Consider the following 288,358-nt stretch of genomic DNA (forward strand, 5'->3'; position numbering starts at 1 on the left):
TGAATAGCACTGCCGCATGTCGAGATGTGGTTAGATTACATACACACACCAAAAAAAGTTTCCCATCACTTCAGTTCCCAGAACACCTGAAGATAGACATTGACTGTGGATATTGTTTCACAGACACAGTCCCTTTGACTGCTCAGAAATGTCACTAAACCTGCTCAAAGATTTAAACAACCATGCATGAGCAGCGCCTATTAGACAGAGGGAGTCCGACAGCCGATCAGTTCGTCATTCCACCAGGAAAGAGGTATACGGCTCATGTTGTCTGTAGTTCAACCATGCCTAGACGGCCAATACCGCAGCTCGATCGTGCCCGCATTGTTACTTTGAGCCAGGAAGGACTCTCTGCAAGGGAAGTGTCCATACATCTCGGAGTGAACCAAAGCAATGTTGTTCGGACATTTACGATATACAGAGAGACAGGAACTGTCGATAACATGCCTCGCTCAGGCCGCCCAAAGGTTACTACTGCAGTGGATGGCCACTACCTACGGATTATGGCTGGAGGAACCCTGACAGCAACACTACCATGTTGAATAATACTTTTCGTGTAGCCACAGAATGTCGTGTTACGACTCAAACTGTGCACAATAGTCCGCCTGATGCGCAACTTCACACCCGACATCCATGGGGAGGTCCATCTTTGCAACCACAACATCTCTCCCCACAGTCAATGTCACTGCTAAGTAGCATGCAGGAAATCTACGACAAGCCTTTGCCAGCTGTCACTTGTTGCAGTCAGGGAACTGAGTGTGACCATTATGTATATCATTAATCCATTTGACTGGCAGCCTTACAAGCTAAAATGCTGGTTTATTTATGAAGTGAAGTAGTGGCTAATGTTTATTCAGCACAATATAAGGAATGCAGCTTTGCTCTGACACTTGGAAAATTTTATCTGTTTGCTGCCTTATAGAAGGTTGGCATGCAGCATTATATATCAGCTATTCTGAAATTACTGTATTTCATTCTATATGGACGTAACAGGTAACCTACTGTGTACACAAGTGAATGGGCACTGTGAAACTGTGACAACCAAAAATTTCCCATCCAGCTGAACATGCCGCTCACCACAACACAAATGACTAACAGCTGCTTCATTATGTCTGCCATTTGCATGTTCCCTTACAGGACTAGTTTCTCTGAACTACACAAGTGGGAATTGTCTCTCTAGATACCCTACATTCTCACAATCCCCTTGGCCTACACTTTCACTAACCTGTTTCCCACTGTCTCATCACACCTTTTCTCTTCTCTATTCTTTCATTCTCCACACCATTCCTTCCCTGTCCAGGTTGTGTACTGTCTTCTCCCACCATTCCTCCTCTTCTACCCTCCCCACCACGCAAGCAGTCTCTCTCTCTCTCTCTCTCTCTCTCTCTCTCTCTCTCTCTCTCTACTCCCCCCCCCCTTTTCCAAACCACAGTCTCCTCCTTCACCTCTCTCTCTCTCCCTCCCCTTTCTCTCTCTCTTAGATGCTCTACCCCCCTCAGAACTCTTTTTCTCTAGCTGTGCAGTGTCACAGTCATCTGTCTTTCCCACACCGTCCTGCTAACTCCTCCTTACCTTATGCGTCCCTCCTTCTTCGCCACGTCTTTCGGTCTGGGCAATTCTCTCCAGTAATTGGTGCACATGGTTGCATTTCCTGTACTTTAGGTGTACATTAACATAAAGCTGATTAGTACTACTTACATGAGGCCCTAACTACAGAAAGTAACAACAAGCAACTTTTTAAAACTGATTCACTCCATATCTTGTGACATACTCCCATGGATCAAACACACAAACGAAGTAAAGAAATTGGCTCCACATTTAAATTAAAAGGCTGACACAGCTGCTGCTTCTATCTTCAAAGCTTCCTTTGACTTTCGACTTCATCTCTGAATATTATTAATTCATCTTTCTCTCCCCCCCCCCCCCCCCCCCCCCCCACTTTCAATTAGTCTTTGACTAGTACTGACTTAGAAAGTCTCAACAACCTCTGGTTATTTACCACCTATAGATGAACTTGTCTTATTAACATTCTACTCTTTGCCAATTTCCATTTTCAGAATTATTACATTGCGACATTATATACAAATTTTTTACATTTTATAACTCTTCATAAGTAATAAACTGCCATTTCAGACTCAATGAAAATATTGATTATTATACATTATAGAAATTTCGTGTGTTGTACTATGAGACAGATTATGCTGAATATGACTTATTTGAATTATAAGAACTATGAAACAGTTTTCTCTTTCCATTCTTACAGGAGCATAAGAGGTTTTAAAGCTTTTGAGTCCATAATTAAATTTGTGGGAAAAATTCTTTTCGCTTTTTATCAGTTGTAATAATAAAACAAATCCCTGACATTTCCAAGCGGCTAAAACTTAGCTGTTTTCATCATATTAACAAGTGACCTATGATATGTCTTCAAGTCCATTACTCATTGAGTCCTGAACAATATGTGCAACAATCTTATAACTGGGAGAATGCATACTTTTATTTTCAATAAGTACTACATCTGCAGAAAAGACTTCCAGCTGGCATAGGCTGTGAAACAGCCGCAGAAGTCAAACATGTTGTGCTCAGCAGTTGTTCCCCTACTGAGTGGTCAACTCTACTCTTGATCGCTGTTTGGTGGTGACTGTTCATTCAGATGGGCAGCTGGTTGGTGGTTAAGCTCAAATAAAAGGCTGAACAGCAGTTCTAGAATATGAGATTGCTTTCACATGTGGCCCTGCCTCTAAAGGGTACGATACACCTGTAACAGGACTGGAATATGATGTGCTAAGTGGGTGCATGGAACAGGTCTTGTATCAGATTAGGTTTGTTAATGATATCTTCATGACTGACTAGTAGCCAAGACACTAACTTCATAATTTACAGCACCTACACCTTCTTTCTCACTGATTTAACTGGTTCTTCCTGGATGCTTCATTTCTCTTATGGTTCCATAAAAATCTCTGTGCATAGTAGGACCACTAACCATCAACTGTACCTACATTTTGATCGTTGCTATCATGCCTAAGAAGTCTCTCCTGTACAGTCTAAGCGCACACATGGACCAGGTATCTGCAAGTGAAAAGCTATCCATCGCCTTGCTAGAGCCTTCACATAGAGGCAATACACCCCAAACTTAGATCACAAAGTGATTCCATGTGCCTGATTCTCTGACCACTCCTTTGAATACACCAAAAAGTACAACACTCCATTACTAAGAATTGCCACACACTAGAACCACTTAATAATATCATTCACCATTACTTGAACTACTTAGTCACGCCAGGAAACAAAAGAGGGCATCATACTCACAATCCTTTTTAAAGTACAAAAAGTGTGTTCTCCCACCCACACAATTTATGAAATACCCGAATCCTTTCTTAAACAAAACCCATTTCCTTTTGGTACATAATTCACACCGCTCTGGAAGACCCAAGAGAAAGCCAGATAGGGTCACAAGGGAAAGCAGTCATATTTTCGCAACCTTATTGTGGGCATGACCACCAACCACCTATTCACTTAAATGAATGTCAAGCTGTGGCTGAGAGCAGAGTCCCCCCCCCCCCCCCCCCCCCTAATACCACCATTTCTGAATTATGTAGGTGGGAACTGTCCTTACAACACATCCTTTGATCCTGCAGTGTTTCTGGCTGCAATACCTGCTAATCTCTGTCCTGCACCAATCTCCACCTCTGTCAAAATGTCGTTCACTTCACTCATTCTACACTCTAAACTTCCTCTCTGGGGTCTCCCTCTTCCCCTGTTTTTTTTTCCCATCAGTCCATATCTCCATGTCCTCCTGAGCTACAAAGAATTCCCTGCCTGCACCAGACTGAGTTCACCGGTGCCAAATTTCTATCCTGTGAGCTTGCTCGCTCCCTCCCCACCCCCAGCTGTCTGCTACCTTAAACTATTACTTTCTCCTCTCACCCACTCAAACTGCAGAGCTGGTAGCTGACAAGGATCATGTGTAACCATGCTGGTATATGTGTGTGTTTGTATTTGTGTGTTGTGTTTTCTTTAGCTCTGGAGGAGGACTCAACCAAATGCTTACCAACATTTTTGATCTTGTTTATGTGAGTATTGTCCATTCCACGTCTTTGATTAGTGTTTCGAGTACACCAGCATTCATATTCTGACTAGACAAAGACATGATTTCCTCTAGTATCTTAATCTTTTCAAAAATTACAAATTCATAAGGACAAAAGAAAGAGGAGCAAGTTAAGACAACTCTCATGAGTGTTATAAGCAAGTTCTAAGATGAGTTACACGTGTCCTTGGATAACAACGAAAAAAAGTTTTCTGGTTTTAAGCCATCATGTATTCAATACTCTTAATTTGTTCTGTTTACTATGGACTGAACCTCAAAAAAACTTTTAAAAAAAGTTTGTCAGTATTTTGCAGAAAGGACATGACCTTCACAGCAACGGGCTGAATATTCACATTTAACGGACCTTTGAACATATTTTGCAATATGCAAAGGTGCAATGCCTTAGTTACAGCACTCTTATTATTCAATCAAATAAACAAACATTGAATTACTGCTGTTTGAATATCATCCAAGTGTGATTTAAAAGTATTACAGTTATATGGAACAAAATTCTGATTTTTAAAATTTCAAATAACCATCAAGAGTTCTTGACCCAACAGGTAACCGTCTGCGAGGGGTGTTAGCAACTTCTATAACATTTTAATCCAACTTGACTCCAGCATGGTAGCTGCTGCAAATAAACTGATATTGAAATTAACCAATATATCTTTGAAGTATATTCTCAGAGCTCGTAAGACCATCTGTAAATTGCCCACAAGGTACATTTTCATACAATCCCGCATTTTTAACATTTCATACTAAGGGAAAACATAACATGATCAACAAACAGTAAGTGGACCATTGCCAGTGAACAGAACACTTAGCAGGCTAACTATTTTACATAGACAATTGCAAAAATATATGTCACTATGTCACTGACCATTATGCATACACCTCTGCAAACAAACAAACAAACAAACACACACACACACACACACACACACACACACACACACACAAAACCTTACATACATATTGCACAAGCCAATGTATGGTGCACAGTGGAGTGAACCTTGTGCTACTAGGGTCATTTCCTTATTTGTTCCACTAACAAACAGAGCGAAGGAAAATAGACTGTCTATATGCCTCTGTACGAGCCCTAATTTCTCTTACCTTACCTTCTTGGTCCTTACAAGAAATGTGTGTGGGCAAAAGTAGAATCTTTATGCAGTCAGCTTCAAATGCTGGTTCTCTAAATTTTCTCAATAATGTTTTGCAGAAAGAACATTGTCCTCCATCCAGGGATGCCCACTTGAGTTATTGAAGCATTCTGTAATATTTGTGTGTCGATCGAACCTACTGGTAGCCAGTCTAGCAGCTCATCTCTGAATTATTTCGATGCCCTCCTTTAATCCAACTTCTAAGGGGGGAGGGGGTGTTTATAACAAACACTCTAGCGGTACTCAGGAATAGGTTGCACACTGCACTAGTGTTCAATACACAGTCTCCTTTACAGATGAGCTACTCTTTCCAAAAATTCCCTCAATAAACTGAAGTCTACCATTTGCTTTCCCTACTACAGCCTTTACATGCTCATTCCACTTCAAATCACTTTGCAATATTATGTATAGACATTTAATCAATGTAACTGCAACAAGCAGCTTACTACCAATGCCGAATTCTAACATTACATGATACGAAACTTCCTGGCAGATTAAAACTGTGTGCCAGACCGAGACTTGAACTCGGGACCTTTGCCTTTCATGGGCAAGTGCTCTAACAACTGAGCTACCCAAGCACGGCTCACGCCCCGTTCTCACAGCTTTACTTCTGCCAATAGCTCATCTCCTACCTTCCAAAGTTTACAGAAGCTCTCCTGCTAAACTTGAAGAACTAGTACTCCTGAACGAAAGGATATTGCGGAGACATGGCTTAGCCACAACTTGGGGGATGTTTCCAGAATGAGATTTTCACTCTGCAGTGGATTGTGTGCGGATATGAAACATCCTGGCAGATTAAAACTGTGTGCCGGACCGAGACTCGAACTTGGGACCTTTGCCTTTCGTAGGAATATCTGCCTGTTGCCCATCATCTGTGGTCCACAGTATATCACATGAAAAAAGAGCAAGCTGAGTTTTGCACAAACAATGCTTTATAAATCCGTGCTCATTTGTTGACAGAAGCTTTTCTGTCTCAAGGAAATTTATTACATTCAAACTCTGAATATGTTCAAGAATTCTGCAGAAAACTAATGTTGACGTTGGTCTTTAATTTTTCAGGCCTTTCCTTCTATCTTGTATACAGGGGTCACTTGCATTTTTGTCCAGTTGCCTGGGACTTTGAGCTGGATGATAAATGTGAGCTTAGTAAGGACAAATGTCATAGATCTGGTGACATTTGTTTTCAACTCTTTCAGTAGCCCCCCTCCCATCCCAAGTCCCTGCCACACTCACTCACTCAGAGGAGTTGAAAGTTGAACACCAGATTTTCCACTTATGAGTTCCCATGTAATAAAAAATGCAAATGCCACATTTCAATGTCACAAACACCATATGAGGGAGATAACACTCTGCCATGCCCGATCTTCGAAAGCTTTCTCAACTTCATCACCTCATCTCTCACAACAGCCATGTGGGAGCACACACAGAACTACTTATCAAGATACATCAAAAACATGTTTATAGTATGAGAAAGCAGCCAACAGCAAGGGGGTAGAGAGAAACAATAGTCTGTCAATTTCCAGCTGCTTAAGAGATTATTTTACTACATAAACCTTTCACAAGAAATAAGTGTAATCCATAGAATCCAGTTCCTGTTTGGTAATGAGCTTCAATTGGACATATTTATAAAGGTGTTCATCACAATTAAAAAGTAATACACACATTTTTACAGAAAGAGTTCTTGTAGAGAGTGAGAGTTGGGTGAATCTTCTTTAGAGCCATCACAAGAAAATAAATATTTTGTACTCAAATTTATTTTCGATTTTATTTTGTCGTCTGTACAAGGAACTCTTGTTAAATCTGAAATATCCTGAGTCAATAAAGCAACTCAATGACAGAGGCAATAGTCATACTTGTAGACCTGTACAACTTTGTTTCAGTGTAATCTCCAAATGTTAATTAAGCACTAGCAGCAGAATTATTTCACTATTAAAACAAATCACACAAAATCAATAAGTTTGGTCAAAACAAAATTGGAGTGAAGTGTGGCACATCATAAATTTAACTGGCAAAATAAAGAGCAGTAAATGCTCCAAGAATAGTGAGATGATGCCTGTAAGAGAAGAAAAGGAAAGCTGGTAACATATATAAATATTTCTGCATTTTTCTTGTTTAATTTCAATATAAGTACCTCTTGCATTCCATAGATTGACTTTTTTTTTTTTTTAAAGTGGGTCTATTCCCCTTAAATACAATAGAATAAAATTCTGAAAAGAAGATGCTGGTGTTCCACACATAAAGATATGGAACTGTAAGACTTTTCAACATACCACAGTGATGTTACTGCCACATACTTCTAACCACAGGCTCTGTTTGGCCTGCTGTGACTAGCAAATCTGTAGTGTGTTTAAGTACACATTCCACAGTCTCCCAGTTTAATGTAGTGAAAGTCTATTCACACACACACACACACACACACACACACACACACACACACACACACACACACACACACACACACAGAGAGAGAGAGAGAGAGAGAGAGAGAGAGAGAGAGAGAGAGAGAGAGAGAGAGAGAGTGTTTCTCTTACTCTATTACAGTGCTCTACCTCTCATCTAACTTTTTCTTCTTCTTCCTTTTCATTTACCTGATTTTGAAAACAGCAATAGAAGTATAGTATTTTCGAGTTTTAATCATGCTCATGTACAAATAATGGTTTATCCTACACCTAAGTACAATGGGTAGAATTATCAAGTGTAAATGTCTTTGTTTCCTAGTGTGCCTCGAGATAACTTTAGTTGCAAGTCTTTCATAAACTATATGTAACACTGCACTTTTGACATTACTGCCAAGATAATTCTTACAATATGCTACATGGAACATATCCTTTGTAGCATAAACAATGTTAAAGAATAAAATATCACGACTTGCATATGCAGTTACAAACAAAGCTGTCAGCTATTATTAATTAGAATGAAGTATTAAAAACATTCTACAAAATCTAAAAATCTAACTTAGCTGTCAAAACAATAGTCCTGTTATTTTAATGAAATGTTTTGTGTATTACTTATTAATTCTGTAATTAAGAAAATCTGCTTCTGCAATTTATTTAACAAAAAATCCGTAATGATAAAATGAGTATTATCATAGAAACACCATTTATTTACTTTTACTCACTTTTGCTTTTGAATGTCGTCGTATTAACACTGTTTAACCAGTAATGTCCTTAGGTGATAAAACAAATACTTTGTACTAACCATAAGAAATTATAACTTCAAATAAAACCACCATATTTCATATTTGCAAGTAATTTTGTTAAGTATGCTTTCTATCAAGGACTAATGAAAGCAATATTTCGGTGACATACTATGCATTCTGATGTTTTATGAGACATTTAAGGCACTGTAGTCTGATACTTGTGTGTGTGTGTGTGTGTGTGTGTGTGTGTGTGTGTGTGTGTGTCGTGGGTAAATTCTTAATGGCAAAATATTGAGTGAACAGTAGTGATGATTAAAGCTCATCTCATACAAAATGATGATGACCACTTCATGAAATTCAATTATTAGACTTTTAATGTTCTGAAGAACAGATGCCTTAGGAACACTCAGCTTCAAATCAAATTCTCCATTCCTAGCTATTGAACACCTGTCAAATTATGTTATTTCATGCTCATTAATACTAATGTGGTACAAATATTGTCATAAATATTACAACTCTGTATACAGAAAATGGATTTATAAATATTTCTTCCCAAGGTAGAAATCACAGGACATCATCATATACAGAACTGAAGATCACATCAACAACTGTACAGAGCACACCCAACGGTATACTTAATTTATAGGTAAACAGACAACCTATCATAGATTCAAGCTTTTTTACTAACATATGATAATTCACAAAATGACAAGTTTTAACAATATACATTTATGAATAAATACAGATGAATTTTTATACATCGTGATTTAACAATGATGAGCAATAAAGCAATATAATCATGTTGCGATATCCTCATTGACTACAGGATATCCAAACTGGACTCTGATTTGTAAGACATGGTTATTGCACTTTACTCAAACTGTGCATTCAGTTTACACTACACGTAATCTATGACTCTTTCCAGAATCTGCTACGAGCAGACTAACAATTATAACAGGACCATCATGTGCAGTGAAACAGCAATGACATTATGTTTTTTTAACAGAAGTCACCACCAAGCACTGCACAGCTTACAACTTGAAACATATCACAATGGTATGTGTTAAGTCCCAAGCCACTTACTGCTTGAGTACTATTAACTGTTAATTGCCGGTGATTAGTAGTGAGTGTTTCATGCTGTTGACTGCACATTTATACAAGTGCCTAAGTAATAATAAGCTATTAATTATCACACTGCAGGTAAGTCTCTTCAAACATAGCTAGCTCCTGTGCAAGGTAGTTTGCTTTATTACGCAAACTCTTAGCAGATGCAGCTGCCTCCTCCAAAGTCCTGAGCTCTTTCTCAAGTGACTTTATGGCCTCATCCATGTCAGTTGATGCCTCATCCACTAGGTGACAAAGACGAGCAAATGTGCTTGAAAGCTCCCTAGAAGAAATTAAGATACCTGTCCAGTGAAATTACAAAATACTACTGATATATTAAAAGATACAGTTAATTATGCCAGAGAGACTGAATGACAATGTAGAAGAAATTTAAAAAAAAGGAATTACAATCTGGTAACTAAAAATAATCTTTACTGAATTCAAGATGTCCATAACAAGATATCCTTTAAGAACTGTCAGGTCAAAGTGAGTCAAATACCAGTGACACCAAAAAATTATGCTTTTCTCACAAACACGTGGACAAAATGAAGGGAGTATGCGATGAACCTTATTTACTTGAATGTAAGATGAGATTTTTTCCAATACAGATATCAGCAATTTTATGTTTATATAGGGGTTGGCTCACTTTTACAGATGGGGCTTGGGCTACTGAGGTCATGTGCAAATTTATTTTGAAGAACTCTTACGGATAGGTAGGGCAAATTATACTTATGCTGAAACACGTTTGAGATTTTGTAACATACCGAAGCACTTTATAGTGTTTCAACCTAGCTCAAACACTCACACTTTTGATTTGTACAGTGCTAGAGCAAGTTATATGCAAGAAACTATGAACTAGCCAACACAACATTCCACTGCTCTGCTTAAAATTTGACAGTTTTGTGAAACAGAGGAGAGCATAGCATTAAATTCTATTATCTTACAAACTCCTGTTGAATTTGAGCAGGTTTGCAATGATAGTTCTCAAACATGTGGATACCGTATACAAACATTTTTAGAGATTTTTAAGTAAAGGTAACACTGAAAGGTGAAAATGTTGCCCTTCAGAAAACATTATTTGATTCTAAACATAAGTCAATATTTTATTTGGTTATGAGATACTGTAATGATTTACCAAGTGGATTGCAAATGAGAAATTCAGTCACTGTTCACGTATCAGAATACTGGGTAAAAATTCTACTATCTTTTAATCAGCTTTAGAACAAGACGGTGAGGTTCAGGTGAGACAAGAAAGAAAATTAATTCAGAATTAAATGACTGTAAAACAAACTAAATCATATTACACTGATGGTAATTGTTATCATGAGAATAATTTACACTGGCAAGGTCCAATGTGGAGATAGTACCAACGGACACCACTAGATCATGGGACGAGCGAAAGTTTGAGAATTTTATTCAATCCTGAGCACCATCTTTTATGTATGTATTAGTTGGTGGTGTTAATATGACCTTCACCCTAGAAGATATGCTTCACAGATGCTCAAGCTCAGCACTATGGAATGGTTGGAGGGGGAACAGTAACACCAGCTTGGCTTAGAACTAGGATGAGTGAGGGGAAAGGAGTGGTTAGCGGCAACAAATTTCATCATCCTGTCAACCAAGGGAACCTATAAACTGTACTTTGGCTTTTTATGAAAGTCTACCACATTTAATCTGCAATGTGCCTGAATCCATTTTAACTGACTAAAACTGGACAAATACACAATAATGATATACATTTTTGCACGAGATGGTAAAAGTCTAAATAGAGGGGTAGGTGTACTTACATGTTTCCTGCAGCAATTGTAATGACATTCACTGGGAGGTATGACAGGAACAAAAGGGGGTGTGTCAGCTGTTGGTTCTATGCATCCAATGAGAGAGCAGCGAGCTGATGATGTGTTTGGAAGCAAGAGAAATTTAAACAGTATCATGTCAGTATAGAAGCGAAATCTGATATGCGTTTCACTAAAAACTGCTGCATCCACAGGTTCCACTACAACCTCAGAAATCACAATGTGATCAGAAGAAACAGCAAAATATTTGTGGCAATGAAGGTGTAAATCTTCAACTGTCCTATCAGTAAGATGGTGATAAATAGAAATACACACACCACAGAATACAGGCTTAGTAAGAAAGAAAGATAATGAAGATAAAAATTAATGCAAACAACTTTTCTTTTAGTTTATTTACGATTACCCTGACAGCACATTAATGGGAAACTTGACAACCTGTGATTTCTAGTTATGGAGTATAATGAAAGAGCTTGTGTACAGGAGGGACATTAATCAAAATATGGATCCTGGATTCATATGTCTCAAAAATCTAGGCATTTGGTTTTGAATGTTGTTACCACTAAGCAGTTCTGACATGTTAATCATAAGGTGAACAGGTGAAAACCATTCAATGAATGGTGGAAAACTGTGTACCATTTAATTATTAGCACAATTCAGAGCCACACTGCATGGCAAATTACAGTACGTAGATGAAACGCCATCTTGGATTCATAGTGATAATACACACACCTGTTACAGTCTGCTGACTTTTTACCATCCAAATGAATAACCTACTCTAAAACTTATTATAATATTGTTTTCCATCTTATTTCAAACAGTTAAATTAGATTCTCAAACAGTGAAATTAGATTCACAAACAGTAAAATTAGATTCACAAACAGTAAAATTAGATTCTCAAACAGTGAAATTAGATTACATGACACTGTTCTTGCCAAATCTCCTACATTCAAAGACAAAACAAACAATGCACCACTAAGGAATTATCCAAATGAGATGGAAATTGGTGGGTGTGTTGTACATGTACAAACAAACAAAAGATTACAATTTCAGAAAATGGGATAATTTGTTCAAGAGAAAGAACTTCATAAACTGAGCAACAACATATTAATCCATCTCTGGCCCTTTGACAAGCAGTTGTTTGACTTGGTATTGATTGACAAAGTAGTTGTATATTGTCCTAAGGGGATATCATGACAAATTCTGTTCACTTGGAACATTAGATCGTCAAAATCCTAAGATGGTTGGGGAGCCTTGCCATAGTCCTCCAACATTTTCATCTGGGGAGAGATCCAGGGAATCTGCTGGACAAGCATGGTTTGGCAAACACGAAGAAAAGCAGCAGAAACTCTCGCAGTGTACGGGCTGGCACTATATTGCTGAAATGTAAGCCCACGATGGTTTCCCATGATGGGTAATGAAATGGGGAGTACAATATTGTTGACGGAGCACTGTGCTCTAAGAGTGCCATGGATGACAACTAAAGAGGTCCTCCTGTGAATGAAATGGTAACCCAGACCATCATTTCTAGTTGTCAGGCCATAAGAGGGCAATGTCAGGCTGGTATTCCGCCACTGATGAAAGCACCTCCAGACACGTCTTCGCTGGCCATTGGGGCTCAATTCAAAGTGGGCCTCATCACTGAAAACATTTGTAACCCAGTCAATGAGATTCCAGGTCAAAGACATGTCTGGATACACTGTGGAACACAGTGGGATGCAAACCTGACTGTCACCTGCCATATGGCCTTACTACCAGGTGTGACTACTGGAGTGCTATTTTATTTCATAGTGGGACACCTTTGCTTGTCATCTGTGAAACCCTTACAACACAGTAGTACGTCAACGACATTCTACACTCGGTTCTGTTGCCTTTCATGGCAAGCCATCCTGGGCTACATTTCGGCAGGATAATGCCCGCCCACAAACAGTGAGAGTTTCTACAGCTTGTCTTCATGCCTGACTGATCTTAACTTGGCCAGCAAGGTCGCTGTATCTCTCCCCAATTGATAACGTTTGGAGCATTACAGAATGGGTCCGCTGACCAGATCATTCTTTTCGTGATATTACTGTGCCAGTTAGACTGATTTTGGTTTGATATCCATGAGGACAACAGATAACTCTATCAATCAATCCCATGCTGAATAAGTGCTCGCATATGGGCCAAAGGTGGGCCAACAAGTTATTGGCTTTCTGAATTTGTGAAGCTATTTCTCTTGGATAAATCATCCATTTCTTTTCTGAAACTGGGATCATTTGTTCAATTGTAAGTGTGCATTACATCCATAGATTCCCATCCCATTCAGATAATTCCTTCATGGTGCATCACTGTTTGGTCTTATAGTATATGTACCATAATATTGTCATTATTGATGCCTTGTGTAAAGAATGTTACCACTGTTGTAACTACTAATATGTAGATTTTAGTCCATGACAATGTTGTGTATAAAATTATAATTTTTTTCCTTGTTTTCTGAGGCTCCACTTTAGACTGAGTCAATATGCCTTTCCAGATTTGCTCCCGATTTACTATATTTTCATAGCGCAAAGGTATTCATTCAATTAAGTATTATGTGAGAGACTGTGCACCAATAGCCCCATCCAATGTGATGATCTGGTAAGGGGATGAATACTTAACATGGATAGCAGGACGCAATTACAACTGTATTCTAGTTCTCTGCTGTTCTCCATGGTCTTCCAGAGGCATGTTTATTTTGTACTCTCTGCCCCCTCCCCACCCTTCTTCCTCTACCAATTCCAGTCTCATAGTATCTGCCTTCCTTTTAATATGTCCTTGTCTCCCATTAATGACACCATCCTCTGGTTTCCTATCATATTTGATTTGTTTAAATTACTTTTTATTTCCATTTATAAAAAGGTATTGCTTTCAAGTTTAACTCTCTCATCCTTTTATCAAGTTATTATAATTATTAATATTGTAATTATAATAATTACCAAATTATCTCAATAATTGGAAGACATAAAACGCAAATAATTCAACCAACTTTTCTTTAAGTTCCTCTTGTTGTTCCAATAGGCTTTCATTCTTTCCAAGAAGGCTTGCTTACATTCTTTCAACCACTTCAGTCTGTACTGTTTTTGTTTTGGTCGCTCTGATGTTGCTTCCCATTTGTCTACTTTGTGCCTGAAAGTGTTTCATTCTAAAATTCTGATTTGCCTTATGTTTGCATTTTTGAGGTCCTTTCAAATTTTGTTCAGCCAAGGTGTTAATTTCTTACGTGAGAGTACATAGTCAGCCTCACGATTTCTGTCTTTGAACATATGAATTCAGTTTTCTCAATTGAGATTTGCAATCCTCCTTTTTCTAAACAGACTTCAAGTATCTCAAGCTGTTTAACAATGGTCTCTTCATCATCTGTAAATACTGCCAAGTTGTCTGCTAACATGAAGTCTGGTATGTAGAGGTTGTTTTTGGGAAAGGCCTGTAAGACTGGCTTCCAAAATCCGAGTTATTTCTCCCGTTATTCCATAACCTCGTCTAGCATGACGCTGAACAGAGCTGGAGAGAGTCCATCTCCTTGTCTTACGCCTCTTTGAGGTTTCTAAGACTTCCTCCATAAATGTTACTTTTGATATCATGCCAGTTAAGTGTGTGTTTTACGAGTTCTCATGCTTTTGGATCTAGTGTCCTCTCTTCTAAAGTTTGGAATAGTGAGTGCCAGTCTCCTGTGTCGAGCACCTTTTTGAAATTACAATTTTGCATACTAAAGGTTTTTCACCGACGGCTCGAATAGTATGTTTTTGAGGTTAAAAGCTGGTTCTGGGTGTGACCTGTTCGGTCTGAATCCTCCTTGATATTCTGCTAATTTGGGATCTAATTGCTTTTGTGCTCTATTCAAGACACAAGATTACAGGATTTTTTAAGTGGCTGATAAGGGGGAGATCCCTCTATAGTTGTTTACATTTGATTTGTTACCTTTTTTATGTATTGGATGGATTAGAGCAATCTTCCAGTTATATGGGATATTTTCAATTTCTAAAATGTCTCCGATTATTCTTGTAACATCTTTGACTGAGTTTGGGCCTTAACTTTTCAAGGGTTCACCTACAGTTCCATTCTGCATTGATGCTTTGTTGTTTTCAAGTTTCTTGATATGTAAATCAGCTACTACTTTTGGTGGTCCTGAGAACTTCCTGTTGTGACTTCTGGATGTATTTTTGGGAATTTCTCTTTGGGTTCCCAGTAAATTAAAAGATGTGAAAAATACAAGGCTAGTTCTTGGGAATTTTCTTGGGCTGATTTACCAACTCGTTTTCAAAAGCAGAGGTTCTGTGGTGAGTACCATCTGATTTGTTTCGCAAAGGTCTTACAGAAATCATGTGTGTTGCGATTTTTGAATTTGTCTTTGGCTGACTCCAGTTGATCAGTGACATATTTTGTCTTAAAATCTTGGATGTTCATTTGCAAACTTCAAGGAATTTCTTCCGTGTTCCTTCTGACATGTTGCAATAGTAATTTTAAAATACCTTTTTTCATGCTTCTAATGCCTACCTACATGCCTTATTTCACCTTGAGTATTTTTTTTTTAAAAAAAAGAGAGGTCAGTTTTTTCCTGTTTTGATGATTTTGGGTTGAAATTTCTCACAGTCTTCTGCAAGTTGTTGCTCCCATTTTTCATTTTTTTCAGGGTCTCTGATTTTGTGTAAATCAATTTTTTGAATTGTAGTTGTTTTCCTGTTGAATTCTCTTTCAGCTTTGAATTTAATTTTGACTCTGGTTAAATATTGATTCAAATTTATGTTTGCACCTCTGTATACTTGCACATCACAAATTTCTTTTTGGTAAGCATATGATATCATCATATGATCAATCTGAAATTCTCCTAAATGATGGATGGGTGACTGTCTGTCCCCCACCCCTGAAGTGAGGTTGACATAATTTTTAGGCTGTTGTATCCACACAACTCAATGAATCATGTACCATTCTTATTGGTTGGTGAACTTTTGAGCAGGATATTCTCTCGCCATCCTCTCGTTTATGCGTTTCCCGTCAATTTTGGCATCAAAAATTAGCAATTAGAATTCTCACATCATCTTTTGGAATTTTAGTCACCTCTGTTCCAAGTTCTTCCCAGAATCTTTCTGCTTTTTGGGATATTTTTATTGTCATCAGTTGCTGGTGCAATTATGTTGTTGTTGTCTTCAGTCCTGAGACTGGTTTGATGCAGCTCTCCATGCTACCCTATCCTGTGGAAGCTGCTTCATCTCCCAGTACTTACTACAACCCACATCCTTCTGAATCTGCTTGGTGTATTCATCTCTTGGTCTCCCTCTACGATTTTTACCCTTCACGCTGCCCTCCAATGCTAAATTTGTGATCCCTTGATGCCTCAGAACATGTCCTACTAACCGGTCCTTTCTTTTTGTCAAGTTGTGCCACATACTCCTCTTCTTCGCAATTCTATTCAATACTTCATCATTAATTATGTGATCTACCCGTCTAATCTTCAGCATTCTTCTGTAGCACCACATTTCGAAAGCTTCTATTCTCTTCTTGTCCAAACTAGTTATCGTCTATGTTTCACTTCCATACATGGCTACACTCCAAACAAATACTTTCATAAACGACTTCCTCACACTTAAATCTATACCCGATGTTAACAAATTTCTCTTCTTCAGAAATGCTTTCCTTGCCATTGCCAGTCTACATTTTATATCCTCTCTACTTCGACCATCATCAGTTTCTTTTACGTCCTAAATACCAAAACTCCTTTACTACTTTTAAGTGTCTCATTTCCTAATCTAAGATCCTCAGCATCAACCGATTTAATTTGACTACATTCCATTATCCTCGTGTTGCTTTTGTTGATGTTCATCTTATATCCTCCTTTCAAGACACTGTCCATTCTGTTCAACAACTCTTCCAAGTCCTTTGCTGTCTCTGACAGAATTACAATGTCATCGGCGAACCTCAAAGTTTTTATTTCTTCTCCCTGGATTTTAATACCTACTACGAACTTTTCTTTTGTTTCCTTTACTGCTTGCTCAATATACAGATTGAAAACATCGGGGAGAGGCTACAACCCTGTCTCACTCCCTTCCCAACCACTGCTTCCCTTTCATGCCCCTCGACACTTATAACTGCCATCTGGTTTCTGTACAAATTGTAAATAGCCTTTCGCTCCCTGTATTTTACCCCTGCCACCTTCACAATTTGAAAGAGAGTATTCCAGTCAACATTGTCAAAAGCTTTCTCTAAGTCTACAAATGCTAGAAACATAGGTTTGCCTTTCCTTAATCTTTCTTATAAGATAAGTTGTAAGGTTGCCTCACGTGTTCCAATATTTCTACGGAATCCAAACTGATCTTCCCCGAGGTCGGCAATTATGTTAATAAAAGTGTAATTTTTTTTTGTGTGTTGATTCTTAAGGTCATAATTCTGTTGTTGAGTTTCAGATTTGCCAATTTTGTTGTTTGTTCTGCTTTTCAAGATTTTATAATTATTGTAGTCTACTGTTTCTGAATCTGTCAAGCGTGTTTCTTGCAGGGCGAGAATTTGGATTTTCTGTTACGCGAGTTCTGTTGAGAGACTGTAGTTTTTCTGCTTGATTGATGTCTGAATACTGAAAGTGTCAATGTAAGTGTGCACATTTCACAGAAGTTTAGCAGAGCACTCCAACTTGCTCTCTCACATAAATTGAAGCTCCTCAGTATCTGAGTTCCTGGTTGCCACCTTGCAGTGGGTGGATCATCCACCTGAGGTAATTCTACCTTTTCTTGTACAAGTCAGGTTTGCTTATCATCAATCTCGTAGCTTTTGCTAGTGGTGTAGAACCAGGGATCGTGAGCTCCTGGAGCATGTTTACAGCTGCACCTCCTGGTGAACAGACGCTGACCTAACTCCTGCTTGTTCTGGGTCAGATGCAGCGTGGATTTTGGGTGTCATTTTGATCTGTGGGTGGTATTTTATTTCCCACCTAGCCCACATATCTGCTGAGCATTCCTCTATCTGAAACCTGGAGATGCACCAGTTGTGGTTTGACAATCTCCATAAATTTATTATTATTTCTTTCCTTTCTCAGACGTTATGTCTGGTTAAAAATGGAAAGTGAAACAGACCTTGATCAAGTGTGACTTCCTTTTGACTGTACGATATGTGTTACATTGCATTTAGGAACTTTCGGGTAACTGAAAATGTATCAATAATTACAGATTTCTATAGTTGTATATATACGTTTGGATGTAGCTGTATTGCGTTGATGTACCGGTGGATATTGTGTGGTATGACTCCTGTAGTTGATAGTATAATTGGTGTAATGTCAACTTTATCCTGATGCCACATGTCCTTGACTTCCTCAGCTAGTTGGATGCATTTTTCAATTTTTCCTCCTGTTTTCTTCCGTATATTTGTGGTATTGGGTATGGATATTTCGATTAGTTGTGTTAATTTCTTCTTTTCATTGGTGGTATGTCAGGTTTGTTATGTGGTGTTGTTTTATCTGTTATAATGGTTCTGTTCCAGTATAATTTGTATTCATCATTCTACAGTACATTTTGTGGTGCATACTTGTATGTGGGAACTTGTTGTTTATGTTGTATGACAAGTTGTTGATGTATTATTTTTGCTACATTGTCATGTCTTCTGGTGTGTTCTGTATTTGCTAGTACTGTACATCCACTTGTGATGTGATCTACTGTCTCTATTTGTTGTTTGCAAAGTCTGCACTTATCTGTTGTGGTATTGGGATCTTTAATAATATGCTTTCTGTAATATCTGGTGTTTATTGTTTGATCCTGTATTGCAAATCATGAATCCTTCTGTCTCACTGTATATATTGCCTTTTCTTAGCCATGTGTTGGATGCATATTGATCGATGTGTGGCTGTGTTAGATGATACGGGTGCTTGCCATGTAGTATTTTCTTTTTCCAATTTACTCTCTTTGTATCTGTTGATGTTATGTGATCTAAAGGGTTGTAGAAGTGGTTATGAAATTGCAATGGTGTAGCCGATGTATTTGTATGAGTGATTGCTTTGTGTTTTTGCTAGTTTCTGCTCGTTCTACAAAGAATTTTCTTAAATTGTCTACCTGTCCATAATGTAGGTTTTTTATGTCGACAAATCCCCTTCCTCCTTCCTTTCTGCTTAATATGAATCTTTCTGTTGCTGAATGTATGTGATGTATTCTATATTTGTGGCATTGTGATCGTGTAAGTGTATTGAGTGCTTCTAGTTCTGTGTTACTCCATTTCATTACTCCAAATGAACAGGTCAATATTGGTATAGCATAATTATTTATAGCTTTTGTCTTGTTTCTTGCTGTCAATTCTGTTTTCAGTATTTTTATTAGCCTATGTCTATATTTTTCTTTTAATTCTTCTTTAATATTTGTATTATCTATTCCTATTTTTTGCCTGTATCCTAGATATTTATAGGCATCTGTTTTTTCCATCGCTTCTATGCAGTCGTCGTGGTTATCCAATAAGTAATTTTCTTGTTTAGTGTGTTTTCCCTTGACTATGCTATTTTTCTTACATCTGTCTGTTCCGCAAGCCATGTTTATATCATTGCTGAATACTTCTATTATCTTTAGTAATGGGGTAAGTTGTTGATTTGTTGCTGCCAGTAGTTTTAGATCATCCATGTATAGCAAATGTGTGATTTTGTGTTGGTATGTTCCAGTAATATTATATCCATAATTTGTATTATTTAGCATGTTGGATAGTGGGTTCAGAGCAAGGCAGAACCAGAAAGGACTTAATGAGTCTCCTTGGTATGTTCCACGCTTGATCTGTGTGGCTGTGACGTGATATTATTTGAATTTGTTTGGATATTAAGAGTGGTTTTCCAATTTTTTATTACTATGTTTAGAAACTGTATCAATTTAGGATCTACTTTGTATATTTCCAATATCTGTAATAACCATGAGTGGCGTACAATATCAAAAGCTTTTTGGTAATCAATGTATGCGTAGTGTAGCGATCTTTGTTTAGCTTTAGCTTGATATGTCACCTCTGTATCTATTATCAGTTGCTCTTTACATCCTCGTGCCCCTTTGCAGCAGCCTCTTTGTTCTTCATTTATAAGTTTGATCTGTGTTGTATGTGCCATTAATTTCTGTGTAATGACTGAAGTTAATATTTTGTATATTGTTGGTAGACATGTTATGGGGTGATATTTTGCTGGGTTTGCTGTGTCTGCTTGATCTTTAGGTTTCAGGTAAGTTATTCCTTTTGTAAGTGTATCAGGGACTGTGAACGGGTCTGCAATGTAACTGTTAAAAAATTTAATTGCATGTGAATGTGTTGAGGTGAACTTCTTTAGCCAGAAATTTGCTATCTTATCTTTTCCAGGGGCTTTCCAACTGTGCGTGGAATTAATTGCTCGGGTGACTTCATGTTGCAAAATTATCACTTCAGGCATCTGTGGTATCATCTTGTATGCGTCTGTTTCTGCTTGTCTCCACCGTGCATGCCTGTTATGTTGTACCGGGTTTGACCACATGTTGCTCCAGAAGTGTTCCATGTCTGTTATGTTTGGTGGATTGTCTATTTTAATGTGTGTGTTATCTATTGTCTGATAAAATTTCTTTTGGTTTGAGTTGAATGTTTGGTTTTGTTTCCTTCTATTTTCACTTTTTTTGTATCTTCTAAGTCATTTGGCCAATGCTTGTAATTTCTGCTTCTTTTCATCTAATTGCTTTATCGCTTCTTGTTGTGAAATTTTACCTAACCTTTTTCATTTTTTGTCTGATATTTCATTTCTTATACATTGTGTTGTCTGTCCGATGTCTTTCCTCAATTTTTCTATTCTGATCTGTAGCCTGTGTTGCCATGCTGGTTTTGTGGGTTTCTTCTGAGAGTTGGTTGGTTCTGATCTCTGCCTAGCGTGTATACCTAGTGTAGTGAGTGCACCTATATAAACCAGTAGTTGTAACTCTTCCTTAGTTGTATTTTCATTTATTTTGTTGTGTATGATTGTGTTGATAGTTGTTATTGTTGTTTCGACTTGTGGGTTATTTGGGGGGGTCTATGCAAGAATGGTCTAACATCTGTATTTGTGTCTTTGTATTCTATATATGTCAGCTGAAATTTTTCTTCTATATCTAGCATGTGTGTCACTTTGTGTTCTATTTGTGCTTGTTCTGGTGGTTGTCTTAAAATTTAGTTTTCCTCTGATTGTTTAATTGATGCGTGTTGTTTTTTGTTTGTTTGTTCTGGGATGTTTGAGTCCATTACTATATTTTCTTCTTCTTCTGATTGCACATTATTTTGTTCCAGTATTTGTTGTACTTGTTGTTTGATGTTTTCTAATTCTGACTGGGGTATCCTGCAATTTTTGATTATTACACGGATCTGATCAGCTAGTCATCGTCCTGTTAAAAATTTTATTTCTGGGTATCTGGTAATAAATGTTGTGTATATTTCTGATCTGTATCCAGTGGTGTTGGTTCCAAAGTTTGTTGCTTGGTAATAACGGAACATGAAGTGTCGGTTAACTTCATCTGACCATCTCATCCTCTGTCTTTGTTTTCCTTCTAGAGTGGTTGCAGGAAGCATATCCTGCAAAAACCTTTATTTGGATTTAAATCATTTTGCCATGTGGCTAGAAGTGTCGTTACCATTGTGGGCGGGCATAGGGTTCAAGGGTCGTCCCCGAGCATGACAGTGCTTGTTCGAGGCTTCATTAGTTCTGTCCTGAACCAACTAATCACACTAAAAGGGGGGTTAGTCCTATTAGTGGTTTGTTCTTTTTGTCACTTTTACGACTGGCAGAACATACCGGAGGCTTATTCTTTTCCCGAGCCTCCATGGGGTTTATTATTATTATTATTATTATAAAAGTTTTGAAATAGTTTAAAAATTGCTAACAGATGGCACTGTGCACTGTTAAGCTTTCACAGTATCAGCATGTGTAATTAAAGTCATCCTCTGAAAGCAGTTTTTGACATCACATTACCATCTTTTCTGTATGTCCACCAATGACATTAGCAGGTGGTGCAAACAAACACTGAAATTTACTATCACATCATGTAGAGTCTAATTGCAAATGGATTTAGATACCATACGGATCACGGATTCAAGGACATCCTGCATGGTGGGATGGTTCCAATAGACAGTGTCTTCTAATGTGCCCCAAATAAGGCGTCAGAAGGAGTTAGAGTGGGCCAATATGGAGTTCAGTCCATTCCTGCGTCAGTAAATTTAGAACAGTCTTACTCAGTGCCCCTATTCCCAAAGTAATCATCAAGAAAGTGAAACACCTGTTCAGTGTGATGTAGTCTGGCCCCATCTTTCCTGTGTGAACCACTCAGTGCCTGGTCAATCCTCCAACACTAACTGTGTGGTAATAATTGGCAACAATGTAACATTCAGTAGTTGTAGTTTATCACACGATAAAAGTACCAATAGTGCCTCTGCTGCATACTGCATCAAAAACAGTAACTTTGGGAGAATTCAGTGGTCTCACTTTATACAAAAGGGGATTTTCTATCCCCCAAAATGGTCAGTTTTATTTATTCATGACTCCATTCTGGAGGGAGTGTACTTTATCTGTGAACTACATGCAGCCAACGCCAAGTCCTTCATCATCTATAATTCTGAGAACCTGTTTCACAAAGTCAGCCCTCAGTCGCACAGCTCATACCGGTATGGCCTGGTGACCCTGGATTTTGAATGGAAACGTTTAGGCTAGTTTCAGTATTCCGTGCATGCTGGATCGCTCCAAACCAGTCTCAGCTCCAATTCTTCAGATGGATTATCTTGGGTTTAGCTGAAAAATTTCAGAAACTGTGGCGACATTTTCGATAGTATGTACAGTTTGCTTGGGCTAACACTCCCCACTAGATCATCAGCCATGCTGTCTGTGCATTGAAATTTGGTGAAGAGCTTGTGAATGGTCTTCACATCAGGTTCTTTTGGAACATTAAATTGTGTCTGAAAAGTGCACATTGTTGCCATAGAATAGTGTTCTAACCTGTGATTTTAAAGTACCAGAAAAACATGTGACACAAGGCAATACACAATCTCAGTACACCAACTTCCTTTCATGTATCAACGGGAGAACTGATCACTCTGAGCTGCTGCGCACTATTTACAGGCACTACATATTGTGACTAAAGCTCCATCTGTTAGAAGGTTTTCAAACTATTTTGAAACTTCTGTATAAATTTCTTACAGCTTTGTTGCATTCATCTATCAATCTTAGTTTTAAAGATATTTAATTTTGAAATAAGGGACTCCTTTGCTGGATACCCTGTACTACTACTACTACTACTACTACTACTACTATTCCACTCAAGATTCATTTCCCATATTTTATCTTCCTTTATCCAGAGCTCTGAGTGATCTTTCTTTCTTCCAGAACTTTTGTGAATTACTTTATTTTCTTGTCCTCTTTCTTTAACTTCTCACAAAAGAACTTTAAAGCATTCAAAAAAATTTGTCTGTTTCAGGAGACGATGACTTACTGTTTCTCATTTGGACAACAATATATCTTATGGAGAAATATCAAAGACAATTTTGACAAATTTACATGTAAATTTCAGGGGATCACTGCCATCAGTTGCAGCAGGACACTACATGGAATCAGTGACAATGAACAAAAATCTTTACCAGACTGGGATTCTAGCCCGGGATCTGCGTACTAGGCAAGTGTGTTAACAACTGCGTTTCCGTGATGCAGCATTATTGCAACTGCATGGAGTACCCTGGCACGCCTCACAGACAATCCACATTCCCACCAAGTGCTACCTATTGCAATCCCTGTCCATTTTCCCCAATGTTTGCTACTTTCAGATTCCCAAAGGAGGTAGGATGTATTTGTGCATTCACATTGAAGAAAGTGGATTCATTTCCTAGCTAGGCATATCAGTTATACATGAATGTGTGGTGTCTGTTCTTTCAGACAGGTCCAGAAGAACAGACACAATGCAGAATCATCTGATGTCTAGTAAGCAAGAGATCCAGGGTTTGAATCCCAGACTGGTACACATTTTTGATCATCGCCACTGATTCTGTATAATGTCCCACTGGAGCTGACAGCAGTGATCCCCTTCAATTTGCATTTAATGTTTCACAGACGCTGCATGGTGTCTGTTCTTCCAGACACGTCTAATCTAAGACTGAAGCACTTTTCATACATTCTTTAAGTTTAGCCACTTTATATCCACTAAAGTAATGTGATAGACCTGTTGTTCCCACCAATGCCAGCTTATGCTGGTATCTAAAGCTACTGACTCAAAGTGTTTACACTAACAGTACATGCAGTTTATGTATGTACTTTAATTTCACTTTCACCACAATTAATCTTATGTGATGTCAAAATGCCTTTCCCTATGAACATGGTGGTGAAAAGAGCATAATTTGATAAGAACAATATAGCTGAACTTCAAGTATGCAATTTACTATTGCAATGTTTCTACCATTTCTTACTGAGGAAATCAAAAAAATATTCCAGAGAGAAAATGTGTAACTATCACAGAATGCTACACAGAAGAACAACATAGTCTCTATCGCAAATAAATGTGCAAATAAAAGACCAGTGGTGACAGTTGGGTTGGGTGGGGAAGAAAATGAAAATGATGCTGGCTTTGTTGTGGTTAAATGTTAGCTCTTCCAACCCACATTTTCACCTATGGAATTATTCTGTCAAAGGTTATTGGTGAACTGCTCTATATATTTTATAAACACCTCTGACACAAATACCTCAATACATTATACAACAGAAGTACATCTACTCATTTTCCTATATTTTTAAACTAATCTTTAGAAATAATTAAAAAGGGAGCCAAATCGTTTTTGCTTCTCAAACGTGACAGTCGTGCAAACTACCACAAAAAGAAAACTTTTTAAAAATGTAGTTGTTTTATTTAGGAGTACTGCATTTATACTCACTGTTGTACTTGGTGACTGCAGTTGGCAGAAGTCAAATCAACAATTAGCCGGAGTTTCTTTGTAGCATGTGCAACATACTGCCTTTTGAACGCACGCTCTTTTGCTTTGTTGGTCCATGTCAATCTTTCGTATAAGTACAGGCAACCATACACTGCTCCCGTCACCAGTATAAGTCGCCAGCCTACAGTCTTCAGTAACTGCACAGACACCAAAAGTATGAGCGACATGAAAAAGGAACAATAAAAAATTAAAACTGCCATTTTTACATTCTCTGTTATTCCTTATTTGCTTCTGTATGTTATGCCTGATGGGAGTTGGTGGTGATGATAAAATGAAATATCTTTCAAGGTATTAAAATCTGAGTAAATGTCACACACAGGATATAATGTGGAAACAGTAATGATATACTGACAACATAGTAAGCTTCTTTGCCACAGTTTAACTCATGACTTTTTCAGCAGTTTTACAAAAATGTAAACTATTGAAAACTGGTTATTAATAAGATGAAATAAAATGTTTGACACTAAAAAAATGACATTTGTTGACATTCATACCAAGGTACTGAAACTGGACCCATCATAATTTACATTCTGGAGACATTCTACACCCTAATTCTGTCCAGCTACAATGCAATTATCTCCACTCACATTTATCCCTCTCAGATTATGTTGATCTTGCAAACAGTTAGTCTCTTTAAAAGCTTTGATCATTTTGTCTATTTTTAACATTCATTAAGGTTACAGTAGTACATTCAGTTTTCCTTAACTGCTTCAGACAAACTCCACTCCTTTCACTCACATCACTGAAGTGAATTTCATGCAGCTCCACGTTTTTTTCAACTTATATACCAACCTTTCTTGTACATCCCTTTTCTTATACAGTATCAAAAATGTATTTTTCTTAGTTCAGTTAATTCTTCACCTGTTAATAGCTGACTTTTGGCTAGACTAATCCTAGAATCAAATATTCACTCTGCAGCAGCGTTAGTGCCAATATGGAACTTCCTCACAGATTAAAACTATGTGCCATACCACGATTTGAATTTGGGACCTTTGCCTTTCATTGGCAAGTTCAAGGATCGCAGAAGAGTTGTGGAGTTTGGAAGATAGGAGACTAGGTACTGGCAGAACTGAAGCTGTGAGTCATGCTTGGGTGGCTCAGGCGGTAGAGCACTTGCCCGCAAAAGGTAAAGGTCTCGAGTTTGAGTCTCGGTCCGGCACACAGTTTTAACTTGCCAGGAAGTTACACTAATTCTGTTTGACAAAATGAACCAAATATTTGCTAGAAAGCCACAAAAGCAATAGAAAACAAATGAATACAGTAGTACATCTTATAAGATAGTAATACGTAATATCATCAAATGTGCAAATATTTTTATATTTGCATTTATTTTATACTTATTATATTGTATTATTAAATATATTACATTTTTTTATATTTATTATGTTGTAAATATATTATATTTATTATATTTATTTTATATTTTTCCACTGATATATAATTATGCAAGTGTGTGAAAACATTCAATGCACACGTTAAATTCTGTTACCTAGATTATAAAAATACAATAATTATTTGTGTATTACTTACAAACCCAGCAACCAGAAGCCCACCCATTGTGCCTTGTGAACCAATGGATGCCATCAGTAACCTAGATGGTATAGACCAATCATCGCTTGGTTGGTTAGTAGGAAATTTTATCTGTGCAACATCCAAGGTCTCTGACGGAGAAAGAATGTCACGCGGTACCTGAAAGAATAATAATAATAATAATAATAATAATAATAATAAAAGGACCATAAGGTAAATTAGTATTCATACTGAGATATATGAAGGACATGGCATTCTTACCAAAAACATGAAGTACAGAACAGGAAACAATGAAAGAAAGAAAACCACTGATACTTGAATTTCCAGCTTATCATGTACAAAATATTTCAAGGCTCCACCACTGTTTTTTTTCAACCGCAAGGATTAACTGGCAGAAGGACTCTGCCAGCTGTCACATACTTCCACTTACAAAGCTTGCCACGGTGACCCCATTCCAGAAATACAGTAGGATCTTCAGTTGCTACTAAAATCCTTAGGCCCACCCCACAACCTCTCCCCGGAGTCCACCTCTCTACTCACCCCTACCACTCCCTGCACTTATATCTTCTACACGCTTCCTGAAGTCCATAAATCAAGCCATCCACGATGCACTATTGTGGCCGGTTACTGTGTCCCCAAGAGAGAATCTCTGCTCAACACCTTCAACCTATTACCTGGAACCTACCCTGCTATATAAAAGATACCAACCACTTCCTCCACATTTCCTGTCCGTTTACCATACAGTGCCCTGTTCGTCATTACTGATGCCACCTCCCTTTACACTAACATTCCTAATGTCCATGGCCTTACCACTATTGAACACTACCTTTCCCAATGCCCGACGGATTCCAAACTAACAATCTCCTACCTAGACACCATCACCAACTATATCCTCACCCACATTTACTTCTCCTCTGAAGGCATTACCTACCAACAAATCCGAGATACAGCCATGGGCACTCGCATGGCACCATCGTACGCCAACTCATTCATGGGCCAACTAGAGGAATCTTTCCTAAAAACCTAAGAATCCTAAACCCCTTGCCCAGTTCAGATTCATTGATGACATCTATGTGATCTGGATCGATGGTGAGGACACGCTATCCACATTCATCCAGAACCTCAACAACTTCTCCCCCATTTGCTTCACCTGGTCCTACTAAACTCAACAAGCCACCTTCCAAGTTGTTGACCTCCACCTCAAAGAAGGTTACATCCTGTACCTCCGTTCATATCAAACCTACTAACCACCACCAATACCTCCACTTTGACAGCTGCCGGACATTCCATACCAAGAACTCCCGTGGTCATCTCATCTGCAGTGACGGGTGGTCCCTCTCGAAATATACCAAACGTCTCACTGAAGCCTTCACAGACCGTAATTATCCTCCCAACCTTCTACAAAAACAAATTTCACGTACCTTATCTTTCTAGTCTCGCAACACCTCCCAAAGTCTGGCCACAGAGGAGCATTCCCCTCGTAGCTCAGCATCACCCACGACTGGAGCAACTGAGTTACATTCTCCGCCATGGTTTCAACTACCTCTCGTCATACCCTGAAATGAGAAATGTCCTGCTCACTACCCTTTCCACCCCTCCCACAGAGGTATTCCGCCGTCCACTGAACCTACACAAATCCTCGTCCATCTCTACACAACCCCCACTCCCAACCCCTTACTTCATGGCTCGTACTCCTGTAACAGACCTAGATGCAAAACCTGTCCCATACATTCTCCCACCACCACCCACTCCAGTCTGATCACATCAAAGGCAGGGCTACCTGTGAAACCAGTCATGTGATAAGCTGAAAAGACTGATCTGCAGTCTATGTGGGCATAACAATGAACAAGCTGTCAGTCCACATGATTGGCCTTCGACAAACTGTTGCTGAACATGCTGCAAAACATGACATCCTTCGTTTCAATGACTGCTTCATAGCCTGTGCCATATAGATCCTTCCCACCAACACCAGTTTTCCTGTACTGCGCAGGAGGGAACTTTCCCTGCAATACATCCTACGTACCCATAACGCTCCTGGCCTAAACCTTTGTTAGTCATTGTCCTCATCCATCCAGCCCCTTCCCTGTTCCCATTCCAGCACTACACAGCCGTCATTCCACCATCATACCCAGTCTTTTTACTTTCCTTTCCCCCCCCCCCCCCCCCAACCTTGCCCCTGCCCTCTGTCTAACCTGCATACTTCAATGTCCACCACCCCCACCATACTATCCCTCCCCCTCCCCACCTCACATCATGCACTGGCACTGCTGCTCGCAGTGTGGTTTCAGTTGCTTGAGGCTGTGTGTGTGTGTGTGTGTGTGTGTGTGTGTGTGTGTGTGTGTGTCTGTGTTCCCCCGTTTGGTGTTTTTCTTTTTTTTTTTTTTAAGTGGCCGAAAGCTGTATTTGTGACTCCGCCTGGGGTCAGATGCCTAGCAACAGCCAGATAAACGAGAAGGGTTGGGCATTGGGATAACAGCCCAATCCTGTAAAAAAAACTCTTTGGTGCCAAATACAAACTTGCCTCAGGTGTGAACGGATACAATAGAATACAAAAAAAGCAAAGGACAAATTTAGAAATTTTAATTTTGGATCCTGGAATGTTCAGAGCCTGTATAGACCAGGAACCATCCAGACTATGGTCTCAGAAATTAACCGATATAAACTGGACCTGGTGGCGGTACAAGTGACAAGATGGTTAGGAGAAGGAACTCACAAAGAGGATGGATACATATTATTCTACAGCAAATGTGTAGATAAACACGAATTCGGCACTGGTTTTGTAATACACAACAAAGCAGCAAATTCGGTGAAGGAATTCAAAGCTATTCACAAAAGAATATCCTTCACAGTACTTTGAAACCAAGTGTCTGACATCACATTCATCAATGTTCGTGCCCCAACTGAGGATAAAACAGATGAGGAAAAGGAAGTTTTATGACCAACAAGAACAAACAATTGAGAGCACACCAGCTAGAAACATCAGGATAGTGTTGGGAGATTTTAATGGAAAAGCAAGAAAAGAAGAATTCTACATACCAACCATAGGAAGGCACAGTTTGCATGATGAGACAAATGAGAATGGTCAGAGGATGATCAACTTAGCTATCTCAAAGAACGTGAGAGTAAGTTCGACTTACTTCGAACACAAGAGGATACATAAGGGAACATGGTGTTCACCAGATGGAAAAACTGCCAACCAGATAGATCACATCTTGGTGGACCAGTGCTATAGCCATAGGGTCATGGATGTCAGGTCGTATAGAGGAGCTGATTGTTAATCAGACCATTTCCTCATTGTGTGCAGGCTTAAACTCATGTTCACCTACATGCATAAGAAGAAGGGGACACTTTAACCTGCTTTGACTGTTGAGAAACTGCCAATAAAGAACAATATGCTATAGAAATCAAATAGCATTTCGAGGTCCTAGAGACCCTGGAACCAAGAGAGAACGTGGAGGAAAGATGGAAAGAAATAAAGTGCATGGCACTAAGTGTAGTGAAGGATGTATTGGGACGAAAGAAGGTAATGAAGAAGAGGAAATGGTTCAACAAGGCATGCCAGAAGGCTACAGAAAAGTGAAGGAAGACGAGGGAGAAGTGGCTAGCTAACAGGGAGGATGAGCAGAAAAGGGAACATTTTATCAACATCAGAAGGGAGACAAATTGAATCCTACGAGCAGAGAAGAGAATATATCTAACCAGAACAAGTTGAGGCAGAGTGCCAAAACAAGAACTCAAGGAAATTCTTCCAATACATAAAAAAATCGGAACTGCGGATTTCAGAGCCCAACTTTTTTCATTTGAGATAAGAATGGCAACTTGATAAATGACAAGGAAAGAACTGTAGAAAGATGAAAAGAATACTTCTCAGAACTGCTGAATCGCCTAGACCCAGATGAGATATTACCTGTAAACACTATAGAGGAAAGGAAAGAAGAAGAAGAAGAAGAAGAAGAAGAAGAAGAATGGGAAGTTAGTGAAGAAGACGAGAAGATCGCAATCAAAGGACTCAGAAACAACAAAGCCGCAGGGGATGACAGAACAACATCCTTATTAATCAATGAGGGAGGTGAGAACTTACACTTAGAGATATATAAACTGATCAAGTTGATATGGGAGAAGGAGACACTGCCAAAAGAATGGAAATTGGCTATAATATGCCCAATATACAAGAAGGGAAGCAAAATGGAATGTGGTAACTACAGAGGAATCAGCATGTTGAATGTAACATACAAGATGTTGGCCATCATCATCCTCTGAAAATTGCAACCATTCACAGAGAAGAACATACAGGAGTACCAAGCTGGCTTTCAACCAAACCGACCCAACAATAGATCACATTTTCACACTAAGACATTGTTTGAAAAACACTGGGAATACGATAAAGATATCTACAGCCTGTTTGTCTATTGTCATGCATATGACAGCATCCACAGGAATAGCCTGTCCAATGCAATGTGTGACTTCAGAATCCCTGAGAAGCTAGTGAGAATAGTGCAAGCTTGTATGGAAGGGTCAAAGGCAGCAGTATATTTCCGAGAAGCCACATCAGAAACATTCGAGATCGAGACAGGCCTCAGACAACAGGATGCTTTCTCAACTGTTCTGTTCAATGTCATATTAGAGAAAGTAACAAAGGAGTGTAGGCAATAGGAGTGGGCTGGAGCACAAATGGATGGTAACTTCAATTGTCTTGCATATGCAGATGACATAGTACTACTAAGTGAATCAAAGCACGAGTTGAAAGAAATGTACCAGACAGGTATTGAATGGCAGCATGATGCAACTGCCAGGTGTAACTTAGGAAGTTGGGGGGGCCAGAAAAAAATTGAGAGCAGAGAAGGGGAGGAGCAACCACCAACAGTACATGCAATTCAAAAGACGGCATCCATTCCACACAAAAATACGCTCCCACACAACCTGGCCACCTGGGGACAGTGTATTTGTAGTGGCAAGAACACTCTTACTCACTACGCTGAAGGTCTCACCAGGGCCTTCATGGACAGGCGCTATCCTCAGGACCTAGTCTGCAAACAAGTTCCTCACACACCCCCAGGAACCAGCTACATAGGAGTGCCCCCTTCATCTGATTGAGAATTTTTCAAATTCTGATGTGTACGTAGTTTCTTGCACCAATTATAGACTAATAAAAAATATCACAATATATAAAGACAACAAAATCACAAATTTAAGAACTTTAACATGTATAAAATAGTTGTAAAAACTTAATAAGGAGTTTTGACATCAGGGGTAAAGATCTCATACAAAGGACAGAGGACTAGCTCAGTCTAATTTTGGTGTACACTTCAAAACCTTTAGTTACTCTTTATGACTGCCTTTGAGTACATTCTGAATATTCTTCACTTGTTTGAAAAAGATAAATTTAATGAATTTGTTAGTAGAAATATGCACTGCAAAAAAGTAAGTTCCATTCTTAATAAACAATATGAATTTCGATTTATTTTAATAATGTTGCTTTCTGGAAATTTGCTCTATTATCTATGTATCTAATAGTTACATGCCCTACTGTTACTTGTAGTATTACATTACATATATGTAATTTTCTCGTGTATTTTGGGCTATACACATCATTAAGAACCAGGTACCTGGAAACAGAAGGTAAGCTATTGCTGTGATGGTGTTCCTGGTAGCAAGCCATCACACGAGGCAATATACTGTTATGTAGAAAGAATTTATATTCTGTCCATTCTCATTTTTAATATTATATCTGTAGAAGTTTGTTTTTTATCTTACTTTGTGGGGCCTTTACAGCCTTCCTTTCTGTTGTGGGTTTCAGTCTACCATTTGACCTTGTCTATCTTTAAGTTACTTTGCCCTTGTGTTTAATTTAAATGTTTGAATTTTTTGTGCTTTAGTTGGTATTTCCTGTAGAGCCCACAAATGATACCGAGTGTCTTTTGTCTAGGTATGTAACTCTTTTGTGCTGGTCATGATTAATTATGTAAGGTACAACCATCTTAAAAAGTGTAACTGCTAGTTTTACTAACCTTCAGATGTATTTTAATTATCAGAATTGTGGTTTTTTATCCAAGCAAAAAGTTAACTAACAAACATTATTCAACACTAACTCACAAAATGAATATAGCAGTAGTGAACAAAATGTACACCTTGCTTGAATGTGAGACACTATACTGAGTTCACCAATCTTCACATAATCAGACCAAAACTAGCAGCATTTCGGCTGCTCATGTGCTTAACATATGAAACTACATTTTTTTGACTTCTCGTAGAACAGTTGTGGTGGAGTAAGGTAACAGAGTTCTTGCAGCACTACCAATGTTTTCCAGTTTTATATCTGAAAAGTTATTTGTATTATTTCAATTATTGTGATCCCATGGTTCATGATATGGGTTCCTGTAGTCATGTCCTAGTTCATGAACCATGGGCAACATATGAGTGGCCAAGTAAGTGGTCCCGACAGTCGGGATACCAGTTACTTTGGAATAACGCAGGGCATCTCGGACATATTCTGAGTCGTGGTCACCTTTGTGCTCAGACGGCAAAGACTACCAAATCCACTGGTTAGTCCCTCAACCGTTAGGGGTAATACCCAATGGGACACGGGGCAAGTAAGGCTAGCAACCTGCTTCCCTGGTACTTTAAATATGATGCTGGCAACAATCAGAGCAAAATGCCTCAGACCTTTGGAGGTGACGGAGTCCCACCTCTAACTGACAAACCAGGGACTCCTAAGATACGACTTGGCAAACAAATGGTAATGAGATGGGGAGCTATTAATATCAATGGGGGCTACTCTGGGAAGAAGGAAGAGCTGACAGAGGCTGCAAGTAAGACGGGGCTGGACGTTTTAGCTGTTAGTGACATTCGGGTAAGGGGTGAGACAGAAGAGGAAGTGGGAGAATACAAGGTCTACCAGTCAGGAGTCAAAGCAGGAATATCACAATGGGGTGTAGGGCTTTACATCAGGAAAGAAATGGAACCCAGCGTAGTTGCAATAAGGTATGTAAACGAACGACTGATGTGGATAGATTTGACAGTGTCTAGCAAGAAGATTAGGATTGTGTCAGTATATTATCATTGTGAAGGCACAGATCAAGATAAGATGGATAGTTTTTATGAGGCACTCAGTGATGTAGTTGTTAGAGTAAAGGACAAGGAGAGTGTTCTGCTCATGGAGGATTTTAACGCCAGGATTGGAAATCGAACCGATAGGTATGAAAAGGTTATGGGTAAATTTGGAGAGGATATGGAGGCCAACAGGAACGGGAAACAACTCTTTGATTTCTGTGCCAGTATGGGGTTAGTAATCACAAACTCCTTTTTTAAACATAAGAACATTCACCGGTATATTTGGGAAGGCAGGGGAACCAGATCTGTCATTGACTATATAATAACAGATCAGGAATTCAGGAAGACTGTGAGGGACACACGTGTAATCAGGGGATTCTTTGATGACACTGATCATTATTTAATCTGCAGTGAAACTGGGATTGTGAGGCCGAAAGTGCAGGTGGTCAGGTCCATATGTAGGAGGATAAGAGTGGATAAACTTCAGGATAAGGAAATCAGGCACAAGTACATAACAACGATTTCAGGAAGGTACCAGTTAGTTGAATGTAGCCAATTACAGTCATTGGAAAATGAATGGACAAGGTACAGGGATACAGTACTAGAAGTGGCTAAAGAATGTCTTGGAACAGTAGTGTGTAAAAGTAGGATGAAGCAAACAGCTTGGTGGAATGACAGTCAAGGCAGCCTGTAAAACGAAAAAGGGAAAAAGAAGGCCTGGGAGTCGGGACAGGTTCCATCAGACTGGACAAAAGCAGTAATCACATCTATCTTTAAACATGGAAACAGAAAAGATTGTAATAACTACAGAGATATCTCTTTAATCAGCATTGTGGGTAAAATCTTCTCAGGTATTGTTGAAAGGAAAGTGCGAGTATTAGTTGAGGACCAATTGGATGAAAATCCGTGTGGGTTTAGGCCTCTTAGAGGTTGGCAGGACCAGATCTTTAGCTTATGGCAAATAATGGAGAAGTATTATGAGTGGAACAGGGAATTGTATCTATGCTTTATAGATCTAGAAAAGAAATATGACCAGGTCCCTAGGAGAAAGTTATTGTCTGTTCTACGAGATTATGGAATAGAAGGCAAACTTTTGCTAGCAATTAAAGGTCTTTACATGGATAGTCAGGCAGCAGTTAGAGTTGACGGTAAATTGAGTTCATGGTTCAGAGTAGTTTCAGGGGTAAGACAAGGCTGTAACCTGTCGCCACTGTTGTTCATATTATTTATGGATCATATGTTGAAAACAATAGACTGGCTGGGTGAGATTAAGCTATGTGAACACAAAATAAGCAGTCTTGCATATGCGGATGACTTAGTTGTGATGGCAGATTCGATTGAAAGTTTGCAAAGTAATATTTCAGAGCTAGATCAGAAATGTAAGGACTATGGTATGAAGATTAGCATCTCCAAAACGAAAGTAATGAAAGTAATGTCAGTGGAAAAGAGATATAAACGGACTAAGTGCCAAATAGGAGGAACAAAGTTAGAACAGGTGGACAGTTTCAAGTACTTAGGATGCATATTCTCACAGGAAGGCAACATAGTGAAAGAACTGGAAGCAAGGTGTAGCAAAGCTAATGCAGTGAGCGCTCAGCTTCGATCTACTCTCTTCTGCAAGAAGGAAGTCAGTACCAAGACTAAGTTATCTGTGCACCGTTCAATCTTTCGACCAACTTTGTTGTATGGGAGAGAAAGCTGGGTGGATTCAGGTTACCTTATCAACAAGGTTGAGGTTACGGATATGAAAGTAGCTAGGATGATTGCAGGTACTAGTACACGGGAACAATGGCAGGAGGGTGTCCACAATGAGGAAATCAAAGAAAAACTGGGAGTGAACTCTATAGATGTAGCAGTCAGGGCGAACAGGCTTAGATGGTGGGGTAATGTTACACGCATGGGAGAAGCAAGGTTACCCAAGAGACTCATGGGTTCAGCAGTAGAGGATAGGAGGAGTCGGGGCAGACCAAGGAGAAGGTACCTGGATTCGGTTAAGAATGATTTTGAAGTAACAGGTTTAGCATCAGAAGAGGCACCAATGTTAGCACTGAATAGGGGATTGTGGAGGAATTTTATAAGGGGGTTATGCTCCAGACTGAACACTGAAAGGCATATTCAGTCTTAAATGATGATGATGATGATGCCACTAAAGTGACAATGTTATTATTATTATTATTATTATTATTATTATTATTATTATTATTATTAATATTACTGTAGTCAATCTGATCATGCCTAAACTATTGAAACAGATACTGCCAGCGTTAAGAACATATGACTCGGACTGATTAATAAAAATGAATATATATTGCATCAACAGCCACCAAAGCTCTAACCTTTCAATGGTAAACAAAAGTATTTACATAATGTATGCAGAGGAAGACAATTATGCAATACTGGAATATTGGTAAAACTGTATTATTTTGCAAGACAGGGGACAATCAAGACAAAAAACTATACACTTCTCAGTATTGTACAAGATATTCACTAAAATTATTGACAATCACAAGAACAACGGGTTTTAATAAAGTGAAAAAACGGGCTGGCTTTAAATATGGATAAAGCACAACGGAACTCTAGTAACTTGTTAACAAAAGTACGGAATGGAGAAATTACATTGTTCAGGAGTAAATGATTTTGAGAAAGTTTCTGAATATTTTTCAATAAAATCTGCATAAATTGCCTATCAGTAATGGTGTACTGATTCAGCCAATCTTATTATACAAAAGAATGAACATGTCAGTGCTACAGGTTGCATTAAGACTTTAACAAGATACCGAGAAGTTCAAATCTGGAAGATGGACCTAGCAAGTAGATTCCATATCATAAAAACTGTGCTCAGTCATCCTAAAGGAAGTTATTGTGTCCTTAATGTGGGAAATTGGTGAAGTAATAGATATTAATCAAACATATCTCAAGCACCTTTGATTTGTGGATGATATTGTATGAGGCACATCCTTCAAGTAAGTTTCCCACTTGTCCTAGAGACAGCAAAGCATATGTTACAAAAAGTGACTGTGTGTATGTGACAGATTAATGGCATGGCATGGCGCATGCACTAACAAAACTTCCCATGGTCTCACAGCAGCGGCTGAAAATGGAGGCTCTTTTTCTACTTCTCACTGTGAATGAAGCGCAGTCAGTTTTCGAATGCAAAGAATATGGCACCACTTGAAATTCTTCATTAACTGAGCCACGTCTATGGGCCTAATGTCATAAGCAAGCAGATGCTAGATTGCTGGTGCAGAGACTTTGCAGCAGGCTGCCAAAATGTTCATCATGAGGAGTATAGTGGGAGGCCATCCATTGCTACAGTCGAGCTTGTCTGCCAACACTCAGTTCCCACAGATGTGCCACTCCTTGTCACACAAAATTGCCATGCAGCACCTGTTATTCCAGAAACTGTGAGCCAGGTGGGTGTCGAAGAAACTGACTCCAGAACACAAAGCAAAGCGCATGGGAGCAGTTTCGACTCTTCTGCCATGGTAAAATGATGATGGTGGGTAAAATGACAATGGTGACAACATTCTTGGCCATATCATCAATTGACAAGACATGGATTGCATACAATAATTCAGAATCCAGACAGCGTTAATGCATTACGGCCACTGTGGCTCTACCTGCAAGACAAAATACAAGCAGACTATGATGCTGTGGGAGCTGCTTTTTGACAGACGGGGAGTTTTCCTCATTAAATTCCTGACCAGGGGTGAACAGTGAATTCTGAGTATTATTGTGAAACGGTGTGGCACTTAGAACAAGCCATTCAGAACAAGTTGTGCAGGATACTTAGTGTTGGTATTGTCGTGTTAAATGACAATGCTTGGCCACACAGTGCTTGATGAACAACAATGCTCCTACTAATTTTTGGCTGGGAGTTGTTTGATCATCCACTCTACAGACTGGACCTCACTCCAAATGATTTCCATTTGGTCTGGAGCCTCAAGAAATTCTCGTCTAATCAGAGTCAGTATTTTCAAGCTCACCGGGAAGCAGAAATGGTTGTCGCAAAATGGTTCCAATCCCAGGTGGCACACTCCTATGACACCAGGATATAAAAGTTGGACCCACAGTACGACAAATTTCTGAATTCAAGTGGTAAATATCTTGAATAACAGTTCAACACTTCCTGCAAATAGCAGTTCACAGCCCCAGGGAAACTTACTTTATTGATGCCGTTGTACCTTCAACAATGACTGGAAGAACTTGATATAGTATGTTTGATAGTCATCTGAACATCAATTACAAAAAAGACTCTAGTTGTGTGTGATCTGTTTTCAAATCAGCTGAAGACAATAAATGGATGAACAACAAAAGAATGCAGTTTTCAAAACAAATTATACATTGCAGGATGATCTGAAAATTTACTATGAACGTGTATTACCACTATTTACTTATGGTAGTAAGACATAATCTCTCAATGTAAAATCATTCGAAAACTGATTGTTGCACAGTGAGCAATGGAGAGATGCATTATCAGAATCACTTTAGAGACACAGGGAAACAAATAAGTGGGTCAAAATATGAACTAGATGGAAGATGTAGCTATTACGGTAATGCACTTAAACAGAGTTGGGCAGGATATACAGTCAGCTGATTGGATGGCATGTGGACTGAAGAGATAAGGAAAGGAATGAGATGATGATTTAATGGAGGGTGGGTACATGACAGCAGAAAACATGCAGAACCAGCTTACATGCATATAGCAAAAGAGCATTATATTGGAAAAGTTAGCAATTGATGATTGTGATTGTCACTGCATATACAGGGATTACACAGAATTTTTAGCCCTTGGTTTGCAGCGCTCTCAAATTAACTGGCTGTCCAGCAACTGCATAGAAATTATTTCCAAAATCTGTTTTATAGTAGACAAACATGCAAAACAAATCACAACATTGCCAACACAATGAGTATTTTTAAAAAAACCTCAAGAGCACAGCAAACATACTGTTTTACTATCAGCAAGTGAGCACATGATCTCAATACTTGAGATGCACTCTGCACTTCTACCACACATAGCTTGTGATATTTTCATAGTTCAGGTACTGCTTAAGTTATGAACACAAAACAACATGTCACTGAACAAGTGCAAATATGTTTCATCCATGTATTTTAGGCAGAATAACATACCATGTGAGCATAATTGTGTAATGCAATTCGATGTCCTTGTTTGCCAGTGAATCTATTTATCAATGCTGTAATGCCCCATGAAAACCGAAATTCCAGATCTTCATGAAAATCTGCACACAGGTTATCACAATTGAGCCGATACAGTATCTCAAAAGGTTCCCTACGGGGTAGGACACTTAATGATACTTGTTTTTTCTCTGGAGGTAGGAGTGATGACATTCTTTCTGTTAAAACAAGAAAAAGCAATTTACAATCTGTAACACATTATTTAATAACAGATTTTGAACATCTAACTACAGGAGCTATTGGCTTCATGAAAATGCAATGAATAATACTACGTAACATTGTACAACGCAATATCAGAATTCTTAGCAACCAATTTTTATTCCAATTCCACAAGAAAGGATACACCAAGATAAGAAATAAGGTAGGAATCAGCAAATCACACTTAACCATAGAATACATTAAAGCACAGTCTATCAGCTAAGCATACAATAGTTACATAAACATTAATATGGTTAAGGGACTGGTGCACCATCTTGTATAAGGCAGTTTTGCACACGGCACAGCACTTGCTGTGCCATCTGTGCCTATGCAAGGCTATTTCTTTAGGCCGTCAATGGAGGCGCGTGCTGCTTGATTATGTGCGCTCACTATCGGGTTACAACACTCCTTTTCCTTGGGGAAAAGTTTTCACTCTGGAGATGTCCATGTCTTCATCAGAAGATTCTGTCACAAGAGAATACAGTCTGAAATGCCAGAGGGTGTGGACGGGCTTGGCACCCACTCTCCCAAGAGACCATAAGGGAGCACTTGTGATGGAGGCACAGCATCTATGTCCATATCCAGGCAGGCACACAGTGATGGAGGCAACAGAGAAGACAGCGACGGTGGCAACAGGGGCTGTGGAGATGGAGGTAGCACGGCACTGACTACTACACCCGGTGGTGGCAACACCCAGAATGAACACAACACAGGAGATGGAGGGGGTATGTATCACGCTGCCGGGGTCCAGTGCAGATGGTGGAGGCGGCTGCAGGGCCAGGTCTCTGCAGTGCATGTTTACTCAAGCATGGGGGGAGGTGGTCATAGTGTTGTTACATGAAGTCATCACAGTGGCAGCCTCAACAATGATGGATGACCACTGGTATCCACTTAAAGAGTGCTGGCCAAACCTTCTGGCAGGTGGCGGCTGGTCATCGAGTATTGGCCAGAGCAGATGGAGCAGTGTAGAGGGCCAGCAGCCGTGAAGACACTCCACCAGACTCTGGTTGCCAACTAGAGTTAAACTATACAAACTCCAGAACCTATCAAGGGCTTTCTTGGGAGAAGACTGAGTGATCTATTTTTTCACCTGAGTTTTAGATGTATGGACCAGTCATTCTGCCTCACCATTGGAATGGGGATGAAAGGTAGGAGCCATAATATGCTGATTGCCATTCTTTGTACAAAAATGTTCAAAATCTCAACACGAAAACAGTGGAGTGTGGTCCATCACAAGCATATACGGCAACCCTTCAAAAGAAAAAATCTTTGAGAGGGACGTGACCATGGCAGCCATGGATGTGGGTGGACAATGAACCAGATAAGAAATTTTTGAGAAAGCATCATATACTTGAAGCCAAAAGGAGTTAAAATAACAGACCTCCGAAATCATGGTGAATATGTTCAGAGGTCAAGGGGAAAGAGAGGCCCATGGTGCCACCTAACGGGTGGCATGCTGTGGGCAGGCTGTCACAACTTGCATGATCTCATTATCACCTGGCCAAAACACATGGCAGCAGGGCCAGCAATTCTGTAAGAGAAACACCCCACAAGTCCAGCTGGAGAAGGTGCACGATGTCCCAACGCAATGCGGATAGAATCACAACCCTGGGTGCTGACTCTTCAGCAGCCAACCGTAGCACACCATCAAGAACAGACAGGAGGCATGGAAGAGCATAATAATTACGCAAAGGATCTGACGCTCAGCCCAGTGGTTTATACAGCTGGCTGTGGTGGACAAATTGAACAACCTGACATAAGACAGGATCAGCCATGACAGCCACTAAAATCCAAGAACTGGTAATGGGACAATCATCTGCAGTTTTTTTTACTTTGACGTCTAAATGGAAACACAACGGTTCAGCCTGATCAAATGCTGGACCAGGGTTGATTGGCATTCGTGACAGAGCATCCGCAGCAGTGTTTTGCTGTGGGTCAGAAATGAATCTCGTAGTTATAGCGTGACAAAAACAGAGCCCAGCGTTGCAGGCAATAAGCCATTCTGTCTGGCAAAGATGCTGAAGGACTGAAAAGAGGTTAATCATCAGTAATCAAATGAAACTAACAACCATACAGGAAAACATAAAACTTTTTGAGGGCATACACAATAGAAAGAGATTCTTCTTCTATCTGTGAATAGCACTGTTGTGTCCGAGTCACAGTTTTGGAAGCATACACAATAGGGCATTTGGAACAATCTGTATATTTGTGCACAAGAACAGCCTCAAACCCATACTGGGTAGCGTCACTGGCCTAAACAAGATGTTGGCCTGCTTGGAAGGTAACCAAGCAAAGTGCAGAGTGTAATTTTGACCTTACAGGATAAAAGCCACTCGCAGGTGGTACGAACATCTTCATGTAAGAGAATATGAAGTGACTGGGTCAATGTGACTGCACCAATGAGAACTTTATGGTAGTAGAAAACCTTTCAGAGAAAGACTTGCAACTCTTTGATAGTGGTAGGATGTGCAAAGCTCTAATGGCATTGACATGCTGACATAAAGGCTTGACTGTGATAGCCGACAAATGATTGGAAAAATAATTTGTCCAAATTACATTTCAAACTGACAGTAGCGCCATGAACAAGGTATGAAGTGTTCATGTGTTGAGGAACATGAGACCACAATATCAGACACGTACTTAAAGCACCCAACTTTAAAATCAAGACAGAACCAAATGCTGCCGTTGCATATTTTGACAATTACCAATGCAGAACACATTCACTAGAGAAGACAGGCATGATAATACATAAGATCCAATTTGACTTGCTTCCTAAAGTTACCAGGACTGGGTAGGACATGAAAAGAAATGGGGCACGCCGTCAGCTTCATTGTTGTGTGAGCCTTTAACTTAATTGCACACCCTAGAGCTTCCGAAAACAGGGAGGAATGTTCTGAGTGCATCCAGTTGTTGGTGCAGAATTTGACCCGATACCAGATGCATTTCATCTGAAATAGAAAATCCAAAAGGCTGGTGCAGAATTTGATCCCATACCAGAAAATCCAAAAGGTACCTAACCCAAATAAGTAATCAGTGTTGGCATCATCCACTACTAGAAAAGTCAAAGGCTGAACAACTGCTTTATACAGCACAGAAGCAGATAAGTGTCCCAAAAAGAGTATTTGCTGTTTATTGTAACTCACCAGATGTTGAGGTACAAGGAAGACACGCAAGAGCGAGCGACACAGGTTTTGTGCCCGGGTCCACTTGCATTTTTAACATCACACATACTTCACATTGTAAAGCACATTCATGAACTTCTCAATGAGAGGCCTGGGATATTATAGCATCACCAACCATCAAATAGCATCCCAGTTCTGGTGGGCCTCAGTAACAAACTGGCAATATCAGCTAAGCCCAGGAAGTTCTGCTGTCCATGCTCTGTACAACTTTTGCAGCCACTTTTGATAATGCTAAAACTCAATGCAAGCAGTGGGAACTAGCTGACACAAAAGGAGAGGAGAAATCTATGACAAGAGCCTTACAAAAATTGGGGTCAGCGACTCCAGAAGCTTTAAAATGTTGCCGGACGCATTTTTCATACGCTTCCCAATTTTCCACAGAGTCATCATACAGAAGAAACGATGGGATTGCATCAAACCTGGTGTGCCAAATTGTTTACTCCCCAGGAGAGAGTCTCTCTTGGTCGGTGAGAGCTTGCTGTTCACCAAAGCCTGTTGTTGGTCAGTGAGAGATCACTGTTGGTCAACAAGAGATTAACAACTCCTTCTACTGGCATGTGGGCTGTATGTTGAACAAAAGAAAAACACACAACAGAATACTGCACTCATTGTGAAGTATGTTGTAATGTTGTTCACATACAATATCAGAAATCACCAACCAAGTTTTATTCTGCGTCTATATGAAGAGATCCACAATAACACTATATGAATACAGAACAGTACAATGTCTCATAACTACAGAACACATCAGTAGGTGAGTATACAATAAGCAAATAAGTGTAAGTGGGGCCTAGGACCTGGTGCGCTGGGCTTATACTGGGCTGCTGTGCACAAAGCAACGTGCTTGCTGCAACATCAGCCCAAATTGTGAGGCAAACATCTCTGGCCTGGCCTTGCAGACACTTTTATCGCATCCTGGTTGATTACACACCCTCATGCTGTACGGTTACAACATGGTCTGTGCATTAACTTGACTAGATGAGACAACTATACATGTATTTCCTTCGACACACACTAAAAGATTAAAAAAAAAAAGTTCTAAATTTATTCCATCTAAAGGTTTCTGTAAGCAGTGTGACATGACAAATGCATGACATGCTGTAGCTTTGTACTAATTTTTATCGGTATTTCAACAAACTGTATTGGTGAACTTTCCATCCAGACTAGAAGCAAGCAGAGACTTTTCCCCCCTCTCTTTCAATTAGGGCATACCAACCTCTGCCTAAGACGTAAGAATGAGGAATCTTAACATATGCTATGCACAATAGATGTTTTCTTTTTTAAATAACATTACACAATCTCAGAAATATTTGCTTGTTTAAATATGGGTTCCAAGGTTTCTCTCATGTCTATTTTGGTCTGTTGTTACTTCTTTTTATTAACAGTCTCCCCTCTCCCTTCGAAGTCTATATATTGTCATCCAACTTGTCCAGCTAATTAAAAAAGTACATAAGAAAAATCATTCAAGATGCACACCTTACACTACAAATATTAGTTATTACACAACTGTAATTGTCTGTGATAATGTGTATCTAAGCCAAATAGTATGGCCCAAGCTTTCAGACAATACTTTCTTAACAAAAGCTACATTACTGTCACAGCTTTTAACAAAACAAAGCAATAAGAATATAAGAGACAAACCTGTCATTTCTCGTTGACTGTTCTCAATGTTCATGGCCAATGCTGTAGAAAGCCGTGCACGAAGATTGCTACCCAGTCCATTTTCCACATGAGCATGCAGTTCTTTCTTGTACACATTGAGAACCAATTGTTCTGGATGAAATGGTAAGTTGAACTCATCCACAAGGACAGACAAACGGCGAATTTCCTCACTGAGAGCTTTGGAGACCTATCAAAATGACCAAAATTGTGTGAATGGCTGTATTAGTAAAGGAAAAATAAATTTAACAGTCATTCCACACAATGTGGATCTGTGGTCTCCACTCAACTACCTCCAATCTCAGAGAAATTTTGCACAGATATTCCATGTAGAGTAAAATTAAATTTGAGCACAAGATACAAATACAGCATGCTCCCAATTACCTAGGATTATACAGATCAAGCCTGTAGGGATAGCAGAAAACACAAATTCCAAAATACACTTGTTTTTAACAGAAACTGCAATTTACTATGTTAACAAAACATGCTACACATCAAATTTGAAAGCCCACTGTGTCACTTACATATTGTGTCTGAAACAACACTGTACTGAGAATTACTGACCTTCAACTCATAGGGAAAGGACAAGGCAAACATACTGACTGGAAATTGACCATGGATATGTTACAAGAGTATAGTCTCCATGTTTAACTGAAATAAAATGGGGAAAAATTGGAAACATATTTCATAGATATCTGATGGTGGGATTTGGTCTTACATCGTCTTCCAGTGTTAAGCACGAGTCAAGTGCTTAATACCATATTCTAAACAAAAATATTTGTCCCCATTACAACAGAATACATTACATTTCAGTTTTTAAGATTGCTAAACTAGGAATCAATAATTCACAAACTGTACTATCAGCACCCATATAATAGGGAGATTCCTGTAATTCGTGCTTTTAGTAGATTTCCAGTAGAGTGCTGCAATATGTATTGTGAGTTTAGGCCACATTCAAGCCAGCTCTAAATTAAAAATTGTAGTAATGTAGGTGATTAGACACAAACATTTTTGTGCTCACTGCAGTGACAAAATTTCAAAGCTGAATTGTTAATCATTTTCATGCTACGCAAAGTGAAAGCTGTGAAAAAATCAGTTACAACAATTTTTTGAACATTTTGTGACTGCAATAATTTTTGTACGTGCAAGGTATTTTGTACGGCCTTCAGTTGTTCTGCACATAAGTTACCCTTGTTATCAATTCTACTAAACTCCAGCAGTTATTTGTGAGTATTCTAGAAATTGTTACTATGTAAACATGCCATCAATTTTTAATAAAATCTGTGCATTAATATCATGCTGCAAAATATTATCACAGAATGATATGGTAGAGACTTTGCCCAAAAAAGGCAAAAGTCCTGGTTCGAGTTCTGGTAGAGTAAACAATTTTAATCTGCCAGTTAGTTTCAAATAATATGCATCACACTTCTTAATTTTTATTTCATTAGAAAGTGCCAATATTTTTTACCAGAAAAGTTATGTTTGTTTTGGAGAGTTTGAAAATGCAACTGCTAAAAGATTTGCAAACCTCACTTTAACATGTGTGTGTTATGTTTAAAAAGAATTATTGTAGTTAATCCTCTAAGAAAGCTAAAACCCTGCCTTTTATGCTACCAAGAACTTTTGCCTTCTTCTCACCATTCACTGCTAACATAATCAACTACTGTTTAAACTTTCCAGCATTCTAGTTGAAACTGTGAATTCGGTAAACTCTCTTAGTATCAATCAACTCTTTGGGACAAGTGCTAATGTTTGCAAACCTTAATATTTAATGACACGCACATTTTTTGCTCTAATCATTCAAGAGATTATCATAATCAACATAGTATTGGCATTAGAAATGATTGGTATTTTGCTGTATGGTCATTCCATCTCAAGTGATCATGAGCTTCCCACTCCTTGTGCTTCAAATTTTCCTGAAATTTGTTTTGCATGTAGACCTGACCTACAAATGAATCTGCGCAAAATTTTAAATTATGAGATTAAGTATATGAGAAACAGTGGCCTTCTATTTGGTTGGCTTTTCAGCAAATATGCATGAAAAAAACAAACAAAACCCAATGTTTGAAGTTCTTTCATAACAAGACAAAAGAAAGGAGGAAACTGTTACTTTCAGGTCTTGGATAACTTTTGTCTGTGAATCAGAAAAATAAGAGCGTGGCAGCATGTAAAGCATTTTGTGAGCCATCATAATACATTAAAGTGGCTCAAAAAACCTGCAGAGAAAATTGTACAGATTTTTTTACCATCTTTGGGATCAGATATCTACAGAAGAAAAAATGCAAAGGAACAACAACTTTGTACAATTCTTAATGGTACCTAGGACATGACTCTATTAGCGTATCTTTCTGCTTAGTCAATTATGTCTGATTATACCCAATTACAAATATGGTGTCGAATTTAAAACCAATACCAACGAGCAAGTGCTGATGCAAATATTGCAAAAAGGTCATTTCAGAAATTATTCCTTCTAGTACCACTGGAAAGAGAACAACTTTCTGTGTTAGCAAAATCCTGTTGCATCTTACAAGTCACTTTACCAAAGGAGTCAATTATGGAATTGAACTTCAACAAAAGTCATGTATAATATGTTATGATCGCACGCAACATGGTATAGGTTGCTGAACCCATTAGTTCAAGACAAGCAAGAATGACAACTAGTAGATCAATGGTGGTGTTCCAAATAGCCATGATAATCATGGGAATCTGATGGCTCAAGCAGTTAAAAACCATTAGCTGAGTCAGTTTCTGTCCCTATTCTGGTAGTGACCATGTATGGCTACAAAGACAAGATAGGCATGATGATGATATCAAACATTGCAGCAATATTCATGATGGTGTGCTGTTCAGGAATCCAATATTTATCTCCTCTTTCAGGCCAATAGATTGAGTGAGCTGGACCAAAACGATACATGAATCTGACTAAGACACCGTGTTCTTCAGCAACAACTTCAGACATGTTACCAATTCACCATTGATTGTTGTAGATGCAAGAAATGTATTGGCCAGGAATAAGACTTAAAACTGGCACTAAAACCACACTGGTGTCAGTTGACTGATAAATGAAACTAGTTGTGTTACTTGAAACCCAGCTACTTGAGTGTGGTTGAAAACCACTGGCAAAAACTGGTGATTTTGGCAGGTTCCAGCTAAAGTACAGCCATTCGCAAAACATTCTTCTTGTAGCTTTCTTTCGTCTTCTATGTCTTGGCATCAGTTTGCGAATCACCACTGTTGCTTGACCTGGCAGTGTGCATTGAGCAAGATGTACCACCTTGCAATGGTAGCATACTGGCAACAATTTTTCTTTTTTTTAAGTTCAACCTTACTTTTCACCCATTTGCTGAAACAACTTTTAGATACAACAAGACATTTTTAGTGGAGAAAAGTGTGCTCTTTCCAGTGGTGCTGAAAAGAAGAACTTCTGAAGTGATCCTTTTGTAATATTTTCACCTGAAATTGGCTTACTTTCTGCAGTTTTATATTTCACAGCCATATTTGTGACTGAGTATGATCAGAGTGTATACACGGACAAGGAAAAAAATTCCCAGATTTTTCCTGGTTAAAAATACAGTTTCTCCCGGGTGAAAACAAATTTGTCGATATTAAATGACATTAGATTTTTCGGCGGAATTGTAAAAGTTATCAATCCCTTGAATGGTTATGTTTTCACACACAGGCATAGAATTTCCCGGCACTTTAGAAAATGAAACTCAGGGAAAGAAAAATGTTTTGGAAAGATCTTGGATGGGCAGCAACATGTATGCTGCATATTTTTGTATTACGAAAGTATAAATTTGAATTCCACCAAACACCACATGTTACTTTGTGAACCACTGAAATCGAGATTGCGATGCGCTTTTGTAAGCCAGTCATAGTTCATGTCATGTGATCTCGCCAGCCGATGACAGTGGATATTTAGACCATAGGGCATGTGATGTACTTAGCCAATAGCGACATCACTGTTAACTAGTGCGAATACACAAACTGGAAAAGTTAATGTTTTACATTAATATATGTAGTGTTGCTTCTAAAAAAGCAAAGCTTTCACATACTGCAAGAGAAACTGAGCCTTCATATATAATGTTGATCTTTTTGCATGTGTTACACTTTAGGATATATAACACATACGTGCCAGCAAAATTTTTAGTCGAGTTCAGTGACTTTTCCTCAAAGTTTTCCACAAATAAATTAGTTACCAGAGAGGAGAGAGGGCTTCCTGTAGCACTACATCAATTTGCTCATAACAACGACATATATGTCTGATCATCTGAGCTCGAAATTCCTCTAAATGGCTCGTCACCAAAGAATTGATTTAAAATTAGAGGTAAACGCTCTGTGATTTAAGAAATTCATTGTGCATTCTCACACCTAGTCTAACTTCCGTGAAAGGAAATTTACTTTCAAAGTAACTCTTTTCAAACCACCATCTGCAATATTTTCCTGCAACATGTTACAAACAGGTTTGTTTCAGTAGTTGCCAGAGAGCGCCAGATAACAGGCACCACGCTTGTGCAGCTACAATGATACAGGTCCAGATTCCCAATGAAGTAGGCCTTAACCTGATATTAAGCTTTTCAGCGTGGTTGTCAGGATGTAAATTTTCTTGGAGTACGAGTACTGTACTGCCTCATGTTTTGGTTCTTTATTATGGTATAATGCCATACATGCTAGAAGATGAAAACGTGCACTTGAAATGAAGAGAGCAGTTGAAACTAGCCAACAGTGTGGAATTAAACACTTCTTTGTTTCAAATACATTGACTGCCTCAATGGGAAAGATTAATAAAAGCCAAATTTCATTAGTAAACAGACAAAAATAACTTCATTATTCTGCAAGGCGATTAATGTTCCGACTGTTGAAAAGGTGAAATAAAATAAAATCTGGAAACTAATAATGTATCTTTGCCTTCCGTAATTATGTGAATGTATTTTAATTCACTTGACAGCTCCCAGCCACAGAAATCCGTTTTGTTTTCATTTGATGACAGAACAGTAAATGAAGAAGAAACAGCAAAATCACATAAATGTAAACACGGGTCACGTGGAGATTACACACTTCTCCACTATAATTCAGACTGCTCTCCACATCAGCTCCGGATCTACGATATTTCTGCTCCTTGGCAATACTAGATAGTGCACCCTCCACCCCACCCTGCCCTGCCCTTCTCCACCAAGAGTTCGAGATAGGATGCCAAAAATTTTAAAAAATCGAATTTTAAAAAATATGTTCATTTTGTAGTGCACATCTTTTTGAAGAGTCTGATATATAAAACACATGTGCTCGAGGAAATGTAGGGCATGTTATTTGGTCTAAAGTGTGCCAAAGTGCAGTGCCACGCCTCTTCACACGGCATTCTTCTATCGTATGTCACTGTATTTCGCTCTTTGGAATTGAAAAACGTATATTTTGTAATGTATGCCATCAAACTACATTCAGGACAGTGGGAATTAAAATGTCCTGTGGTGCCTCTCTGGCTCCCAGTCTGCCAGTTTTACATTCTGCACCTCTTAAAAAACCTTGCAATTAATACGTGATGGGATCATTTGTAATCGGGAGAACAAGAGCTCAGAAAAAAATGCGCTCTTTATTGACTATTATGCAATAACTTTCTCTTTTGCTTGACATAGGATACATAAAACCAGTAAAGACAAGAGACAAGCAAGACAGTACACTTTTCTTCAATCCTTGGCTCCTAGCATTTTTTCTCTCTAATCTTGCTACGGCTTTACATGGCGTGCTTTCCTTTCTGAGAAAGGATGTATTACCTCAACAAAATTCACCAAACATTTAGCTACATGAAAAATTGAAATGTCGTTGTCTAATACTGCAAAAGCTGTTAATACAAATAGTACCGAAGACTGGTGTGGTTTCTCGATCTGATTACATCTATTTTGTCACTGTCTGCAAAATAAAACAAAATAGGCCTTTCTAATATTGCAGCAATTGTAACACACACTAACAACAATTGGTCATTTTTATAACACGACAGAATATAATCCACAGAGTACCAATATCGAATGCCTATTAGGCCAACTACAAGCAAAAAGCTGTATGATAGTTTCACATTTCATTCATACACTCCAGTTTCTCAAGCATGAGATCGAAACGTAGTAGCACCAAAATTTTATATAAATTTGGAATTGTCATATTCTTCTATAATTTGTGTGATGTGCCTGTACTACTTCTTCCTCATTCTAACAAACAATCTTGTCATCAGTAATTCCTGAACTATTCCTACCAATGGCAAAACTTATTCGTCAGTTAACTTCACTAACCCTGCCAGAATCACCGGTTTAGTTATAGCACGATTATTCTCCTGTTAGGCGTTTTTACATGTTCATACAACACGTCTTCTGCGCTACTTCCAGAATAGAACTTAAGTGGTGCAACTGGAGACTGTGCAACTGGCCCTTACTAGTGTAGATTTGATTATCTTGGATGCGCCGAGGAGATAATAAGTAACCTTTCTTACCTGTTATTCGTATTAGTTATTTCCACTCTGGTAGTCTGAATAAATGGATTTCGCTAGTAATTATAACAACACTGGTCATTCGCAAACCCAATCAACCACATAATCGGACAGCAATTGGCATTCACCCATTTGGCTATACTCCGCTCAGCTCTTGTAGCCCCGTACCATTTTGCCTGCAGGAAAGTTTATTTCTAGATACGATGAGGATTCCCCTCATGGACATCACATACATTATGCACGCATTCAAAAATCAACTTATGATTCATTCAGAAATCAGCTTAGAATGTGGTCAAAAACCAACAGGGATGAGTTTCCGAATCATACGAGTAATCTATAGGCCAATGTGCATTGGATGCTAGGCGCTTTGTGAAACTAGGTTTTTTTGCTCAAGAATATGAATAATTGCCCCCTCCACCCACCCGATTTGGGCCTAATGCACATGTGTGAATCTGACACGTTGGGGGCGCGAGTAAAATTTTTCCCAGCTGTATGTGTCTGCTTGCTGCGACTGCTTACACAGCCAACCACCAAATTTCTGTAGCCAGAAGCGGGAGAAGGTACTACTTATCAGCAACTCAAATGCACATGCGCATGAGCTCACTCGTTACTGCTGAAACGAATCTAAATGCAAACAGTTGTGATGTCATGCCCATTGGACACAATTTGTTGTTATGAAGCATTGCATAGTCTCCTCAAAGTGTTTGACACATTTTGCTGCTGGCAGACACTTGTATGAGCACTGTGTTTTGTTGTCGTGTAAGGTGCATTTCCTTCGCAATTTAAGTTTTATTTTCGTTTTTCTCCTCTAGTTCATGTTTTACTGTTGCATTATTATTCTGCAGTAGCGGGATACAGTAATATCTTTTGTTAAGTATCAGTTCTTACCAGTCAAAATTACAAAAAATTAACTGAAAACAAACAATGAAAAATTCCCGGATTTTAACCGGTTTTCTCCCAGATGAAATACTTTCCAACTTTTTCCCAGATCTCCCGTTAGTCCCAGGTCGTATACACCCTGATTATCCACAGTATGTGCTTAGGAAGAAAGATACACTGACAGAGTTCTGCCCCAAGTACAGTTAATATATGTGCCAAGTTGTAGTTTTTTTGAGTTTTGCGTCTTTTTTTGGTAGTAAACTTCAGGAGATATCTGACTCCAAAGAAGGCCAGAACATTTGAACGTTTCTCTCTGCACTTTTTTGGGGATATTTTGATCCATTACACTGGCTCACAAAGTGTTTTAGGCACTGCCAAACAGTGTTTTTCCTTATTCAAGGCCAGAAGTTGTATAGAATGTGAAAACAAGAGGTTCCTGGTTGCTGTTCCCTACTTTGTGGGCCGACTTACACTGAGGTTACAAAGTCATGGGATACCTCATAATATTGTGCCTGACACAGCTCAGCACTCGACATGACACGGACACAACACATTACCGGAAGTCACCTGCAGAAATACTGAGTTATGCTGCCTCTATAGCTGTCCACAAGTGAAAGTGTTGCTGGTGCAGGATTTTGTGCACAAACTGACCTCTTGATTGTGTCCCAAAAATGTTTGACAGGATTCACATCGGGCAATCTGGGTGGCCAAATCATTTGCTTGAGCTGTCCAGAATGTTCTTCAAATCAATCGCAAACAACTGTGGCCCCGTGACATGTTTGGTAACATGAAGTCCACGAGTGGCTGCAAATAGTCTTCCAGTAGCCGAACATAACCATTTCCAGTCAATGATCGGTTCAGTCGGGCCAGATCCAGTGCATTCCATGTAAACACGACCCACACCATTTTGGATTCATCACCAACTTGTACAGTGTCTTGTTGACAATTTGGGTGCATGGCTTCGAGGGATCTGCGCCACACTTTAAACCCACCATCAGCACTTAACAACTGACTCAACTGATCAGGTCATAGTTTCCCAGTCATCTAGGATCCATACGATAGGTCATATGCCCAGAAGAAGCGTTACAAGCAATGTCATGCTGTTAGTGAAGACATTCGCATACATCATCTGTTGACATAGCCCATTAACACCAAATTTCATTGCACTGACCTAACGGAGATGTTCATCACAAGACCCACACTGACTTCTGTGGTTATTTCATGCAGTGTTGCTTGTCTGTTAGCACTAATAAGCCTACCCAAACACGTTGCTCTCAGTCCTTAAGTGAAGGCAGTCGCCCATTGTGTTGTCCTTGGTATGATGTAAGGACTGAAATTTGGTATTCTCGGCACACTCCTGACACTTCGGATCTCAGAATATTGAGTTCCCCAATGATTTCCGAAATGGAATGTCCCAAGCATCTAGCTCGGCCTACCATTCTGCATTAAATGTCTGTTAATTCTTCTTGTGCGGCCATAATCACATCAAACATCTTTACACATGAATCATCTGAGTCCAAATGGCAGCTCTGCCAATGCACTGCTGTTTTATACCCTGTGTACATGATACTACCACCATCTGTTTATGTGCATATCACTACCCCACAACATTCAACACCTCAGGGTACTTTTGCTCTATCAGGGAAAGTAACCTCGTTCTAATGACGTAATTTGGTTTTGCTTAAAGCAACAATTTCGCAAAAACTCAAACTGAGTCAGAAGCAAGGCTTCATTATAGAATTAGATCACTGAATTTGTTTCAATATCAAAACATGAGTGTTGTTTCAGCAGTCTATGTTGATCAAGTTGAAATTTGTACAATATATATATAATGATGATGTAAATAAAACAGAAAGAAACTTCCACATGGGAAAAATATATTAAAAACAAAGATTCCAAGACTTACCAAGCGGGAAAGCGCCGGCAGACAGGCACATGAACAAAACACACAAACACACACACAGAATTACGAGCTTTCGCAACTGGCAGTTGCTTCGTCAGGAAAGAGGGAAGGAGAGGGAAAAATGAAAGGATGTGGGTTTTAAGGGAGAGGGTAAGGAGTCATTCCAATCCCGGGAGCGGAAAGACTTCCCTTAGGGGAAAAAAAAGGACAGGTGTACACTCGCACACACACACATATATCCGCACATGGGAAAGCGCCGGCAGACAGGCACAATGAATAAAACACACACACACACACACACACACACACACACACAGAATTTCTAGCTTTCGCAACCGACGGTTGCTTCTTCAGGAAAGAGGGGGTTTTAAGGGAGAGGGTAAGGAGTCATTCCAATCCCGGGAGCGGAAAGACTTACCTTAGGGGGAAAAAGGATAGGTATATACACGTGCGCGCGCACACGCGCATGCGCACATGCACGCGCACACACATCCATCCATACATACACAGACACAAGCAGACATATTTAAAGGCAGAGAGTAAGGGCAGAGATGTAAGTCGAGGCGGAACTGTGGAGGCAAAGATGTTGTTGAAAGACAGGTGAGGTATGAGTGGCAGAAACTTGAAATTAGCGGAGATTGAGGCCTTGTGGATAACGAGAACAGAGGATTGGTGCACGGCCAGCACATCTTGGCACAGTGTTACACCGTCCGAGTTATATGGATACTTCCCACCAACACCAACCTATCCGAACTCCGGAGATCGGAACTCGCCCTTCAGTATATCCTCTCTTCTCGATATCCGCCAAGCCTCAACCTCCGCTAATTTCAAGTTGCCACCGCTCATATCTCACCTGTCTTTCAACAACTTCTTTGCCTCTGTACTTCCACCTCGACTGACATCTCTGCCCTTACTCTTTGCCTTTAAATATGTCTGCTTGTGTCTGTGTATGTGCGGATGGATGTGTGTGTGTGTGTGTGTGTGTGTGTGTGTGTGTGTGTGTGTGCGTGCGTGCGTGCGTGCGCGCGCGCGCGCGCGCGCGCGCGCGCGCGTGTACACCGGTCCTTTTTTTTTTTTTTTCACCTATCTTTCTTCTAAGATAAGTCGTAAGGTCAGTATTGCCTCACGTGTTCCAACATGTCTACGGAATCCAAACTGATCCTCCCGAGGTCCGCATCTATCAGTTTTTCCATTAGTCTGTAAAGAATTCGCGTTAGTATTTTGCAGCTGTGACTTATTAAACTGATAGTTCGGTAATTTTCACATCTGTCAGCACCTGCTTTCTTTGGGATTGGAATTATTATATTCTTTTTGAAGTCTGAGGGAATTTCACCTGTCTCATACATCTTGCTCACCAGCTGGTAGAGATTTGTCATGACTGGCTCTCCCAAGGCCGTCAGTAGTTCTAATGGAATGTTGTCTACTCCGGGGGCCTTGTTTCGACTCGGGTCTTTCAGTGCTCTGTCAAACTCTTCACGCAGTATCTTACCTCCCATTTCATCTTCATCTACATCCTCTTCCATTTCCATAATATTGTCCTCAAGTACATCGTCCTTGTGTAAACCTTCTATATACTCCTTCCACCTTTCTGCCTTCCCTTCTTTGCTTAGAACTGGGTTGCCATCTTGAGCATAGGAAGACAATTTCTTGTATGTCTCCGTATGCTGAAATTAATTGCATCTCATATTTTTGGTCCCTACTGGAGCAATAAATACAGGGATGCTATATACTTTTAGATTATTTACTTAATACCATTTCTTGAAACTATGTAATCACGCTCGGTGTCCATCTTCAAGTGTCTGTCAGATCACGTTTTTCACCATCTCAGTAAGGCTGCCCCAAAGGTCAAAATAATCTGTTAATATTCATGCTAGCCCTGTATGTATGCATTCAATATCCCTTCTTAACCCTATTTGGAGCAGGTCCCATACACTTGAGGAATATTCTAGGATGTGCTGCACAAGTATTTTGTAAGCAGTCATCTTCAAACACACTTCAGTTTCCCATTATCCAAAAAACGAACTGAAGTCTGCCACCTGCTTTACCTTGGACTCAGCCTATGATCGTTCGATTTCATTTCCCTACAAGTTGTTATGTCCAGTTTATGAGTTAACTAATGAATACCTAAAAGGCAACAATAATTTAGAGCAACAACCCTCTTGAATCTATTATGTGTTTTATGGTTGGATAAAGATTGCCCAAATACAAGTTTTATGCTTGGATGAAGATTGTCCAAATGTATGTTTTACGCTTGGATGAAGATTGTCCAAATGTATGTTTTACGCTTGGATGAAGAGTGCTCGAATATACAGGGTTATTCTAAATGATGAACCTATTTTCAAAACTTTGCAATTATCCAAGTACAAATCCAAAATGAACAAGCTTTATACTAAAGAATAGAGGAAGTTCAAAGTTTTTTTCATAATGTTTGGTATCAATTTAATATTTTGTAATTAATCCATCAGACATCATTCTCTGACACACACTGTTAATCTGTGCTTTTTCCTTTGCACACACTCGCAGTCTGTTTAAATTGCTTAAAGCAATGGTGTATGCTTTTACGAGTTGATGGTTGAATGTCGAATTTGGTACGAAATGCCCGCTACACTACAAACTCACTTTTTGTAAACTTAAGAACACTGAAAACCTTGTACTCCACAGTCACCACCTCACTCCCAAATGACAGTGAAACGAAATGTTGGCCCCACTGCCATGCGGACTCTACCGACTGTTTCTGAAACCATCACCGCCTGCCCGCCAAAAACTTTGGACTTCCTCTTTTCTTTGGTATGAAGCTTGTTAATTTTGGATTTGTACTTTAATAATTTTTGAAAGTGGGTCCATCATTTAAAGCAACCATGTACTTTCATCATGATACACTGCTCTAACAAAGGTATGAATTTTTTCAAAGATAATGCTGTAGCCCTTTTGATACTCAGTTGCTGGCTGATTATGTGAAATGATACCAGCCCAAAAATTGCGCCCACCATGCAGAAAAAGATTTTTTCCACAAAGAGAATTCACAGATGTCAATTCCATAACTATGAGATGAAGCTGATGACACTAACATTTCTGAAAACCGGAATGCAAGCTGTCGATTACTGAAATATCAGTACTGAAGAGAGAGAGAAAAGAAAGGATATGCAAAGTAAAAGGTACATCAGGTGGAAGGTGTAATTATTCAGATAGTTTTAACAGTTTGTGGACTTGATCTTAGGAAATTCAACCAACCTAGTGCAAGCAATGTCTTCTATGTTTCGATTAAAACAAGATGATCAACGAAATGACAAAATAGTTAACACTTCAAACAGTCAGAAAAATTCTGATTTTCAACACAACACCCTAGAACTGGTCCCTAGAAAACACCGCAGAAGAACTGTATGTTTCAGAAAGAGTGACTAAAACAGCATGGAAGTTGAAGATGGAAAAAAGACTATCAACAGATTCAAAGAAGATTCCAGAACACACAAGGCAAAATATTTTGTAATTTTATTGAGGACTGCAAATTTAATCTAATTTGCCCATGCAAAAGAGTTTGTGTTTCCATTCAAGTAGATGGAGAAAATGTTCAGAAGCAAAAGTACTTGCTAAATGAAGTTATCACTTGGCAAAGTAGTCAGTACTTTGGAATCAAAAGACTGTATACTTCATAACTGAAGAAAGTCTAGGAACACAGGTAAAAAACTATTAACGATGAAAATGACAATAAATCGTAAGATGCGATGAAACTTGAAAATATTGATGCTGAAGATATAATTAAATTCAAGCGATGGATTCAAACTATCTGGTATGCACTCGAAGCAGTGAAAAAATTAATTGAAGACCCACTAATAAAATTTTTGGCTTTTTGTAACAATCAGGACACTGCTAAGCAGCATCAAAGTAGGAATTTGCAATTGACGAAGATCTCAGACTGCATTAGATAGTTATACTGACGATACTGAAGGATTAGAAAGTATCAGCTACTGCATAATTATAATCAGTGATTGACTATATGATAGAGCTGCAGAGCATATCTTTGGTTGAATACTAAACCAAGTGCACCTTCCCAGAAATTACACAGATTCACTATCTTAGTGATGGTTTTGTGGTGCAACAGAAAAATATTAAGAAGTTTCTATATCTTTTCCACCACCAAAGGGTACCCAGGCATTGTGATTAACAATAGCAGTCACCAAGGATGAATTACAGGATTCAAATCATTTTTTAAATTATTTTTTATAACACAAGAGGACTTTTGCAGCTCAACAAATGACATCAAAATGAAAGTAAGCATTTCTGAAGTAGCTTTTAATGCAATATTTTCACAACTGTTAAAGATTACAAAACTGGAGGAAAATGTAGTGAACTTGAGACACCCAACTTAGTGAATACATTTGTAGGAAAGTTCATTACGTCAATTTTCTGACAGGAAGACAGCCAAAGATCTGACAAATGAACAGGTTACCATGCTTTTGCTTTTTTTTTTTTTACTACCTATTCCTTGTTAAAATAGGGGATAAATTTGCCACAATAAAGATTGCATATGCTATGTGGCCTGTACAAAATGTTGGGCCAGCATAAAAATTGAAGAATCTTCTCTGTCAGATCAGAAAGAATGGCTTGAAAACTTCAGGGTTTCTTCCCTATACATTTCAAACTCTGAAGAATGTGGCTCTTCTGAAAACGGCACTAAAACATTAAGTCACATACAGTGCTGAAACTTGGCAGAAGTTAATGCACTTCCTTTTTGTACAAAATTTCATAAAGAATGTAAAAAGGTAAGTGAAATATATGAAAAGAATAGTTGCTAAACACCATATAGCAGATAGGCTGAGTCGCAGATAGGCACAACAAAAAGACTGTCCAAAAGCAAGTTTTCGGCAAACGAGGCCTTCATTGGAGATAGAAAAAAAACACACACACACACACACACACACACACACACACACACACACACACACACAGACACACACAAAATTGTTGTCCCTGGCTGCAGAGGTCACAGTAGCCAGACACTGTGGTTGTGTGGGTGTGTGTGTGTGTGTGTGTGTGTGTGTGTGTGTGTGTGTGTGTGTGTATGTGTGTGTGTGTGTGTGTGTGTGTGTGTCTCCAATGAAGGCCTTGCTGGCCCAAAGTCCACTTTCTGACAGTCTTTTTTTGTGCCTCTGTGCAACTCAGCTTCTCCGCTATATGGTGAGTAGCAACTATTCTTTTCATAATATTGTTACATTCCATCCTGGATTTTCCATTGTTGAAAACATAAGTACAGTTAGACTTTTAACTTCCTGCCAACAATGAGGTCACTGGAGTAGGAGCACAAACACAGACTGGGAAGGAAACTGGTTGTGCCCTTTCAATGGAACCACCCCAGCATTTTCTTTAAGCAATTTATGGAAATCGTGGAAATCCTAAATTTGGATGGCCAGGTGGCGATTTTACCTTCATCTTCCTCAATATGAATCCATTTACCTCCTCAACATGAACCCATTGTCGTACCACTGCACCTCCTCACTGTCTATCAAAACTGAAGATGATCGAATTGGGAACTGCTCCCATGCTGGCGACAACGTTGGCAAGGAGCTCTCAAGGATCTGCAATCTATTCCTCTAGCTATCTACCCATGCAGTTGACAAATGCTGGATGGTTATTGGTGCATGTTGACATATACATTATGTGTCTCCAATGCATCCCACACATGTCCAGTGATATTTAAGTCAGAGAAATGGGTTGCCCAGTCCATTCATCAAATATCTTCTCATTCCAAGAGCTGCTCAATCTGCGCTGTTAGATGAGGTCATGCCTTATTACCCATAAAAATCAAGTCGGAGCCAGACGTGTGTGACTAAAAAAAAAAATCACAAGTTGATGAAGTACAGTGTCACAATGAAGTTGACCGGTGGGTGAACCATGTTCAATGATTTGGAGGTCAGTAGGCCCATTCAACATTACGTCACTCCACAACATAATACTTACAAAAATCATGTTTGACAATGTTCCCGGGTGCATTACATGTTTCCACCTCTTGTGATATAATGTGGTGAGGTGTAAGGTTGCATGGGGGTACTGATGTCCAAATCTTTGAACATGGCACCCTCACAGAGTCAATGTTACTGTTACACTGTACTCCTTCCACATGTGCGTCTTTTCAGTGGTGCATTCGGCCCTCATTTCACTTTTATGGATGACAGTGCACGACAACATCAAACAGCACAGGTGGAGCAGCTCTTGGAAAGAGAGGATATTTGGAAAATAGTCTGGCCTGTTTGTTCCCATATGTGGTGGGTAGACGTGTTGCAGCATGTCCACAAGCACCAACAACCATCCAGCAATTGTTAAATGCAATGGTGGAGGAATGGAACACCATACCACAAGAGCACTAATCTTGGAATCAGCATGGAAACACATTGCAGAGCATACACTGCCATCCATGGCAATCACACATCCTGTTAAGAACCTTTTCCACCTTTTTTAATGTCCAGGGGACCAGCACAAATCAACATGTCTTCAGTGTAATTATTGTGTCTTTGAATAAAATAAAATTTTTGTTCATTTGTTGGTGTATTTCTTTCTTTTTCTTCCAGTACTATGCTGTAGAAGTTTTTTCTATACATGATCCGAGTTTCATCAAGCTCTGGTACTTGGTAGTGACACATTATGTGAAAATTACTTCCCTCTTCAAGTTTGCAGTTTGTGTGTGTGTGTGTGTGTGTGTGTCGGGGAATGCTCAAATTCTGCACAGGTTAATTTTCCTCTATAGGGAACATACATGCAAAACTTCATTCAACTTTCAGATGGTCATGTGGGGCAACTTCTAAAACCATTCACCACACATGGAATGCCCATAATTTAATAATTTAAACATCATGTCATTTACACTTGTAGAAATGGACAAAGCATTACTTACAAGATGTTTACTAGCAAGTATTCAACTATGAAGGGAAGTAGAAATCAGATCAAACAACAGAAATATATTGTGAAGTTCTTTGGAGGAGGCTTACAAAGATAGTAATAATGATATTAAAAGTTATTACTGCAGCTAGACTACATTTTATGTTTAATTGTCATTATGCTCCTAAAGTGGAAGCAGTTGAGAAATTATATTTTACGATTTATCACGTAAGAAATAAATTTGTTCACATGACGAAAGGACTTAATTTGCTTTGTAAAATCACAAACACGTAATTAACGTGGTACGAATGACAACAATCTGTATGATAAGTCACCATAGGCCTTTAAAAATCAGGCTCAGCTACTTTAACATCACTTATAACTTGAAAGAAAAGCTGTCTAATCATTAGTTCTTGAAGGTTACAAAAATGCGAGAAGTGAAAGCTGTCCTAAAATCGACACCATCGTTATAATGAACCACTTACCCTTTGCTCTACATCTTCAACCATCTGGTGTATTTTTTCCTTCATTTCCTGAGTAATCATTCGCAGCTGCTGTTCCGTGTAGTTAAGCCTGTCGTAAAGTTCCTTTTTTGCCAGAGCTTTTTCAGATTTCAACTGCTCAGCCCGCTCATAGACACCATCCATTACTGTGTGTATCTCTGAAGCAATAAGCTTTCCTCTTTGGGAGTGCTGTGCAAATTTTGTTTTCACTGCACTTTTAGAAATGCATTCTTCAAACTTTCGTTCAAAATCCTGAAATTCAAAGTATCGCGTAGGAAATCCTTCTGCCAGAGCACCAGCTGCCAAAAGACACAAAATTAACAAACTGTACTTTGTGCAGACAAATTTCATATATTTCTTTCTAAGTCTTGAAGTGTTATTAATAACTTATATTACTAAAACAGTTAATCTGTGTGTTGAAATTATATTACAAACCATGAGCAGGTTGTCCCTTCTGTTCCATCACCCTTGCTTGTAAGACCTCTTTAGCGGACACAAAAAATATCCTCTCATTAGCTTCCTTCTGGGAACAAACTTTCAGCTCTCTCACAAGAAAATCAACTGTTCGTTCCATATGTTGTCCTCTTACCTACATTATTAATAAGAACAAAAGTTAAGAATCAAGAAGATACATATAGCACAAATAAGAAATTCAAAATATGAGCATGAAACTTGCTACCTTATACAAAATCAGTAGATATAATGTGCACAGTATAATGAACTGCTAGAGGAAAACAAACAGTTATCATTTTAAGTCATTGGTGACAGGAATACATATGGATTATTAACACTGTTTACACAAAGGTAATGAGTTTGTGTGTGTGTGTGTGTGTGTGTGTGTGTGTGTGTGTGTGTGTGTGTGTGTTAGAGAGAGAGAGAGAGAGAGAGAGAGAGAGAGAGAGAGAGAGAGAGAGAGAGAGAGAGTGGGGGGGGGGGGGCTGATTTTCTTACTCTAACAAAGAGATAAATAGGACATTACATTCTAAAAGGTGTGGAGCTTGTAATGAAAAAGAAGAAAGTAAAGGGAGAGTTTTCCTTCAATTTTTAAAAACTGTCATCGATTGCATCAGCAGGGTACTCAGAAAACGTGGTATTGATACAGTGTTAAAAGCAACTAGAAATGTGCGTGAATATTTGAACCCTGCAAAAGTCCTACACCCACTGCTTGCCAATTCTGCCCCACAACAAATTCCACAGCATACACAACTTTGCGATCTTACACAGCAGTCTTCATGATGGACCAACCATTGCATGACTACATATCAACAGGTGGGCTCCCTGAACTTGTCTGAATCTGTAATAATTATCTGAATCATTACTGCCTCTGATGATGTCCCCAGCACTGGAAGATGAAACATTGGGCAGGGAATTGTGCCTTGGACCATGGCCTAATACTTTTTATATAAATATCAGCAATGTCAATTCTACTGTCAATGCTTTAATTTGCTAGCAAATACGATATACCTTTATAAGCTATTCAGAGATAGTTCAAGGTAAACTGGTGTGTAATTTGTAATAGTAATTAGTTCCCTTTTGAAATAGACAACTGGATAAAATTTAAGATTAATTCTTTAATTTCACAAGGGAACAACACAAAAATTAAAATAGGAAGTAACCTAGCAACATTGATTATACAATTTTTAGGAAAAAAACTAACTATCTAGTTACTTGTAACAGGTTGTGCATTTTCAACTTCTCGCGGCATAATGAATAGTCCATTAAGCTTCATACATGCAGCTGTGCAAACAAAATTTCTTCCACTGACATTTCGATCACATATAATCCAGTCATCCTCAGAGTGAGTTGCAAGACTGACAACAAAGTGCCAAGTGCGGCCTTATATGGTACACCGTGGTGGTAGTGCGCATGCAAATCACAGACGCTGGTCAGCAGCAAAAAAGAGATGCTTACACATGTGCCGTCTGTGGCGAAGGCATACAAACATTAAATTCACATATCGAAGTACGTTTGGCGGCGGTGACACATCTACATCTACATTTATACTCCGCAAGCCACCCAACGGTGTGTGGTGGAGGGCACTTTATGTGCCACTGTCATTACCTCCCTTTTCTGTTCCAGTCGCGTATAGTACGCGGGAAGAATGACTGCCGGAAAGCCTCCGTGTGCTCTTGAATCTCTCTAATTTTACATTTGTGATCTCCTCGGGAGATATAAGTAGGGGGAAAGCAATATATTCGATACCTCATCCAGAAACGCGCCCTCTCGAAACCTGGCGAAAAAGCTACACCGCGATGCAGAGCGCCTCTCTTGCAGAGTCTGCCACTTGAGTTTGCTAAACATCTCCGTAACGCTATCATGGTTACCAAATAACCCTGTGATGAAATGCGCCGCTCTTCTTTGGATCTTCTCTATCTCCTCCGTCAACCCGACCTGGTACGGATCCCACACTGATGAGCATATACTCAAGTATAGGGCGAACAAGTGTTTTGTAAGTCACCTCCTTTGTTGATGGACTACATTTTCTAAGGACTCTCCCAATGAATCTCAACCTGGTACCCGCCTTACCAACAATTAATTTTATATGATCATTCCACTTCAAATCGTTCTGCATGCATACTCCCAGATATTTTACAGAAGTAACTGCTACCAGTGTTTGTTCCGCTATCATTTAATCATACAATAAAGGATCCTTCTTTCTATGTATTCGCAATACATTACATTTGTCTATGTTAAGGGTCAGTTGCCACTCTCTGCACCAAGTGCCTATCTGCTGCAGATCTTCCTAATTTCGCTCCAATTTTCTAATGCTGCAATTTCTCTGTGTACTACAGCATAATCCGCAAAAAGCCACATGGAACTTCCGACACTATCTACTGGGTCATTTATATATATTGTGAAAAGCAATGGTCCCATAATACTCCCCTGTGGCACGCCAGAGGTTACTTTACCATCTGTAGAAGTATCTCCATTGATAACAATATGCTGTGTTGTGTTTACTAAAAACTCCTCAATCCAGCCACACAGCTGGTCTGATATTCAGTAGGTGCTTACTTTGTTTATCAGGCGACAGTGAGGAACTGTATCGAACGCCTTCCGGAAATCAAGGAAAATAGCATCTACCTGGGAGCCTGTATCTAATATTTTCTGGGTCTCATGAGCAAATAAAGCAAGTTGGGTCTCACACGATCGCTGTTTCCGGAATCCATGTTGATTCCTACAGAGTAGATTCTGGGTTTCCAAAAACGACATGATACTCTAGCAAAAAACATGTTCTAAAATTCTACAACAGATCGAAGTCAGAGATATAGGTCTATAGTTTTGCGCTTCGACTCGATGACCCTTCTTGAAGACTGGGAGTACCTGTGCTCTTTTTCCAATCATTTGGAACCTTCCGTTCCTCTAGAGACTCGCGGTACACGGCGGTTGGAAGGGGGACAAGTTCGTTCACGTACTCTGTGTAGAAACGAATTGGTATTACTAAAAAACTCTTCAATCCAGCCACAGAGCTGGTCTGCCAACTTCTCTGCAGTTCAATTACCCCAAGAGCCAGATTCGATGCTTTGTCTAAATTAAAACCATTCTCTCTATTTATTAAATTATTAGCTAATCTAATCTCTTTAGCTTGCCTGAAAGCCTAATTCCAAAAGGAAGAGGTGGGCGTTAATATCTTCACATCACTATAGTTCATGGAATGCCCTGTAACAATACAATAATACAATATTTGGCCACAGCTGACTTGTCTGGCTGTGATACACATGAGTATCTTTGATGTTCCACACATGTCTCATGAACGGTGCATGTCATTTGACCTACATATGACTTTTCACAATTTCCGCAAGGAATCTGATACACATCCACATTATGAAGCAATAAATCCTTTACAGAGCCGAGTAAAGCTGCAATCTTCGCGGGACACTGTAAGATCACCTTAACACAGTGTTTCTTGAGAATACAGCCTAGCTTCAAGGAAAGGGCATCCACATAGGGCAAAAATGCACTTGATCTGAAGAAATTACAATCTTCTTCCCCAGCACGTATCTGCATCCTAGGTTTTACACTAAATTCTCTACAAATTTGTTGCGGAGAAAATCCATTCGCTTTCAAAATGCTCTTGGATTGTGTGAGCTCTTTTTGCAAATAATCTTTATCGAATATGCAGTTTACCCTATGCACTAAGGTCTTAAGGACAGCTATGGTCTTTGAACGGTGATGGCAGCTACTGGCTTGTAGATATGGATTTGTATTTGTTGGTTTATGATATATGACATGTCTTAATGTGCCATATACTTTATGGCGAACGACAACATCCAAAAAGGGAAGGCAACCGTCTTTCTATTTCCATAGTAAATTTGATGGTAGCATGAGTAGAATTCTAATGCTCAAGAAATTGATTTAATTCATCCAGCCCATGTGAGCATACTACAAAAGTGTCATCCATGTGCCTCCAGAAGACCACTGATTTAAAACCTGCCAAGTCCAGTGCCTTGTGCTCTAAGTCTTCCACGAATAAATTAGCTACCAGAGAGGAGAGGGGGCTTCCCATAGCAACTCCATCAATCTGCTCATAAAATTGACCATTAAACTGAAAATAAGATGACAAAAGCACATATTCAAATAAGGCCGTGATGCTCTTATCAAAATGTTAGCCAATGAGAGAAAAAGAGCCTGGTATATCATGATACCACATCAAAACTAACAAGCATCTCCATAGTATTTATCCTGGCATTGCTAAGTCTCTGAATAAAATACATAGAATAATGAATGAAGTGACTAATGGTTTTAATAAGGAAGCTAAATATTTGGCAGAAAAATACGTTGGTGAACCAATAGTGCTCATTATAGGCCGCATAGACAAATCCTCTATATGTTCATCCTTATCCATCTTGTGAACTTTAGGAAGCCCATAAAATCTCGGTGATACTGCAACTCGCACTTTTAAACTCCTTATGCCTTTATTTGATAGAGATGAGGCGTCCAGCAAAGCAGCAGTCCTTGTTGTCCTCTTCTTAGTAGGATCTCTATTAATCTTCTGGTATGCACCAGAACTAAGCAGACCACACTTTTCCTTGTAGACTTCCTGAGGCAAAAGAACGGTAGCATTACCTATATCAGCAAGCACGCAGGACAACTATGTCAGTATCCTCACGCAGCTTTCGTATCGCAAATCTCCCTTCCTTGAAAACATTACTTCTTTGTGGACAATGTTTTGCAATTGCTTGGCAGCTTTCATGTCTGATTTCTTCTACTGAATCCTCTGATAGTGAAGAGACAGCTTCTTCAACGGCACTGATCAAAGCTGATATTGGCATAGTCTTTGGAGTAGGGGCAAAATTTAGCCATTAACTTAAGACAGTTAAGACAACCAGCATCTGTGACCTGCATGTGCAGCACCACCGTGGTGGAACATATAAGGCCGTGCTTGGCACCTTGTCGTCAGTCTTGTGACTCATCCTGAGGATGGCCGGACGATATGCCACACAAATATCAGTGGAAGAAATTTTATTTGCGCTGCTGTATGCCTGAAATTTTATGGATTACAACAGGTTATTTGAACAGATATGGCAGACAATGAATAGGCAAACAGCAGAAACAAGTGGCTACAACAGCTTGAGAATGTGCTAAAAGAATGGAAGAATAGATTAACGATTTCAGCAAAGCATAATAATTGGGGAATTACAAAAGGAAAAATATTTTAAAAATGTGGAGACGAAGTGGGAGTTTGAATAATACAATTAAGAAATGGAAGTTAAAATTAACTTTAGGATGGGAGTTACTGAATTTTTAATACACAGTTTGAAAATGAGCTGTGCCAATGAGTTTGCCGATGCTCTGTTATTAGCAGTAAAGAGTGTCTTTTAGATCTTCCACATGTATGTGAGAACAAAAAGGTTGGATTACAGCAAACGATTAACTTTAAGACAGTGGAATACTGGGTTGTAATGCTGATAACTGCTAAATCTAAGTATGTAAGTTGTAAAATTTTCTATGACAACAAACAAGAAAGAACTATATCATGAAGAAGCAGTTCAATTTTACACAATGGAAGTTGTACAATTAAATAGTATCAAATGAATAGAGGAAACAACATTCAGCAGTAGTGGAGGTGGTAACAGCTTTTGCAATGACATAATCAATGTTTCTGGGACTATAAGGAAGTTCAAAAGAGAATTATTAATATTTAGTGTAGTTGACACAAGAGAGATTGCAGAAAACAGAGAAAATGGAATACAGAAGGATGGGGGATTTTATAAAAAAAAGGAGAGGAAAATCAAAGAACCTAATAAATGTAATAGTAACTTGAAAAAGAAGATATGTCAATGTTGATGCAAAAGGAAAGAAATGGATTTTTCAGGTGGCAATAATTAAAGTAAAGGGCACAGAAATATGAAGAGCATATCTCAGTGTAAAGAGTAAACAAAAAACAGTGACTTCACTTTGTTACTAAGCTCATTTTGTGGAAAGCTTAGGTCGTATCCACACCAGATGCGCCATGCAAAACTGCATGATAAAGAAAAGTGCAGACCAGGCTAGAATTACGCAGAGCTTTCTATGTGTGCAGCGATATTCCAGTATGCACACATGAAGGAACCACTTCCTTTGATGTACCAACACTGTGTGGAACTTTTTCACTGTTGCACAGAGCAACACAGTTTGCCGTCCACATCGATGCACAACACTGTGCCAAACTTTTCCCTTGGATGGTATGACATAATTCACTTTTTAGTATAAACTGACAAGGCTGTGGAGATATCTACATTACTTTGTGACTGACAGATTGCAATGTCAGTGTGCTGTGTTGCCAGTGTGGACACAGCCACACTTCACAAAGCGCTGCATGGACCCATGAAGCGGGCAACACGCTCACGAAAAGAACTACAATTGGGTGGCAGCTGCTCCTAGCACTCAACACGCTGCAATGTCAATCACAAAGTAATTATAATCATAGCACAGTACCATGACAGTTACAGGGTAAGTAAGAGTGTATGATGTACAACAAAATTTCTGTGGATATATTTTACAAAATTTAGCATAGTATTTGGACAAGGGCAGTAGTCATGATATCTGACTAGAATCAAATTATGTTCGTGGCACATGAAACAGGGAAAAAAGGAAATAAAAAATCTTAGTTTTCAAGCTGTTATTCAGTGGCGGCTCGTGGGCAAACGTTCTGGATGTTCACAAATTTTTAGATTCAGATAAATATGATGGTGTGAAATTAATAGCATCTCCTGTATGAAAGTTGTGCTTATCAACATGTTTACAAAACTACAGCCACTGCCAATAATAATAATAATAATAATAATAATAATAATAATAATAATAATATGCGCAACGTGCCAGAAAATATTGTTTTTGGGTAATTCTGTACATAAAGAAGTACAGTTTAGGGCAAGAACAAAATAACATGTAAGCTTTCGTTACCCTATGTTTCGCATTTTTGTGTAATTGGGAGTCCATGCTTTTTTTATTTTTTCGGACGAACGTACAAGATCTCTAACACACGTATTACATTAAGAAATTAACTTGCGGACTAAATATCAGACATTATTAGGTTGCACCCACAACAACAACTTAGGCTTATTATACACTTCTTTGTTTGTTTCTAGTCCCATTTAATTGATTTTGTCACTTTCTCAGTCGATGGATCTGTTCTGGGATGTCTTAACTCCTTTGTGCCTAGCTTTCCCTGGTAACTTTCTTTTCTGTTAGCATGTAAAACAGATTCAACAGAGTTCATGTTGACACTTCACACAAAAGTAAATTCCAGTGCAGTTAACAACCAACTCTAAACACAAACTGCTATTTGTAGAAATGATTAAGTTTATGTAGTTCTATCTACCAACATGATCTCTTGCCTACAACAGAAATGACGCACTGAGAACCATAAGGGCCAAAAGCACACCGTCATCAATCCCACATTTAACAGAATATCAAAGAAACCATTGAGACAGCTGTTTGTGAATGTTCATATATACACTGTGGGTCTACAACACTGATAAACCTGACTCACCATAAGCTCAACAGATATGAGAAGCATGAGTAAATGCTACAGCAATCAATGATGACGTACTTTATGTTTCTCAATGCCTCAAATGGATTACAGTATGATAAATTCATAAACTTAATATATTATATATCATTCATAATTATCATCCATAGTCCCATATGTATTAATGTCCAATCTAACTTTACTATGTAGTGAGTGAAATGGTATATCTGAGGAGTGAGCTACCATCTAGCAGGATTTATGTAAAGCAAAAGGGGATAAAAATCTGCTGCAACGTGCTGCAGATACAAATCCATATGTATCTGGCCAGCAAGGCAGTTACGTCAGGGCAGGTGTGCATGCACAAAAGCTCCTTAAAATGTGCACAACTGAAGGTGTGCTCGCAAACCCTGATGCCAAGTTTCATGGAGTGTAGAGGAGAACCAACATAGCATTGCGTGGTAGATTTAGTGCTGTGTATTCCAGATCACTACCTTGACATTATGTTTAACAACATTCAAAGAAAAATAGCCAATAACTTCAAAAAGTATCAAAAGTTAGGGTGTTCATGTGTTCTTATACAACCAGCTGCCACTGCTGTTACTTTACATGATATCCTCGAGCTTTTGACAGTTGTTTCCATCATGATCATCATCAGAAATAAAACTACTGTCCGCCAGAATTGACACGGTGATCTCTTTATACAGGCAAAGCAACAATGTATGGAACATTACGGATGGAGTGCTAAAATGAGGCATGTGTGAAAAGGTGTTGGTGACATGTTTTAACTGCTAGTGGCACCTCCCTGCAAGTGGCTGGAAGCCGTCTTTATTCAAAATGTTGCAGCTTGAAATGACTTACTTCTACAAGTAACGTTCCTAATAAATAACTGATAGCGCTCTCACTTTTTCACTTTTACAGTGTACTTAAGATATCTCAAACACAAATCCTACGGTTACTAACTTGACTTACAACTTCCTTTAGTCTTACAACTATTCCAGCAATCAAGTAATTTAATCATTTCAGATAATGTACACAGCATACATAATATACTACAGTATCTCCTATGCATATTAGTATCACATGCAGCGCACGACATGCAAATTATTGTTTATGGTAACCAAAGCATTAATTTTAAATTTTGGCAGTTTTAATTGCAAATAATCTAAAAGGTGCTACACACAAAATTCTTACATTTTAATTATAGTTTTTTGCTTTTTCAACAGTTTTTACCGAAAGTTCAATTGTAGTGTTGATATAAGTATTAATGAAGAAAGTTCGTCTGAAGCTGATAACGACATGCAAAGGTTTCTTTTTGTGAAAAAATTATGTCAATGACATGGTATCATAACCAGTTTTGACCTTGCACTAAGTCCTCACTGCAGAATATATTTGAAAATAAAGAAATGAGAGAAATAGTTAACTACTAAGAAACTGTATTACAAAATGAAATTAACTCCTGCACACACTTGAATATGTAATATACTAATTTGCCGAAGTACAACTGACCAAAGTACAACTGAACAGACCCAGAGAGGTAATCACAATGTAATCATATCAGCACCCTGATTGTTTGAATGGAAGTCTACAACTGACTACATAGTAATATTAAAACAGGTAACCTTTAAATATCGGGGGGAATCACATTTATGATGAATCCTGCGATATACACTTTTCAAGGTGAAAACTTGTAAAATATTTATGTAACTATTGGTGTAGGTAAGCTATATGAACACTAAAAGTTGGTAAATGACAAGTGCCTACAGAAGTATTCTGCAAGTGGCAAACTGGTCACCTGTGACCCGTCGTTGAAAGTATACAGTAACCAGCCAGTATGAAAAAATGTTAAAGAAGTTACTATTAGCCTTTTTTTGTTGGGGTTCCTTGGTCTGTTACTCACTTACCCACAATGGGTATTTAGTATGCACCTGCGAACACCAGTGATCAGTTTTCCACTCGGACACATGTGTGGCAGGTGGTATTTCATCAGTTCTAGTTCTTGGTTATACAAGCAGTGATTTAACTTTTTTAGTTTTTCTTACTTTGAGAAGGATGTAGCTCACAGTTAATTTTATAGTGTGAATATCTTCTTATATCTGAAATTAAAAACTACCCACCAGGTTAGCCGAGGGTACTAGTGCGCTGCTTCCTGGACTCAGGTAGGTGCGCCGGCCCCGGATTGAATCCGCCCGGTGGATTAACGAGGACCAGCGTGCCAGCTAGCCTGGATGTGGTTTTTAGGCTGTTTTCCACATCTCACTAGGTGAATACTGTGCTGGTTCCCATGTCCCACTTCAGTCACAAAGCTCGCAGACATTTGCAAAAAATGTTCGCACTATTTCATGTCTTACATTACACGCAGACAGCTGAGGTACACTAATTCTACATCAACATCTACATCCACACTCCGCGAGCCACCTGACGGTGTGTGGCGGAGGGTACCTTGAGTATCTCTATCGATTCTCCCTTCTATTCCAGTCTCGTATTGTTCGTAGGAAGAAAGATTGATGGTATCCCTTTGTGTGGGCTCTAATGTCTCTGATTTTATCCTCATGGTCTCTTCATGAGACATATATAGGGGGGAGCAATATACTGCTTGACTACCCGGTGAAGGTATGTTCTCAAAACTTCATCAAAAGCCCGTACCGAGCTATGGAACATCTCTCTTGCAGAGTCTTCCACTGGAGTTTATCTATCATCTCCATAATGCTTTCGCGATTACTAAATTATCCTGTAATGAAGCGCGCTGCTCTCCATTGGATCTTCTCTATAAACCCTATCTGGTACGAATCCCACACTGGTGAGCAGTACTCGAGCAGTGGGCGAACAAGTGTATTGTAACCTACTTCCTTTGTTTTCGGACGGCATTGCCTTAGGATTCTTCCAATGAATCTCAGTCTGGCATCTGCTTTACCGACGATTATTTTTATGTAGTCATTCAATTTTAAATCACTCCTAATGCCTATTCCCAGATAATTTATGGAATTAGCTGCTTCCAGTTGCTGACCTGCTATAAAGTAGCTAAATGATAAAGGATCCTTCTTCCTATGTATTTGCAGCACATTACACTTGTCTACATTGAAATTCAATTGCCATTCTCTGCACCATGCATCAATTCGTTATAGATCCTCATGCATTTCAGGACAATTTTCTATTGTTACAACCTCTCGATATACTACAGAATCATCCGCAAAAAGCCTCAGTGACTTCCGATATTATCTACAAGGTCATTTATGTATATTGTGAATAGCAATGGTCCTACGACACTCCCTTGCAACCCACCTGAAATCACTCTTACTTCGGAAGATTTCTCTCCACTGAGAATGACATGCTGCGTTCTGTCATCTAGGAACTCTATAATCCAATCACACAATTTGTCTGATAGTCCCTATGCTCTTACATTTTTCATGAAACGACTGTGGGGAACATGTCAAAAAACACAGCATCTACCTGGGACCCCGTGTCTATGGCCCATTGAGTCTTGTGGATGAATAGCGGGAGCTGGGTTTCACACAATTGTCTTTTTCGAAACCCATGCTGATTCCCACAGAGTAGATTTCTAGTCTCCAGAGAAGTCATTATAGTTTAACATAATATTTGTTCCAAAATTCTACAACTGATTGACATTAGAGATATAGATCTATAGTCCCGCACATCTGTTTTCCACCGCTGGAAGAAAGGGGGGAGGGGGGGGGGGGGGGGAATTCCCTTGTGTACTCTGTGTAAAATTGAGCTGGTATCCCATTAGGTACAGTGGCCTTTCCCCTTTCTAACAATTTTAAATGTTATTCTATCCCTCTGTAAATCTATTTTGATATCTACCATTTTGTCATCTGTGCGACAAATTAGAGAACGAACTACAGTGCAGTCTTCCTTTGTAAAACAACTTTGGAAAGAAAACATTTAGTATTTCGGCCTTTAGTCTGTCATCCTCTGTTTCAGTACCATTTTAGTCACAGACTGTCTGGTCATTTTGTTTTGATCCACCTACCACTTTGACATAAGACCAAAATTTCTTAGGATATTCTGCCAAGTCAGTACATAGAACTTTACTTTCAAATTATTGAATGCCTCCGCATAGCCCTCCTCACACTACATTTCGTTTCATGTAATTTTTGTTTGTCTGCAAGGCTTCGGCTCTGTTTATCTTTGCTGTGAAGTTCCCTTTGCTTCCGTAGCAGTTTTCTAACTCAGTTGTTGTACCACGGTGGCTCTTTTCCATCTCTTACGATCTTGCTTGGCACATACTCATCTACTGCATATTGTATGATGGTTTTGAACTTTGTCCAATGATCCTCAACACTATCTGCACTCGAGATAAAACTTTTGCGTTGAGCATTCAAGTGCTCTGAAATCTGCTTTTTGTCACTTTTGCTAAACAGAAAAATCTTCCTACTTTTTTTAATATTTCTATTTACAGCTGAAATCATCGATGCAGTAACTGCTTTATGATCACACAGTGGGTACAGGGTGGCGACAGGAAGGGCATCCAGCCACCCTTTGACACTGACAACGCTAAATTCATAGTAATGAAACTGACCCCATGTTGAAGTGGGGAAACAAGCCATAAGGAAATAAAGAAGAAGAAGAAGAAGAAGAAGAAGAAGAAGAAGAAGAAGATGATGATGATGATCTGAAAATAAAAACTGAAAACTTTCTTCTATTGAGCATGTAACTTTCAGTTTTAACGATTAGAGTGCTGATATATACATTGCAAGGGCCTCTCCTGGACTCGCAGTTGTACTTCGATGAGTTACTACATAACATAGCCAAGTGTATGTTATCATGTATAGAAGTTAGTTTGATTTAGCAGTTTCTTTATGCAAATAATCTCATAATTACTCTCTTAGAAGCTAAAACCAGTTGTGATACCATTTATTTCACCCGAGGCTTAAAAAATGCAACTAAAGAATATTGCCAATTGCCATGAACTGTGCTGCATGCAATGTTGGAGTAGTAGTCAGTACCACTGGCCGGCATGTGCAGATCACCAATCCAAATGTAGTCACCAGCAAATATTTGTTATTTTGTACTTATAGCAATAATGGAAATTCCTGCACAGAATAATATGTCAAAGAAGGGAAAGGCAATCACCTATACCAGACTGATATGTGTTGCATACACACACATAGCAGAAAACAGTGTTCTGTAGCTTTTGAACTCTGGCTATTTTCTAGTAGAAAGTACACACATTCATACACACAAATCCAAATACACACTAATGCGGCCATGCAATTTTTCCTCTCTAGTCTCTTTACACTTTCATGAGTTATATCGGAGCCCACAGTAATGTCTTGGGTGTCAGTGTGTTAGTTGCATTTATGTGCACTTTTTACTAGAAAAAGAGCCAAAGCTCAGATAATAGTGAATACTGTTCTCCTACTACATGTGTGTGTCTCACACTAGTCTGCAATTTTTGAGTAAAGGAAACAATTTACTGGTGTGACAGGACAGAGGAAGAGGAAACCTTGGGTAGAAGGTGTGGGGACACTGAGTTAGTGAAGATTGAGGCCAGGAGGGTTACAGGAGCAAAGGATGTGTTGCACGGATAACCCATTATCTACATGTTCAGAGAAGCTAGTACTGGAGGGAAGGAGTGATACGGCTCAGATTGTGAAGAACTCATTTAACTCAAGCTTGTTTTGCTCAGCTGCATGTTGTGCCACTGGATGGTAAATTTTGTTCTTGGCAACAAATTGGCAGTGGTCATTCATTCTGGTTGACAGCTGGTTGGTTGTCACAACAACATAAAAAGCTGTGTGATGACTGCAGTAAAAGTTGGTAGATGAAATCACTGCTTTCACAGGTGGCCCAGCCTCTGATGAGACAGGACGAGTCTGTGATAGAACTGGAGTAGAAAGCGCTCAGTAGGTGGATTAGGCAGGACTTGCACCTGCATCTTCCACAGTGATATGACCTCTGTGGCAAGTGGCTGAGAGGTTGGTGGAATACCACTTTAGCGAGGGTGGGAGGGTTCTTAGTTCTTAGTTATGATGTTCCTTGTGTCCAGGTATGATGACAGATAATCACAGCCCTGCTGAAGAACATGGTTCAGTTGTTCCAGTCCATGATTGGGTGCTAGATGGCCAGGAGGGGGGGGGGGCATTCCTTTGTATCTGATTCTACTCCCCATTTGAAGAGAAAATCTATAAACAAATTCGCGGCACAGCCGTGGGTAGCTGCATGGCACACTCTTACGCCAACTTTCTTTTGGGGGTTCATTTAATAATGGTATCTTCATAATCTTAACTCAGGGCCAAGGCACCTTATCCTCATTCCTCCAAAACCTTAAAAATCTTCTCTCCCATCTGATTCATCTTCGCTCCTCAACCAAACATGTACCTGCACTTCAACAGTGTTGCGCCTTCCTCATCAAAAAACGCACTGTCATACACCCTAACCTTCCAGGGACAGTGTACCTGCAGTGGTGAGAATTCCTTTGCCACATATGCTGAAGGTCCTACAAGGGCCTTCACAGGCAGCCCCCTCCCCCAAAGACTTAGTCCTGTGCTATATCTTCACATACTGCTATCCTCCCACACTACCCCGAGAACTAGCTATTAAGGAATGCCCCCTTTATCACCCAATATCACACTCATCTGGAATAAATGAACCATATCATTCACCAAAGCTTTGATTATCTATCATCACACCCAGAAATGAGACACCGTACTCAAGATACTTCCCATCTTTCCTACAATGGTTTTCTGTTATGCACCCAATCTTCACTGCATTCTAGTCCACCCCTATGCCACTATCACTCCCAACTCTTTGCACCACAGTGTTGATATTCTTGTGGAAGACTAAGGTGCTACATCTACTCCAGTTATATCAATAGCCTATCCTATCCCATCGGAGACAGGGCCATATGTCAGAGCAGCCATGTCATCTACCAAGTCTGCTGCAAGCACTCTACAGCTTTCTATGTTGGTATGACAACCTACACATAATCAGGTCAAGAAACTACACCAATCTTGGTTACTATTTGTATTAACAACTTTTTCAGTATTAGACAATGATATTTCAATTTAACAGCTGTCCACAAGAATGACTGGTCACGGCCAAACTAAAGCCAAGAACAAAGTTTATCACCCAAAGGTGATGCTCGATTTCAATGGCTACTTTACAAGTGGTGCCATCTGAATCCTTCCCTCCACCATCAGATTTTTTGAATTGTGCAGATGGGAGTTACCCTTTCAACATCTTTTGCCCCCAAAACCCTCCTCAGTGGTTCCGATACCCATGTACCACATGCCTAGCCCTTACACTTGCCACCTGTCCCTCCTGCATTCCTAGCCAAAAATCTGTTGTTTTCCTCCCAGCTGCTAGCTACCCACCCTCAACTCATCTTACTGCCCCCCCCCCCCCCCCAAATCCACACCATCCAATATAGCACCTTTTCCGCCTGCTGAAATGCAGCCCTGCCACTGTGTGTCCAGCCAGGACTTGTGTTTGTCCTCTAGATCAATGAAGGATTTATTATCAAAGCTAGCAATTTTTATTTATTTATTTATTATTTTTATTTGTGTGCCTATCGATAACTCAACACTTCTGCTATTCTGCAAGTGTTCTCATTTATGCCTATATTATTTACATTCTGCCAGAACTCTTCTTAGTATATTCACATTAGTCTGCCGCAGGCAAGTGCTTGCCTTTTCTTTATTTTACATATCATTCAGTATTTATCATATATGTTCTCTAATTTCTTATGTTGGCATATTCTGGAAATTTGATGTCTGTATAAACAGCACCACACTCCATCCAGGCGACAATTTTGTTTTGTTTGAATGCTGGTGTCTTTAGTAAACTTGCTTTCAGTGCTAAACATTGTACAACACCGACAACCCTGCATTCAGATTTGGATTTAATCATGGTTATGATGTAGAAATATTGAGATGGTTTATGTAAATCAACAAAGTTACTGCAGACAGACTCTTAACTTCTTTGAAGTTGTGATGCATCTCTCAGAGTTCTATGTGTCAATTTGGTGCACAGAATCCACAAGAACAACTCCCTCAATAGCCCAAAAGGCAAAAAATCACCATTTATGTAAGGAACACAGTCTGTTTCTTCCTTTTCATGAAACACTTACTTTTTGCCCTTGTAGTGCTAAGGTAGAACATTTGCTCATTTCTTCAGTAGTTACCGGCTCACTCTAAATTCTAGGTATCCATCATACAAAACTAAAATACTTCAGACTTTTATTAACCAACCTCACACATAACACAGACTATATAATTCATCCACTATCACCTGGCATTTGTTAGAAATGATATCACAAAGATGCTAGACACTACTATGAGTATCTGAATTCTGCAGGTTGCTGCTACAGCTTGCATTGACAAGGTACAATTTTTCATATCCTGTCTCTTTACACCTTACTATTCATCATTGCAAAATAATTGCATCAATTGTTGGCTACTCGTAAATGTGAACAAGTCAAACTGTGTGGAGCAAGTAACCATAACACCTTCTGCAGTGATGATTCCCAACAGGGCAGATTAAAAACAAACAAATCTCAATGTCAACTATTTTCAATATACTATTTGAATGTCATGTGCATATGGTAAAAGCAGCTCAGCATCAAAGCCTATATGAAACAGTTTAGGAAAAATACCACATTCCAACACTATATTTAGTTTCATTATTTCAAGACACTGCTCTTAAGATAAACAACAATGCTCTCTTCACTGCCAGAAACAAAACTGGAGGAAATTTTTCAGAATGTCCAACAAGCCACAATAGCACTTTAAGACATGAAATACCAAGTCAGCATAAATCAACCACCATTGTGCAATTAAATCTATAGAAAGATACATGCACTGTGTAAAAATACCTGCTGATTTTCTTACCTCACTCTGTTCATTGCGCTGCATTTAGTGAAGAGACATGATTAAAATCTCTCAAATAATGATGATAAATTATCATACTTAACAAATTCAGTGATGTATTTCACATAACTGTAAGATAGATATCCTTTCTAAATAAGAATCTATTACCTGATCCAAAAATTCAGGTTCTGAAGCCGAGGCATCCCATCGATTGTTCAAAATAAAAATATTTGGCTTAGAGAGTCGAGTTGAGACTTTGTGGAAGAAGTTTTTCTCCTGTAAAGAAACACAGAACCAAATTAAATTCAGTATCTCTAGATTTTACATCAGAGAACACTGTTGAATAACGTCACCTCCAAAGTGACACCACGTAAAAGTTTAACGTACTAAAGATATAATACTTAGGAAGGAACGGAGAAGACATGAAGAGGCATATGGGATCAAAGTAGCTTGAGCTAGGAAGAGAGAGCCTTATTTAAAGGATAGGACTAACACTAATAAAGACTTTAAGAAGTACTGCAAGCAGTATTGCAGAATTCTTCACTAGGTCATTAAGGAGGTAAAAGAAACTGCATACTAACCATAAAAATTAAAAATTCAAAGAACAAGGTTATGACAACCTGGAGCATTATTAGGCATGAAACAAATTAACTAGGTATGGCAAATAAAAAAAAAAAAATACTCTGTGATAACGTAGCAGCAAGAAAGACACTAGAACATTCAAGCATCAGCCACAAGTCTCCATGAATTCTCCCCAACAGTATGAGCAAAAAAGGAGGGGGCAAAAAATGGTCCATCAAAGGAAGAGCCATTAGATGTACTGAAGGAGACCGGTCCATGGATACCAGGGGAAACTTTGAAAAAACTGTCAGTTTTCTACTCTGCATAACCCAAAGAGTAAGATTTGTAAGCCTATATAATGCTCACTATCTTTTAAGACAACTTTTGGGAGCATTTATAAGTATGAGCAACAGCTTTAGCTCTCAGACTTTTTTTTTTAATTTTACTTTTTTGTTGCAACTGAAATAAAACATGCTAATTATTTATGTACATCATAGGTACACATTACTCAAAATACAAACAGAGTAGAAGGTTTATTTTTTCCTGTAAGTTCTTTGCACTATTATGTTTAAAGCAGACTATTGAAAGGATATTGCTGTCATAAATCATGGTACAAAAAAACATTAAGCATGATTATCAAAAATTTTTGAAATGAATTCAGCGTTTTTCTTAAAAAAACCATTTTATTTTCAAAGTTAAGTCACAAGAGTAGTCTACTCTTTAGTTAAGCATGTTTTAAGACAGTATACAAAATTTCAGCTCTCTATCTTTAATAGTTTTTATCCGAAGTGCACCAGAACAAGAAATAATTTAAATTTCAGGAAATTCGAGTTAAAGTTAAAACTTGCTTTTCTATTAAACTTGCATTGCACTAATGCATCCCAGGTCCATATTCATCTTTTTTCCTGTGTTGTTCATCCTCCCTTCTCTTTTTCACACTACTACTTCTTATTCTTGCTTCTTCAGTAGCTTCAACACTCCTTTGGTCAACAGCTATTAGAGCTCTATGCATATTTAGTCCACCAGGCATTCCCACCAGTTCCATGACATTAAGCCTTGACACTGCATTGTCACTGAAACATAGATCAGCATCTAGCACACCTACTTTCAAAGTATTTAGTCCTACTAGAACAGTTTTTGCTATCCGTTTCCATATACAACTGTTGAAACTTCCATTTGGAATTTGAGTCCTCCTAGTAAACATTTCTCTAATAATCTTGTGTCACTAAGATCCTTATACACAGGTTTTATAACTTCCATTACAGCAAATGGCAAAGAATGTTTATGGTTGTAGGTCACACTGTGAGTAATAGCCTTCTGGTAACATCATCATAAATCACTGCCAGGTGGAGAATTTATGAAAGAAGGTATTCCATACAACCTTTTTCTTTCCCTCAAGGTCATTTTTATTTTGTCTTATGGCTTGTCCATAATAATAATAAAACCTGTCTATTTCTTCATCTGTAAGCCAACCACGTTCACCATTGCACTTACCATCAGCTAATTTCTTTCCCTTCGAATTCCTCTTCAAGTTCCTCAATCTTGTAACTAACTTTTTCTGGACGTGTCCAACACATTCCATTTTTTTCAATTTTTGTGTCAGCATAAGATCTCGATTCACAAACTTTTTAGTATTCAGTCTCCATTTCTTATGTAAGATGTATACAGCATACCATATTTCTCCACTGACCTATAAAATGTCTTCACAACACCTTCATATTCCACTGTAACCACTAAAACTAATCAGACAATTATGATTTTCAGTTCCGCTAGTACAGCCCAGATAGTACATGGTAATAGATTCCACATCATTGACTTTACAATTGTCCAAAGAGATAGCCGTCACTACACCATTTAGGGAACTATGTGGGGATGCATCCAGGGCTGCAGACATACATGTATTACTGTCATTCATGTTTAAATTTTTCTGAACAGCATTTTCCTTACTATCATTTGCTACTTCTTCTAAAATTTGAAGAATAAAATTATTGTACCTCTCAACCCTTGTGGGGCGTGGTAAGTCCATAAGAGCACAGAAAATTTGAGCATTTCTGTACCCTTTCCTATACACCTCATAGCACAAGAAAGTTTAATATTTGTGTTATACACTCTGTTAAGTTACACCATAAGAATAACAACATTAGCATAAATCACAAACATTACAAACAATTCTTAATTTCGATGCACAACTTCTAGCAAATATCTCCTCAACTACCTTCACACCACTATTACCACATTATTTGCACTACAAAGCTTTCTTTATCAGTTCAGACAGAGCAGAGAGTTCAGCAATAACACAACCGGAATCAATAGTTGGTATTTCTACATTATCAGCATTAATACTGTCAAGCCCATTGTCCAAATATTTCAGATTTAGCTTCGAAGCACTTGGAATAGTTGACGATGATTCAAGTGTTGTATCACATTGTATTTCAGTATCGGAAGAGTTAATCCATTTGATGAACTGATTTCCATAAAATTTAAGTTGTTTGGTGTTAAAATTTTTAATTCTCCCCATTGCTTTCAAGTGGAATAAGGAACTCGCGCACACAATATGAAACTAACACACACAATTACTTGGCTTCATGCCAAAACAGAAAACAATGAATAAACTCTAACAAAACATAAGCAACTGTAAAGCTTTCGCAGGTCAGCCAACTTTAGAGACCAGAAAGTCATAAAAATGAAACAAATGAGACTAAAACTTTATTTTCAACAGAGCTGACTGTGTGCCATGGGGGTCGTGGTGCGTGCACCTACTTTCAAATTCCTCTAATTCTTGTACTTTCTGTGGTCCATTTTCCTGGAAGTAAACTTTTTCTCATTCAGAAAACTACAGACTTTTTTAAGACAAAAATTTAAAACCTCGATTTTTTGACAGTTATTCATGTACAAGTCCCCTTAAGCAGGCTTTGTAAATTTCACCACTAGACATTTCCTTGAGATATCAAAAAAAAAATCATTGGGTCATTATAAAGCAGTAATTCTTCCAGCTTTTATGATATTTCATCCAAGTACAAAAATCTTCTGCTTCACTTTACTTTTGTAATGAGTCAATGAGTGAAGGTACTTTTCGTGAAAAGAATGGAGTAGGCAGCAGTAAAATCCTTTACAAAAGTGGAGATATGGAAGTGATTTCTGATTATTGACTCATCTCTCTATCCTTACTGTCCTATCAAAAAATGTTGAGACAATAGCTTATAAAAGAATACCGAATCACCTTTCTCAGAGTAATCTTTTAACAGCTGCTCATTTGGTCTTATAAAGATTTCTCAACTCAGAAAACAATGTATGACTTCATGAACTAAGTTCTACTAGAACTGAAGAAGAAAATTATGCTGTTGACATGTGTCATCTTGCATAGAAACGTCTTTGACTGTGGAGATCATAAAATTCTACAGGGGATTAAAATAGTATGGTGTAAAAGGTGAGCTCATGCAAGGATCGAGTTCTACATCAACAACGAAAAACTACAGGTCACATTAGCAAAAAATGTGTCAGGAATAATACCAAATTCAAAGTGAGGGAACACCAAATAATCGTCTTGCTCCGGTTTGTTATCTACAAAACAATTTACCTCAGACATTACATGAATCTTCAAATATTGTAATGTTTGCTGATGCAAGTTTACTAGAAAGAGCCCAAACACTTTTACACAAACAAAGGCAAGGAGAATAAAGGAAGGAGATTGGAAATTGCTCACGTTTAACAGCTTAACTCTTAGTTTCATAAATTTCATGCAATTCCCAACAAATAATAATGACTTTCAAAGCAGAGATCAATATGCATAAATTGGATGAGGCTCCATGTGTGAAGTTCCTAGACATCCGGATAGATAAAAACTACCGTGTGGCACAATCTTCTGGGGCAATGCCACTAACTGGAAAAAGGTATATACAAAAACACTATAAAAACATGCAATAATAATATTGTGTGAAGGTTAATAAGCAAAAATCCTGCAGAAATCTCTGCAAAGACCTACAAATTCCCACATTTGCGCACCATATATCACTCACTAACTAACAAAAACCGTCCTTAACAACAAGAGAGAATTCTCAAAGTAAAAATAATTGTCAGGTAGGCTATTCATTCTCTATCTAGGGTTCAGACTGAAGTTTCACACACATGCAAAAGTCTACAATAGGTTGCTGGTAGACATCAGGCAAGAGCCTGATATTCAGGTGTTCCATGTCAACAGAAGACACGAAGACATATCTCACAGGGTCAGCAGTTTTAGAGTCATCAGTGTATAAACGATGCAATCCAGAAACTCCTGTAAAAGTGCTCAGAACATACAACGGAATCCCAATGGAGCGATGGAGGCTTTAGGTCCCCAGAAAAGATCCATCTGAATCTGTTGCCAAGGAATTGATCAAAGTAGGTGGCTGGATGAGTAGTGGGAAAGAGGACAAGGAGTGGTGATGGAAGTCATGAAGGAGAGAAAAGGTGGAGCCCAACCAGTAAACCCACCAGAGGGCAGGCAGGCAACAGCCCAACACTGCAAAATGAATAGAATAGGAAGGGTGAACAGGGGAAGAGTGGATAGTGATGGCACAGGAAGCCAGCAGCTAAGACTGTCAAATCGAAAGGTGAGAAATCTCAGCATCAACCAGAAGAAAATTGACAGGGCTAGTGTGAAAGGCACTGGTGGCTGAACAGATACCACAATACCGAGCCGGGTCCAAGAGAAGCAACATGGAAGAGGCAGCTGATCCATAAACTTGACAGCCATAGGCCAGATAGGATAGAATCAATGCCCAATAAAGGCAGAGAACTATTGCTCATGAAGAGATGTGAGCAAGGAAGTGAAGGGCACAGAGTTTACAAAAACAGCCAACTTCCAGATGACTGACAGTAAGCTTGTTGTCAAAAATAAGACCCAAGAAATGGAACTGGGGGACCGTGGTCAAGCATTGAGCATTCAGGTAGAGCTCCGGATCAGGATTGGCTGTGGTACGATGAAAGAAACGCACCATCCTCGACTTACGGGGAGAGAACTGAAAACCGTGCATTACTGTGCACGTGAAAGCCCATGGTTGGCACCCTGGAGCTATTGTTCTGCAGAGGCCACCAAGCTGGAGCTCGCCCAAATACAGACATCTTCAACATACATAGCAGAGTTGACCAATGCTTCAGTGAAGGATGCAAGTTCATTAATGGCTATTAGAAAAAGGAGGACACTTAATACTGAGCCATGTTGAACACCATTCTCTTGAGTCTGTGGAGAGCTGAGAACAGTGCCAACCAGGACCCTGAATGACTGGTGGGACAGAAACTGGCAAATAACAAATGGGAGGAGTCTCCGAAGACACCCACTCATGGAGCATAAGGAGAATGTGATGGCGCAAAGCTGTGTTGTAGGCCTTATGATGATCAAAGAAAACTGCGACAAGCTGAGAAAAGACCTGCTGAACTGCAGTTTCCAATCAAAGCAGATGACTGATAAGAGACCATCCCTCCTGAAAGCTCCACTGGTAAGAAAATAAAAGGTCCTGAGATGCAAGGAACCACAACAGTCTCTTCATTGAGAGGAGAACACCTGTAAGAGGTATCGATGTTGTGGAGAACTGACATGTTGAAGCAATTGGTTATGGATGGAATCAAGGCCAGGAGCTGAATCATGGAAATAAGTGAGTGCACCCAGAAGACCCTCCCATTTAGGAAAAGGTTATACCACCTGATAAAGGGTAAAACATAAGCGGAAACTTCAGCCCTCTGTTTCCGAAGGCAGCTGGATAGAGGTCGTCATCAATGCCGTCACAAGATGGCTCATGAGGTGTTCCGTGAGAATTGATGGATCTGCACAAAGGCGACCTGGAAAGGCAATGCTTGCAATTGATGACTGCCGCTGACAACCTTGGAGGGGACAGAGTTAGTCCACATCCATGATGAAGGGCCAGAGGAGACAATCATACACAGCAAACATGTGTTGGAAACAGTTTAAGTAATAGGCTTTGGTGTGAACAAGTTTAAAGGTGATAAGGCCAGCACAGGATGGTGCCACTTAAGATGGTGCCGCTTAATATGCTGAAAGGCACGCCGACAATCACAGACAGCAGTGGTAACAGCCATGTTCCATCACAGAACTGGCTGACAGCGAATGGGGTCCCCATCATGTGGGAAACAGAAATGCCGGCTGCACAGATTATCTTATCAGACAGATCACGGAAGACTTCATCAATGCAACCTACCAAAGAAGATGGAAACTTGACTTGGGAGTTACATAGAGACCAATCGGCACAATGGAAAGCCCAGCGGGGTAACCTGGTCATTGGGAAGTGGGAAGGGAATGAGAGAATCAACAGCAAGTGTTCACTATAACACAGGTCATCATGTGGTAGCCAGGGCAAAGAAGGAAGAAAGGGAGGGGAAGAGAACGAAAGATCAATGGTGGAGCAAGTGCCACAAGCGGTACTAAAATGAGTAGGGGAACCACCATCAACAAGAAATTTGTCAATGAGGAATGCCCAACTAGTTGAAGAAGCACTGCTCCACAAAGGGTGATGGGCATTAAAATCCCTGAGGAGCAGAAAGGAAGGGGGAGTTGCTGAAGGATGGCAGTTAGGGCACACGGCCAGTCAGCAGGGAGACAGAGATTGCAAACAGTTATGGCTGAGTACAAGTGGACCCAAATGGCAACTGTTTTCAATGTTGTGCAAAGTGGGATCCATGTACCAACAATATCCATATGGACCAATGTGCTGACACCGCCAGAAGCCCTCAAAGGGTCAACCAGGTTCCGATCAAAAGCATGAAGAGATAGTTAGTGAGCATAAGTAAAATGAGACTCCTGAAGTACGACACAAACTAACGGGTGAAAGGCAATATGAGATTGCAACTCTGGGAGGTGACGGTAGTAGCAATTACAGTTTCACTGAATGTTCATGGAGCCGGAATCTAAAAAGGCAGTAAACGAGTTGGACCCAATCACACCCACAGGTCGCTGTCTGTCACTAATGAAAATGAGGTGACATCCATAAATAAGATGACACACTCAGGTTGTGAGGGGGAGATGGCAGCTCTGAGGGCACCAAAGGGGGAAGGGGCTGGGGCTTGTCCTTGGACTTACATTTCTTCTTCTTCTTCTTCTTCTTTTTCAATGATTGAGGAGGGCAGGGCACAGAGGGAGAGCAGGCATCTGCAAGATCTGGAACTGAAAGAGAGCAGGTGACCTTGTGGCGTACAGACTGTGCATCCCGTGGCCGAATTGTGGTAGCAGTCCTCTGGCCTGGTAGATGCTGGGGGAAAAGGTCCTGGGAGGGAGCCCCTTCACCAGCAGGTGCCGAAAATGGGGGCACTACTTCAGCTGGGGAGGGGAAGTGACATCAGATCGGAGGACATGGGAACCACAAGGGAGGGGGAGAGGAGATGGATATGGGATTGAGATAAGGAAGATGTAGGAGGAGGAAAGGATGTGACAGAGGCAAAAGTGGAAGACATCAACACTAGGTGAAGTTGGTCGTATTTTTGACGAGCCTAAGTATAAGACAGATGATACAGGGACTTATACTCTTGTATCTTCTTTTCTTTCTTGTAAGCTGTGAAATCTAATGAGTGTGGAGAGTGGCAGTCATGACAATTTACACAAACAGGTGGCAGAACACAGGGGTTTCTCTCATGGTGTGGGTTCCTCAGTCATCAAACAGGGGTTCACCACACAGCGGGAAGACATACGCCCAAAATGCAAGCACCAAAACCACCTCATGTGTGGTGGGACGTACAGATTTACATCATGTTAGTAACACTTAACTCTGAGCACCTCTGTGAGAGTATCTCCCTTGAAAGCCAGAATAAAGGTGCCAGTATCGGTGAGGTTGTCTATATGACCCTTCTGCACAAGTCAAACAAAATTAACACCACATTGCTCCAGATTAGCCTGGAGTTCCTCATCAGTTTGAAGGATGAGGTCCCTATGAAAAATCACTCCCTGGACCATACTGAGAGTGTGATGAGGGGTAATACCAAAAAACACAATGGCTTTGTGGCGGTGAATGTGTCCCCATTTGTCCTAGTACAGACTAGGTAGTGGGGACAGTTTTTGTCCCTAGACAGAGAGCTTGGTCCTCCTCCCAGGTTGTAACCAGGGAAGGGAAGATCATACGAAACAGCATTCAATAATCAATTACTACTCAAAGAAAAGGTCATTTGCGAAGGGCCAGATTTATAGAGCTCGATACGCTTCATGCACGTGATACCACTCACTCCAATCAGGGGTTCTCCCCATGGGCGCCACCCAGCCACAGCAAGGGCCATCTAGCATGGTGGGCATTGCTGAAGGTGCCAACACTTCAGTATGACAAGCAACCATTTCTCGGCACACATGTGCAGGCAACAGCCCAGGTACCAACTGTGTGATCACTGTGTTGTCAGGGGCCTCAGTCAGATGGGTACATAAGAGCCTCACCACGTGGACTGGCTACACGTGCTGGTGACCTAGCGGAGCGTAGGAGGAAAGGAAGGGGGCACAGGAGGAGCGAGGATGGTGAGTGAGGGGAATGGTGAAGGAAATGCAGCCTAGAAAGGAATAATGGGCCGCAATAGCTCGGGGCCCCTCGTGTACCACCACACACACACACACACACACACACACACACACACACACACACACACCACAAGAAAGAACCGTGAGCCCGGGGGGGGGGGGGGGGGGAAGGGGGGGGGGGCTAAAACAAGGAATGTGACTTCTAAGGCCCTTTTAAGATCTTACCAGGCATCGCATGTGACTTTTAAATGCAAGAAACCATGGATGATTGCAGAAATTTTGGTTTTGCCAGCAGCAATTGATAAAGTATTAACAACGTTTGGTGACTCATTAGCATAACAGTTGAAAAGTATTCCTCTCTCTAATGAGATAGTGCTTAGAAGAATTTTAGGCACTTCTGACAATTTACTCAAGAAGTTAATCGATAAATTATGTAACAACTATTTTGCACTTAAAGTGAACAAAGTGACTAATATTCATATTCACAAAAATGCTCATTTGACTGCTTATGTGTGTTTCATTGACGAGTTTCAAATCACAGGGGAATTGCTTTTCTGTTAGCAGATAGTGGAGACAGCTACAATCCAAAGTCTTTCTAAAATGATGACTATTATTTTTAATCAAAATGAGGTATCAGTGAATAAGTGCATTGGATTATGCATGGTTTATTCCAAACAAAAGTTAAAGCTGTAGCTCCTGATGCAGTTTGGACTCACTGCATGATACAGCAGGAAGCTCTGGCCACTAAAGATCTTAGACCACCCCTTCATGAAGTGCTGCAAATGGTTACACAATCAATCAATGCTATTAAGGAAATATCTATAAATTCAAGGAGATTTAAAGTGTTATATTGGGAGACAGGTGCTGAACATGCTCAACTGTTCTATTTTGACAATGCTCGGCGGTTTTCATGGCGTAAAGTAATAAAAAGAATGTTTGAACTGAGGAATGACAAAATCTGTTTCTTAAAGTAGAAAAGTCACTATGACAGACTATTTCAGCAACAGAGATTTTCTATTGAAAATGGTTTACCTCACTAACATTTGTGAGAAACTAAATATTTTTAACACTTCACTTCAATGTAATTCAGCAACTGTATTATCTTTGAACAAAAAATGAAGGTGTTCATAACAAAATTAGAGCTGTGGCAAAACCAAATGGAAAGTGGTATGCCAGATATATTCCCTACTCTACTGTCACTGTTAGACGAAACAGATGACTTATTGATCTTTCTTTGATACATCACTGAAGAATGAATTTAATGAAGTGTCTTTGTTGGAGATTTAGCTAGGAATTCCCAATGCTGAGCCAAAATACAATGAAGAACATAATCCCTTTTGCAGCAATACATCTGTGAGAGACTGGATTTTCAGTTTTGGCAGCTATGAAGTCGAACTATCATTTCAATCTAAAAGTAAAGAACTTTGAGTGGCTGTTTCTGCTCTTACACAACATCTTTAGCATCCTCCTCCACAAAAGGGCTGGCACTCCCAAAGCTATCAGTAGTTGTAACGGAACGTTGTCTACTCCCGGAGACTTGTTTCAACTTAGATCTTTCAGTACTCTGTCAACTCTTCACACAGTATCATATCTTCCATTTCATCTTCCTCTACATACTCTTCCATTTCCATAATATTTTCCTCAAGAACATCGCCCCTGTATAGACCCTCTATATACTCCTTCCACCTTTCTGCTTTCCCTTCTTTGCTTAGAATTGGGTTTCCATCTGAGCTCTTGATAGTCATGCAAGTGGTTCTCTTTCCTCCAAAGCTCTCTTTAATTTTCCTGTAGGCAGTATCTATCTTACCCCTAGTGATATATGCCTCTATATCCTTACATTTGTCCCCAAGCCATCCCTGCTTAGCCATTTTGCACTTCCTGTCAATCTCATTTTTGAGACGTTTGTATTCCTTTTTGCCTGCTTCATTTGCTGCATTTTTATATTCTCTCCTTTCATCAATTAAATTCAATATTTCTTCTGTTACCCAAGGATTTCTACTAGCCCTCATCTTTTTACCTACTTGATCCTCTGCTGCCTTCACTATTTCATCTCTCAAAGCTACCCATTCTTCTTCTACTGTATTTCTTTCCCCCATTCTTTTCAACTATTTCCTTATGCTCTCCCTGAAACTCTCTACAACCTCTGGTTTAGTCAGTTTATCCAGGTCCCATCTTCTTAAATTCCCACCTTTTTGCAGTTCCTTTCATTTTAATATACAGTTCATAACCAACAGATTGTGGTCAGAGTCCACATTTGCCCCTGCTGCCTTACCATTATATAATCTATCTGATACCTTCCAGTATCTCCAAGCTTCTTCCATGTATACAACCTTCTTTCATGATTCTTGAACCAAGTGTTAGCTATGATTAAGTTATGCTCTGTGCCAAATTCTACCAGGCAGCTTCCTCTTTCATTCCTTACCCCCATTCCATATTCACCTACTACGTTTCCTTCTCTTCCTTTTTCTATTATCGAATTCCAGTCACCCATGACTTAAATTTTCATCTCCCTTCACTATATGAATAATTTCTTTTATTTCATCATACATTTCTTCAATTTCATCATCATCATCATCATCATCATCATCATCATCTGCAGAGCTAGTCGGCATATAAACTTGTATTACTGTGGTAGGCGTGGGCTTCATATCTATCTTCGCCACAGTAATGCGTTCACTATGCTGCTTGTAGTAGCTTACTTGTATTCCTATTTTTTTATTCATTATTAAACCTACTCCTGCATTACCACTATTTTGTAAAAGGTAAGTGCAGAAAAAATTTGTTTACAAAGTTCTGAAATTTTCTGAACAGACCTTGCATTAGAATTAATAACATCCAGGAAATGTTGGGGTTCATTTTCTCTGCGTGGTCATATAACGAAAGTGTCACAACACACCAAAACAAATTGGATTTTGTTCTTGGCCATCGAAAGGACTGCTCCTTCAGTTTTTTTTCCGAATGGAAATTTACTGAAACTGTACTGAGTGAGTTCCCCATAACCACACCACCAGTTTGCACATAGCATATGTTGTCCCATTAAAAGTAAGTTAATGTGAGTTGGTACTTAAAGAGATTTGCAAAATCATTTGCATAAATACATTCCAACTGTGGCATCATCTCACACAGAGAAGCTATTATAAATAGTGATACAATATCAAGACCAGCCATAGTACGTCTTGGACTCAACCTGAGGGATTTTAATTTTTCAAGTGAGGACGATCTTTAATATGAGAGTGTGCTTTTCTACAAACGGCTATAGGATAGTGACTGAATGTTTGGCATTCTCATAGGTCAAGAAATCTGTAGCACTAACCTAAGTCTTAACAGGATGCCTCATCTGTCAGTTTTTGTTTAACAGCAGTCTTGATGGCAGGACTTCTGCTTTTATAACATATTTATCATCAGTGGGAGAAATCATCAGGGGCTGAATATTAACAGTTTGTGTACTGATGAACCATGGGAGGGGAGGGGAGGGCAGGGGAAGGGGTGGGAGGAGAGGGCAGGAGAAGGGGTTGGAGGGGATGGCCAGGGGAGGGGAGGGGGAGGGGAGGGGAGGGCAGTGGGAGGGGTGGGAGGGGAGGGCAAGGGGAGGGGTGGGAGGGGAGGTCCAGGGGAGGGGTGGGAGGGGAGGGCCAGGGGAGGGGTGGGAGGGGAGGGCCAGGGGAGGGGTGGGAGGGGAGGGCCAGGGGAGGGGTGGGAGGGGAGGGCCAGGGGAGGGCCAGGGGAGGGGTGGGAGGGGAGGGCCAGGGGAGGGGTGGGAGGGAAGGGGAGGGGAGGGAGGAGGAAAGAGCTTAGGACCTGAATTCAGATCTCTGTCCTTTGCTGGCAATGTTCTTCCAGTTCAGCTAACTATGCATAACTGACAAAATGAAAAAAATCATACCTGTCGCTACACCTTTACAAACATATATAGGGACTTTTCTTAAATGCATGATCAGCAACTAATATAAAAAAAGAAAATACAGAGTATTTCCCAGAACAAAATATTGTTATTCAGTAAACAGGTTTCCTTTAGCTTATAATTATTCCTTTCTAGTTAAAAGTCTCTCTCAATAAAGGCCAAAATATTTATTTTTCACATAATATACCCTTAGACCTGTTATTAAAAGAATACAATGTATTTGAAAGAAATGATTACATATATATCAGTACTTAATTCATAAAGTACCATAAAAAGGGGAATACCAGTAACATAATACTCAAACAGATGAGCTAAGAGAGAGAAATCCACTTCAACCTACATTAGCAAAGATGAAATCACAATACCAAGTCCATACAAATCGTTTTTAATTGGCCACTGTCAATGTGAATGCAATCCTTTGGAGTAGTTGGTCTCAGCATTTTATAACACTAAGAAGTAATGTAATACCAATGTTTCAACAGTCTTTTCATTGGTCCTTTACAGTTTCAGTTCTCTCAGTTTCATAATAATATGGCCAAATATACATACAGATATTACTCAGTTTCATGCATAGTAACATTTATTGTATCAACAATAATAAAGGGCCAAAAATGGAACAAAGTTAGATGGTATAGCTGAGCAGACAACCTTTTTATAGCCCATTCCTATACATACTTATGTTATTGGAAGAAATATATCGGCATACTTACCGTAACCATAAGAGTAGATTCTGCGTTGGCAACAAGAACAAAGACATCTGCATCAAGGCAGTGACGGTCAATCCACTCATCAAGATTTGGTGACACATCAATACCTGGTGAGTCCACAAATACTACATCATCTCTCAGCAGAAGGCATTTATCTTTTGGCCAGAATATTCTGACAAGTGTACTTTCACCCAAACGTTCTTTGCAGAGAGCATGTGCCAACTGTCCAACAGACTGAAAACAAAATCAGGAGAATAAATTCTGCAATAAGCAATAGGACTTAGGCTACAGAGCCTATGCTGACAGCTACTCCATTTCATTTCCATTTCTAAACAGAATGCTATGTCAATATCCTTACTCTCCTACTGCAAAGACTCAATGCAATGTACTTTTTCTACTTTTTTCTTTTCTCTCCATCTTCCTCTCTCTCTCTCTCTCTCTCTCTCTCTCTCTCTCTCTCTCTCTCTCTCTCTCTTTTTTGCTATCAATAATCCTTGCTACATTTATGAGAACTGTGCTCTAGAAGGAAAGAAAAAAAACAACTATCATCTTGGTTAAGGGTGTGCTTTTGGGCATTCAGCTAAGTTGATGATTCCTATTTCCTGCACAATATCTCAACAACAGACCCAGTCATTTGTCTTCTTCAGGAGCTGTGAACTGTGCTGTGCACACCCAATGCCTAGTTGGAATCCAGGCAGAGTATACACATTACAACACAAATCTCAGCACCTGAAAATGATGACTTGGTCAGCAATCAAAATATTATGGTCAAAAACTTGGAAGGAAACTTGAAAGCACACCATTAATGAATTGAACCAAAATATCTGAGAGATAACTAGCCTACTGCTTACAGACTACCTGTTCCATTACCAAAAAATACACATATTACATTACTTTTTGGATGGTTGTGAACTATTTATATTTATTTTATTTTTAGCTATATGTTTGCAATCTGAATTCCTTACTGTTTTCTCACAGGCCTTCACAAAATCGAGGCTATTTTCTCTGATTTGAACTGTTCCATGGTGGTAGTGTTGTAATTTGACATTAAATAGAAAGTTATTTTTCAAATCATAAATAAATAATTTTATTTACGAAGATGATGATGTTACTTTATATATATATATATGTGTGTGTGTGTGTGTGTGTGTGTGTGTGTGTGTGTGTGTGTGTGTGTGAAGTTCGATCTGTGTAAGTCCATTTTCAATCATTCCAGCAAATAAATTAATATTAAAAAGTAGCAAGTATTCACGACATTTCTGAGGATTTCATTCAGATTAATTATTCACTTCAATCTACACATCATTTGGTTGTCCAAAAACAGTTTTACTCAATATTAATTCCTGAATACCTGTAATGGGTGTGCACCGCACTCTCCCATCATTACTGGATTCTGAGCCAATCAACACCAACTACCTATCACTGTAGATGAATAAGGACATAACTCTTTGACAACACCTCCCACACTACCACCATGTTTAGCCTCTATCAATATTTTTAAGTCCTTTTTACAATTAACAACAAAATTCCTAAACTGAAAGATTTCAAATGAACAATTGTGTTTCTCAAGAACAACCCATCGTGAACTGCATTCCTCTAAGTGTTACAAATGTTCATACCTTTACATTCTGCTTCTCTTTTGAGTCTTCAGTCACAAGGTACGCTTCTCCATTTTCTGATCCTTCAACTTGTAGAAAACAGTTGGTTGTATGACCAATGCCACTAGGTAGGATCTTGTCTCTTAACATGGCATTTATCACCGTGCTCTTCCCATTACTTGTCCTGAAAGACTTCATCATTAGCATGTTCTTATAAAATAGGAAGAAAAGGATTATGCAATCCTTGTTCAAAGCGTGCACAAACAGTATTACAGTGGTAACAGCACACATACTTGACTACAGTTTTAGTGTCAGCATTCAGTGTCGCAAATTGCATTTTTTTTTTTTTTTAATGATTTAATGAGACAATATATCTGCCTTTGAAAGTATAGATTTTCCAAACAGATCTGCTGAAGAAAAGCTTATCAGGAATCCTGTAACAGTGCCTTGCTCAAAGCACCTGGCCATATCCAAAATGTCAGAAGGTTGTGCCATTTAAATACTTATCAATTGAAATACCCATAAATTGTGTATTCATATTTCTGATGATAAAGAAAACTTTGAAATATGATGAGATTTATTACTTGCCAGTTCCCATTATAATTCTATTTGATTTTTATATATAGATGGCAAATATGAAAACAAAACTTGATCAACTAATATCATTATCATGGGAAATAAAAAGTATTCACTCGGAAAATAATAAAATTAATTATAATATCTCTATCACCACCAACCTTCCAAAAAAGGCCACTTTCATGTGATCCCTTGTGAGGACATCTCTAATGCCTTTAACTTTTTGAATGTAACTTTCCACCTGCACCCTTTCTTCTGGCTGGATAATATTTTGTTCTTTTTCCAGACCTGCAACATAACGAAGGAATTGCAATTCTCTACTTCATCTGTTTGCCATGGAACATTTGTGTGTGTGTGTGTGTGTGTGTGTGTGTGTGTGTGTGTGTGTCAAAGAGAGAGAGAGAGAGAGAGAGAGAGAGAGAGAGAGAGAGAGAGAGAACTAATAGCTGGTGCATGAAATAACTGAACAGTGTATCAGCTTGCAACCCATTGTAAAGGGGTAGCTTCTTTGACAGGTAATCAAAATGTACTGGTACCGGGTTCAAACCTCGTCACTGTGTAAATTCTGAATAAAAATCATCAGCATTGGTGGCCAAAGACTTCTGGAATAAAAAGTCACCCTTGTTCTGCCAACAGCCTTGTCAGAGGGCAGAGGAGAGGACAGATGTTCAGGGCGTTCTCTTGCCCTTGGGGCAGGAATCTGCAATGATTAACAGCATGAGGATGCAGAAGACAATGGAAACCACTACACTACAGATACATATTGTGTATCCACAGGGTACATTGACTGTAACTGAAATAGTGTCATGACGACCTACCCACTGGCAAAGATTCCAGACTACTCTCCAACTGTATCCACAGGAAAGAACTGCCAAGGGGGAGATGACCATGAGAAAAAGATAACGTTCTACGAGTCAGGGTGTGGAATGTCAAAAGTTTGAATTGGTAGGAAATCCAGAAAATCTGAAAAAGGAAATGCTAAGGCTCGCTCTAGATGTAATGAGGGTCAGTGAAGCGAAATGGAAAGAAGACAAGGATCTCTGGTCAGGCGAGTGTAGGGAAATACCAAAACAAGCAGAAAAAGGTATTAACAGGAGTAGGATTCATTGCTGAAGAGGGCAGTAAAGCAGAGAATGAGTTATTGCGAACAGTTCAGTGAAAGGGTTGTTGTTATCGGAATTGACAGCAAACCAGCACTGACGACTATTGTTCAGATTTACATGCCAATGTCACAAGCAGAAGACGAAGAGCTGGGAAAAGTATATTAGAATATTGAATGGATAATTCAGTCTGTAAAGGGATATGAAAATTTATAGTCGTGGAGGATTCAAATACCACTGTAGGGGAGGGAGTAGAAGAAAAATCCATGGGAAAATATGGGCTTGATAGTAGAAACAAGAGAGAAGAAATACTAATCAAGTTCTGCAATAAATATCAGTTAGTAACAGCAAATATTCTGTTCAAGAAACACACGATAACAAGACATTTGGAAAAGGCCTGGAGATACGGGAAGATTTCAGTTAAATTATATCGTAGTCAGGCAGAGATTCCGAATTCAGATTGTAAGACATAGCCAGGAGCTGTTATAGACTCAGATCACAATGTAGTAGTGACGAAGATTAAGCTGAAGTTTAAGAGACCAGCCAAGAAGAATCAAAGTGCAAAGAAGTTGGACACACCAATACTAAAGAAAGAATAAATACACTTTAAGTTCTCTGAGGCTGTAGATACTGCAATAATGAACAGCTCAGTCAGCAGTTCAGTTGAAGACGAATTGACATCTCTAAAACATACAATCAAAAGAAGTTGGGAAAAAAAGAAAGAAACATAGGTACAAGGGAGGTAACTATGAAGAAAATATGGATGACAGAAGAAATACTCTCACTGATCGATGATAGAAGGAAGCAAAAAAATGTTCAGGGAAACAGGAATATAGAAATACAAGTAATTTAGAAACAAAATAAAGAGGAAGTGCAGGGAGCTAAGGCGAAATGGCTGCATTAAAAATGTGAAGAAATAGAAAAAGAAATGATTGTCAGAGGTAGTAATTCAGCATGCAGAAAAGGCAAAACAACATTTGGTGAAACTAAAAGCAACGGTGGTAACACTAAGAGTGCAACGAGAATTCCACTGTTAAGGCAGAGAAGAGAGCAGAAAGGCGGAAAAGTCATAATAGCAGAAAAAACAAGACTCAATGGGGAAGAGAGAGGGGATCCAGTATTCAAATAGAATTTAAAAGAGCTTTGGAAAAATTAACTCAAATAAGGCAGATGGGATAGGTAACATTCCATTGGAATCTCTAAAATCATTGGGAAAAGTTGCAGTGAAACAATGATTCACATTGGTGTGTAGAATGTATGAGACTGGCGATATACCATCAGATTTTCAGACAAACATCATCCACAAAATTCCAAAGATTGCAAAGGCCAACAAGTGTGAGAATTATTGCACAATCATTTTAACAGTTCATGCAACCAAGTTGCTGACAAGAATAATATACAGAAGAATGGCAAAGAAAATTGAGGATCTGTTAGATGACAATCAGTTTGGCTTTAGGAATGGTAAAACCACCAGTCAGTCAGTTCTGAGACTGTGGTTGATAATGGTAGCAAGACTGGAAAAAGCATTAGATAATGTACTATGGTGCACAATGTTCAAAATTTTGAAAAAAGTAATGGTAAGCTATATGAAAAGATGGGTTATAAACAATATGTTCAAGAACAAATCGAGAACAATACGAGTGGGAGATTAAAAATGAAGAGCTTGGATTAAATAGGGTGTAAAGCAAGGGTGCAGTGTTTTGTTCCTATTGTTCAGTCTATACATCGAAGAAGCAATGACGGAAATAAAAGAGAGGTTGAAGAGTGGGATTAAAATTCAAGGAGAAAGGATACCAATGATACGATTCGCTGATGACATTGCTATCCTCAGTGAAAGTAAAGTACAATTACATGATGCACTGAATGGAATCAACAGTCTAATGAGTACAGACTATGGATTAAGAGTAGACCAAAGAAAGACGAAAGTAATGAGAAGAAGCAGAAATGACAAAAGCCATCAGTACTCGGGGTCAAGGAGCAGACAAAGTTAAATAATTCTGTTACCTAGGCAACAAAATAACCTACGACAAGACAGAGCAAGGAGGACATAAAAAGCAGGCTAACACTGGCAAAAAGGGCATTCCTGGCTAAGAGAAATCTACTAGTATCAAACATAGGCCTTGATTTGAGGAAGAAATTTCACAGAATGTATGTTTGGAGCACAGCATTGTACACAAGTGAAACACAGACTAAGATAAAACCAGAACAGAAGAGAATCTAAGTGCCTGAGACATGGCAAGACAGACAAATATTGAAAATTAGGTGGACTGATAAGGTAAGGTATGAGGAGGTTCTCCACAGAATTTGCAAGGAAAGGGATACATGGGAAACACTGAAAAGAAAATGAGACAAAATGATACGACACCTGTTAAAACATCCAAGAATAAATTCCAAACTGACGAGGAAGACAAATATTGGAATACACCCAGTAAATAATTGAGGACATAGGTTGAAACTGGAGAGGAATTCACAGCAGGCCACACAAAACATGTCAGATGACCGATGAACTAAAAAACACCATCCTAACCAATTTTAAAATATAAAATGAAGCTATTTACAAGTTACATATGTGTTACTTGTTTGTGTGTACAACTACATGCTGGTCATTTACATCACTGGATTCTTCAGTAAACACTTCCGGGCTAAATTGCCGTGGTCGATCTGTAGAACTTCTTCTCCCTGACGTTTCGTTTTCAACTACGGAGAAAATCTTCCGAGGTGAGTCGACGACTGGCTACAAGGTCTACAGGAAAGGTACACATACTGATCGCTACCTCCATAAGAACTCAAACCACCACCCTAGGCAAAAGAGGGAGATCATAAAGACACTAGTGGATAGGGCCAATAATATTTGTGAACCAGGCTACTTACAAGAAGAATTAAATCATTTACGAATGGCTTTTGTGAAAAATGGTTATATGAAAAACGAGATTAACCGAGCACTTCACCCAAGTAGAAAAATGCCTAAAAATAGGAGACAGCAAAAACCATCAGCTGGAAAAGTATTTCTGCCCTTTATCCATAACATCACTGATCGCATTGGAAAAGCACTAGCCAAGTTTCAGGTGGAGACTAGTTTCAGACCTACTAAGAAAATTAGTGAGTGCCTAAGATCAACAAAAGATGCTCATCACCCCCTAGCCACCCCAGGGGTATATAAAATTCCGTGTAGTTGTGGCAGGGTTTACATAGGAACTACAAAAAGAAGCATCAATACACGTTTGACGGAGCACAAAAGAAACTGTCACTTGGGACATATCGACAAATCGGCAGTAGTGGAACATGTTTTTAAGGATGGAGACCACGAAATAAAATTCGGTGAGACAAGAGTGCTAGCGAGGACGTCGCATTATTATACACGTATGTATAGAGAGGCAATTGAAATCCACAAACATCAATACAATTTTAATCGTAAAGAAGAAGGATTAAAATTGGACAAAATATGGTAGTCGACGTTGCATCAATCACGTGACAATCGATTGCCTGCAATCGAGAGAACAGATGATAGCCAGAGATAGCTACATATCGACGCCACATGACGTGCGGTGGCGCCCTCTACGATCTCCATATAAGCGGCGACCTCAGCTCCTAGCAGCCAGTCGTCGACTCACCTCGGAAGATGTTCTCCGTAGTTGAGAATGAAACATCAGGGAGAAGAAGTTCTACAGATCGACCACAGCAATTTAGTCCGGATGTGTTTACTGATGAAGACGCCAGCCGTGAAAGCCTACATGAGATGATCACTGGATTCTTTTTTTCTTTTAGCTATAACCAGAATTTGACATTTCTGTTCAGAAATTCTTCTAAAGAGAAGGAAGAAGCAGATGTACAGGAGAGAAAAATTTCAGTCTGTTTATAAGTCTTTAATTGTGCAACAGTACCTTTTAATTCACATAGAAGATGGTCAAATATGTTCATGAATACACATACTGTGCTTGTTTCTGTGCAAGGTAAGGCAAAGTTGTGGATAATGGGGGCTATTTTTGCTCAGTTATATTTATGAATTTTGCTATTATTTTTGAATTATGCCAGATTCTTTTCAAATAACTTCATAAGAGAGTAGATGTATTATGAAGCTGCTGTCAGAAAGCCCAATCTTTTAAACATAACAACGAAAATTATAAATTTTTGACAATATAATGTAATTGTATATATAAAGAAATCTACTCACTAAGATGTGGCAGGAGAAAACATACACATAAAAAATGGTTTCACTTATGCAAGCTTTCAGAGCCAGTGGCTCCTTCTTCCAGCAGAAGGGTTGAAGGGCACGGAAAGGGGGTGAAGGAAAAGGACTGCAGAGGTGAAGGAAAAGGGGTAGAGTTGTGAAAAGTCACCCACGACTCCGGGTTAGGGGAGACTTACTGGACAAGACAGGAAGAAGAGACTGATTGTTGGGGGCTGCAATGAATGAGATTTGAAAACCTGAGAGCTTAAAGATAGAAGACAGGATAATATGGAATAAGGAGATTACCGTTAAAACATTGTGCATGAGTTAATAAGAGTAAAAAGCTAAGTGTACTGTATGTAACAGAGGTGGGAGGAGAGCAGCGAAAAATAGACAGGTCAGAAAATGAAAGATGCAGAAAACTAAAATGGAGTATAGAAAGGACTAGTTACTGTGAAGAAATAGTGTGACAGAAGAAATTAACGTAAATTAAGGTCAGGTGGATGGCAAGAACCAAGGACATGTTGTAGCACTAGTTCCCACCTGCGAAGGTCTTAGGAACTGTGTCTGGGGGGAAGAATCCAGATGGCGCGTGTGGTGAAACAGGCACCATAGTCATGACTGTCATGTTGTAGAGCATGCTCTGCAACGGGATATTGTATGTTGCCAGATACACTCTCTGCCTATACCGTTTGTCCTAAATGATAACTTGGTGGTAGTATAGCAGACGTAAAAGGCCAAACAGTGTTTATATAACAGCTGGTATACACTACGTGTCGTGTCACAGGTGGCTCTGCCTTTGATAATGTATGTTTTGCTAGTTGCAGGGCTGGTATAGGTGGTGGTAGGAGGGTGCATAGGGTAAGTCTTGCAGTGGGGATGTTCACAGGGGAAGGAGCAATAAGGTAGGGAGATGGGTGCAAAAAGAGCATAGGGTCTGACAAGAATATTGCAGAGATTGGGAGGGCAACGTAAAGGTATTCAAGATGTGGTGGGCATTATTCTTATCAGAATGGATCTCATTCCAGGACACGATTTTAGGGAGTCATGGCCTTGTCGAATCAGCTCATTGATACATTCAAGATCAGCTTAATACCAAGTGACAAGTGGTGTACTCAGACGTTGTTTTTGGAGGGTTCAGCAGCACCAGGATTGGATGTGAGGGCCTGGGAACCCTGCTTTTGAACTAGGCTGATGAGGTAATTATGTCCAGTGATGGCTAAGGTGGGAATGGTGGTGTAGTGCTATAAAGAGTTTGCATCCGAACAAATATATTTGCCTTGAATTCCAAGGCTGTATGAGAGGGAACATTTAACATGGAAAGGATGGCAACCATCAAAATGTGATTAGCGTTGTTTGTTACTAGGTTTAATGTGGACAAAAGTGTGTAGTTGGTCTCTGGTGAGGATGAGATCACTGTCAAGCAAAATGGTATAGAATTCAGAATAGGGCCATGTGAAATTTAATTGGGAGACGGTATTTAGAGCTTCTACAAATTTTAACAAGTCAGTCTCACTGTGAGTCCATATGGCAAAGATGACATCAGCGTATCTAAACCAGGTCTGAAGGATTATGAATCCAAAGAAAGCCACGTCCTACCCTGGCCCATGAAAAGGTATGCATGAAAAGAAGCCATTCTGATTCCCATGGCTGTCCCCTGATCAGTTTGTACATCAATTGTCAAAAATTCATTATTTTAGTTGTTATATTAGCCCATGTGGCTATTGTTCCTTCTTATGTAACCCTCTTGTCAGCCTTTGTCATCGTCTGTCTTGTTCAGTCATCTGTTTTGTATCTTATGTACTACCCCGTTCATTTATTTATCTGAACTCTCCAGATTTATCAACACTTTGCCCCTACATCTTTTCTAATACTGTTTCCATGCACATAAATGGGTCTATTGTTACTTATGAATTTGCATGTAACAACTCCATTGGTATTTGCGAATTTGCCTGCAACATTTTGTTTACAGTTCACTACACTCCAAGGCATTCTCCCGATTGTCTTTCGCTGATTTATTTGTAAATTTTACAGCTATTTTCTTTCCCACGCTCCCCTTATCTTGTTAAGATTTAATTGTGCCATGTTTTGGTGTACTTGTTTTTCGCCAATCTGCTCTGATTTACTTTTACTGTTGTGTCCTATATTATTTGCCAAGCAAAGTAGTTTATATTTTCTCCTATTTGCACAGTTTTTAAAATTTTGTCTCTTTTTCACCACTTTCCCTATCGATTTTTTTTTCTTTTCTAACCTTTTTTGCGTACCATATAGACTACTTTTCTGGCAAGAAATTCTCACTCACTCATTACCTCTTCTTAACTATTGTCTGTTGTCATAATTCTTGTACAAACTTTTTCCTTGTTTTTCTTCTGTTTTTCTATCTTTTTTCGCCCTCTTCTTCTCTTTTTTGCCACTCCCACCATTTCTAGCATTCCAAATTGTCCTCTCTCGCCATGATGAATCCCATCACATATTACATCCATCCTTTTCGAAAATGTGCCTTTGCACTATCAAAACTAAGGTCCAACATTTTGTTTCTTGAAACAGTCTGTCCCTGTTTCTTGATGTAATCCCACTCTACATGAGGATCTTTCAGTTTCAAATGAGCAAATCTGTTGCACTTACCCGAATAATCTGTGATCTTTATGCCTCATTTGGCAATTTCCACTCCACCAGACTTCCATCTTCCTACAGAGCCCTACAGTTGCCTGCCCCTCAAGTTTCCTTGGATGGTATTACCCACCAAGCCAACTTCAAACTGCAGCAACATGCCACACTTCACGTTAAAAAAGCTATCCCACCTTCTCTAAACTGCCTCAACAGTGGTGTTTCCCTTCCTGTCCCTCTGCAGCTCCCTAAAAGCAACAAACTCTTGTCTAAAGCACTCTCCCTCCCTAAATTATCTATATTATCCACGGGTTTCACTTTCAGCCCTAAACCTGTATTTAATCATGTTGCTTTGGTGAACAGTCTACTTTTCTTCACACACAATATCAACTGGAAATATCACTTTGCAACCTTATCAACAGCAAACCTGACATCAAACCCTGCCTTGAAGTTCCGAGCATGGTCCCAACTTGATCCACCACCATTACCTGAAAATTATCCCTTATAAGCCTTACAAGAATTCCTGACATCCAACATTGCTTCACAACCCTTCCTCAGGTCTCTACAACATGACCCTAACCTGTCCTCTGCAGAACTCCAGGTTTTGCATTTCCTAAAAGCTGAAAAGTCCATCATTATCTGCCAGCAGACGAAACATCTGCCACTATGGTACTTGACCGAGACCGACAGGAATATGTTAGTGAAGGTCTATGCCAACTTTTGGCATCTGCCATCAGGACCTCATCCCTGTGACTCATACAGACCTGCAGTGCCTCCTTAATACCTCAAACCCCTCACAAGAACTAACCCCTCAATCCATGGAACTACTTACCCCCCCCCCCCCCCCCCCAACCTTTAACCTGCTTCCTATGATCCACAAACCCAATCATTCCAGCCATCCTATAGCTGCTGGCTTCAGTGAAAGAATATCTGCCTTAACTGATCAAAACCTACAACCCACAGTACAAAGATTTCCCTCCTGTACTAAAGATACCAACCATTTCCTAGATTGTCTGATATCCGACACTGTCCCTCTCAGACCACACCCCTTGCTTGTCACCACTGATACCATCTCCCTCTATACCAACACCCCCAACATACATTGTCTGCCTGCTGCTGTACATTTCCTCAGTGAACACCCACCCAATTCTAAACATGACTTCTTTCTTGCTCACCTTAATCAACTTCATAGACACCAACAATTACTTCACCTTTGGCGGGCACCCACACACGCGCGCGCGCACATGCATGCAAGGCTAATGTATTTGTTCGGATGCAAACTCTTTATAGCACTACACCACCATACCCACTGCAGCCATCACTGGACATAATTATCCCATCAGCCTAGTTCAAAAGCAGATTTCCCAGGTCAATCCTGGTGTTACTGATCCCTCCAAAAAACAACTTTGGAGCACGTCGCTTGTCACTTAGTATTAATCAGCTAATTCAACAAGGCCACGACTCCCTAAAATCATGCCTTGGAATGAGATCCATTCCGTCTGAGACTTTGCCCACCACACTTAGAATACCTTTCGTCACTCTCCCAATCTCTACAATATCCTTGTCAGACCATATGCTTTTTTTTTGCACTCATCTCCTTATGAACATCCCCACTGCATGACTTACCCTTAAAAAAAAAGGACACTGAGGTCACACACACCCAAGTCAAAACTATAGAATGCAAACACAGAGATGAAGGGAAAAGACTATATGTCAGTCCCAATGGAAAGAATAGGAGACATCTAAACAAGGCAAGTGAGAAAAGGGCTAAAAAACACCATACAAAAATGGAGATCCAAAACCAAAAATTACATGGCCTTCACCATATTGCTTCGGCGGATAAAAAGTAAAACGCGGGTGACAGATGCGTCATTTGCTAAAACAGCTGATAAATCAGATGGTAAACCCAAGATGGAACATAAATTAGTAAAAAGAGGACATTCCAGCAGGTTGTGGCGGACAGTTAAAATTTGGGCGCAATGCATACAAAGTGGTGGGGCAGCACCACTGAGCAAATGACCATGGCTAAAATGGCAGTGTCCAATACACAGCAGAGTTTAAAAAATCTCCTCCCAGTGGGGGAGGGGGGGGGGCGAGAATAGGTCATACAAGGCACCGGGAGAGGCTTAAGAAGCCAAAGCTTATTCCCGTGAAGGGAGGACCATTGGTGATGCCAAAGGGACACCATCGCCTGACAGCAACACAGAGATCATCGGAGGGAAAAAAGGTACTCATGGACTGAGGTAAGAGGACTGCAGCCTTGGCAGCAATGTCAGCAGCCTCGTCTACTGGCAGACTGACATAACCTGGGACCCACAGAAACATGACATTGGCTCCACCAACAGTGAGCAAATTACAGTTTTCCTGGACCCACTGTACTAAGGGATCGGCAGTGTACAGCACATAGAGACTATGGAGGGCGCCGAGTGAGTCTGTGCAGAGGACACAATTGGGAAGGTTGTGTCGCCAGATGTACTCCACGGCCTGATACAAGGCAAAAAGCTTGGTTGTAAATACTGAGGCGTGGGCCAGAAGCCAATGTCGAAAGACAAGGGTGCCAATGACGAATGCACACCTGACCCCATGGTCAGTGAGAGAGCCATAAGTTTATACGAAGGTACTATCGCTAATTTCCATGTGAAGGTCGTGAAACTGGAGGTGATAGACCAAGGCTGGAGTAGTGTCCTTAGGAAGCGAATGAAGGCCAAGGTTAACATGGGCTGCTTCATGAAGCCAAAGTGGTGAAGGATTCACACCCCTGGAGAAAGTTGCAGGTAGCGTGAAGTTAAGCCGCCATAGCAAGTGGCGAAAGCGGACGCCAGGAGGTAACAGGGAAGAGGGACGAGCCCCATACTGGCGATCTAAGGAATCATCAGAGGAGGAGCATAGGAAGGGTGGCCATGCACGGCATGCATACCTGCTGAGGGGAAAGTCACGGCAGTAGGACAGTGGAAGTTCAGCAGCTTCAGCATACAGACTCTCAAACGGGCTAGTGTAAAAGGCATCTATGGCCAAACGGATGCTATGATGCTGGATAGTGTTGAGACAGTGTACAAGGAATGGGTGTGCATATGCATAAACAAAGTCGAGTTTCAAACAGACAAGGGCCCGGTACAAATGGAGGAGGATGGTTCGATCGGCACCCAAAGAAGTACCATTGAGGACACGGAGGACATTGAGGGACTATGTACAGGGGCTACCAGGTAAGAGACATGGGAGGACCAAGAGTGTTTCCTATCGGGCATGAGACTCAGGAATTTCGTAGTGTCAACGAACAGAAGGGCAACAGGCCCAAGATGTAGAGATAGTGGGAGAAATCATTTGCGCCGCCAGAAATTCAGATGGTTTTGTTATTGGAAAAGCGAAAGCCATTGGCGGTGCTCCAGGAGTGAAGATGGTCAAGACAGTGCTGAAGACGCTGCTCAGTGAGACAGGTCTGTGGAGAACTGCAACAGATGGCAAAATCATTAACATAAAGGGAGCTGGAGACGCTCGGTGAGGGACAGGCCATGATAGGGTTAATGGCAATAGCAAAGAGGATAATGCTCAGGATGGAACCCTGAGACACCTTTTCCTGAATAAAGGTGTCCAACAAGGCAGAACCCACACGCACTTTGAAAACTCGATCTTGTGAAAATGCCCAAAGAAAACAGGGTAGGTGCCCACAGAAGGCCCACGTGTAAAGAGTACAGAGGATACCAGTTCTCCAGTAGGTGTCGTACACCTTCTCCAAATCGAAAAACAACACTGCCACAGTCTGGGATTTCTGCAGAAAACCATTTGTGACATGGGTGGACAAAGCAACGAGATGGTCAACTGCAAAACGCCACACTCTAAATCCACACTGTGCATTCGTGAATAAATGGCGAGACTCGAGCCACCACACCAGCCGAGCAAGAATCATACGTTCCATAACCTTGCAAACGCAGCTGGTAAGAGAGATGAGGGGGTAGCTGGAAGGAAGGTCTTTGTCCTTACTGGCCTTAGGTATGGGTATGACTGTGGCTTCACACCAGCATCCAGGAAATGTGCCCTCAACCCAGATGTGGTTGTATGTGTTAAGCAGCAAGTGCTTGCCCACAAAAGAGGTGCTGCAACATCTGAATGTGGATAGCATCTGGCCCTGGGGCGCAAGACCGAGATGAACTGACAGCATGCTCTAGCAACCTCTTAGTGAAGGCAGCATTGTAGCATTAACGATTCGGAGAAGAGAAGGGTATTGCCCAAGCCTCCTCCACTCGTTTCCTATGGATAAAGGCAGGGTGATAGTGGGAAGAGCTCGAAACTTCCGCAAAATGGCAACCCAAGGTTTTGGAGATAGCAACAGGATCCACAATGGCATCAGCACTTAGTGTCAGGCCGGAAATGGGGGAATGGATCTTGGTTCCAGAGAGCCGTTGAAGGTTGGCCCACACAACAGAGGAAAGTGTGTAACTGGTAAAAGAACTAGTGAACGGACTCTAACTAGCTCTTTTGCTATCCCGAAGAGCTCGATGACACTTTGCATGCATCTGTTTATTATGAATGCAGTTTTCCAGGATAGGGTGGCGGTTAAAAACGTAGCGAGCACGTCTCCGTGTGCGAACTGCGTTGTGGCATGCCTCAGTCCACCAAGGGACTGGGACACAATGTGGTAGAGAGGAAGTGCGAGGAATGGAACGTCCTGCAGCAGTGAGGATAATGTTTGTGAGATAGTCCACCTGGTCATCACAACTGAGGAAATCTTGTTCTGTGAAGGTCGACAGGGAGGAGTAACACTGCCAGTCAGCCTTAGTAAGCATTTGGACATGCATGTGGATGGGGTAGGAGTCAGCAGACAGAGAGCACACGGGAACTGGTTGCTCGAGTAGGGGTCAGGAAGAATGGACCACTCAAGACGATGGGCAAGCTGGGCAGTGCACAAGAGTAGGTCCAAACGCCAGAATAGGTGTGCGAGGAGTCAGAAAATAAAGTGAGTGCACCAGTGATAAGGCAGAGGAGGTTGAGTTGGTTAAGATTGTCGGCCAAGAGGGCACCTCTCTGGCAGGCCTTGGGAGAAACCCAAAGGGGATGATGCACATTAAAGTCACCGAGTAGCAAAAACGGTGGAGGTAGCTGCCCAATAAGCTGAAAGAAGTCAGCCCTGGTGACATCGAAGGAAGGAGGTACATAAATGGTACAGATGGAGAAAGTCAGGCAGGGAAGGAAGAGGTGAATGGCAACAGCTTGAAGATGGGTAGTCAGAGAGATGGGTTGACTATGTAGATCATCCCGTATAAGCAGCACGACAACCTCATGAGATGGGGTGCCGACCACAGGAGGAAGGTCAAAATGAATAGGTAAGTAGGGTGGAAGCTCAAAGCTGTCTTGAGGATGCAATTTCGTTTTCTGAAGGCAAAGTACAAGGGGATTATGCGATGCTAGAAGCAGCCATAAATCCTCTTTGTGGGACCGAAGGCCGCGAATGTTCCATTGGAGGGCAGTCATGAGGAAGAAGAGATGTAGGGGTGTCAACTCAGTGTCTGCCGAGGTACAGCCAGTGGAGAGTCGCAACTACAGGGCACAGAAGCAGGAGGATCCTGGTCCACAGAGTCCACACAAGCATCAGCGAAAAACTGTCGGTGGTGCGCACTGGCGAGACCGAGGCCGGCTGGGCTAAGCGACCACAAGGCGACACCGTCAAGTAGGATCTTCAAGCTGGTCAAGGGGAAGACCGTTTGTCTTTAGCAGACTTCTTCGAGCCCTTCTGTTTAGCATGCTTAGAGGAAGACTTGGATGTCGATTGGCTGGAGGGACGGAGGAAGTCTTCCCGGAAGCACTCCTTCTGGCCTTTCCTGCCTGCCGGTTGTGTAGTGGGTAGCTCCCTTGTGGGGCAAAAATTTGACAGTTTGTTGCATACAGGAAGGGGGGACAGTGATGCTACCTTGACACTGGGTGACTTCACATCCTCAGAGCCAAATTTGAGGTTGCATGTCTGTGTAGCCATGTCCTTCATGGAGTGAGAGGTAACAAGAACTGAACTGTAAGTGCCAGACAGGAGAACACAGGGTTTGCACTTAGCCAGTAGCTTTCGAGCTACTGGGTAAGGCACTTTTTCCTTTACCCAAATCTCTTGAACAGCCCGCTTGTCGAGATACACGAGCCAATCCCAGGAGAAGGAGGTGGACATTCGCCCTCGTGTGCATCTCTGCCACAGGTTACGCATTTGGCTGGGTGTCAACAAGATGTTCTAGTGTGATTGAACTGATGACACAGGTAACAGCACATCAGATTCACAATGTATGGGCAGACTGTGATGATTTCGTAGCCTGCTTTAATCTTGGATGGCAGCACCAATCTATCAAAGGTGAGGAAAAGAGTGCGGGTGGGCACTAAGGAAGAATCAACCTTTTTCATGACACGGTGAATGGCAATGACACCCTGACCGGAGAGGTAACATTGTATTTCAGCCTCGGTCAGACTGTCAAGCAGCCCGGTGTGAACTACACCACGGGAAGAATTCAATGTTCTATGTGCCTCGACACGAGCAGGGTAGCCATGGAGAAGCAAGGCAGCAAGAAGTTGTTGTGCTTGAGTATCAGAACCCGCCAAAGAGTGGCGAGCCCCCTAAGGGGAAACCCCATGCACCCTCCTACCACCACCTGTACCACCCTGAAACTGGCAAAACATACACCATCAAAGGGAGAGCCACCTGTGAAACAACACATGGTGTATACCATCTGTTGTAATGGTGGCCGGAACAGTCGTGGGGTTGAAGTGACGGAAACACGGCGGGACCCGCGGAGCGGCCCACGAACAACAACACAACGGGAGAGGACGGACACGACTAACAAAGGACTTTACGACAACAACAACAAGAACGGAACAACAAAGTCAAGAAAACCGAACAAGACAACCATGTCCAATCGTAAAGAAACCACGAAAGTAAATACGCTGTCTAATGCGAGACGATATGTCCTGAGATGTATGCAAGGTTAGACTGGCAGGCTGAGCGACAGGCAGGTGCTTAAGTACTCTGTCGGAGATGCTGCTATTGGCTGCTGCAACCACGTCTTCCACTGTGGCGCCCTCACTCTAAATTTGGGCCAGGAGGCGCACGCCACGACAGCTTACGGCGCGATGGTGCAGAGACCTCTATGGGTCTTCGACGTCCATGACTTCTGGCGGAAATCCAAATTTCGCGGCACACGGTACCAGACCATCTGTTATGTAAACTATATTTGGCCTTTTACATCTGCAAGACTACCTACAAGTTATCAGTTAGGTGAAATGGGAATAAGCAGAGAGTGTATCTGGGAACATACAATATCCTGTTGCACAGCATGCTCTACCACACGTGCCATCTGGCAGATGGGAACAAATGCTACGACATGTACTTGGTTCTCGCCATCCACCTAGCCTTGCTTTATGTTAATTTCTTCTGTCTCACCATTTCTTCACAGTAACTACTCCTTTCTTCACTCCATTTTAGTTTTCTGCATTTTTCATTTTCTGACCTGTCTATTTTTTGCTGTCCCCCTCCCACCTTTGTACCATACAATGCACTTAGCTTTTCATTCTCATTAACTAGAGCATGCTGTTTTAACAGCACTCTGCATCTTGCATATTATCCTGTCTTCCACCTTTAAACTCTCAGGTTTTCCAATCTTGTCTGGTGTAGTCCCCCAACAATCACTCTTTTCTTTTAATAGTCTCCTCCAACCCGGGGTTCTGTGTGACTTTTCCAAACTCTATGCCTCTTCATAAACCTCTCCTGTCATTTTCCATCACCCCACTTCCTTCCCCTTCAATCCTTCTGGGAGAGCAACCCCCCCCCCCCCCCACACACACACACACACACACACACACACGGAGGACGACTTGAACCTCCGGCAGGACAGCCCTCGCGCTATGAGTGACATGGTGTTTGAAACCGCATGGCCATTCCACGCAACAGAAGGAGCAGCCACTGGTCCTGAAAGCTTGCATAAGTGGACCATTTTTTTTACATGTGTGTTTTCTCCTACCACATCTTGGTGAGCAGACTTTATCTATCCAATTACATTAATTTTTTAAACAGTCATCTCCATGAAGTTCAAGGAAAGACACCAGATATTTCCTTACATCATATTTCTATGCACTGAATACTTTGGGTTGATGTGTGCAGTTGTCTCAGAAAATTATTCCACATGACATCAATGAATGGAAGCATGCAAGTAATCTAATTTTCTACAATATTTATCACCAAGATCAGCAACTTGACTGAGCAAATGCAAGCAATTGAGAATCCTGCTGCGAACTGTGTTGCATGCTGGACAAAGCAGTGAGTAGTGTCACTGGCTTGTGTGCTGTTGGTTGCCAGTTCAAACTACAACTTTAGAAAAAAATGTGTGATTCAGTATTTATAATTTCTGGAATGTTCTCAAAATTTTGTTATGCTTGTAATGTTTGCATATTCTGGAATATTCCATGTATAAACAACAGCAATCTCCATCTAGGTGGCAGTTCTGTTCTTTCTGTATGTTGGTGTCTAAATTTGGGAAAGGTTGAACTTCACTACAACCCTGCTTTTAGATTTAGACTTGATTATAGTTACAATGTGACATTCAGGAGACCGATGGATTCCAAAACAGCAGTTAGCCAACTGCATGTCAGATATCTATCAGTGTTTCCTATTACTTAGATGGCACAGTCCAGCAGTGGTTCAAGAATAATGAAGAGAAGCCCAATAGCTGCAACAAATTCCAGGCCATGTTGAAGGAAACATTCAGTGAAGATCAGCAGCAAGGCAGAAGAACTGAAGAACAGGGCCCAACACCAAGGGAAAATGACAAGTCTTATGTACAGAATGTACTGACCCTAAGCCACGCTGTGAATCACAAAATGACAAAAACTGACAAAATCTAACATTCGATGAAATGAGTTGCACAAGAGATGTACCAACCTCTTCTGATAATGGATGTCACAACAGAAGAATTCATCAAGTGGTGCCAGCTTATCAACGAAGAAGAAGAGAGAAGTGCCAGATAAAAGAAGCATGACTGACTCCCAAATGTGCTCCCTGTGGCACCTGAGGATGATGAAAACTTTGCGTCTCTCATATTTCATGCAGTAAAATAAGAGATATAGTAGTTTATGGCAGTCAGAAATGTCAAACCAATTACGAAACAGACAGAGACAGGAATGTTGACCCCCATTAGTCAGTTTATGAACCAATGTTGATTAAGAGGCATATCAATTTTTAGCACCAATCTCTGCTGCCAGTCGTATGTGCCATGAAGAATGGGCTCAGCCAACTCAGATTTATGTAGTATAAAACATTCTCTGACTTCTTTCAGCATCAATTCTGGATAAAACCTTGAGCTTTTGACAATTTCCACCATCATCTACATCAGGAGCAACTGACTGTCAAAACTGTTACTGTGGTGGCTTTATATAGCCCAAAGATGGTGTCTGGTTGGTTGATAGTTACATCATGCTGTCACAGACTGTGTCAACGTCTGTGCTGGTGGCACCATCGCTCCCACCATAGTGTAAATATTGTGACGAATACCCCAGGCTCTTTTCTGCATTGAGAGCTTGCTTCCATGCAACACATTATTTCTACAGCCTCCTTAATTATAGGGCCTCGGAATGTAGAAGCCTGGGAGAAAACTTTAGTTTCCTCAAACAGTCTGTTATATTCATTTGGGAGGCTGAGATCAGAAACTGCAGATTTCTCCAGTTCTTGATTTTTAATATGCCATTGATGTTCCGCACAGCTGTCAGAAACGGTGTGGATGGACTGACCAATGTAATTGCTTCCGCACTCACATGGTATGTTGTAAATAGTGAGGCTGAGACTGTCCTTAACAGGGTGCAATATCTGCTTTATGTTCTTAGGAGGTCAGAAAATATGTCTGATACCTCGACTTCCCAGCACTATCCCTATTTTGCTGGATGTAGCACCACAACAGGGAAGGCATGCAGTCAGTGGCTCATCACTTGAATGTTCAACATTTTCACGTTTTGTTTTCCTGGACAACACGAATTGATATCATGTGACCCATAGCCATTCTTTCAGAAGACATACTTCACACAATTAATTTCAGAATGGAAGCAGAAAAACAGTGGAGCTCCTGGAGAATTATGGTCTACCAGAGTATGTCATCAAAAATCTTAGCCCACATGCTCCTAGACCTCCCACACTGTTCGGAATACCTCAAGTCCACAAGGAAGGTATTCCATTCAAGCCACTGTTAGCACCATTGGTTCTCATACCTACAGGCTCAAATGATATTTTAGTCAGCCTGGATGTTGTCTTACTATTTACAAAGGATCGTGTGGAGGACATACTAAAACTGTTGGCAGAGCATTTTCATCCTGAAATGATGAAGGTGTTCCGACATGTTATGAAGACCACCTGCATTTCGTACAGCGGTAAATTTTATGAAACGACGGACAGAATCGCTATAGGTTCTCCATTGTCTCAGCAATGGTCAACTTTTTTTATGGAACATTTTGACAATCGTGCATTAAATTCAGCTCCCCTTCATCCATATTTAGTTTACTGTTATGTTGATGAAAGGTTTATGGTCTGGCCACACGGGGTAGAAGCTCTTTATCACTTCCAGGAACATATGAACAGCATGCACCCAAACATTCAATTCACTGTCGAAACAGAGAAAGAGGGAAGGCTGCTGTTTTTAGATGTTCTGGTACAAAAGAAGTCTGGTGGATGCCTTGTGCACTCAGTGTACCACAAGCCAACACACATTGGTCTGGCACTCACAGTTTTCACCATCCAGTCTAGAAGAGAGCAGCTTTAAACATACTGACACACAGAGCATAAAATCTTTGTGATGAGGACCACACCCATTCTGAAATTAATCATCTGAAATGTCTGACCCAAAAGAATGGCTCTGGGTCAAATGATATCAAGTCAGCGTTATCAAAGAAAAGGAAACATGAAAATGCTGAACATTCATGTAATGAGTTGCCGACTACATTTCTTCCCTTTTGTGGCACTAAATCCAGCAAAATAAGGACAGTCCTGGGAAGACAAGGTATCAGATAGTTTTTCAAACCTCCTAAGAAGGTAAAGCAGATACTACGCTCTGTTAAGGGCAGCCTCGGCCTCAGAATCCCTGGGCTTTACAGCATTCCACCTGAGTGCGGAAGCAGTCATATCGATCAGTCCATCCGCACCATTTCCGACTGCTGTGCACAACATCAACAGTATATTTTAAAAATTCAAGAACTGGAGAAATCTGCAGTTGCTTAGCACACAGCCTCATGAACTAACATAATATACTGTTTGAAAAAAAATGAAAGTTTTACCCCAGACTTCCACATACTGGGACTCTATAATTAAGGGGGCTGTAGAAACAACAGTGTGTGAGAAAACCTTCAATTGTGACAGTGGATATAACCTTAACAGTGCATGGAAGCGAGCTCTCGATGCAGAGAAGAGTCAGAAATAGTCCTTTCTATGTTTACGCTATGGAGGGAGTGGTGGGGCCCCAGCGCAGATGCTGGCACTCTCTGCGACTAGTCAGAAGCTGTCTTTGGCCTATACAAGGTCACAACAGCAGTGACTTTGACAATCAGTTGCTCCAGTGGAAATCATCGAAAGATCAAGGTTTAACCCTGAACTGACGCAGCAAGAAGTCTGAGGATGTTTCGTACAACAGCGCTGTCATGAAAGACTTCGTTCTCATAACTCAGACTTAAGCTGCAGTCATCAAATGACAACCCAGACCAATTCAAGTACAATCAACCCTTTCACCAGGTTTAATGTACTGCGAAAGAAGAGACATTTTGGGGGACAGAAGATAACATATTGGTATGTTTCCACTGTGGACCCTGCACATTTCATGCTACTGCAGAGAAAGAAGACAAGGGTTCAATGACCATTGCGCCACATGAAGTCAACCATCACAACAATGCAATTCACATTAGTCAACTGGGAACCATTATAGCTGACCTGATGGACAAAGTCTGTCACCATATGCTGGATGGGTTTCTTCCCCAACACATCATCATAGGCATTCCCTGTTATTGTACAAAGGTATCAAGTCACTCACCTAGCCACCTAAATCAGGAAAATTACCTACTGAAGTGATGCCACCACAGATGAAACTCCTCCATGGACAGCTGTTTACTAAGGTATTTGGAAATCTCATTGGTGTTATCAATGTTGGCCAAAGAGTGTGGACATTAGTCGACTCAGTGCCGCCTCCTCCTGTTATGTTGGATGCTTATTGTCACTAGCTAAAGAAGATTATGTTATGTCACAAAATTGTTGGAAGATCACAAATGGGAAATATAAGTACATCCAGTCAATAAGAACATGTGTTGCAAGAATAACTATTAATGGCAGGACACAACCCTTTCAATTTGTTTTTTAACAGAATGTAAGTCATCATGTAATCCCCAGATGGGGCATCTTGCAGGCATCGCAAGCATTCACAGACTGAAGGATCAGAGCTCCAGGGTGGTGAAGCTATTCCAAAAAGTACATATAACAGAGACTGCTCTGGGCTATTGTCTGCTGTCAAAAGTGACGTTATCCTGCTACCATTAACGAGTCAAGTTCTATTCAATCTAGATGCTCAGTTAAACTGCAAAGCTTTTTGAAAAAAGCTGCTTAGTATCAAAAAAGAAATCTATATACCAGCAATGATCATAAGCACTGCGGGTGGTCATGGAGAACACTAGATGACTCGTCACGAGCAGCCATGACTCGTCCCTAATGGTATGTGCAAAGGAACAGCTAAACCAGTGTAGGATATGCAGCTCAGTGCCATTGACAAAGAACCATGTTCCACAACTGCTACAAACAATGCAGTGGAGATAGCTACTATTTAACTGCCAATGTGATCTGACATGACAGAGGAGCAATACTGGTGAGAGTTAGTTGTTCTGTGCCTATTTTCAGATGCTTTCAAATCCAAAATGGAAAAAAGATAGACCAAACAGCTATTGGTACCATGCTGGGGATCATCCACCAATTAGGCAATTCTAGTATAGGCTGTTGTTGGCTGAATGATGCATAATCTGGTAAGATGCTGCAAGATGACATCACTGAACCTTCAGAATATCCTTGGCCCTCCTCCTGTCGTCCTTGAGAAGATTGAACAAAATCACGAAAGAAGATGTCGAACCATTTATTCTTGTTGATGACACCCTCGAGTGCTTTAAAGAGCAAAGCATTTCCCAACTATGGGCACGCAGACAGGCTATTGGCAAATCGAAAATGACAAGGCTGACCAGGAAAAAAGACTGCTTTCATAATACTTGAAGGCCTCTATGAGTTCAAAGCAATGCCATTTTGAACTATGTAACACTCCAGCCATCTAGGAACATATGATAGACTACCCGATTCGAGACCTTAAATGGATAATGTGTCTTTGCTATCCACTTAATTGTGTTCAGACTACAGGCCTTCACCCAAAACGGGACAACTGCCTTTTCGTTGCCCAAGAAATAAAAATCTTGGGGCACCTATTTTAAAGAATATGGAGTTCATACCACCCCTAAGAAAATAAGAGCAGTCACGAATATTCTGACTTCTTGTGATCCGAGAAGTTCTCTCTGAATACATTCATAAAGGACTTCTGTACTAAGGGACATCCACTGCAAGAGCTACTGTAAGGAGAGACAAAATTTGAATGAGATGTAAGAAAGATCTTTCCTTGCCCTTTAGGAGACACTATCATCATTTATGGTACTAGCATTGTACAATAACCACCCCGAGACAGAAATTCACAATGATACTAGTAGTTATTTGATAGGTGCAATTCCAGCAAAAATTCAGGAAGATGTTGAAAAGGTGACGACAGCTTACGCTTCCAGAGTACTCACCACATCCAAGATGAACTACTCTAAAATTGCGAAAGAGTGCCTTGCTGTTTATTAGGACTATCAACAAGTTCCAGTCATAGTTACTTGCCAATCCATTCACAGTTGTGATGGGTTACCATTCTCTTTGCTGACTGGCTAAACTGAAGGATCCACAGGATGGCGCGAGGCTTCACGAGTACAAAGTCACACTAGTACATAAAAACAGAAGCTAATACTAAGATGCCAACTGCATTTCAGGGAATCTTCTGGCAGAACAGAGCCGCACATATGAAATCTCATCACTGCTGCATTAAATGACATTGCTGCTCAACAAAAGGAAGATCCAGTATTGCCGAAAACCATGGAGGACTTGAAAGAGAATGAACTGACCACAGGTGGTTTTCAATTAATGAACAAAATGCTTTACAAGCAGAAAGGCAGAAATGGCTGATCTTCAGCACAGCTCATCCATAGTAAGCTATCCTAAAGTAGTTCCACAACATTCCAATATCTAGTCAATTTGGTCACCTAGGATTCGAAAAGACTACAAACAAAATCAGACACAGATATCATCAGCCACATCTCTGCCAATCCATTAGACACTACCTGAGCAGATTTAAGGAATGCCAGCAATGGAGGCAGGTGCCACAGTTACCTAAGGGTAACTGATGTGTCAATTCGACCTGCAGTGCCCTTCCACTGGACTGGAATCTACTTCTTGGGGAGGTTCCCAAAGTTGACAAATGGGAATCAATGGATATTAGTTTGCACTGATTATCTCACACAAAATGCTATCACCAAAGTTGTGCTCAAGCTCCAGAAATTGCAAGGTTCCTTGAAGACACCTGAAGCATCACAACCAGTGTGATGATCTCTGACCACTGAAAAGTTTTCATTTGAATGACATCTGCCTACCGCCAACAGACAAATGGTCCCTCCGATTGCTTTAATATGGCATTTGCACATATGCTATCAATGTACGCTGATATTGAGCAGAGACATTGGGGGATAATTCTCGCCATAGCAAAATTGTAATATAACACAGTGAAGGTAGATGTTACGGGCTTTACACAGTTCTTTCTGCTCCATGGTCACAATGGTTAAATGACAATGGATACAAAGTTCCCATTTGAACCCAACGATAGTTAATACGACTACCTGAAACACTGCATCACCAAGGCCAGGGAAGGAAGACAGCTGGTTCACACATAGATGCCCAAGAGGGGAACCATGAGCATTGTAACGCCAATCGCTGGCGATTACTCCTACTTTCAGCCATATCTTATTCTTCATCACTTGAAGGATGTCACACATGACGTCATGGATTATGACTATCAAGAAGACAAAAATGCAGACACATTGTCCATCCTCTGTATGAAGCAATACTGCAGACCTGAGGCGAACACTGACAATGTGAGTGTCCTGTTCAAAGAAACTGAAGGCCCACTCAATGACGGTGAAACTTCGGCAGAAGAGACTACATCTGATGCTCATCACAGTGCAGAAGACGTCACAATATGACCCAAACGTGCATACACTCCAGCACTACCATACAGAGAGGACAACTGACAAGACCTACATCCACGATGCTGAAACAGTGGGCCACTGTTTTTATGAGGCAAGAGAGCAATGTACATCATTCAATGAGCTACGTTTTTCCTTAAGTTAAACAATGGGCGATTTACCAAGAAACAATCAATAACACTTTGTAATACTTTACTTACTGCTCCTTCTGTTGTTGCAACTTTGTTAGGCTTGATTATAATGCTTGCGCGATCAATAAAGGTACAGCAGAAATTGTTTTCTACTGTACCAGTGCAGGATGGAAGGTCATTTATATGCAGGAGTGGTCGCAGGATTGAACTCTGTACAACACCACTCAGAAGAAGATTCAAGATTCATCACAAGAGCTGCATGAGCTGTCCAATATGATCCTTAATTCCTGTTTGTTAAATACGAAGAGAATTACTTATGGTACCTCAAGAGCCATAAGATTTAAGTTTCTCCAAGATAATTTTGCGATTTTCACAGTCAAATGCCTCAGGAAGGTAAAAAGTGCTGGGAGTTGAAATTTTGTTATTCGGGTATTTTAGTATACAGCGAGCTAAATGAGAAATGACATGTTCAGAATTTTATACTTGCAAATATGCATGACTATTCCTAAATACCTCACCATTTTGCAAAAACTTTCAAGGAGGAAGTTAATAGTGAAAAACGTTAATACTTATTAATATCTATCCTACTACCATTCTTGGAAGGGGGTATAACAATGGCATATTTACATATATATGAAAAGGCACCTTGTCAAGTGATGCATAAAATATTTTGCAGAGTACATAAGCTATATCAAATAAACATGATTTGAATATGTTGCCTGAAATCTTATCAACTGCATGGGAAATTTCGCTTGCGTCGACTGAATGCTTATGGCACTGACTGTCATATTCAGGGTGATTCACGAAGATATGCAAATATTTTAATATGTTATTCCAGAAGTGAAACTAAATAATAAAGTTCATATAAAAATAGGTCTACAAATGTTTGGTTACGGAGTTGTGGCTAATAAAAGATTTTGCCTGAAATTTAGCAACATCGCTAATATGAAGCCATCACAAAATTGTACAAGTTTAATGTAAAGCACGATTTCCATTTATTTTGTTGTTATTGATCTGATAAATCTAACAAAAGATGTCCAAGACGGGTATCTGCAGTAGTTTCCCAGAACATCCAGAGAAGCAAAGAAGTAATTTCATAAATTTTTTAATACATTAACTACTTGGCCTTTTTTTTTTTTTTTTTTTTTAAAATCCAGACAATGGCACAAAGTTATCAACGGAAGTTTTAGAGAATTTAATTTTGGAAAAATGGTGGTAGTAATGTTACCAGAAACTATATGAATGTGTCAGATAATCTGCTTTTATTAATACCATAACACAGATGATTTCATGTTAAACCAGAAACAAACAAAGCTCAATGTTAAGGAAGTTGTACAATGTACATACAATTTCACGACACACTCACAATAAATGTTCAAAAATGTCTTCACCGAGTTCAATGCATTTAGCTGCACATGAATGAACAGATTTTGTTGCTCGTTTCAATTTCTCAGGCTTGTTCTTAATTTCGTCTATTGCATTCATAATGTGAGCAAGTAATGCCTCACGTGTATTGACGTTGTCCTCATGAATCCATGTCCATACACAACAATTCATTTGTGTTAAATCAGGTGATCCGGATGGCCACAGGCATGTGGCATCATGACCAATCCATTTCTGCAGAAAATGTTCATTTAAATGTATAGTAATGGCGTTGGTGAAATTTGGAGGTATGCCATTATGTTGAAAATACATTTCCCATCATGTAGCAAGTGGAACATCTTTGAGAAAGTAGGGCATTTCTTCTTGAAGGAATTTTAAGTACGCCTCCCCAGTTAGAAGTCCTGGGAAAATGAATGGTCCAATAAAGTGTGTGTTGATTATACCACACCACACATTTATGCTAAATCGCTGCTGAAAATTGTGTTGCACTGTTACATGTGGGTTTTCTTCAGACCACATGTGCTCTTTATGTAAATCTTTTATACCATCTCAAGTAAACTGTGCCTCATCATTAAATAAAATGTATTTGTGTTACTGCCGATTAGTATTTAACCACTTGTACAACTCCAAGCAAAGGGCAGGATCTCCAGGATGTAAATGATGCACTTTTACCTTATGGTAAGGATACATATTATTGTACTTCAGCGTACGTCATACCTTAGATTGTGAAATCTCTAATCGTTGAGAGATATGTTGTGTACATACCCGGACTATGTTTAACAGCACCCATAATTTCCTGATCTTGAGGTATCAAGTGCTCGTACTGATTATGAATGATTTTAATTCCCTTAGTTGTATACAGCTTCCATGTTTTTAATGGATCTGTTAAATGATTTTCTAGGAAAATAACTTTTAAATATTGACACAAATTTACTATGGAATAAACTGAATTTGAGATTAGCATCTCTTTCTACATATACCTCATCCCATACCACCCCTTTTAGCTTATTCTGAAAACATTGTACCCTGTTCTCATTAATAAGCCTCACTGCTTTGTGTGGGCCTGCCTCCAATTGTAAGATGCCATCTGTTTATTTTCATAAATTTTACATCATGATCAGATAATGCATTAGCAACTGGGTATACATTAATTGTTTCAACATGATCACTGGATATAAAAATGTTATCAATCAGTGTCCCACTATTTCACTGCAAACTTGTTGGAAAACTAACCACTGAAATTAGACTGAAACACCCAAATAATAATTTTAGTACATATTTCCTGTCTACATCTTTTACGTAATCTGCACTGAAATCTCAAAAAACTACATAACTGCTTGTCTGACTGGTAGATCAATAATGCATCTACACTATGTGATCAGAAGTATCCAGAAACCCCAATAACATTCTGGAGCCACGTACTGCCAGGTACTCCATATCAGCAACCGCAGTAGTCATTAGATGTTGTCAGAGAGCAGAATGGGGTGCTCCACAGATCTCACAGACTTTGAACGTGGTCAGATGATTGCGTGCCATTTGTGTCTTACACCTGTATGTGAGATTTCCACACTCCTAAAGACAAAAGACACATATAATGGAGAATTTGGTCATCAATAATGAATTTTCCTTCACTATTTACAACGGTCTGCCAACACTGTGTTAACTTTTTGATTCCTTGACTGTAGAAGTCATGTAGTTTTGAGGCAAAGTACTCACTGATCCAGGTTCGAACCACATTTTCATCCAGAAAAGATGTTCCTCGCAGATTGTTAAACAGAGTGGAAGAGGTGAAAATTTGATGGCACAAGACCAGGTGAATAAGGTGGGTGCAGAATGACTTCCCAACCCAACACGTGTGTGGAGTTTTTTGTCATTCTAGCTTAATGTGGGTGAGTGTTATATGGAGTAGCATAACTTCACACTTCTTGATCACTGTTCTTGAATTCCATCTGCAAGACGTCTCAGCTGTTGACAATAAACGTTGTAGTACACCACTGCTGTTCCACTAGAGGCGTACGATTGTCTTTCATGGATGTGCACAGGTTTTTGTATGGGGAGTTGCTGTTTGTTTGGATTCAACCATTCCTTTCTTTTCCTTATGGTAGCATCCGGATGACATTTCTCATCACCAATAATGATACAGTATAGATTAGTCTGTGTTGTTGACGAGCCAACTGATAAGGAGCAATCAGATATGCACTTATGGCAACCCACTGATTTTTGTAATTTTGGCTCAGAGCATCAAGTACACATACATCCAATTTACGAACCTTCCCATTGCATGTGAATGTCGCACAGTGGTGGAATGATCACAGTTCATCAAATCTGACAGTTCTTGAGTACAATGACATGGATCACTGTGGACTAAAGCATTTAAATGATCTTCTTCAAACCCTGAAGGTCATCCTGAACATGGAGAGTCACTAATGTTAAAACGCGCGCGCGCGCCCGCCCGCCCGCGCGCACGCACACACACACACACACACACACACACACACACACACACACAAGCCCTATCCTGACAATGTTAAATTTAGTGACTCGGCTTCCCTGTATTTCAGGAACCAGTGTAGCCATTGGCATGAAACTTTTACAGGACATTAAACTGTATGTTCTGAGTCTACTGAACAATAATAATAGCATTTCAGCCATTGCTTTTGGAAAGACATTTGTTTAATTACACGGTTAAAATTTACATTATCTAAATAATTTTAATTATAAGTAACATTATGTTGTTCTTTTAGTTCAGTGGACTCAAGATATGTATGTTATTACTCCCTGAAAATTTGAATACTCTAGTTGAACTGGTTTCCGAGATTCAGGGGAAAATTCAACAGAATACGTAAATTTTCAGGAACAGCTTCTAAAGTTTCAGAAGACTGTAACTCACTTAATATATGCTTCATTTTTTATCTTTAGTCACTCAGAAGTACCTTGCACCATACTGAAATCATCATGATGATCTTTTTCCAAGTTTTTCTTCTTTTCTGTTCTCTGGACTCCACAGTGGCCAACTGTGCTGCATACTCTGTTTTATCAATGTGAATCTTGTCCATCCATTCACGTTCTCTGATGCAATTTGCTCCAGAATTAATTCCCATATGCTGTAACACTTTCACCCTACCAATGTTGCCTTCATTAAAAGCAATAACAGCATCACTGACCCCCCCCCCCCCCCCCCACACACACACACACACACACACACACACACTTTAGTGTCTTCATTCCAACAAAAACATTTTTTGGAAGTGAGTCCTATTGAATGATTCATTGGGATTTTGAGTCCGACCATGCAGACACTTCTTCAGTAATTCAGGACTTGTCAGGTCACTGTAAATAAGTTTTATGATATCCATGACTGCTGCTGGGATGGAACGTTTATGGCTGTATGAACTGTTTGCAGTAATTGCACCATGAATCAGGTCCCGGACGGCAAAGGTGGTGGTCTGGTTTTTCATCAGTTGACAGTCTGTGGAAGAAGGTAGCCCATACTGCCTGCTTCATTTTCAACAAATTCTCAGTATTATTTCTAATGGACATCCCATAATACTGCTGTAGTTCATCAATCATTTTGTCTGTCAGCCTGCCTCTTATGGTTTTACCACCAGAAAGTTTCTTGTCTCTCAAAATTTGTTTCAACTTCCTCAACCTGGTGCCCACCCTCTTCTGGACATGACTAACACATTCCAGTTTTGTGCTAATCTTCTCACCCTAAGGCTGAGCAGCTACTACACTGTTATATGTTTTTGAGTCTCCATCACGTAAGAACTTAGTGTAACACATTCCCCTTTTGCTAACAGATCAACTAAAAATGTCAATAGCTGCTCTCCATACCACCACTTGTTCCTTCATAATTTCTGTCACAGATAGGCCCTTCTTCATTCCCTGATTTACACTTATAACAATGTTTGGTTAAAATCTGGAAATCTATTACCTTTCCAGTATCCACACTGGTCACCGTATCAACAGAATTCTTAGAACTGTAGCTGCACTTCTGCCAAGTGACATCAAAAGCTATTGGTATGTCACTCAAACAACCACTTATTTCAACAGCTTTGTTTGCAGCACCCTTCACTGACTCGCATGCAACAGATTCCACAGCAGCTCCAATAAATCCTGCATACCTGTTGATTTTACAGTGTGGGTGTGGCATATTCATCACATTATAATATTCTTTTAGTTCAGTATACTCAGGATATGTATGTTATTACTCCCTGAAAATTTGAATACTCTACACAAAGTGGTTTCTGAGATTTAGGGAAAATGCAACAGAAAATGTAAATTTTGCCAATAGCTCTCAATCCATAAACCACCTAACTCTTACTTCAAAATAATTATCTTTACACATATCAGAATTCCAAAATGAGTTAGTATATTCACAACTAGTACAATTAATGATAAGTTTCTAGGGTAGTCCATTTGATATCTCACTGTCTTCACGTAAACTAACTGGCCCTCCACATATTTTACAACACACACATTCACCTAACACTCTTGTTAGGATGTGTAAATCTATCAGAATATAGCCTAACCTACCATTTACATCACTTTCGTTTTGAGGAAACTGTGTATCACAGCGTTTTATTTTAATCTTCGAAGTACTAACGGGTGTTTTTCTAGATACTGACAAGTTCGCCTGTATTTCATTGTGTAATTTTACACACGCCGCATGTTGAACACAGTGTTTCCCTTTATTTAAAAATCTATAACAATGAAACCCATGTTTCTTAAAAACACTTCATTTTGGCATCATACTTTACTTTTTGAGAGATTTACCAATTTATTCATCACTTTTCCTTGGAAAAACATTAGCACTTCGACATACAATGCTTGTTAATACTATGAAATATGATACTGTTTTTGGCAGTGCTACCAATACAAACATGTAATTTAACCTTTATAACACATCAATCCACAGCCTTCAATATAAAAAATTACCTATTTTATTAGATCTTTAAGTAATACACATAAAAATTTTAATGTTTTCAACTGGTGTAGATTATATTTAAAAAATTAAATACTTCCCATGTGAGTTTGTAAGTGATATATCACTTTATTTGAAAATTTGTAAATTTTTTAATGAGATAAAAATCCAAAAAAATTTTTTAAAAACTTATTATATCTCCTCTTAATAAAAGGGATCTGCTTGTCATTAAAACACTAATGTATAATCAACATTTCTCACTGAAGCATTCCAGTTCAATTTTTGAAAAATTTTCCCTCTTCACATGTGGTTCTCCTGAACTTCCACGCTCTTAACTCCTACAAAGTCAAACATATACTGATGATTTAAACCAAGAATGGTGGAAATCATTGTATTATCAATTGAGGTATTTAATATTCTGCACCTGGTAACAGTGAAAAATTTGGATACATGTTAATGAAATGTCATTCATTTTGCGAGGTACACAAAAGAAAGGAACTCTCATGCAGAGTGATTTTTGGTGTGTACAAAAACATCACCAACAGAAAGTATTGATAAATGACAGACAAAAATTCCTCTTCCTCTTTTTGCTTGGACAATGGTTTAGTCAATAATTACTGTGAAAGCTTCTTGTTTATAGGACCAAACAGCTGTTATAGGACAAGCAGATGCAAAAGTATGTCAGCACAAGCAGCCATGTGGGAGACTTCAGTCTGTGTTGATGACAATATGCGGTGGTAACATAAAAAGAAATTTATGCCACATTTGTACAACATAAACTGTTACGTAGTTCGGCCACCAAAAATTGAAGTAAATGAATGCCTTGTTTCCAAAGTTAGGATTCTTCATTTAAATAAAACAGCTCCACACAATATTTGTGTAATTTTATCTATGACTTACTCAATTTTCCTTTCTTAAAACTTATCATCTGTGACCTACAGAAATGTAATGACAGCTCAGCAAATTTGGTTGGCATGAAAAATCTTACATAAATATTTGGTTGCTTTCAGCATTGCCTGTATCATTTGATCAAAACATGCATTTTAAACAGCCACTATCATCCAAAAAGAGAGACTCTGAGACCATGAAGATACACAAAGAGCTGTGTCTTCAGCACAGCTATGTGATTGTGAAACATGGGCAACGGGGTAAGACAGAAATGAAGCAATTACATGCCTTTAAAATGTTGTGTGACAGCAGATTGCTGAAGATCAGATGGTTTACAGAAGTAAGGAATGAAGAGGTCCGGCAAGGAATCAAATAGAAAAAAACGACGAGGATATAAAGTAACAAAACTAGGACACAGAATAGTTGGGCAAATATTATGACACAAGTTGTTGCTGAAAGCAAATGCTGAAGGGATGGTAGAGAGAATAGGAACAGAGACAGCAGACTGTCAATATGTGACGCAGTACTTACACTTAAATGAAGAGGATAGCTGGCAATGACAGGCGTGAAGGGTTGCATCGAAACAACCTTAGGTTTCACGACAAAAAACAATAACAGATAAATATTTAAATACAATAAACGTTAAGATATTTGGTTTGGTGTTTAAGTGGGTGACTGTTAACACTGCAAATACTAAGATCTGAGGTCAACCATCAGTTGGGCATGAGTAAGACGCCTGCTACCAACATATTGCGTTGTCGACAAATCATGAGTGCGCGACAAATGGGACTCTAAGTAGTGGTGTAGGTGATGGGCTTTTCACCAGTGACTCTCTCAAATTAAACTGCGAATACATAGGAAGAAAGATCCTTTATCATTTAGCTACTTTATAGCAGGTCAGCAACTGGAAGCAGTTAATTCCATAAATTATATGAGAGTACGCATTAGGAGTGATTTAAAACGGAATGACTACATAAAATTAATCATCAGTAAAGCAGATGCCAGACAGATTCATTGGAAGAATCCCAAGGAAATGCAGTCCGAAAACAAAGGAAGTAGGTTACAGTACACTTGCACGCCCACTGCTTGAATACTGCTCACCGGTGTGGGATCCGTACCAGATATGGTTGATAGAAGAGATAGAGAAGATCCAAAGGAGAGCAGCGCGCTTCGTTACAGGATCATTTAGTAATCGTGAATGCATTACGGAGATAGATAAACTCCAGTGGAAGACTCTGCAAGAGACGCTCAGTAGCTTGAAACGGGCTTTTGTTGAAGTTTCGAGAACATACCTTCACCGAGGAGTCAAGCAGTATATTGCTCACTCCTACGTGTATCTCGCGAAGAGACCATGACGATAAAATCAGAGAGATTAGAGCCCACACACAGGCATACTGACAATCTTTCTTTCCATGAAAATGCAAGACTGGAATAGAAGGGAGAATCGATAGAGGTACTCAAAGTACCCTCCGCCACACACCGTCAGGTGGCTTGGGGAGTATGTACGTAGATGTAGATGTAGATGCTGTGACATCAAATTTCTGGCAAGAGTCTTTGAGGTGTGTAGATGTAGATAACAGGTGGCTGAATGTGTATGATCTGTTGTTGAAAAACATTTCTATAGTTTATTTCTTTGCATGTGTGTTCTTAACCTGTAAAAACTCAACTTCAGATATGTATATATCTTGATGCTCAGACTCAAAAGTAGGTACTAAAGCTTAGGATCATCACATTACATGTACTAACTTCCATACAACACAAAAGGAAGCGAAGTTCAACTTTCCATTGTTCAACTGGAGTCCTGTTCTGAATTGGAGCTTTGCCTCGCAGCTGATCAGCTAATCTTCCCACATTTTATACCTTCTGTGTATACATTACCCAACTGTACTGATGCATGGAGCATCTACCACATGTACTTCTTGCAAACTGTGTTCGTTTGGAGTGACTATTAACATGAATTCATTAGCATATATTTTGCAACAATACCAATCAGTAATTAAATATTCAGAATCATCACATTCATTATGTATTCCTAACAAAACACCCATGAAGCAATTACCTGTGATTACAATATCCATGAACATTAAGAGTTACACAATTTTCCATGCTGATATATATCATTGTAGCCCAACTCCTGACAAACTCAAATTTCCGTCTAATTATGGCCGCCATCTTCTTGTAAATATGAGATCTAAGATGTGTATCAGTACCTAAGTTCAAGAAGCATGGGCTGTACTCTAGACAAGGGACAGAAACCCAAATCTTTGAAAGAAAATTTCTCATGCCACTGCTGCTTTGAATCCTCCACACAAAGAATAACAAAACAGTTCAGACAAGTGCAGCCTGGTGGCTCAACGGTAAAGTACCAGCTCTCGGGTTGATCTGTGGTCAGGATTTTTATCTGTCACTTATCACTTATTTCACTCCTGTTAATTTTAGTTAATGTAAAAAAAAATGTGTCACACTGCAGTTCGGTATCCATATTAAATAGGTGGTCCCCCTGTACCTGACTGCATAAATCATTTCACATTTTGGAGGAAGGCAACAGCATACCATCTCCAACAGGACCATGCCTAGTGAAACACTGTGTTGTTCAAACCAAACATTGGTTTGATAACAGCTTGGCTTACTACACTCCTGGAAATGGAAAAAAGAACACATTAACACCGGTGTGTCACACCCACCATACTTGCTCCGGACACTGCGAGAGGGCTGTACAAGCAATGATCACACGCACGGCACAGCGGACACACCAGGAACCGCGGTGTTGGTCGTCGAATGGCGCTAGCTGCGCAGCATTTGTGCACCGCCGCCGTTAGTGTCAGCCAGTTTGCCGTGGCATAAGGAGCTCCATCGCAGTCTTTAACACTGGTAGCATGCCGCAACAGCGCGGACGTGAACCGTATGTGCAGTTGACGGACTTTGAGCGAGGGCGTATAGTGGGCATGCGGGAGGCCGCGTGGACGTACCGCCGAATTGCTCAACACGTGGGGCGTGAGGTCTCCACAGTACATCAATGTTGTCGCCAGTGGTCGGCGGAAGGTGCACGTGCCCGTCGACCTTGGACCGGACCGCAGCGACGCTCGGATGCACGCCAAGACCGTAGGATCCTACACAGTGCCGTAGGGGACCGCACCGCCACTTCCCAGCAAATTAGGGACACTGTTGCTCCAGGGGTATCGGCGAGGACCATTCGCAACCGTCTCCATGAAGCTGGGCTACGGTCCCGCACACCGTTAGGCCGTCTTCCGCTCACGCCCCAACATCGTGCAGCCCGCCTCCAGTGGTGTCGCGACAGGCGTGAAAGGAGGGACGAATGCAGACGTGTCGTCTTCAGCGATGAGAGTCGCTTCTTCCTTGGTGCCAATGACGGTCGTATGCGTGTTTGGCGCCGTGCAGGTGAGCGCCACAATCAGGACTGCATACGACCGAGGCACACAGGGCCAACACCCGGCATCATGGTGTGGGGAGCGATCTCCTACACTGGCCGTACACCTCTGGTGATCGTCGAGGGACACTGAATAGTGCACGGTACATCCAAACCGTCATCGAACCCATCGTTCTACCATTCCTAGACCGGCAAGGGAACTTGCTGTTCCAACAGGACAATGCACGTCCGCATGTATCCCGTGCCACCCAACGTGCTCTAGAAGGTGTAAGTCAACTACCCTGGCCAGCAAGATCTCCGGATCTGTCCCCCATTGAGCATGTTTGGGACTGGATGAAGCGTCGTCTCACGCGGTCTGCACGTCCAGCACGAACGCTGGTCCAACTGAGGCTCCAGGTGGAAATGGCATGGCAAGCCGTTCCACAGGACTACTCCAGCATCTCTATGATCGTCTCCATTGGAGAATAGCAGCCTGCATTGCTGCGAAAGGTGGGTATACACTGTACTAGTGCCGACATTGTGCATGATCTGTTGCCTGTGTCTATGTGCCTGTGGTTCTGTCAGTGTGATCATGTGATGTATCTGGCCCCAGGAATGTGTCAATAAAGTTTCCCCTTCCTGGGACAATGAATTCACGGTGTTCTTATTTCAATTTCCAGGAGTGTATTTCACATGGCTAGGAGAGTGAGTTGCTGTTATTCACAAAGAGAGTAAATTAACATTTTTACTTCAGATGAACGTCAAAGAAAATTCTGAGAAGGTTACTGGTACATGTGACAAAAACTTCTGCAGACTACCAAAAATATCTGCAAGTAAGGCAAATAAATGGCTTTGCAATTTGATGAAGAACCTTCATAACAATTTGATAACAAAAACATCTTTTTGTATGCTGTTGAGGCAAAATAATATGACTGTGATGATATTCCAGTATGTTCCTAAGTTTTGCTTTTGTACTGAACCTTAAATATTCTGCCCTAAACAGATACTTAATAACAAAATTAATCAGACATGTACATTTCAAAGATCTAGTTTAATGTTTAAGCTATGAATCCCACAGGCACACCTAGGTGAAAGACATGTTTAAGTCTTTCCTTAATTAAACTAGTTTCATTAATTTCCTAAATACATAGGTTCATGTTTGACAAGGGCTGTCTCCAGTGTTTCACAGGAACTAATACCCTGCAGGCAGACTCCAATCACTGATCACTGTCCAGCCCTTAGCTTAGCCAGAATAGTATATGGCAGTGTATTGATTTAAAAAGAGGAAGGAGGGAGGCTTTGAAAGGAGAGTGAGATAATTGTTGTACCATTCAGCACTTCACACTTTTGTGTCAGCAGCATCTGCTCTCAAAAGGCTGTAAACAAAACCAAACTGAAATCTTACAAAGTAATGGTAGTGTACAGCCTGACCAATTCAGATAGCTGAAATGTATTCACAGTTGTAAATATGGACAACCATCAGCTGTATAATGGAATGACAACAATAAAAATTTGTTGCCAGACCAAGACTCGAACCCAGATTTACCGCTTATTGCTACCTGAGCCTGCTTCATGGTGACTGTTGTCACTCCATTATACAGATGACGGTTGTCCATGTTTGCAACTGGGAATACATTTTATTTATTTCACAATGGCTGGTAGTTGTTGCAGAGCCTGTTCCTTCGGACATGCATGCAATATCATATCGAATTCAGAAACTGTCAGGTTCAACATTAGTACTGCAACTGGCCACTGCAATCTGTGCCTCATGGAGAGGTTGAGCTGAAATGTTCCTTCTTTCTAATGAAGCATAGCTGCAATTATCCAGGTATGTACATGGACCCACATAACAATAGACAATGGAGTTCTGAATATAATTTTCAGTTACTTCAAAAGCCTCTGCATTATGTTAAAATAAGAGTGTCCCATACAATTAGTTCAAAATGAATTATTTGACCAGCCCTATTCAACGAAACTACAACTTTGGATAAATAAGTAAACAATATACCACAACCTCATTTTTTTCCAAGGAAATAACAGTTAATGAATAATCCTACTGTTATTTTGTGCAGGACAATGCACAGCACACACGGCCAATACATCAGTGTCAGTGTGTGTTTTTGAAGGTAGTATAGTTGACTGGCCTCGTCTATTCCCAGAGTTAAATCGGTGAGATTTTACTCCCTTGAGCATATTAAAAGATATGGTGCACACAAACAACCCTCATACACTTGTCGAGATGGAAAACAGTACATTGATCAGGTAGAACATTAAAACCACCTATCTAATAGCAGGTATGTCCACCTTTGCCACAGATAACGGCAGTGAAGTGTCGTTGCGTGGGAGCAATGAGGCCTTGGTACATCTCAGAAGGGAGTTGGCACAATGTCTGCATACACAAGTCACGTAATTCCCGTAAATTCCAGAGAGGGGGTGATAAGCTCTCATGTCACATTCAGTCACATCCCATACGTGTTAAATCACGTTCAGATCTGACAAGTTAGAGAGCCAGCACATCAATTGGCACTCGCCGCTGTGTTCCTCAAACCACTCCATCACATTTCAACCTTGTAACATGGCACAGTATCTTGCTGAAAAATGCCACTGTTATCAGGAACCATGATCATAGTGAAGGGATGTACGTGGTCTACAACCAGTGAACTATACTCCTTGACCACCATGGTGCCTTGCACGAGCTCCACTGGACCCATGGATGCCCATTTGAATGTTCCCCAGAGCATGAAGGAGCCACCTCCAGCTTGTCTCTGTCCCCTGGTACACATGTCAAGGAGCTGTTCCCCTGGAAAATGATGAATTAGTGGCCTCCCATTGGCATGATGATGAAAGTATCGGGATTCCTCAGACCATCCAACACACTGCCACTACACCAGTCCACTGCCAACAGTCAGGTGCACATTTCAGTCGTAGTTACTGATGTCACGGTGTTAACATTGGCACATGCATGTATCGTCAGGATTGTTTGGTGTACGGTGTGCTTACACACACACACACACACACACACACACGCACACACACACACACACACACACACACACACACACACACACTTGTTTTCTGCCCAGAATTAAAGTCTGCGTCGCACATTTCAGTCGTAGTTACTGATGTCACGGTGTTAACATTGGCACATGCATGTATCGTCAGGATTGTTTGGTGTACGGTGTGCTTACACACACACACACACACACACACACTTGTTTTCTGCCCAGAATTAAAGTCTGCGTCCACCACAGAATGCCACCTGTCCTGTTTTACCAGTCTACCCAGCCTACGATGTCTGACGTCCGTAACGATGGGTGGCCGCCCTACTCTGTGACATCTGGACATGGTTTCATCTTGGTCCGCCACGTGTTGAAGACACTCACCACAGCCGTCCTGGAACACCCAACAGGTCGTCCAGTTTCGAAATGCTCATGCCGAGTCTCCAGGCCGTTAAAATCTGCCCTCGGACACACTTGGATAGATTGTGCGTCTTCCCATTCTACATACGGACAGCAAGCTCACTAATACTATTTACATCATGCATGTGTGTGACTAGGAGTCATTCCCTGCTAGGGGACACTAGGGCATGAGTGTATCTATAGTAGATCAATGGTCAGAATGTTCATAACTGATCAGTGTATTCAACTTGTGAATTCAAGGATGAAATCTGAAGAATGTGTGAATGTGTTCACTGAAGGTATCAAGACTGCTTTGGTCCCGAGAAATGCCATTTTGAACACTTGCTTTAATTAAAGGAAAGCTTAATTTAATCACATAGGATCTTAGCTCGCGTTAAACATGGGGAAGATGATACGAGCTTTCATTCAACAGCTGTACGGGGAACTAACCGGTACACATCTCGTGCAAACTATGAGCCTGCACTTGCGTCACACATAAAGCACCATACATATGGAAATTCTTATATTTTAATTGCGTGTGGCAACCATCCCACTGCCTTTCACGTGAGCAGAAACCTGTCACATAACTAACAAGACTACTGTGATTTGTTATGATATTTATGTCACTAACTACATATGAAACAGCTTATTTATTCAAAGATGTTAAGGACACCACACACACTAGACAAAAGACACCACAAAACCACCATCACCATAAATACAATCTGCACTGTGAATTAAATTCAACAAATATGCTGATAACATGCAAATGATAACATATCACATGTGATAGCAATGATTTATGTCACCTTTTTTAGAAGTATCTCTTTATCTTTCTTTACCAAATTATCTTCAGATAAATTTTATTTACACCAAATAATTCAGAAAAGGTATTTTCTTTCTCTCAGATAATGGTTACCACCTTCGTGCCACGTGATTACATTTGTGTGTGTGTGTGTGTGTGTGTGTGTGTGTGTGTGTGTGTGTGTGGAGCATGCTAAAAATAACACCAAGACACAATAAAGCACATTACAAAGTCTGTATGTGCAATAAAATACCAGAGAGTACTGAAAACCATTTATTGCACAGAAACAACAGAATAGTAACCAGCATATAAATACCATCAGTACACTGGAACCATACTTACTTTGCATATATGAAGCTGTATTCCTGACATAGTCTTCAATTTCCACAAATATTCCATTGATCTTCTTTTTGGCTTTGACGAATATCTGTAGTGGAGAAGTTGAGTCATGTAAGTTTCTTGTATCACCACCAGGCCCTCCAACCAAAGATGACCCCCTTATTGAAGGGCCATCTCCAGCCATTTGAGACAATGAGCGATTTATATAGGCAGCCATTAAATCACTACTAGGTGCTCATGCAGGTTTGCAAACTGAAAACAAAGAAAGAAAAAGAACTCCACTAAACTCACAACAGATGTTGAAAAATCTGTCACTGTCAAATAGGTGCAGCTGTGTATGCATGCAGGATATCAAGTTGCACTGTACATTATACACAAATAGCAAAGCATATTTCTGAAACACTTAACATACTTTCACAACCTATGTCTCAGAACATATAAGTGAAATGCCCATTAAAAGCTGATTTCCTTTTTTTACGCACATTCTGACTTATTTACCTAAGGCTTGATCAGTAAGAAATGAGCAACTCTTACTCATTTCCATCACAAATTTTGCTGCTTCTTTACACATATACTACAACTGAGCCATCATCACATATTATTATATGCTTTTATTATTTTTCATACATTGTAAATACAAATACTGATGTTTTACCTTTGTCAGGTAATTTTCTGTTGCTTATTTCCATTTCAGTTCATGTCTTTGTCTCTGATAATTTCTACTGATAAAGTAACAGTCAAAAACTTAAGAATTGTGCTCTAAAAACATTTCAGTTCATGTCTTTGTCTCTGATAATTTCTACTGATAAAGTAACAGTCAAAAACTTAAGAATTGTGCTCTAAAAACAGTTACTCTTGGTAAAATAACTGGTAGAATTTAAGTATGGTAACCTAAGAAGAGGAGGGATATGTTGTTCTAATCAGTTTTTATAAGAAAAAGTAAGGAAGAAGAAAATTGGTGCAAGCGTGAAATACAATTGATCTGTATGGATGTAAACACAGAAGCAATAATTTGGCCCTCGGTGAATAGAAAATTAGAAAGATGCTAGCTACATAAAACCTCAAAACAATTTCTTCTGAAATGGTAACAAGAGTGAGCACATAAAGAGATACATCTACAGAGCATAGAAACTGCTATAGCTTTCCCTATTTAACACAAAAAATTGAATTTTACTGAATAATTCTCAATGCAAATTTGACGAGAATTGAGACAGAGATAGAGAGAGTTGTGGCAGAAGAGACTGAGAAGTAGAGACTGAATAAAAGGGAAAAACTTAAGGTGTGACAAACTGAGTAAAGGGAGGGAGAGGACGGCAGAGGGGGAGAAACAAGGCATAGAAGTACACAAATAAAAAAGACATCTAAAAATTAAAGATCCAGTAAAGACTTATCGAGGAATTGTGGAGGGTAGGCTAACTCAGGTTTAATCCAAAAGGGTGGCAGAGTGAGAGGATATGTCAGAGACCAAGTTCTCTTGTATGGAGTTCAGGAAAGTGATGCTGGTTGTGAGTATCCAAATGGCCTATGTGGTGCAGCATACAGACAGGTCTCTGGAGTACGCTGCAGTGCATGCTCAGTAACTGGGTAATGGATGTGTACAGTTGTTTTACATTCTGCCATTTTGATGGTGGTGCATGAAGGGACCTTAAGAGGGTCAACTGAAAAGTAGTGTTTCCACCTTCGTAACTCTTCAACAGTTGGCAGCATTGGTATGCAGCAGGTACTGGCTTGTTCCACAGCCTCTTCTCTCCAGCCCCAGTTGGTGGGAAGCCTTAGCAGTGAACGGTTGCGTTGTTACAGTGTTAAGTATGGAACCCTGTGCAGACAGTCAGCCAATGCAATTTAAGCAATGTGCAGTCATTGAATTCTTGACAGCAGAAGGTGCACCCGAAATGAAATTCATCAGAGAATGAAAGCAGTTTATGGTGATCGTGTTGATGTGAGTACTGTGTGTCACTGGATGAGTGAATTTAAAGATGTTGAGGTGGGAACATCTGACCTGCGCGACAAACAAAGAGTTGGACGTCCCGTGACAGCAACCACCAAGTTTCACAAGCAAAATGTTGACATATTGTTTCAGGATGATTGTCTGTCACTCAGAGAGAAATTGCAAGCACAATCAGCATTTCATAAGAATGTGTGGGTCAAATTATTGCTTATTATTGCTTCACTTGGCTATCTGAAGATATGTGCATGCTGAGTACCCCAGATGCTGACTACTGAAATGAAAGCACACGGATTTGAAATTTGCCAGGAACTCCTCTCACATTATGAGAATGAAGGTGATGCCTTTTTCCATTCAACTGTGGCAGGAGACGAAATGTGGGTACACCATTAAGACTCGGAGACAAAACGTCAGTCTATGGAATATCGACACAAGGACTCACCCCAGAAAAGAAATTCAAGATGAAGCCCTCAGCTGGAAAAATCATGGTCACAGTGTTCTGAGACACAGATGTTGTTATCCATGTCGATTTTCTTGATTGTGGAACAGCAATAAATTCAGAGCGTTACATCACAATGCTGCGAACTCTGACACAACAGCAAACAATGGTCCAAAAGGGAAAGGGAAATGTTTTTCTGGAGCATGACAATGCCAAACCACACACTGCATGTGCCAGCACAGCAGAGCTTCAGACACTGAATCTCACCACAGTACAGCATCCTCCATACAGAACAGATTTAGCACCATCTGACTTCCATCTGTTCCTGATAATGAAAGACGAGCTGTAGAGACACTATTATGCTTCTGATGAAGACATTGAGAGAACTGTGAGACTGTGGTTGCGGAAACAGTGTGTCGACTTCTTCCATGACTGTTTCAGAAAACTTATTCATCGTTGGTAGAAATGTATCCAACTTCTTGGTGATTATGTGGAAAAGTGAATATTGGTAATTAAAGATCACATTCTAAGGATTATTTCTGCATTTGATTTATTAAAAAATTCCCATCCAAACCCAATTAATGAAGGTAAAGGCATTACTTTTCATTCAACCCTCTTAGTTTAGCAGTATGCATTGGGTGTAATCAGTCTCTGAACAACATGCTTCCCAGATGTTTTTCAAATGAATGCCAAAACACAGTGGATCCAATAAAAAAATTTTAAAAAAACTGTATGAAACATGTTAATAACAGCCCATTCTCTTCTAATTTTCCATCTATGCATGTTGCAATGAAGTGAGAGGGGCAATGAACAGAGGCCTGCAGAAGTAAAGAACTTAGCTTTAACAGGTGTAAGACAAAAGTCAATGTATGTGTGAGAGAATAAATTTTGTTAAGGGTTCTTTGTGAGGATACTACCCTGACTGCAGCACATTCAAACTTGGTTTTACTAAAAGTACTTGTGAATTAATAACAAATTTATCACATATTACTAGTCCTATAATGAGTATATTCAGTGAATATTAAGGTTTTAATACTCTGTTAAGTGAAAATCCAATTGCCATGCCTGAAGGAGAGAAATGATGGCATCATCAGAGTAATATGAAATGCATCATGCTTTGACTGCTGAAAACAGCTGGCTGGCCAAAAAGAGGTTTCTTTCAAGACAATCCACAAAATATCTGCATGGGGAAAAAAAATGTTGCATGGTCTTATTGATGGTGGTATGCTGATGCCTTCCTCCAACCACTGAAATGATTTATATAGCTGTGATAAGGGGACTTACGGCTCAATAGGGGCTCCAATCATGGTGCAACTTGGCACTTTTTATATTTTCAATCATTGCTAGAGGTGAACAAAGTGACCCGTAAGACATAAAAACCCTAGACATGGGTGGGGCACAAACCACAGAACTTATAATCTGTAGTCCAGTACTTTACCACTTAGTTAAAAAAAGAAATCAAAGTAAAAAGTGGTCTACTGTATTCATCAGTGATTACTAGTCTGACAACCAAACTGTGGGACTGATAACCATGCAGTTTGGTCCCTTTAATCTACAAACCTACAAACAAACAAGTTTTTAACATTATTCATAGTTTTGTGCACTCCAATAAATGTTTTCTAATGTATATTTATACACAAAACACTATACTTGGCTGGACAGTGAGTTATGTTTTTATATTACAAATTCAAATGCTGAATCCAAGGCAAAGAGTTTGGGAAACACTTCTCCTCCACCCCCCCCCCCCCCAAATAGAAACAGAATGTAACATGAAGCAAACTTCAGTGCAACCAATCTGTACTTTCTAATACCACAACTGATGCTAATTATACATGGTAAAGTTCACAATTAAGTCCCCTGCAAAATGAGAACTGAGTGGGATCATTCACTTTCTTGCTACAGAACATACTACATCTGAGAATGAGTGTGATGTAAAAGTTCACAAGTGACAAATTGGTTGTAGCAATGAAGGATCTTGTCAGCATAATGTGCAGATATTTGTGATGCAGATCACCAGCAAAAGAAGTCTGTGGTATCTACTGATCTTATGGAACAAGTGGATCACAAAACTTGTTAATGATGACAGGCCACAATTTTCAAGCTAACTAGCAACACTCCCATCAGTTTTACACATGCCCGCATGAGAAATTTGGGTTTAAGACGTATATTATGTGTGGCCATCATATGTACTTACTAGCACAAGCTTAGCATTCCTCCAGCACCATTTCAGGGAAGGTAGGGAAATGGGGATGGGGGGAGGAAGGGGTAGAGAAAGTGAGAAAATGATGGCTCTTTTCTAAGAGTGACTGAGGCAACTGTTAAGTAGTATTGCTGTTTATAATGTGGAACCTGGGACAAAAGTCACCATAGTCTTATTCTGCAAAAATCTTTAACATCTATGAAAATTAATCCAGAATAATTGCACAGAAATATCATCAACTTTGCACCCCTCCATGACAGAGCTTGCTTTTGCATTGCAGTAGTGACAAGGAACTCCCCCTTAAGAGTTTCAGATGGAAGGCCATTCATTAGCTGCCTTACACTCCACATTTCCACATGGACTTCCTTCTGTTTTGTAAAAAAAGGAAAAAGAATTTGAAGTGCAACTTATCAACACAAATGAGGAGTTACAGGCCACAATCAGTAACTAATTAAATAGTTAGTCTCTTGTATATTACAATTAATTGAATTCTATGGCACATCAACCCTTACAGAGAGGAAAGGTATAAAAGAAAGCTAGCATCTCATACCACACTTCGTCTGAAGACTGCACTTTTAATAAATTACATGTATACAAAAGGGAAATTTTGTTTTAAGAATTTTGCTCAAGGGCTGTTTGCTTCAAGACTACAAACAAAGCACCTTTCTCCAAAAGTTATCAAACAACAATATAAACTATGTTAGACTGCTACTCACCACATAAAGGAGGTATCGAGTAGTGGACAAGCACATATAAAAGTACATTAAGCCATTAGACAAACTTCTCCATTAGACATTAGATTTGGAAAGCACATACATATTTAAACACACACACACACACACACACACACACACACACACACACACACACACACACACACACACACACACACACAGAGAGAGAGAGAGAGAGAGAGAGAGAGAGAGAGAGAGAGAGAGAGACAGTAATCTCCAGCACTGGGCCACAAATGCGCAAAACAGCGATCTTGGCTAGGGTGAGAAGCAGGGGTACAGAAGAGGCAGGGGATGAGGAGGATGTATAGCAGGTTAGGGGTGGAAGGAGATGCTGTAGTGCTGCCTGTGGGACTTGGAAAGGATGCAGTGGGACAGGATGGTGTGCTTCTAGGCTCCATGTCAGGAGGCTAAGCTGTGGGGGAGGGGAAGGGAAGAGAGGAGAACAGAGATAAGAATGGACTACACAACTGTGTTGGGGGCAGATGGGAGGTGGAGCCAGAAATGTGTGTGTGTGTGTGTGTGTGTGTGTGTGTGTGTGTGTGTGTGTGTGTGTGTGTGTGGAGTGAGATCAATCAGGCAGAGGACAGGAGGACAGAGACTAGCAAAGAGCAAGGTGATGGTGGTGGTTAGTGTTTAACGTCCCATCGACAACGAGGTCATTAGAGACGGAGCGGAAGCTCGGGTTAGGGAAGGATTGGGAAGGAAATCGGCCGTGCCCTTTCAAAGGAACCATCCCGGCATTTGCCTGAAATGATTTAGGGAAATCACGGAAAACCTAAATCAGGATGGCTGGAGAGGGGATTGAACCTTCATCCTCCCGAATGCGAGTCCAGTGTGCTAACCACTGCGCCACCTCGCTTGGTAAAGAGCAAGGGTTGAGACTGGGAGAGTTAACAAGAATGAAGTAGATGTTGCACAAAGAAATCTCCCTGTACAATTCAGAAAAGAAGGTCTTGGTGGCAAGAATCTAGACAGTGGAAACTGTGGAGCATTCACTGAAGCGAAGTACAATGTCCTGTGTGGCATACTCAGCAACCAGACAAGCCAGCTGCCTCTTAGCCACAGTGTGGCTGTGGCCATTCATGCAGATGGCCATCTTGTTAGCAGTAGTGTGCACACAGAATGCTGCACAGTGGATTTAGCGAAGTTGGTAGATCACATTCACATGGGTGCTCTCACAGATAGCCCTGCTTTTTAAGGGATTGGAGATGCCTGTAACAACAGGTAATATTTGGAGGATGTATGGGATGCCTTGCACCTAGGTCTTTCACAGTGACATGAAACTTTACTCTCATCATCTTTTCACAAGATATATGTAGGAGGTAGCAATATATCGATTGACTTGTAGAAATGTATGGGCTATGAATTTCTACAGTAAACCACACGGTCTCTTTTCTGGTGTCTGACAATCAAGTTAGATGATAACTTCTATGACACATTTTCAGTTATTAAAAGTCTTGGTGTCTCAGAGGTACAGTTACAGAATAAAAATCCAAGGGTCACAGGTTCAGTCAGTCCTAAAATTTTTTCTGTCACTTACCACTTCTTTAACCTCTGGTGCCATTTGTTAATGTGAGAAATGCTAAGCTGCTCTATCATTCTGATTCACAATAAACTGTAGGTCCCAACTAAGCTGGCTGGGTATGTAAGTTCACAGGTGGGAGGATGGCGACAGAATACCACCACCAGCACGACCGTGCATGGTACAGCTTTACCTTTTTTTCCTTTCTTCAAAGGGAGCTGTGACAAAATGCAGAGTTCTTCTTTGGATCTTTTCTATTTCCTCTATCTCGTGGTATTTGGTGTAGGTCCCAGATAGCCAAGTACCAGCTGAAAAAGAGTTTTCTAAGCTACATCCTTTGTGAATGAACAACTTTCTGAGAATTCTTCCAATTAATCTATCTGGCATCTACCTTTCATGCATGCAGTTTTATGTGGTCACTCCACTTTATTGTTCTGCACACAAATCCCAGTAGGTTTAATGGGTGTTAAATGCTTCCAGTGATTGATTGGCAAATTTGTCATCGAACAAAATGGAACTTATTGTCGACATACATAATAATGTTAATTTGTTTATGTTCAGTGTCAACTGCTGTTTGCTGAACCCTAAAGTGTCAATCATCCAAAGGTCTTCTTGCATTTTGTTACAATTTTTTAGCACTGTGACTTTGTATTATACTAAAGCATCACCCAAAAACAGCTTGATGAAGCTTCTGGTATACTCCACGAGATTCTTTGTATACAATGTGAACAGTAATAGTTTATAACACTCAACTGCAGCATGTACTAAGTTACTTTCATGTCTGAAGATTTCCCTGTTTCTGTTCTATTTGAAATTTTCCACTGAGTCTCTCATATATTCTGATAATCATACATCTGTTTTTTGTCAGTTTGCATGAACTGAGTTATGCAAATTAGAGGAAACCTTATTCTTAATGGTTAGATGGCAATTTGAATTCTGTTCTTGCGTAATTATAAACCAGTGCCTTAACCATTGCATAACCTAGTCCAATAACACCAATAGACATATAGGGCGAGTAGCGGGTTGAGGTAGAGAGCCCTTCACTGGGACTACCAGTCTGCCCATTCTCATTCACCCAGGGTGGTCAAGTGGCCACTACCCAGTAGGTTCTGACTAGGCACACATGAGAAGGGCTTTGCTAGTTATTTTGAGCTCCTATGTTAGGTGCACCACAACGGAGGAGTATCTGTTGAGAGGCCAGACAAACATGTGGTTCCTGAAGAGGGGGAGAAGCCTTTTCAGTAGTTGCAGGGGCAACAGTCTGGATGATTGACTGATCTGGCCTTGTAACACTAACCAAAACGGCCTCGCTGCGCTGGTACTGCGAACAGCTGAAAACAAGGGGAAACTACAGCCGTAATTTTTGCTGAGGGCATGAAGCTTTACTGTATAGTTAAATGATGATGGCGTCCTCTTGGATAAAATATTCCAGGGTAAAATAGTCCCCCATTCGGATCTCCGGGTGGGGAATACTCAAGATGACATCGTTATCAGGAGAAAGAAAACTGGCGTTCTATGGATCGGAGCGTGGAATGTCAGATCCCTTAATCGGGCAGGTAGGTTAGAAAATTTAAAAAGGGAAATGGATAGGTTAAAGTTAGATACAGTGAGAATTAGTGAAGTTCGCTGGCAGGAGGAACAAGACTTTTGGTCAGGCGAATACAGGGTTATAAATACAAAATCAAATAGGAGTAATGCAGGAGTCAGTTTAATAATGAATAAAAAAAAAAAAAAAAAAAAAAAAAAAAAAAAAAAAAAAAACAGGAGTGGGTAAGCTACTACAAACAGCATAGTGAACGCATTATTGTGGCCAAGATAGATACGAAGCCCATGCCTACTAAAGTAGTACAGGTTTATATGCCAACTAGCTCTGCAGATGATGAAGAAATTGAAGAAATATATGATGAGATAAAATAAATTATTCAGGTAGTGAAGGGAGACGAAAATTTAATAGTCATGGGTGACTGGAATTCGACAGTAGGAAAAGGGAGAGAAGGAAACATAGTAGATGAATATGGATTGGGGCTAAGAAATGGAAGAGGAAGCCGCCTGATAGAATTTTGCACAGAGCATAACTTAATCATAGCTAACACTTGGTTCAAGAATCATAAAAGAAGGTTGTATACATGGAAGAACCCTGGAGATACTGACAGGTTTCAGATAGATTATATAATGGTAAAAGAGATTTAGGAACAAGATTTTAAATTGTAAGACATTTCCAGGGGCAAATGTGGACTCTGACCACAATCTATTGGTTATAAACTATAGATTACAACTGAAGAAACTACAAAAAGGTGGGAATTTAAGGAGATGGGACCTGGATAAACTGACTAAACCAGAGGTTGTCCAGAGTTTCAGGGAGAGCATAAGGTAACAATTGACAGGAATGGGGGAAAGAAATACAGTAGAAGAAGAATGGGTAGCTTTGAGGGATGAAGTAGTGAAGGCAGCAGAGGATCAAGTAGGTAAAAAGACGAGGGCTAGTAGAAATCCTTGGGTAACAGAAGAAATATTGAATTTAATTGATGAAAGGAGAGAATATAACAATGCAGTAAATGAAGCTGGCAAAAAGGAATACAAACGTCTCAAAAATGAGATCGACACAAAGTGCAAAATGGCTAAGCAGGGATAGCTAGAGGACATATGTAAGGATGTAGAGGCTTATCTCATTATGGGTAAGATAATACAGCCTACAGGAATATTAAAGAGACCTTTGGAGAAAAGAGAACCACTTGTATGAATATAAAGAGCTCAGATGGAAACAGTTCTAAGCAAAGAAGGGAAGGCAGAAAGGTGGAAGGAGTATACAGAGGGTCTATACAAGGGCAATGTACTTCAGGACAATATTATGGAAATGGAAGAGGATGAATATGAATATGAAATGGGAGATACGATACCGCGTGAAGAGTTTGACAGAGCACTGAACGACCCGATTCGAAACAAGGCCCCGGGAGTAGACAACATTCCATTAGAACTACTGACGGCCTTGGGAGAGCCAGTCCTGACAAAACTCTATCATCTGGTGAGAAAGATGTATGCGACAGGCGAAATTCCCTCAGACTTCAAGAAGAATATAATAATTCCAATCCCAAAGAAAGCAGGTGCTGACAGGTGTGAAAATTACCAAATAATCAGTTTAATAAGTCACAGCTGCAAAATAGTAACGCGAATTATTTACAGACGAATGGAAAAACTGGTAGAAGCCGACCTCGGGGAAGATCAGTTTGGAGTCCGTAGAAATATAGGAACACGTGAGGCAATACTGACCCTACGATTTATCTTAGAAGCTAGATTAAGGAAAGGCAAACCTACATTTCTAGCATTTGTAGACTTAGAGTATTCCAGCCAACATTGTCAAAAGCTTTCTCTCTTTCAAATTCTAAAGATAGCAAGGGTAAAATACAGGAAGCGAAGGGCTATTTACAATTTGTACAGAAACCAGATGGCAGTTTTAAGAGTCAAAGGGCATGAAAGGGGAGCAGTGGTTGTGAAGGGAGTGAGACAAGGTAGTAGCGTATCCCCGATGTTATTCAATCTGTGTATTGAGCAAGCAGTGAAGGAAACAAAAGACAAATTCAGAGTAGGTATTAAAATCCATGAAGAAGAAATAAAAACTTTGAGGTTCGCCGATGACATTGTAATTCTGTCAGAGACAGCGAAGGACTTGGAAGAGCAGTTGAATGGAATGGACAGTGTCTTGAAAGGAGGATATAAGATGAACATCAACAAAAGCAAAACGAGGATAATGGAATGTAGTCGAATGAAGTCTCGTGATGCTGAGGGAATTGGATTAGGAAATGACACACTTAAATTAGTAAAGGAGTTTTGCTATTTGGGGAGCAAAATAACTGATGATAGTCGAAGTAGAGGGGATATCAGATGTAGACTGGCAATGGTAAGGAAAGAGTTTCTCAAGAAGAGAAATTTGTTAACATTGAGTATAGATTTAAATGTCAGGAAGTCATTTCTGAAAGTAGATCTATGGAGGGTAGCCATGTATGGAGGTGAAACATGGTCAATAAATAGTTTGGACAAGAAGAGAATAGAAGCTTTCGAAATGTTGTGCTACTGAAGAATGCTGAAGATTATATGGGTAGAGCATATAACTAATGAGGAGGTATAGAATAGGATTGGGTAGAAGAGAAGTTTGTGGCACAACTTGACCAGAAGAAGGGATCGGTTGGTAGGATATGTTCTGTGGCATCAAGGGATCACCAATTTAGTATTGGAGGGCAGCATGGAGGGTAAAAATCGTAGAGGGAGACCAAGAGATGAATACACTAAACAGATTCAGAAGGATGTAGGTTGTAGTAGGTACTGGGAGATGAAGAAGCTTGCACATGATAGAGTAGCATGGAGAGCTGCATCAAACCACTCTCAGGACTGAAGACTACAACAACAACAACAACATGTTAGGTGCATTATGGAGCTCTATAGAGAAACTGCATCCATGGCGGGAGTCCAACATGCACTCTATTTGTCTGCCAGGGGGCCTCATCCAAAGTGTGTAGACAGCAATGCTTATGGCTATCGAGGGTGTAGGGTGCAATTAGCATCTAGTTGTGGTTCATGTCGGCACCAGTGAGGCCTGTTGCTCTATTTCTCAAACCATCCTCAGTTCATAAAGACAGCTGGCCTCACTCCAAGGATGCAAGCAGTGCTGACAATTTGCAGTATCCTTCCCAGAAATGGTAGGGGTCTGTTGGTCTGGAGTCTAGCTGATCCAAGTGAACTCAAGTTAATTATCTGATTTTTTTTTATGAGCCACCCCATTCCACTGTGACAGTTTTAGAATCATTCAAGGAAAGACTTTGTTCAGTAGCATGGGAATACCCACATCATGCGTTATCAGCTCGAGGCAACTTTAACCTACCAAGTACAGACTGGGATGTCTGTGGATTCATTGCAAGTGGTACGTACAGGCAGTCTTGTTAAGTATGTTACAACACATTTACCAAAAACTGTCTTGAGAGGTAGTTCGAGAGCCCACATGCAGTGGAAACATTTTAGCTACAAACAGGTCTGATCTCACTGTCGATGTCAGTATTGATGACAGGGATTAGTTATGTCACACAGCAACACTGGTTTCTAAAGTTCATAAAGCCCTCACGAAGGTTAGGAGAATATTTTTGTTAGAAAGGGCACATATGCAGTTGTTAGCATCCCACACAGACAATGCATGGACATCATTTAGTTCCAGTATAATGGACGAAGAGTAATTATTTGCCAAGTTTGAATGGATTGTAAATCAAAAGTTGGTTGAAATTCATGAGTCTGTACAAAGATTGATGCATGAAGCATACAACAATTAGCACTGGTATACCTTAGCAAAAGATCTTGCTGCCAACCCGAGAGAATTCTGATTCTGTAAGATCGCTAAGTGGATTGAAGGCTTCTATCCAGTCACTTGTTGAACAGTCTGATGCAGCATTAGAAGCCAGCAAAAGCAAAGCTGAACTTTCTAATTTCGCATTTAACAAATCATTCACACAAAAGGATCGTAAAAACATACTGTCATCTGATCATCACACTAACTACAATATGGAGGACATAGTAATAGACATCCCTTGCTTAGAGAAACAACTGAAAGAGATGAAAACAAACAAGTTGCTAGGTTTGGGTGTAATCACAATTTTGTTTTACTGATAGTATTTTACGCATTGGCCCCTTACTTGGCTTGCATTTATTGCTTATCTGTTGCCTAGCACAGAGTCCAACTGATTGAAAAAAAGTGTAGGTGACTCCTGTATATTAGAAAGGCATAAGAATGAATCTGCAAAATTACACACCAATATTTTTAACTTCGGTTTTTTGCTAAATTCTTGAACATATTCTCAGTCCAATGGTAAAGCTTCTGTCGACCAATCAGCAAGCTGAACCTCAGCCTGCCCTTTTTTCATGAAATACTGCAACACATGGATGCAGGGCATCTGGCAGTTTCCATATTCCTCAATTTCTGGAAAGCATTTGACATGGTGCCCCACTGTAGACTGTTAAAGGTAAGAGCATTCGTAATAGATTCCAATATATGCAAGTGGCTCAAAGACCTCTTAAGTCAATAGAACCTAGTGTGTTACCTTCATGGAAAGTGTTCATCAGAAACAAGGGTATCAACAAGAGGCCCACATGAAAGGACTATAAGATTCACTCTTATTCTTCATATACATGAATGTTCTGATGTACAGTAACAGCAGTCATCTGCAGATGTTTCTTGATTATGATATAGTGTACAAGAAAGTGCCATTAATGAGTGACTGTAGGAGTATACAAGATTACTTACACAAAATTTATAATTTACTCTAAATGTAAGGAGTGTTCAAGAGTGGAATAGCAACTTAATTGTGAAGTGCTCAGTAGCCATATACATGCATATGTAGTTGTAAAAAACACCTAAGTTCATATAGAGGAATAGGAAAAACAAACCAATAATGTTTGGATAGAGCATTGGTAGTGAGCTGCTCAACACAGTCACATCAAATATCTAGGCATAATGCTGCAAAGTGACACTAAATGGAACGATCACGCAAGGATGTAGTAATGAAGATAGATGGTCAAATTTGGTTTTTACTATTAGAATTTTTGGAAAATGTGGTTTATCTGTAATGGACTTTCATGTATAGAACATGATCCACGAATGATGGTGGCTCATGCATGTGGAGGCATGGACAGGGATGGCATTGTTGGCAATTCCAAGTGACAGTTTGGTACGCGCATCATGTGTTTTCCAGTTAAAAGTGTGTATTGTGCAAATTATTTCTCTCCCTTACGTATGCGGTATTTATTACTTATCACCACCAACAGTGATGAAAACTCACAACAAATGAAAAAAATTACTAAACAATTCACTACAATTACATTTAATGCTCATATTAGCTATGGCATTTAGAGCAGAGTGCTCAGAGCACTACTAAACACTCATTGGCTGTCAAAGAATGCATGATGTAGGTGTGCAGAACAAGTCTAAACTCAACTGTCATTGTTCGTGACTCCAACTACAGTGCGAGCCATTTTTGAGTACTGCTACAGCGTTTGTGATCCCCACCAGGTCAGATTGAAGCAAGACACTGAGAGACCGGCATTTGAAACTGACTGCAGAATGACTCTACTGCCACTAACGTATATTTTGTGCATGGGCCATGAAGTTACGAGAAATTAAGGACAGTAAGGAGGCATGTAAACAGTCACATTTTTCTCACTGTACTTGTGAGTGTAACACGAAAGAAAATGAATAGTAGTGGTACTGGGTACAACTGGCCATACACCATATAGCTGCTTACAGAGCATGTCTGTAAGTGTAGATGTGGATGTGAATAGGAGCGGGAGTACTCGTTGGCATCGACAAAAATATTGTGTCTATTGAGGTTGAAACCAAGTCGGAATGCGAAGTTTTCTGGACGTGAGTAACCAGCCTAAGTGAACTCAAGCTGATCACCGGACGCGTTTATCGGCTCCCCAATTCTGCCATAACAGAATCACTCGAAGAAAGTTTCCATTCAGTAACACAGATGTAGCCCATTCATACAATCTTAAATGAAGGTGAGTATAGACTGGGACATCCATGGATTCACTGCAGGCGGCACAGAAACACAGACTTGTGAAGTAGCTCTGAACACATTTTCCACAAACTATCTTGAGCAGTTAGCTCAACAACGTATATGCAATAGTAATATTTTAGACTTTGTAGCTACAAACAGGAGGCTGATTTACTGACAGAATCAAAGTAGACAGCAACTGGTGACCACGATGTCACCACGGCGACCGTGGTTGTTAAGTTAAAAAAAATCCACCAAGAAGGCTAGCAGTGTTTTTATTATTCAGCAATGGGCCTTTATTCCTGCACACAATCCCAAGCGGCTACACAAAACTAAGTGACTCCCTTATATAAGAAGTGTAAAAGAACAGACCCATAAAATTACATGTCAATATCCATAACATCAATTTGCTGAAGAATTCTTGAGATGTTCTAAACTCAAATATAATAAATTTTCTTGAGATAGAAAAACTTCTCTCCACATCATCATGGATTTGGAAAGCGTCACTTTTGCAAAACTCTGCTTGCCCTTTTCTTGCACTATATCCTGTGAACCATGGTTGATGGGCATCAGGCAGATTCCTTAGTCCTTAATTTCCAGAAAGTGTTTGACACTGTGGCCATTGTAGACTGATAAAGGAGGTCAGAGTATGCAAAATAGTTTCTCAGATTCACAAGTGACTCTCAAGTCTTTGTACGTTGTCCTGGACGGCGTGTGATTACCAGAGGCAATGGTATCTTCAGGAATTCCTCAGGAAAGTGTAATAGAATCACTCTTTTTCTCTACACACATAAATGACAAAATTTCTACTTGGTGTAATGAATGGCAGCTTGCTCTAAATGTAGAAAATTTTAATTTAGTGCAGATGAGTAAGGAAAAACAATTTGTAATGTTCTAATGCAGTTTAAGTGGTGTACTGCTTGACATAGTAACATAAATTAAATATCCAAGCATAATGTTGCAAATCAATATGAAATGGAATGAACGCATAAGGTTAGTAGCAATAACAGTAGTAGTATTAGTACTAATAGGGAAGGTGAATTGTAAACTTCGGTTTTTCGGGAGAGTTCTAGGAAAGCCTAATTTGTCTATAAAGGGAGCCTCATACAAAACCCTAGTGCAACATATTCTTGAGTACTGCTTGAGTATTTGGGATCCTCACCAGGTCAGATTGAAGGAAGATGTCAAATCAATTCAGAGGAGTACTGCTCGATTTGTTTCCAGTAGTTTTGATCAATATGAGAGTTTTACAGAGATACTTCCAGAACTCAAATGGGAATCCCTGGATGCAAGACAATGTTCTTTTCAAGAAATACTATTGAGAAAAATTAGAGAACCAACACTTGCTGCTGATTGCAGTGCGATTCTACTGATGCCAATGTACATTTTATGTATGAACTGTGAAGATAAGATAACAGAAATTAGCAATATACACCGCCTTTTTCCCTCGCTCCATTTACTAGTGGGACAGGAAATGGAGTGACTAGTAGTGGCACAGGGCATCCTATAGCGGCTTGCAGAGTAGTTGCAGATGAAGCAGACATGTGAGAGACAAACAAACTGGCAGGATAATTATTACAGGAAAGCAGCAACTGAATAATGAAGTTTGTGAGGCCATGACGTAGGGTAACAGTGTTAAATACCAATACACCCTTATGGATAACACAGATGCCTTTTCTTGTAAGAGTGTGTTAGCAGAACTGTTCTAGTCCTGAACTTTCTGACCAATTAATGACATTTTTACTTTTCAGTCCAATCTTTCTAACTACTCCTACTTTTATTTTTCTCACACAATTCACTGACATTTTTTAATGTGAGTTATTGACTTTCACCCAGTAAGTAATAGATCCTGAAAAATTAGTAGACTTCAAGGTGTTAACACTACTTCCATCATCATATCCAATTAAACCTCTCACATTACTTTCTACATTCTTCAAAATTAATAGGTTCTTTAGAGCATAATCTGCTTCATGTTATCTTTATTTAATTCTATTTGTATGCATTTTAATGAAAAAATGTGTTGAGGAGGGGTGGATAATAAAGTATATTTACTCTGAAGGATTGACATTATGTTGTTCATTTTTACATCTACACCGTAGACTCTGTGAAACACGGTGAAGTGCATTGCACAGGGTACATCCCACTCTACAAGTTATTATGGTTTCTTCCCATTCCATTCACTATGGAGCATGGTTGAAATGACTAAATGCATCTACTACGCATGCTGTAGGTAGTCTGATCACTTGACCAATATTATAAGATGGCTCCCATGAGTGATTTGTAAGTAATCTTCTTTGTAGACTGGTTACATTTCCCTAGTATTATATCAATCAATATCAATAAGCCAAAGTCTGTTACCTGCTTTATCCATGACTGGGCCTATGTGATCATCCATTTCATGTTCTTAGTAGGCATTGTACGCAGATATCTGTATGAGTTTACAGAGTCTAACTGTGACTCAAAGGACACTTTTTTTGTGAAGTGCACAATTTTATGTTTTTGAAAATTTAAATCGTGCTAATTTAAATCAAGCTGCCAATAATTGCACCACTTTGAAATCTTATCAAGATCTGCCTGACTGTATTTGCAGCTTCATTCTAATGGTATTTTGTTGCAGATAACTGCATAATCTACAAAATGTCTGAGGTTATTATTAATATTGTCTACAAAATCATTAATACGATATACAACATGAACAGCAAGAGTCCCAAAACGTTTCCCTGGGGTACTCTCGAATTTACTTCTACATCTGACAATGACTTCCAGCCAAGATAATATGCAACATCTGCCCTACCAAGAAATCCTCAATCCAGTCACATATTTTGTCTGATACCCAATTTGAACACAATTTTGATAAAATTAAAAAGCACAGATGTGGTACTGAGACAAATTCTTTTCAGAAATCAAGAAATACTCCATCTACCCGACTTCCTTGATCCATAACTTTCAGGATGTCATGTGAGAAAAGTGCGAGTTGGGTTTGTGGGACAAAAAACAACAAACGGGTTGTGACCTGCATTTCGTGTATAATCTCTGTGCAACAGACAATGTAAATAACCTGATGATTACTGCTCCACTTGGATTACAAAGAACAAATTAACAGAACAACAGACTAATGTGTTCACAGGGTAGTTGCTGACTGTAATGAATTCTGTTCTTTGTGTAAATACAGGCCATGAGTAATGGTAATTTACTCATATGTATTGGCATACTGACGTAATTTAAATAATACGATTCATGTTCTTACTTCTGCAGCACAGACAGTTGAAAATGGACACAAAGTATGAACCATTTACTATCAACGTACAAAATATAAAGTTGTAGCTAAAGTGCAAGTATGGTCTTATTTAAACCTATTAAAATTAAGCCAATACACTCCCCACTAACTTTTATGCATATTCAAGTGAAAAGAAATGTTACGTGAGCCATCTTTCAGCTCAGTGTTTACAACAGGACATGAAAAGGGCAGTACTGAAATTCACACAACTGACTCAATACTGTGGTGGGCTAGAACAGAGAGGAAATGTTCCCACAAATAAAACATGAAACAACATGGTTCATATTTTACCACACTATGATGTTGCCAAACACTCTGAGGACTGTCATCAGCATTTCAAACAAGTTAAGCCAACTGCTATACTTCAATAAATTGAATTTCAATTGTTGGTCAATTACACTATCTGTCTAGTAACTTTCCACTGTGTCTTCATCAATCAATTACATTCATTCTCACTGCAGCACAGTCTGTAATTGAATCATTGCACTCAAAGCAGTAAGAAATAGGAAAAGCTAAACAGATTATGTACCTCTCCTTCCACATTTTTACTGGATGGGACTTGTAGAGTAGGTATGATCATGAGGTGTCTCATAATTACACCACAAAATAAGAAAAAAATATATATTCAACGTACATTTGGTACCCAGACATTACATGTTGTAGCTGCTGTCCTGTGCAGTCACAGATGTGAAACTGTTAATAGAAGTCACCAAAAATACGAAAATAAATAGCATAAATAAACAAAAGTGTAAGCAATAAAACGTGGCGGCATTCAAAGTGAACTGACCAGCAACAATCTGTAACACCTCACTGTACTGCAAACACCTTCAAGCATAAATATCACATAACAATGCTCATGCAGTGCTTAAAGTTACTTTATAAGTGTTCTGTGAACAACCATTTGAAGTATCCAGATTTTTTAAACTTTTATCATCACTTTTTTTTCCCAACCTCAACACCAAGGCATTCCAACAAACAGAAACTTTATCGTACCATTGTTATAAAAATTGCTGGTGGTAATCATTTTTCTACATTCACTATAGTCCATTACATTTGTCTTTGAATTCACTTAATATTTTTGTATCAAGTGTCAATGTCTTTTTACATGGTTGGATACATTTTATTCATCATATCATTTTCTGTACACTACCAGTAATGTTTTCGTAGACAATGGTTTCAAAACCAATCTAATCTAGTCTACCACCACTTATTTTTCCCAGCAGTCACTTTAACAAAAGGGTTGAGGATTTTTTTCTGATTAATTTTGATATACTGCTGCAATTTCATGAGACTTGTTCCCTTATTTTTTAATTTATTCTTTCTACATGCTAATATATTCAAATAATAATACTTATTACACTTCTTTGTCAGAAATAATTTCTGAACTTCATACTCAATACACAATTTGTTCTTTCTTTTACTGCTGTCTCTTAAGTGTTTCTCCTCTCATACTCAGTGTCTCCAAGTACACAAAATACAATTTTTTGTAATGAAAGAACTGATCATTGAAAGACCTGTTTTACTTCCCTCACTTCTTCATAAAGAAAAATTAAATAAAATGCTACAAAATTACAGTTACAGCTTTCCTAACCTCTAAAACTTCACATGTTACCAGAAAAACTGGTTTTGTTTAACACACAGGTCTACCATAATTATTAGCAAACAATTATAACTACTTTTCACTCCTGTTTCGAACACTGCCACCCATACATACGATTTTCTTTGTAGCTGTCTTTTGCCTACAATGGATATCTACTCTTAATCTTCACGTACACATTGAAACAACATTTGTACATCCTTTACCGACTTCTCAACACTCGTTTTCATTCTTGTGTTGTTAGCATCCCTTCTCTTTAAAACTATCTTACTTTTTATTAGTGCTCAATAACATAATCCCAAACTCAATTTTAGACATGCAGATTATTATTACATTAATTTCAGTTTTTTGACATGCCACTGGGTACAAGAGATAATAGGGGCAGTTTTGTGTCATTAAATAACAATTAAATAATAATAATAAAATGATGTAAAAGCATAAGTGCTGTTAAGCAAATGTGTCACAATCATGTAAGCCACTATTGCTGAATGAGTACTAAAGGAAAAGGGAAGATGCGCAGGCTACAAGTTTTAGTTGAAAGTATCAAAACCACAACAGGACGCACACTTGCTGGTAAAGAATCAAGCTTATCACTTGGATACAAAATTCATACTGCATGCATGCTCTCTTAAATCAGTGACAATTTGTTCCCAGGCACAGCTACTATGTTGCAAAAAAAAAAAAAAAAAAAAAAAAAAAAAAAAAAAAAAAAAAAAAAAAAAATGGTGAGTGCTAAGAACCTGACATTCCTAACTAATAACCAAAAAAAACACATAAGAACGTAAGCCAAAGTCATTGTAATGATTCAGAACCTGCTCATTTCGTGGCATCTTCACAACACATATGCATGAAGTGCTCTGAAAGATAAAAATTAAAAGCTTTTTTTAAAATGTCTCAGTAGTGTTAGTATTGTTTTGCAGAGACATTTGTCTCCTTAAAATATTAAAATTTTCCCGGATAAAAATAATAGGTTGAAATGTTACCTGTACTGAAGATATCAATTACACATACAATCTGACAACTCATAGCATTTGCAAGCACAGAATGATTTATGAATGAAGATCTTATCCATTTTTTTTTTTTCCAAATCTAGTTTAATGTTTTATGAGTTTATGACTACCTATAGCAGTTTGCTAAACAGATAGGTTTATAATTCCAAGATCATGTTGTATTTTCTGTATGCAAGGAATAACACAGGGTAATTACAACACTGAGATTTTTGATCCAGTGTTTCAATTCTTGAACTACAACAAAAGAGCCTGTTTTCCTTTTTATTTTTAATTTTTACTCTCCCTTAAAATACACCCCCCCCCCCCCCACCCAACTCAGTTTTTCTAGTTGCCCAGTTTCTGTGCAAAATAGCATAAGCATCAAAAGTTCCACATTTAGAAAGTTAGATAACAGTTTTGAACAGTGCTACAGTTTTAATAGTCAATACACGGACCTCTAGGGCAGACTGCCCCAGGAACATGACACAAAGAGCAGTTACCTATGTGCAGGACTGTCCAATTACACAAGCATATCTTACTGTACATAATCTGCACTCAGTCTAGTTGAGTCTCATGGTTATACATCTTGCACTTTTATGTGGAAAGAGAAGAACGGGTAAGTTCCAAAGGAAGTCTACTTTTGTTCTCAGATTTCGAGAAGGGTATTTTGTGTTCTTGTCCCAATAAACGACCCTGCCACAGTAGGCAGCTTGCACGCATCAACACCACCATTTCCTGCAACCACCTCTGGGAGTGTCAGTGAAATACCTGCCAAACTAATAGCTGTCAACATGGCCTTGCTACACTGGTACGGAGGCATGGCTGAAAGCAATGGGAAATTACACCAAAGTGCCAAGGAAACTGGTATAGGCATGCATATTCAAATACAGAGATATGTAAACAGGCAGAATATGGCACTGCAGTTGGCAATGCCTATATAAGACAAGTGTCTCACACAGTTGTTAGATCGGTTACTGCTGCTACAATGACAGGTTATCAAGATTTAAGTGAGTTTGAACGTGGTGTTATAGTTGCACACGAGCGATGGGACACAGCATCTCCGAGGTAGCGATGAAGGGGGTATTTTCCCGTACAACCATTTCACGAGTGCACCGTGAATATCAGGAATCCGAAAAAACATCAAATCTCCGACATCGCCGCGACCGGAAAAATATCCAGCAAGAACGGGAACAGTGACAACTGAAGAGAACCGTTCAACTCAACAGAAGTGCAACCCTTCCGCAAATTGCTGTAGATTTCAGTGCTGAGCCATCAACAAGTGTCAGTGTGCAAACCATTCAACAAAACATCATCAATATGGGCTTTTGGAGCTGAAGGCCCATTCGTGTTCCTTTGATGACTGCATGACACAAAGCTTTACGCCTCGCCTAGGCCTGTAAACACTGACATTGGACTGTTGCTGACTGGAAACAAGCTGCCCGATTGGACGAGTCTCATTTCAAATTGTATTGAGCAGATGGACATGTATGGGTATGGAGACAATCTCATGAATCCATGAACCCTACACATCAACAGGGGATTGTTCAAGCTGGTAGAGGCTCTGAAATGATGTGGGGTGTGTCAGCTGGAGTGATATGGGACCCCTGACACGTCTAGATATGACTAACAGGCGACACATATGTAGACACACTGTCTGGTCACCTGCATCGCTTCGTGTCAGTTGTGCATTCTGACAGACTTAGGTAATTCCAGCAGCACTATGCGACACCTCACACATCCAGAATTGCTACAGAGTGGCTCCAGGAACACTCTTCTGAGTTTAAACACTTCCATTGGCCACCAAACTCTCCAGACATGACATTTCTGAACCTATCTGGGACACCTTGCAAAGTGCTGTTCAGAAGAGATCTCTACCCCCTCATACTCTTACGGATTTACGGACAGCCCTGCAGGATTCATGGTGTCAATTCCCTCCAGCACTACTACAGACATTGGTCATATCCATGCCATGTCGTGTTGTGGCACTTCTGCGTGCTCGCGGGGGCACTGCATGATATTAGGCGGGAGTACCAGTTTCTTTGGTTCTTCAGTGTAGATTATGACGATGACAATGCAGACGACGATGCTGGTGGTGGTGGTGGTGGTGGTGGTGGTGGTGGCGGCGGCGCACTCAGAAGAATTGTCATAAATACCCTTGAAAAATACCAGCAAGCCATTCTCGTGGTGGTGGTGCGAGAAAGGGGGGGGGGGGGGGGGTTGGGAGGAGGGCGGAAGACGCCACATCCAGTGGCAGAGTTGCTTAAAACACGTTAAAGTCCACGTATCAATGATAAAAAACTGCTGAAATGATACACTAAGCTACGACGGTGAAAATCGTGTATAAAAAGGCTTAACTTCTTGGGCTACCCATTCAGAGCACACTAATCTCATGTCCCTGGCACTTTAGAGATGAGACCTAACGGTTCACAAAATTTCAAAACTCACATTACACTGTTGTCGGCATCAGCGAGGGTGGTGAGCAGATCTCCAGCCAAACTCAGGGTTTCCCTTATGTCAGTTTATAAACACACATAGCCAAAACACGCCGAACCGGACACGTTACCCACCACAAACTTCAAAGGCTGGTGGAGCCTCCCACAGAGGAAGGAACCATGTGTTAATGGGCAGTGTCACATGTGCAACATGGTGAGCTGCCCTTCTAACCATCGGCTTGATTGACATGAAGTCCACCATGCCTGCACAGTTGATTTGAGCTGCTTTCCGACACAATTCTTCAGTCGGACAATGAGATAGTGACATGCAAGGGGATGGCACTTCCAACATACAACAGCATCCCTACAAGCTTCTTTGTTTGTTTTGTCAGATGTGTCATTTCCCTGTATTCCAACCTGTCCAGGTGCCCAGCAAAACACCATCTCTTTACCCCAGAGTTGCATCTGTTGCAAGCTGTCATGGATGATCTGAATCAACTGGTCTACGGGATAGAGTTGATGGTCTGCTTGTAGTCCATTGGGCAAGTCAGGATGGACAAGAACCCTTTTACTGTAAAGCTGCTGAATCTACTTGAGTGCCACCTTAATATCATGTAATTCTGCATCATAATCTGCAAGTTGTTCTGAAAGGTGTAGCCTACTTGGAAAGCTTTATCAGAGGAAACAGCTGAACAAGCAAGTGCATTCGCTTGCTGGGATCCATCCATGTACAGATGAAACTGTGGTACATACTTGAAGTTGGTGGGCTCCTGTCCATAAAACCAAATCCGATTGAAACAAGAAAGGAGATTGCCTTTGGGTCCATGGCACAGATGACAGACCATAGCATAATGAATCTGATCTCGCCATGGAGAAGGGTCTCTGGCTATGTCCAGATTTGTTTATAATTCCTAAATGGAGAATTGATGATTGTAGATCTCCTTATCACATAATAAGAAGTAGAGCCTTCTCATCTCCAGAGTTATATGGTATACCTGGAATTCAGAAGTTTGTCCAGATGACAAAGAAATGGTAAAAAAGTGTTCAGCTTAAACCTGAGCCACATCTCTGTGTGTGTCTACAAAGCTCCCATTTCTCATGAAAAGGCCCTTGCCTAAAATCATTCTTACTGATTCCCAAAATTGTGTGGTGAAGGTGGACCAATTAACGAAGTCTCTAATAAGTTCCAGGAGTTCCTTTACCATTCTTTTATTATTTGCCTTGCTTGTGTCCTTGCTCTCCTGAATGTGTGAAGATTTCTTGCAGCTGGATGCTATTTGAATTTCCACAAAGCTGTGTGCCTGGGTCTATTTGTTGAGTGATATTTTTCTTTCCACTCAAGAACAGGCTGATGTCTGAGATGGTTGCTCGCCTGGGGAATGGAATTGGAGGCAGCTCAATGGATTACACTGGTGATATAATTCAGCATTTCCTGGGCACAATTCTGTTGTTTGAAGATGGCCTGCTAACTGTATCGCAACCACTTTGTCCTTTGGAGCATCCATCTTCATCGTCTCCTGTCAATTACCATCCTAGTCACCAGGTGGATCCACACCGGAAAGTGGTAACTGGAATGCAAATTTGGCCATTTCCCACTGAACAGAGTCTGCAAGAATTGGAGAGCAAAAACCTTTAGAATCGCAAAAGACAATCCTGCAGATGTAGAAAAGAGTGTCATCTGATCAGAATCCAAAAGGCAGATACTCTCTGAATGTATGATACGCTCAATGATTCGACCCCTGGGGCATGTGGTAACTTGGCCCCACATTAGAACCAAATTCCCCCCTGGGAAATAATGGGCAAGGGAGTGCCAGGAAAAGCGCTTTCAGTAACTCTGCACCCAGTGAATTGTGGGGTTGAAGCTATTAAGCACGCAAGGCATGAGAATGTCCATTGCAAATGGGGAACTATAGTAATTGTATTTCCGAATGACCTGCAACTATACCACATGGTAAGATGGTGGTGTCATCTGCATCTATAAAATATTTTAAAGGTGAACTACTTCAACATTTAGATCTCACAGTAGAGAGGGGGGGGGGGGGGGGCGGCGCAGGGAGGTTACTCAGCAGGATAACATTCTATGGACTGGAGCAAGAAATGATAATTTAATTGTCACGATGAGACAGAAATGCAGTAGTAGCAAAAAGCAGTGAAGGAAAAATTGTAAAATAGGACACGGCAGAGGAAAGGAATGTGGCCTGGTAGAATTTTGTACTAAGCACCATTTAATCACTGAAAGAGACCTGTAGGCACTTAAAAGGTTTTTGATAGGTTATGTAATGGTGTAAATTCTGACCATGATTTATAAAAGTATGAAATGCAGAATAATGCTGAAGAAATTACAAAAAGGAAGGAAATTAAGGAGATGGGACCCGACCAGAGATCACTAGATGGTTTAAAGAGAGCATTAGGCAATGCCCAACAGAAATACGTGAAAGAACTACAAATAGAAGATAAATGGGTAGCTCTGAAGGATGATGTAGTGAAGGCAGCATGGGGATGATTAAACAAAAAGACAACCACAGAAGAAATATTTGGATAACACAAAAGATACGAAATTCCATTGATGAAAGAATAAATTATAAAAATTGAGTAAATGAGTAAGGCAAAAGATTACTGAGACCTCTAAGAAGTGAAGAATGGAAAAAAAACTAATATCTAGAAAACAAATACAAATCTTTCGAAGCATGCATAACTGTGTACAAGACAGACCTCACATGAAGGAAAATTCACGAAACCTTTGAGAACAGAGAAACAGCTGTATAGAAATCAAAATTGTACAGGGTGTACATAAAGTCCGGAAACACTTTCAATTATTTATTGCACAAGAACCGAAAATTGTACAGATATCATACATAGCCCCTTTGTCATTTTGAAGAGAAACCCTGAAAGTTCCCCCCTCTCCCCCCACCGCTCTATGTATACCGCCACAGCGTAGTTTCATAATTTACTGTAGCAGAGTTCTGGGAGAGAACACAGGAAGCGACTGCCACAGTCGATGATGCCATAATGGAATGGGTACGGCAAGAATTTGATTACCATATTGACGTCTGCCGCATCACTCCTGGTTCACATATCAAATGTTTGTAAAAAAAAAAAACTTTCAGAGTTTCTCTTCAAAATTCAATGACATCTGTACAATGTTTTGTTCTTGTGCAATAAATAATTGAAAGTGTTCCCAGACTTTATGTACACCATGTATATTCAAACTGAAAACATTTATGTCCTTTTGTAAGAGCACTGAACCGACCCTGGATTGTACCGATGTACACCCATAGCACGGGTGTACACTAAAGAGGGTACAAAAACTGATTGAGGGTGGGAAGAAAGAAGATGATAAAAGAAAGAAAGAACATTAAAGAATTGACTACAACAGGTGTTCTTATCATCTTCCATCTACACGAAGAACCGTTTCCCTCAACCCACAACAGTAAATGCACACTGCTGTCACAGGGTCATTTTGTTGAAGTAAAAACATAAAGACAACTACTACTGACCAGACATTTATCGTTAACATAGTTTATATGTTAACAGTACACTTGGTTCAGCTGCCACCTACATAGCACAATCATGTTCAATGATGAAGTATTTGCTGCTACTTTGCTTTGGTAATGTGATGTCTCTAATGTCAGCAAGTGCATTCCGACGCAAATATGCATTCGTTTCTGCCAACTGAGGGCTGGAGCATGAAGTGGCAGTGGAGGAAGCAACCAAAAAAAGGTGGAAGGGTTATGTAATTTACTTGCCAATCCAGCCATTCTTTAGCTGCTACTAAGTTTCATTCGTGCTGTATAAATTAAACTCAAGAATAAGCCTCCTGCAGCATTAACATAATGTGGGAGTTGTTGACCACCATGTCTATAGATAGCTTTACTCTGTTCATCTAAGTTAAATCCTCATGCAAAAAAAAGTGTGCTCTACCATTTGGTTGCACTGCACAAGCATGTCGTGCTAGATCACTGAAGTAGGCCATATTTATGTATTAGGTATTTTGTTCTCATTCTACTGCAAATAAAACTATGACACATTGTACAACATTGAAAGTCTTAATTTCCTTTCCTTATTACAGTGCTAACCTTTAAACCCATGTACGAGTAGTTCTTGCACGAAATCTCAATGGATAGTCCGTTCCCTGTGCCTGCTGGTTGTACCTATAAGGACCAATGTATATTAGCTGCCATAAACAATAAGATTTTCTTTGTTCCACTTTCAAATTTTTTAGGAAGTTTATGCAATTTAGAATTTATTTACTAAAATGATATGTTTAATTTGCTGTGTGCAAAATTTTTCATTAGTATATGGTAGTTAATACAAGTAATATTTTTCAATAATTTCTCTTTCTCACTAACCTATTTACAAAATTACTAATCATTGTAGAAAAAATTGCAGAAAGGTAATTTTGCAGGGAGACATGGGTGTGTGTGATCTTCCTTACTTCTAGATCACCTCAGTAAGGGTCTGAACCCATCAACCTCCAAGCACATTACTGAGTTAAGGATATACAGGGTGAGGTAGCTAAGTCGTAACACCCTTTGTATCTCCCAAACAGTAATAGATATGAAGATGCCGTTTGGACAGTGAATTGGAGGGGCAGGGGTTACTTGAATACATCACATTTCATGTTTGTGTTATTTTTTATTAGAGAGATATGAGGCCATCTTGGTTTTTTAAATGGAACCCTATGTTTTAGCGTAACATGATGGGCTTAAAAACATCACTTCAAATACGTGTATATCAATAGGCGAATAGTTTGAGACACAGATATGTTCCCATATCATATTCGTTCTTCGAAGCGGCATAGTCCAATGCGACCATTATTGTTGATCACTAAGTAACTTAACAGGGAAGGCGTTTTTTTCCTGCTTTCGATAACACCACAAGGTGACGCACGAGGTAGCTGGAGAGAAGAGTATAAATGTGCTGCTAGGGTAATGAGACATCGCATTTCCATCACAGTTTCTTGAAGCAGATATGTACACCAAGGAAGAAAAGTTAGATGTACTTCTAGAGTATGGTGAAAGCAGAAGAAAGGCTGTTAGAGCAATAAAGTGATATGGAGAGCTGCATCCTGATCGTGAGCATCCTATGCACCAGCTTCTTGCTCGTATTTGCAAGAAACTACTTTAATTGGGATCATGGAACGCCATACAGAGGACAAGGCAGAAAACTGAAGCTGGCGAGGTATGTGAAGAGGGCGTTCTAGCGTTGGCGCATAACAACCCTACTGTTTTGTCGCGACATATCACCTAAGAATGAGGTATAAGTCAGATAAGTGTTCTAAGCATTTTGCACAGGCATAGATTTCACTCGTTTCACCTCTCATTACATAAAGCACTCACCGCTGTGGATTTCTAACCGCGTCAGGAATTTTGCCAAACCAGCCTGCAGCGCCTACAAAATGATCCAACATTTTTTTCAACAGCCGTTTTTTACTGATGAAGCGTCCACCAACCACAGTAATGTAAATTTGCGTAATATGCATTACTGGTCAGTACAGAACCCTCATTGACTTCGACAGGTACCTCTTGATTTTTTTTTCCATGGGGAGCAATCAAACATAAAGTGTATGCTCAAATACCAACTACGCCAGATGATATGAAGCAACGTATCATTGAAGCATGGGCTGATATCTCACATGACACCCTCGGAACCGTTCAAAAATCATTCGAACGGTGACTACAAATGTGCACTGCAGCACAGGGGAAGCATTTTGAGCACATGCGTCAGTAAAGTTTTGTATCATGTACAGTATGTATCTTGCATCTTTGGGTGTGTTTGCTTCGTATAGTGATCAATAGTAAATATTTTCAAATAAAAACAAATAAGTACGAAATAATTGTGATCATTAAGGGCGTCCTCATTTACATTTGTATTTCTGTTACTTAAAATGTATTAACATTTTGTAATAGTTTTAATACTGTATGTTTTCTATTATTTTGGTATCACAGTTGTCAAATAACTGAATAATATTGGTGCGACATCATCAGTTAATTTTTGCACAAAATATCGCAGTATGTATTACTATTGTTGGGTAAATGGGCGTGATTGTGTAAGGACGGACTTACAAAGTTTACCATGTACTCTACACAACAGGAAGGGTCACATTGGACAACGCTGCTTCGATGGACAAACATGATACGAGAACATATCTGTGTTTCAAAAACTATTCACCTAAACATTATGATTACACATATTTGAAATGGTCTTTTTAAGCCCATCATGTTATGCTATAATTTAACATAAGGTTCCATTTAAAAAACCAAAGATGGCCTCATATCTCTGTAACAAAAAATAACACAAACATGAAATGTGGTGTATTCAAGTAGCCCCTGTCTCTGCAATTCACAGTCCAAACGGCATCTTTGTATCTATTACGGATGGGGAGATACAAGGGGTGTTATGACTTAACACCCTGTATATGAAGCCAGTATGGAATTAAGAAGTGCCAAGAACAGATCACCACTAATTTTAAAAAGGCTCTACAATAACTGTGGATGAACACAATTGTAAGAACAAACAACTGAAATTCTCTGGAAGAGGCATGTTGCTGGCTAACTGCTACATAAAAACAAATGGGCCGGTCACTCTTACCACACGTTTAAATTTCCTTCCAAAATATTTTTTTTAGAAACCTGCCACATTTACCTCCTTTTCACATGAGAGATGGCTAGTTTTCATTCAGATTTAGAGTTACCATTTTACAAAACCAAATGCAATCTGTAAAAGTTTACTAACATAAGAACCAAACCACATAGCAGAGATGCTGACTCGCTCATAAACAAAACAAGAAGACTGTCACAAAATAAGCTTTTGGCCAACAAGGCCTTTGTCAAAAGTAGAAGATAGATGCAATCATCCAAACGCAACACACACACGACTGCAGTCTCTGGCAGCTGAAGCCACTATTGTTACATTCCATCCTGGATTTTCCGTTGTTTGAAAGTGTACAATAACGTACACCAGAAGTAGCATAAACTTGAGTGTTTCCTCTGTGGGGTAAAAGTCCAAGCACCAGAGGTGTATATCACACAAGGAAACAGGTGATAACAACTTTATCCAAAGTGACCCAACGAAATCACACTACACAAGGGTTGCTGGTCTTGCTGACCTCAATTCTCTAGCACTGTCAACCTCTCTTCAAATTCTGCTGCCTGAGAAGGAAGTTCTGAAAGTTCTTCCTGACATGTAAGCTGCCGGGGGTATTTTTTAAATTGCCTGGATTATGGTGAGGAAACCACAAGGAACAAAGCAATCCTGAAACTTGGAAGACTTGAACTTTGTGCTGGACTGGGATTTTACAACAGAACATTGCCTTTTGTTGGCTGCTCTTACCAGCTGAGTTATCCAGGCATGAAACATAACACAACCTTACAGCTTCAATTCCACTGGTACGAGTACCTCTCTCCTACTATCAAAATTTCAAAGACATTCTCCTGCACACCTTGCTTGACCAGAACTCTTGGAAGAGAGGATATTGCAGAGAAATGACTAAGTCACAGCCTAGGGGTTGTTTCCACTCCGTTGAAGCAGTGAGCGAGGGTAACAAGTCATGCCTTAATAGCTCACAATTAAAAGTACTGCCTAAAGAAAAGCAATCTGCTCAGACTTTTAATCTAACAAAGTTTCAAACCAGCACACACTCCAATGCAGAGTGAAAAATTAATTCAAGAAATAAGTCACCCAGTCATATCTTCAGCACATTCCAGATCTTACAAACCTCTCTGCTACACACAATCAATTCAAATAGGACATAAATTTTGTAGACTCATGCAAGCTAAACGAGAAGTCTAGGAAGATCATTTGGCTAGCCCCATCAGTACACACAATATTAACATAATCACTTTTTTCTGAAATGTATAAAGTAACACAGGGTGCCTCAGGAGGAATGATCAATATTCACGGATTTGACAACAACGATCTTTCAAAACAAATATGTCTAATAAACATGGGCTCTAAAATGTATTTCTTGGAAGCTATGAGCACTTGCTCAGTACAAGAGGTGCATTTCACAATACCATGGCAAAGGTGAACAAATGCTTACAGCTCATTAAGATACACTTTTTAGAGCCAATGTTAACTAGACTTTTCTGCTTGAAATGATCAATCCCATCATACCCCTCAATACTGATTATTCCTCCTGGGACACCCTGCATAAAGAGTAGATTTGGGGTGCATTGCTTTATCATTTCTAGTAATTGGTCCAATTTTAAAAACATTATGGGCATGTTAAGAAACTAAGGTGATGATGTAATCCCCTTGTCACCAAACAGCATCATCCACTTCACTTCAACACAGTTCCTTGTGCAATTCCCAAAGAATTTCAAAATCGAGAAACAAGCATAACAAAAATCAGTATTTGGAAGAGGTAAATGGTATGGTATGCAGGAGTCTGAGGAATGTCACAAATATAATATGCTTATTGCCTCATGAAGATTTTCCACCGGCTAAGTCATGGCATAGCATCCCCATATTGGTCAGATGAGAATAGCACAGAACATGAGGGTATTTTCATGAAAAGGGAAACCAAAATACAATATCCTTTCTTTCAGGAGTACTAGTTCTGCAAGGTTCGCAGGAGAGCTTCTGTAAAGTATAGAAGGTAGGAGACGAGGTACTGGCAGAAGTAAAGCTGTGAGGACAGGGCGTGGGTCGTGCTTGGGTAGCTCAGTTGGTAGAGCAATTGCCCGTGAAAGGCAAAGGTCCCAAGTTCGAATCTCGGTCCAGCACACAGGTTTAATCTGCCAGGAAGTTTCAAGACATCTGATCTTTGTCCAGAACTGGGAAGGGACGTACAGCACCCAATGGTCGACACATACCTCTCCCAACACTCCTGTTTCTGATGTTTTATAAGCTGGCGTACACAGGCACAGAGCCACTTAAAGGCTATCAGATGCTCTAGAGAAGGGTGTCACTTATATCGCTGTAGAGCTCGCCGACCCTCTGTAATTGCCTCAGCGACTTCCGGCAACCACCAAGGGACTATCACAAGGGCACACTAAAGAGTGAGGGATCACATTTTTTGCTGCAGATATGATTGTGGTAGACACCTGCTCAACCACATAGGGGAGAGTCAACTGTGATATCAGAGGTGAAAATTTCCAAGTCCACCTTGTTTAAAGCCCATCTGGTCAGATGTCTGTGGGCCTGATGCCGGGGCAGTGATAGGAAAATGGGGAAGTGGTCACTACCACACAGATTATCATGGGTTCTCCAGTGGATAGATGGGAGAAGTCCTGGGCTGGAAATTGATAAATCAATGGCCGAGTAACGACCTCAAGCCACACCGAAATGTATGGCAGCCCCAGTATTTCAGAAGCACAGGCCGAACTGAGACAGTAAAGTTTCGACATCTTTGCCTCAGCCAGTAGGCATAGTGTCATCGCACAAGGAGTTTATGGCCGTTAAAAATCTCCCGAAAGCAGGAAAGGTTTAGGGAATTGATCAATCAGTGCAGCTAATACATTCAGGGGTACTGCACTGTCTGTAGGAAGGTATACATTGTGGACAGTTATTTCCTGTGCCGGCCGTATTCTCACAGTCACAGCTTCAAGAGGGGTTTGAAGGGGTACCGTTTCACTACAGACAGAGTTGAGGACATAAACGCAAACTTCCCCTTACACTCCATTATAGTCACTACAGGTCCTGTAATATCCCTTATAGCCGCAGAGGGCAGGGGTCCGCATTGCCGCGAACCAGGTTTCCTGGAAGACAATGCAGAAAGCAGGTGTAATGCTTAACAGTTGCCTTAGCTCAGCCAGGTGGTAGAAAAAACCGTCACAATTCCACTGGAGGGTGACATCATCATGAGACTGTGAAGGCATGGAACATTCAATGAGGCAGTTTACGCCTCAGGGTCACCTGCTGCCACTGACTTTTTGCCTGAGAAGTCTATATCCATTGTATCTGAGGGTCTGGAGAGATCCAGATCCTCAGTGCACACCAGAATCTCCACCCCACCCTCAGACACAGAGCTTGTAGGTAGCGGTGGTGTGGGTGCCACCACATGCTGCTTGTTCTTAGGGGCCTTCTATTTTGATTTCTCGCACTATGCCTTGGGTTTCCCTGGCTGGGAGGACTTCATTGAATTAAAGTCTCCGGGACTGAGGATGGGTGCGAAGCCCTAAGACCAGCTGCTCTTCAGTCACTGGTGGGTGTCATCTTTTCCACTAGCAGAAACCTGAGAAGGGAGTGACCCAAGGGACCCCATTCATAGTGAGAGGCGCCAAAGAAGGCTTACGCTTCTCTTTCTCTGGTTTAGAAGTGGGGACTGAAATCCCTGATGGTTTGGGAGGGGAGAGGAGGGAGAGGGGGGTTGCTCCCAAAGTAGTGGGTGGTGAGGGAGCAACAAGGAGGGAAGTGCCCCCCACCAAAATAGGGGCAGGTGTAGTCTCCCCGTTCTGAGAGGCAACATGAATTTGAGGAACCGATTGGGCGACAACTGTTCTCATAGCAGCAGTGTATGAGTATGTCATAGCCACAGGATGTAGGTTTTCAAATTTCCTCTTAGCCTCAGTGTAGGACAGTCAGTCCAGGGTCTTATATTCCATCATTTTCCTCTCTTTCTGCAAAATACTGCAGTCTGGTGAGCAAGATGAATGATGATCTCTGCAGTTGACACAGATGGTAGATGGGGCACATGGACTATTGGGATGCAATGGACATCCACAAACTTGAGGTGTGGGCCTAGAAGTACAGCAGGAAGACATATGGCCAAACTTCTAGCACTTAAAGCATCGCATCGGGGGAGAGACATATGGCTTGACACCACAGCAGTAGACCATAAACTTGACCTTCTCGGGCAATGTGTCACCCTCAAGGGTAAGATGAAGGCACCGGCGGCAGCCTGGTTACCCCTCGGAACCCGATGGACGCACCGCACCAAATGAACACCTCACCGCTCTAAATTGGCACGCAGCTCATCGTAAGACTGCAAAAGAATGTCCCTATGGAATATAATACCCTGGACCATATTTAAGCTCTTATGAGGCGTGATGGTAACAGAAACATCCCTCAACTTGCCACAAGTGTGTAATGCCCGTGACTGGGCAGAGGATGCTGTTTTTATCAAAACTGACCCAGAGCGCATTTTGGACAAGCCCTCCACCTCCCCAAACTTGTCCTCCAAATGCTCCACAAAAAACTGAGGCTTCATGGACATGAAAGATTCCCCATCAAATCTCGTACATACAAGGTACGGGGGCAAATAAGCTTCACTGCTATCCTTAGTCTGGTGTTCCTCCCATGGTGTGGTCAGGGAGGGGAACGACTTGGGGTCATATTTCTCAGCATTTAAGTTAGACTTTTCCCACTTAGAGACTGCCGGCGGCGGACCACCAGCAAGACATGACATACTACGCTTCATGGCTTGTCATCCACCCTCATGCCACCTACTCCAACCAAAGGCGCTCCCCACGTGCGCCACCAAGGCGCAGCAAAGACCACCTGGCAGGATGGCCATTCCTGGGAGTCCCAATTCCCCAGGGTGATGGGCATCTACTATTTGGCATATGTGAGAAGTTCACGGCACAGGCATCAGCAGAGCGATCCCTATGTTGTCAAGTGGCTACAACCAACAGGGTACATGGTGGCCCCACCACGACGGACTGGCTACCACGCTGGATATGACATGCAAAGAAGTCCATGGTCATTGTTGGCACAGAAAGTGACACTGCATAGTGCATAGTGGAAAATGCTCCCAGGAAGGTGCTCTTGTCCAAGAGATGGAGAATGGGTGGGACTGCAATGTGACGACAAGAAAGTGGGCTAAAGATGACAATGCACAATGGACACACTGCACCACATGAGGCGCCTGTCCCCAATTGGCTCGCTCTTTGGAAAAATTTTGAGGAATGGAAATGAAACCCTAGAGAGGACCATCACAAAGCCCGAAACATGTGAGACTCCTTTTGGTCGCCTCTTACGAAAGGCAGGAATACCATGGACCTATTCTAACCGACCCTCCCACACCCCACATCCCATGTGTGTTTATGTGGTAAATGAAGAAAGTAAATTGGTAATGTTGAACCACTGCTTTTTAGATGATGATATGGAACATGATGTAGGATTTGTAAAGGTTGTCCAGAAAGAAATGGTTAAGTGGCTGGCAGAGCATTACCAACAAGTGAAGAATGCGCATTTTTTCACTGATGAATGTGCTGCACAATATAAGAATAAGAAAAGCTTTAAAAACTTGTGTCAGCACAAAAATGATTTCTCTACTGATGTGAGCATTCCTTTTTTGCTACTAGCCACAGTAAATCTGTGTGCTGTTGTTTCGGAGGAACTAAAAAACATATAGTGAGAAGAGCTAGTCTTCAACTAGCGGATGACACTGGACTCACATTTGGGAGGACGACGGTTCAATCCCGCGTCCGGGCATCCTGATCTAGGTTTTCCGTGATTTCCCTAGATCACTCCAGGCAAATGCCGGGATGGTTCCTCTCAAAGGGCACGGCCGACTTCCTTCCCCAACCTTCTCTAATCCGATGAGACCGATGACCTCGCTGTCTGGTCTCCTTCCCCAAACAACCCAACCCAACCCAACTAGTAGATGATGCACAAATAACAATTGCATCTGGTGTTTATGATTTCTGCGGAGCTATATTGACAAATGTTTTTTTCACTTCCTAGAGAAAGTCAATGTGGATTTCCTATGCAAGAACCTCGAGAAGAAATTTTTGACAGCTGCACAATACCTGGTACAAGGAATTTCCACCATTACTAACCAATTTCTTGTGATTCTTTAGAGATTAGAAAAGTAAATTCTTCCGAAAAGCCTTTCTTTATTTTTTTCATTCAATGAAAATCCCTCACAATGGAGATGCACACATCCCCAGCAAAATACTTTTGCTGGAGCTCTATATGATGAACACTGGTCCTTTGCCTTCATCAGAAATATATGTGGTGAAGGAGACAAACAACTTTTTCTCAACATACCTGGACCTGCAGTGTCATTCTTTTTGGCCTCAGAAGGAAGACTCTTGTCTTTTGCCTTTCCAAAACATTTTATGTGCTGTTGGCGTATCAAAATCTACATCTTTAGGCAGAATGTATTACTTTAATGAAAAAGATGTGAAGTTAACAGAATATAATTTGTCACAGTGAATTAAAAACAGAGACACTCTTAAGAAGTTTCATTGATAATTTCAGGGATCTTCACTGTTGAACATGTATATTTTAAATTAACATTGGTGTAGCTAGAATAATTGTTATTTAAAGATGCTGACTTGACACCCTAAAAAAAGTTACCAGTGTAATGAAAATGTTTCAATTAAATTTATAACTTTTGGCTCTGTACTTTCATGAGGCACCCGTACTACAGGTTGTTAGCTTACATTTTCTGATTTGAATGAACTTCTGATCAACGATGTGACATGGTAAATGAATATCCAATATCTATCAAGACTCAGGGTGCTGCAGCTTTTTTCATTTTTAAAAATAATAGTGTTTTGATAAAAATAAATCTTGTATGAGCTGTCAAAGTGTTTTACATATTTAAAAATCACTGTTTGGACCACAAAAGCTTAAGTTGATTTTCTATATTCCCGTAAATCAAGTACAGTTATTAATTTTTTTCCAATAAACATACATCCCTTCTGTGACATTTGAGTAAATATGGCAGTGATGTGTTGAAAATAAGGTTCTTTCTGTTATTATTGCCTGAAGTAATGCAATCCATACGACCAACTACAATTTGGCATTATTTGAAAAAATTTCCACTTTTTCCCCTTCAAACTACATGAAGTATGTGAAGAAATTTTGCACTGATTAGTGCCATGCAGAAAGTAACAAGTACAAAAAGTTTTGTGAAAATCTGAAGCTGTGGATGTCGGGTATGGAAGATCTTACTTAGAATTTTTTTCCCCCACCACAACAAATTCTTTTTATTTTTTCCATCACAACACAAAGTATTGTGTAGTTGTTGTTGTGGTCTACAGTCCTGAGACTGGTTCGATGCAGCTCTCCTTGCTAATCCATCCTGTGCAAGCTCTCATCTCCCAGTACCTACTACAACCTACATCCTTCTGAATCTGCTTAGTGTATTCATCTCTTGGTCTCCCTCTACGATTTTTACCCTCCACGCTGCCCTCCAATGCTAAATTTGTGATCCATTGATGCCTCATAGCATGTCCTACCAACAGATCCCTTCTTCTAATCAAGTTGTGCCACAAACTTCTCTTCTCCCCAATCCTATTCAATACCTCCTCATTAGTTATATGCTCTACCCATCTAATCTTCAGCATTCTTCAGTAGCACAACATTTCGAAAGCTTCTATTCTCTTCTTGTCCAAGCTATTTATCGTTCATGTTTCACTTCCATACATGGCTACCCTCCATAGAAATACTTTCAGAAATGACTTCCTGACACTTAAATCTATACTTGATGTTCACAAATTTCTATTATACAGAAACGCTTTCCTTGCCATTGTCAGTCTACATTTTATAACCTCTATACTTCGATCATCATCAGTTATTTTGCTCCCCAAATAGCAAACCTCCTTTACTACTTTGAGTGTCTCATTTCCTAATCTAATTCCTTCAGCATCACCCGACTTAATTCGACTACATTCCATTATCCTCGTGTTGCTTTTGTTGATGTTCATCTTATATCCTCCTTTCAAACTGTCCATTCCGTTCAACAACTCTTCCAAGTCCTTTGCTGTCTTTGACAGAATTACAATGTCATCGACGAACCTCAAAGTTTTTATTTCTCCCCCCTCGATTTTAACACCTACTCCGAACTTTTCTTTTGTTTACTTCACTGCTTGCTCAATACACAGATTGAATAACATCAGGGAGAGGATACAACCCTGTCTCGCTCCCTTCCCAACCACTGCTTCCCTTTCATGCCCCTCGACACTTATAACTGCCATCTGGTTTCTGTACAAATTGTAAATAGCCTTTCGCTCTCTGTATTTTACCCCTGCCACCTTCACAATTTGAAAGAGAGTATTCCAGTCAACATTATCAAAAGCTTTCTCTAAGTCTACAAATGCTAGAAATGTAGGTTTGCCTTTCCTTAATCTTTCTTCTAAGATAAGTCATAAGGTCAGTATTGCCTCACATGTTCCAACATTTCTACGGAATCCAAACTGATCTTCCCCGAGGTTGGCTTCTACCAGTTTTTCCATTCGTCTGTAAATTATTCGCGTTAGTATTTTGCAGCTGTGACTTATTAAACTGATTATTTGGTAATTTTCACACCTGTCAGCACCTGCTTTCTTTGGGATTGGAATTATTATATTCTTCTTGAAGTCTGAGGGAATTTCGCCTGTCGCATACATCTTTCTCACCAGATGGTAGAGTTTTGTCAGGACTGGATCTCCCAAGGCCGTCAGTAGTTCCAATGGAATGTTGTCTACTCCAGGGGCCTTGTTTTGACTCGGGTCATTCAGTGCTCTGTCAAACTCTTCACACAGTATCGTATCTCCCATTTCATTTTCATCTACGTCCTCTTCCATTTCCATAATATTGTCCTCAAGTACATTTCCCTTGTATAGACCCTCTATATACTCCTTCCACCTTTCTGCTTTCCCTTCTTTGCTTAGAACTGTGTTTCCATCTGAGCTCTTTATATTCATACAAGTGGTTCTCTTTTCTCCAAAGGTCTCTTTAATATTCCTGTAGGCAGTAACTATCTTACCCATAATGAGATAAGCCTCTACATCCATACATCTGTCCTCTAGCTATCCCTGCTTAGCCATTTTGCACTTCCTGTCGATCTCATTTTTGAGACGTTTGTATTCCTTTTTGCCAGCTTCATTTACTGCATTTTTATATTTTCTACCTTCATCAATTAAATTCAATATTTCTTCTGTTACCCAAGGATTTCTACTAGCCCTCATCTTTTTACCTACGTGATCCTCTGCTGCCTTCACTACTTCATCCCTCAGAGCTACCCATTCATCTTCTACTGTATTTCTTTCCTCCATTCCTGTCAATTCTTACTTTATGCTCTCCCTGAAACTCTCTACAACCTCTGGTTCAGTCAGTTTATCCAGGTCCCATCTCCTTAAATTCCCACCTTTTTGCAATTTCTTCAGTTTTTATCTACAGTTCATAACCAACAGATTGTGGTCAGAGTCCACATCTGCCCCTGGAAATGTCCTACAAATTAAAACCTGGTTCCTATATCTCTGTCTTACCATTATATAATCTATCTGATACCTTTTAGTATCTCCAGGATTCTTCCATGTATGCAACCTTCTTTTATGATTCTTGAACCAAGTGTTAGCTATGATTAAGTTATGCTCTGTACAAAATTCTATCAGGCGGCTTCCTCTTCCATTTCTTAGCCCCAATCCATATTCGCCTACAATGTTTCCTTCTCTCCTTTTTCCTACTGTCGAATTCCAGTCACCCATTACTATTAAACTTTCGTCTCCCTTCACTACCTGAATGATTTCTTTTATCTCATCATACATTTCTTCAATTTCTATGTCATCTGCAGAGCTAGTTGGCATATAAACCTGTACTATTGTAGTAGGCACGGGCTTCGTGTCTATCTTGGCCACTATAATACATACACTATGCTCTTTGTAGTAGCTTACCCGCACTCCTATTTTTTTTATTCATTATTAAATCTACTTCTTCATTACCCCTATTTGATTTTGTATTTATAACTCTGTATTCACCTGACCAAAAGTCTTGTTCCTGCTGCCACCGAACTTCAATAATTCTCATTATATCTAACTTTAACCCATCCATTTCCCTTTTTAAATTTTCTGTGATGAACGGACACACAAATAAATCTGAAGAAAGTATTTTGATTTCAGATTTGTTTGTCCATTCATAGAATACCCAATAATAATTTTATTTTATTACAAATTGTACAAGCTCTGGAATTATTTAAGACCAATTATAAGTTCCCACCATGTTGGAGAAACGTGATATAAGCATTTTTCAATGTATGTGTACTTTTCCGGAAATTGAAAGTGACACACATTAAATTTTTTGTACTGTTCTTTGTTCCTTTAATTACTGCTTAAATAACTACATGCCTGTTACATACCTGCTTTTCTTAACTTATGAAAAAAAATCTGGCTGAAAAGCTTCATAACACCTATGGGCGTTTATGGAGGTATTGCCATTTTGCACTAACATTCTTGCTGAGCACAGTTACCAGTATAAAAAAAGCTTTAGTCAGAGAGCAAAAAGACTTTGCCAAGTTCTTATGTTCTAAGAATCAGCAAATATGCAAAGTTTCATGAAAATCTGAGATGATGGGTGACATGACCTATGGGATTTGATGTGGAATGATGCCGGACAAAAAAGAGTACAAGTATTACATTTTGCTGAAACTAAGCTTGTCAAAGCATTCAGTCACATTTCATCATATGGACGTACATCACAAACATCATCAACACTTATTACTAACAACAACAAACAGAAAATGGCATTATAAATTGTCCGGCAAGTCCTTACCAGTAAGTGATGTGCCCACTAGTCTCTTAGATATGGAACAGGGGAACTGTCAATGGAGTGTAGTCTGCAGACACCATCTTGTTTAAAAAATTGTTGATATTGCCCCACATTATCTGCATAAATACCACTACTTGTAAGTAACTAGCTGCAATGTATTACTTACAAACAAGTCTTAATTGCACACTACACACAATTTATGGTGTTGCACAAAGATACCTGCAGTATGTATATACACTCCTGGAAATGGAAAAAAGAACACATTGACACCGGTGTGTCAGACCCACCATACTTGCTCCGGACACTGCGAGAGGGCTGTACAAGCAATGAACACGAACGGCACAGCGGACACACCAGGAACCACGGTGTTGGCCGTCGAATGGCGCTAGCTGCGCAGCATTTGTGCACCGCCGCCGTCAGTGTCAGCCAGTTTGCCGTGGCATACGGAGCTCCATCGCAGTCTTTAACACTGGTAGCATGCCGCGACAGCGTGGACGTGAACCGTATGTGCAGTTGACGGACTTTGAGCGAGGGCATATAGTGGGCATGCGGGAGGCCGGGTGGACGTACCGCCGAATTGCTCAACACGTGGGGCGTGAGGTCTCCACAGTACATCGATGTTGTCGCCAGTGGTCGGCGGAAGGTGCACGTGCCCGTTGACCTGGGACCGGACCGCAGCAACGCACGCCAAGACCGTAGGATACTACGCAGTGCCGTAGGGGACAGCACCGCCACTTCCCAGCAAATTAGGGACACTGTTGCTCCAGGGGTATCGGCGAGGACCATTCGCAACAGTCTCCATGAAGCTGGGCTACGGTCCCGCACACCATTAGGCCGTCTTCCGCTCACACCCCAACATCGTGCAGCCTGCCTCCAGTGGTGTTGCGACAGGCGTGAATGGAGGGACGAATGGAGACGTGTCGTCTTCAGCAATGAGAGTCGCTTCTGCCTTGGTGCCAATGATGGTCGTATGCATGTTTGGCGCCGTGCAGGTGAGCGCCACAATCAGGACTGCATACGACCGAGGCACACAGGGCCAACACCCGGCATCATGGTGTGGGGAGCGATCTCCTACGCTGGCCGTACACCTCTGGTGATCGTCGAGGGGACACTGAATAGTGCACGGTACATCCAAACCGTCATCAAACCCATCGTTCTACCATTCCTAGACCGGCAAGGGAACTTGCTGTTCCAACAGGACAATGCACGTCCGCATGTATCCCGTGCCACCCAACGTGCTCTACAAGGTGTAAGTCAACTACCCTGGCCAGCAAGATCTCCGGATCTGTCCCCCATTGAGCATGTTTGGGACTGGATGAAGCGTCGTCTCACGCGGTCTGCACGTCCAGCACGAACACTGGTCCAACTGAGGCGCCAGGTGGAAATGGCATGGCAAGCCGTTCGACAGGACTTACATCCAGCATCTCTACGATCGTCTCCATGGGAGAATAGCAGCCTGCATTGCTGCGAAAGGTGGATATACACTGTACTAGTGCCGACATTGTGCATGCTCTGTTGCCTGTGTCTATGTGCCTGTGGTTCTGTCAGTGTGATCATGTGATGTATCTGACCCCAGGAATGTGTCAATGAAGTTTCCCCTTCCTGGGACAATGAATTCACGGTGTTCTTATTTCAATTTCCAGGAGTGTAGCTCACAATACATGACCACCCTGACCCCTTTCTTGACCTTTACAACTCAAATTTGTAGTTCTTATAGGGGGTACAAACTATGGTGCTGTCTGCCATTCTCCTCCGACACCTGATTCTGACCTGAGGACATACAGCTAGTGTCTCTACTTTCCCTTCTTTCAGCTCATTTATCATATTTGTGCACGCAAATCCCATCCTAGGTGGTATCGCTCCACCAAAATTGTGAAAGGAATTACTATATAAGAGACAGACATTGGTCCTGACAAGCAAGTAGCTCCCCATGATTAATATGGTTAAGATCTTCAGAAACTTTAGTTTTTGCTTCAACATTGAGCAGCTTGAATATCAAGAAAATTTTATAGACAGATACTACAGCCAAAATGTGTTGTGTTTATGTGAGTTATACACATTCCAAATTCTATTACACAGCCATATGTTAAACTGACTCAATTTCAGAAAATACTGGAAATGTTTATTACTGGGCATATTTTTAATTTCAGCAGTCATAGCAGTTCCTTCAGTTCATAGTGCTTTAGGGTAGGCCTACAAGGCAACTTTTGATCCATCGTTTCGTAAGAAAGTCTTACAATAATAATTCCTTTAGCTGTGGTATCAAAAGATATGCCAGCGTAGAACCTAGTTCACAGTTTTCACCACAGAAACTACTTTCTTTTGCCATTCTGTATAATTGGCAACATATATCACAAGAATACAACATTGTCAGTTTATCTGGCAGTGCAGACTGATTACATTAGCCTACATATTTTGCTTGCTCTTGGTATGAACCAATTTTGCCAAATCATATGAAAAGACTACAAACCTAAAAGCACAACATAACAAATGCATGGTGTACTTTTGGTACACAACATAACTGGTCAGGGTTTCAACTATCAGATATTAAATAACTGCAGCACCAATATACCTGATGTTGCCACAGAGGCACATACAACATGCCCTGGTAGAGATATAGAACACAACACCACAGTTTTCAAAAGCAAGATGAATGGTTTTCCATCATCACTTCTGAAAACAATTATTAGATAATGGGAAAAATCAAAGCATCTGTCACAATAATGGCAAGTTTGATACCACACGCACAGATAGCTATAGGCTACTGTAACTTCACTGATTTACAAACCCCCACAAAAATGTCCATTTCAAGAGTTGTTCTACACCACACTACCTCACTAAATTCACAATAAGCTCATTTGACTGAATATTATCATTCATCTCTACTGGTGTGGGTCAATTCAATTGATTCTTGTGCTTTTCATCACCATACATATATCACACTACTATCAGCATCGTCTGATTTCTTTGTTTATTTGTCAACGGATTAACCTGATAATGCTATAAATTTTTTTGTCATAACACAATGAAAACAAACAATTAAAAAAAATTGGGTGTGGTCACAGGTCAAAAGCTGTAGTAACTTCAGAGGAGGAGCAAATTAAACTCCTTCACGCTACTATGAAGTATTTTGAATTTAATTTATCTAGCCTATGTTAATTATTACGGAAATCTGATATCTTCGATGACAAACTCGCAGTGATTGAACTGCCAGCAACATTTAATTGCATTACTTTTTGTTCGAAGATTTTTTCTATCAACTTAAACAAATCTTGTCTGTACATATTGTATAACTGTTATCAGGGCTCTTTTTAATTCCATCATTATTATGTGTATGACTTTGCTCCATCTCGGAGGATTTGTGAGGACAGTTATTTACTTCCCTCTGCGAAAATTTACAGTAACACACCGCAGTAAATTTTCACATCAAATGCACGGGTATCTAAGAATAGCACACTGCAATGCAGCTTCTACATAAAGTAGTGGCTTTCTTAAGTTCCCAATTTTTCTGACATCCTCCGCAATTCACTTGGGGTAATTTGTCATTCGCCTACATTTCATTACATTTTCAAAACAAGGGGCTTGTTATTTTGAAACTTCACTACTACAAACCAGAGTTAAAAACACGGGCAATTTCTTCAGAGGACGCACTCCAGTCTGTGCGGCTCACGGCTTGAAGCCTTCTACACTATTAAATATTCATAAACGATTGAACAATTATGTCACAGTTTTAAATTTTTGTATCCTTATTTTTTTCGGAGGACGAAACTTCGATATGAGACTGCGCACAACAGCTGATCACAATCATGTTCCGGTCTCTCCCGTAAGACGAAACACGTATCACAAATTTGTTCATGTAAATCACTCAGAGCTACTAGATAACAATATCAATTAGTTATTACTGATTACGAACCTTTAATTACTATTTATTGCCATACTACGCACATACTACCACACTACCTCACCACACATTTTGCAAAAGACTATCGCAACAAACATTGATGCCACTATACTAAACAAAGCTATGACGCAAATCTCTGCGTACCAACTGTTGCTGCAAAAGTTTGGCTTCGAATGTACGAGAAACGAAAATGAGCGTGCTTATTTTAATACCAGGTTTGTGATTTAAAATTCTGCCATAGTTATTTTAAACAGTTAGCAGAACTAAAACTGGAGCAATACATCGCCAATTTTAGTTGCTTGAAAGTAAGGAATAGGACTAATGAAGTACGTTTTAGTCCTCTATGGTTCTAGTTTTGGCGTGACATTTTTCATTGTCTTTTCATCTCTGCACGCTGCACATCTACTATCATTAGACTGTGGGTATACTAGCACTACCCGAAAACCGGTTCAGGTGCTTGAAATATTACCCTTTCGCTACTTCTTTCATTTTCCGAACATCAGTGGCTGGATGCCGGATCGCGTGTCCCACAAATCATACCCTCCTTCTGATTAGGTTTTCTGAAAAGGCTGTTCTAGTATTAAACTGACAAATCCTGTATCATTTGTAAAAATTATTCATGGATGAATTAATTACATGTTGTGCTACTGCTAACTCATTTCGTTCCCTCTGTGTCAACATAATGTTTGGCATAGCTAAGCCCTCTTTACATCGAGGTGACGACAAACGATTACAGATGAATGCGCACTCGTGTGAACAATGCTCTAGGACTCGCAAGCACTTTGTACCCGCGAATAGGCATTTACACTGGACCTAACAGAACAGAATGCGCGATAACCGAGCAACTGACATGTTGATTTCTCTATTTGCGATGTTAATATGCCATATTTGGTGGTTATTTATCCCTTGATTGAAGCAGTCCGTATCAAGAGGACCTGAAGCTCAGATTGTAAATCATAGACACCGGATGTGTCATAGTTGATCATTAAGATCAGTACTTGTTCACTGTTGAAGGCTGCAGTTTTCGCGAAGGTCCGACTAATCCAATTAAGCAAGTTTTCTGTTTTCAGATTTTTAATGAGTACAGATTGGTAATAACATAATTATCTATTATTATGACTTATTTAAGATTATTTATTTTTAAATAACATAATAGTATATTCTAACCAAATTATTTTCTGTTTCAATGGACAGATTAGAGACAGCTGAGAAAATGTCTGTAAATGGTCCTTGTTTCCCTGATTTTTAGCAAACACTTTAAAGGAATTACATATGATATTAATTATTGTGAAAGTTAATTCACAACTGAAATGAACACAAGTCAGACAGTGACCAGGATGTAGACAATGGTAATGTATCAACACCATCCAGGTGAGGTGTGGGTAAGGAACAGAATGAGTTGAATTAGACAAGTCAGACAGGTAATAAAATAGTGAGAAATGTTACTATAGCCAAAATGGAATAATATGGTCAGTGAGAGAAACATAAGAAAAGCTTTAGTATATGTGACATCTATTTTAAATTCTTTTTAAATCTATGATTTTTCTCTTTAACAATTTATACCTGTTCTCATAAAATTTAACAAACTTTTAGATAAAATACTTTCAATATATTCCATGAAGCTGGCCTAAGGAAAAAAAGGGAAAAGTCAGCTCGCAGGCTACCATCTGCTCCAGTTATGTATGAGCTTTTGATGATTCCTGTTAAGGTTAAACTTGTGTATTACGAAAATGTCACAGCCAGCACTCTCAAGGTTTATTGGGAACAAAGTTTTGACAGCTAATGCAACCATCTCTTTTTGATCACATGACACCCCCCCCCCCCCCCCAAAGCCTATTTGACATTTCTTGCTGATACATGGCCATGCTCTCATCCTCTATACTTCTTTTCTTCATGGGTTCATTACGCAGAGGTTGATATCAGTTTTTATTCTTTTTATTCTATGTATTTGCTATTCATTCTTTGTTATTTTTGTTTATTTTCTACAGATTGGTCTTTGTTATTTTGGTTATTTGTTACAGATTGAAAACAGTGGAGGGTAGCCATGCAAGTTGAGATCACATAAGTTTTATTTTTTGACGTGACATGATGTGACAGACAATATGAATGCACCCTGCTTAATGGTGCCGTGACATGACAGGCTAACAGCCAGTATGAATTGGCCTTTAAAGATGCGTAATTTTTATTATGACTTAGAACTAGTAAAATAGTAGTAGTAATAGTTTTATTCATCCATATACTTTTTTTCAACAATACTGGACATGTCACAGAATTATAATTTGAATCAACTAAAGTAAGGTAAAGACAAATTCAGATTGACTGTCACATCATGTCACATCAAGTCGATTCAAGTCACACAGTCTCAACTTACACAACTGTCCCCAACTATTTTGATCTATAACAAATAACAAAGACATAGAATAAATTTTTCTCTCGGCCAAGAGCTAATGAAAGCATGAAGAAATAAAGTGTAGAGGATGAGAGCAAGGCTGTGTATCAAGAGGAAATGAGCTTGGGGGTCATATGATCGATTATGGTGGTGATGTCAGTGGTTAAAATTTTGATCCCGAGAAACCTTGATGGCGTCATCATATGATGTGATGACCAATGGGAGTGCTGCGATATGAAAGGCAGTGTGGAATGTTTTGACACTTATTGACATGGCATTCCTGCTAGTGAGTGTTCTAACTAGGAATGCAAGGAAACACATGGTCATAAAACAGTTATAGTTTATTAGCTAATGGAGTGACAACAAGAATACACTTGGTGTAGTTACGAGCAAAAAAATTCATTTAACAACTGAGAAATTGGAAGCCTGTTTATTTTCTTATAAAGCTGCTTTCCTGTCTGCCATCATTGGAATATTGCTTTACATACATGGCACAACAGGTGACTACAGTCAGTGAGTGGGTTGCCTCTGGCAGCCACTTTGGATAGCTGTGGGTACACCGTTTGAATGTCAGTGCATACTATGGTTGCTGCAGTGGCCTGATTTAAATCTGCTATGGTTACTGTGAGGTTACTGCACTCCACTTCATTGTGGAGGGAAGGAGCAGGTGTCACTGTCCACAATACTGTATCTGCAGAGACATCCATAGCAGCTTTGGCAGCAACTGGCAAGTGGCACGAGAAGTTCTTGATTTACTCGGACTGGCGCTTATGGACAAAAGTAATTGGGACAGGGGCACCCCTTTTGCATGCAGATCCTGGGACAACTGGAGCAAAAACAGTGACAGGAGGGCAGGCACCATCTGGACATTGGAGCCCATGATGAGAGGCATGAGTACAGGTAATGATGACAGCCATGCAAGAGCTTGGCAGGACTCATGGTCCCAATTGATGTCATACTCCACAAGCTTAAAAAAAACTGATGGAATCTACTCTGCTGGGAAATGTTCTATGTAATTGTGCATCTGTGTCTTAAACATTCGAACAAAGTGTTTCACCATGCCATTCGACTGTGGTCAGATGGGAGGTGCTGTGACAGGGTGAAAGCCATTGTGTGTACATAACTCCTTGAAAGATTGCACCATGAACTGAGGATCATTGTTCAAAATCATGGTGCAAGACAAGCCTCCTACATAGAATATCTTTGACAGTGCCTTGACACTTGCATCTGCTGTCACAGAAGGACAAAAAACAACATAAAGGAAAGGAGAAAAAGCATTAGTGGCCAATAACCAAAAAATGTCTAAAAAGGACCAGTGGAATCAATATAAATGCTTTCCAAGTTTGGGTAGGTGCTGCTCATGGTGAAATAATAATGCATGCCACCACCTGCTGAGCCCAAACACATGCAGGAGGCTACAGAAAGTGATCCACTTCCCAATCTATGCCTGGCCAAAACACGTGGTGGCACACCAACAGTTTTGTGCCATAGATTCCTGCAACAGAGCTGCTGTAACCACAATGCAGAGAGTAACGTTTTCCATTGACAGGAGAACTACGCCATCTAATAGGGAGAGGCATGATAGTGTAGCACATAAAAGTCTGAAGCGAGCCTGAAGCCTAGCCCAGCGGATTGTTAGGTCACACTGGAGTATCAGATTCACAGCCACAGCAGAAGCAGTATGAGAACTGGTGATGGGGAAGTCGTCCATTGTGTGCCCCTCCTCCACATCCAGTTGAAAACAAGGAAGTTCCACCTGGTCAAACGAGGGGTCATGGCCCATGGAAAGCTTGGACAGAGCATCCACACATGTTACGAAAACGAATATTGTAATTGTACCAGGATAAGAGCAGAGCCTATGGCACTGACGATGATTAGTGGTTTTGTCTGGTAAGAACGCTGTTGTGTTGGAGAGGAAAACCAAGGGTTTTGGTCGATAATTAAATGAATCTTTCTACCATACAAGAACATACGAAATATTTTTAAGGCATAAACAACAGCAAGAGCTTCTTTTTTCCACATGAGAATAATGTTGCTGAAATGAGTTGAGAGTTTACAATGCAAAGGCAGTAGGTTGTTCACAGCCATATGAATGGCGGTGAGTGAGGTTTGCTCCTTCTATAACTCAAACATATCCATGGCCAGAACCAGATTCTTACCAGATCGAAAGACTGTAAGACACAGGATGGAGCAAGACAATCCCAAAGCTGCACAAAATCACTCCCATAAGCAGCAGACCAAACAAAAGGAACATGTTTCTGCAGCAACAGGTGCAAGAGGTGGGCGATAATTGCCACCATGGGAATGAACTTGTGATAGTATTCTAGTATATTAGATCAATTGGGACAAAGTCCTGATGAGAGTGACATGTTATTCCAAGGGATGTATGCCCTGCTGAGAAATTTCGTGACATAAACAACAGAAGACGGGAAGAAATGAGACTTGGTGACATTACACATGAGGCACGTGGTCTGTAGAATGGTAAACAAAGAACAGAGGTTTACAGACATGATCCTTCGTGGTAGCACCTGTCACAACGATATCATCAAGATAATTAATCCACTGAGAGACAACAGATGTAACCTGTTCTAAAATATGTTGAAAGATGGTAGGTGTACAAGCAACCACCAACACTTGCAGTTGATGCTGATAGACTGAAAAGTATATTAATCATGTGCAACTGTTTTGGTGCCTTAGTCAATGTAATCTGAAGGTAGTCCGATTTTCGAAAAGGAGTACCCCCAACCGACTTTGTAAGTAGCTATTCCAGGTGAGATATGGGGTATATGTCTATGACTGCCTGTGTATTAATAGTGACCTTGAAGTCGTTGCAGGGCCGAAGTTGACCAGTAGCTTCTTTATAATAACCAAGTGCATAGGCCATTCACCAGAGGAAATCAATCTAATCACTCTCAGTGATTTTAAGTGATCCAGCTCCATCTTAACATTGTCACATAAAGCTATTGGCACCAGCCATGCCCAGAAAACCAGGATGGGCAGAGGGTTTGAGGGTGGTGCCTGCTGTGAAACTGTTTGCACAACCTAATTCTGGGGCAAACAGATTCGAAAACTCAGAACACAAGGAAACCATTTCATGATAAAGCACTTGGTCTGACATCGGATGCACTGAATCTGCAATAGAAAAACCAATGTTAGCAAAGGCACCTAATCCAAACAAATTTTCATTACCCACATCATTACCCACTGAGTACGTAATGGAACAGACAACTAACTTGTAAAATGTGTCAGCCATGAATTGGCCGAGAATAGGACTCTGCTGTTCGTTATAGTTCACCAAGTGATGCTCAATGTGTGCCAACAGTGGGGACTGAATCCTGTTGTGTGTCTGGGAGTTGAGTAGAAACAGCGTAGCTCCTGTGTCGACTTTTAGCTGTAATGGCCGATCCCTCGCCCACACTTCAAGTTTGTTCTGGTCTGTAAATAACGACGAGTCCAACACAAAACGGTATGAATATCGACGTCCTGTGATTTCTGCAATGACTCTTAAGGAAGCAGAGATTGAATACCACCGTGATGTGAACCTTTTTCCTAAATCTGTGGTAAAAGGCACACTTGGGGCAAGTTGTCCACTCATGCAACACAAACCAAGAGGGACATGATGGAATGGCTTTAACTGTCCCTGCTACCAGTGATGTGTTTGTCAGGGTTGGGTGGGGTGGCCTCTTTGTACTGTGGCTACTTAATCTTCCTCCAGCACACCAGGCTCTGGGTTCTGGGTCTACTGGCTGTGAACAATGGCGACATCATTCCAGTCCTCCATGTGTCAGCCTGCAGCACAGGATACATTGAACGGCTGTGCAGTATTCAAAACCGCTTCTAACATATGGTTCCCGAGCTGAAGGGCACATTGATGTACCTCATATTGACATCGAAGAAATGAGTGGTCCACAGACCACGATGTCTGCGTGAGACTCTTAAGACTTAGCTGTCACCAACCAAAATTTACGACTGAGGCTATGAAATTTGGCAGCCCAAGCTTGATATGATTGCTGCAGCTGTGTGTTACATAGGTATGGTTCAACATGCACATTGATTAGGTGTGGTCTCTTATGATGATAAGAGGATATCAAACAATGCTTATCACCAAAAAGGAAGGGGTTCTGTCTCTTGCAGTGGAGCTAAGTGGCACAGTAAGTGATTCTTATGAGGGGGTACCCACAATGAGAAATGAGCTTCATAGGCCAATTTGTCATCTAGCCAGAACACCACAAAATGTTGGCAAAGCCACTTTTCATAAGCATACCAGTCTTCAGCAGGTTCATCATAGGGGCAGAATGGTGGCAGGTGAACAATCAGTGGCAGAGCGTGGGTGATTGAACTAACAACCATTCCTACACAGCTGCATTCACCTGCTGTTGTTGCTGGAGTGACGAGTAGAACCTTTATGGAAGAATTGACTGGCAGAAAAATCACAGGTCCCAAAACACACGAAAATTCTACCCTCACTCGTCACCACATGTGTTATAACCAGGAATGCTAGGAAACACATGGTCATGAAACCATTATTGTCTATTAGGTCATTGAGTGACAACAAGAAGAATACACTGCGTGTAATGACAACTAATGAATACATTTGACACCAGAGTGCCCAGAGTGTGGGGCGGCGTGTTGTTGATAATAGTAATAAGAAGCAATAATATAATCTCAGTCACAAATGATAGGAGGTTGGAAATATTTGAATATTGTTCGCCGTCTTTTTCGAGAGCCTGGAAACTATTTCTGTAGTCAACCAGAAATCGATGATGACATGTTGATCATAGTTCTCGGTCTGCAAATCCACATTCTTGTCCAGCCCACTGAAAGGAATGTTGATATTGTCTGTATGCTCACTGGGATTAGGACTACGATTATAAAAGAAAATTTTGAATTCTAACTGATAGATATATTTGGCAAAGTTTCACATGCACAACATTGTAATATTTATTATGTTAATACTGATAATAAATCTCTGTATCCTAAACAGCTCTATGACCAGTTCAGAGACGACCTCTATGGTAAGTTCCTACTGAATCGTCCTTCGCCCTGGCTACTGATAATCAAAATAAATGCTCGCCACGAATGTGGAAAATTATTGTCACCATTTGTCACACATTTTATTAACATGACAGGCAGCACGCTAACAGTTACTTTTGCGAAATCTAAGCGATCCAGGACGGTGTATAGTCCTTGCGAGTACACTTCCTATTATTACTGAAAATAAGCGTTTTTTAGCAGTCTATCTCTGATTTCATCGGAGGCAGCGCGCACTCTGGCGTTTGACTGACGAGGATCGTACAGTAGCTGGGTGTGAAGTGAAGCCTAGTCTTGCCTCTTGGGCTTATTTATACATGTGGCGCAACGGATAGCCAAGGGAACACCTGCTGTCATCCGTCCTATGCCCATGGTAGTGGCCTCTAAATGGCCTCTTTCTCAGACCTATAATATCTTATAACACGGTTGTGTATTAATTTTGAATTTTCGTAATTTTTGTATGCCTGTAAGTAAGCTGGTTAAAATCACAGAAAAATATTTAGCTGGCCTGCATTTAAACGTTACGGACTAGAATTTTCAGAATGGAACTGACAGTTAGAACCTGACCTCTGGACTACGACTTTGAGAGACGTTGTACTTATTATTATTTATGTCCACGCCTTGAAACTCGTTATAACTCTATTATTTAATAGGTCTCAGCACATGCTTTAACCAAAACTTTCTAGCATTAATTAACATATACTTAATCTACTACAAATAAGGTTGTTTTAATTCCAAATTTCGTTTACTGCAAAATTATTCGAAAACTATTAGAGGTAGGTCAGTGGGATTACATAACTAATGCTGAAGCTTCAAACAAATTTTCATATTTCAAAGTCTAATATTTAGCACCTTCAATTTTTCTTAAAACTGTGGATTCTGACCAAAATATTTGTTAAATCACATTGAGATTTGTACCAGTTAATTTTGCCATACATCTGCACATTATGACCAGTTTTTGAGTTTCTAGCTTTATTGTTAAGCGCCACTTATTTTTTTTCTTAAAAAGATGTATTTAGGGAGAATATTGACCTGATAATACAGAGGTTTGACTGTTTACCAATTAAAATACTAAAGCATTTACTAACAAAGTTAGGAAAAACAACTTTAACTTTTAATTCCATTCTTAAATTATGGTGCAATACTTGTGTGCTACACACAAATGAGTTGTGGTGATGTGGCGCTACTATCTGTGAACTGGGGTAATCCCAGCACACTCGCTCCAATGATTCAACGCAGGAGATTGATGTATGGCCTTATGAAGACACTGTCTGATTCTGGTGTCACTTGTGTCATGTTGCACATGCATGGCAGCAGAAACGACAGTGGTCAATGATTGGGCTGCCCCTGGTAGTGGCCTTGGGTAGCTATTGGCTTGCTGTTTGAATGTTGACATGCACTACACTTGTCATTATGGCCCGACTCACGTCCTCTGTAGGTAGTAGGTGTAGTAACTACTGGTAACTAGAATGTGAATCTGCCTTGATTCACATATGCTGGTGAGCCAAAACATTACGACCGCCTGCTTAATAGCTTGTTTGTCCGATTTTGGAAAGAAATACATCACTGATTGTGCGTATCAGGAATCCGACTGTTTGTTAGTAGGTTTGTGGGGGTATTTGGTATTAGATCTCTACACATAGGTCATGTAACTTGCGTAAATAATGGTCCACTGACCAGTGAACGAAGTGATGCTACCTAATAGTGACCCAGATGGGTTTCATAGGATTTGCATCAGGCAAATTTGGTCGCTGAGACATAAACGTGAGATCGCTATAATGCTCCTTAAACCACTGTAGCACGGTCCTGGCCCTGAGACACAAGACAATTATCTGCTGAGAGGTGACATTGCTGTCAGGTAAGACGTCAAGCATGAAGGTTTGCAGGTGGTTCATAGCTGTCAGCGTGTCTTTGATTACTACCACAGGTCCAGTGCAAGTACAGGAGAATGCCCCCTTTGGCATAATACTGCTACCATCAGCCTGTGTCCATAGTGCACTAAACGTTTCTAGCTGCCGTTCACATCGATGATGGCATTTGTGGAGACGCAAATCGACCTAGTGCAGCAAAATGTGACTCACCTGAAGTTCCAACATGTTTTCATTAATCGACTGTCGAATCTCGACAGTCATGTGCCCACTGCAGTCATAATTGACGGTGTAGTTGGGTTAACATGTGGACAGGTAGTGGTGGACTGCTGCAGAGCTCGATGTTCAACAATGAATGATGCACAGTGTGCTCCAAACACTTGTTCGTGCATCAGCACTTTCCTCTTTTGACAGAGATGCTACAGATCACCATCTATCCCACTTTATAGAGCAGACAAACCTCCGAACCCCACGTTTTGTGAAGAGTTGTGGATGTCTTACCATTAAGTGCGTATTGGTAGTTTCACTGTTCCTCTACATCTTTCTGTAGATGCTCACTACAGTTGCAAATGAACACTCGATCAGCTTCGCATTTTCGATGTACTTGTTCATGGGCACTACGAAATAATAATTTGCCCTTTGTCAAAGTCACTTATCTCAATGTATTTCTCCATTTGCAACACATATCTTCGCTAGGGTGATACCCCATCCATGTCTGCTATGCTGACATACTTTTATTACGACACCATGTACCCTCAACACCACCAAGTGGCACTTACCATCACAGTGGTCAATAGTCACAGTGTTTTGGCTGATCAGTGTATACAGACATTAACATACTAGTATGTCAAGGATGGCCAGGCAGTCGGCCATAGCGGTATTGTAGGAATCACCCCAGTATTTGCCTGAATTAATTTAAGGGGAACCACAGAAAACGTAAATCAGGATCACAGGAAAGACTGGAGCCTACATCCTCCCAAATACAAGGTTATTCTGTTTATAACAATAATTGGTTGATTACTAATGAACAATACCGGTTTACAAATAAGTTATTTAATAATGTAAAATGCTATTTGTACACAGTCCACTCGTTTTTCACTTCCAGTGACTGTGCACACTACACATTCAATACACATATTGTTTCATAACATTATACATGCTGTCAGCTGCTTTCAGAATCATTTTGTATGGCTACTGAAACTTCCCATTTCCTAGCCTATAAATTTCTATTCCATGTTATCTAAACAATCCTTCAATGCAGCAAATGTATTGCTTACCATATACTTTTAAACTGCCTTTTTAAATAATTGTGTTTTGGCAACTTCTTGAAATTACTTTGGCAATTTATTTTACGTTTTATTCTTCGATAGAAAATCCTGTTTTTTGTTTTATATTTATTCTGTCCTGATAAATGTTAGTTCAGTCTAAATGTTTTCCATGGTCATGCACAGACCTGTTTGTGTACCAGTTATAAATGTAATTTATGATGTGTACAGCTGATTGGTAAATGTACTAATATAGTGCAACTAAAACAACAGTATTTTGAATAGGTCTTTGCAATGAGCTTGACTACTGTTTTTAGTTGTTACCCCCAAGCCCTTTTCTGTGGTTTAAAAGTTGTGTTCATATCTTGTTCAATTGTTTCCCAGAAAAGAATACCATAGCTAAGAACTGAATTTATATATGAATAATATATAATTAATAGACACATAGATGATGAATATAATGCTTTCCTTAACACATTTCTCATGCTCTTTGAGAGTTGCTTTCCATTAGAACATTCTACTAGCAGTAAAAGGCAGCCTGGGTGGCTGACTAGTGGGATAAGGATATCATGCAAAACAAAGTTTGAGTTATATCAAAATGTTAGAAGCAGTCACAATCAAACTACAGTATCCCATTACCAACATTGCTGTAAGGTGCTTAAAATGTTATTAGTAAGGCAAAGAGTATGTGGTACACAAATAGAATAGATAGTTGACAGGATAAAATTAATACCATATGATCAGTTATGAAGTAAGTGTCTGGTCAGCAGCACACGGTCGACAATATAAAGTCAGTTCATAATCAAAATATTTCTGTTACTGATAAATGAGATAAATGTACAGTATTTAACAATCATTTTCTGAGCATTGCTGATGAATTAAATCAAAATTTAATTTCTACAGGGAATCATATAGCTCTCTTGGCAAATGCCTTTCCAAGACTGAAATACTCATCTGTGATATAGACAAGGGGGAGATTGAGGCAATAATTAAATCACTGAAGATAAAGGACTCTCATGGATATGATGTAGTGCCTAGCAGAGTATTAAAGTACTGTGTTGCACATGTAAGCCCTATATTTAGCCATATCTGTAATTTTTCCATCTGGAATGTTCAGTTTCCTGAACGATTAAAGTACTCAATAGTAAATCCGATTTATAGAAGGGGATAAAGGGAAAATGTAGACAATTTTCGACCTATTTCTATGCCATCACTCTTTGCTAAAGTTATTGAAAAGGCTGTGTATGTAAGGACAACTGATCATTTTATATCACACAACTTGCTATCAGCTGTACGGTTTGGCTTTAGAAGTTGTTTAACAACTGCAAATGCTGTATTCTCTTTTCTCTGTGTGGTACTGAATGGTTTAAACAAAGGGTTTGAACGCTAGGCGTATTTTTTGATTTAACTAAGGCATTTGGTTGTGCTGATCAGAAAATATTGCACCAGAAGTTGGACCGTTATGGAATACGGGGAGTAGCTCACAATTGGTTCACCTCTTGCTTTAGCAACAGACAGAAAAAGGTCATTATTCACAGAGGTGGGAATGGCTGTGATGTGGGGTCTGAATGGGGTACAGTCAAATGGGAGATGCCCCAGGGATCAGTGTTGGAGCCACTCCTGTTCATAATTTATATAAATGATATGCCCTACAGTGTTTATGGGTAACTCTAAAATATTTCTGTTTGCTGATGACACTAGCTGGGCAGTAAAGGATGTTGTGTGCAACATTGGCTTGGTTTCAAATAGTACAATTCATGACATAAGTTTATGGCTTGTAGAAAAAAACTGACACTAAAGCACTCTAAGACTCAATTTTTACAGTTTCTAACACACAATTCAACAAAATCTGACGTTTTAATTTCACAGAATAGGCATATGATTAGTGACACTGAACAGTTCAAATTTCTATGTGTTCAGATAGATAGTAAACAGTGATGGAAAACACACATTCAGGATCTTGTTCAAAGATTTAATGCTGCCATTTTTAATGTTCGAACAGTATCTGAAGTGAGTGATCGTTTGACATGAAAGTAAGTCTATGTTGCTTACTTTCATTCGTTTGTGTCGTATGGTATTGTATTTTTGGGTAACTCTTCCCATTCTAACAGGATATTTTTGGCACAGAAATGGGTGGTTAGGGTAATAAGTGGTGTAAGTTCACAAACTTCTAGCTGACGCCTGTTCGTGAGTCTGGGTGTTTTGACATTGGCCTCTCAATATGTACACACACGTCAAAAACTCCCCCCCCCCCCCTTTCTGGCATGTTCAGAGATTTCACTAAACCCGCCCAAAGATGTAAACAACCATGCATTAGCAGCGCATATTAGACGCAGGTGGTCCGACAGCCGCTCATTTCCAGTCATTCCACCAGGAAGGAGGTACACAGCTCGTGTTGTCTGCAGTTCAACGATGCCCATATGGTCAATACCTCAGTTCGATCGCGTCCGAGTTGTTACTTTGTGCCACGAACGGCTCTTAAAAAGGGAAGTGCCCAGGCGTCTCGGAGTGAACCAAGATTTACAGATACAGAGAGACAGGAACTGTCGATCACATGCCTCGCTCAGGCCGCCCACGGGCTACTGCTGCAGTGGGTGACCGCTACCTACGGATTATGGCTCGGAGGAATCCTGACAGCAACGCCGCCATGTTGAACAATGCTTTTAGCGCAGCTACAGGACGTAGTATTACGACTCAAACTGTGCACAGTAGGCTGCATGATGAGAAACTTCACTCCCGATGTCCATGGTGAGGTCCATACAATAGTTGGAGACGTGTTGGGAGACAATCTGGTCTGGCTGAACGGCTTAGACACACTGTCCAGCGAGTACAGTAAGGTGGAAGTTCCTTGCTATTTAGGGGTGGCATTAAGTGTGGCTGATGTACGCCACTGGTGGTCATGGAAGGTGCCGTAACAGCTTACGATACATGAATGTTATCCTCCGACCGATAGTGCAACCATATCGGCAGCATATGGGTGAAGCATTCGTCTTCATGGATGACAATTCGCGCTCTGATCGTGCACATCTTGTCAGTGACTTCCTTCAGGATAAAGAAATTCGATCGACTAGAGTGACCAGCATGTTCTCCAGAAATGAACCCTATCGAACATGTATGGGATAGAGTGAAAAGGGCTGTTTATGAACGACGTGACCCACCAACCACTCTGTGGGATTTATGCTGAATCGCCGTTGAGGAGTGGGACAATCTGGACCAACAGTGCTTTGATGGACTTGTGGACAGTATGTGACGACGAAAACAGGCATGCATCAATGCAAGGATACGTGCTATTGGGTATTAGATGTACTGGTGTGTACATCAGTCTGGACTACCACCTCTGAAGGATTCGCCGTATGGTGGTGCAACATGCGAAGTGGGTCTTTCACTTGTAATAAAAAGGGCGGAAATGACGTTTATGTTGATCTCTACTCCAATTTTGTGGGCAGCTTCCGGAACTCTCGGAACCAACGTGATGCAAACCTTTTTTTGGCGTGTGTATATTCCTTACTGTCATTTCTTGTTAACAACATTAGCTTATTCCCATGTATAAGCAGCTTTCACTCAGTTAATACTTGGCAGAAATCAAACCTGCATTTGGATCAGACTTCCTCAATTCTTGTGCAGAAAGGTATGCAGTATACTGCTGCATCCATTTTCAATAAGCTACCACAAGAATTCAAAAATCTTAGCAGGAATCCACGCGCTTTCAAATCAAAGCTGAAGTATTTCCTCATGGCTCATTCCTGCTATTCTGTTGGGGATTTCCTTGAAAAATTAAGCTGATTGTTGTAGTATTGTTGACTGCGTTTACTTTAACTTATGGCTTGACTTTTTTGGGTTCTTAAACATTTTATTTTTATCTGTTATTATTTTTATGTTGTAATTTCATGTAGTGACACGTTCTATGAACTTGGAGATTTACTCCTGAATTTTGGTCCTAGAGAACTTGATGTGTAAATAAATAAATAAAAATACAAGTGATGACAGGATTCTAAAGGCATAGCTTGCTGATAACATCCTCTTTGCAATTATCTATGTCTGTTCATGCTACTTCCAGTTAAAATCAATATTCATTTCTAGAAACTCCAGATTTGTTACACATTATATAGCGATGCCATCTACCTTTAATTCATTAGTGTTGTTTCCCCTGTTGAAACCGAAATTTATGGCACTTGTTTGCATTATGTTCAATGGCACTTTGTTGCTTATTGATCAACTGTAAGTTTCCCTGAGGGTTTCATTTGCTGTCTCTGCAAGGAGTTATCTTCTTTCATCAATGGTTATAACTTGCAATCGTCAGGAAAGAGAATTTTTTACCCATGACCAACAAACTCATATGTCAGTGTAATGTGCAACCATGATGAACTCGTATATTAAGGTATTGTGATTCTGGTATTTGTTTTACTAAACGTTTAAACTTATTTGAGGTATGTGTTATCTCTATTCTTTGTACCCTATCTGCTAGGTACAGTCTGACCTAGCCATTCTCTTTTTCTTACTGATTCTAGTTTATGTAGTAGAATATTATGGTCAATATTGTCAAATGCCTTAGACAGATCGAAAAATATGGCTTTGACCCACTCATCTCTGTCAAGAGCATGTAGTACCACTTTTATTAATTCTACTATGGCTGAGTTCATAATTTTGCCACTTCAAAAACCAAACTGCAATTAACTTAAAGGCTTTAATGTATTCAAGTAGTTCATTACTCTGTCTTTCATAACTGATTCTGATATTTCTGAGAGTGTAGACAACAGGTAAATGGACTACTAATTTTCTGCATCTTCTTCATTACCTTTCTTTAGCAGATGCACAGCTCGTGCCTGTTTCAAATACTCTGGAAATTTTCCAGATTTGTATTCTTTGTTATGTTAGTTAAGGGAGCTGGTATACTCTCAGTGGATAGTTTTAGTATGTATGTTGATACTTCATCCAAGCCAAATAACTTTTTATTTTTTTTACGTTTCTATACAGTATTACTGGCTTCATGCTCTGTGGTTGGTAGTAAAATCATTGTATGCTCTGTGGTTGATAGTAAAATCATTGTATGTAGTGCGTAATTATTTATAGTTATTTTTTTCGTTTTTGGGAATATTTGTTTTAACTTCACTGCAATACTTGAAAAATACTCATTCACATACTTTTTCATGTGATGTAGATCATTTATTACTTCATCTGGTTCCCTTCTCAGAATGTCATTAAGCCTTTCTTTGTCTCTCCCTGTTTCCTTTTTTATGACATCCCTGACTGCTTGGTTATTATTCTGTCATTAAGTTATATTTTTGAGGCAGCCAGCATCTTCCTATAAATCTATTGCTAAAATTTAAGAACTCTGTTTCATTATGAACCTTTTTCATGTAGCTGACATACTTAAGGATTTAGGAGGACTTCTTAAAACCTGCTGTTATCTATTTATTTTTGTGAGACATTGATAGTGAAGTTGGCAGTTTTGGAAATGACTTTTCAAAGGTCAATCTAAATAATATTGAGAATTTACAGAATGCCACACTTACATTGGTTTTTCTGTACTTCACCCCAGCTTTGGACTACTATTTCTTTTGAAAAATTTTGTACTTTGGTTTCTGACAAATGTCATTTGTAAGCCTGAAGTTTAGGAATTTTTCCACAATCGACCTTACTGTTATTGTTTGGAAGAAATGGTGTGATAGTCCAAGATCTTTCACAGCTACACCACACTTTTTCTTGTCCATATTTATGGCCACATGGTGAATTATTGGACTACTGACCAACCAGGCGAAGCTAAAACTCAGAACGATATTTATGTGGGTGGTATTAGTTTCATTAGTTCTGCTAATGTATCAAGATAAATACCTAAACTTGAAACCTGTTGAGGTATTGCAGCTAACACTGATTTGCAGTTCCAACTTTCCTTAGCAGTAGTCAAAGGTTTGCATGTATGCTGGATGTCTCTTCTAAGTGTCATCAGGCATATTTTCTCTAGTGATTTGGCAGATATTTACAATTTCACTTTTGCATTGTGTAGCTGGAGTCAGGCCAAATAATTACCGCTTGTCGCATGTTTCATGCGACGCCCATTGACAACAGAATGAGCTGGTTTCTTTTCCATTACAAAGAAAACGATTTTTAAAGGGGAATTTTACGTGCCCACTCGGTATAGAGCTCCCACATTAGTCTAGTCCGACATGTACTAACTATAAGAAATGCACAAAGAACAAACAGCAATCTCAGTAGCGCTGAATGCTTGGTGTTTGCAGGCAGTGTGGACCAGGTCAGTGCTGTCTCTACTGGTGTACTGGTTATTCTTCCTCTTTTACTGCCCTGTTAATAAGTATCGATCGAACGAATATCGCACAAGACTAATTTGGACCTCTCTACCGAATGGCCTCGTAAAATTCCACTTAAGATATCATTTTGTTTGTAATGGGAAAGAAATTGACTGTTTTCGTCGACATTTGGCCCCGCATCAAAGACTAATGACCACTATTTGTTTCCTTGACTCCAGTTTCACAATGTAAAAACACAAATGCAAATATTTGATGAAACGCCAGAGAAAATGCGCCCGACGACTCTTAGGAGAGACGCCCTGTACAGGTTGAGGCGTTTTGCCGCCGGACTCTCATTACTACAGAGGAAATTTAAAACATAAGAGTTAGTGGACGTTTTGCAGTTCAGTAGCTACATCTACATCTATATCAACATGATTACTCCGCAATTCACATTTAAGTGCTTGGCAGAGGGTTCATCGAACCACAATCATACTATCTCCCTACCATTCCACTCCCTAACAGCGCGCGGGAAACCTTTCTGTTCGAGTTCTGATTTCTCTTATTTTATTTTGATGATCATTCCTACCTATGTAGGTTGGGCTCAACAAAATATTTTCCCATTCGGAAGAGAAAGTTGGTGACAGAAATTTCGTAAATAGATCTCGCCGCGACGAAAAACGTCTTTGCTTTAATGACTTCCATCCCAACTCGCGTATCATATCTGCCACACTCTCTCCCCTATTACGTGTTAATACAAAAAGAGCTGCCCTTTTCTGCACCCTTTCGATGTCCTCCGTCAATCCCACCTGGTAAGGATCCCACACCGCGCAGCAATATTCTAACTGAGAATGAACGAGTGTAGTGTAAGCTGTCTCTTTAGTGGACTTGTTGCATCTTCTAAGTGTCCGGCCAATGAAACGCGACCTTTGGCTCGCCTTGCCCACAATATTATCTATGTGGTCTTTCCAACTGAAGTTGATCGTAATTTTAACACCCAGGTACTTAGTTGAATTGACAGCCTTGAGAATTGTACTATTTATCGAATAATCGAATTCCAACGGATTTCTTTTGGAACTCATGTGGATCATCTCACACTTTTCGTTATTTAGCGTCAACTGCCACCTGCCACACCATATAGGAATCTTTTCTAAATCGCTTTGCAACTGATACTGGTTTTCGGATGACCTTACTAGACAGTAAGTTACAGCATCATCTGTGAACAACCTAAGAGAACTGCTCAGATTGTCACCCATGTCATTTATATAGATCAGGAACAGCAGAGGTCCCAGGACGCTTCCCTGAGGAACACCTTATATCACTTCAGTTTTACTCGATGATTTGCCGTCTATTACTATGAACTACGACCTTCCTGACAGGACAGCTGATATATATCAGATCGGTTTTGATGTCTATAGTTACATATTTTAAGAACTTCCAGGGTTTTAAAGTACATGTAAGGAAGGTTGTGTCAATAAATCATGATTAATGAAATTTATAATATAAATACCGAACGACCTGTCACATAGGTCACTTCATAAATTTTACGATATAGTTTGATAGAGGGCAGACAGCATGATCCCAGGTTAACCATTTCATCCTCAAACATCGCTAACAGTAATACAGCAAACACGTAATTACAATCAGCATGTCTGTAATCAATGATCAGACCTTTCATATATTTTGAATTTTAATCAGCATAATAGGTATGCTTACATTCACAGGAATTTATTGTGCTTTTCCTTTTTAATAAAAAGAATTTCGAAGCTCGCCTGGTACAAGCACCTAATGAATTTATTGTCTTTCTGACATCCCCATTTGGACCTTTCAGTGCTTTTCTACCAAACATAGCTCTTTTGCCTTGACATTTATGCTGTGTATCTCTTCGACCACAGAAGCTTGTATATCCATACAAATAATAAAAATGGATGTACGTGTTTATATCTGTATATATGCCCCATATATCCTCCTAACCCACTAGCGCGATTTCAACCAAACTTAGAATGCATTCCATTTACTGACTGGAAAAAAATCACTAAGGGTGTAAGAACCACCCTCCTGTCAAAGAAGTGGGGCTGAGGGGTGAAAAGCAGTGTAACTCATAACTTGAGAATACCCACACTTCAGTCACCCAATATTTGAGTATGAGAGCACCTAGAGACTTACAACAAACATTACACATAATTCCAAACCTTTGTCAAACTTTTTCTCTCTCACGTCCCCCACAAAATGATAAACAGGAAAAATTTTGTCGCTTACTAAATTTTCGCTATTCAAGCAGTACAACTGCCACATGAAATACTACATTTTAATTTATTTCGTCCTTACTGGTAACTGTAATCATAATACATTTTGCAGATAGTATTCACGTATGCCAATGAATCTACAAGAAAAATTGCGAGATTGTTCGACTCTTAGTTCAAGAAATACGTCGTCATAAACGCTGAATCTGTGAAAAACTGTCGCATCATACAACACCTTTAAATGTATTATATTACTTCGGTGCTATTAAATGTATTCATAACACATTTCGAAGGCAGTAGGAACATGTACCACTAGATGTACTTGCAAAATCATGTCATTGTACAGCACATAGTTCAGAACATATGACGTAATAAACTTTAAGCTGCTTGAAAATGAAACTGTAGAACGAAATTCGCTAGATATATGAATGAAATATGTGTACAAATACTCATGAAATATGAGTAAAATATATTTGACATGTGTGTATGCTTGCAAATCCATGGGTAATAAGCTTCTCCTAAACCGCTGGACCGATTTCAGTCAAACATGGTACACATATTAGTTAAAACCAGGAAAGAAATACTGTTGGTCTAAAAACCACCAGCCTCTTATTGAGATGAATGTGATAAAGTGTAGAGAAAAATGGGGATGAGGAGATGCACAGAGAGTGAGGGGGAAGGAAAAGATAGGCACAGATAAGAAAGGGGAGAAAATGGACAGATAGATGAGGGGCAAATGGACAGGGAGAAGGGAAGAGGAATAGATGGTCAGAGAAAGAAAAGAGGAGGAGATGGACAGAGATAGGGTAAGGAAGAGGAAGGCAGAGAGATGGGAGAGGAGAAGATAAACAGACAGAGGGGAGAAGGAAATGGCTAGAGAAAGGGAAGAGGAGAGAGAGAGTGAGACAAGGAGATGGACATGGAAAGGAAAGGAGATGGACCGAGAGAGGGGGGAGGAGAAGGCTCACAGAGAGAGGGGAGGAGAAAATTGACAAAGAGACGTGGAGCAGGAGACTGACAAACAGAGGGGTAGGAGGAAATGGAATTGGAGGAGAGAAGAGTAAATGAAGAGAGGGGGAAGGAGCAGATGGACAGAGAGGGGATGAGCAGATTGACAGAGAGGGAGGAGGAGGACATGGACAGAGAGAGGAGTATGAGGATATGGGCAAAGAGAGAGCCAGGAGGAGATGGACAGAAAGGGGGGTGGAGGAGATTGGACAGGGGGAAGGGCTGACAGAGATGAACAGAGAGATAGAGGATTGAAATAATGGAACATCTAGATGACACCACCTTTCTCAGCTAGTATATATAACACTTCTGTTAGCAACATTACATTTTCTTCAGCCCACTCCTTGCCTCACATGATACATGCCGACTGTAACAGAAGTAGACAAGATAGCAGATGAAAGATTTCTGATAACACTGATGTGGTGAGAATACTAAAGTGCTCGTCATTTATGTTGGCGGCCTGGTTGAGGTTCGTTCTGCGCATCTGACGTCACAAAACACAGTCAGCCAATGAACAGAGAACGACGTTGCCAGATCTCGACTGCAGTGCAGAGCACGGACGAGTGTCTCCAGTTTTAGAAATGTTTAGTCATAAATAAAGTAATAGAACAAAAGCAATGTCTTGATAGCAGACTTTCTTTTATAGAAAGTTTGGAAAAAGCATTATTTATACAAGTTGCTTCATATTCTATTAATTAATTAAACCAAACAAGCAATAAGACTCCTAATTCAGGCGATAGCAAGGAAAGCTGTTTGTATCAATCTCAAGAACCGCTTTTTCGCAATAAAGAGCAGCGGTAATTGTTTTTTTCCTATTGTACTTCGACGAAGCATGAATAATTCATAGTCACACCAACAGTGTTTCTTAGTATTTTGGGTGACGTGTTAGAGTCCACATGTTGTTTTACTGCCTGATTAGCTGCGTTAGCGTAACGGCTAAGGTGTTGGAATACCAATCGAAAGATTATGAGTTCAAACCTTGTGTGGTGCGGAATATTTTCTTTATTTAAAAACAATATCGAAGTTTGAATGCAGTTTTTTGAAATTTCTAGTGCTTTGTCTCTTCATATACCCTTTCGCTGCTGCAGACACGTGCTCCCCGCATTCCGCGCTGTGCGCGATTTTGTCATCACTGCACTGCTTGCCTGTGCAGACACATGGTGTTCCCACTGCTCTGACACATTTATCATTCGATTTCACAAAAACTATTTGGCTCAAAATTTTGATTTTTACACGTCTTCTTGACTGATACCTTCCCCCCGTAAATGAATAAATTCTGTTTCGATGTTCAACGCAGTTATTGTGCAGCATTAAATGTAGTAACCCATTGCACGAAATTTTGAAGAGTTTGCAGAGGTAAAAGTCCATAGCGTATACTTTCCGTATGGTCGATTTTAGTTGCCATAATGTTGAGAATGAAATGTGGACAAGGTACCTAAATTTCATATAAAATTTACTGTGTAGCAATCTCTCGACGAAGCATGAGTAATCCATAGTCATACCAACAGTGTTTGTCAGTAGTTTGCGTGACGTGCGAAAGGGTTAATGTGGCCATGTTGGCTTTACTTCATGAAATGTGCGCTCCCCCCTAAGCGTAAGCTTGCGAACTATGCTATACTATGGCGCTGCTTCTCTTGGCGCGTGAGTCGTTTGCAACTGGCAATGCAGCAATCTCCCGCGTCTGTGCGGTCATGCGCTAGCCGCCAAGATAAAAGAATTGAACTCTAACTCCCTTTGATGGATCTTTCAAAAACAGGCAAAGAGTAGATCACAAGTGAGTACCATAGAGTAGGCGAACACTTGCAAATGTAATCTGCCTGAGATAAAATGCCATTTGTTTGTACATGCCTAGAATCTATACCAGAGAGAATTTTCGTTCACTCTCGGACATTTGCGTGTGTTCAATTCAGAGCAAAAGGGACTTAAAGTGATCTGTCCAATATCTTTCTAAAAATTATTCCTGGACGAATTAATTACTATAGTGTGCTCTACTACTACTAACTTGTTTTCTTCTCTCTGTGTCCATATAATCTTTGGCACTGTTATATACAACCAAAAAATCATGTTCAAAGAACTGATCTTCAATGTCATAAACGATATCGTGTATTCGACGACTAAGAATGTTGTCTGACAAAGGCACACTTGCCAGTTTCTTTGGAGCTGAATCACCTGTCATTATAGGTAACATGTTCAGAGTACCTGGTAAAATAAGGTAATATGAGCTTTTTTCATTTTGCTACAGGGTAGGGAACATTGTGAGGTAAAAGAAGAGCCTTTGTGGGAACTTTAGCTTGTTTTGTGAAATTTTTTTGTTGTTGTTTCATTTCTGTAATTTGTGGAAAAATATTCTCATGCTTCTTTTACCAAAATACTGTGATTTGACTCTAATTGTCGTTTCATTTTATTAAACTGTGCGCTTTCAGTAGCCTAGGACTACGAAACAAATGACAAACTGGTCGTATTCCGTATCTTAAGTATCCCACATAAAACCGAAATTCAAGTAACTGTCATCACATTTCTCGCATTTTCGTCTATTCATATGTTCAGAACAGGTTGGCAATAAATTTCACAAGGATATTTTCTGCAGGAAAGTAACTCTTGGAACAAAAGTAAGAGATCTCTTTGAAATAGTGCACTCTTTCTTAAAAGAAAACAGCATTAACTCAGAAAATTGCGTATCCATGTGTAGAGATGGAGGTCACGCACATCTTCCAGAGGAATTTCGGAAATCGTTTCCCACTATCGTGTTTACATGCTAAGGCTTGAAGTGGATTTGCTTGCCCAGTCAAATATGGCATGTGGAAAACAGCTGCTACAATTTCTGATTTAGTTAGTACAATCTCTATTTATCTTCAATTAAATATTAGAAGTAGACACCTTCATGCCAAGTGTAATATATCCACCTCTCCATCGCTGTGCAAAAAGTTACTATGCCCATATTAGTGGAAAATTTTTGAAAACAAGACATAACCTGGTATCCTAAGCACGTTTCAAAAACATTTGTGCGTTAACATGGATGTGTCTTTATTTGTGTATATGTAAAGAGAGATGCTATGGCTGCCATAGACCATAGGCAGTCTATGGTGGCTGCACTCCTTTCAAAGATATACTTTGGCTTCATTGAAGGCATCGATAGATGTCTCCGTTGTCAAGGTGTTACGAATATGGCAGCCTCTCTAGTGGAAGAATTAAAGGAGAAACTCTTTATATGTTCAGCTGGCTCATTCATTAAAAATTTGGAAACTACTGCTGTCTTTTCCTTCAATGTGGCAACCTGTCCACTTCACACTCGTTATTTATTTGCGGTATGCAGTACGATAAGTGCTCAAGAAGCCTCCCCAAAGCTAAACAAGTGGGGTGATTGTCTGATGAAAATATAGCGAAAATTATGGCTTTTGCTGTATTTTATTTCATTGAAAGTGAGAACTTGTCATCTAAATAATAATTCTTTATGTAGTGGTATGTATTGTAGAAAGTACTTGAGGAGAAGCTCCCTCACTGTTAAATAAATGAGCTGGTGAATTGTAGTTTATTTGTCTTATAATGTATATACTCTAAATCATTTGATTTAGGTGCACCAGACTCATCAAATAGTGCTAAAATTTCACCATAAGCAAAGAACAGCTGATATTAACAAACAGCTTAGTAATAAAAATAAACGTTTATTATATATACATACAATAAAATGTAAAATTTAATTAACCTTGCTCAAATTATCATTTCATCCTCTATGAATTCTTTTATTGAATAGCAGCGTTTCTCCCACAGAATCAGCTGTACCCTCGTTTTTAAAATTTATGGCTTCATATTAAATATGTTTTTGGACATTAACTTGTGGAATATTGTCATCCCCATATACGGTGGAGTCCATGCATATAATTTCAACTGGTGTGTGGGTAGCATAAAATAATTTTTATTTCTTGTGTTATATGTATGCTTGACTTATTCTCCTCAAATAATTTTTGTCTGCTATGTAGGAAGATTATAATTTCATAAATGTATATGGAGGGAACAGTTAGGATTGGTAGTTTCCGAAATAATGGGTGACAAGACTCTGTTTGCAGTGCAGAGCACATGTATCAGACAATTTTCTTTTGCAGTTTCAGTATTTGATATACACTATTCGAAATTCCCCAGGAAAATACCTCATGTCTAGTGACAGATTCAAAGTAACCACGAAAGCAATTTTTGATACACTCACGTCAGTGGAATTAGCTAGTATTTGCATTGTAAATGCAAAACTGCATAGTTTATTTGGTAGGAAGTCAGTATTGTATTTTCAGTTCCACACACTTTGATTGTTTGGTTTTGAAATGTACCATATAGGTTTTGGTAATGTTCAGTGTCAACACATTTAACTGGAACCAGTTTTCTAAGGTATCCAATGTGGTTACAGTGAAGCACAGACTTTTTCCTGCATTGTCATCTTCAATTAAAACAGAAATATCTTCTGCGAACAGAACTGATCGGGAATTTGTATTTATCTAGAACACGAACAGGATTGGCCCAAAAATGGAGCCTTGAGGCACACCCTGTGATACTGTACCCTATTTAGAATAATAATTCACTGCATCTGAGGTGATGGTTAACCTTTGTTTTCTGTTGTGTAAGTATAATGGTAGCCAATTTAGAGCATTGTCCTTAAACCTATTTTTTCTAATTTGTAGATGAACAAGTCATGGTACATGGAGTCAAATGCGTTCATGAGGTCACAGAAGATACCTGCAACTTTACTCCTCTGATCCAATGATCTGCGTATCGTTTCAACAAAGCTGTTCACTGCATTCATAGTGTTTTTTCCTGGTTGAAATCCAAATTGATCACTTATAATAATATCATTTTTTACCATAAAGTTTTTGATCTGGTTTGCATCAACTTTCTCTAACACTTTTGACAAGACTGGAAGAATAGAAACAGGCTGATAGCTTCCCATGTCTTCCCTCGACCCTTCCTTGAACGGAGGTCTGACTTTGGCACACTTCAACACATTGGCAAAGTATTTCTGTTCAAAAGACTGGTTGACTATTTTAGTTAGGGGAGGTGCTATTATGCCACACACTGTTTTAATGTCTTTACTCAGCATCCCATCCCACCCAGCATAGTTTTTCTTTTTTAACGATAATATAACATTTTCCACATGTTTAATTGTGAGCTTTTTAAAAATCCGGAAGATATTGAGCTTCTTGGATGGATTTCAAAGGAATTTACTTCACTCTGATATTCTGCTACATAAACATCTGACTCTGCCACATTTATGAAGAATTCCTTTAAACATTCTGATATTTGAGCTGGGTTTACAATAAAGCTATCATCTACTAACATCTACTAACTCTAACACCTAACTCTGATTTGACAATAGACCACACTGCTTTTGTTTTACTTTTGTGTTGTGCAATGAATTTCTTGTTTGCCATTTGTTTGGCTGATGTCACAAATTCCTTAAATATAGCGTTATAATAACCAATATTCTCAGTAAAACGCCTGTTTTTATTATATTTCAGTTCATTGCGGAGTTTCCTCTTCCTGGAACTAGAAATTTTTATAAACTTGGTTATCCATTTAAGTTTCCTAGTCGTTTTGTTGCATGTGGTTCTAAGTGGGGAAGTTTCATTAAATATTTCAAGAAAGCTGCTTAAAAATAATTAATGTTGGTATTACTCGAAATACAGCTGTTGTAAGGCCATTCAACCTGTCTTAACTTCTTTCTAAATGGAATTTAATTTTTTTCATTGACTTTCCTTTTCACTTGGCTTTTGTTACATCAAATTTGCTTGGTCATTTTTGGTAGTTCAACGAATAATGCAGAGTGGACAGGGATTCCTAAATCCATACAAAATTTATAGACATCTTCAAATATATAATTTGTTACAATTTATCGATAGATGTAGCTGACTGTGCCTATACTCTAGTCGGTAGCATGAAGTTCATTTTTAAGGCAAATATTTTTATTAAGTTAGTGAATTTGGACACATCATTGGTTTCAACTATGTCATTAATATTGAAGTCAGTAGCTATTACCATCTTTTTTTGGTTAGTGCGTTTTTCAAGCAGACCATGAAATTTCACCAGGATAGCTTCAGTTGTAGCCTTCTCTGGTACTCTGTAAATAGAAACTACTCTGACATTTAGGTCCTTCAACTTGACACAGCAGCTTCCAAATACACACTCTTCATTGAAATGTTAAAATCATTTCTTATTTCACATTTTATATCAGAATGAGTAAATATGTAAGAGCCTCCACATGATTTCTCTCATCTACAAAGGCTGATGGCTAGTTCGAAATTTTCAATTTCAGTGTTCACTGATATTTCTACATTCACATAGAATAAGTTGTAATACATCCAATTTAAGACTTCAGTTTGAAAAGTCAGTACTTAGACCATTTATGTTCAGGTCCATTATGTCGGGACAATCTTTTCTATTTATGGTCTCAAGCATACTCTTTCTTGGGAACCATTTTGGTTTTGCCATTTTTCTTTACGAAACACTGTTTCTCACCCACATCAGTTCACATAAGTTTCCTCCATTTTGCAGAATTTTACAAGTATCAGCAAAACATTTTACAAAAAATTTTCAGTCATGACCTATTCAAATGCAGGCAATCTTTACCCTAACATTTATTATTTAAAAATTTATTTGGATTTATGAAGTATGTTCTAATTTTGTAATTCACTGTCAGGAAAGTAAACTTCTTCCATTTCTCTTCAAAGAAACTGAAATACAAGCAGAAATACATGTGCACCAGTGCCAGAGTACATTTTGTCTGCATAAGTGATTAATTTGAAGATGTCCTTTTTGGAAAAGAAGTCTTCTAAAATAACTAGCCTCTAAATTTTCTCTTAGTACTTTATAGGCAGCTGACAGTGAGGCTAAGCCATCTTTAATTCTTTCTCACATATGTTAGTCTTTTTCATATTTTTTGTTTTGATGATGAATGGTAGTTGGTTTTTGCAACATAATCAACATGTATTGAATACTCACTCACAGTGCTATGTTTCATGTTTAATTAGTAAATTAAGCACTCGGAAATCTGAAGGTGGTAATAAAATTTTGGCAGATTGCAAAAAACATAATGTTTCAATTTCCTTTTTGGCTAATGCTGTTGTTACCCACTGCACTATAGTGACCCATTTTGCTGTATCACTTTCTCCTGTGTCACACAGTCCTGAAACATTAAAATTACTAGTAACTTGTTATCTGGTATTTAATATTAAAAAATTGTTACCTTTCTGGGAGATTCTCAATGTACTACTATTTTGGAGCAGTATTTGTTTATAGGACATAAATTATAATATCATTGCAATATAAAACACATCAAATATGAGCTCTAAGAAATCTATTATGGCCTTACACAGGTGCTTCAGCCGAGCATAGCCACCATAGACTTGCTAAAAATAAGGCAGCCACAGTACCTCTCCTAATGTATATGCAAAGAAAGGCAAGTTTTACAGGGTAGCGAAAACAGATTGATGGCTGATTTCCAGAACCGATTTTGGAGTATAATGGTTTTGTAAATAAAAATCGCCCTCTCTTGCAGCACTGTATTTTATTCTCCCAGGCGCTTTTCACCTTTATTCACTTTAAGACCATGGGACTATGATGATACAGTTGTGATACTATTTTGTTTTGGTATGTGTTATTCGTAGATTATAAAACAGTTCACTTCTCGCTGATCGCAGTGGCCGGGTGGTTCTAGGCGCTTCAGTCCAGAGCCACACACTTGCTACGGTCGCAGGTTCCAATCCTGCCTTGGGCATGGATGTGTGTGATGTCCTTAGGTTAGTTAGGTTTAAGTAGTTCTAAGTTTAGGGGACTGATGACCTCAGCTGTTACGTTCCATAGTGCTTAGACCCATTTGAACCAAGTTCACTTCTCACTTTTATGTAAATAAATGATTACTTACATTTCTTCATGTTTTTAGTTGACATCGGTGTTTCCTCTCACCTGGTCATATTGAGGTCGCATTACCACTCCATTTATGAAACATATGCGTATTTCTGCGTTTCAAACATTTTTATTCCCATTTCTCATTTGTTTGAAACACAAAACATGCTTATGTTTCGTAAATAGAGCGGTAGCATGACCTTCATGTGACCAGATGAGAGAAAACACCGATGCTAACTAAAAACATGAAGAACTGCAAATAATCACTTATTTATATAAAAAACAAGAAGTGAATTTCTTATAATCTGTGAATAACACATAGCAAAACAAAAGTGTAATATAACTGTATCATTATAAATCCCACTGTTGATGAGTTAAAGGGAAAAGGATGAAACACATCTGTGAAAATAAAATACAGTGCAACAAGAGAAGGCGTTTTTTATTTACAAAACAAATACTTCTGTGCGTACTGCGAAGTATGGTTACCCAACCCATCTCTACTTGGAGTGTGTACACGACCAGTGAGAAGTGTTATTGAGAAATTGGTTTATGAAATCCTGTTGTGGGAGCCCCCACACAAATATATGGCTTCCTGTTATGCTGCATAGCAAGCACCAATCTGTAAAGAAGGGCCTCATGTTATTTGGGCACATTATTTTATTCACAAAGATGCACTTGCACCAAAAATCATAAGCCATGTCCTTAATGAGGTTTGTCAATTAGTAAATCAGCGAATTTCATTCAACATCAGGAGAATGTCTTAAAAAGGAGGAATGAACTTTACTCTTAGCTTGTTCAGGAGAAACATTTGAGTTCTGCGAAATTTGTGGACAATGATTTTTCTCTGAAGCTGGCATATCTTTGTTATATCTTCTGAAAAACTCAGTGTATTGAATTTATTTCGTCAAGGTAACGAGATCGACTTTCTGCAACTGTCAGGCAGTGTTGCAGCCTTCAGGAAGGAACTTCTGTTGTGAATTCAGAAACAAACTGCTGTGGTGAAAGAAACAGTTGAATGATTACGATATAAATTACGTTTTACCTGCTCTTCACACAGTGAAGAAATGAGCACTTGCGACTGAAGAACAAATCCCAATTTACTGATATTTCCACAGATTCCACACTGAAATCGAAGTTCATTTCCTCGCCAGTGCCTGAGTTTTAATCTTAGTGAATCTGGAGTTTCCATGAGCTCCTACGAGTTTTATACGTTTTTCGACATCCTATTTCTGTGAGATAGATTTTCAGCATTGGCAACCATTAACGCAAAATACAGATTGCGAATGAATGTGAACAAAAAGATGTGAGTCGTAATTCCTACTCTTGTACCAAAATTGTAGAACAGATGATGAAGAAAGAAACCTAATGTTTCTGTTTACTTCATTGGAGGAATAAGATGCAATCACATTAAAAATTGATTAAAATATCTTACGTCATCAGTTAATAAGGAAATGACTAATCTTATTACTTTTTTCTGAAGTTAAGTATATTTACTCAACACTTAAGAGTCAGATATCATATGTGAAAAGAGCAATGGATGTTATGTTCAGGTCAATGCTGGTGGGAACCCAAAAAGTTTGAAAACCACAGATATAGTATATCGCACAAAAGTGATGTCACATGTGATAAATCGCGCATTTAAAATGAAGATTTGTACAAATATACATGGAAAATATTCCTGAACCTCTGAAATTTTTTCGATGATGCTTGGATTTACCTGGTACAGAAGAACAGTACTTACACTGACTCAGTGTTCTGAGACACATCAATAAAATAAAGTAAATAATATTATTTTCATGTCTACAGATGAATACATACAAACGTATTTTCTTTAAAAACCATCAAGATGGTACTAAATGAAAAGCTTTCCAAATAAATTAACTATTCTGCAATGTGATTTATAACAACTTCGAAGCAAAGTATTGGCTTATATGACATCTATCCACTCGTAGGAACATGTATTGTTGATTCATTTAGCTGCAATTAGTTGAACAAAAAAAGAAGCCCCACATATACTGTATTTTATAACGCTGGAAATCTGTAAAAACACTATCTGTCATACTGTCAACTTGCTATACTATTGTTTAACATAATGGCATCTAATTACATCACAAATATTGTAGTTCATGATATGAAACTAACTGAGAACCTAAACAAATTGTTTGTTTAGATACTGGGTTGCATATCGAAATTCTGTCTACACTAGAAAATAATGTAACTATATTTGAAGCATGAAACATCAAAGGAATACTTGTAACAATGAGGTTCCAATGCAGGTAATGAACATGTAATCAGCATTGCTTAACTCAATCATTTCACTTATTTTTCCATCAAAAGAACAAATATGTATTTGAATTTGTATCCTGTTTCATATAGTTTAATCGTAATATGCAATGATGACATTTTCTTTAATTTTTAACAACTTTCGTGATTGTAATTAGCGAAATCATAGTATGCAACAATGTTCAAATAGTTAGTGAGAGTATATAAGACCGATGAAAAATTGTGTGGGGTGGGGGGGGGGGAGGGCAGCATAATGAAAGATTTTGATCTTACCTGTGTGATGTAATGTCAAATAAATGTGTGCAAAAGTGAAGTTTTCATGTTATTTGGGAATCACAGTGTTCTCTGGCCTATATCACTTAAGAAATTTATTGGAAGAATCAACTGCAATGTAGCAACGAAAAGAAGCTAGATTTTAAATTCTCACCAAAATCTTCTTCTTTTTAACCATTTGATTTACCCTCATGTATTTTCAAGAACTTTCATTTCATCTATTTTTTTTAAAGATTCGGGTTTGTAAAGACTTACTTTGATTTACTGTTATTTGACAATTATTATCTGCAAGGCGGTTCACTACAGTATGATGGAATGACCTGATCAAAGTGATAAAGTCAACTTGTGAGTTGCAGGTGTACCATTCTATCACCAAGACTGGAAAATGATATTATTTGGAAAGCAAACCTTTGTACTGGACACTGAAACATTGTGAAAGCAAAAAATTATGAAGACAATGGAACTGTTAATGCCAGCTGTTACAACGAATTTGGACATTGCCAATTGAGATAATTATTTTATGTTTTATTCAAAGTGTTTCAGTAGGCAGTCTGAAGAACCTTTTGTTCATGGAGTGTTTTTGTTTGGTTTTGGTGTGTGTCTTTCGTATATTTTCATAAAGTGTGATGACAGTAGGGCCGATATTCAAGAGATGGAGAGGGTGGTAATTTGATACAAGATAATGAGGTGATAGGTGAAGATAATGTTAGTGATATACAATCAGAAGGGGTGTATTAGATGAATATTCAGACAATATCTGTTCACCAATTGAGGGTTTCAGTCATGAAGAAATAGTTGGCAGTAGTGGCATACATTTTAATATGCTTGTGGAACTCGTTAGGGATAAATTACATAAAATGTCAGAAGCTAGACAGAAAAAATGGGAAAAAAACTTGAAAAATAGAGTGAGAAATTACATAAAAACTTAGATTGTTTCGATAAAAACTTAGAGAGGCAAGGTGAAGAACTAAACTGTACCAGAAAAGATTTAGGTAATTTCAAAGTTCATGAAGAGAGAATTTTAGAGATAACTGAGGGGTTGGAAGTGGATTTTAATAATTTTAAAACACATGTAAACACAGAGCATAATATGTTCAAAATTTGTATTAGTCTGTAGAAAATAAACTAATCAATAAGATAGAGAGAAATAACTAGAGCCCAGAAACTTTACATTCTTTAGTTAAAAATGAAAGTAACATTATTAATTTGGAAATTGATTGAAATAGATTGGATGTTTAATAAATAACTGTCAGATGTAAAAGGTGATGCATGTGTTAAAAGTACTTCAAACGTTAGGATAAAATGATGTGAAATTGATAAAATTTTAAGACCAGAAAGTTTTATAGTAACAGTGATAGTACTTCAAATAGTATAAATGTAAAGAACTTTCCTGGGGAAAGTGAACTTCGTCCTGTGGACTTCATTGACCAATTGAGGTACAGTTTCACTAACAGCATGTCAGATAACTGGAAATTAAAATCAAAAGAAAATTTGTAGATAGGAAGATGCTGTCATGATCTAGTTAGAATATACATACATTTGTGACATTTTCAGAATTAGAAAAATGTTTTTTGAACAAATTTTGGTCTGCAAATAAACAAGCTAGGATTAAATCAAAATTCTGAATGGACCATGTTTCAAAGAAGGTAGCATTCTCATGAAAGAATTTTGGGAGTAGCAGCTTAAAACATTTGTACACTTAGATAAATCGTCAGATAGATAATACAAACACATACATTGCTCCACCCAAGGTTAACTACTTTTGAAAGTCAACCATAGAAAAGTGTTGTAGGAAAAATTTCCACCATCCTGACAAGAATAAGGAGAAGGCTATATCGGATTCCGTGGGTAGCCACCTAGAAGGTGTCAATGAGTTGGCAATCACCCATTCTTATGCCAGTTCATAAGAACAGGATCAAACAAGATCAGATCAACTACATTGCAACACATAATATTAATTCTCTAATTAAAGCAGGAAAACTAAAGAATTTCACAGATGAATTAGATAGGTCCAGCGTTCGAGTCTCGGTCGGGCACACAGTTTTAATCTGCCAGGAAGTTTCATATCAGAGCACACTCCGCTGCAGAGTGAAAATCTCATTCTGGAAGATGGTCAAATTCTTATTGAACTCTGTAGGGAACACAAACTGATCTCAAAGCCCACATACTTCCAACGAAGGCCAAACAAACTTAAAACATGGTAACATTCTGATGGGAGAAAAGGAGAATGGCAGCTGGATCATGTACTTAGGGACAAATTCTTTCACAGAGAAATCTACAATGTTAAAGTATTAAGAGGGGTAGAATTAAGAGGGGTAGCTACAGGTTCAGGTCATTGCATTGTCAAAATCAAAATTAAGTTTACACCACTAAAAAAGAAACCAAAGTGCAATAAACGAAAGAGGAACTTCGATCCCCACCAGTTAATTGTAAATGACAAATATGGAGAAGACACACAGAACATAAAACTGACAGATAATTTAGAAGAACTGCTTCAAATTCTCAGGCAACAAGCAGAAAATTTAGCCCCATTGAACCCACATAAAAGACATGTCTAGTGGAACTCAGAACGTGACAAAATTTATGAGTAAAGACATCATGCTTGGTTAAAATTTCAAACACATAAAACAGAAGAAAATGCAACCAACCTTAAAAATATCAGGAAAAAGTTCACACAAATTATCAGGCAAACCAAGAGACAATCAGAGAAAGATATAATCGACTCAATAGAAGAAAATTACCACAAAACCAATTCCAGAGACTTTTACAAAATGTTTGGAAGGCAATTACAAAAATTCGCCCCTCCCACGTTAATGGTGAAAAGGGAAGATGGAAAAATGGCACATAATGACAAGGAAAATGCCAAAATTATGGCAAAAGCATTTAGTAAACTTTTGAATTCAGAAGACCCCCAGGAACTTTTAGCAATTAATACAGACACACCAATCAAGACTCCACCTGAGCTCATAAACCCTCCAACAATCCAAGAGGTGGAAACGCATTCAAAGAGATGAAAAATTATAAGGCATGTGGATAAGACCAAGTTTTTGCAGAAATGTGGAAATATATCAGTGATACAGTTCAAACATTCTTACACATAGCCCTAACAAAAGTCTGGATAACAGAAAAGTTTCCCAAACGTTGGACCACAGCCATAATCCACTCACTCCACAAAAAAGGAGATAAAAGCAACCCAGATAATTACAGAGGTATCTCTCTCTCTTAGACTGCACATACAAGATTTTCTTCAGAATCCTATAAAAGAGGATCAAAGAGCAACTAAAGGAAGAATTAAGTGAATACCAAGGAGGCTTCAAACCTTGGAGAAGCTGTGCAAAACAGATCATCACTTTAAAATTAGCCATAGCATATTAGAAGAAACGAAATAAACCTTTTGTAATAACCATCCTGGACGTTAAAATAGCATATGGCTGTATCCATAGACCTTCAATATTAAAAATCTTAAGAAATTTCGAACTCCATACAAAATTAAATTGATAGAACTCACCTTAACCAACACTGTATCGAATGTCAAGCTGAGAGGGGAACTCTGAGCCATTCATCACAAAAACAGATTTAAGACAAGGATATTGCTTGGCACCCCTGCTGTTCAACTGCGCTTTAGAATACGTAATGAGGGAATGGTACAAGACTAACCCAAAGAACATCCAAATTGGAAGATCCAAAGACAACATAAGTTTAAATTGTAATAGGATTTGCTGATGACCTTGCTCTCTTGTTCAATAGTATTCAGGAAACCAAACAACAAGTTATCTTACTACAGGAAATAGCACAGAAAGTTAGTCTTGGAACATACTTTGAAAAAAACAGTCATCATGTTAACTGACCAACCCCTCATAAACAAAATTGCTATAGGAAACCAAGAAATCAAAATTGTAGATAAATTTAAATATCTGGGAGAAATCATAACATATAACCTCAATGAAAATCCAACATGGCATAACATAATAAGTATATTGACTAGAGTACAATGCATCATCAAGAACACCTACAACAGAAAGAGCCTGTCAATAGCAACAAAATTAAAACACTGCAAAACAACCACACAACCAGAAATAACATATGCAAGTGAAACCATCTTCAAAACAACTAACACTGCACAAGTATACAAAATACTCAAAATAGAGAGAGGAATCATCAGAACACTGGAGATTACTTACAAATGAAACAGTCTACAAGGAAATAGAGATGGTAATGAGTACAATCAGGAAGAAACGCATTTCAGTTTTTGGACATTTATCGAGAACACCATAGAACAGGATCATCAGGAGAATAACAGAAAAATTGTAGAATAGTAAGTGCAACATTAAATGGATTACAGAAATCAAGGAAGATATGGATCAATACAGTTTACATTGGAAGACCTAAGAAACAAAATTGATAAAATCAGGAACTCACAGACAAACAAACCAGACTACAAAACATAATCAACAAATAGACAATAGGAAGGGTGATTTCCAATGAAGAAAGAAGGATGAGATCCGAGAGAATGAAGGTGTACAGGGCTGACAGGAAACTGAAAAATTCTTGGTATAAAGTAGGCTATAGTGGTCCAATGAAGACGATAAAATGTAAATAATAATAAATAATTAATAAAGAGGTGTTAGTCACATAAGGTGCAGTGGGGGTCAGTATACAGACCAAATGACACCACTGAACAATTTTTAAAATATTTTGATAAACTAAATATGGTGTGTGGAAGAAATGAGAGACAGAGGGATGGCCAAAGGAGATATGCAATATATCAGAAATGGGAGGTGGGGTATGTTAAAGGTTTGTAAATAATATTACAGGTTCATATTTGTTCCTGTTATATGTGTGCAAGTATCTTTGATGCAAAGTTAATGTTTGATGTCTTTGTTCTTTGTATGACAGATCTGTGAAGTTGTTGATCTTACATTAAGTTCTGGCTCTTTAATAAGTCTTTAAGTCTTTGCCCAATCATTTAGAGGTTGGATATATATATGGTAGCAGAAGAGGGTGGTTGAGATTAGCATTGATGTGATATATAATTGAGAAATGTTTAATAATGTCAGAATCGACTGATTGAGCAGACACCCTTTTTGCAGTTTATGAAGTTATTCAACGTGTTTGTAAGTGTAAACAGAAAATAAGGACAAAACATCATGACTGAAGAAAAACAACAGGTTGAAAAATTAAATGGCGAAGAAAATTGGGCTACCTGGCATATTCTCATGAAGGCTGTCTTGGAATGTGACTCTCTTTACGATGTTGTATGCGGATCTTTCGTGAAACCGGAGACGAATGTTGAAGATAATGCTTGGACGAAAGCGAATTCAAAAGCGAAGAAACGTCTTGTTTTGTCACTTGTAACAAAACCGCTGCTTTGAGTAGCTACTCGTGAAATTACAAAAGATATGTTTGATATGATATTCAGTCTGCCAAAAATATCGACTTGTTGTGACATAAGTTTCACAATATCGAATGGGAATGGTCAGGCAGTATGCAAGGTCATTTAGCAAAATTTAACAGAGTACAAATAAAGATGTTTGTGCTAAATAAACCAATAGAGGAAGCTGATTAGTGTGCACATTTGCTACAGACACTGCCAAAAGAATTTGATCACATTTATGTAATTTGGCATGATCTACCATAAGCTGACAAAACATGGCATAAACTACAGAAAAAGTGTTTGAATTATGAGCTGCGAATTCAAGTCAAAGAAGAAACAAATGTAGCTGCTGCAATATTTTCAACAAGCACAGGATGTGTATCTACACTGCAACAAAGCAAAATTAAATTGGGTAATCTGAAAAAGGTGCAAAATTCAAGCAACTGCGATGTGAAGAAATGTTTTTCATGTGGTAAGATTGGACGCATTTCGAAAGACTGAAAACAGGCATAGTGTGTTTCAAATGCAAAGGCAAAGGTAATATCTCCAGAAAATGCCATAATGATGGTGGTGGTTCTGCAGTGTTATCAGCTGTGAAAACATTGTCTCGAGAAATTCCAGAAGAAACTTTGGTTAATATTATTTAATTTAGCTACAAATGCGGATGTATCAGAGTGTGATGAGTGGTATTTTGATAGTGACGTGACACTTCAAGTTACAAATCGTCAAGACTGGTATGTTTTATACACTCCTTTTGATGTACCACAGAAAATGGATAGTGCTAAAAATAATGTGCATGTTGAAGTATTTGGGAGTGGTCGTATTGATGAAACTTTTTATGGAAGAGAGTGGACTGGACGATATTTTGAAGATACATGGTATTGTCCAGATGGTGTTTGTAATTTATTTTCTGTTAAAAATCCCAGAGAAAAAGTTATTGATCAAAGTATAAAAAATAGTGATAAAATATGGCCATTTTATAGAGACAATATTCCAATTGCTATTGTTCTATCTAAAAACAAGAATGAACTTTATCGCTTGGCAGTGAAAGTGATTAAGCAAGGAAAGTCCTGTGTAGTAAAGGAAGCTTCTGATACTCCTCAATTGTCGCATGAAAGATTTGGGCACCAGAACAAACAACATGTACAATCATTTTTGACTGCTCATGATATCAATGTAATGTTAGACAATGCATTATGTGAAGGTTGCGTGCTAGGTAAAGACTGTAGGCTAGTTTTTGCTTCTTGAGTTGACAAGTCAACTAGCCCAGGTGAATTAATCTTCGCTGATGTCTGTGCTCCAATGGAAGAAAACTATTTAGCTGCTCATCGATATATTCTTGTTTTTAAAGGTGACTTCTCAAGTTTCAGAGTGACATATCTTTTATCGAAAAAGGATGAGGTAAAGTAGAAGTTGCCAAAATTTATAGAGATGGTGAAAACACAAGCTCAGTGTACCATTAAGGAACTGCAGACTGACGGTGGCAAGGAGTTTGACAATAATGATGTGAGAATATATGCTGAGTCAATTGGATTGAAAGATTCTTTGACTGTGCCATATACACCAAAGCAAAATGGAGTTGCTGAGCGTGAAAACAGGATTATCTGCGAAATGGTACATTCGTGGCTACAGTCAGCAAAGCATATTCCAAAAGATTTATGGGGAGAAGCTGTACTTGCAGCTACTCATACTCTGAACCGAACTGGGCCAACAAAGGTTAGAGGAAAGACTCCAATAGAATTATTTTTGAGAAGAAAGAGTCAGTTTAATCATCGAAAAGTATTTCGGACAAAAGTTTTGTCTGGATTCAAGCTCAGAAACAGAGAAAGTTTAACGCCAAATCTCTAAAAGGTTATGTAGTTGGTTATGATGACTGTGGCTATCGTGTATACCTTCCAGATAGGCATTCAGTTGTTGTTAACTGAGATGTAAAATTCAAGGATGAAATATTGAAGCAATCATTGAAGAGTGATGTTACCAAATTAGTTGACATATCGACTATGAATGACACAGAAACATCTGATTATAATGATGATGTAATATCAAAAGAAAATATTACAAGACTGGATCATCAAGATCATGTAGAAGCGACTGAAAATGCAGAAGGTCATTCAGTTTTGAGGGACAGACAAACAATTAGAAAGCCGATATGTCACCTAGATGAACCTGAGCGACCCAAGATGATGATGCTCAAAGGAACTATGATGAAGCAGTGAAATCCTCAGATATAGAAAATTGGAAAGCTGCAATGGATGAAGAAATGGACTCACATAAAAAGGTTGGTACTTAGTTGATTTACCAGCTGGAAGGAAGGCTGTTGGAAATCAATAGGCGTTTGCAATGAAATTGGATAATAACAATGACATTGTACGGTATAAAGCAAGGCTTGTTGCAAAGGGGTTTAGACAAAAGGCAGAGCTTGATTTTTCTGAAACTTTCAGTCCTGTGGTTAGGTTTGAAACTCTGAGAGCCCTCTTGTGTGTTGCTGTTCAAAGAAATTGGAAAATCAAATAATCTGACATTAAAACACATTCTTGGATGGTAAACTGGAGGAAGAAATTTACATGCAACAACCACAAAGTTATGATGATGGCACAGGCCATGTTTGCAGATTGCTTCGAAGCTTGTATGGACTGAAGCAAGCAGCAAAATGATGGTATGAGTGTTTAAAGTTATACCTTAAGAAATCAAATTTGCAGGAGAGTAATGCTGATCCTTGTATGTATTTTAAAGAAAATTTAATCTTTTTGTTTCATATGGATAATTGATTGATAATGGGACCTGGTGAAACAGTTCATAATTACACAAAACAATTACATGAAGAATTTGACATGGTAGTAGGTGAAGTGGATTGTTATCTTGGTTTGCAAGTCCAAAGATTTAATGATTGTATGAAGATTAATCAGACTACATATGTGAAAAGAGTGTTAGCCAGGTATCATATGATTGATGCAAAGCCAATATCATTACCAATTGAACCTGGATGGATACCTAGTAATTCACCGCCAGCTACTGAAACCGACACTTACTGAGAAATTATAGCAGTCTCACATATTTCACACTGGGGACACATCCAGATCTAGCTTATACTGTAAATGTTGCTTCAAGACCACAAGATTCGCCTACCAAAGCACACCTAAAATTAATTAAACGAATTCTTCGCTATTTGAAGGGAATGATGGAATTTAGTTTAGGAAAACGAACAATTCTGCTATAAAAGGTTCTAGCGATGCTGATAATGCAGGTGAAAAATTGACTAGACGTTCAACAAGTGTAGTTCTAACGACGTTTTGTGGTGGGCCAGTTGCGTGGAAAAGTTAACTACAGAAATGTGTCGCACGATCATCAGTGGAAGCTAAATTTGTTGCTGCCAGTGAGGCAAGTAAATATGTCTTGATCTTTTATTGAAAGAAATTGACATTGTTGAAAAGAGTTCAATTCCTACTTTACACAATGACAATCAAAGTGCTATTAAATATATCATAGGCACAGGTTCTATGAATGCTCTAAGCATATTGAAACACACTAGCAGGAGAGTGTTTGGGGATTGTAAATAATATTACAAGTTCATATTTGTTTCTGTTATTTGTGTTCAAGGATCTTTGATGCAAAGTTAATGTTTGATGTATCTGTTCTTTGTATTAGACATCTGTGAAGTTTTAAACAAATATATAGTTATTCTGATGTTGATCTTACATTAAGTTCTGATACTTTAATAAATATTGGTGCAATTATGTAGTGGTTGGATATATATATATATATATATATATATATATATATATATATATATATATATATATATATATATATATGTGTGTGTGTGTGTGTGTGTGTGTGTGTGTGTGTGTGTGTGTGTGTGTGTGTGTGTGTGTGCCTGTTTTTACCCTAACAGGGTAACTCAATTATCATCATGGAGACAGATACAGAATAAGAGATAACAGGAATAATTATCATGATAATAGTAATATGAAGGACAACCATTTGAATGACACATGGAAAGATGAGGACAGGAGAAGTAATACAGAATGAGATTTTCACTCTACAGCAGCGTGTGCGTTGATATGAAACTTCCGGGCAGATTAAAACTGTGTGCCTGACCGAGACTCGAACTTTGGAAGGTAGGAGACGAGGTACTGGCAGAAGTAAAGCTGTGAGTACCGGGCGCGAGTCGTGCTTCGGTAGCTCAGTTGGTAGAGCACTTGCCCATGACAGGCAAAGGTCCTGAGTTCGAGTCTCGGTCGGGCACACAGTTTTAATCTGCCAGGAAGTTTCATAGGAGAAGTAATGATTGGGATGATAGGCAAAGGGACAATGAAAGTCTCATGGGCAAAGAATTAGACAATAGGATGATAGAAAGTTTGATAACAGGAATTTTGAAAATAGAAGGAATATATTGGAAAACTAAACCACACCTCCTTGGGAGGCTGTCAGTTTGGTGTGAGAGAAAATAGATACCAAAATCAGGCTAATAATTTTAGGAGGAAAGGGCTAATTTTCAGAGGGGGCCCTTCATAGGGATTTCAGTAGTTCACACCATGTAAGTAGGGTAGAGGTTAGCAGGGTATTTTGGGGAGATATGATAAGGGATGTGAAAGAGGAAGAAAATACAAGGCAGAGGGCTTAAGTTGATCTTGATGACGATGTATTGACAAAATTATCTGATGACTCTTTGCAGCTAGAGGAGAGTTTTGATTTAAGATGGTAGTGATGATAATTGTGATGCATTGGGGCTTCTGATGCTAATGAGTGATTAAGATGCAGAGAAAAGTTTTGAACATATTTTGCTGAGGTTCAATGTTTTGAAACTGAAAATAATGTACATGAGAGGGGAGAAGACAGGATAGGTAGTAACTATGAAGATAAGAATGATGTTGGTAATGTTTGTGCTGTGAATAGTGATTTCCTCAGTGATGATTTAGATAATAATACTGTTGATGATGTATCTGATGTTGAAAGTGATGATGACATTATGCTTTGTAAAGAATTATATGGGATGATTTATGTTCAGAGTAAATAAGAAAGATTGATGAAATATGAAGATAAAAGTACAATTGTAGGTCTTGATCATGATTTAGTGAAGAGTAGCCTACTGCTTAGTTAATAATTTTAAGAATAAAAATTACAATAGGAATTAACTGACACTGCACAAGAGGCATAACAATAGTGAGTTCACTCGGGAGTGTGTGTCTCAGCTAATTTGAGCATAACGACAGACACTTCAGACAGTCAGCCTAATGATTTTTCGTATACACAAAAAACTGTAATGTATAATTTTAGCTTATTAGCTCATTAGTTGATAATTGTTTCAACCTCTTCTTCTTTGAAGACGATGTTATGGCGTCCAGCCTGCTTTGCTTACCTTTCTTTCTTATACTGTTGACACAAATAGATAGATTCGGTAGCAATAAGGAATAATAAGTTACACTGACTTCATATCTTAAGAATTAATATATTTCACATTATTAGTGAACTAAACAGAAATCCATGTCCTCCCTCTATCGTGGACGGAAAAAGACAGACAGTGCAAGGTCTATGAAACATCCAATACGAGGTTCTACAAGCAATAAAACTAATGTTCATCATCTTTCCTCGCTAGCTTCACAGGTTTGATTGCTGTGGACATACCCCGTTTATCAACTTAGGCGGAAACTACTCAGGCTAATGAATGCATAAATATAGACAGAAAAAAGTAAAACTCATACCCACATAGGTAAACCAGCATACATACCAAAACAACTGCCCCCTTCTGTATACTGGCGTGCTCCACGATTGCTGGACGACAGTATACAATAGTGGTGCCCTTTCTACATACAATCGTAACATATAAAAATTTATTTTCAGTTATAACGTATATTGTATCTTTGGCCTGATCGGGGTTTAAAATACCGTCATTGGCGGTAAGTCTGATTTTAATATATACCATAGACATGCCAGCTCCCTCTTATTTTACAGTTTTATTTAGATATCCTGAAAGTTCAATTTTCCAATTACATGCCGCGAAAAAACGGCATGTTCAAAGTTAGAGTCTGTGGTTCCATTATTGTGGAGTAAGAGTTAACGCTTCTTGCAGTGCTGCGCTCACATACGTTAAGCAATGCTTGTTACTCACACCTCACAAGTACATTTCGTTTTCACGAATTTCATGTCGTTAAAATGTCCATAGAGCTGCTCTGTAGGATAGTGTATGAAAGCGAGTGTCTGATGAGGATTTTCGATGCTGCAGTGGAAAGGCCCATCGTTTCCGATCTGGGGTATTGAAACATCGTCAAACGTCACAGATTTCAGTACCAAGGCCAGCCTGTACATTCAGCATCACGTCGAGATGTCACCAGATTCCAAATAATCGTATTCACTATATATGTCTAGCGTCTCTCCCTAAATGTTTGTCTCATTGTAAGAACCTGCACCTTCACTTGCTATAACACACATAAATGTAACCTTTTTACAGAACAGACCAAGTATTTGATAACTGAATAGTTCCTATTAACCTCTGCTCTGTCAGTAGATATACAAAATAAACTTACAGTTCAGTATTATTTGATTTAACCTAAGCATACGTGAGCCTGTGTCTCCATGTTGCTGACACATTGGGTACATACATGATACAGTTTATACATATTCACATCTAGATTCATTATAATATTTATAACTTGTGCAGGGAATATCATTTCAATTTCCTTGTATGTCCTTCAAAATCTGTCTTCCGCCAATAGGACACATATAACATCATCTTATGACATTTTAAATACGTAATACTTGATATTCGTATTTTCTTTGACCATTCAAAGACTGCTTGTCTCTTACAGATTTGTCATGAGCAGATAACTCTCTTAATCTTTGAGTTCATACAACAGTATTACCTTACTTTGTATAACGATTAAAATTGTTTTCAGTTTCAAGGTTGAAAGGACAATATACATATACACAGTTTGATGATATGCATAAACCACATTTCGTCTGACTCACATGCTTGTAAATATAGATTGCTAACGAAAGAGAAGAAATCATCATTACACGTTAACCAATACAAGCAGACATACACTGAAGCACCAGAGAAACCGATACAGGCATGCTTTTTCAAATACAAACATACGTAAACAGGCAACGCCTATGTAACACAACAAATGTCTAGCAAGGTTGTTAGATTGGTTACTGCTGCTACAATAGCACGTTATCAAGATTTATATGAGTTTGAACGTGATGTTACTGTCGGGGCACGAGCGACGGGACACAACATCTCCGAGGTAGCGATGAAGTGGGGATTTTCCCGTACAACCATTTCACTAGTGTACCGTGAATATCAGGAATCCGATAGAACATCGAAACTCCGACATCGCTGCGGCCGGAAAAAGATCCTGCAACAACGGGACCAACGACCACTGAAGAGAATCGTGCAACCTGACAGGAGTGCAACCTTTCCGAATATTGCTGCAGATTCCAATTATGGGCTATCAATAAGTGTCAGCGTGCCACCATTCAACGAAATAGTATTGATATGGGCTTTCGGAGCCGGAGGCCAACTCGTGTACCCTTGATGAGTGCACGACACAAAGTTTTACGCCTTGCCAGGGCCTACGTCTAGATTCATCGCTCACACGTGACACGTATGTAAGCATCCTGACTGATCACCTGCATCCCTTAATGTCCGTTGTGCATTCCAACGGACTTGGGCAATTCTAGCAGAACAATGTGACACTCCACTCGTCCCGAATTGCTACAGAGTGGTTCCAGGAACCCTCTCTGAGGATAAACACTTCCGCTGGCCACCAAACTCCCCAGACATGACATTATTGTGATTTACGGAACTCCTGCAATGTGCTGTTCACAAGAGATTTCCACCCCCTCGTACTACTAAGGATTTATGGACAGCCTTGCAGGATTCATGATGTCAGTTCCTCCAGCACTAGTTCAGACATTAGTTGAGCCAATGCCACTGCATACTCACGGGGCCCTACACTATGTTAGGCAGGTGTACCAGTTTCTTTCGCTCTTCAGTGTAGCTACACTTAGCCCCACATCTCTCAAGTCTACTAGGAAGGCGTCTGTCTACTGATCTACAAGAAATGTTGACAGAAATGGAAAGAACCATTTTTTTATCTGCTGCTGAAATCCATCGTCTACACACCATAGAGTAACTGAGTAAGTTCTTTGTGCTTTCTTCTTTGTGAAACGACTTACTTAATGTTTGCAGAATTCTGATAGTGCATTGTCATACTAGTTATAAATATTACTCTTTTGGAAGTACCTGTAGTGAGTATAATTCAGTGTACCTAACTTACGTCCATATCTTCAGGATACCACTCTCATGTATATAATATACTTAAATACGTCACTACGAAGGTTGCGCGGAGAAAATATTGACGAAGAACATTCAGATAAGTCGTGATTCTGTGTAAATGAATACTCATATTTGGCGTTCATATCAGTAGCTTACGCCTTTTAAGCCTTTTTGCCTTGGTAGCACTCTTCATTAAACAACATTCTAAGTACTGTAATCTCTTCATATCCACACTCATTCACACTGTCACATTCATACACATATTTATATTCATATAATTACTCATGTCGTGATGTATCCCGTTTTCTTTGGAACTAGCGATCTAAATTCTCCTCCCTGCCTTTACAAGGGCGTGTCGTTGCATCGTTACATGGTAAAGAAATTCAATAATAACTTAAAAACTGAGAATGTAGTCATTGCACGGCAATTAACGTATCATTTTTCTCTTTAACACGCATATCTTTTTACTTTAGGCTTGTGGCTGTCTAAATTAATCAGCTCCTTTTTAATTATCAAAACCAATCCTCATTTTATAACAACGCTCTTCAGAGCGTGTCCGTCGTTTTGACTTACCTTTTTCAGTCTTTCCATATACATGCTACAATTACACCTGCAATTAATAAGTACTTTTGTAGACTTGCACCGCCTCATTACCTTTCGACGTTTGTTCAGAATGTGACTACTACAATTATTCTTTCTCTCATTGTATATGGATACTTTTCTTGTAGTGTTTTATTCACTGTGTATATAACTATCACTTAAATTTGTATAAGCTGTAAATAGTAGGGTGCACATGGGTTTCTGTAGTGAGGCATTCTTTCCTCCTCAACAAATTTTCTTTTATTTCAAACCTCCTTACTGTATTAGTTTTATTCTTATAGTGTATGCCCATTCAGTTTAATAGCTATTAACTTATATTAAAACCTCCAGAATACAGCTTATTTGGCGGCCAGATGCTAAGTTTGCGTTGCACTCGGTGTGCTAAGCAGGTTTTGGACTGAACTGCTTCTTAGCATGTGCTGATGTTTCTGACCTACGTGTTAGCTCTACTACACCTGCATGTACTCTCCCTCACATAATGCTATTTCACGTGTTTCCATGTCAAGTGCATTATCATATTGTATTGTGGAAGTATATGTATTGTAGAATGAATTGACACCACTGTGATCGTGTTTGATTTTCAGGCTATATAATCTTTTAGATTGAACAGAATCTTACATTGCTACAGCCTGCCTTGCTTCCATTAAAAATATATAAATAAATAAAATGAAAATTTCCTCTTAATGCTAAGTGATCAATTGTTATATACACATTATATTGAAATATTTCATTTGTTGATGTACAATACTTCAAGTGAAGTTTGACCTTTGTCCAATCCCTTTAGTGTACAAATTCTCTTAGATCCTTGTACGGATAAAGTCCCTTGTCCTTTCCACTGTTTGGGTAAGCCAATTTATATGCACCAGGATGCGGGATTTTGGCAACCACAAATGGCCCAGAGTACAAAATATGTCGTTTAGATTTTGTTTCCCATATTTTGTGGATTTAATGGGTATTCAATACCTCTTGTCCTTCTTTAAATTGTACTGTGTACCCTAGTCTTTTGTTGTACGACTTCTTCCTCTGTTTCGTCTTTTCCTCCAGATTAATGAAAGCCAAACATACTTTTTCTTTGAGTGACATCCCTCCCCTGGGTATATTGGGCAATGGTTTTTCGCACTCATCGGCTTCTCTCCTTTTAAATATCAATTCAGTGGGTGAAAAACCGGTTGAAGTGTGTAGTAAGTTGTTAATGATTTCTTGAAATGGTGAGACAAACTCATCCATTTAGTGTGATTCTACGGTGTATAGGTACGCATAGACCTGTTAAATTCTTTGAATATCCTTTCTATTGGGCTTGTGTCAGGGTGAAATATGGATACTAATATATGTTTTATCTTTTTCTATTAGTAAATTCTATTTCCCATGAAATTAACACTGCTGCAGCTTCCTCACTCTCAGATATAATCTTCTATAATCCTCCTAATAATAGAACCTGTGGTCACAGACCGTACTGCGTACAACTTAACATATTTTGTGGAAACATCATACAAAGCAATAACATATTTGACACCTCCCTCCTCTTGTGGATAGTGTCTGACAGCATCCAAGGAGACTAATTCTACAGGTTTTGTGGTCAATATAAGATGTAGTTCGATCAACTTGGGCTCGTTTGAGTGTTTCATCTTTTAGCATGTAATGCACTTTCGAATTAGTTGGAGAACTCTTCTCAGCAAGTTGGGAAAATAGCACTAGATAATTATCTTGTTGGTGTATTTGGAAACCACATGTGGCCCCAAACATTGTGAATGTTAAAATGAAATAATCTACACTCCTGGAAATTGAAATAAGAACACCGTGAATTCATTGTCCCAGGAAGGGGAAACTTTATTGACACTTTCCTGGGGTCAGATACATCACATGATCACACTGACAGAACCACAGGCACATAGACACAGGCAACAGAGCATGCACAATGTCGGCACTAGTACAGTGTATATCCACCTTTTGCAGCAATGCAGGCTGCTATTCTCCCATGGAGAAGATCGTAGAGATGCTGGATGTAGTCCTGTGGAACGGCTTGCCATGCCATTTCCACCTGGCGCCTCAGTTGGACCAGCGTTCGTTATGGACGTGCAGACCGCTTGAGACGACGCTTCATCCAGTGCCAAACATGCTCAATGGGGGACAGATCTGGAGATCTTGCTGGCCAGGGTAGTTGACTTACACCTTGTAGAGCACGTTGGGTGACACGGGATACATGCGGATGTGCATTGTCCTGTTGGAACAGCAAGTTTCCTTGCCGGTCTAGGAATGGTAGAACGATGGGTTCGATGACGGTTTGGATGTACCGTGCACTATTCAGTGTCCCCTCGATGATCACCAGAGGTGTACGGCCAGTGTAGGAGATCGCTCCCCACACCATGATGCCGGGTGTTGGCCCTGTGTGCCTCGGTCATATGCAGTCCTGATTGTGGCGCTCACCTGCACGGCGCCAAACACGCATACGACCATCATTGGCACCAAGGCAGAAGCGACTCTCATCGCTGAAGACCACACGTCTCCATTCGTCCCTCCATTCACGCCTGTCGCGACACCACTGCTGGCGGGCTGCACGATGTTGGGGCGTGAGCGGAAGACGGCCTAACGGTGTGCGGGACCGTAGCCCAGCTTCATGGAGACGGTTGCGAATGGTCCTCGCCGATACCCCAGGAGCAACAGTGTCCCTAATTTGCTGGGAAGTGGCGGTGCGGTTCCCTACGGCACTGCGTAGGATCCTACGGTCTTGGCGTGCATCCGTGCGTCGCTGCGGTCCGGTCCCAGGTCGACGGGCACGTGCACCTTCCGCCGACCACTGGCGACAACATCGATGTACTGTGGAGACCTCACGCCCCACGTGTTGAGCAATTCGGCGGTACGTCCACCCGGCCTCCCGCATGCCCACTACACGCCCTTGCTCAAAGTCCGTCAACTGCACATACGGTTCACGTCCACGCTGTCGCGGCATGCTACCAGTGTTAAAGACTACGATGGAGCTCCGTATGCCACGGCAAACTGGCTGATGGCGGCGGTGCACAAATGCTGCGCAGCTAGCGCCATTCGACGGCCAACACCGCGGTTCCTGGTGTGTCCGCTGTGCCGTTCGTGTGATCATTGCTTGTACAGCTCTCTCGCAGTGTCCGGAGCAAGTATGGTGGGTCTGACACACCGGTGTCAATGTGTTCTTTTTTCCATTTCCAGGAGTGTACGTAGCTTTCCGGTTAACACACGAACCACTGTTCTTGATTCGGTGTGCGCCAATGAAACAGGACTCCCTTGCATATAGTATAGAATTTCTTCAGACAGTTTGGACCTTACTTTTCTCTATCGCAGATCTCCCTCTTGCAGTTGCTCCAAACTCTTACACATCTTTACACAACATGGTTGTTGTATCTTGTTCTGCATAAGCAGAACACTAATTTCGGAATTAGGTTTTGTGAATTCTAAGAATTCATCGAGCCCTTGAGGTAACCTTGATAAGGTTTCTGAAATTATCTTATGTTTATCCTTGCTGTATACTCCTGCAAGTATGTGCACCACCAGACTAACTGTCGATGTAATAATTTGAATCTCAACAGCAAAGAAAGTGCTTGATGGTCACAGTAGGTTTTGGTGTGCTTGCCCCATAAGTAGTACTCAAATTCCTTAAATGCTGATATAACCCCTTATGGCTTGATCTCGGTCACGGAATATGACTGCTCAGATTCAGAAAGTGTCACACTAGCAAAACTGATTATCTTTGGTGTAGGTTCCCCATCATCTTCAGTGATCTGAAATAAGCATGCTTCAAGTCCCTGTGAGGATGCATCTGTACTGAAATCCTGTGACTTGTCAGGAAAGTGTAGTATTTTTGACATAGTAAAACTTCCTTTATTTTTGTCAAAGTCTGCTTGACATTGATCGGTCCATATCCATGGATTGTTTTTCCTCAAAGGTTCAGCAATGCTTAACTGTTCAGTAACTGATGTGGGATTGATTTCCTAAAAAATAAAACTCATTCCGAATATGGCTTGAGTTGTTTTTTATTCTGTGCATGAGCTGTGGTAACATTTGCTGTTTTGAAGAGCGTGCCGCAGCGAGTAGTGTGAAGCAGTCGCCCTCCGTTTCTGGCGGTGGCGCCGCTGTGGCAATCGCAGCTTTGGTGTCTCCCTCTGGTGGCAAAAAGGGGAAAGGTTGCCTGTTCACGTGCATTTAAGGGGCGCTGTGAGCTCGCTAGTTGGCGAGTCTGGTCAGTTGGTCAGCCGGGTCAGTGTGGGGCAGTCAGTCTCTGTCTGTCGTCTGGAGTGCTAGTATGTGTTAGGCCATCAGTCTGCTCGAGTTTGTTCAGGCAATGGTCATTGGCGGTTGGATCGATCGGTTGGTCGGTCGCGCAATGGGACACGAAATGAATTGTCCGTCTTGAGCGTCGGAGCATGTGAGGTCGCCATGTCAGTCCAGTGGCCCGCGACGTATAACGAGGGGTAGTGGCTTCGCGGCCGACACGAGAGCAACAGGAATCAACCCACGACATCGATCTGGCCGGCGCGACGCCGTGAGACGGGAGATCGGCGGGCCTTCATGCGTCCGTTGAAGCGGCTGGCAGCGGACGGTTCGGGAGAGCGTTTTAGGGGTGCTGCGCCAGGTCTTCGCCAGACATCGCAGTTTATTGAAAGTTAAGTGATTCGTGATATGTTGTTTCATTTACTTGTGAAATTGTACTTGTGTTCTTGGTCAGTCTCTCGTGCCCAGCTTGCTCTTCTGTCTCTCGTCCGCATTTGTTAGGCAGATAGTGTCTGTCTGTCTGTCGGTCTGCCGTACGTTAATAGCTGCCTCTGTCGTGTTTGTCGGATTCGGTGTTAACGAATTTATTCCTTAAGGTGTAAAGGCCGAGTTCCTGAAATATGATTTTATGTTGCATATCATCTTAAGAGGCGGTATATGTGTAATGTAGAGCATGTTTATACATTTTATGTAAGACTGCATTTCATGGGTTTTTATTTAAATGGTCATTTTAGTAGATAAAGTTGCCACCCTTCCACCGCAAGAGTTTTCTTTTAAAAACAAGTTGCACTTTCGGTGGCAAGTAATTTTTTTTAAGGTAAGTGTTTTGTACCATTTCCATTCCTCCTACGGGGTGCATAGTTTATGTGTTTGTATGAGTTGTTAAAATTTTTAGTTTAAAGTAATCTGGTGTATTGCAGATTAGCACCAGTGTAGTCCTTCAGAGGTTGTTGTGAGCAGTCGTGACTACGGCCGTGTTAAAAGGGAGCGGCAAGCTTCTCAGCCCGACCGAAGGCCCCCCCCCCCCCCCCAAAAAAAGTGTCTCTAAATAAATTGTAACTTGATATTTCGAGGGTGCTCTCTGATTATAATTTTTAAATCTGTTTTTTTTAAGAAAGGGTTTTTAGCAATGAAATTTCCATTTGTTGAAATTTAATTTGTTTTCGCCAGTTACCAATTGGCAACTACTTGCACGCTCACATAGTGTGATTAAATGTGTTAATGTTCTTGATGAATCGTTAGTAAATAAAATAAATTCAGCGCAGGTGAGAAATGTCTGATCACTTTAAGTATTCCTGGATGAGGTAGTATACCCTGTAGTGAGACAATATGACCCAGGAATTTGCCTTTTCTTTTGCAATTACTGACCCCGTTAAATTACTTGTGGCCCCATATTCTGCAAATTGGTATAATACCTGTGCCAAAAGCCTCATCTGTTCTTCCTGTGTGGGATTAGCTATAAACAGGTCTCAACATAGAGAGCGACTCTGCTGAGGAGTTCTGGCCGCAAACTTTGTCCAGTGTGGAAATGAAAATAGCCGTGCACACGTCCATGCCAGACGGCACAATACAAAATTGATAGGTCCTGAACCACACACACACAAATGCTGTCTGCTTCTTACTATCTTCACTTGATGCTGTTTGCTAATATGACGCTTTTAAATCATAGTGAGGTATTTAACACTGTGAAATTTCAGTAACTGTTCTTCAAGGTTATCAGGGCGTACCCTCACAGGAACAATGATTTTGTTTATACTTTGGGCTTCAAGCACAAGCATGACGCTGCCACCAGGCTTAGCCATAGCTAAAATTAGGGCTACAGTATGGGAAATAAAAGGTTTGTATGTTCTTCCAGTTTATCATCCTTTCACTTTCTTTCCTCACAGCTCCTCTTTTTGCCCAAGGGATTGGATATGAAGAAAAGCAGAATGTTTCGTGTTGCTAAAAGTCCATTTTGTACCTGTAACCCTTTATTATCCCAGGGCGCCTTCTAAATATTTGTTCATACCAGATTCACTTACCTTGGTTCGTCCAGTCTCTTCAAACAGCTGCTCACCCTTTTGTGTATCAAGAAACAGGACGTTTGGATATGGCAATTGTACCCTGATATCAGTACTAGATTTGAATGTATTTTCAGCTGTGCTGGATTTAATTTAATTTGCTGATAACCTCTACTCGTTGAATGTAAAGAAAGATTTTCCTTGCTCTATGTCAATCTGTATTCTGTACTGTCTAAAGGTATCCATTGCAATAAGAAAGTTTACTGCAAGGTTTTGCACTACCACAAAAATACGCTTTAGAGATAATTTACTGCTGGTAATGGGTATTATTGCCTGAAGTTTAATTCCTTTTGATTTGTTCCCCACTGTGGTCAGAATATGACAATTTTGCCTTGGATAAGTTGATTTCTAACATCGTCTTTGCAGTTCGTTAAACAGACCTTGTGATATTACATTTGTCGACTCACTCGTATCAAGTACCACAGGTACATCTAGACCACGTATCCAGGCATTAATTAGATCTTGCAGTGACTCCTTCCTGATTGGTCATGGGGTTAGCCTCTTCATTGTGAGTAACTTCAACTACTGCACGTTGCGGGTTTGACCTCGCCAGTTCGTGTCCTGTATTGCCCTGGAATTAAATTCTCCTTGACCCTGACCCCGCTGGATACGCAATTGTTATTCCATTGATTGTAACTGCCATGTGGAGGACTGTCAGTTACTGTATTGGTTATTGCCAGCTGAGGAGGTTGCGTTATCAGCTTATTAGTTACAGACTCTCAGTTTACTATAAGGCGGTCTATTGTAATTCTGAAACTTCCTGGCAGATTAAAACTGTGTGCCGGACTGAGACTCGAACTCGGGACCTTTGCCTTCTGCGGGCAAGTGCTCTACCATCTGAGCAACCCAGGCATGACTCACGACCCGTCTTCACAGCTTTACTTCCGCCAGTACCTCGTCTCCTACCTTCCAAACTTATTCTGTCTATGCTTTCCTTTGAAGCCTCGTTGGTACTTTTGGTTTCCCACGTTACCATAAATATTTTTTGTGTTATTGTTATAGCACGGGGCACATGGGTGCCAACCGTGCTGGTTTTTTGTCACCGTTACCATTCTGCTGTTGACTATTTTGCGGAGGCCACTCTGCGTATTAATGTTCTGTGATTGCGACATTCATTTATAGGTCATTCGAATCGAGTACGGATAAGAAATACTTTATAACATTTTCAGCAGGTTTTCGCTGATATAGGCGGGCAGGCAACTTTTCAGGATTTTCAATATGTCCTCGTGAGAAACTGGGTTTGTCCAATACCTCGTATTATTGAAGTATTTTCCGAAGTACTTACTCAGTCCCCCATGTTTACCACTGAATGGCGATGGGTTGAAAACCTCTCGACATGGCCTCTCTTGAACTGCTGTGGCCCAACATCTATCAAAGAAATCAATTTCAAATTGCTCATAGTTATGGATCTCTCGGCCGTATCTGTTGCCCACAATAAAACATTGCTCAGTGTGTACCTCACAACTAACCGTTCCTTCTATGCTTCTGTCCAGTTACGGGTTAGCACGTTGCGAAAAGCTCTGATAAACACTATGGGGTTCATTCTCTCACCCTCTGTCGAAAAAATCGGAAACTGTCTATGAAAGAGCAGACCCTCGTAAACTAATAAAGTAAACAAACATGCACTATTGTCTGTTGCCACTGTGGCGTTATTCGGATGCACGTGATTATACTCTTGATACGTTTGCGCAACTGGTATTGGCAGTGGCATTGCCTGTTGTACTTTGTAATTCCTTTCAGAAGAAAGCACCTGATTGCTTGCTATTGGCTTCTATCTTATGATAACTGCAACATTAGGTAGACTGCTCTGTAACTTCTTTTCCGCTGCGTTTAAGCCTGGCTCTGTCCTGGCAATCAATTCGTTTTCCTTTTCCTGCATTACCTCTTCAACGACTTCGACATAGTTCTTATGCTCTTGCACTACCTTCTGTGCGAGGGTCGTACCCTTATCTAGCATTCCCGCTTCGACTCTGCCCTGTAAATTCTTTACCTCCTTTTAGAGTTTTTCTTGTGCTTTCTTTATGAACTTACGGCCTAAGTCTAAATTACTCGGTTTTACTGACGGCTCCTGTACTTCTTCCGGTAAATCTTTAGGCAAACTTTGCAACTCATTAACAGTAGATGTCGTAGTTTTTAAAGTTTTGCAAATTTCCGACTGAGCCTTTTGCATCTGAGTCTGCCCATCACTCACGATCTTTAGTTTAGGTGCCATTTTCTCTTGTGGTTCGTCTATAGATGACTCATTTTGATCTAGGTTGTTTATTTCCTGAGACAAATCATTTAATAATTCCATCTTTAATTTCTTCCCCATATCTGCAAGTTTCCATGTCAAATAATTAAACAGGTCAGTGAGTGGATTTTCTCTTAAATTATCGAACCTCTGTGATAGGTCATTTTTAAAACCATCAAATGTTTGCTTTTGTTCACTTTTAAAATTACAATATTTTTCGTCAAGTTTTTCCGGTTTGTTGTTTAGAAAAATTATCAAGTAATTTTTTGAAACTTCCTGTGTGCCCGACCGAGACTCGAACTCGGGACCTTTGCCTTTCGCGGGCAAGTGCTCTACCAACTGAGCTACCGAAGCATGACTCACGGCCCGTACTCACAGCTTTACTTCTGCCAGTATCCGTCTCCTACCTTCCTGTAAAGTTTGCAGGTAATTGTTCTCTTATAAAATTTTTGTATTCACATTCCAAAAAATTGAAATAATGTTAACACAAATCTCTAATGGTTTTGAAAAAAATGCATCAGATTAATGATTGGGTAGGGTAACGTGCTGATACTTTTGCTCAAGGCGTTGGCAAGTGCAGTCATGCATTATGTTAAGTTGGAGTTCTTTCCTATCTTATAGATGGTCTTATATGTTGTTGGTACAATTCCTTCGGTTAATCATTTGTAATATATGCATAGCATATAATCTTCGACGATGGTTTTCTCTCGGCAATATTCCAGTCCTGAAACAAATTAATAAAGAAACAATTAGAACAACAGAATGTTACACAACATGTTCTATATCGTTCAGTTATTGGAACTGTGTAATCTTTCTTGCACTGTCCAGGTAACGGTCGCCAATTCTACTGATTAATTAATAATTTTAAGAATAATAATTACGATGAGAATTTGCTATCGCCACACATGAGGCGCAACAATAGTGATTTCGCTCGGGAGCACCAGACCGCCTGGGTCAGGAGCTCTAGTGGTAGAGTGCTTCAGACAGAATTTGGAGAATATCTTTAATACGCACATCAAAACAAAGTTTTGCATCATCTCAGTTCCGAGAGTTCCAGAAACTGTACAGAAAACTGGAATAGAGATAAACATAAACATAACTCTTCTTATTCCTCATGAAAACCGTACTTTGCATGTTGTACCACTATACAGCAAAACCTTCAGAGGTAGTGGTCCGGTTTGCTGTACCCACCCGTACCTCTAATAGCCAGCAGCACGTCCTCTTGCACTGATACATGCCTGTATTCGTCGTGGCATACCATCCACAAGTTCATCAAGGCACTGTTGGTCCAGTTTGTCCCACTCCTCAACGATCCCTCAGAGTTGTTGGTGGGTCATGTCGTCCATAAACAGCCCTTTTCAGTCTATCCCAGGCTGTTCGACAAGGTTCATTCTTGAGAACATGCTGGTCACTTTAGTCGAGCGAAGTCTTTATCCTGAAGGAAGTCATTCACAAGATGTGCACGATCGGGACGCGAATTGCCGTCCATGAAGACGAATGCTTCGCCAATATGCTGCCGACATGGTTACACTATCGGTCGGAGGTTGGCATTCATGTATCGTGCAGCCGTTACGGCGCCTTCCATGCCACCAGCGGCGTACGTCAGCCACACACAATGCCACCCCAAAACAGCAGGGAACCTCCATCTTACTGCACTCGCTCGACAGTATGTCTAAGGCATCCAGCCTGACCAGATTGCCTTCGAACACGTCTCCGACGATTGTCTGGTTGAAGGCATATGCGACACTCATCGGTGAAGAGAACGTGATTCCAGTCCTGAGCGGTCCATTCGGGATGTTTTTGGGCCCATTGTACCGCGCTGCATGGTGTCGCGATAGCAAAGGTGGACTTCGCAATGGACGTCGGGAGTAAACTTGCTCATCATGCAGCCTACTGTGCACAGTTTGAATCGTAACACGACGTCCTGTGGCTGCAAGAAAATCATTATTTAACATGGTGGCGTTGCTGTCAGGGTTCCTCCGAGAAATAACCCGTAGGTGGCGATCATCCACTGCAGTAGTAGCCCTTGGGCGGCCTGAGCGAGGCATGTTATCGACAATTCGTGTCTCTCAGTATCTCGTCCATGTCCGAACAACATCGCTTTGGTTCACTCCGAGACGCCTCGACACTTCCCTTATTGAGAGCCGTTCCTGCCACAAAGTAACAATGCGGACGCGATCGAACCACGATATTGACCGTCTAGGCATGGTTGAACTACAGACAACACGAGCCGTTTACCTTCTTTCTGGTGGAATGCCTGGAACTGATCGGCTGTCGGGCCCCCTCTGTCTAATAAGCACTCCTCATGCATGGTTGTTTGCATCTTTGGGCGGGTTTGTGTATGTGAAATCTAATGGGACTTAACTGCTAAGGTCATCAGTCCCTAAGCTTACACACTACTTAACCTAAATTATCCTAAGGACGAACACACACACCTATGCCCGAGGGAGGACTCGAACCTCCGCCGGGACGAGCCGCACAGTCCATGACTGAAGCACCTTAGACCGCTCGGCTAATCCCGCGCGGCTTTGGGCGGGTTTATTGACATCTCTGAACAATCAAAGGGACTGTGTCTGTGATACAATAGCCACAGTCAACGTGTATCTTCAGGAGTTCTGGGAACCAGGGTGTTACAAAACGTGTTTTGATTTGTGTAATTTTCCTGATAATGCCATTGTAAAATGAGGTGACTTCAATTTTCCAGGTAGATATTGGGAGTGTCATGCTATCGAAACTTTTGCCAGAGACACGGATTTCTGGGACATTGTTCTGGAAGTCTTGTCCAAAAATTACTTTGAGCAGATAGAGAACGAACTCGTGAGGGCAACGTAATAGACCTCCTGGCAACTACAAGACCTTAACTTCTAGAATAAGTTAACATAGAGAAAGGCATAACGATCATAAGTCTGTGATAGCATCACTGACAACGTTCAACGTTTCGTACCAAAAATGTTAAGAGTGGTAGGAAGATATTTAGTTAGTAAGAGTGACAGGATACAAGTTTAGAGTGCCTGAGCAGTCAGAATCAAATATTCAGTGATGAGGACGATGATGTGGTGAAAAAAATGGAAAAAATTCAAAGGTGTCGCGAATTTGCCCCAGACAAGTATGTTCCGAAAAAGTATTAAGGGATGGGGAAGAGCCACCACGATTTAATAGCCATGTTAGGAAACTACTACGTAAGCAAAGAGAACTAACTTCATCCCAGATTCAAGAGAAGTAAAAACCTAGCTGACAAACAAAAGCTGAACGAAGCGAAAATGAGCACAAGGAGAGCAATGAGAGAAGCGTTCAATGACTTTGAAAGTAAAACTTTGTCAACCGATCTGAGTAAAAGCTCTAAGAGGTTTTGGTCGTATGTAAAATAAGTAAGTGGGTCGAAATCATATATTCATTCGCTTACTGGCCATACAGGCACCGAAACGAAAGATAACAGAAAGAAGTCTCAAATAATAAATTCAGTCTTCCTAAGCTGTTTCACCGCGAACAATCGTAACACGATCCCTCCTTTCAACCGTCGTGCGAGCGTCGAAATGGCAGATATTGAGATAACCGATCGTCGAATAGGAAAACAAGTACAGTCACTTAGTAGTGGAAAGGCGCCAGGACCAGATGAGATACCTATAACTTACTACAAAGATGATACAAACGATCGCTTGTGTAACGAAGAGTACATACCGACTGGAAGAAAGCGAAGGTCATTCCCGTTTTTAAGGAGGGTCGTAGGGCAGATGCACACAATTATCGACCTATCTCGTTAACGTAAATCGGTTAAAGAATTATGGAACATGTTTTATGCTAAAAAATTACGTCGTTTTTGAAGAATGAAAATCTCCTCTATAAAAATTAACATGGTTTCTGCAAACAGAGATCCTGTGAATGGTGACTTCAGGAAGACATTTGACATTCTCCCACACTGCCGTTTAGAAACAAAAGAAAAAAAAAAATTGTGACTTGGGTTCAAGACCCTTGCTCATAGAACTCAACACTTCGCTCTTAATGAAACAAAATCGACAAATGTAAAGATAATTTTCGGAACATCTCAAAGAAGAGTGGAAGAGTGACAGAACCGTTACTGTTGACAATATACAGGGTCAGTCACCAACTATTGCGTCCAAGAATGACTCCGAAATTACGATAGGAGCTGAAAAGTTTGTGGGGCAAAAGGTGCCTGGGACAATGGGGGACATAATATGACGTTGGTTTTTTGTTGCTCCCTGCCGCCGTTGGATAAGCAGTGCCAGCAGCAAGTCGTATACTCTTAGCTCACTTATTTGTTACATAGTTTAATTCTTAATTTCTTTGCGTGTTTTTGGGTACTTGCATTGTTTAATTCATAAATTTCTGGCGTACTGTAGTATTTGAGAGTTGTAGCATCGCGCTTTAGTACCTGAATAGCGTAAAATCGCGTATTCTCCTTCTGCCGCCGACCAGTGTGTCAGCAGTGCGCAAGTAGCAGCGTTACTGCATTTAATAGGCAATCTTGTATTTTAATAACCGTTTAAATATTGTGTCGAATCGTTTGAGCTCTCTGTAGATTAGTTCAGACGTTCTTTGCACAACAGTTTTTAGCATGGATAGGGTCTGCGATTGCTGTGTTCAGATGCGGGCTGAGTTGGCATCCCTTCGCTCCCAACTTCAGGCAGTGTTGGCTTCGGTCACACAGCTTGAGACTGTTGCCAATGGGCATCACTGTGGGGGTCTGGATGGGGGTTTGTCGGGGACGTCCAGCTCGTCCCACACATCCCCCGATCGGACTACTGCTGTGGCTGCCCGGGATACTGCCCACATTGAGGCTGACCCCTCACCCGTGGTAGAGTGGGAGGTCGTCTCGAGGTGTGGCAGGGAGCGAAAGAAATTCTGGAGGGCTGAACGGAAGGCCTCTCCAGATTGTCTGACGAACCCTGGCCTATTGGTTGCATTATTGAAGTCACGTGAGGTGCAGAAATGTAGCTTTTATGTCAGCTTAACGAAATTCAGTCTTAGTGGGGTGGCTTCTGGCGTTGCCTAGTAATAAAATTGCAACAGGCGGTAGGTTTTTTTATTTCAAGTATTTTTTAACAGCTGGAATAAATGCATCAGAAAACCACTCTTCAAATAAATCATAATTTACCCAAGCACATTTTTGAGCTTAGTAATTAACGGGAAGTGACGACGTATTTGCGTTTATGAATGCTCTTGGTTTCTTTCTGTTCGAGCTCTGATTTCTCTTATTTTATTTTGATGATCATTCCTACCTATGTAGGTTGGGCTCAACAAAATATTTTCGCATTCGGAAGAGAACGTTGGTGACTGAAATTTCGTAAAAAGGTCTCGCCGCGACGAAAAACGTCTATGCTGTAATGACTTCCATCCCAACTCGTGTATCATATCTGCCACACTCTCTCCCCTATAACGCGATAATACAAAACGAGCTGCCCTTCTTTGCACCCTCTCGATGTCCTCCGTCAATCCCACCTGGTAAGGATCCCACACCTCGCAGCAATATTCTAACAGAGGACGAACGAGTGTAGTGTAAGCTGTCTCTTTAGTGGACTTGTTGCATCTTCTAAGTGTCCTGCCAATGAAACGCAACCTTTGGCTCGCCTTCCCGACAATATTATCTATGTGGTCCTTCCAACTGAAGTTGTTCGTAATTTTAACACCCAGGTACTTAGTTGAATTGACAGCATTGAGAATTGTACTATTTATCGAGTAATTGAATTCCAACGGATTTCTTTTGGAACTCATGTGGATCATCTCACACTTTTCGTTATTTAGCGTCAACTGCCACCTGACACACCATACAGCAATCTTTTCTAAATCGCTTTGCAGCTGATACTGGTCTTCGGATGACCTTACTAGACGGCAAATTACAGCATCATCTGCGAACAGTCTAAGAGAACTGCTCAGATTGTCACCCAGGCCTTTCACGTAACTTTTCATATACTTATCTTTCAAATTGTTCAAATAGGTGCGCTGTAGTAACAATAACTGTTTTGTGGCCTACGAACGTGGAAACTAATGAAGATCACTGCGTATGTGGATACATCAAGAACAACGCGAACATTATTCGTTCGAGAAAGGCGGTGACACAAGAGGTTCAGGCAATCATTTTACAGCAAATTACAGTATATGCTCCAAAACCCTACTGCAAACCGACGTCAATGATATAGGTCTGTAGTTAAATGGATTACTCCTACTACCCTTCTTGAACACTGGTGCGACTTGCGCAATTTTCTAATCTGTAGGTACAGATCTATCGGTGAGCGAGCGGTTGTATATGAGTGCTAAGTAGGGAGCTATAGTATCAGCGTAATCTGAAAGGAACCTAATCGGTATACAATCTGGACCTGAAGACTTGCCCGTATCAAGCGATTTGAGTTGCTTCGCAACCCCTAAGGTATCTACTTCTAAGAAACTCATGCTAGCAGATGTTCGTGTTTCAAATTCTGGAATATTCCATTCGTCTTCCCTGGTGAAGGAATTTCGGAAAACTGCGTTCAATAACTCCGCTTTAGCGGCACAGTCGTCGATAACAGTACCGTCGGCACTGCGCAGCGAAGGTATTGACTGCGTCTTGCCGCTTGTGTACTTTACATACGACCAGAATTTCTTCGGATTTTCTACCAAATTTCGAGACAATGTTTCGTTGTGGAACCTATTAAAGGCATCTCGCATCGAAGTACGTTCCAAATTTCGCGCGTCTGTAAATTTTAGCACATCTTCAGGATTTCGCGTTCTTCTGAACTTCGCATGCTTTTTCCGTTGCCTCTGCAACAGCGTTCGGACCTTTTTTGTGTACCACGGGGGATCCGTTCCATCTCTTACCAATTTATGAGGTATGAATATCTCAATTGCTGTTGCTACTATATCTTTGAATTTGAGCCACATCTCGTCTACATTCGCATAGTCAGTTCGGAAGGAATGGAAATTGTCTTTTAGGAAGGCTTCTAGTGGCACTTTATCCGCTTTTTTAAATAAAATTATTTTGCGTTTGTTTCTGATGGATTTGGAAGAAATGGTATTTAGCCTAGCTACAATGACCTTGTGATCACTAATCCCTGTATCAGTCATGATGCTCTCTATCAGCTTTGGATTGTTTGTGGCCAAGAGGTCAAGTGTGTTTTCGCAACCATTTACAATTCGCGTGGGTTCGTGGACTAACTGCTCGAAATAATTTTCGGAGAATGCATTTAGGACAATCTCGGAAGACGTTTTCTGCCTACCACCGGTTTTGAACAAGTATTTTTGCCAACATACCGAGGGTAGGTTGAAGTCCCCACCAACTATAACCGTATGAGTGGGGTATTTATTTGTTACGAGACTCAAACTTTGTTTGAACTGTTCCGCAACTGTATCATCGGAGTCTGGGGGTCGGTAGAAGGAGCCAATTATTAACTTAATTCGGCTGTTAAGTATAACCTCCACCCACACCAATTCGCACGGAGTATCTACTTCGACTTCACTAGAATATAAACCACTACTGACAGACACAAACACTCCACCACCAGTTCTACCTAATCTATCTTTCCTGAACACCGTCTGAGACTTCGTAAAAATTTCTGCAGAACTTATTTCAGGCTTTAGCCAGCTTTCTGTACCTATAACGATATCAGCTTCTGTGCTTTCTATTAGCGCTTGAAGCTCAGGGACTTTTCCAGCGCAACTACAACAATTTACAACTAAAATTCCGACTGTTCCTTGATCCAAGCACGTCCTGTAATTGCCAAGCACCCTTTGACATTGCAGCCCATCCCGCACTTTCCCGAGGCCTTCTAACCTAAAAAACCGCCCAGTCCACGCCACACAGCCTCCGCTACCCGTGTAGCCGCCAGCTGAGTGTAGTGAACTCCTGACCTATTCAGCGGAACCCGAAACCCCACCACCCTATGGCGCAAGTCAAGGAATCTGCAGCCAATACGGTCGCAAAACCGTCTGAGCCTCTGATTCAGACCCTCCACCCGGCTCTGCACCAAAGGTCCGCAGTCGGTTCTGTCAACGATGCTGCAGATGGTGAGCTCTGCCTTCATCTCGTAAGCAAGACCGGCAGCCTTCACCAAATCAGATAGCCGCTGGAATCCAGAGAGAATTTCCTCAGATCCAAAGCGACACACGTCATTAGTGCCGACATGTGCCACCACCTGCAGCTGGCTGCACCCTGTGCTCTTCATGGCATCCGGAAGGACCCTTTCCACATCAGGAATGACTCCTCCCGGAATGCACACGGAGTGCACACTGGATTTCTTCCCCTCCTTAGCCGCCGTATCCCTAAGGGGCCCCATTACGCGCCTAACATTGGAGCTCCCAACTACCAGTAAGCCCACCCTCTGCGATTGCCCGGACCTTGAAGGCTGAGAATGATCCTCTGAAACAGGGCAGGCAGCTGCATCTGGCTCAGCGAGAGACAGTGCCTGAAACCGGTTTGTCAGACGCACCGGGGAGGCTTTCTGATCAGCCTCCGCGGACGCCTTTCGCTGCCTGCCACGCCTTGGAACGACCTCCCAATCAACCACAGGCGAGGGCTCAGCCCCACTGCGGGCAGCAGCCGGGGCAATCACAGCGGCAGACCGATCTGGGGACAGACGGGACGAGGTTGACATCCCCGTGATACCCGAGTCCGGCTCCCCACAGTGGTGCCCATTGGCAACAGCCTCAAGCTGCGCGACTGAAGTCAGCGCCGCTTGCAGCTGTGAGTGAAGGGATGCCAAGTCAGCCCTCATCCGAACTCAGCAATCGCAGTCCCTGTCCATTCTAATCGATGTTTAACAACAGTTACCGAAACACGAGTCCGTGCCTAGATAACGCAAGCGGAACACGCAAAGAATGTATCAACTAACCTGTACAAATGCCTAACGACTGCGCTACAATCTGCTGAATTTACGATTACAGTAACTAAAACTCGAAATTGCACCTCCTATACGAAACTCACACGCAATTTAAATAAGAATCTACGAAGTAAACACTAAAGCGCGATGCTACAACTGTCAAATACTATAATACGCCCGAAATATATGAATTAAACAATGCAAGTACCCAAAAACACGCAAAGAAATTAATTAAACTATCTAACAAATAAGTAAGCTAGGGTTATACGACTTGCTGCTGCAGCTGCTTATCCAACGGCGGCAGGGAGCACACTGAAAGAGAAAGTCGGCGTTTTGCAACTTCTTTGGAGCATTCGGGATTCTACCAAGGAGTGGAGTGTTGATTCATAATAGAAAACACCTTTTTGTTAGGATTGCTGACACCCGGTGCGGCTTCTATAGCATTTGTTATAATTTAGTGTGCTTTTTTTCCCTGTAAGTTGCACTCTGTAGTTCTGAGGTTTCTTGCAACTGAGACCCTGTATTTGTTCGAATCGGCTTCTTCAATTTTCCACTTATTAGCGTAAAATATTTGTTCAATATCAATGTTTATGTTAATGAAGAATTCTATTGGGAGATGAATTGATCCAACTGAATCATAATATAATACATTTTGCATTCCCTCAGAGGGATGCATACTCATTTGTGCAGTAAGTTATGCTTATGAAAAATGCAGTGCCCCAGCTATGATAAATTTGCTTCTATAGTTGTACATTTCTGGTGTCACATGTTTTTATTAGACTATCCTTTATCTCTAACTTGCACACACATGTATATACACTTATCTATTTAGCCTGTACACTTTGATATTTGGATATACATACGCTTGGCAGAAGATTGAACTTTAATCACAAAGATATACTTGGTTATCCACACACACATGTACTGCTCTTATAATAAATTGCACCACAAATAAATCTTCCATGTTATGATGAGAAGATTTTGCTTACACTATGTCACGTACACTTCTTATGCACAGATTTTGGGTACCGAAAGTTGATGATTTGTGGACTAACGTTAGTCTGCCATATGTGTGGCAACATAACTCGTGCATTTCATTGGCGATTTCGACAGATATTACCTCAATGACACGCAGTACTGGCTCAAAAATTGTAAATAGTCTCACTGCATTCGTCTTGAAAGGCCATATATTTTCAGATCGTTGAAGCACATACTCAGATAATTAAATATTTACAACTGTTACTACTTAAAGTTTGTAATACATGGAATGGATCCTACATACGTACCTTGAGCACACAGTTACTTATGAATGGAAGATTTATTTAGCTGTGTCGAGCACAATGATACACTGATGATTATTTGTATTGTTCATTTCACCACACTGTGCTACTTTGATCACGTGAAAGTGAAGATTCTATGTTGGTTTCTCCAGATAACTATTGTATTCAGTTTTTGTATTTTCATGTAAGAAACTCGATGAATAGATACATATATAGGTGAAGAATGATAAGCATGGTATTAAAAGTACTTTACATTTTGTTTCTGAGATTGTGAGTTATGCTTTATGGTATTAACACATAGGAGAAATATTGGTAATGGATTTATAAATAATTCTGATGCATGTGGAACAGAAATTAGAATGGAACAATTGAAGAATCACTTAGCAAGTCAACACTATACCTGAATTCGTAATTGATAATGATACAGCACTGCTTATATTAACAACTGGACTGGTCTAAACTGTACCAGACTATGCCTTATACATTTCATTTGTCTAGACAGAAAGTGTAGGTTCTGTCGTACTGTTTATCTATACAATAAACCCTTATTTCTACGGAATTAGAGTGAAGGTCATGTTTCTGTTTTGGAAATTGCAACAATGTGATAAACATAGATGACACATTATAGTTGTGATGTTTATTATTTGTTTCTCTATAATAGATTGGGAGACATAAACATATATAGACATTTTGACATTAATCTCGTGATTACATGTTGTGTGTTTACTAGTAACTTTGATGTCTTGATGCACATACTACCAGAAACACGTATATACATATTTGCTTTTATGAACTGTATTATTGCTCCTGTCTAGCACTGAGTAAAAGAGGTATTGATTATTCTGTGGTGATACATTTTTGCATTAGGAGAAAGACACTGTGACCACAACCAAATGTCTAATATGGTAGTATTGACAAATTCATTGTTACAGAGTTGTCACTCATATCTTTGCATTACTCTCTATCTGACATTAAATATTGTCGATGCAGAAATGCTGAGATAGGAAATGTAGGCTCTGTTTACTCTTTACCCATCTTATTTGAAATGTGTTTGGAGGAACGGAGAGAATGATAGGTTTACTTTTGGTTTTAAGTTGATGTCCAAGCTGTTACTAGTTATGTACCCACACAACTTCACCAAATTTGAATGTAGTCAGCATCACCACATTTAATAGTAGAAAACATTACCAAAAGGTTTAGATGTAAAAGGTATTAGTTATGTATACCTGTATAAACTTGAAGTTGAGATTTATTAAATAATTTTTCTTTGCCAAACACATGAAATACACATCAACATTACTGTGTGTATACACAGAAGGTCTACCTGGCTGTAGGTATGCGATCTGTTGAATTCAGAGTTATCGTTTCTATTTGAAATGTGCATTAGCACAACTGCTATGAACACTGGCGATTACATGCATTTTATATAAAATTGATATTTGACTTCTTATGTGACTGTATAAAGTGAGGGAACCTTTATTTGATATGTGTTTACCTACACATACTGTATGACTGAGATATGGTACACTGAGATCACTCAAGAAGGATTTACATTACTGATGATCTGCTACATACTGGAAAGGGAGAACTGATATTTTACTTGAAACACCTTGTCATAAGAAGGAAGAGCTTATTTTGATGAAGGTGTATTTGGATGTAAACGACCTATGTTCAGAAAATACTGATAGCTTATTACATGTGCTATTAGAAAAAGGGAAGGTACCTACAGAAAATTGTCTGAGAGTAGAGTAACCAGAAAGAAATGATATACTGATAACGGACTACAAAACTTAATACAGGGAGATACTGTCACTGTGTGTTATGTTTGAAGTGAGAGATTGAGATATGTGTTGTGATTGGCTACTTAAAAACGAATGTCAGGAGATACGTTAGATTGGTCTGCCTTGTTGCAACACTACTGAAAACTAGTTATGTTGAAGAAAAAGGCTGACTATGTATTATCTAATGGAAAGTTGAAAAAGTTTTGTTCTATACATAAAACTACTGTTTTACATGACCAATATTTCCTAGAGGATGTAATGTTCATATTGTGATTACTGTCACATGTATGAATGCATAGGTTATTGTACTTTGTTAGCTGTTTTGTGAATTGCTTGCAAAACTTTTGTCCAGCCTGTGGTTGTAAAAATACTTTTGGAGAATTTTTCAGAAGATTTTGAAGCTAATTCGCGTCACTCCAAGAAAAGTGCACCAATTACACAGTATTTTAGAATGTTAGAAAGCTGTAACAGCTCTGTTTGTCATTCTGTAAAATTGCTGTACTGTTGTTTAACATAATGGCAATTACTTTGTAATTATTGTAATTCAGTATATGGAACTAAACAACAATGTAAATAAAGTGTTTATTTAGGGTACTGGATTGTATATTGAAATTCTGTACATACTAAAAAAGTAATGTACTCATATTTGAAGCATGAAACATGGTAGGAATACTTGGAATAATGGATTTTCAGTGCAAGTAACATAAATGTAATCAGTTTTGTTTATTTAAAAAATTTCCTTTATTTTTGCACGAAAATGACAAATATGTATTTGACTTTGTATCCAGTTTCATGTAATTGAATTGTAATCCCTGAATTTTCTCTAATTTTGAACAACTTTGGTGACTGTAATTAATGAAATTACTACATGCAAGAATGTCTGAGTTGTTGGCGAGAGTATATAAGACCGCAAGAAATCGAGTGGGGTGTGTGTGTGGAGGGGGGGGGGGGGGGGGCGGCGAGAGGGGGACATCATAATGTGATATTCTGTATTGAGCTCTGTGATATAACGTCAAATAAATTTGTATTACCTGAAATATTCTCTGATCTTTCATATTATTAGAGAGGCATGGTGTTTTCTGGTCTGTAGCACTTAAGAAACTTACAGAAAGAATTACCTACAGTGTAACAATGAAAGTAGTTAAATTATTGCTAACGTTTTTTTAACAGTCTCAGTTACACATATCCAACTTCAAAAACTGTCATGTCATCCACTCCTGTTAAGATTAACATTTATAAGACTTTCCTTTGATTTTCTGATTTATTTTTATTAGAAAATTATTATCTCCAACAAGGCAGTTATGCTGCAGGCGCTAAGCTGAAAGGGGTCCATGAGGTGTCAGAGTGCAAAATCAATGCGCAGGATTTGTCATAATTAGTGTGAAAATTGACACATGTACAAGCATACGTAGTATGAAGGGGAGTGAAATGGCATTAAATTTTATGTTGCTTGTGTTCAGAGTGGAGGGTGCCAAATGGTATGTATTCTAAATGACAAGTAGTGCTACAGGGCACCCTGTGTGGTGCACTGTACGGTGGCTTGCAGAGTATTTAGATGCAGATGTTTCTTCTGAGGAAAAATATTCTCGAATTGGCGCTGTATAACATCTTGTAGGGTCAAAATAGAAATCAGGGAATTTAGCGAGAACATTTGCAACTGGGAAAGACTAGAAGGAAATAGAGAACAGATTCGCAAAGAAATCGGAGCATTTCTACAGGAAACGAAAATAGTGGGACAAACTATGTTCTGCAGCGTTTTGTTAGTGCAGGTTGCATACATTCAGAGGCAAATTAGATTGATTTATCAGCCTCCCCCCTTAACCTATCGTTCTGTTAATTAAATTATGGCCCCTGGGGACAATCCTTTCTTCTGAGAAACCCTCATCCCTCTCCCTTCTCTCCCTTCTCCCCCACCTCTCTGCAAAATCCCCTTGCTGATACAAGCACACATTTGATGTCAAATCAATCGACTAATCGGTGAATTAATTAGCCCATCCCCCTCTGGTAAATCCCCAGATGCCTCATCCTGGATCTGGAAATTGGCAGAAAAAGGAAACAGTGTTGTAACCGCAGAAAAGCCAAGTCTAAATGCAGTTGTTCTCAGACGATACACCAGAAATCATACGGGGAGATAGAGTTAACAGGGGACGCCAGGCGTATCAGAGGGGTCACAAAAGATAACGACGCAGCCAGATAGCCGAGGCGGCGGTCCAAGCGGCCAGGCAGCTGCGCGTGATAAGCAAGGAAGCAGACTCAGCTATTAAGATAAAAAAGGGCGCTCTGGGCAGGTCCCTTAATAAGCAATAACTTACAGTATCAACACTCTTGGCTAGAGGGAGAAGTCTGGGAGCGGAGAGAGAAAGAAAGAGGGCCCTAGGTGGGGACCGCACTACGTCATGAGGAGCCAATGAAGGGCTCAGGACGCAGTGCGTGACCATATGGGGAGAGGCCCCTCTACCCCTCCACCCAGCTTCTGAAGAAAAGTACTGAAGTTAATACTAAAACAATCCCTAATAAGGAAAAGTTGCACTCGACGCTACGTCATGCCAAGCACTGGCGGGGTCGAAGGGGAAGAGCTAACAAAACTCGGAGGCACGCCGCTCCGGGGATCTCTCTCTCGGGTTTAGGCAGCGACGGTAGTCAGCGTGAGTAGCAGCCGACTTGGGCTGAGGGCGGGCTGCAGGCAGACAGTTGGAGATAGTCGCCGATGAGCGTTTAGGCAGCGACCGCGGGACTCTGACGTAGGGTCCTAGTGTGGGCAGCAAAGTGCTGGAAAGTTCTATCAGGCAGCCAGAACGGTGGAAGTCAGTCACCGTCTCTGTAATGGGCTTGGCTATTCTGTAGGTACAATCACTACGCAGTTAGGGTGATCTGTATTCTTTATGAATAAATTAGAACTTTTATAACGTCCATACGAGTTTACTTCTACCAACATCCTAGCCTTGTACCTTCACACCAGGGAATTTAACATCTTAGCCAGATCAAAAGTCTCCCTCTCAATTAGGTCAACCGGCTAATTCCCGTTTACGAACCGTGTCGCTCAATCCCTCGCAAAACCCACGCTTGGGACGCGACATAAATAAAAGTTTTGGTGCCAGGTGTGGGGTACCACAAAGGCACATAGGCAAAAAGGAGATAGGAGCCAGTAGATTTTGCTACAGCGACTGTGGCAATTAGCAGGAAGTTGTGGCGACTCGCAACTTTCAGCATTAGTAGCCCCACTACGACAGAGTCCAGAGAAGTAGTCCTCGCGGGTGCAGGGCAACGCAGGATAGCGGCAGCACGACGCGGAGCGACGAGGCACAGAGGTGCCTAAGCAGCCAGCGTTCGAGACCGGGGGTCCGGGCCGAGCAGCGGCAGCAGCCGTAGCAGCGGCAGCCGAGGCGAGCGACGGGGTTGGCACAGCCCAGCAGAGCGGCGGCCGACGCATCGCGGCAGCGCGGAACAGCGCGGACATAGAGAGCACAGAGACAGCGCGGCACAACGCGGGACAACGCGGATCAGCGGAACAGACGGCGCACCACAAGAGAAGCGGTACATATAAAATTATATTAAGAATTTTGTATCTTGTATTGTAAAGTGCTAACATAGTTAAGTTGGTAAGATGGCCCAAACTAACGAAGTTCCGTCATCCTCCAGTAGCGGTAAGATATCAGTGAAAGAAGCCTTGTGTATAGTTCGAAAAGTGTTCGAAGGAAATAAGAGAGATCTTAGGGAGTTTATTGAAAATGTAGACGCTGCATTTGAACTCGTGAAACCGGAGGAACACGAAACGTTACTGAAGTTTGTTAAAGCCAAAATAACCGGAGAGGCCAGATCGAGGCTGCAAGTAAGGGAACGCACGGGGACATGGCAGGAAGTAAAACATGTTCTAGAGGAAAATTATGCGAGTAAGCGTACCATTGACTACTACGCGTGCAAGATATTTCAATCGAGACAGGGACAAGGAGAGCCAATTGCGACATGGGCAAGCCGAATAGATGAAATGCAAAGGGATTTCAGGGAAGCAGTAAGCAGAGTTACGGCTAGGGAGAACTTAAAGGGCGCAATAGAACTGGTTGATTCACTAGGAAGAGCATGCTTTATACAAGGGTTAAGCAATGATAGAATACAGACGATAGTAAGAAGTAGAGGCGATGAAATCACGCTAGCAGCGGCCGTGGAACTAGTATTGCAAGAAGAAAGTGCAATACTGTCAATGAAAGAGCGGGGACTAGCCCCAAGAGTAACTTTCAACCGGGGAAGGAAACGGTGAAGAATACCAGAGATATTAGAGATTTGAAATGTTTCAATTGTGGATTGAGAGGGCACATGGCAAGCAAGTGTAGAAAGAATAGGCCAGAGGGAAGAGTACGGATAATGACGGGCAAAGAGTTTACGAATTTTTGTTACGGGTGCGACAAGCCAGGACATACAGACGCGGAATGCCGGGTAAGATTAAGAAAAATTCAGCCGATAGATACAAGAGACTTTAGAGGAAATCATAGGGAAGCTGATGGAGGGTTACGAGAGTGGAGGTGCCCACAATGTAATCTACCAGGGAACTGTGGAGTTCCGTGTACGAGGGTAAAAGACGTTGCTTGTTTCAAGTGTAAGCGGCCGGGACATTACGCGAAAGATTGTCACGCAGGGCCCTGGCACGCTTGGAGAAAAGGCAGGGTGCCAGTATCGAGCAAAACCGGTAAAGTGGTGCAGGGAAACTAAGAGGCGGCAAGGCCGCACAGTCGGGCCTTGTTGCGATAGGTAAACCCTCAGTTAGGGTAATCGACTGTGCAACAGAAAATGACGTTTTGGTTTTATACTGCATAGAATTAAAAAGATATTTGAAGTTGCTAATAGACACTGGAGCACAGTTGTGTCTGCTCAAGAGAACGAGTATTCCGATAAATAGTACACTTGTAATTAATGAAGCGGAAAGGCTTCGGCTAAAAGGTGTAACCAGTGAGGCCGTCAGCACAATAGGTACGGTACAGGTACACTTAAGTGTGGACGGTTCTGAGCAAGTAGGGCAAAAATTTCACGTGTACGGGATAGGATTAGATATTCCGTACGACGGACTGATAGGCAGAAATTTCTTGACAGAGCATAGAGTTAAGTTAGACTATGCAGGTAAAATAGTGAGACTAAAAGGGCGAGATATACCCTTAGTAGTAGAGGAAGAGCCAAAGGGACATGAGAACGAACAAGATTCAGAAGTAGGCGGGGAAATAGGGCCCCGAGAGGAAAAAATAATGTTATTAAAGGTGGAAGGAAATGTAAAAAGGGGAATCGAAAAGGAAATGATTATTCCTAGGCAGGAGATTGCACAAGGGGTACATGTACCTGAAGCGTTAGTAAAAGTGCGAAATGGGAAATGCATAGTAAGTGCATTAAACTTGTCAGAAGACAGAGTGCAGTTAGGAAACGTCAGGTTAATGACGGAAGAATTAGAAAAAGTAGGTAAAATACGCGAAGTAAAATGTTGTACTAATGTCATAGGAAAGACAGAAAGTCGTACTAGTGTGTTGCGAAGGCAATTAAGAATGGATCATTTGAACGCTGCAGAGAAAAGCGCTCTAGCAGAGGTTTGCGCGGAATACGGAGATGTATTTCATCTACCAGGGGACAACCTGTCCTATACTTCTGCAGTGAAGCACAGAATACCGATTGCACCGGAACACGCGGGAAAGGTAGTAAACGCTAGACCGTACAGGATCCCGGAAGCGCAAAAGGAAGTGCTAAGGGAGCAAATAGAGCAGATGCTAAGAGATGACATAATTGTCGAGAGTAAGAGCGCTTGGAACGCACCGTTACTGTTAGTTCCAAAGAAGCTAGACGCTAGTGGCAAACAGAAATGGAGAATCGTAGTGGACTACAGACGATTAAATGATATCACTGTAGGCGATGCATTTCCACTACCGAATATCTCCGAGATACTGGATCAGTTAGGGCAAGCTAAGTACTTCTCGACGCTTGACCTCGCAAGCGGGTACCATCAAATATTGACGGACGAGAAGGACAGAGAGAAAACGGCATTTAGCTCAAACTATCAGCATTACGAATACAAACGAATGCCGATGGGACTGAAGGGAGCCCCAGGATGTTTTCAGAGACTGATGAATAAAGTCTTGGCAGGTTTACAAGGAGTGAAATGCTTTGTATATCTAGACGACATAGTATGCTATGGGAAAAACCTGCAGGAGCATAACGAAAAGCTCCGGGAAATATTTGACAGGTTGCGAGAGCACAATTTGAAGCTGCAACCAGACAAGTGTGAATTCCTGAGGAAGGAAGTAATCTTCCTAGGTCATTGCATCACTGACAAAGGAATATCACCAGATATGGCGAAGGTGGAGAAGGTGAAGTTCTTCCCACAGCCAAAGACAACTAAGGAACTAAAAGGGTTTCTCGGATTGATAGGTTACTACCGCCGTTTCATTGCTAACTTCAGCAAGATTGCGAAACCTCTCCATGAGCTCTTAAAAAAGTGAGTGGAGTACCGATGGAGCGAACGTCAGAACAATGCGTTCGAAGAACTAAAAGAGAAATTAATAAACCCTCCGTTACTTCAGTACCCTGACTTTACGAAACCGTTCATCATTACAACGGATGCGAGTAACGCAGCCTTGGGTGCAGTGTTATCGCAAGGTAAGAAGATTGGGGAAGACTTGCCCATCGCATATGCATCCAGAGCATTGAACAAAGCCGAACTAAATTATAGCACAACGGAAAAAGAGTTGTTGGCTGTAGTTTACGCAGTAAAACAGTTCAGACCATATGTATATGGCAGAAAGTTCACTGTAGTGACAGACCATAAGCCACTAACGTGGATATTTAGTGTCAAAGATCCGAGTTCGAGACTCCTGAAGTGGAGACTGAAACTCGAGGAGTATGATTATGAAGTAATATACAAGCCAGGAAAGTTAAATAGTAATGCGGATGCGCTGAGTAGAATAAGGCATGAAGGGAAGGAAGAGATAGATGCGAAGCAGGAGGTGGAGACAGAGATCTCGGCAGCAAAAGCAAATGGGGAAGAAAGTTCCGTAAACGTGCGGCAATCACAAGTGTCGAGTGAAATAGAACAGGAAACGGATAGTGGTGAGGAAATTAGTCCCGAAGAAAAAGAAAATATACTAAAGGAAATGCATGACAATCCCTTGGGAGGTCACCAAGGGATGCACAGGACACTCGAAAGAATTAAAGCATACAAGCAGTGGCGCGGAATGAAGCGTGACATTGAAAATTACATTAGGAAATGCCCATCGTGTCAAAAGAATAAAAACACGCAAATGAAAACTAGGATGCCCTTAGAAATTACAGACACAGCAGAAACAGTATTCGGAAAGTGTGCGATGGATATAGTGGGTCCACTAGATGTATCTAATACAGGAAAAAGGTACATGTTAACATTCCAAGACGATCTGAGTAAATTTACCTTAGCAATCCCAATTGACAAACAAGATGCCGAAACAGTAGCTGAGGCATTTGTGGAAAACGTAGTATTAAGGTATGGAATTCCATCAGTATTATTAACAGATCAAGGGTCTAACTTTCTGAGTGATGTATTTAAAAGTGTATGTAAATTGTTGAAGGTAAAGTGTATAAATACTACAGCGTACCACCCTGAATCAAATGGTGCACTAGAAAGAAGTCATAGAACTATTGTAGAGTATCTCAGACACTTTGTAACAGGAGATCAAAGTTCTTGGGACAAATGGGTACCGTATGCAATTTTTGTGTTCAACACTACACCACACAGCAGCACAGGATACACACCATTTGAATTACTATACGGAAGAAAGGTTAACATACCAGGAGTACTGCAGCAAGAAACACAGCAGGTAAGTTACAATTATGAAATGTATGTAAATAAACTAAGAGCGAGAATGCAGGAAGCACACAGAGTGGCCAGAGACTCGATTATAAGAAGTAAGAAAATCAGTAAGGAACAGTATGACATGAAACAAAATCCAAAAAACTTCAAGGTAGGAGATAAAGTATTACTGCACGATGAGTCGGTGAGACGGGGTAGATCTCGGAAATTAGATTCACAATGGAGAGGCCCATTTGAAGTAGTAAAAGTGGAAGGTCCTAACGTAGTAATAAAAGTTAAAAGAAATAAGGAAACAAAAGTACATGCCAACAGGCTGAAACAATTCTTTTAAATTTCAGGTATGGCACTCAAGTGGCAGGTCGTGAAATTCGTCATAGTGATAACAGCATACTACATCACTGCATCAGAGCATGCAACAAATGAGTACCAAGTGACGCCATTTCCGAGTTCATCAGGACTATATTACGATAATAGAGGACAGGTAGAAATATACAGTACCACATGGAGAATAGTCACATACGTAAATCTAGATATAATAACAGAAAGGTTTCAGAATGCAGAGAGGTATGGTAGGGCAGCGGTACAAAGATGCCGAGAAACACTAACACAATTAAATGTAGGATTAATACAATGCAGGGTACTAGACCAACAAGTAACCCATCATGTGGACAAAATCACAGGATTGCAACTTTTAGTACAGCAGCTAACGAAACACGAGACCAGAAGGAAGAGAGGAGTATTCAACTTCGTCGGGCAGGTAAGTAAAATACTGTTCGGGACGTTGGACGAAGCAGATGCAGCATACTATAAGGAAAGAATAGACGCTATGGAGAAAAACTCAGAAGGGTTGTTGAGGCTAACAAACGAACAGGTGGCAGTGGTAAGAGCCACATTGGCGGGAGTAAACAGGACGGTATACACACTAGAGTCAAATGAGCACGTTCCGAAGACAGGTATGCAAAGACTAGAACGATTCATGAAGGAATACGAACAAATGATAAATGCCATTGTAAATGCTCAGAAGGGAATACTACAGCCTCATATAATTAATCCAGTCCAAATTGTAAAATACCTAAGTTTAATACGGGAAGAACTAAAAGATGTAAAGTTTCCTGTTCCTCTTACGGAGTCCTCAGGTTATCTATTGTTAAGAATAATTGATTTAGATGTTTTCATCTCGGGTAGCATACTAGGATATGTAATTAATATTCCATTAATAAATAATAACAATTTCAATTTGTATAGAGTACTCCCACTACCAAAAGAAATTCCAAACATGAAAGGTAAATATGTGTACATACAGCCAGAGAAAGAATTCTTACTAATAGATGAATCCAAAAGGCAGTACGCGAAACTTTCTGCGGAGGAACTAAAATGCAAGGAGCTAAGTAAAAATAGGAGACTGTGCAAACAAGCATTCGCCTTGCTGTCAACATTCGACCACGAAGAGTGCGAAGCCAAATTGTTGCAACCGGTAAGAGAAATTCCGGAAGATTGTGTGCGAAAAATAGTCGCACTGAATCAGAGCCTTTGGACTCATCTAAACAGTAACGAATGGCTATATGTAGCACCGAAGGAAGAAGGCTTAACAGTATTGTGTGGAAGGGAACCACCAAAGGACCTAGTAATAAAAGGGGTAGGAAAAATTAGTTTTTACAGTAAATGTGATGGGTATGGCACTAGAGTGTTCATACAAACAGATAGAGTGATTCAGAGTAATGTGACGAAGAAAGACATAGTTCCGCAGATCAATCTAGAATTCGATTGTTGCGTGGTAAACAAGGAAAAAAGGAATGTCTCAACGTTAACATTAGATTTGCCATTGGACCAGGTGATAACACAGTTAGACGACTTGAAAGTCGCAGGAAAAAGACTGGATGATGTCCAGAAGATGGTAGAGAGACAAGAGGAGGAAATGAAGTACTCCAGGTACTTCACACATTACTCCATAACTACGTATGTAGCCATATCAATAGTTATTCTAATCATAATAACATGCTGTTGTAAAAACTGTAAATGTTGTGAAGACTGTTTTAAAAGTATATGGAAATATTTTGAAGACAGTGATTGTTGTGGAAAAGTATGTATAAGAAATACCATAGTGAACCAATACCCAGAGACTAGTTCAGCTAGAAGACACAGTAATAAAGAAACTGAAGAGATAGTAATTTATGAAAGATGTGGAAAAGACCAAGGTGATACGGTCGCTTTCAGAAACAGACGTTAAATAACTGTATTTGAAATGTGTAATTGAAATGTAACTGTATTTGAAATGTGTAATTGAAATGTAACTGTATTTGAAATGTAATTCTAATTGAAATGTGAATGTATGTATCAATGAAAGTGTCTTTTGATTTTAATGCAAATGCTTTTGACATAACTGAATGTTAGGCATGTATAATGTAATTGTATTATTGTGTGTTTAATGAATTTGACTTTACTAAATGAAAATGAAAAATATAACATATCAGATGCTAATGTAATAAACAAATCTGTAAAGCATGTAATGGAAAAAAAAATAAAAGAGTCACAATTGACGCTACTCTGAGGAGTAACGCCAATTTCCCTGGCGGGGGAGGTGTTGTAACCGCAGAAATGCCAAGTCTAAATGCAGTTGTTCTCAGACGATACACCAGAAATCATACGGGGAGATAGAGTTAACAGGGGACGCCAGGCGTATCAGAGGGGTCACAAAAGATAACGACGCAGCCAGATAGCCGAGGCGGCGGTCCAAGCGGCCAGGCAGCTGCGCGTGATAAGCAAGGAAGCAGACTCAGCTATTAAGATAAAAAAGGGCGCTCTGGGCAGGTCCCTTAATAAGCAATAACTTACAGTATCAACACTCTTGGCTAGAGGGAGAAGTCTGGGAGCGGAGAGAGAAAGAAAGAGGGCCCTAGGTGGGGACCGCACTACGTCATGAGGAGCCAATGAAGGGCTCAGGACGCAGTGCGTGACCATATCGGGAGAGGCCCCTCTACCCAGCTTCTGAAGAAAAGTACTGAAGTTAATACTAAAACAATCCCTAATAAGGAAAAGTTGCACTCGACGCTACGTCATGCCAAGCGCTGGCGGGGTCGAAGGGGAAGAGCTAACAAAACTCGGAGGCACGCCGCTCCGGGGATCTCTCTCTCTCTCTCTCTCTCTCTCTCTCTCTCTCTCTCTCTCTCTCTCTCTCTCTCTCTCTCTCTCTCTGGTTTAGGCAGCGACGGTAGTCAGCGTGAGTAGCAGCCGACTTGGGCTGAGGGCGGGCTGCAGGCAGACAGTTGGAGATAGTCGCCGATGAGCGTTTAGGCAGCGACCGCGGGACTCTGACGTAGGGTCCTAGTGTGGGCAGCAAAGTGCTGGAAAGTTCTATCAGGCAGCCAGAACGGTGGAAGTCAGTCACCGTCTCTGTAATGGGCTTGGCTATTCTGTAGGTACAATCACTACGCAGTTAGGGTGATCTGTATTCTTTATGAATAAATTAGAACTTTTATAACGTCCATACGAGTTTACTTCTACCAACATCCTAGCCTTGTACCTTCACACCAGGGAATTTAACATCTTAGCCAGATCAAAAGTCTCCCTCTCAATTAGGTCAACCGGCTAATTCCCGTTTACGAACCGTGTCGCTCAATCCCTCGCAAAACCCACGCTTGGGACGCGACAACAGTCTGTGCTGGAGAGGAAGGATTCCATCATCATCATAAACTAAAGGCTATGCCTTGTGGATTTAGCCACGTTCCGCCCTCCATTGTCATCCTCTTCAATTCTCTTCAATGGTTTTTTCAATAAAGAAGTTGAACAAATATAGTGATAATTAGCATTCTTGCCTTACTCCCCTCCTTATTTTTGCTTTGTTCTTCACAGCATTCACTTCTATCTTTGCTTCCTGCCTTTTATACAGGTTCAAGATTAATCTTCCTTCGCTCCAATCAAGATTTATTTCCTTCATTGTTTATAAATAACAATTTGCAATGCTTTTTGTAAATCTGTAAAGGTCAAGTAGGTTTTCCTATTAACTCCAATTTGACTTTCTAATACCATCCTCAGAGCTAATATTGCCTCTCTAGTTCCTTTTCCGGATCTGAAACCAAATTGGTCTTCTCCTAGGTTTGCCTCAATTTTCTTTTTTATTCGATTTTTTTTATTATGTTTAACATTATTTTGAAAGTTTGGGATAGTAAGTAGATAGTTCTATAGTTCTCGCAGTCTAGACCATTTCCTTTTTTTTTGAGAGATTATTACTGTTTTGCTGTTAAGCAAATCTGTAGGTGGTTCTTTTCCATCTTCACAGTACTCTTTAATAAGTTTATATAAGTACTCTTTTGTTGATTCTCCAATTTCCTTCAGTATTTCTGCTAGGTTGTTACCTGTGCCTGTCGCTTTACCATTACTTAGATCATTCAAGGCACTGTTGAATTCCTCTTTAGCTATAAGTGGCCCTATCATGTCGATATCCAAACTGCTCTCTTCCTCCAGAATTTCCCCCTCATTTGCAATATGTTCTCCTTCATATAGTTCCTCAATATACTCTTTCCATATTTCGCATACATCCTCTAATTCGAAAAGTAAGTTAATGCTTTTATTCTTGACCATATTTGTTTTTGTTCTTGGCTTTATCTGCATTGATTTAATTTTAGACTAGGCTCTATCAATTTGACCTCCACTTAGATCTTGTTGAAGTTCCTTATGTTTGTCGTGCATCCACTTTTCTTTTTCACATTTACATTTCTGTGTAATTGCATTTTTACTCTTTTGTACTTATCGAAATCTTTTTTTCCTCAGCCTGTTGAGTTCTTCAATGAGGTTTAGTATTTCCCCGGTCATCCATGGTTTCCTCGGTTCTAGTTTCCTTAATCCTACTAGTCCTTTAGCAGCTGCTTCTACGGTCTCTTTGAATCCTTCCCATCCTTCCCATCCTTCCATGTTACCTATCAGGTTATCGGTCAATTCTTTCAGTCTGCAGCTACTTGCTTTTCCTTAAGTTTTTCTGCAAACCGTCTGTGTTGGTTAGTTCTTTTATATTTCTTAAATCTGCTATTATAGTCTGCTATCACTAGAACATGGTCACTGTCTATAGCATATCCAGGGTATGAGTGGCTAGACTTTATTTGATTCATAAATTTCTTCTTGACTAGGATATAATCTATCTGATACCTTTTGCCATCTGCTGGATTTTTCCATGTATATCTTCTCCTCTTGGGCATTTCAAAACGCGTATTGATGACTATCATCTCATATTGTTCACAGAAATCTAGCAACCTTTTTCCTCTAGCATTCATTTTTCCTAGCCCAAACTTGCCATTCCATAGTCCTTTGTTATCTTCACCAATCAATGCATTGAAATCACTGATTATAATAAAATTGTCCTTTTCTTTAACCAGTTTCATTAAGTCATCAATTTGCTCATATACTACTTCTACTTCCTCACCCCTGTTATTTGTTGTTGGTACATAAACTACAATTACACCCAAATCCATGGTTGTACTTTAATTTTAATCATCATTATCCTATCACTGCTGTGTTATGTGTTCAACATGTTGTTCTTCCATTTTCCTCTCAAAATTATAGCGACGCCATTTCTTCCTGTTCGAGCACATTCCACTGTGAATGATGCTGAAATCCCCTGACATAAAATCACTGTTACCGCCTAGTTTCACAGATTCCTAATATGTCCAGCTGTGACTTTTCTATCAGCGTCTTAACCTCTTCTAGTTTCCTAGCTTTTAATAGGGTTCTGACATTCCATGTTCCAATTCTCATCTGTTCTTTTATTCCTTCACTCCTTACAGCCTTGCACAAGACATCCCCCCCCCCCCCCCTCCCCAGAGATCCGACTGGGGGAATTGAAACTCCGGAAAATTTTGAATTGGCCGTAGCCATATTTCTATTTGGGAATCCAGTATGGTATCGTTAATGCAGTGGTTTCCCATTGCCTTTTGCATCCTCCTGCCATTGACCATGTTAATGGTTAGTCCGCCTTTAGGGACAATTTCTCATCCATGGAACAAGGGGTGCCCCATCCTTTCGCGCTCATCCAACCTTTACTGGCCGTTGGCACTTGGTAAGGTTGGTCTCCTTATACCGGAAGCCATTCGGTTAACAGCCATGAGTTAGAAAAGAAAATGAAAATGAAACACACCCTCGGGTCTCGCAACCTAATATCGTCGGGGTCGAAGCAGCAAGAGTTGACCAAGAAAGGCTGACAGGAAACAAGAAAGCAGAAGTCTAACACAATTAAATGGAAGCACTGGAAGACTTAGCTAAGGGCCCGTGTGGTTGCCACCCACATACTCCCAAGAAGGGAGCCCCCTGCGGTGGAAATTCAAATGAGTGTCAATTACATAGCAAAATAAGTAGTATTTATTTATAAAATTCAATTTGCAGGGGCTGGATATCTCTTTTATTTGGCGGGGAAAAGCTCATCATTCTCTGCTGATATGGAAGATGCAGGTCTTGTAAAACACATCGAAAAGAGTAATTAAATAGATCACTTTTTTCCGAATGTGCAAGGAATTCTGTAACGAAAATGATCTCAACATAACTCACCGCACGTAATTACACTGTTAAAAACTTCAGATCACGTTTCACACCGACTACAGGGCAGACATGGTGGCCAGAACATCGTGTCTTCACACGTCCTTGTGTCGATCACTTCAGTGCTCTGCTCCCTGCACCACTGTCTGAGCTGGCCAAGAGCCTGCACTGTCTGCTTGGGTCCCATGACCGATGTTGGCTGCTGCACTGACATCCATCTTGTGATATTACCATGCCTTAATTGGCCGCTTCCTGTCATGTACCACTACTTGGGTGAATTCTGACCTACCTGTCTAAACCAAAAGACCGTGTTGCCTTAGAATACTGCACTCATTTTTGTGACCATATGGTAACTACATCACTCTGCCACCATGGTAGCGTTTGTTCACAGTGACATCCTTTGCCACTTCAAGTTGCTATATCCTGTTTGTGTGTGTGTGAACCAACCTGTTCAAACCTGTCGACCAAGGTATCCCTGAATACTGCAGTCTGATTGGTTCCCACCAAATTAGTGAGCAGAGCTAGAGTCTATATAAACCTTACCCTTTCCACCCCTGGCATCATTCTGCTATTGTTTGCAGTTGGGTCAGCTCAGTTTGATTCCTCCCTCATGCATTACTTGTCTGTTTGCTTCTCTGTACCAACATGAAGCGTTCTGCAGCGGCATCAGGCAATAGCAGCGGCATTGCCATTGATGGAAAATACTCGAGGCAATGGGAATTGCCCAGTAATTTCATATTGAAATTTTCAACTCTAACTTTTTCTTCCACAGTAGTGATAATGAATACATTTCCTATTATTGTTTGAGCATATTGAGGATGAGTTTGAGAGGGTGCAGCGGTAGCAACAGCATCACAATATAGTCTTCTTTATATGCGTAATATGATGTTGTTATTTAGTGGTCAGTCATTGAGTCTTTGGTGTTGCACATGATTTCGAAAATTAAAATCGATAACTGTATTTTTTCTCTAGGAATTTCGTACTATTGAATACATGTCGTCTTATTGTTTCAGTTCGTGAACAACAGATAACTGGTGAGCTGGCTGCTAAAAGCCAGCAACAGTATCAGCATTTAACTAGATTACATATTTTTCCTTTTTGTAGTACATGTACATGTTATATATTGCTGTCTGACAAAATTTCATCATATATGTAATTTGGTGCATATTTCTTGATGTTGTAGACGATTTCACAGTATAAGAAGTTAAACAGGGAGGGGTATATGTCGAGGATAAGCAGGAGCCAACGCACATCTCCTGTAGGTGTATATTCTAAAAGATAAATATTCTTTCTCATGGTCTTTTTGCGTGTATATATGTTTCTATTATTAAAAAGGTTAATATGTGGTTTTAAAAGATATCTTGATATGGACAGGTGAATCTTCCTGATTTCAGGCGAGGACGAAATGCCACAGTGGGTGGAGGATATGGAGACAGACCTGCGTCAGCATGAGGAGGTGTTGGATGCCCTGAGGGAGATGCCAAGCAGCCAGAGTGAAACAGGTAATTTATATACATACACTCATTCTACTTACAAGTAATAGTATCTATAGTATTTCTTTTCTTGCAGCAGCAGCAGCTGTCGATGTATGGAACGATCTATTTATTTCTCGTTATTCTTTCCCTGCCACACCACCATCCATGCAATACGCCGTGGCCAGGGGCTGTGAAGCCTGCTTCGCTAAGTGGGGTCTGGTGAGGCGTGCCGTGCTGGCAGGGGTGTCACTAGTCACTGCACAAACCGCTGCCGCCACCCCGCTGCCACTCCAGCTGCTTCTGTGTCAGCTGCCACCACCACTACCACCCCCACATCTGCCCTTCCTGCTGCCGTCCCAGCATCGCTCCCTCCAGCAAGTGGGTCAGGATTGCAGCGGCAGCAACAGCCTGGCTGCTCGCACTCGCCCGATATGGCATCGTCACTCTTCCTTCACCTTCTTGTCTTCGTCAATGTTGCAAGGCGCTCAACACCTCACCGTAAGCAGATTCGTCATCACCATCAACAAGTTGTCATTGTAATATCAGTGACAGCGACGATCCTGTGGTTAGCAGTAGTTTCTGCTCCCGTCTTTTCCGTGAAGGACAGATGCCTCTGAGAAGCGAATCTCGTTTACTAGAATCGAGAATCTGGCAGGAGGGTACCGCGACCCTATTGGGTTTCTAGGAGTGTGCCTTCCTGGTGAGGAAAGGGAGTTCCTCAAGGTTGCTAATGATCTGTGGTATCCTGTAATTAAATGCAGCGCATTGCTATGCACTGAAATGTCTCCCCCGCCCCCCCCCCCCCCCGCCCTTTCCCCAAAATTGCCTCTGACATTGAAGAGACAAGTTTTCATTATCTCTGGGGGAAAGGGGGAGGGGGGGAATGCCGTCGTAGCATGAAACAGATCAATCACCTGGTGGTTTTGTAAGTCCACCTTGAGAACTGTACTGGTCCAGCTTAGGGGGTCAGGTAGAGCACTCATCCAGTAAATGCAGTGTCCATCTATATCAAGCTCCCTAAGTATATAGCAGACAAGAAGGCATGCATTAATGTAAAAAATGAAAAGGACCAGTCTTGTTTTGCATTATCAGCCTTGGCTTGCAAAAGAAATATTAAAGAGAATCCAGAATGCACATATCGATATGGTAGATATCTTGACATTCACAAGTGTTATAATCCAATTGTTGCAAAAGGTCATATTGATTCTTTTCGTTGTTTGCAACTATATACGTGGTGCAAAATCAGATTTTCAGCTAGTGTCGACAAAAAATAAATTTTGCATCGGCATAGAAATCAGACTTAATCTTTAAAGCCGAAAATAAGACCCACTACCACTGATCTCATTGAAATTTAAAGCACTGATTGATTATCTTATTTTAAATTACAACACCTTAAGAACTATTAGGCTTATTTTGAAATTACTTTTTGAAACAAAATATTATTTGAAATTATTGTCATTTTTGTTACAAATAATCCATTTACAGAATGTTGCACTCAAGACTCACTAAAGAAACAAACCACGGGTCCCACAGCAAAACAGGACATTATAAAGGCTTCCACTCTTCGAAAAATTTTTAAAAAATATGGTGCTCTGACTGAGTGAAACTTAAATCATCTGTCTCTCTTTTTTTCATAAAAGGTATCGGCTTGTTACTTTGAAATCGTGGATGAAAATCTTTATAAGTCGTGTCGTCGCGTATATTTCGCACACTCGTCGTAGCGGTTAAAACATACGCTGCCATCTATGTTGCTACGTAGGCAAGTAATTCTGAATAAAGGTACTAGCTTGGGTTGTAGCAATTTGCTTATATCGTCAAGACAAACGGCTAGCTCAAAAATACGCTTTGTTCGTTTAAAACGGTAGTAGTTAATGCCTAGTAAATAAATATCTCTGCAGACTTCTAATCAAGCTGCGGAGCTATGGGGTATCGTCTCAGTTGTGTGACTGGATTCGTGATTTCCTGTCAGGAAGGTCGCAGTTCGTAGTAATAGACGGCAAATCATCGAGTAAAACTGAAGTGATATCAGGTGTTCCCCAGGGAAGCGTCCTGGGACCTCTACTGTTCCTGATCTATATAAATGACCTGGGTGACAATCTGAGCAGTTCTCTTAGACTGTTCGCAGATGATGCTGTAATTTACCGTCTAGTAAGGTCATCCGAAGACCAGTATCAGCTGCAAAGCGATTTAGAAAAGATTGCTGCATGGTGTGTCAGGTGGCAGTTGACGCTAAATAACGAAAAGTGTGAGATGATCCACATGAGTTCCAAAAGAAATCCGTTGGAATTCGATTACTCGATAAATAGTACAATTCTCAAGGCTGTCAATTCAACTAGGTACTTGGGTGTTAAAATTACGAACAACTTCAGTTGGAAGGACCACATAGATAATATTGTCGGGAAGGCGAGCCAAAGGTTGCGTTTCATTGGCAGGACACTTAGAAGATGCAACAAGTCCACTAAAGAGACAGCTTACACTACACTCGTTCGTCCTCTGTTAGAACATTGCTGCGCGGTGTGGGATCCTTACCAGGTGGGATTGACGGAGGACATCGAAAGGGTGCAAAAAATGGCAGCTCGTTTTGTATTATCGCGTTATAGGGGAGAGAGTGTGGCAGATATGATACACGAGTTGGGATGGAAGTCATTACAGCATAGACGTTTTTCGTCGCGGCGAGACCTTTTTACGAAATTTCAGTCACCAACTTTCTCTTCCGAATGCGAAAATATTTTGTTGAGCCCAACCTACATAGGTAGGAATGATCATCAAAATAAAATAAGAGAAATCAGAGCTCGAACAGAAAGGTTTAGGTGTTCGTTTTTCCCGCTCGCTGTTCGGGAGTGGAATAGTAGAGAAATAGTATGATTGTGGTTCGATGAACCCTCTGCCAAGCACTTAAATGTGAATTGCAGAGTAGTCATGTAGATGTAGATGTAGAGAGACATGATACAATCACTTACGTAGCTGCACTGTTATTCTCAATATTACATAAATTCTTTGTTGAACACTGAGCTTTTATACTGTTAATTATGGTTTGAATGATATTTCTGGCAGTGAAAACAAGGTTTTTACCAGCCAGCGATTTGCTCGTAAGCAAATCTGAGAGCCTCGTATTATTATTATTTATTGCGTGTCTCGGAGTCTTTCGTGGCGGCATGTCTGAATAAAATCTCGGTTTTCAAGCTGCGTCAATTCGAATAGATTAGCAGGGCTGGCAAGATTCTCCGCTTATAAAGGCACGATTATGGCCGCTGTCACCCATCAGAGAGGGTCGAAACGACGCGTGCGCGGAAGATGAGCTGGGCGGCTCATTACAGCTCTGGGACCGAGTGACGTTAGGTGGCGCGAGGCGCCGGCGCCACGTTTGAAACTGTCGCTCCCTCCTCACTACCAGCGTTAAGCATCCGTCGTTGCTTCCTTTAGACGTCCAAAGCCCTCGCCCACGCCCTACTCAGTGTGTCTATATTAAAATTGTTGCTGTTCATTTTAATCCCAGTCTCCTCTTTTACAACAGAATACTAGTATGTTGACGCAAGAGCAAAGACTCTCGTATTCTCAGACTGTATTTGCTGTCCTTTTTCCAAGTGATGCTCAACTATGGCCGACTTGATGAGCTCCCTTTATTTAATATGTCTCTTGTGCTCGGTATAATGGTCTGCAGCTGTGCGAATCATCTGGCCAATATAGAAGCTGCCACACTTGGTACACGAAGGGCTGTGTCGTCTTTAACAGGGTGCAACTTATCTCGTATCTTGGGGGCGGACAGGAACACTGGTCTCAACCCATGACTCTGCAGTACACGTCCTAACTTGCTGCTCGTTGCCCCACAGTATGACAGGAAAGCCACAGGCTTGGCTTATTCTACTGATTCACAAGGCATCCTTCTTCGGTAGCACCTGAAAGCGTTTGCAACGTCTCTTTTGCTATAACCACTCTCTCTGAACGTTTGTCTCAAGTGCAGCAATTCAGGCTATAGGTGGTCGTCGTCAGAACCAGTTTTGGATCTGTCTATTAACGCGTTCAGGACCGCTTACTGGTGTATAGGGTGGTGAAAACTATCGGCGTTCGAATGTCGATCAGTGTGCGTCGGTTTCCTGTACACTGAATGACCAAATTGGCCTCCTGCCTTCTGCTCAACTAAAACATCCAAGCAGTAGCTTGCCATCCTTCTCCATCTCGATGGTAAATGGACAACGTTCATGTGATCCATGAATTGCTGCAGTGTATTTTCACTGTGAGGCCATATCAGGAAGGTGTCGTAGTCGTACAGAGACCAGGGGTGCAAACTGAGTAGGGCGTGGGGGCGGGCTTTGGATGTCTAAAGGACGCAACGGCGGCTGCTTGACGCTTATAGGGTGGCGGGAGCGGCAGTTTCAAACGTGGCGCCAGTCCCTCGCACAACCTGAAGTCCCGCAGTGAGCCGGAGCTGCTGTGAGCCACCCAGCTCACCCTCCACACACGCACCCTCACTGATTGGTGCCAGTGGCTGTATAAGCAGAGAGACATGCCAGCCCCTGGGTATCCTGTGGGTTTGATTTCCACGCCTCCTGGCCTGAAGAATTTCTTTGCCTGGGCTATTCTCAAGGGCAAAATCGACATTTTGGAAGGTCTGCCCTGTCACATGCTGCTGCCACTCGTCACAATCTGGTGCTGCCCGTTGCTGCCTGCTGCTGCTGCCCATCGCCACCCACTGCTGGTGCGCCATTCACTGCCTACTGCTGTCTGTCGCTGCCCACTGCTGGTGTCTGTCACTGCCTGCTGGTACCTGTCGCTGCCTAGTCGTGCTACCTGTCGCCTCCTGCTGCTGCTGGCTGTCACCATCTACTGCTGGTGCCCGTCACTGCCTGATATTGCCCATCGCATCCGCCACCACTGCTACTGCCGCTGTCGTCCTTCGTCGCCATCACCATGAATCTCCTGTCCTCATGTCTCTGTCTCCTGGTTAGCTCTGTCTTAGTTTTCTCTCCCTACCTCAGTGACACCTGTCGCTGATAGTCCTTTGCACAGTCCACCTTGGACAACCCCACCTCCACAATCATGTACACCTTCCATTCTCCTGCCCCCACCATTACCTCCCGGAGTGCCTCCTCTGGGCTTTCCCCCTATGCTCCCCTCCCCACAGTCTCCTCCCCACCTATCTCCTCCCCTGCACTATATCCCCACCTATAAACTACTCCATCTCCTGCTCTGGCTCCTGCTCCCCCTCCAGCTTCCACCCATGCTATGCTCCTGCTCGCACTCCCACCACCACCACGTATCTGAATGTCGTTCCCTCACTCCCCACTCGCCCTGCTTCGCCTGCCCCTGCTTCCCCTGCCTATGTCATTGCCTGCTGTTCTTAGTCGCCACCAGAGAGCATTCACCTGTATTTTCACCTCATATGAGGGACTGCCTCCTGTCAGCTCCTTCTGCAACCAGTCCCTTACCCTCCTTCTAGGGCACCCCACAAAAAAAAAAAAAAAAAAAAAAAAAAAAAGAAACAAGCGTGCAAATGCCAACCTCACTTCCACCCTCTCCACCAAGAAACCGCCCATCCCTCTTCCTTCCTATCCCCCCAAGGACATCACCCCCCTCCTACATCCCCAGCCCCCACCCTGCATACATTCATCTCCAATCTTGATCCCAAATTCCTTGATGCCCACACCCTCACACTAGACACATACAAATATGTCCCCAGTGCCCCCATGGCTCAGCTTATCCTCCACAGATACTCCATCCTTATCAAATGCTCCTCTCCCCCATTCCACTCTGACCAACTCCTGAAAATTTCCCATGTCACCATTGGCCTTTTTACATCCTCCTCTAATGTCCTTCTTAGATCCTCCTCTCCCAGTCAGCCTCAATTTCCTCATTATCCTCCAACCCTCACAGCTGTGACAATGAAGCTCAGCCACATGGTCATGGAGGCAGAGGTGTCAGCAGAATCGAATGTCCACCCCACCCTAGAAATCCTATTACCCCAACAAATGTACGACGACTCCGGCACTATCTTCCTGATGCATCTGTTTACAATGTATGCTTCCTCTTTTGATCACTTCCTCACTCAGGAGCTCAAATTTTTAACTGTCGCCATCCCGTTGACCCCTCCTGTTACGCTTCTTAATCCTACAACTGCCAATGATGACTCCTATACAATTATTACCTTACCCAAACTGCAAAACTCCCTCTACCTGCCCCTACCGTAAAGCCTCCCACTTCCTTAACAGTGTCCTAACCTCGCCTTTCTCGTCCCTGCAGCACCTGCTACGAATACCATACTGCCCACTCCTACAAATACAAGGCCAAACCCCTCCCACCAACTCTGGGCTTACTGTTCAGATTTGTCCCATAAATCAGCCCATCCTAACAATTTCTACTGCTTGCCCCCTGCGGCTGGAGACTTATTCGTTTCCTACCACTGTCCTCTAGAGCATACGCCCCTTGCAATGCCCACACCCTCCAGTGGATCTCCCATGCCGCTCACTTAATCTTCCATTTGAACACCTTTGCCATCTATTCCCACAACCAGACCCACTTCACCTTTACCCACCTTGATACCCTCGTTCAAGCCTCTCTCCTCCTCTCTCTCCACTCCCTTCCCCCTGTACATCCTCTCTCCTCTACCAAAACATCCACACCTTACCTGCCAATAAATACCTCCTCCTGCATACCCTCTCCCACCACCATGTGGCCTCCTTCATCCTTATTCAAACCTTCCTACAACCTCAATATGTTGTCTGCGCCTCTAATTACCTCCTTCATGGAACAGTGCAAGGTGAGATCGATATTCGCCACCTCAAGCATCTCCCTGTCCAGCCACAACCCCTTCTCAATGATCTGACCAAACACCTCACCCTGTCTTTTTTCCCTTCCACGATGTCACCTGTGCCACAATCTACGTCCATCCAACAGCTTATCTCCCCTACAGCTTCATCGCCCACCTCAAAATCAACAGCCATGACCCTGCCACCCTTCACCAATGGCATCAGTTCCTTGATGACCTTGTTCACCTCTCACAGTACACCCATCTCCAGTATCATCCTCACTTCCCCCCAATCTCCTTGGTCGTGTCGACATGGACGTCCTAGAACCTATAGGTAGCGACCACGTCCTAGTCCTTCCCACCATCTCCTCAGCCCATCGCCCACCTCCTGCCCACCACCCTGCTGCCACTTTCCATGATTACCACCAAACCAACTGGGATGTCTACTGTGAATCCATTGCCATCCAGGCCGAAAGCCACCCACTAACCTTTCAACATCCTGCTGACACCAACCATAGCTCATCCTTCTTCTAGAAGCCCATCACTGATGCTGTGGAGGCCCACCCTCATCGCCCTACTCTTCCTCCACAAGCTGTCCTACTCTGCGAATCCCACAGGCTGTACTGCTCTTTCCTCCATACCTGTGACCACGATACACTCCTCTGCAGTGGCAATTACAATGACAGATACATAACCTCTTAACAGCAAAGAAACGCCGGTACTGGCGCCTGACATGTGCACAACTCAATGCCATACTCCCCATCAACTCCTCCAAGTAGTGGTCTGCCTTCCACCCTCTTCTGATAGCCATCCTGACCCACTCTATCCCCTTTTCCATGATAACAACCCCTTCCTTGACAGCCTCAGTAAGGCTAACTATTTTGGTTCCCACTTCTCTGAGATGTTCTCTGTTGGTCTGACGATACCCACTTCGATTACTCCCTCTTACCCACCGTCATTGGGGCGAGTGGTGGAATGTAGGTATCGCTGCAGTCAGTTTCCAGTACTTGGGTCAGTTACCCCCATCAGATTTAAACAGCTCCACTCACAATGTAACACAGCCCATGGTCGCGACTCCTTCCTGGCTGTCCTTGCTACTTAATATAACTTCATCCTCTCCACCGGCTTTTACCTCGAACTGTGGAAGAATTCCCACATCATGTTGTTCCTTAAACCCAACAAATCCTCTTCTGACACATCTTCCTATCGCCCCATCTGCCTCACATCCATGTTCAGTAAGGTCTTAGAGTCCATCCTCCCTGACCTATTCATAACTGCCTCAACAAACACCGTTCCTTTCCCCTTACCTAGTGTGGCTGCCAGCGCTTATTCTCTGTCAACGACCAGCTCCTTAATCTTAACAATCTTATTTTCTTTGACCTTAACTCCCGTCATTCCTCTTTCCTCTATGTTTGTTTTCTTCGACCTCCAAAACGCCTATGAGTGTATATGGCATCCCAGTATCCTCTTTTAACTCCAGACCTACACCCCTCCTATCAGTTTTGCTTATCTCGTTGCTTCCTTCCTCTCCCACCGTCCTTCCTATGTCACTGTCCACAATACCCACTCCCATACGTTTCATCCCACCATGTGCATGCCCCAAGGCTCTGTCCTTTCCCCTCTCCTCTTTTGCTGTACACAGCAGATATGCAAAGCCTCCCCCTCCTGTTCACCTTCTCCAATTTGCTAATGACACTGCCTTCCTAGCCCTCTATCCTACCCTTCAATGGTCCCAGCATACCCTTCAAACCCACCTCAAACTGCTCACCACTTGGTGCAACTAGTGGCTCCTTTCCATTAATCATTTCAAGACCCAGGAAATCATCATAGGACGTTCCACTCCCTTGTTCTGGCTCCACGTTTTTTACCTTACCATTTATGGTCTTCCTATCCAACTCACCCCTGCCCTGAAATACCTTAGCCTCATGCTTGTCCATCACCTCACCCGGACTCCACATCTCCTTATGATCCAACACAAAGCCCACAATATACTCCATCTCCTGAAATTCCTGACTGGCGGGACATGAGGACTGCATTCTTCCACAATCCTTCACATATACAAATCCTTGATTTCTCCCATCCTTTGCTATGCCTGCATCGCCTGGATTTCCACCTCACCGAGATTCTATAAAGCCCCACCCCCCCCCCCCCCCCCCAAATCCTCGAACACCATGCACTCTGCCACACTTTCTGTATCCATCTCCTGTCCTCCACAAGGATTCTTTATGACCTCACCCCCTTCCCACATCTGCTTTTCCTGAAACACATTTGAAGCCTCTATATCATCCACAGACTTGATCCCCCTCATCCCCTGGTGTCTCCTATCCTCTCTACTCCCCACCTGTTGCTGCACCTTTACCATTGTGTCACACCCTCTCCCAATCTCCACATCTCCTCCTTTACCAAAGCAACTTCCAGCATCTACACCTTCAGGATGATGAGCTTCACCCTGATATCTACCTCTCCTAGCAACTCTAACTTCACCTTTCCCCTCCCTCCCCAGGGCTCCCTTTCCCTCTCCTTTCCTTTCCCCTGAGAATTTTTCCTCTCTCCAGTGAACCCCTTTTGACTCTTTGTGCCCCCTCATGGCTTGCTTTCCCTCTCTCACCCCAGCTGTCTCCTGCCCCTTGGTGTGCCACCCGATCCCAGTTTTACATCAAATCATCCCCAGCTCCCCTCCGCCACTGTCGCCTCCTCTCCCTTCTCTTTCCTCCTCTCAGACCTCCCCTCCCTCGGTAGGTCCCTCCCATTTTCTTTTTCATAGTTTTAATCTTCGCCATGTGTGCTACAGCTAGTGTGGTGTTTTTGAATGCCGTCAGTTTGGTGTTGATTTTGATACTGTGGCCTACTTTTATCTTGTACTAGTGACTCCAATGTGTTTTAGTGTTATGCACATCGTCAAATGTGTTTTTTATCTTTATGTGGATCTTTTTTAACTGTGTCCCACAATCAATGTCTCCATTTCAGTGTATTTTTAACCCCCATTGTCTCCCCCATTATTATGCTCTTATATTCCCCTTTTCTTGCATTCTTATATGTTTTGTGTCATCTTTTTCAATTAATGTAATATCTCAGCTAAGAGTGGCGGTTTGTTCCGCTGACAGCCCTCCGCTGCCCATAAGACGAGAGGGGACTGAAATTACAATAAAGGGAAAAAAAGCCAGCTCCAGCAGGCTGTAGTTTTACTGCTGACTCCGATGGGGAGATAGCCATCATAAGCTCGAGAATTTTATTCGAATTGATACATCTTGAAAATTAAGATGATTTTATTCATTATTTATTATCTTTGTGTTTGTCATGTGTATTTAATGAAAACATTTCAGCAAAAAATATTTTCTTTTCCTGACAGCAAAAATATTTAAAGTATTTTTTCCTGTTATATCGTGGTTGAAACCTGCAAACCATGTGATATTATATTTCACCTAATGACCGCCAATGCACCATTACGACAAGAGAATGGCAGATGGAAAATGATAAAACTTGAATTCTAGTGATGATTAATTATTTCCACATAATTATATTCACATGAAAGAAGAGGTATGAAATGAGATTACAAGGACAAATACTTACATACATTAATTCTGAAAATACTTACATACAGCACCAATCGTATCATTGCCACATGCCTGACGCCTCTGAAGAGCACAACCTCCCCGCACCAGTACTAGAGTGTGGTGTGACCAGCGCCTCTTAGGAGTCACCCTCTGCTGACTGCCATGAGAGATGGCCGGAGCAAGCTACGAAGTGAAGGGTTGAAACCAGGGGGCGAGACGGAAGAGCGGAGCCCCAGACTGTGTCAACCTGCTACACTATGTGCTCCAGACAGAAGATGCCTTTGGATGGTATCGGTGACACCATAGATCTTGCCGATCATGAAGCTTTCTGAGTTATGGTGAGCTGTGGTGATTGGAACGGTCGTCGCCCAGGGGTCTGAATACCGGGTGTGTTCTATGTGGCTCAGCTGTGGCATATATTTTACTAAGAGAACTCTGTGGGATTGGGGAGGGGGTGAGGTCTGAAAACTTGTCATGCTACTCATATGTACTGTATTCAGACGGTTATTTTCGTGTCCCTTCCAGAGACAAATTCTGATAGTTGTTTCCTTTTGTAACTGTCTGCAGTAGTAGTAGTAGTAGTAGTAGTAGTAGTAGTAGTAGTAGCTTTATTCATCTGTAGATCTCTTTTTACAAGGATATAGGACATGTCAAAGTATTTACAAGCTTAGACCGATTTAAAATAAGATAATTCGTATACATATATATTTACAGACTTCTAGTTAGAGACAATCATTAAATTTACTCCTTGTATAGTATACAAGACTTTTTTACAAAGAACCTATTAAATAATGAAATGCCACACTGTTTACTCATCTCTCACTATCAGTCACTGCACACACTATTCACACAGTTTCATAACACTTCACTCACTACACACACACACACACACACACACACACACACACACACACACACACACACACACACACACACACACACACACAAACACACTGGTGATCTCTGGGCCATTTTCTGTACCACAACTTCCCATTTGGTATCCTGAAAAACTGAGTCAGCATCCTTCCATAATGAGTGAGATGTTAAGCTCAGAAAGAGGAAGAAGTGTGTCAGTATTGAGCTATACATAGCTTGGGGCTAAGTATTTCTAGAAAGGAAGAAAGAAGGAGATAAACATAAAGTGAAGGTGTTATGTGGAATGTTGGGCGTTTTATAATCCTTATTATTTATTTGTAAAAATTTTTTTTGTCAAACCCCTACTTTGTTTTAGCTAAGTAATCCTTCAATGCATAAAATGTAATGCATAACAGGCATTTTTCAGCTGCCTTTCTAAATAACTGTATTTTTGCAATTTCTTTAATCTTTTTTGGGTAAATTACTGTGCAGTTTTATTCCTTGTTAGAAAATGTTGTTTTGAGTGTTATGTTTTATTTTTCTTGGTAAATGTAAGTTGAGTCTACCTTTTGATGCATGGTCATTGACAGAGCTGATTTTGCAGTTATTGCCAATGTTATTTTTGATGTGTACAACTGACTGGTAAATGTATTCACATGGAGCAGTTAAAATTTCCAGTGTTTTGGATAGATCTTTACAATGAGCTCTACTACTATTTTTGGTTATTATTCTTATGGTTCTTTTCTGGAGTTTGAAAATTGCATTCATATATTGTGCATTTGTTCCCCAGAAAAGAATGCCATAGCTAAGAACTGAGTGTACCTATGAATAATATGTAACTAAACATACTGCATATTACACACTGGTGATAGGATTCTAAGGACATAACATACTGATGACATTCTGTTTGCAAGTGCCTTTGCGTGTTCACACCACTTCAACTGAGAATCAATATTCATTCCTAGATGTTTTGCATTTGTTACAGTCTATAGACGTGTCATCTACATTTAATTTAGCATTCTCATTTTTCCTGTTCAAACCGAAATTAATGACACTAGATTTCTTTATGTTCAATGCCCCTTTATTGCTTATTGACCAGTCATAAACTTCCTTGAGAGTTTCATTTGCTTTCTCGGAAAGGAGTTCTCTTGTTTTCTCAGTGACTATAATATTGCTGTCATCAATGAAGAGAATTTTTTCACTGTGAGTGAAATCATTGAGAAAGTCATTGATGTAATCAGGAATAGTATTGGTCCTAATATGTTAACTTGTAGCACCCCTATATTAATGTATTTTGGTTCTGATAAGTGTTTTACTTAATATTTAAATCTATTTGAAGTATGTGCTATCTCTACTCTTTGTACCCTATCTGCTAGGTATGATCGAAACCAGTCATTATCTACCCCACTTATTCCTAATGCTTCGAATTTATTTAACGGAATCTTATCGTCTACTGTAAATGCCTTAGAAATATCCAAAAATATGTCTGTAACACACTCATCTTTCTCAAGAACATCAAGTGCAACTTTTGTGAATTCTACTGTGGCTAACTCCGTACTTTTGCCACTTTTTAAACCAAACTGTAATTCGCTGAAAAGATTGTATTTATTCAGGCAATTCATTAATCTGCCTTTCATAATTGCTTCTATTATTTTTGAGAATGCTGGCAGCAGGGAAATGGGCCAGTAATATTCTATGTCTTCTGCATTACCTTCCTTAAGCAAAGGTACAACTCTTGCCTGTTTTAACTGCTCTGGAAATGTCCCTGATGTGAAGGATTCATTTATTATATTTGCTATGGGGCCTTGCATAATCTCCATGCATTGTTTCAGTCATGGTACATCATCTAAGCCTACTGACTTTTTATTTTTTAGTTTTTGAACAGTTTTGTTGACTTCATTCTCTGTGGTTGGAAATAACATCATTGTATTTACTGCAACATTACTTACAGGTGTTATATTTGTTTTGAGGAATACTTGAAAATGCTCATTTACACAGTTTGCTAAGTGCTGTGGATCATTTATTACCTTATCTCCTCCCTTAGCAGTATGTTATTCTGCATTTGTTTGTCTCTCCCCGTTTCCTATTTTATAACATCCCAAACTGCTTTGCTTTTATTCTCTGCATTATATATTATTTTGTCATTAAATGACCTTTTTGCAGCAATCAGCAGCTTTCTATAGATCTTTTTGTATCTATTATATAAATTTAAGAATTCTAGATCACTGAGAATCTTCTTCATGGAACTGAGGTGTTTAAGTGTTTGGGAGGACTCCTTAATACTTGCTGTTATCCATCTGTTTTTGTGAAAAGTTGGTACAGACATGCATACTTTTGGAAATGCCTTTTCAAAGTTCAGTTTAAACAGTGTGGAGAAATTAGAGAATTTCTTATTCGGATTGGTTTCCTTATTCCCTTCATCTCAGCTTTGTTTTTATAGTTCTTTTGGAAAATCTTTTATTTTGATTTCTGATAGATGTCGTTTGTATGTTTGTAATTTAGGGAGTGATTCGATGCCTGATTTTACTGTTGTTATTTTAGAGAGATGGTTTGTTAGTCTGAGATCTTCTACAGCTACATTACATTTTTCACTGTCCATATTTGTAACCACATGGTCAATTACTGATGCAGTCACTGTAGTAACACTTGTTGCACTATTGACCAATAGGGACATGCCAAAACTTTGCATGATGTTTATGAAGGTGCTGCTGGATTCCTTTGTGATATTAGTGTTGATGTTAATGTCCCCACACAGAACTATGTTGACCTTTGTACTTGAGACTTTATCGAGAATTTCTGTTAATTTATTGAATGATAGACAAATGAGCAACTGCAGTAATTTTTATAGTATGAGCGTATGTGTTATATTCATTCAGGTTGTTAACTTTTTATTGACCAAGGTAGCACATTAAATTAAATTAAACGTTTCATTGTAGAGTTTTTTTGACATATTGTTGCAAATCAATTATTTCGTGTTGTTTTTAAAAGTTTGATTTTAAGAGTATCAGTCGATTTTAGTGGATGGTTAGTTACAATAAAATTATGCTTAGAACTGTTGTATTACGCCTACCTCCTTGCCGCCAGACCTTCCACTTAATGCTCTGTTACGCATACAGTTAACAAAATCGTGCATTCAAATGTAACCTCCTACAGAAACATCTAGTAGGTTCGAGAGCTAACACAAGAGTGATCATTTTATTCACCCAAGTCTTTATCATGCAATTATATAGAAATTCCATGTTATACTCATAGTTCTTGTTATTCTTAATATTTGTTGCACAGAAATATAATTATTTTTAATATATTTTATGTTCAAAACACATAGAGGTGGAGAGTTTTTCTCACTCAAAAATGATATTCCATCATTGATAGCACATTTACTTACATAAACATGCATAGTTTTGTTCACTTATGGTTATCGCAACATTTTATTACAGCCTTTAGAAGCATTTCCAGGAGACGATATAATGCCCCCTGGAATGTTAGAAGCGTGCTTGCCGTACAAGTCCTGTTTATAAGGTTCCACTGAACAGGCACTTAGTAAAGTTTGTGCAGGATCAATAAGTTATTATTGATAATTCACATTTTTGCTGAAGGCCGTTCGGAATAATTATGTGAATAGCATTTCGTTGCATTTTCTTAGTTACTGTACTGTGAGCAGTACAGTGATCTTTTCATTTACTCACCACACTATTATAGAGTCATTTACTACACTGTGACCAACACAGTTACATCGTCACTTACTATTATGGGACCAGTACAATTATCTTGTCACATGACTAATACAATTAATCCGGAAATAAGTTAACAAATTGTCAGAGATTAGAATTCCTTGCTTCCTCATTCGTTAAATCCAAGAAAAACTCCAGCGTAAAACCCAGGCGAAAGCCTTTGGACTAATTGTATCTGACTTTCGCAACATGATAGTTAAAATCATTACAACAAATGACAATACAATAATTTCCAAAGCTACAGGAGTGTAAAATTGCATTTTCATTAAGGATTGATTAAAATGGGTAACTCTAACAATGACTTCTGGCATAGTATGTAATCCATGTCCACAGTAATGGATAATTATAGTTTGATTAAAGAGTACATTGTTCGGAAATTTATGGTAAGGTCTTATGGGACCAAACTGCTGAGGTCATCGGTCCCTAAGTTTACACACTACTTAATTTAACTTACTGTTAAACTAACTTACGCTAAGGACGACACACACACACACACACACACACACACACTCACACCCATGCCCAAGAGTTAAATTGTTCTTCATGCAGTAGTAGGGTATGTAGTTCATTTACATAGTAAGGTACAACTAAAGTTCTCTTAAAGAGTCATAAATTTGTTCAACTGTTCAGTGCTCACTAGCGAAATGTAGTTCATTTTAAGAGTTATCGTTGTCACGTTTGGGCGTGACAGTGATGTTCAAGTCGTTACAGAATATAATTCTTCGTTCCAAGCTCGTGATGTATAGGATTTATACATTAATAAGTTTTCAAATCTCGACGTCGGCGTGTGTCGTCGGCATGCGGCGTCGATGTTTCGAAAGTGTTGCTCTGCTCCCGGTGGTTGGGTCTGCAGTCGGCCTGGACAACGAACGCGCATTGGGCAGCCATTGGCGGTGAGTGTGAATTCAGGAGCACAGCATACGGACTGGCTGCACGAGCTCATCACTGCTTCCTGCTGACCTTGGCAACAACTCATACGGAACCGCGAACATGAAAATTTCCAAAGCGGCATTAGAATTTCTTTATGACATAAGGTCCGCTGAAAAGATCTCACACAGGTTATCACACTGTTAGTGTCAGACAAAAATGTTTATCACATCTCTTTGTGAAGTTTTTGTGTGGCTAGTGTAGGTTCTTTGTAGAAATATCGCTCCAGTTGGATTCAGTTCATGGAATTCACTCACATATTTAAAATTAGTTATTGCTCTGAACGCACTGAACATTAGTTTTACAGTTTTCACGGTCTCTATGAAAATTATTCATATTATCACTACAAAATGGGGGCTGCAAATATCTGAATTGTCTTATCGGCACCAGAAATGTTTATTTTCCACTCAGAAGTTTTCATAATTTATTTTTACAACACAAGACAGTTACTCAGAGGTTTACGAAGCGCCGCGGCGTTGCGCTGTCACTGTAGCAGTCTGTCCTGTAAGTCCATACATTCGCTCGGCTGCAGCTTTTAATACATCACACTCGACGGTAAATTTGTCACTTTTGAGTTTATTCACACGCCACTAACGTTAGCACTGTTGGTTCTTTATATATCGAACATAGTTTTTCTTGTGTCACTCATGACATCCTTTTACATACAGTTCGGGATTAAACGATGTTAGTACTCGTATATTAGTCATCTGTAAATTATTGTCGCATATTATAATAAAGGCATGTACATAACTGTTTCTGGATACACAGTGTGCTCACGTAAGCTTACATCTCTCTCCACTTCATATTTTATGGTTAATAGACCATTTGGATTCTGCTGCTCAGGGCTATGTCTTGACTTTTACAAACTAATGGCCAGTGCATCATCTTTCAAGTACAAGAATACAATTATTTACGTCCAGAAGACCAGTGCATATTCCTATTTATTCAGAAAAGCCTAATTGCGAATACTGTCGACACATCGACACAAGAAATGTGAAAGCTAATCAGCAAATCTTCCTATCCGGTAAGAAAAACTTCATCCCAAATAAATTAAAACTGAAAGTCAATGGTGCAGCTTGTAATGTTTGTCAAGGCACACAAGGACATTCAAGTAAATAATGAATCATTGTTTATGTGCAAAATGAAACTTGTTCTAAAATTCTTATATTATAGGTTTGTAAAATGTAAAAAAAAAAGAGATTAGGCCTACTATTCTCATTAAAACTTTTAAGGAAAAGAATCTGTATTAAAATATGGATTAACCAACAGCAATACTCATTTCAAGTAAATATCATTTAATGATGTTCTATCCCTGTTCAGAATATTATATAAGAGACATAATTAAAAATGTTTGAAAAACTTTTTCAGGTCTTTCCTTAAATGCAATAGACATTATTTGTCTAGACTGATTCTTGCTTTAGTTGATCCCTGGGCATCCCATTAGCAATTACATTAATAGTGTTACATAAGATAAAAATCTAATATATATTACTTGCATACTAGAAATATTTACGTAACGAACAAAATACATATACAAAGAAAACAAATGTTATCTAGAGATGTCTAACATTTCTTTTTACAAGTTATTCCACAAATTTTTTCAAGTGATTATATGGATACAGGCCTTTGACAGTCATACTGTCAGACTGTGCCAGCCTGTAGCTGCCCTCACAGGTCATCCACAACCTTGTAGGGACCAGTGTATAAAAGGTGCCACGGTTTGTTATATCTTTTAAAGCTTGAAGCCATGGGATGGGTTCGTAGGAACACTGATTCTCCAATGTCATAGTCTCTTATTCTCTTTATATACTTATCGTACTTTCTTTTTTGTTTTTCTGCTTCTTGAACTGATTTAATTAAAGTTTGACTGATCTTTGCTTCCCGAGTTAATTCTTATCCGACTAGCTTTAAGTATCCGGGTTGTCCATTCATTCTCTTCCTTAGTAGCTAACATTATCTCCTCTGGGTTACACCCAGTGGAAGGATGGGGAAAATTATTGTATACTTTCTGAAATTCACTCACATAGTCTGCACATCACATATATTGTCTAGTGCTGTAGGTTCGCATAAATCTGCTAAACTCTTTGGATACACGTCCTACCGGGCTACTATCCGGATAAAATCTCGATATTAATACTTATGTAATATCCTGGTCCTCCATATGTCCCGGCCTGGTAACTACCGGCACAGTTAACCTGTTAACATCCCTCGCATCCAACACAAGCCTTACACTTCCATCTGCCTTTGCTATTGCCAGTAGTGGACTACTATACGGAGAATAGGAAGGATCTATAATATTCCATTCAGACTTCTTTCCATCTTTCTGATTTCTCTGGTTACCGCTTGTTTATTCGCCGAAGGGACGGAATAAGTTGCACAGCAATATGTTTACTGTGGATACACCTCCATGTTATAAACATACCCTTTTATGGTTCCTGGACTTTCAGAAAAGACTTCTGCATAATTGCTTAGTAAACGCATTAATTGTTTCTGCTGCTGCATGCCTAAGCACTCTGACTCGACAACCTTCTGCTGAACCAGTCCTTTAGTCGCAATTATCTCATTGCTTTCATTATGTCGTGAGTTACAGTATCTCTGAGTGGGTAAATTACTGTTTGGCTCTAAACACTATGGGACTTAACATCTGAGGTCATCAGTCCCCTAGACTTGGAACTACTTAAACCTAACTAACCTAAGGACATCACACACAACCATGCCCGAGGCAGGATTCGAACTTGCGATCGTAGCGGTAGCGCGGTTAGAGACTGCAGCGCCAGAACCGCTCAGCCACGCTGCCGGCTGTACTGGAAAAGTCGGTATCTTATATACTTGACATACCTCTTCATATAAAGAGAAGGTCATCACACTTGTCGTTGTTCATGTGTCTACAATTACAGTAATCTGTATACTGCCTATCTTAGTGTGCACTGCAGCTTGCACCATGAATTTACCCGTCTGACTACGGACTTTCGGCTCACCGTATAATTCACTGCGTATATCCTGGCCGTCGTTGTATCGCAACATGTTTATATCATTCATAGAGGTGCCTTCACTTCCACCTCCGGAAGGCACGGGGTGGTCGACTTTAGTTTAAATGGGCCGGGATGGCTATTATCTACCACTTCCACGATTCTTACTCTTTGGTCTTGATGCTGTTGCATCATGTGGCCGTCTTGTCTCTACATGTTACTGTGCTCAGGATTATTCTGGTATTGACTGGATCCATTAGGTGGACCTCAATTCGGATTAGATCGACCTGCCCGTTGATCTGGGTACTCATAGGAATTTTATCTGTTTGTTTTTGATGCTGGATGTTGGTATTAATCGTTCCCTATGACGTCCCCTCATCTCTTCCAGTTGCCACCTTTTTGATTGTTGTCGTATCAGCTCACATTTGAAATCTGATAAGCAACAATATTTTGTGTTTGTTTATAACAAGCATTGTCATTGTTACTATTGTTGTTATGATAATCGTCCCTTTTTCGATTTCCGTTACAATTACCATTGCTATTGTAAATAATCTTCACGGGTTTGCTGTCGGATCACGTTAGGCACATTCCACAGTATTTCCTCGGAGCAACTGTCCGACATCTTCAGTCGTACCTAGCCACCAGCAAGGTTGAACCACCCAACGGGTAGGTAGTTTCTATTAATATTTCTGTTAATATGGGTTGACCCCAACGACTAGTTTTACTGATGTAGTTTTCAATACCTTTACGCATGCTACGAAGTTTTGTGTTGTACATTGTCGGATTGCCCCCCCCCCCCCCCCCCTCCACCCGACAACCGTATCAATCGTTCTTCGATGTACGTGCTCCAATATTTCGCTAAGAATATCTTCTCAAACTGTTCTAAGTTTGACAGCTATCTGCTGTTCCTATAGCCAACAATGCCGCTTCACCAACAACATGCGAAGTTACAAAGTCTATCTTCTGACGTTCTCTCCAGACTTTGGACAGAACGTGTCTAAAACTCTTGATAAAACAAACGGAGCCTTTTTCAGCTGAAAAGGTCTGAAATTGCCTATATTTTATAGGTCTTTCCTGTAATTTCATATCTGCGTAGGTTGGTTTTTGTTCCTTAGCTACAACTACGACACTTGTCTGTAACTGCTCCGCTCCTGGAAAGCTATCGATTCATAATAACTATAGTTCCCGTATCTTTTACGATCCTGCGTCACATTTTGGTCACTACCTTTCACATTACATTCCTTTCGTTCTAGGCGTGCAATGCATGCTGTAATTTCATTTTTCCACTGTGGAAGTTACTCATCTAACGTTTGTTGAACCTGGTTTAATTCGCTTCTTAATTCGGTTGCAGATTCACCGAATGCGGCTTCAATCGTGACTCTGTGCACTACCGCTTGCAATTCAGTGGTTGCGTGTTCTCTGATCTCAACGTCTTTCTTCGCTAACCAGTGAGTTATTTCAGTCCATATTTTCCCAGTCTGACCCCTCATGTGCACTGCTACTGCTCAGTTTGTTGTAGAGGAAGCAGTTTAATCTACCAGTGATCTCCTGTACTTTAGTGTCCAAGCCATTTTATTCTTCCTGACGCTTTTGTACTACATTCGTGACCTTTGTTACTGCATCAGGTAACCCACGATAAACTCTCTTCATAGCAGTTATCTCAGTTCGTATAGTTCCTTTAAAAAAGAGGTAACCTCTCTTCTCATTCCCTTTCTTTATTGGCTAATTTATTTTCACGTTCCCTTTCTTGAAGGGCTTACTTTTTTTCACGTTCCCTTTCCTTAATAGTTAATGTTTAATCCGCGTGCTTATCGTGAATCTGTAGTTGATGATTTGGCTTTCTAAAAGCGCTTCGTCATATCCTTTTCTCAAACTTGTAATTTTTGAAAATATATGAAGAAGTCATCGACCGGCGTTCATGACGGTGATTCCTTAACTGCTATTGGATTTGACCTCCCCTCTGCAGGGGTCGGTGCTACTGATTCATCACCTGCTAACATATTGGTTTCGGACTCGCTGTGTATCAGCTGTCCCGATTCCGTCCCGTCATGTTTACTTCGGGAAAAGGTTCTGCTAATTCCCTGCCTTCAACTTGCAGTTTCTTTAAATTACCTAGAGCTTCGGATCCAGACATTTTTGTTTCCTTTCTTGCTAGCTGACGTGTGTTAGAACGGTCCATAATACGAATAAATATAAAATTTATTGTGCTAGCTGCAGCGTATAAATCCACAGTCAACTGTTCAGTCATGTTACACTCCTGGAAATGGAAAAAAGAACACATTGACACCGGTGTGTCAGAACCACCATACTTGCTCCGGACACTGCGAGAGGGCTGTACAAGCAATGATCACACGCACGGCACAGCGGACACACCAGGAACCGCGGTGTTGGCCGTCGAATGGCGCTAGCTGCGCAGCATTTGTGCACCGCCGCCATCAGCCAGTTTGCCGTGGCATACGGAGCTCCATCGCAGTCTTTAACACTGGTAGCATGCCGCGACAGCGTGGACGTGAACCGTACGTGCAGTTGACGGACTTTGAGCGAGGGCGTATAGTGGGCATGCGGGAGGCCGGGTGGACGTACCGCCGAATTGCTCAACACGTGGGGCGTGAGGTCTCCACAGTACATCGATGTTGTCGCCAGTGGTCGGCGGAAGGTGCACGTGCCCGTCGACCTGGGACCGGACCGCAGCGACGGATGCACGCCAAGACCGTAGGATCCTACGCAGTGCCGTAGGGGACCGCACCGCCACTTCCCAGCAAATTAGGGACACTGTTGCTCCTGGGGTATCGGCGAGGACCATTCGCAACCGTCTCCATGAAGCTGGGCTACGGTCCCGCACACCGTTAGGCCGTCTTCTGCTCACGCCCCAACATCGTGCAGCCCGCCTCCAGTGGTGTCGCGACAGGCGTGAATGGAGGGACGAATGGAGACGTGTCGTCTTCAGCGATGAGAGTCGCTTCTGCCTTGGTGCCAATGATGGTCGTATGCGTGTTTGGCGCCGTGCAGGTGAGCGCCACAATCAGGACTGCATACGACCGAGGCACACAGGGCCAACACCCGGCATCATGGTGTGGAGAGCGATCTCCTACACTGGCCGTACACCTCTGGTGATCATCGAGGGGACACTGAATAGTGCACGGTACATCCAAACCGTCATCGAACCCATCGTTCTACCATTCCTAGACCGGCAAGGGAACTTGCTGTTCCAACAGGACAATGCACGTCCGCATGTATCCCGTGCCACCCAACGTGCTCTAGAAGGTGTAAGTCAACTACCCTGGCCAGCAAGATCTCCGGATCTGTCCCCCATTGAGCATGTTTGGGACTGGATGAAGCGTCGTCTCACGCGGTCTGCACGTCCAGCACGAACGCTGGTCCAACTGAGGCGCCATGTGGAAATGGCATGGCAAGCCGTTCCACAGGACTACATCCAGCATCTCTACGATCGTCTCCATGGGAGAATAGCAGCCTGCATTGCTGCGAAAGGTGTATATACACTATACTAGTGCCGACATTGTGCATGCTCTGTTGCCTGTGTCTATGTGCCTGTGGTTCTGTCAGTGTGATCATGTGATGTATCTGACCCCAGGAATGTGTCAATAAAGTTTCCCTTTCCTGGGACAAAGTATTCACGGTGTTCTTATTTGAATTTCCAGGAGTGTATTTGCCTGCGAGCGAGACTCGCTACTAATCGCAGTGAAAATGTAACTCTAGATTCCCACGGTTACAACCTATTGCTGTTATACACACTCAAGGTACATACAATACAAGATCTAACACACAATAAAAGAAAGTGTGCTATGTGTTGTCACAGTAACTTCACGCAATATCACCACAAAAACGTTACGAACACACAGTAGTGCCTTTACCTTATTTACGTGCAGCAATTGCTCCAGGTCGTCTGGAATTTAGTCTTGCCCAATAATTTAGTTTCTTGCGGTGTAATTTCTCTCGTCAGTACAGGAAAGATTCCCATTAGTTTTCCAATCAAGTATAAGTCTACGAACATGCGGAAAAAATATGCACAAATTAATTTCAAGTACAGTACAGTACAATACAATACAATTTATTTGTGTACTTTCTTTTCTGTTCTTTCTATTCCGTGGAAATCTGGCCACGCATTCGGGCGCCAATTATATCGTCTCTCTCACACTCTGTTATATGTATATATCATATAGATTTGTTACTTTTAGAATCGTGGATGAAAATATTTATATGTTGTGACGTCGCTTATATTTCGCAACTCGTAGTAGCACCTAAAATACACGCCAACAATCATCTATATTGCTACGTAGGCAAATAATTCTGATGAAGGTACTAGGTCAAGTTGTAACAATTTACTTATGTATTCAAAAGCACGGCTAGCTGAAAAATATGTGTGGTTTCTTTAAAACTGTAGCAGTTACTGCACGATAAACAAATATTATTACAGTGAGAGACACGATGTAATCACCTACGTAGCTGCACTATAATTCTCAGTGTTACGTAAATTATTTTTTAAACACTGACCTTTTATACTGTTAATTATGATTTGTATAGCATTTACAGCAGTGAAAATAAAATTTTTACCAGTCGGCGATTTGCTCATGGGCAAGCCTGAGCCCCGTGTTATTATTTATTATCTTCGTGTTCGTCGTGTATATTTAATGAAAAATTTTCTGTAAAAAAATATTTTCTTTTCCTGATAGCAAAAATACTGTAAGTATTTTTTCCTGTCATCTTGTGGGTGAAGTCCGAAAATCATGTGATTAATTATATTTCACGTAACGGCTGCAAATGCGCCATTACTACAAAAGAATGGCAGATGACCATACTTACGTACATGCATACAATGATAAAACTTGAATTCTAGTGATGATAAATTATTTCCACTTAATTATATTCACTCGGAGGGAGACGTATGAAATGAGATTACAAGGATAAATACTTATAGACATAAATTCTGAAAAAACTTACATACAGTTATCAAAATCGTGCATTCAGAAGCAACCTCGTACAAAAGTTTTTTATTCACCCAAGTCTTTACCACACAATTATATAGAAATTCCATGACATGATATACTCATAATCTTCGTTATACTTAGTGTCTGTTACACAGAAATAGATTTATTATTAGTATTTTTATGTTCAAAACACGTAGAGGTGGAGAGTTTTTCTCATTAAAAATAATATTTCATCATTGACAGCACATTTACGTATATAAACACACTTAATTTTGCTCGTTATTGACACAGTTTACTTGTACTTATCATAACATTTTATTACGGTTTTTAGATGCCTTTCCAGGAAACGGTACAAACTTTAAGTGCAGGTCTACTGTTTGCTGATCATTATGACACTTCTCAACAGGTCCACCCATTTAAAAGCCTCAGAGATAAAGCAGGAAACAATAACAGTGAATTGGACATATAAGATGTGCCTAGGAAAGAAGTAAGACTGTAAGTACGCGTAACTTCAAGCGATGATTCCCCAATGATCACAGAGAGCATTTCCGGAATTCACGCCTAGGCGCGAGGCACATTACAGAAGCAGCGTTAAACACTGCTAATTTGCTCACGTAACGTACCCACCGCTCTCCGTCACCTACTTGGCCAAAGGGAACAAGGCTTCATCGCTCGATTTCGCGTCTCTATTTCCAATTGTTAATGTGTAAAGAGCTTTCACAGTAGAAACTACGTCAGCATAACGTGTGAAGACTTCAAAAAGAAAGTTACTCATTGTTACAAAAGGCCAAGTAACATTTCTTGAATGTCGCACTGCACTTCAAAGTGACACAAATACATGACTTTATTGAAAATAGTCACCAAATCTTTGAAAACAATGACTGAAACCGTTCTACCAATCGTTCAACATTCCTCGACTAAAGAAATCCACTCCTTGGTCACGGTGTCACTCGAGAACCACTGTCTTAACGCCCTCGTCGTTCGAAAACATTTTTTCCCCTGAAGTTCTTCCTTGAATGCCTGGGCATTGTCCTCTGCGATGTCGATGACCTTCCTTCCTGACCAATGTCATCAACGTCTGTGAAGTCGTAGTCATAATGTTGTTATCATTTCCCTTTTTGGTCATATACTGCCAGAATTTCACGGAGAACTGTGGTCTGTTTTGATTTTTTGCTCACAACAATCGTATTGTTCCGCGTGCTTCAGTTTTCGAGTACGTGTTTTCAGGAAACCCAGAAAATGTATTCTCTTGTTGTGTAATGGATTAGCGTGCAACTTACTTTTTGAAGTTGGCTCATATAAGCCGCAATGACGAACGCTGAGCTCACAATCTTGCGATCCTTGTTGACAGATTAAAAAGATGTCTGCGCGGGATTCGAACCCAGACTCTTTCTTTTTGCTTACAATGAATGCCTTTACTACTTGAGCTCTCGACGTTCGACTCACGAGCCCTCCTCACACTCGCCGCTTTGCAACCCCCCTCCCTCCCCGCCTCACAGTTTGTCTGCCAACACGTAATGACGCAGTTAAGTCAGTAACTCACAATTAAATGCAATCACTTTTAGAATATGAAGACATATCGCAAATTCTAGGCGTTTATTTGTAAATTTCAGTTTATAGCGGAGTTTGACGTATTTGAAACTAGGCGCCAGTATTCTGTGAATATGTTAGACGCATAAAGAATCTACCTGCACAAATGTTGTCATTTTCCTGTATGAAGAAACTCGTAAATGCTGACATTATTTTCGCGATTAGTTCTTTCAAAATATTAACCATGTAGAAACCATTAAATATGTAATGAAATCAAATTCAACACATGTAGCAAATTAACGTAGCTGTACGGTAGCTGCACTCACTAGGCACAAACTATTTTTACAATAGCTTCGAGTACAGTTACAGTCTGCGGCAGCTGATTGGTTGTTGTGTGATGTGCTCGAAATACAGCAGCAGCAAGTGATTATGATGAAGGAATGCACAAGAGAAATTCACCTTGAACATGGCAGTATAGAGATTATTAGAAAAAGGGGGACACTATAGAATAATTGATGTGACATTGCCTTAAAATGGACGATGAAGGACATGAAAGTTAACTGCCACCAAAACACGACCACGCCGACACCCATCTAAGTGACTCTTCTCTTTGTGAAGTGCAGTTTCCCGAGAAATAAGAATCTCTTTATTACTAATGTAGACAATTCCGTTCATTGAAATCAGTAAAATGGATCCGTGTGTTACGTGGCTATTTTTCTAAACCATTATCGTAAAAAATTTGAGACTGACTCAAATAGAACGTGCTGTTTTGGCACGGCAGTAAGCTGATAGAATTGAAAACTCCGCAGTATTCCTTGTACAAATAATTATCTTCCCCAATTCATAATTAGTAGTTCAGTTGTATGTGTGACAGCTTGAGTGATTATTGCGTGTACTATAACTGTAAGTTATTGTGTAGTTCGAAGAGACATAAATAAGATCGTTTGGATACTTTCACCAATACTACAATGCTGTCCGAATTTTATTTATTACCGATTACCGATTTCGGAATTTTAGGAGGAAGAGATTAATGTTAAACGTCCCGTCGACATCGAGGCCATTAGAAACGGAGCACAAACTCGAATTAGGGAAAGATGGAGACGGAAAGTGGCCATACCCTTTTGAAGGAACTTTCCCGGCATTTGACTTAAGCTATGTAGGAAAATCAGAACGGCCAGATGCGATTTTGAACTGTCATCCTCCCGAATGTTAACCGCTATTTCGGAGTTGTCAGTGCATGCGTAAAAACAGTATTTTTTCGTGTACTTGAAATTTAGTAATAGCACGATATCGGGTAGTCCGATCTCCATGGTCACATTCTTGCACAGATCGGTACTACTAAATTTAAAATTCTGAGGGGCCACATTGTGAGCGCCTCTTCCATTTCTAAAAGTGGGAGAAAGAATATCGTGAAGAAGTGCTTTGCCCACAGCGCAAGGAAAGTTTCAAGGATTATTTCATTCTGCAGCGGAATACCTGCTATGGTGAAGCTTCCTGAGGCTGCGACTGGGGCCTTGATCCGCACTCGAGACACGACCCTTTCTTTTATTTATTTATTTATTTATGCATTTATTTTACCTGGCAAGATTAGGGCCTTCAGGCCCTCTCTTACACCTAACCAGGCATACTCAGATTGAACGAGATACAGTTACTAAATAACATTAAGAACATTTAACGTATTATGCAGTATTGATGTCAAACGAAAAAAATTTGAGATTATAACAGTAGTACAATGATAGTTATAACAATAAAAATAATTATAACAATCAACGATAATAATGATAATAATAATGATAATAGTAATAATAATAATAATAATAATAATAATAATAGTGACTAAGTATATGAAAGTAAACATACATTTATTTTGTGAATGTCAGTTAGTTGGGAATTTTCTCGTTATATTCTTGCAGCTTGTGAGTTATTCTCATCGAGCAGAGACATAAGACGATAGAATGGGGTGAAAGAGATATATAAGAGGTAGATAGGTTTGAGGAAGAGAAAAAGAATGGTAAAATTCGAAGCTGTGATGGAGAGAAGAAAGAAAGAGATGTTAGGGGCACAACAATGGTGGCTATACCGTCCCTAATATGTAAGTTTTGAGTTCCCTCTTGAATGTTGAGTAGTTCTGGATAAGACGCAGATCACAGGGGAGTGCGTTCCATAGTCGTATGGCTGAGATGGAGAATGACACGGAGAAAGATTTTGTGTTATGTAAAGGTACAGCCAAGATGATAGACGTATCCGATCTGGTATTGCGATTGTGGAATGATGATAGATGTTTAATGTGAGAAGATAAGTATTGAGGGCACCAGTGGCTAAGAAATCGATGAAGTAAGCACATCGTGTGGAGATCGCGTGCCTTATGTGGGCGTATCCAACCTAGCGAATGAGTACTTCAAGGCATGACTTGCGACCCGCCTTCAGAACTTCAGTTCTGTCTATACTTTCCTCCTGCACTGTTCGCTAATGGCAAGAGTTCTCCTTCGGGACCACTACCTGGAATGATTTTTTTCTTTCGAGAACCAATGGTCGCTAACGTCCGTAACTGTACAGGATCTTCGAGAAGTCACCGTACCCACAGGCATTCACAAGGGGCCACACTTGCCCCCGTCTTGGAATTTGGATAGAGGCCTTTTATTTATTACAATATTTGAAGGAATTTCTAGCAATAATTGTTTTCTGCCCTACTAAATTGCAGGTTACAGAAACGTTCCTTTCTTAGTTTGGATTCATACTTTCTCAAACTCAGCTAAGCGCCACATGCAGTCCGACGAATTCTGCAGTCCATTTGACATGGTGGCAATAAGTTTACAAATTCAGATGACTGCTCTGGTCCAGCCGTTGAAGGTCAGATCTACCGTACAATTTGGGGGTAATTTGAGAGATCTGCTACGTTCAGTTAGTCGTGTACTAGCCCTACATCCTTACATTACATTCCTTGACGAACCGAAAACAGTATGGCTTTGAAAACACATTTTCTTATTTTCTTCAACTTTAGCTACGCTAGTCAACATTAATAAATAGAAAGCACGATCTATTAACGTGACCAGATACGAAGTTTTGTAATCATAATACTGTAGTCTCCACCAAAAGTTAAATAGGCCTCTTGTAAAATTTATTCCCTGTTTCTCCACTTCGAGGAGTGTAATTCTGCTATTCTTTGTGGTGTACATTTCTTGATATTCAACAGGATTTTCTCAGTCGTTCTAATTTTGTTTCTGCAACAGATTTTTAATTTACGGTTTTCGCTTTATACCATGGGGATTCTAACAAGTCTTTGTAAAGATTTTATAGTTTTATTTCATGATTCGTTGCATACCCTTCATGTAATCGTACGAGAATATGTTTTCAGATAGTTCAAATAGAAGGTGGCATCCACATTCATGTTAGTAACATAAGATGTTCTTTGCATGTAGACCATTTAGGTATCATAGAAATCTACCTTAAAAACTAAGTAGATAACTATCAGTGGGCTGAAATAGTGTCTTTTGTATTTCTTGTCAGATTTAGTTACTGGAGCACAGCACGTTTTCAACACTCCAGTTGTTGTTGTTGTTGTTATTGTTGTTGTTGTTGTTGTTGTTGTTGTTGTGGCCTTCAGTCCTGAGACTGGTTTGATGCAGCTCTCCGTGCTACTCTACCCTGTGCAAGCCTCTTCATCTCCCAGGACCTACCGCAGCCGACATCCTTCTGAATCTGCTTAGTGTATTCATCTCTTGGTCTCCCTCTACGATTTTTACCCTCCACGCTGCCCTCCAATACTAAATTGGTGATCCCTTGATGCCTCAGAACATGTCCTACCTACAGATCCTTTCTTCTACTCATGTTGTGCCACAAATTTCTCTTCTCCCCAATCCTATTCAATAGTTACTCATTAGTTATGTGATCTACCCATATAATCTTCAGCATTCTTCTGTAGCACCACATTTCAAAAACTTCTATTCTCTTCTTGTCCAAACTATTTGTCGTCCATGTTTCACGCCCATACATGGCTACGCTCCACACAAATACTTTCAGAAACGACTTCCTGACACTTAAATCTATACTCGATGTTAACAAATTTCTCTTCTTCAGAAACGCTTTCCTTGCCATTGCCAGTCTACATTTTATATCCTCTCCACTTCGACCATCATCAGTTATTTTGCTCCCCAAATAGCAAAACTCCTTTACTACTTTAAGTGTCTCATTTCCTAATCTAATTCCCTCAGCATCACCCGACTTAATTCGACTTCATTCCATTATCCTCGTTTTGCTTTTGTTGATGTTCATCTTATATCCTCCTTTCAAGACACTATCCGTTCCGTTCAACTGCTCTTCCAAGTCCTTTGCCGTCTCTGACAGAATTACAATGTCATCGGCGAACCTCAAAGTTTTTATTTCTTCTCCATGGATTTTAATACCTACTCCAAATTTTTCTTTTGTTTCCTTCGCTACTTGCTCAATATATAGATTGAATAACATCGGTGATAGGCTACAGCCCTGTCTCTCTCCCTTCCCGACCTCTGCTTCCCTTTCATGCCCCTCGATTCTTATAACTGCCATCTGGTTGGATTGTTTGGGGGAAGTGACCAAACAGCGAGGTCATCGGTCTCTACGGATTAGGGAAGGATGGGGAAGGAAGTCAGCCTTGCCCTTTCAAAGGACCCATCCAAGCATTTGCCTGGAGCGATTTTTAGGGAAATCACGGAAAATCTAAATCAGGATGGCCGGACGCGTGATTGAACCGTCGTCCTCCCTAATGCGAGTCCAGTGTGCTACCACTGCGCCACCTCGCTCGGTGCCATCTGGTCTCTGTACAAATTGTAAATAGCCTTTCGCTTCCTGTATTTTGCTCCTGCCACCTTCAGAATTTGAAACAGAGTATTCCAGTCAACATTGTCAAAAGCTTTCTCTAAGTCTACAAATGCTAGAAACGTAGGTTTGCCCTTCCTTAATCTAGCTTGTAAGATGAGTCGTAGGGTCAGTGTTGCCTCACGTGTTCCAACATTTCTACGGAATCCAAACTGATCTTTCCCGAGGTCGGCTTCTACTAGTTTTTCCATTCTTCTGTAAAGAATTCGCGTTAGTATTTTGCAGCTGTGACTTATTAAACTGATAGTTCGGTAATTTTCACATCTGTCAACATCTGCTTTCTTTGGGATTGGAATTATTATATTCTTCTTGTTGTCTAAGGGTATTTCGCCTGTCTCATACATCTTGTTCACCAGATGGTAGAGTTTTGTCAGGACTGGCTCTCCCAAGGCCGTCAGTAGTTCTAATGGAATGTTGTCTACTCCTGGGGCCTTGTTTCGACTCAGGTCTTTCAGTGCTCTGTCAAACTCTTCACGCAGTATCGTGTCTCCCATTTCATCTTCATCTACATCCTCTTCCATTTCCATAATAATATCCTCAAGTACATCGCCATCGTATAGACCTTCTATATACTCCTTCCACCTTTCTGCTTTCCCTTCTTTGCTTAGAACTGGGTTTCCATCTGAGCTCTTGATGTTCATGCAAGTGGTTCTCTTATCTCCAAAGGTCTCTTTAATCTTCCCGTAGGCAGTATCTATCTTACCCCTAGTGAGATAAGCCTCTACGTCCTTACATCTGTCCTCTAGCCATCCCTGCTTAGCCATTTTGCACTTCCTGTGGATCTCATTTTTGAGACGTTTGTATTCCTTTTTGCCTGCTTCATTTACCGCATTTTTATATTTTCTCCTTTCATCAATTAAATTCAACATGTCTTCTGTTACCCAAGGATTTCTACTAGCCTTCGTCTTTTTACCTACTTGATCCTCTGCTGCCTTCACTTCTTCATCCCTCAAAGCTACCCATTCTTCTTCTACTGTACTTCTTCCCCCCATTCTTGTCAATTGTTCCCTTATGCCAGGGCCAGCCAAACGCTGCACAGTGTGCACACGTGCGGAAGTGCTGCACATGTGAGCACGTGTGCGACAGCGACATCTGTTATTAGACATGTGTCCTAAGGTAAGGGCTACTTCCGCATTTCTTCTGGCTGATCTGCTTCAGCTTGGTGGTGCAGGGTTTACTTGTAAGCATTTCCTACATCTCTCAGGGGGGTAGGTTTGTGTTGAACATCTTTATTTGTTTGTGTGTCATGGGTGTGGGCGGGCACGAATCAGTTTCCATCTTAGGTGCAGATTCCGTCGTATTTCGGATTGTTTTCTTTTTACATTTTTACCTTTCAAGCATGGCAATGGGTCGCGCATAGCGTTCCCTTGGCTGAGGCGGTGCTCCAAGGTGTCGTATCAGTGGGTTGGTCGAAGTTTCAGTCCTGGCATAAAATCGTCGTGCAAGCTGCTTATGTCTCTGCGGTACCCCTGCTTATGTGGTACAGGCAAGAGCGCAACATACCCAGTCTTGTTTACCCCTGCCGTTGGTGAAAACTCACAGTGTTTGCTGTGCTGCCGAATAATAGGAATCCAGCGTAAGTTTTCAACTGAAAGACAGTACAATACAGATCAAAAAGACGAGTGTAGTGTACTCAACAGTGAAGAACGGCAAGACAATT

The 288,358-nt window shown here is 40.2% G+C and overlaps 1 protein-coding gene across 12 annotated transcripts; it reads right to left on the bottom strand.

The window, feature by feature from the left end:
* Positions 1-6,980: 6,980 nt before the first annotated feature.
* On the bottom strand, positions 6,981-175,780 carry LOC126353840 (transmembrane GTPase Marf). Of its 12 annotated transcripts, none has more exons than XM_050002973.1 (15): positions 175,658-175,754; positions 138,690-138,804; positions 131,660-131,908; positions 93,402-93,528; positions 92,686-92,848; positions 91,070-91,300; positions 77,584-77,691; positions 77,437-77,454; positions 61,072-61,225; positions 60,619-60,935; positions 43,992-44,199; positions 38,905-39,128; positions 26,725-26,883; positions 25,135-25,331; positions 6,981-9,770 (listed from the first exon to the last, which is right to left on the bottom strand). In XM_050002973.1, the coding sequence occupies exons 3-15, from the start codon at positions 131,871-131,873 to the stop codon at positions 9,566-9,568; spliced, it is 2,325 nt and encodes a 774-aa protein (XP_049858930.1). In that variant the 5' UTR covers positions 131,874-131,908; positions 138,690-138,804; positions 175,658-175,754; the 3' UTR covers positions 6,981-9,565. The 12 variants fall into 12 exon arrangements, with proteins under 12 accessions (XP_049858930.1, XP_049858932.1, XP_049858931.1 ...); XM_050002975.1 differs by lacking the exon at positions 138,690-138,804 and adding an exon at positions 151,715-151,759 and having other exon boundaries at positions 175,658-175,737; XM_050002974.1 differs by lacking the exon at positions 138,690-138,804 and adding an exon at positions 171,748-171,860 and having other exon boundaries at positions 175,658-175,727.
* Positions 175,781-288,358: the final 112,578 nt, after the last annotated feature.

This window comes from Schistocerca gregaria, chromosome 3 (genome assembly GCF_023897955.1).
Source record: "Schistocerca gregaria isolate iqSchGreg1 chromosome 3, iqSchGreg1.2, whole genome shotgun sequence".
Classification (NCBI taxonomy): domain Eukaryota; kingdom Metazoa; phylum Arthropoda; class Insecta; order Orthoptera; family Acrididae; genus Schistocerca; species Schistocerca gregaria.

What these genes read in the sequence shown, in the direction of transcription:
- LOC126353840 (XM_050002972.1), bottom strand. Translation starts at nt 131,873, where the DNA reads ATGGCTGCCTATATAAATCGCTCATTGTCTCAAATGGCTGGAGATGGC. An exon ending in TACACAATTATGCTCACATG is followed by an intron (nt 26,884 to 38,904) that starts GTATGTTATTCT and finishes TTATTCTTTCAG; the next exon opens with GTACCGCGTGACATTCTTTC. An exon ending in TGCAGTCACCAAGTACAACA is followed by an intron (nt 9,771 to 25,134) that starts GTGAGTATAAAT and finishes AATTTCTTCTAG; the next exon opens with GGAGCTTTCAAGCACATTTG.